The following is a 260989-nucleotide window of genomic DNA, read 5'->3' as shown; positions in this document are numbered from 1 at the left end:
GCCACTGAGGCTCACCCTGTTCCACATAACAGAGATTTTTACTTAACTTGGATCACGAACCCCCCCTCTGAGGACCGACAGCAGCCCCCTGCCCCCTCTTGGGATTCGAACCATCAGCCTCTGTGGAACACAAAAGTGACTCTTCCTGCAGGCACTGCTGGGCTGCAGGTAATTGCCCTGCTGGGTGAATTGAGGTTACCGCAGTACTCCAAACCGCACTGCCACACATTTGGCTGCATAAATTCTTAATGTGCAAATTGTTAAAAGCTATGCAAATTGCCCCGGAGGAGGGTATCAGCTTTGCAAATAAATTATGTATCGTTCCTGTTCCCATCCTCTAGTAATTTGTTTATTTTGGTTTTTTTTTTCTTTCTGCCCTGATGTGATATCTTTCTTGAGGGTCAGTGACCCGCATTTCGACCTGCAGATGTTCGGTACATCAGTGCAAATAAAATATTTATTCGGGAGCATAAAAGACACAGAAATAGACCCCTTCTGACTTAGACAATCTATTATACATTGTGTCATATTAAAATGAATTCTGCCCTCGATAGCGGTAAAGGTACGGTAATTAGTCACAAGGTCGTCTTGGATTTTGAAAAGGTTAATCTGCCGAACCTTCAGTGCCGCTCCTCTGTTTGTCAGCTGTGAAATGAGACGTGAAAATGAAAAGGAATGAAATTTGTTCTCGGAGAAGTGTGTTCACAGATGTCTCTCTGTGTATCATACACAGTATAATATGCATACGGAGCTTGAGAACAGTTCTGCCCGAAGGAAGATGTGCGACTGTATGAAGATCTGTGTTTTACCGCATTGCTCGCTGGTTCAGGGGCACCGTCTCTGCCGCACCCCCCCGTGGGCAGAGGCCACTTTCACTTGCTTAGCTAATTATGGTGGTTTGTGCTTCACCAGCCCTCACGCTTCGCCAGATTAAACAGGCGCCTTTCAATTAACATCTCCATTGTCTTCCCGCTGCTTTGTCTCCTGCCAGTCTTACCGTCTGCAGTAAAGGTCATGAGGCCAGAGCGCGCTGCTTCGCCGCTGTTCCACTGTGCCTGTCGGCCCTCCAGTAACGGGCAGGGGGTCTCGCACCCGTGCAGCTCCCCAAGCCAGGGTGTTAGACGCATATGCTGCCTTCAGACATGCAAACATTAAATATTTAGTAACAAACAGAGAGATGCTGCCCCTTATTGATGTGCTTCACTCAGTCTCACTGAGAAAATATAATGAACAAAATTGCTTTGTGTTCTCGTGTGTGTGTGTGTGTGTGTGTGTGTGTGTGTGTGAGGGAGGGAGACATAAAATGAGAGAGAGATGTATTAATAAAGAGCTAATTTTGTTGTACCGGCATCCGAGTTGAGTCTCTAATGGAATACTAACTTGGAAAGTAATAAAGTCACAACAATAACGGCCTTCGTTTGCGCGTCGGCCTCAGTGCGGCTCCCGCTCATTTGTCTAATAATGCGCCTCGTGTCTGTGGCTCATGAGGTTTTAACATATAGATTTAATAAGGCTTTGTTATCTGCGGAGAGGGACGCGTGTATCGCACACTCCGTGTGCCCTAATGTTCATTGATCTGAGCAGCTCTGCATATTGATTGTCTATTTCTGCCTTTATCTCAAATGAGAGCGGTTTTTCCAGCTCGTTGCCAGAATTACAATACCACCCTGCTGCTGCTCAGAGAGCGAGTCTGGCCAGATTTTCAGAAAGCACATGTCACCCCCTGCTGGAGAGAGGAGGCCTTTCTTGTTGAGCCCACCCTGTCTGCTTTGTGTGTGTGTTCTGGGGGATTCCAGCAGCCATGTGCCCAAGTCAGACTGTTGCTCTACTATGTTTTACCAGCACCCTGGGACAGGGCCTGAGTAAGTTCACTGCTTGAATTATGCGTGTGCCAAAGCAGCTGCTGATTGGGATATTAATGGATTCCGCTGCTGCAGACATCCTCCCTACTGCAGCACAATTTGGAGGGGAACTGAACTTGTTCTGGATTTCCCCAGAATTATAACTGAGAACTATGATAAATGAATAACTTCTTATGAAGTTAAATGTCACTTTTTGTATTATTTACCATATTGTCTATTGTAACAGAACAGGATTCCTATTCCTTGTGTGAAAATATTGGAATATCCTGCCTCTCATTTGTCCATCTAGTGTACCACCGTCCACCAGATGATTATGTCCCTTCTTTGCTGCCACTATTTGTTAATCTGTGAATTATATATTTCTACATAGACCACATACACAATACCTGTCACACTACCTTTCCTGAAACTCAAACCAACAAATACCTGCCCATCCATCCCACTCCTTCAGTTAATAACTACTTATCCAGTGCAGGAAGCACAGGGTGTGAGCCAGGGAGCAGCCTGGATGAGACATTAGTTCATCACAGGGTAGCCATACACCCACATCCATTCATACACTAAGGGCAATTTAGAGTTGCCAGTTAACCTGAACTGCATATCTTTGGAGTGTGTGAAGAAACCAGACCACCTGGAAGAAACCCACAGACTTGGGAGAACATGCACACTCCACCCTGACAGTGGGGGGGATCAAACCCACATTCTCTCACACCACTCAAATAAGGTGAGGCAGTGGTGCTACTGTGCTGCCCCGTTCAAATGAATTAGTCACTCTACATTGCCCATCGTGTGTGTGAGTGCAAAGGAGTGTGCTTCACTGGTGTATAGATAGGTGACATAGTGTGTAGAGTATCTAGCCTTGTCTAGGGCCCTTGAGTGAAAAGGTTGTGTTTGGAAGTAGTGTGTGCTAAAGGAAGACATGTAAGTTTTGTTAGATTAGCATTGATGCTATCAGATACCATCCTTCGTCCAACACACACACGTACAGTCGCCAGGCCCAGAGACGAGAGAAAAAACATTACAAACATTATGAAAAACCAAACAAATGCATCAACCTGCTGACGGCCTTTCACAGTACCACCATTATATCTTCAATAGCTGACCCTGCGTGTTCCAATAAAAACACATGACATGTGCTCTGTACATGTGGGAAAGTAGCATGTAGTGTAGCTGTACACTGACTAAGCATATGATCAACGGAAAGGCTACTACTGCAATGTAAGACAACAGTTCAGGTGTTCAAAACAGCCTTTGGAAATGTTGGAATATCCACCAGGCAGGTGTTCACTTCGTACCTTGTTGAAAACCTGGTGGTTATAAACTGTTCTACTCTTATCACCTTTGTTCTTGGTTTTTGAGTGACATGAGGAAAAAAATAAATGTTAATATCAACTATTTCAACGTCAATTCCCTCTTCTAGGACCTATCTCCTTCCACTTAACATCACAAAACAAATCTAAACTCAAGAAAATGTATTTTGGTGAACCGGAAGTAATCTTTGTGCCCACCAGCTAAATATTTCCGCCAGGTGACCCGGTGGAGTGTACGCTGACTCCTTTTTCCGGCTCATCACAGGGGCTCACGGCTTCGGCTAGTACGGAAGGTAAGATAAGGCTGCAGTTAATGCGCTTTTAATTAACGTAATGTCACTGATAATATTTCAGTCGGGATATCAACGTGTCTCCTATGAAAATAAGAGTCGTAGCGGTGACGTTTGACGCGAACGTGGGAATTGTGCGGTCATCTGATTGTGAGAGCAAGCTAGCATACTAACAGGCTATGACAGGTTAATAAGCTAACAGGCTAGCATGCTAATCGGCTAGTAAACTGATTGGCTAGAATGCTAATCGGCTAGTAAACTGATTGGCTAGAATGCTAGTGCTACTCGGCTAGTAGGCTAAGAGGCTAACGAGTTACCTTCGAGCTGAGCTGTTTTGTTAGCTCATCATGCGTTGACAGGTTAGCCCTGCCGTGGCTGTTCCCACTTCAAGTGCCACTTGTTGACAGCCCGCTAACACTTATTAATATGAGAAGACTTATTTTCCTCTCTTATTACTCATGAAATCTGATCTCTCAGAGTATGTTGTGTGTGTAGTCTCAGCCTCTAATTTTCGTTGAGCTGACATGGATGGCATTGATTGATTGGTAAATAAATCTGTGCTCTTCACTGTCTCCCTTCATACACCTTTCCTAACCCCTTTCACTGAATCAGCGCAGCCCTGTTGTTGTTTTTAAAATGTTTCTCATTTTGACAGATGTTTCATTCTTGACTCATGCTTTCAGCTGAAGTCTCTTGTCAGAGCTCATCCAGGTCCAGGTTCACCCTCCACCACCGTCTCCCCCCCCCCCCGGTTCTACAGACATGAGGCTGTGTTTGCTGCTGGTCGTCACCCTCCTGTCTGTGGCCCCAGGGTTCGTCCGCGGGGGCGACAAGAAGAAGCTGCAGATCGGTATTAAGAAAAGAGTGGACAACTGCCCCATAAAGTCCCGCAAGGGGGATGTGCTGAACATGCACTACACTGTAAGTATAGCCAGGATCTGGAATTCATATATATGTGTGTGCGTGTTGTGAACTGTGTCTGTACACCTTTCCTCCTGTTGCCCTTCAAAGGGAAAGCTGGAGGACGGTACAGAGTTTGACAGTAGTATCCCAAGGAACCAACCCTTCACCTTCACCCTGGGCACTGGACAGGTCATCAAAGGCTGGGACCAGGGTCTGCTGGGGTGAGACACAATTCTTATGCGCTATTAAAACAAAACAGCGGTTCAGTTATTAGTACTGCTTTGTCTGTGTTAATAGATTTTTTTTAATTCAAGCTGAATACAGTAGGGTGTGATGTGTCATGTAAAAATGGCCAGGCACTTGCTGATGATCTTCTTCTTTCTCCACTAGAATGTGTGAAGGAGAGAAGAGGAAGCTGGTAATTCCTTCAGAACTTGGTTAGTTTTTCCTGTTTTAATGAATTGTTGTGTGGAGGGTTTTAAATGAAAGCTTTTAAGGTTTGTTCGCTCACCAGCTGAGGGATGTACATTGAACAGCTGTTTACTGACCCTTTATTCTGGTGGTAGGATATGGAGACAGAGGTGCCCCACCAAAAATTCCAGGTAAGATAATGTGAATATTAACTGTAAAAATGTTTTTTTCTGAGCAGAAATGTTAGCCATGGCTTTAGTATAATATTTTAGTGATCCTGTAGTTTGTGTGGATTATGGTGGGACCATTTTCCTCTGACGTTTGTGGCAAATATGGTGTCTCTGCAATGCTTATTGGGATTCTCTTCCTATTCCGTTTCTCCTGCAGGTGGCGCTACACTTATTTTCGAAGTGGAATTACTGAGTATCGAAAGAAGATCTGAATTGTAAGGAGTGTATTTGCATCTCACCATACCTCGTACTGGACCAAGGTTCCTGTTGAGCACAGTCCACCGCTTGTGACCAATCAGGTCATTTAGGTTAATTGAGTACAAAAAAGTTTTAAGAGAAATTGAATCATGTTTTTATTGCTGCTGTTTGTCAGCGGTTGGAAGAGCTGCAGGATGTCTTATCTGTAGAGGGTGGATTTCAGTGGGCACCCCTGGCTTCAGGAAGACTAAAATAGTAAAGTGGGATGACTTAATTCTGACACAAAATGACATCTTGCTCAACGTTCTTTCCTGGTCAGGCTGAATAAAATGACAATGCTTTTTGAGTATATTTATGCATTTGAACATTTTTTGGGCAAAGCTCATTGTGGGTGTGAATAACCCTAAACGTGGAAATTGCTTGATGGTGGTTTCCAGTAAATTAATATGTTTACTGACTCACCTTTTCCCCACAGATGTTGTCTATTTCTATGAATTCTATGGCTAAAATGTTCGGATAAATTTCCATCTGACATTAAAACACATAAAAAGCGACTTCAGTTTCTTTAATAAAGTTGCATAAAAAGTATAACAAAATTGGCAGAATGGCACCTATTGCTACATAACTTCTGGAGGAATTTAAACACCTACTCTTACAAGACGGCAACAATTAGGATTGTTTTCTCCATTTATAGCACACTTAGAAAAGACATCTGTTCAGCACAGCATGAGACTCAAAACTACAGTATAAACATGACCTTTCAGCTGATTGTAAACAGGTCAGTTCCCTAATGTATGTCAAAATTAAACACCTAGTAGAACTTTACTGTCAATGGCAGCCTGTTTTTTTTTTTTTTTTTTTTTTTAAACCAAAAGCCTACAAGCTGCCACTTCAGATAGTTTTATCAGTATCTATTTGGTTTCTGTAACAGAATATAAACCTAAGGCAGAATTAGTCCAAAAAAAAGTTTTGCTACTTGTCCAGGAGGATGAGCACTAGAAGAGGAGGACAGGACAATAAGATCAGGTTAAAGGTCAGTGTCCAGGTCACCTGGAGCTCTAACAGGGACCTTGAGCCACTAACAGGGCTGCGCTTGGTCAGGTGGGATCCATCAGTACCATCATGCGAGTACAGCGGTGTCCCACGTAGCACCATCAGCATCCAGCTATTATAAAAACGATCATACCCCCCTCCATCCCACAAACACACTAACAGTTTCAAATACTACAGCATACCATGGTACAGGGCAGAAGACAAGCCACTGTGAGTGACCCCACATGACCAACTGTAACACCCAAAGCAGTACTTCATAAGAAATTCAGTTATTTAAATCGCTTTCTCCTCTTATAAAGAGTATTACACATCGAACCAATTTTGTGCTTGTTTACACATATGTTCTATGACATCACTTCAAGTAACTGCGTGCATTGCAATTTTTCATATATTTACTGTGTGTAGGCTGCCCATCTGAAATGATCAGTTACAGTTGGACCATGTGTGAAACTGGTACTCAGGCTTCAGGCTAGGAAAAGGTGCTTATGTGTTTGAAGCGATCCCAGTTCACCAACCCCCAATTTATGTCAGTAAAAACAGGGCAGTGTACAGTGTAGATGCCTGTTGATATAACTGCATGCGTTACTGCTGCTGCACACACGAACGCACGCACAGGAGGGGGTTAGTTCATCCACAGTACAGTACTAAGTGAGCACCATCAGTACCCAGCCTGTTCCCATGACAATGCACCGTAAGATCACTGTCAATATACAAGACTAAATATTAGTGTGTACATATATGAATGGAACGCTGATAACACAAATAGATAGATATGACTGTTTCCCCAAAAAGTAAAACATGAGTAAAGGTACAGTAGCCCTGTAGCAGACACTTGATTGGCTGAAGTCAGCGGCACCGAGGGATTCTAGGAGTTCATACGTGATCTCACTGCCTTTCCCCTCATCGACTGGTGGAGGATCCAGGGTTGAGTGTTCATTTCTTCTGGGGCGTGCTGAGCTTCTGCATGCCGCGAATCTTGTCCAGGAGCTCAGTCACAAAGTCCTGCGGGGGGAAGAGGCATCAAAGAAATACACGCTCCATCGACAGGCTAATGCTCTACTGTGCCGAGACAACGTGGGGGGGGGGATAAACCGTATACTTACATCTGTAGGTTTGTAACAGTCAACCAGCAAATCCTATGTGATTAAAAAAAAAAAAAAAAAAAAATTGAAACACATACTACATGACAAATAAAATGTTATACACACTACTTATTAGGTATTGCTGAACCAGATCTGTGCAAGCAGCAGTCAGAATTTTTCAATAATATGTCCTTAACCGCTATGTTACTGGATAACAGGAGGAAATCCCACAATGCAGTGCTGCAGGCAATACCTTCACCCGGGAGGCCCGGTCAGCATCACTGGACATGTCCAACAGCTCGTCCACGTCAATCTCCAGCTCAGGAATGGCCTCCTCCTGGGGTGCATGCGCGCACGCACACACACAGACAGGGAACACGAACATGAAATAATGGATCAGCTGGGAACGTCCCATATTATTCACCTGGTTTAGTAGAAGGAAAACGCAAACCAAAATAAATTTCATCACTAAGTTATGCTTTTTGTTTTGTGGATTTTTTGTCTTTATATAACCTAGTACTCAGCACAGGAGTATATAAATATAAATACACACACAACATCTAAATGTTCACAGTTTGCATCTGCGAGGGCCCAGAAATGCTGCCTGTTGTTCCCCAGTTGGCCGCTAGAGGTCAGGCTTCAACACCCGCATTTCCAATTAACTGGACTTCAGTGGGTCATTAAAGGTACTTATGCACATGTCACATCATGTAATGTTCCCAAGCCACTACCTTAAAGGAATGTACACAAGTCACATTTCTGCTGACAAACACATGCTCACAAATCTCCCTCGTGCCCCTCAAAATCCTTCATGTTCGATGCAATTATGCTCAAAATTGATTTGGAATGAAGTAGCAGCATGGGAAAACCTCTGGTTCTGCCCATGTGACCTCATTTGACCCAAACTGGACAGCTCTGTGTGTGTGTGTGTGTGTCACCTGTGACCTAGGGGTGACATTCAGCCCTGCTACACCCTCTACATCAGCAGCTCAGTGCTCACGAGGCTAGTGACTGATCATAAACATCATGTTTGCATGTATTTATTCAGCTGATTCTTCTCTCCAAAGCAACTTACCATGATTTAGCCATTTATACAGCAGGGTAATTTTTACTGTGTCAGTTCAGGGTAAGTACCTTAACTGAGGGCACTATAAAAGAGGGTAGCATCTGAACTTGGGTCCCTTGAGTGCATGGCAACAGTTAAAACCCACAGCCTGGGAGCTGTGAGGCACCAGTGCTACCTGTTGTGCCACTGTGCCCCCCCCACCACAAACTACTTTATGAAAAACCCTCCCCACACCCCTTGAAATGGGCTTTGCCAGTGCTGTACAGCCTGTGGGTAAAACCACGCCCCACCCTTCCTGCCTCCTCACCGACCCCCAGACCAACAGGAAGGGCTGAGCCCCGCGAGCACATCCGTGCGGACGGCACACGTAGCCCGCTCACTTCCTGTCCCGTCTGCACGACGAGTCGCTTGCCGCGAGCTGAGGAAGTTGGACACGCTCCCCAGAGCGTGCATCCAGTTTTCCGCAACCCCGGGAATCTCCAAGCACAGCAATGTGCGCGACTGCATACACACTATGAAAATCCCCACAATGAGTCTGAGCCCTTCTTCTCACACACATCCGCACACAGCTCAACTGATCACAACCCTGTACTGCTCTGGGGGAGGGATGGACAATATGGAGGGGGGGGGGACAGGTCCAACAATGGGAAGAGGAAGTGTGTGGAACTGGCAGGGTGGGAAGGGGGGGATCACGGCCCCAAATCAAACTCCGGAAAATTCAGGAGAAGATCAAAGGCTAAAGAGCTGTATTTTACCATGTGCATTTCAGGAATATGAACTAAATCATATCAATCCAGTTCCACCCAGACTCAAATTTCTCTTTCATTGCAAAGTTCAGCATTTGGTTTGGACAAACTGTCCGCCTCATTTGCATAAGAACTCCTGCAGTCTTCTGAGACGGGACTGCATCTTCACTACTCCCACAGTCTGACCCGCGTGTGCGCGCATGGGGCCAGCAGTGGTCTCGGACGATGCTGCGATGTGACAGCTCAGCAGAGGGGGCCAACTGCTCAAAGCACCCTGACCTATATTATATAGTGGGAAGGGGGGGGGGGGCTTACGGTGATCAGACCACAAGGGCCTTGTGAAGGTTCAGATGCTGGTTGCTGGCCAATGCAACAAACAAATGACAAACACTGAACACGTCGCTTTGTCAAAAAACCAAACTGTACAATTATTGCCGTTACATTAAATCACCTACGTTGTAAGAGGTTTTACTTGTCAAACAGATAACAGGTCCGAGCCTCGCTGAGCACTTGCGAGCGCCTCGTCTAGGACGCCTCACACCGCCACAGTCGGTGGAGGCAGTGAGATGATGCTCGGCATTTTGCCCTGCGACGATGACGACTAAATGCTGGATATGACGACTGACTGTCTCTCGCTCAGTGCCCAACGTTTCCCCTATTCTGCTCAAACCTACAGGCCTGTGTTCCTCTCGTCCCTCCGGTGGAAGAGTTACCGCTCCACCATGGTGGAGCGTCAGCTCTTCCAGGGGTGGGACAGGAGGAGCGAGACGCCAGGCCGAGCACAGAAAAAGAAACTCCAAGCAGGGGGGCAGAGGAGATTGTTCTAGAAACGGGTCGTATCTGAGGCTGCGTGACGGCGGTTGGTGCTCACAGCGCCCTTGTTTGTGCACCGTGTGAGGAACAGATGACCACTGACACAGAGATAGATGACAGGGTTTCCTTCATCTGCCTCCCGTTCTCTTGTACGGCACGGCCCTTACAGCCCAGCCCCGGCCGTGCTCCCGAACAAGTAAAACACTGTACCACACACACCGCTGCGCCAAGGAAAACTCGCATCTCTGCCTTGCAGGAGATCAGATCATCCGCTCTCAGACGAGATGACATCATCGTTCATTCATACACTCGTTCGTTCGGTCATCTGACTCTTTTCTCCAATAGGACACTGGTTTACCCATTTATAAGAGTGGGGTAATTTTTACCCATTTCAGCTTGAGTGCATGAGCTGAACAGCACTACAGACTCAAATCAACAGCTCCATGCACTACGCCCCCTGCTGGCCACTGTGGTTCTCATCCCCTTCAGGACACTCATTCTGGGCTATGAAGGGTTTGAATAAGAAAGAAAGAGGAAAAAAAAAAAAAAAAAACTGTTCACAAACAAAGGCTTTCACTAATTTCCTCTATGGCCACAGGACTCATGGGCAGGAAGGGCTGGGGGGGCATTCAGCCAGCTAGGGGCATCTGGGCTAATAAGGGCCTTCACAAATGTACATCTGGTGCCATTTAAAACCCTGTAAAGTGGGGTGGGGGTTGTGCAGTCAGAGCGCACGTGTGAACTGCCAGTGCCAGGGAGCATGCGGGGCTTCGGTGCTCCACGCGCCACAGCGAGGACGTCTTCCTGATGGTTAAACACCCGGGGCATCAGAGGCGAGCGACCCGACCGGGACCGACAGGCACAATCTGGCACAAGCCCATGCGCCCGGGGGCCTGATTCTTCACTGGAGTGAAGAACATTCTGAGGTCAATGCGCTCCAAAAACCATGTGTGGCCAGAGTTGGGACACACACACACACACACACACACACACACACACTCAAAAGATAAGGGCGCCAGCAGTTCACCTAAAACACATGTCTTTGGACTGCAAGAAAAAAAAAAAAAAACCGGACCACCTGGAGGAAACCCACACAAACATAGGACTGCAAACTCTACAGACTGAGCTGCATTTGAACCTGTATCTGAACCCAGAGCCCAGGAATTGAGGCACCAGTGCCACCTGCTGTGCCACCGCACTGTCTGAGAAGAGAAAAAAGACGCAGAACGGAGAAGGGCGTCGATTCCCCCGGGTTCCGTTAAACCCTGGTTCAAGACCTTGTTGCCACTCTTCCTTCCCCACAGCTTAGTGAAGTGGAACAAGGACTAGTAGGACGTGCTGGTGGTTCCATGTGGAACTTCTTTCCAGCTGCGGAAGAGACCCAACACTTCACTGAAAGCTCCTCTTAAGACTGGACCATGTCCCCCCCCAAGTGTCCACTGAAACACACCTCCCTGCAGGGGGCTCTTTCTATGCTTTAAGCATCCAGGGATTCCATATACAAAATAACCCCAAGAGATCGCGGCAAGCCCCTCAACGAGGAACACGAGCGCACTATGGCATGCTGGGTAATCCCCTGCGCTGCAGCGAGACCCCTACAAGGGCACATCTGCGATGTCACTTCGCTTGCGCGACAGAAGGGATGACCGTGCGGGGGGCTGAGGTCAAGCTGGCGTGGAAACTGCACAACCAAGAAAGTGTGGCGCGAACTGTGACCAAGCACCATCTGGGTGTGTGTTCAAAGCCCAGCGAGCACAGAGGACAGGAACCTGGACTTTATGTGAACCACATGAACCTATGGAACATAACAACATGGATCAGACATTATTGTTTTTAAAGTGTTCCGACACTTTAGAAGAAGGCAAGCCCCTCTCCACCCACACTACCTTCTACAGAAGTACTACAGAGGGCAAAGTGACCCACTGCATCACTGCCTGGTGTGGGGAACTCCTAGGTCTCTGATCGCAAGTCCCTACAATGGAGAGAGAACGTTGCAGGAAGGGTCATCGGTGCCCTCTCCCCTCCGTACGGCACACTTAGCAGAAACGGCGCACCCGCCAGGCCCTCAGCATCACGTCTGACCCCACCCTCCCGGTCTCTTCGTCCCTCTTCCGTGCGACAGAAGATCCCCAAGTGTCCGTACCACCTCCTCCAGACCGCGAGAATCCTCAACAGCACGAACTCCCACACCATCCACACACGCCGCGCACAAAAGACTGCACGCGTCACTTCAAGCAAAATGACACGTTATGTAGATAAGCGAACCCCCCGTGCCCTGGGGGCATTACCCGCCAAAGATCTACTCAAACCGTTAAACTGTCTTACCACACAGTCCCCATATTTTATTTATCATACTCCTACACCTACCAGTATCTTCTCCAGTCTCATTTTCTCTAGTGCTACAGTGTAAATTGCATGTGCTGTGTAGTTTTTTTTTTGTATTGTATATGTAAATCTTTTTAGTATTATTTGTATTATCTGCATATATTGTATATTATGTATATTGTCGCCAGACTCTGGCCTGTGTACCGCGCTGTCCTGTATTTGCACTCGTCCGTTTGTAACGCACTGCACTATATGTTCCATGGGGCACAAAGGTCTAAAGAGAAAAAAAAACTATTTTGTTCCTTTGTACAGTATGTGTAGCTCATTTATAGGTGGAATGACAAAGTTCACTTTGACTTAGCCTGCTCAGCTCATAGCTTATAATTATTATTATTATAACAACAATAATGTGTAGTAATAATGGCTACAATAGTCAACCCATCTATTATTAATATCTGCATATCCATCGTGGGGTCACACTGCTGGAGAGACTATCCTGAAAGCACTGGGTGTGAGGTAGGGAACACGCCGGAAAGGACGCCAGCCCATTACAGGGAATCTCACTCACACTCACACACACAAAGGGCAATTCATATTCCTCAGTTTATCTGAAACGCATCATTGGACCGTGGGAGGAAACGCACGCGGCCCGAGCGAGATTTGAACCCATGTCCAGACCCAGCGCCCAGAGAGCACCGACGTGACCAGGTCCGATTAGGGTCGAACATGAGGTCGGAGGCCCTGCGGGCTTTCCCTGGAGCGGTTACGATCAAGACGCCGTCAGGTAAGAGTTAACAGGTTACATTTTAAACGCACCATTTGTTAGACAAATCACTTCCACATGTAAATTTATTCATACAAAAACATTTTTGTCTCCTACGCAAATGAGCTCTGAACCGTAGAGGGTGTTGAGTCCCCGTGTGAGAGAGCATGGGGGAGTGCCCTGACAATTCATTCTCAGTGTTTCAGGCACCACAGTTGCCACCCAAGCACAATGGGATGGCACACACTCCATGTCAGTGTGCGTGTGGGGTGATCCGGGCTTCCTTCTTGCAGGGTCACATTTTTTTTTTGTACGTGTGTGTGTGTGTGTGTGTCATACGATCAGCTACAAAACGCTGTTGAGCAAATGCAGCTTAGAGTCGTCAGTGGGATACATTCCTGCCACGGCCCTCCGTCTTTACATCGGCACTGTACGCACACAGTTGATGACATGATCGCACAAGTAATGACATCATTACAGTAGTTCATTTACTGTACAGCACTGGGGGGTACAGGCCACACACTCACAATCACCTGAAAGCAGAGATCAGCTACAGTCTGCAGATCCGCTATTTTCTCAGCTGGAAGCGTAGTTAGAGCGACTGCCTTTGTACCCAAAGGTCGCAGGTTCGAGTCTCACCTCCAGCTGTAGTACCCTTGAGCAAAGTACTTACCCTGAATTGCTCCATTAAAAAAAAAAATAATAATAAAAATAACCCAGCTGTATAAATAGGTAAATAAGTGTTACCTTAACATTCATTGTAAGTCACTTTGGAGAAAAGCATCAGCTAAATGAATAAATGTAAATGTAATTTCACCTCTGACCTTCAGTGGACACAACTGACCAGCATGGACACAGGAGTCCGGTACATGTGGACATTTCAACTTACTGGACACAGACATCGACGCCGCAGTTCAACACCACGTGCTCTGACTGTAGGTCCCCTCATCCACCCAGCGGCACGTGCACGTCAGAATCACCGCGAGGCGACCTCGGCACAGATTATTCATGACGTCACCACCCGGCTGCACCTCGCGACGGGTTTTAAATGTCGGTTTAACCGCTTGCGGATTCTTCTGGTCCCGGGGGATGGATGTGGGGGGGGGGATGCGGACGAAGGCATCATGGGAAGGGAAGGGAAGGGAATGGGGAAGAGGGGCGGGAGACGCGGCCACATGTTCTTTGTGAGCAGGAAGCCGGTCCTGTCCCCCCTCCTCCGTCCACTTTTGTTCAGCCGGTCTGCATCAATGGGGCTCATAAGGTGCGCGCGCGCACACACTCAATCCACCTGGACACACACACACACCTTGGCTTTGTTTTTTCAGCTTGAGCCATAACTTTCAAATGGAGCCCCCATTGCTCCCCGCCCCTAAATGTGAATGAGACCAGTGACTTTTCGTCAGGCGCGCGGATGACCGGGTGGGTGTGGAACTGCTGAACCGGAGCCGGAGGGGGGGGTTAATTAAAGAAAGGGCGAGTCCGTCCGTACCGTAAGAGAACCTCCACAGCCGCGCGGGGCACGTGGTGGAACGGGCAGAACACAGAGCAGAGGGGTACATGGTACAGTACGGTACACGTAGTCGAGTACACTCTCTGTAATGAGGGAAGGCGAAGGTACCTCGCAGTCGTAGAGCTCCGTGAGCCGCTCCACGATCCACTCCTCCAGGTTGAGTCTCCTCCGCAGCTCCTTGCGGTCGTACTTGACGGTCACGCGCCCCTGTTTGCGCACCGGGGGCTCCGTGTCCTCCGCGCCGGGGGGCGTCTGGAAATAGACCCGCGGCTGGGGGTTCGTTTCGGGGCTCGTCACGGCCGCCATGGCGCTCTGCGCGCTCCGGTGAGCGGAACCTCCCGGCGGCGACTCGCTAGTGTATCAAAGAGCGCCGTGTGTGTCGACGGCGGACGAGCGAGCGGGCAGGAAGGCAGGCGTGCGCGCGCACGAGCGGACGCTGCCGATCCACGAGGAATAATGAGCACGAGCGTCCGCCGCCCGCGTGCCGGAAACACAGCAGCGGCGCGCAGAAAACAGAGTCTTGCGACAATTAAAGACGTCGGCGCGCGAAACTTGGCAGAGCGCCTCCGATCGTCCGGCCGCTCAAAAATCGCGATAATAGAAAGAAACGGGTCCGATGGTTGCTGTAGAAATTTAGAAACCAAAGTCAAGTGTTATTCTAGAAGTCTGAAACACACAATGCGCGTTATCCCATGTGGGCTCCGTCCTTCCTCTTCTTCCGGTCTCTCTCGCCAAATGGTGAAGAGTCACTCCCGGGACCAGAACGCCACGTGTGTGTGTGTGTGTGTGTGTGTGTGTGTGTGTGTGTGTGTCACAGACGCGGAAAGCCGCAGAAATGCAATAAATTCAAATTAGTGAACTTTTTCCACTGGTGTATTTATTATTGCGGCATCGCCGGTACTTATTTGCAAAACTTCTATAAATCACGATGACTAATGCACATTGTTCTATATGTAAAACACGTATTGTATTAGACTATCACCAACAACCACAAAGTAACCCTACAGTCTTGTGTTTATAAGCCGAATGACTGACATTACAGTATATACTACTACAGCACTATATCTAAAGTGTGTGTGGCACGCCAGAATATAGATAGACCTCTCTCTCTCACACACGTACAGTATCACCACATACAGAGAAGAGCACAGCACTTCCTGCACACACAAACCAACACGTGTTTACTGTGCTGGTAACCATGCCATCTAACACACGCACTTAGTTACCATTAACAAACACCCGGTCGCCATAACTCCCCAATATAATCTCCTCCTTGACGGCGTGAAAGGAGTTACCCTGGAGAAAGAGACAGGAAAGGACTCGCGGCCTGTTCCTGTTTCCCTCCTTCCCATCTTCTCGGCCAGCGCGTGACAAGTTCCAGAATACAGGGTTGCAAACCCTGAAATCCTGAGAGGTGTCCGTTTGTCCTATGAACGGCGCATCTGACGAGTCCGTTGGGCTCCTGTGTCACATTAGCGTAATTCTGGCAAAGTTCTCCTCACAGGCGCTTCAGCTCTCAAAGTCCTTCCACAGCCACCGTCCACCACCTCACTGGTGACTGTTCCAGAACCCAGATTTTTTTCATTTCAACAATTAGATCTGCTCTTGAGGACTTTAGACCAATGTCCTGCTGCATGTTCCACTTTAAGCTAAGCTTAAGCTGTTGGACAGATGGTCTCACATTTTCCTCTAGAATACTATGGTATGGAGAGGAATTAGTGGTGGACTCAGTGTCTGAAATGTCCTGCCCCGTGCGGCCAAAACAAATCGAAATAATCACTTCTCTACCACCTTACTTGACGGTTAGTATGAGGTTCTTATGGTGGCGATACGTGGTGTTTGGTTTTCACCAAACATGGCGTTGTGCACTGCAGCAAAACTCTAGTCTGGCTGGTCCAGAGGACAGTGTTCCAGATGTCATGTGGTTCATCCACATGCAGTTTTGCAAATCTAAGCATTACCGCAACGTTCCTTTTGAAAGAAGAGGCGATTTGTCTTGGCTGCCCTTGCGTGACCCTGCAATGGATTTGCATCTTATCCAGGATGTTTCTTGATTAGTTTAGCACTCCAGGATATGCTCTGGACCTCTGTGACCTTGACTTGGATAACTGTCTAATTATTACTTGTATGACCTTCCAGTAAAGGCATGTTTACAGTAATTTTCTAATGGGGGGACTTGTGAATCCTAACATTTACCACATTGTTATGGCCCATGAATCCCAGCTTTGCAGCTTTTGAGTTCAATGCAATTTACCTGAGCATCACACAGTCTGGTCTTGGGGCCAGTTTACTGGGATGCCCACTGCTGGAATATCTTGTCCTGGGTAGACTGGCATGGAAGCAGCTGTCTTGAATATGCTCCATTCATAAATGATGTGAAATGATCCTTCCTGACCCATTAACAGGAGCAATTGCTTCTCTTGGCAAACAGACCCATTTTCTTCATCGGCAGAAAGCTGATTCCATGGGAAGGACCATACAGAGCCATTGAGAAAGAACGCCTGACAGTCCAGCTAACCCTCCGCAGTGTGTGTCTTCGTGATGAAGAATGCACTTTGTTTACCATGAATTACATGTCCTTTCGGAGAAAAGCATCCGCTAAGCACATAAACGTAAATATGAATGTAAAACAACACCAATGGAAAAGGGTATGCAGTACGGCGATTTCTTTTTCACATCTCACTGCAGTGATTTTGTGAACAGTGTAAATGTAAGTTGCATTAAGATCCTCCACAGAGGAGTCGGTCTGGATTTAAGTCCAACACATCATTCCAGCCCCTACTTGGTGTCGTTATGTGGAAGGATCTAATGTCTTCTCAAGTTTGTCAGGTATTGGGTGGGACAAAAAAACTGAGTTATATTGTACAAAACATTTCAGGATTGGGACACAACCCCCGCAGTCACCCCCCAGTTTGTGTGCTGGATTGTCTTCACAGAATCGGTTCCTGGGAGTCTCCGTCTCCTTCATGTAGAAGTTCAGGAACCAAGACAGGATTATAAATGAGAAGAGGCCAGTGATGCCGTGGTCCAAGGATTGCCACCATGGCAACCGGCTCAACAAGGGTCCTTACAATGGTTCGCCACCCAGTATCAGGTCACACATTATGATTGAATGACAAGGGCTGGCTCGGGAACAAAAACACACGCTGCACACACAAAGTCAGAGAGACACAGTACAGAAGAACGAGCCACGCAAACCTGCAACCCGTTCACACCTTCCTGAGCTCAGCACAACCTACAGCGGAAGGTAACACTGAAATATGGCTGTGGGGCAACCACTCTGCTCTTAGTTCCACATCCAGCGCAGACTCCAGTCACCAGCACACACAGGATGAGCCAGCAAGGGGCTGCATGTGGGCCTGCTGGCCATAGGCATAGGCCACCGGTTCAGGAATGGAATCTACCAGAAGCTCTGCTGTTGTGCCACTCGGCAAGAACTTTATTCAAGTTGTTTATCCACATATAAATATATCCTATGGTGTCTTTAAGAGCATGCATGCATAAATGATATCTCCCGAGTGTGCTTTAGGTGGTGGTGTGTGTGGTGGTGTGCTCCACCAGGGCGCTAGAACATCATTCGAAGAAATTCGTACTAATCAAAAGACTGTCGCCGCTCGTACCTCCTCTGAGGGTTGCGTAAGGCCGCCTGTCACATACACAAGCAAACACGAAGCGTGTGTGAGTGCCATTGTGCTGGGGGGAGGGGTGTGTGCCGCAGTGTTTCTCGGCGCTGGATAATTAACGCACAGACCCCCTGCGATCGGAGAGAACGTGACACGCTCAAGGTGATCTTGATGGAAAGCGGAAGCACCCTAATGCGGCTAATCCGGGAACAGAAGAACGAGCGTGTGTCTTTGTGTGCGCATGCTGCCAGGTTCCTCTCCCCCTCAGGACCAGTAGAACACAAGCAAACAGCTCATAATCTTGCCATCTTGCCAGGCAACTGTATCTCATCAGACGGGAACCCAGAGGAGCCCCATTCCTAGGCGCTGTGGAACCGGTGCGCCAACAGGGAACCGAGTCGTGGACTAACAGGCCATAATTTGACGCTTAACGCCCTTCCGTAGCTTCCTCTTAGTTCAGCAATAGCGGTACCACCGATTCGTTACGAGAACTGCCATAATTCGTGTTGCTTGGTGTCATTGCTCCCGACTCTTCTAGCAACGGGCAGCTCTTGCCAGGGAAGCACATTTTTAATTAAAGAGAATCCTTCCAAAATTTGGAAGATCTCTAAACCTTCTGCTCTCTGGCTTCCCCACACTTACCGCAGAATTTCCAACCCAGAAATAATTGAGGGGACTGTTATTTTTGGGGAAACTAAGCTGTGTCTCATTGTAAAAAAAGACAACTCATTGATTGTACCAGTACAGGCAGTCGCCCGCTCAGTTCCAGACGCGCCTTTGCTGCTTAACAATACATGGCGGATTCGCTGCGCCATCTAGTGTTCAAACAGGTGAGCTGCAAGGAGGCCGTGTTCTCCGGAAGTGGCAGAGCCCTGGAGCGGCCGCTAGGGGGCGGACAACGATCGTTTTATATACAGTATATAGGTCCGATCGCAGGTTGTCGAGTCAGAAAAGAAGCTCCGTAAAGGCGGAACGGCACCGTTTTTATTAGTATTTCTTCAGTCATTCTCGCTTTACTGCTTCTGTATTTATTTTATAAAACTGTAACCTTTTATTGTTCCCACATGTAGATCTCCATCGATCTGTACCCTCTTGTTGCTGCTATCAGAAAGAGCATTTTGTGAACAGTTACCTTTTTAAAATAACTAGATGACTAGATGAATTTTTAAAATTTATAATACTAATAATAATAATCATAATAGTAGTCCTCATTGACCTTTTACCAAGGAGGGTTATGGCTCATCCATCATGGCAGTGATTGCCCTCTGAGGGAAGATTGTTTCTGTTTTCTGACAGTTTGCCGGACCCCGAACACACCGGGGAAACTGTGACCCCGGACGGAAAAGATGCTCAGATGATGACAGCAATCATTGGAATTATAATCACAGGAGTCTGAGTATCCGCAGTGTGAGGTTGGGATAAATCTGCTGGGATCTCGCTGACCTTGCTTGGGCACAAATGGCTTCTGTATGTGCAGTGATTTTTGGCTGAAAAAATAACGTTACTTGGCACCGGGTGGGTATTGGATCTGTCCCAATAACCATAGAAGTGAAACTTTATTTTTCACGTTACTGTGTGTTACATGGTTATGATCAGTTCACAGAACATTGCCGCTAGATCCTGTCTAGCAGGTAGTAAGTAGTGTGACCAGTGAGTGACCACAGCGTGGAAGCCCCTGCGCATAGGTGATGTAAGGCTAGGTCCGGTCGCTAGGTCCATGATGTTTTTTTTAGTGCCCATGAAGACCTTCTCGTGTGCCGTTTGGGGGTGTGCACAGGGGCAGCTGAGGAGCTCTGAAGAGTGACTGTGAGTAGAATCAAATAGCATGTCTATGCTCAGGAGCCGGACCATGTGCGATTTTTCACGTAAAGTCCGAAAAAGGCAAAGAAATGCGGTTATGGTGACAAACCATTTGTTTTTATGGTTTAAACGTACAGAATATTGTGATCAAATGTGTGGCACAACTTTCACAACTTCATCCATCACCATTTGGTGGGGGTCAGGGGGGAGGTACACTTGCACTGTATTTGTATCTCAAGTGCAGCTTCGAAAAGCTCTGAAACACATCTCAGTCATGAAACGCTTCTGGAGACAAGTGTGTTGAAGTATGCTGTGGCAGCGTCGTGCCTTTAGGTCTGAGCAATGACTTGACATGATCCGATTTCTATCTTCGACAACACACTTGTTACAATCCGAACACGACAACACACTCGTCTTTCACAAAATCTCTGAGCCTTAAACAAAAATAAACACGGCCTCCTTGGCGTAACCTTGGTGGCACCTCTCTGAGTCTCGCGGAATGAACAGTGATGGATTTCAGATATTTTACCTCGTTTATTAATGCCCATTACAGGCTGTCACAGATTCACATGGTATTCGCATTTATACACATTTATATTTTTATATTCATTAGAAGAGCATTAATCTAAAGAGGCACGATGATGTTTTCAGTGTGGGAAATATGCGGGCACTAATATGCGCCGTGTGTGTGTGTGTGTGTGAGACAAGCCAAGGTGGCAGCTGTAGTTGGGTTACACACTAAACGGGGAAACAATCAAAATATAACACACTCCATGGCATACAGCTCCCTTCTCTGCCTCCATAGCATCACAGGTGTGTGTGGAGCACCTCCACCTGCGACACCCCAACCCACCCTACACCACCTCACTCAGCCTTTACACGCTGTATTTCTGCCCGCACTCCCCACTCCTCCCCCCGCCATGCTTTGTGCTTTATTGCCCCGACAGCCCGCGGCGAATGAGCGGCTCCAGGGCCGAGAGCAACTAGCTAGGTCAGAAGGCTCAATGAATAAAACATCGGCACCTCCCGTTTTCAGCCACAGGCCTCTTTGGGGGAGGTGAGCCGGAGGCTGATGGGCAGCAGGGGCTGTGCATGCGGGGGGGGGGGGGGGGGGGGCGGACCGTCATCTGCTGCCAGTAGGTGGAGCCGTGGTGCGAGAGCCTGTGTGGTCGCTGCCTCTTTCCAGGAGCGGCGGTGGTGAGCGATCGCGCTGCTCTGAAACTCCTGATTGATGCACTGAGTACGATGCGGCAGCAAAGGAGCTCATTTACATAACGAATTGATTGCATCCCGATGCCTGTCAGTGCCCCCCTACGGAGGGACAGCTCATTAGTATAATCGACAGACAAAGTCCTCCTGTTGCGGTGCTCGTAGGGAGCTGTGTCAGCACTGACCTTTGACCTTGCTGATTGCCACATTGCTTCACGTGGGTGTACTCTGGTACCTCCCGCTGGAGATGGTAAAAATACATACATTCGGCAACCACGATCGACCGTACCTGTACCACATTTTGGTCATATCTTGTTCAGGAATTTTTGGAGTAAATAGACGGAGAAATTGGACTCCCTCACCAAGCAAAGCGGTTAAGAGTCGAGTCAGGATGCAACAGCGCATAGCCTGCCCCGCCGCCCCCCACGCACTACTCAGTTCCAGATCCTTGTGTTTTGTTTGGTGTTCCTCTCTTAAAATGCTCCCAAGGAGCGCTGAGACATAATAAAGAAAATTAAAGAAATAAATCTTACTGTGGTAAGTGGAGCCAGCTGTAACGATGCCGGGTGTTCTCCCTCAGTGGTACCTGTGGCTCTGTGTTGGCATGTGGTGCTTGACGCAAAACTAATAAAGGGTCAAATCAGTATCAGCAGGTGAGGTGGGACAACAGGAAGCAGGCGGCTCTCACACACACACACACACACACACACACACACACACACACACACACACACACACACACACACACCTCTTTAGTGTTGTATGACAGCGGCCTTAAAGCATAGCAGCAGCACGTGTGTGTGAGAGACATGAGACTGCAGCCGAGGCTGGTGACACCGTGTCCTCAATCCCTCATTGGTCCGTCTCATCAGAGCATCCAAGACCGCCCCTGTTTGGCTCTGGATGTGAATTCTGTCTTGTCCTAGACATATTTACATTTATTTATTAGAAGACGTTTTTCTGCAAAGCGACTTCCAATGAACTTTATGTAGTGTTACTAGCCCACACACCTTATTCACTAAGGTGACTTACACTGGGTCACTCATCCATACATCAGGGGAACACACTCTCTCTATGTCTCTCACACACTATGGGGGAACCTGAACAGCATGTCTTTGGACGGTGGGAGGAAACGCACGCAGAAAACATAGAAACTCCACACAGACTGAGAAGGGTCGAACCCACGTCCTCTCGCATCACCCAGGCGCTGTGAGACAGCAGCGCTACTCGCTGTGCCGCTTTGCCACCCACTTCCAAATATGAACAGGAGGGCCTCGTTCATATTCTTCTGAATATAAATAGGAGGGACTGGAGCAGACTGTGGAGGACAACAATGGCGTGGGACTTGACCGCAGTGCCCAGTTTAATGCAGCAGCTCGGTCGTAATTCGTGGGACGGGCAGCTTTTCAATATTTCTTCCTGTCCTGCTGGTGCTGCTTTGTGATTAAGGGCGAACGTACAGTCGACCTTTTGTAAATGTGAGCCCTATCATTGTAATCTGTCTTTACCATCCAGCCCCACAAATCCTGCAGGAACATGAGCCAGCAGATGGTGCATTAATAAGCAGATGTTCACCATGGTTCCTGTGCTGTTTCATGGGCCCAACCATGAAGAATTGGGTATTTGGGCCTTATAAAATAGCAAAAAACATTCTGAGACAAATGTTAGGGATAAGAAAGACTCTCTCACTGTCATAACTGCTCATCCGAAGGGAGGGTCACGCATGGGCAGGATGGAAAAAAAGTGTATGAAGCATGGCTCTACCCACAAGACATAAACACCATGGGAATATAACCAAGACATGAAGTTATGGCTGCGCTGGAGGGTGATGGAATTATGGAAGTCTCATTATCAGGAGAGAAGTGCTTCTGCTGATTAAAACGCCTATTTAATCCGAGACACTTTCCATTCACTCCTGCGGCTCCAGTCGAGTACTTTACCGCCGCTAACGAACAGCAACGAGAAACGACAGGCTTGTTTGTCAGCGAAGATTTACACTGGACTGGAGGTCCATAGCGCTCGTGTTGCTAATTAGCTCAGCCACCCCCCCCCACCCCCCCCACCCCCCCCAAATTCCCCACCCCCTCCGCAAGCTTGTGAAATATTTAACATAGCAGACATAATTAAAGTGAAGGGAATCAGTTTCTAGCAACATCCGTGGTGACCTGATGTGACGGCCATCCTGGACACAGGACCCAATACAGTATGGGTAAGTCCAATGGATGCTGTTTGTACGGAGGGGAAGTATTCATCAGCATATTCATCACAGGGAAATCCCACACATTCATTCACTCACACACACACACACTAGAGGCTATTCACCAGTCACCAGTTCACCTGAAACTCATGTCCTTGGACTGTGGGAAGAAACCAGAGCACCTGGGGGACACCCACACAAACACAGGGAGAACACGCTAACTACACAGAGTGAGGGTTGTGAACTTCTGCCCACAGCACCAGAAACTGTGAGGCACCAGTGGTACCCGCTGTGCCACTGCGCTGCTCTCAGCACACGCTTCTTACAAGTGACGGTGCACAATCAAACATGTTTCGAAGCACACTTTTTATTAAATCCTGTAAACAATTCTTGGTTGTGAACGAGCAAACCATTCAATCCACCAGTAAGACCGAATCATCTGCAGAATGACCGTGTCTCTGTCTGAGGCCCGTGGCAAGATCCCTCAGCACAGCTCACCAGCCGCTGATGTAGCCTGGGAGGGAGGAGCTTCGACAGATTCGACAGCATTTTCATCTGAAGAACACCCACGTGTGGTGCGGTGAGGAGATGAGATGGGTTCCTCACGTGTTTTAGCGCCGCTGTTTGCCATTTTTGGCCCACACTGCAAATTCATTCAGCTGCTTTAAAAAGCTCCTTTCCCAGGATGCCTCTGCACCTTTATCATGCTAATTAGTGATGTGTTATCAGTAGAAGGAACCCAGGTTTCTAACAGCATCCTAGTGTGAAGATCAGCCTCTCCTGAATGCGATCTGCAACCAGAACAAAGGCCCCTGTATGCTGTCAGCTGAAAATGGAGACCTTTAATGCATGCCAGATGTTGTGACTCCATCACTTACACCCCTGTTAACCCGTCACCCCTTTGAGCACGGTACTTTACATCTGGTGGATGTCCTGAATAAACAATTTAGTCTGAATTCTATAGCGTATCGCATTGGTACCATAGCAATAAACAAAATGAAAGGCACAATTGCAGGGATTCCTCTGCACACCACACAAGTCTAAGAGCCCCTCTCAGGCTGTGAGTTTTCAGCTTGACACTGAACAGTGTGGCTTTGGAAGCCTGTCGTTGGCAGGGGGCTTTTTACCGCTTCACATCAAATGCTGGTGTAACTGATGTAAACGATGTAAAGGAGGGTTTCATAACTGAACAGGAGAGAAGGGCATTCCTCAGGAAATGGACACTGTAACTGTGCTGTAACCCTTCCACTGCCAGCTGGGTGTGTATTCACACATGCAGAAAGTTTAAATCCTAGAAGTGGTCCTGCTGTTGTACCTGTGAGTGTCACACTGATGGGAAACACTGGAAGACATGGAAGGCATTTAGGAAATTGCAGTTCCTAAGTAGCTGTATAATATGATCTATGCAGTACTAGTCAGGCACCATAGCAGCGCTCGCACTGCGGTTCATGTATGACAAGTTTGCACACATGAAACTTAGTTTACATCTACAACAGGTATTTTATCCATTGTCTGCTTTACTCTGGATCCCCTGCCGGTCACAACCCAAAAAGGCAACGTGGAGGGGCCATGTGGGTCCATCACTCGCAATGTCCAACATGGGGGTCAGGTGCAATGCCTTTCAGGCAGCAGGAGGGGGCATTGTGGTGGATGGCGCCACGGATCCTTGCAGCAGAAACTGGCTGTTGGCACATGGAATGTAACTTCATTGGGGGGAAAGGAGCCGGAACTGGTGCAGGAGGTTGAGAGATATCGATAAGATGTAGTTGGGCTCACCTTCACTCACAGTGTTGGCTTTGGAACCAAACTCCTCGATAGTGGCTGTCTCTCTCCTTCTCAGGAGTTGCACCGTGTGAGTCGCCAGGCAGGTGTGGGGATAGTCACAAGCCCCCGGCTGGCTGCCATACAGTTGGAGTTTGTCCCGGTAGACGAGAGGGTCGCGTCAATGAGATTTAAGGTTGCAGAAAGGAAAACTTTTATTGTTGTGTGTGTGCTTATGCACCAAACAGCAGTTCAGAATATTCAACCTTCTTGGAGAGAGTGGGTGGTGTTCTGGACAGGGCCTCACCTGCAGACTCTATAGTCCTGCTGGGGGACTTCAACGCTCACGTTGGCTGTAACTGGGAAATCTGGAGTGGGGTGATTGGGAAGAATTGTTTGCCCAACCTAAACCCGAATGGTGAAATGTTATTGTACTTCTGTGCTAGCCATGGTTTGTCCATAACAAACACCGTGTTCAAACACAAAGATGCTCACAAGTGTATTTGGTACCAGAGCTCCTTGGGCTAAAGGTCAATGATTGACTTTGTTGTCGTTTCATCTGACTTGAGGCCACATGTTCTGGACACTCGGGTAAAGAGAACTGCTGAGCTGTCAACCAATCACCATCTGGTGGTGAGCTGGATCAGATAGTGTGGAAACTAATGGACAGACCCAGTAGACCCAAGCGTATAGTGAGGGTGTGCTGGGAATGACTGTCGGAGGACCCTGTCCAGAAGGATTTTAACTCCCACCTCCATGATAACTTCTCCCGTGTCCCGGAGGGGGTAGGGGACATGGAGTCTGAATGGACCCTGTTCAAAACCTCCATCGTGGAAGGAGCCAGGCACAGCTGTGGCTAAAAGCTTGTTGGTGCCAGTCATGGCGGCAACCCAAGAACCCACTGGTGGACACCAGTGGTGAGGGAAGCTGTCTAGCTGAAAAAGGAGGCCTTTAGGGCCTGGTTGGGTCTGGAGACTCTTACTTAGCAGATAGGTACCAGCAGGCTAAAAAGGCAGCAGCGGCTGCAGTTGCAGAAGCAAAATCGGGAGAATGGGAGGAGTTTGGAGAGGCCATGGAAAATGACTTTCGGTTGGCCTCAAAGAGATTCTGGAGAACCATCTGCCGGCTCAGGAAGGCTTGAAGGAGCTTCGCTCAAGTTGTGCTCAACAAAGGTGGAGAAACTCTGACCTCAAATGAGGACATTGTTGGGAAGCAGAAGGAGCGCTTTGAGGAACTCCTAAACCCGAGAGATACGCCTCACTTACAGGAGTCAGAGCCAAAGGATTCCGGGGTATCAGAGTCAATTTCCCTGGTGGAAGTCACTGAAGTAGTTGGAAAGCTCCACTATGGCAAAATATCGGGGGTGGATGAGATTCGCCCGGAAATGCTTAAGGCCCTGGAAGTTGTGGGGCTGTCATGGCTGACATGCCTCTGCAGTACATGGACCGCAGGGAGAGTGCCTTTGGATTGGCAAACTGGGGTGTGGTCCTTATCTTTAAGAAAGTGGACCAGAAAGTGTGTGCCAACTATCGGGGTATCACACTTCTCAGCCTCCCTGGGAAAGTCTATGCCAGGGTGCTGGAAAGGAGGCTCCGGCTGATTGCTGAACCTCAGATTAAAGAGGAACAATGCGGATTCTGTTCTGGCCGTGGAACAGCGGACCAGATTTTCACCCTCTCACAGGTAATTGAGGGGGCATGGGATTTCGCTAATCCAGTCTACATGTGTTCTGTGGACTTGGAGAAGGCCGACGACCGTGTTCCCAGAGAAATTCTGTGGGAGGTGCTTCGGGAGTATGGGGTGCCGGGGCCACTACTGCGGGCCATTCGGTCTCTGTACACACAGAGCAAGAGCTGTGTTCACATACTTGACATTAAGTCAAGCCTGTTCAATGTGGGTGTTGGACTATGCCAAGGTTGTGCCTTGTCCCCACTCCTATTTGTGGTTTTCATAGACAGGATATCAAGGCGCAGCTGAGGTCAAGAGGGCATTCTATGTGGGGGCCAAAAGATGATGTCTCCACTTTCTGCAGATGATGATGTCCTCTTAGCACCGTTACATGGATGCCTCCAGCACGCACTGGAATGGTTTGCAGTCGAGTGGGAAGCGGTGGGGATGAGGATCAGCACCTCAAAGTCTGAGTCCATGGTTCTCTCACAGAAAAGGATGGTATGCCCCCTCCAGGTAAGGGGAGAGTTTTTGCCCCAGGTGGAGGAGTTCAAGTATCTTGGAGTCTTGTTCACGAGTGAGGGAAGAAGGGAGCGTGAGATCGGCCACAGACTGGGAGCAGCAGCAGCAGTAATGCGGTTGCTGTACCGGTCTGTAGTGGTGAAGGGTGAGCTGAGCCATAAGGCAAAGCTCTCCATTTACCCGTCGGTCTACGTCCCTACCTTCACCTATGGTTATGAACTCTGGATAATGACCAAAAAAATAAGATCGCGGATACAAGCAGCTGAAATGAGTTTTCTCTGCAGGGTGGTGAGACTCACTCTCCTTGACAGGGTGAGGAGTTTGGTCACCCGGGAGGAACTCAGAGTAGAGCCGCTATTCCTCTACATTGAGAGGAGCCAGTTGAGGTGGTTCAGGCATCTGGTAAATTGCCCCCAGGGTGCCTCCCTTTGGGAGTATACCAGGCACGGCCAACTGGGACAAGACCCTCTGGAGAGATTATATCTCCCAGTTGGCCTGGGAGCTGCTGGGGATCCCCCGAGTTGAGCTGGAGGAAGCTGTAAGGGACAGGGGTGTCTGGGCTTCTCCGCTCTCCCTATTGCCACCACAACCCTTGAAGGACTAAGCAGTCAAGAAAATGGACGGATGGATGGATGCTCTACTCTGAAAAGCATGCTATTGTTCTTCTATAACATTATCAATTACTGGATATACTTCTTACTTCCTGCTTCCTGTCACATGAAAGAATTGACCAATCAGAGCATTGACTATGGTAAACCTAACTCACAACGAAAATAGCAGATTCAAAAAAACTTCTAGTAATAAACTGTATAAACATGTTATTATTAACTATTACTTAAATCATATGAACAGCTTTTATAACATGATAAAGTATAATAAAATGTTTGTCTTGGAGCCTGAAGGTGAAACTGAAAGTCAAAAAATTATGTTCTCTCCTGCACAATTCAGGGCACTATGTTTAGTAATTTGCTTAAGTCCTAGAGTTCAATCATTATATTTCTAAAACTTAAAAATATGTTGATGTGTATCATTGTCAGACATACAAATACTTTTTATTTTGGTTAATTTTTCATTTTAGGCCACATACTTTTTTATATCTAGGATTTATCTATCTATTTGTAGATAAATATATTCGAAAAATTATAGTTTGACCCGCTAATAATGGGAATTGAGATGAGCTGAGAGAAGATCCTGTGAGAGAAGAGCAGATCCTACCGATGCTGGTGAACAAGTCAGACTTGGAGGACTGCAGTCAGGTGACTGCAGCGGAAACCTAGGGGAAAGCAGAGGCATGGGGACTGTAGTATGAAGAGACCTCAACCAAGATGTGTGCCAATACTGGCAAGGTATCTTCTAACCTCCTGTAAGAGATGTACACAAAAAGATGTCAGAAATGCCCCGGAAAAGCATCCTTTTAGGAATTAATAGTCCTGAGGACATGGGCAGGAAGCCGACTGTCCGATAGCGCTGAAGGAGGTGCATCATGGCAACGTCGGCCAATGGCATCATCTTCTGAGCTCAGGCTCTATTGGCACAAGTGCAGAACAGACTCCAAGACTGTACTGAACCTGTGTCAGACCTCCGCAGAATGCGAAAAGGTTCATTTACATGTGATTCTGTTTCATAGCGGTGGGCCTCAGGCCAATACAGATGAGTTTCATAAAGAAATTTATCCCAGCTCTCTCCTTCTCTGTCTTGCTTGCTCACTCACTCTCTGCACATACAGGCCTTGAAGCATTTGAGTATCTGTGAGGATTAAGCCGTTTTGTTGCTGTAAAGGAGGAAGGAGAAATGGAGAGGCATTGCGAGACAAACAGCAAAAGGCAGAGGAAAGGATCCCCTTGTGAGAGGGTCTGCAGAGACCTGCGAGATGCACAGATGAGTGTGCTATATTAGCCAAACCCCCAGGGAGAAGACCCCTCTCTGTGGGGAGAACAGGCTGTCAAGGTGCAAAGCGCACAGGAGCCAGCTGAACGCTGCGATTTCCAATCCCACCTCTCATCTCAGGTTCTGTAATGAGATAAAATCCCACCTCATATGGGTGAGCATGTTTCAAAGAGCACGTGAACGCTTGTGAAGCAGCGGAGGGAGGGAGACTTCTCTGCCCAGGTTCTGAGAACCAGGAGGAACAGGATGGGCATTTCCACAGTGCTCACACTCAATGGCACAATGAAGCGGTTACTGTGCCATTAAGACAGCAGGTGACATAGTGTTTAGAGCTCCTGCCTTCTACTTGAAGGGCACAGGTTCAAATCCCACTTCTTACTGTAGTACCCTTGGTCAAGGTACTTACCCTGAACTGAGGATAATGAGTCTAGGTAGGATTGTGATAATAGTGTAGTGGTATTTCAGTAACATTTTAGCGCCATTGTAACATTTTTGGTAATATTTTGGTAACACTGTGGTAACATGCACTAACATTTTGATAACACTGCAGTAATGCTGCAGTAACATGTTGGTAACATGGTAACACCACAGCCAAGTTGATCTTCAGAGGTATGAGAGATGTGGGGAATTGGACAGCGAGTCGTGTGTCTGATAAGCGGTTGCTCCACCCGACCCCACCTTACTGCACCCCCACAACCCTCCCTGCCCCCATTTCACTGTCAGCGGAGGAAAGGAAGCCAGTGAGCCGAAAGGTCTGAACGGAACATATGAATTCCTGAGAATTACTCATGAGGGAAATATTTTCCCTACACTTGTTGAACTTCACAGATTTGCATGGTATCAGCTGTGTCTGTCATTTCATTTTGGCCTCTTTTCACGAGGCCAATTTCGCACTCAGAGCACTTGAAAGCCCTGTGATGTGAGAAAGAGCTCGGGTGTAAGGTCCTCCTACGTGTCGCATAGTGTCACTGCACTTCCACGAACAGGTGGAACCCGAGTGTGAACGCAGGAAGGAGGCGAGACAAGAAACACATTGAAATACCCTGAAATACACTGTACAATGCAACTTTTTAATGTGGTTCAATAAATAAATGATTCCAAACAGACAGATGTTTATTATTTATAAGCCAGCTCATCTCTCAGTATTTTTCCATTCCTTCAACATCACATTTCAGAGTCTGAATGAGCGGGTGGAAATAAGTGGGGGGTGTATCTCACACACACACACACACACACACACACACACACACACACACACACACACACACACACAGCATTTGGGGTGTAAGAAAGCCTGTAAGATATCAAGCTTCAACAATAAACCCATCAATGAAAATAATTCCAATAAAACCAGCACTTGATAAACACACATGACACACAGTGCCAAATCAAGCTCGGGAGCATTATAAAATTAAAATAGCCTATTTTTTCAAACAGTTCCTTATGCAATAAGAATGGAGACTTCATCTATGTGGACTGGTCCAGGGCTCAGTGATTTTGGCAGTCAGAAGAGCTTTGATCTGAGCAATACTCAGCAAACACCTCCAGCGGAGTGTAGCTCAACACACCAGGTCCCCGAGTGTGACGGATTTACTAGAGCACCATAACAGAAAAACAGCTTTGCTTCATTTGTAGACTAGTGTCAAAGTTTCTTTTGCAGCAGTGTGTGAACTGCATCCCATGTACACACTGCACATGTAACGCAAGGCTATAAGCTCAAGTCCCAGGATCTAATGGCTCTCGTTGAGAAAGGTACAAAACACGGTCCACTAAACTGGTTACAGTCTGTAATTCACCATGGGAAAAAAATCATCAGCTAAGTAAACTAACTATTTAACATGGGTGTTTAAAGTCTCATAAAATATTGATAGAATAAAAAACTGAGTTTCACGGTAAAAGAAAAACACAAAAGCTGTGAAGCTGTGTAGAGAATCTTTCGTAACACAGTGGCCATCCTGTGGTAATATCATGCGCACAGCGCTGCCCATGTTACCGTGGTAGTTCACCGAGTATGACGGGGGCCATGTGGGACATGCCCACCGCTCTCCGCTGCTGCAGCTGAGCATTGGCTTGCTAAGCTAACTGTGCTCAACAGGGGGCGCCAGCGAGGGCAGGCCTCGGGTCCTCCTGACCCCCAGGGTCACACTGAACTCATCTGTACTGCCACTGGCGTGGACGTCTCTCCTCATTTCTTGTTTTTGTGGCATTGGAATTAATTGAGCATCATGTATGTATTCATTTATTTATTCATAAATATAACATACCTCCACTGTCCATCATTCACATCTTCTCTGCACTGTCTATCACACAGAGCTGTCCTTCTAAGCCAGTGAGACAGTAACCTGTGGTAAACAGACATCTTCCTCTGGGACCTCGGGGGGGGGGGTCCTGTCATTCCCATAGCTGTCAGGTGATCTGTCAGTCCCAAACCTGGAGCCTCTGCTCTCTTCACAGCAACTCACAGCTCAGTACAAAAGACACCCCCCTAAACCAGCCACGTCCAACAGCCACTCTTGCCACATCAGGACCCGACTTGGAAACCTTCAGAGGGCGCTAGGACTACAGGGAGATCACAAGTGATAGGCAGATGGCAATAGACTGCGCCCACCCAAGCCAGTCCACCAATCAGCTCACAACATAGCAAGGCGAACAACTCCATGAGGTGTTACCTAGCAACATGACACAAAAAATTAATATATGTAACATTTTCTGTTTCATGAAATACTTAAACATTTACATTTATTCATTTGGCAGGCACTTTCCCCTCAGCAGCTTACAATGGTTACTGTGTGGTGACTTACAGTGGTAGAAACATTGCATTACAGTACATTACCCTACAGTCATTCACACATTTACACACTGGAGCTATGTACTACACACCTTCACCCACTCTCTCCCTCTCTCTCACCCACACACACAAACTTCACCTGAAACAAATGTTTAGAGAACATGTAAACTCTGCACAAAACTGAGCTAGATTCGATCGTGTGTCTGAACACGTAACCCAAGTTCTGTGAGGCACGAGCACCACCTGCTGAACCATGGCAAGTGAGAATGTATAACTATTGCTGTTTACATACAGATGCGTACAACTACACTGACACACAGGAGCTAGTGTACTAAGGCCCTCACCCTGACCTCTGTCCAGGCCTCTGATTGGCCCACCATGGACAGGTACCATCAGCCATGCATCCACTGTCCTGCACCATGCAGCACCTTATAGGCAGCCCTGCAGTGCACTGGGTACACTGTCGAAGACGGCGAGGACAGTAAAAGTGGGCATCATTAAGGTGTTGATCCTTTTCCAGTCAAACAGCTCCCCAGCACACACTTTTTGTTAGCAGAATTTAACCCTAACTGAAGTTTGCTCTAGTCCCATGAAGGGACAAAGTGGACAGGAATGATACCATTGAGCAGGATGCTCACACCTATACTTAGGTGAGCAAGACTAAAGCAACCTCAACAAAATCTCCATTACTCTCCTGAGACCCAGCCATCCATTTTTGTCCACTCTAGAGGACAACAGTTTTTAAGAATATCTCCAAAAAGGGACATCCTACAAGCCTGATCCCTAATCCATTTTAAAGAGGACAATCTTTGTGTTTATATGACACTACATGTTTGGGGATGGGGCTTAAGCAACTTCCTAGAAATTCTTTGTGTCAAAGCTTATTCCTACCAAGCTGAATATTCAAGGATCCTAAAAAACAAGTGAAAGAAGGAGCAGCTGAGGAAAGTATCCATCTGATGGCACTTAGCCCCAGTGGTGTATAAAAACATGGTATATTGAGATTGGCTGACCTCGAGGGGGTGGTGTCGTAAATTTGGCAGCTGGGAGACACAGGATGCCAAAGAAAATTTTGTGTGTGTGTGTGTGTGTGAAAATATATCTTAGGAAGAAAGACAAGAAGTGCGGCAGCCAGGCTGAGGTTACGATTGTGTTTGAGGGTGAACACTTTCCCGTGTGTCACATAAATGTTGGAAAAAGAGCGGATAAAACCCGAGGGGACAAAACAAATCAGAAAGCGAAGCCAGACTCGGCTGGGCTGAACAGAGCACTGGGCCTAGCAGAAAAAGAACTCAGCTGACGAGAACTAGTCACAGACACTCATCCACTCATATATACATATATATATACATATACACTGTTCATCAATAAATTATAATAATGAAAGAAGCTCAGATCAATATTAAACTTAAAACATATAAATAACTGAAAAAGAGGGCAGCAATATATGGTGATGAGATTATGGATATTATGCAGTTATTGAAATGATTAAAAAACATATAAATTCTTTTTATCCATAAAAACACTAACAGCAAAGATTTTGTGGGAAAGTTCAAGGGGTTCAGACTTGGTTACAATGACCGTTGCAGGATTGTACATTGCACCTTTACAAATGTTAAACAAACCTGCTTTGATGTGGTTATGTAAATGGGAGCAGACTAAATTATACTAGAAAAAATGGCACATATTCATATATATATATATCATATATATTATATATATTTTAAGATTACAATCTGAAAGGGTAATAAAGGAATGTAATTTTCAAAAGATGCATCAATGCATCTTTTGGGAGGGTTGGGCAGTTACATACATTGGACCCTTAAAATGTGCATACATGGGTGGTCAACTCACATATTTACACAACGGCGGGACTTCCAGAAAAGTCAGAAGACCTGGAAGACCAGATGCATGTCCTCTGAGGCTTGTTCTCACTCAGGTCCAATTTCCTTCATGAGACACACAAAGCGCTTCCAGAGCCCATAATGAAGCTCATGCAGGTGTTTCCACAAAACCACTGGAATGCCACAAATGCGAGGACGTCTCTGAGGCATTATCTTCTATGTGCCTGTCCGGTTTTGGACCAGATCTCACCAATGAAAGGGTTTTATTACTGTCATGCTCTTAGTGATAGCTGTGGTATTTGCAAGGTGTAACTGTAGTATTTGTCATTTTTCAGTGTAAAAAATGTCACCTTTCATTGGTGAGTCACAGAACCAGTAAACATCTAGATTCAGGGAAGAGTGGATACCTGGGACACTGGTCAAAGACTGCAGAAGACACACTGGTCAAAGTCACACAAGTCCAAGACAGTCAAAGACACAGTGGTCGAAGATGCATGGGTCTAAGACAGTCAAAGACCCCCTGTTTGAAGACTCAAAGGTCAAGAACATATTGGTCAAAGACACAATAGTCCAAGACACATTGGCCAATGACATACCAGTCAGACAAAGTGGTCACATATACACCTATCAAAGACACTGTGGTCAAAGAAACAATGGTCAAAGACATGCTAGTCAAAGATACCCTGGTGAAAGACATACTTGTCAAAGAACTTCTGATCCAAAACAGTCAAAACACACTGGTCAAAGATAGTCAAAGATACAGTGGTCAATAGAGAAACTTGTCAAAGTTGCAGTGGTCAAAGACAGTTAAAGAAACGTCAGCTAATGACACAGCACTCAAAGACACAGTGGTCAAATACACATTTATCAAAGACACTGTGGTCAATGACACAATGGTCAAAGACAAACCAGTCAAAGATGCTGTGGTCAAAAGCATACTTGTCAAAGACTTTCTGGTCCAAAACAGTCAAAGACACACTGCTCAGAAACACTGTTGGAAGACATGCTGCCTTTGTGTGTCCCAGAGATACCGAGAAAGAGGTGTCAGGACTTGGTTATGTGGCTTTGTATTTTCCTGGAGGATCAGTGATGTGACACTGAATGGCTTCCATATTACAACTCTAACCAGTCTTCCCTGTTAAAAAGGTCAATAACCAATCGTCAAACACACACAGGCCTTGCACACAATATGTATTTGCAACCGATATTAGACGTATATAACATATTAATAGTCAACATTACCGACCACTGTCTTCATCTGCTACCATTGTCTTCATTTTCAACACAATAAAGTCCTGCCTTTGGAGTTTGGGCTCGTTCTGGTAGCAGTTTGACTTGCACATGTACAGCCTTGACCAATTTCCATCTGTAGGGCCTTCTTTTGGTGCAACGAAGGGTCCCTGCGGAGGGTAATGGCACTTGTGCATCTCACTGACACACTGCACGATTGGTACTCAAGCAACACGGCCTTGGTGACCTTTCGTTTTTTGCCCTTCCAGCGTCACAACCTCATTTCAGTATCATCCAAATCCACTGACCCTTCCACCCGGCAAAATTTATAAAACTTCACAATGACACAACAATCACACAACACTGTTAAGGGGAAAAATAATGCTAAATATCCACCTGTGGAACAGGCGCAGTGTCTTGTAGTGTAAGAGTAGGTTGGCACGAATGCAAATTAACCATATTCGCAGCTGGCCCAATGAGCGCTGTTCTTCAAGCTCCAGGCCATAGGGGAACATGAATGCACTGGAATTAACGCTGTGATAGTTCTCACTCCCATACGAAAGGAGCTCATTACTTGTTCTTGACATTTTCAGCATGTTCGCGACCAACGTTCAACAGGGACATGGAGTGTTGTGCTCCGTTGGTGCCGCTGAATTGGCGCTGACCGAAGACCTGCCCCTTTAGCAACCATAATTTGACAATGTTTGGCAACAGGAAGAGCTAAAGAGCACAATTCTAGGATGAGAAGAAGAGAAAAGGGTTACACAAAGGAATCTCTGCCTTTCTAGTCTTTCCTTGTAAGAGCAGAGAATGGGGCTTGGAAAAAAACAGTGGTTCTAGTGGAACTGGCCTGAAGGGGGGGTGTAGAAGTAGGATAAAATGTTCATGAGACAGTCCTTTGAAAACAACCACTGACAACTCAGCCACTCAGTAAGAAGCAAACATGACTGGTTCAGATTGAGGACATGGGGAAACTTGATTAGTCCAGAGCGAAGAAATTGGATTGGTTCAGAGTGAGGATGTTAATTTGAGGGGGACGGGCTGATGGACAGAACAGTCTTCTCAACACAGGCCATTATAGATGGTTTATCTTAGCCAGTGACAAGATTAAAGACAGGAATGTAGTGGACAAACACAGCTGTGAGGGCTGGGGGTTCAGTGTTGCCCTAGAACCCGGGTACGTGGCAGTAGGCCTCCAGGGAGGCCAGCAGAATGTAGATGAACCAGAGGGATATGAAGAGCAGGGAGGTGAGGAGCTTGGAAGTCCGGGGGCCACCCAGCTCTCCCCCAGCCACAGCGGGCCGGCGGCGGTACAGGAGCGTGAGCACGCAGAAAAGCGCCAGGATGGTGAAAAGGGTGACGGAGAAGGCCAGCGAGCCGGGCTCCACGCGGAACTCCTTGCCCTTGCTTCGCCAGTATATAGCAGCGATGGTCCAGGCCACGCCGATGCCCAGGAATACGTTGACCGCATTGCTGCCCGTCACGTTGCCGATGGAGGCATCAGCATACTGGTCCTGGATGGCAGCAACCTTGCTGGCAAACGTGTCTGAGCAGAGGATGGGGGAAAGGTGGAGGAGGGAGGGTGGGGAAGAAGGACAAACTCAGAAGAGGCAGTTCACAAACATACTGGCTGCATTACAGCTCTCAACGTGGACTGCAACCATCCTGCAAAATAAAAATTGTGACCAAGTATAACATTTTAATCACCAAGGCACTATGTAGCCTTCATAAATCTCTAACTCTGGGCAACGATTTTAAATATCTTCTACATCTATAAAGAAGCAAAAACATAAATTATCGGTTGGCAAAGGCCTTTATCTAAAACAAATTGTATATCCTGCACTTTATTTATTGATATAGTTAACGTGTTAATGAAATAATTTAATGTTAATGCATACTCCATCTTCCCAGCATCTTAGGTAAGCAACACGCCAAGAAGAGGCCCTAAGGAGCACCGGGGGGGTGGGTGCCGGGACACACCTGGGACGGATGTGCCCAGGGCCACGAAGACTACGGCCGTGACGGAGTCCTTCAGCCCCACGGTGCAGCCGAAGTGCGAGGCCAGGTCGCCAGTGACAGCCGTGAGCGCGCCAATGAGTGTGATGGACACCACGAAGCAGGCCCAGCCGTTCCAGTACTCAGTGGGTGGCACAAAGGCAAACAGAACCTTCCAGAAAACCGTCAGGAAGTGCATGATGTAGTCAAAGCAGGAGGGGAGCCGCTCCTCGCCACTCTCCTCTTCGTCATCGTCACCTGGGAGACAGAGAGCGGGAAGGTGAAACCTCGACCGCAGCTCCACCTTGTGTGTACTGCTCCCGGAAGACACCTTTCTGCTAGTTTGCAACAGAGGCCAAGTGGCTTAATGGTCTCCACCAGAGGTGGAGTGTCTTCATGTGGGCTACTATGGTAAGACTCTGTATCGAGACCCTGTTTGAGGTGATGGAAAACACACTGGTCTGGTGCCGCTCAGATCCACATGGTCGTCATGGATCCCACAGGAGACACATCGAGATGGATAGGTGGGCCTCTCACCACTGACCTGCGCTCACGGTCACAGCGCTCACAAACTGCTCCCTCCAGCTACTGCTGCCCACCACCAGTGCCAGGTTGGTCTTCTTGATCAGCTTGTCCACTGTGTTCTGCAAATGCATACAAATGCATGAAAAATTGTCATCATTCTCAAACTGAAAAATAATAACCGCTCATTAAATTCATTTGTTCTGCTGACAATTTTCTCCAAAACAAGCTATTTTTTAACCTATTTTTTCTACCTGGGTATTTCTACTGCATCAATTCAGGGTTAGTGCTTTGCTTAAACACGGGTGCAGAAATCATCAAGTTTCAAGTCAGTGGCCTTAACCATTAGTCCTCCATGATATCCTTTGCACTTATAATGTGGGTTTCAGCTCGTCACTCCACACATCTTTGCTTTCTCTGAGGGTCAGAGTGTCTTCACTGAGTCTGAAAGGGTTTACAGCATCATGATTACTGACACGCTCCACCGGTGAGATGGACTGTGGTACCTTATGAGCCATAGTACAGTATTAACTGTGGTGTTGTATTTCACACCTCAGCAGGATGTCAACCGTGAGGGGCGGTGAACGTGTTGATTACCTTGAACTCGTAGGACTCCTCTATGACCACCTCCAGCCTGGTGTGTTCTCCCAGGCTTGGGCAGCCCATCTTGGCCACCTCCTCCTCCTCAGCGGCAACGACAGGCTTGTTGTCATTGGTGTCGCCTTTAGCCGAGGACAGAGAAAGAGAGCCCTGGGTCAACCAACTTGAACACTCTCATGTTCCAGCCATCCTGTACCCAGTGAAATTGCATTTTATACAGACATCCCTCAATTTATCAACTGTCTTCATCCAAAATTTTTGTGTAACAGATCTTGGTTTTTGATACCCAGTTTTCAATTTCCAGAACAAAAGATCGGTATTACAGAATTTATTTGAAGTGTGTCCAAAAAGTTTGAATGCCATGCATTGCCCAAGTGAAGCAGAGCTGCAGTAATGTACATCATCTGGCGCTAGTGTACAGTCAGCTGTTTCCTGTTGGTTTCCTGTCTTGTGTTTGCTTTGCGCAGTTGCAGTGCAGTATCAGTGCAAGAATGACTGCCAAGCCTCCTCCCTCCTCCAGCCATAGCAACTCACTTTCAACTGTTCCTCACTTTGCTGAGTACAGTAACAGTTAATTATAGCTAATTGCCTCGTTTGTTTATTTTAAATTGCTGTCTGCATTTATTTCTTTAAGATAAATTTCATCACTGGATGTTTGTTGCAGTCTACTGGATATGAGGAAAGCAATTAGTTTCCAAAACGTATCACTTAGCCATTAGTGATCTCATTAAGTGTTCGATAATCATGTGTTGTGTTTTATATTATGCTGAAATCATGGGTTGATAGTTATACAGGTGTTTTTGCAGTGTTTTAGTGATATTCGGGAAAAATGATTCAGGGAACGCATTATCATCCTTTCCATTTAAAATAAGGGGAAATATGTGTTCGGTTTCTGCACTGTTTTCAAGAACAGATTAGCTTAGTAAATCAAGGGATTGCTGTTTACTCTACTGCATGCTGCTGCTTATTGCTTTATTTTCAAGGGAGAACTATAAAAACAGGAAAACTCGATTGAGCAATAATGGGAAAATTACTTGGTGACCCCTTGAAGAAGTCAGTCTCCAGGAGAAGCATGACCTCATCACGGGCTGGTCAGCCACCGGTCCGCTCTGGCATTTTCATCCCGAAATGACGCCATGACAACTCTTTCGCAAAGATGCGGTACGGAGAGGAAGAGGATGGAAGGTGCTGCAGCATGACAGCTAGAGAACCGTTTAATCAAATCTTATAATAGCACATAATTGAATGGCACGAGGAGGTGTATTAAATTAGTTCCGCAATGCCAGAAAGCTGAATAATTAATGACAAATGTGTTGAAATGGTTCAAAGACAGAGCGCTAATAGAATCAACCGCTCCCTGTCTTGACCCAGTTCTTCTCTTGTTAGGAGCACATGCGTCCAAAGTGTGCGTGGGCGCATCTGAGAAATGTGCATTTTTAATGTTCTTTAGGTGGCGTGTTGGATGAGGGGAGCGGAAATGACTGTTGAAGGGGCCGATATGCTTGTCGTGCGGTTTCTGCTCTGCTCTGCTCTGCTCTGCTCTCTGGTCATCGGGCTCCCAGTTCCAGCATGGGGACTGTCTCATGCTCACATCTGTGCTTCACAAATGCTCTGCGTATGTTTCATTGAACAGAGTGTGAAGAACTGACTGTCAGTCGTTCTGCACTCTCACACACCCGCACACGCAGTCCCGAATGCTGCTCACCGTGTCTCTGGCCGATCTCCAGCAGAATGGGCTCACCCAGGATGATAGTGAAGGTCTTGTTCTTCTCATACTCCTCATCGTCGATGATTTTCACCTCCAGCATCTTCCTGCAAAACGTTATATTGCAAATTTAGCAGACATCACAGCTGGCTTTGATACCCCCAATCTAGTGAGGTTACAGCCTTGGACCTTAACTGCCAGGACCACAGCTTTGCTTAAAATTGTACATTTATTTCTTTAGTCCAAAGCGATTTTCAGTGTGGACTGTGAACTGACAATGTTCAGGGTGCAAAATCCAGTTCTCTGACTGCTCTCTGACACTGCTGGCCCATCAGGCGGGAAAAATAGGTGGAATCACAAGTTACTTTGGAAACAGTAATAATAACAATAACGAGAAGAGCGTAGGCGGGTAGGGAGCACACAACGACCCGGCGCTGCGGAGAAAATTGGACCATCAGTCAAGCCCACCGCTGTGTCAGGATCTGGGCTCCAGTGGCCTCCTTTAATGGTTTCCACGGCAGAAGCTGCTCTCTAATCCAATGATCACCTGACACTTCATCAGCCGGGGGTCCGAATGAGACGAGAGCTAATTGCAGAGGCACACAGATGGCTCTGAGCGGAGTCACCGCTCTCACCTGCGCTATTCCTCAGCGGAGCGCCGGTTGCACCTGAGCTCACCTGGTGAGCTGCTCCTCAACTCCGATTAACTGTGACAAAAAGAGCAGGTAACCCAGCGGAAAGGACTGTGGCTTTGGAGAAGGAGCCCGGAACTAAACCTGTCGCCATCAAACACCTGAGGAGAGCAGTTGCTAAACAGTGGTTTGTAGGGTCACATCCCCCAAGGACCAAAATGATGGGGTCTGCGCCACAGAAGTGGGCACCTCTCCCGTCTCCAAGGTCAGGGTTCAATATCTAACAACGTGGCTGGTAATTACCAACCTCCACTACTGCCCAGAAGGTTTTAGGTTCAAACCCCAGAAGACAAACTCTTAAGAAATGTGATTTCAACTAATCAAACTTCATCAATCACCCAGCTGTGAAACCGCAAGACCAAAGGTTGAATAGCCCAACTAATATAATCTAACAAGAAAATAAGCAGAACACACAAATGAGAGCCCTAAAGAAGCGCAGTGTCTCACACACAAGTATTTAACCACATTAACCCCATGGGTGCACTTATAAAAAAAATCTGTTCACATTGTGATATCCTTATGTAACCAAATTAATATCCATTCTAAGTTCTAAATCAGTGCACCACATTGAAGCAGACTGTGTTTATTCCGCATTTGTTCAGAATCATTTTACTTTTGTCTGGATACAGATTTAATATCAGCCTTGTTTGCTCATACAGTTAAAAAATAACCAACCATCTGCAGTAATGTGTTTCTCTTTACTGTTCTTACAGATGGATTTCACTGATTTTAGTTATTTAAATGATTCTTTTAATTTGTGTAATATTTCAGCTTGAATGAGGTGATAGTTTTATAGTGTTGAAGTCCTTTGCTCCAGTAAATACAGTATGACTACTGTGCAGGGAGGACTGGGGCATTAAACAGTGAATGTTACACTGAGCATGTTACATGGTATTACTGTGAGCTCATGTTCATATACCACACACACACACACACACACACACACACACACACACACACACACACACACACACACAGACAAGCGACAACCATACTTAGAGCAGCGGTGTTTGTTTAACCAAAACCAGTGCAGCACAAAATAATCTTTAATTAGTCACAGACAGGAACAATATGTGCTGCATCAGTAGGCTGGTAATGGACGGAAAACACAAACACACACACATTAAACTGCAAACAAATCATAACCATGTATATATAAAAAAAAAAAAAACACTCAAACTATCTTCAGGGGAAGCAGCACAAAGAGGAGATGAGAGGGGAATGGTACAAAGAGCTCTTTGCCCCATTTCTGATAAATTTGGGAATGAGAAAAAGGAGCACAGATGTTTGGTGTGGCCGTAATAAGAATTTATGAATTATGAATGAAAACAGAGAGGAGAGAAGAGCAGCAGAGTTACTGGATGGTAAAATGTCTTCCACGGAATGGTGTGTCTCTGCCGATGGCTGCTCCACACACACACACACACATAGAGCATAGCAAGGTCTGAGCCCTTCGGTGACATCGTTACGGTCACTGCCCTGCACACAGCGGTCTGGGGTTTGGTTCATCTGACAAACACAGACAGTAAAGATGCAAAACAGCACACGTTCTGAATATGAGTGTTTTCAAATGGGGGTCCGCTGTGTTTGTGCAAAACAGTTTGAGACTGAGAAGACGGAAGCAGTGCTTTCCATTCCTCCAGTAAACGTCACACATGAGGGACCCCTCATCATCCCAGTCCACATGAGCGTTCCCTCAATACAACCCCTTTGGTGTCCTGATCTGGACCCCCCCTCACCTTCACCCAAGGCAAAGGCCTCCTTCCCTCTACGTTGAACAAATGGAGATGAACTGCAGGAAAAGAAGAGGGAAGCCCAGGAGTGGGAGGACTGTGGGGGGGAGTGTGTGAGCAGCGTAGGAGAGCAGTGAGCTGCCGGGGGTCATGCCAACGATGGACTGAGAGCACCAAAGATCGCCTGAGTGGGCAGAGACCTCCATTAGTGCCCCCTCATCCAAACAGAGCCCTGACCCACAGTAAGAGCCCTCCTTGGTCATGAGGACATACACAGACACACACGCATCCCAGGAAGGTGCCGCTGTTGGACCTTTGAACGAAGTGCTCAGCCCTTCTGAGCAAAACAGTCGGTGAAAAATGCAGTTTAAACGCAAGAGGTGCATAAGGCTGACGATTTTAGGAAAGGAACAAAGGAACAAGAACACAAAGGCCAAAGGAACAATGGAGTGACATTGTGGTGATTTTGATTTGTAAGACGGGTTTCTGGAACGATCCCCCCTATTGGGAACAGTCACACTCGCACGAAACATTGTGGAAAGCCTGGGCTGGGGGGATTGGAGCACGTGGGAGTGCAGACGAAAGGATGGTGTGGGGTAGGGGGAGGAGGCCTGGGAAGGCTGTAGCTAAAAACATCAAATGGGAAAATATTACACTCCTTAATCATTGTAATATGAGAAGGATATAAATAAATAAATAAATAAATAATTAGAATGTAACTGGATTAACTTGCAGGAAACAGACCCGATTCAATTGCAGTTATCCACTGAGAACATGATGGAGTGTGTGTGACTGTGTGCGCCGCTCAGCATATGATATACAGAAATATAGGGTTGGCATGGCAACAGGTAGTAGTGGAATGTTCACATTAAATTCAAGGCCTGGAGCGATGGATGGCATTACAGGAGAGGGGGAGAGACAGAATAAATAACACACAGGTGAAGGGTAAACCAGCTGAGTTACACACACACCCAATGACGCTCATACGATTATATACAAATTTTGATATACACACATACACACAACTTCGCTCGCTTTTATCCCGTTTCTTTGATAATTTCTTGAACTTCCAGAACCATGTGGTTAAAGCAATATGAACCTAAACCGGTGGGGGCGCCATTGAGAACCTCAGTGTCGGTCCTGTGGTGGGCCTTATTTAATTATGTTTTATTTTTATTTTTAATGTTTTGTCTGGAATTTAAACAGCAACCAAATTCAGCCTAAACCGCCTCCTCAGGATTCTCTGCCAACATGGGAGGGTCATTATGCAAATCGTCTTGAGTCTTCAGGTTCATTAGAGTCAGTGACGTCAAGAAGCTGGACCGTACGGAAGAAAGGCGCCTACTTTCCGAGGGCCCTGTCCTCACAAGCTCTTAGTGCAACTCCGTGGCCCTGAGCAGTTTCTCGGGCGTTCCACTACAGCGATGAGAAAAGAGAAAGGCCGCCATGTTTACTGCAAGTGTTTACTGCGGGTGCTCATGACATGCACAAATAGATGTATATATCCGTCCTTGGCGTGATATTTCTGTCGGTTTACGGTAAGACACTGCAGTTCACCTCAGCAGCACAGCAACGTCAGTGACTGCAAAAATAGCCTCAGTGATGACTCGCTGACTTTGGCTCGAGGAAAATATTCTAAAATACACACACACACACACACACACACACACACACACACACACACACACACACACACACACACACACCCTTTCCCTCACACTTTCATTAAACTTGTCATGATGGCAGGAGAATGAGGCAAGCCACTAAAATAGTGAACTGTGGTAACAAGAAACCACTGGGATTTGAACTCACAACCTACTGCAAACAATTTTAAACCCTTTAATGCTAAGTCCACCCATTTTAGTCTTATTTCCTGCTTTTAACAAAAGCATGGACATCCTGAGATGGCAATAAAAGAACAGCTGATCATTCTTTACTGAATCCTGTCTGGTTAAATCTTTGCTAAGGGTCCAACTGCAGGATTCCTCTGGGACTTGAACCTGCAACCATCCATCACAACTCTCTTCCCTGTTGCTGGTTGCTCATCATCCTGAGGAGTACAGCAGGACCTCAGAGCTGAGGTCACAAGTGCACTTCCACATAGAGGAGCAATAAACAAAGTGAGTCTGCTGTGTTGGGTATGTTTGTCCCAGCATTAGTCTTCCGTGAGTACGGTCCGACTGGGCTTCGACTGCAGCCATGTTACCAGCACCACGGAGGCGGGGTAAACTGAAATGCTCACACTCGGGCTTTGCAGTTCCTCTCCAGCAGCCGTACAAAGGGATGGTGCACGGTGACGGGGGGGTCACTGGACATCAGAATGCAGAAATGAGTGCCATCAATTTAGAGCCACAAGCTCCGCCCCTACTCCATCTTTCACTTCTCCACCGTCCTATCACTCCACCTCCAAGGAAACGCATAGCAGTGGAGAGAATGTTGAGGTCACGTCCCAGCGGATGCCCCGAGTGGTCCTTATTAAATATAAAAGATAACAATGGGCCATAACTTTCAGAGCCATGTCAGCAATTTGGGGGAGGGAATCTCCACAAGAAGAGGTGCCTGTTCTCCTTTCAGGGGCGTCTGAATAAGCAATGTTGGGTCCGGTGTCTCGGTGTCTCATCAGGTGAACCGACTCGTAGGAACACACAGGAGCCCTGTAAATTGGGACTTGACCTCATCCCAGCCTCTCTCTCTCCCTCTCTATTTCTCCCTTTCGCTCTCTCTCTCTTTCCCACCCCCCACCCGTGTCACAGTCCGTCAGTTTCAACGCGTTGCCTCCCTGCACGGGGCACTGCCAGTCACACAACTGCATAATCTCTGCAACGCCTGTGTGCCTTAGTAGCACTTCTGAAGCTGCTGAGAATTTGGGTGCAGAAGAGGAGTCGGGGGTTGGAGTGGTGGATGATGGGGGGGTGGTGGTTGAGGAGTTTGAGGACTGGAGTGGACAGGAAACCGCAATGTCCTCCTCTGTGCTCTCCTTACCCTCCAAACACATGAACGCCGGGTCGTTTTAAATATTCAATAACCTTTTTCACGAGGTGTGCCAGAGAGAGAGAGACAGAGAAACTGGGGGCCTCAGACCAAACACACAGTTGCCCTGCAGCAAAAGTAAACAATTAAATAAAATTAAAAAAAAAAAAAAACTCAGAATCATAAACTAGAGAGAACACCAAATGTGAGTCAGATTGAAATTTTGAAAGATGTAACTACGCAACACGGATGAGCAAACAAACGCAGTGCTTCTCAGCTCGTACAGCACGAGAAGGCGTCAATACGCCTGCTGTGCGTATGGAAGTGTTTAGGTGAACACAGCAACCCCCCACAAAACAGGTTCATTTGCTCTGTGAAATTACCTCGGTATTGACACTCCTCTTGTCAAAGGGTCAAATGACCATTAGCTCTTATGGGAAAAAAATTACTGGGACCATGGTTGAAAAATACGCCCCCTAATATTAAGTAAAATATACACGACAGCAGTAAGGCCAACACATTTTATAATGGTTGTAGCAATAATTACTGTTTCTAACTGGTTTGTTCACGGTATAATGTCGTTCATCCATTAGCAATAAGTGCTTGTCTAGTAAAGGGTCCAGAGTCTGTCTCGGAGGCACGGGGTGTGAGACAGGGAGCACCGTGGATGGAGATCACTGCTTGCGTCTTTCACTCTGAGTTACTAAAAAATTTACAAACTGATAATTCACTCAGAGTTACCGATAAATGTTTGACACCAGATGATCTTCACTGGATCACATGATCAGTTGAGTTTGCTATAAAATAAGTGTGAGTGTCATTGTTTCCATGGTAATGTAGAGGTCAGTACACTGTTTTTAGCCACATTGATACCACTATGGGACAGAAGCACTTTGAGTTTGACACACCATGTGTGTGTCTCTGCCCCAAAACACATGATACAAGTTCTCACTCACTTTTGTTAACCGCTTGGGTCGGGCAAGGTTGCAGTGGTCTGGAGCCAATCCCAGAATCATTGGGTACAAGGCAAAGGGGAATACACCCTAGACAGGACGCTGGTCTGTCACCATACACTACAGACAAATTCTAGGATCCAACGTGTGTGAAATGCATGTCTTTGGACTGTGGGAAGAAACCAGACCACCTGAAGGAAACCATACTAACTCACAGGCTGGGCTAAATTTGAACCTTTGCCCAAACAGCCCAGGTGTTGTGAACCAGCAGAACTACCTGCTGCACCACCGTGCCACCAACATACAAGCTGTTGTACATAATAAAATAACTAAATAATAGACCCGGTACATGAAAATAGGGTGAATATTTTCAGAACCACGGTCGCAGTTTTTTGTTGTATGGGAACCTGCTGTAAGAATGTTGAGCATTTGTAGCTCAGACTCTTAGTTGTAAACAAGAAGTATTTGTTTTTTATTGTTTGCTGACAAACCCTCTTGAGAAGCACCTTGAAAGCGAATGTCAGCCGAGGGGACAATCAAAGGGAGAGCGGAGAAGACGTTGCTTAGGAACACGGAAGGGGAGCAGTGAAGGGAGAGAGGGAAGGTGAGAGAGCAGGGAGTCAGAGAAAGAGATCAGTATGGAGGGAGGAGGAGACAATAAGGTGGAGAGCAGATGATGGGGAGAAGGAGGTGGAGAGAAGGTTCTCCTCTACATTTGAGCAGAACATTTGGAACCCCTGCAGTTGTGTGGCTTTCAAGTTCCCGGGGTGCAGCAATGGCTTGTAGAAAAAGAACTATCACCCAAAAGTATAAGAAGGGATGTTCTTTTTACAATCCAGATTGCTTCAGTACAACATCTAGCTATCTAGCAACCAATGTCAACAACCACTTGTCCCAAGCAGGTTCACAGCAAGCCAGAGCCTATCCCAGAAACACAGGGCACAAGGCTGAAGGGGGAGGAGAAATACCCTGGATGGGACACCAGTCCATCGCAAGGAACCCCCAGCAGGACTTGAACCCCAGACCCACACACAAGGCACCGGCCAAACTCGGTGCATCACCACTCTAGCCATCTAAATTAAAAAAAGTGCAGCTTTGTCTGAAAATAACTGAATAATAATAATAATGTTCTTAGATAACATCCTCCAAAAGGATTTTTAACCACATCTTATTTATTTTGCTCTTCATCTCGATGACTGAATCCCTTTGCTATGGGGATGTCCTACTTTCCCAGAACAATACAAGAACTGATCCTGAGCTCAACTGAATCCTCTCCAAACAAGAAGAAGAGACACGTGGAGAGTTAGAGGTACTTTGCCAGGAAAGACAAGAGGGAACACTGGTGCTGTGCTGAAGAGCTCCAAACAGCTGGGGACGCGAACCCCTGGCAGGAGCAGCTCATAATTACCGTGTGGCAGAAGGTGGTTCTAGGATATAATAAGACAAAGAATGTAATTACTTCCAAGACAGTTGAGCTCTCTGACGCAGGGATAGCAAAAGCTCTTTATCACACACCTCTGTCCTCCCTAACTGTTTAAAATCTATATTAGGTGGAGTGGGGGGGTGGGCTGGTGTGCTGTTGGGGGGTAGGGGGTGCGCTCAGGCGCAGAGGTGGAGAGGTGTTGTGGAGATGGAAAAGGAATGAATATAAGAAATGGTTGGTAGTGAGGCTTTGTATAAAGTGCCAGAGCAGTTTTTTCTTCCCCCTATCCATCGTCAGCACCTTCTTACCTTAGTCATCCATTATTCCACATGTCTGGTGCTTGACCATGGTGACAGATTTATAAAGAACGGCACAGAGCCTGACTCCCGGGACCATGGCCATCCCAAAAGACCAACCACAACGATATCATGCATGCAGTGGACTAGTGAACGACAACAAGCTGTGGAAACATCACAGCAACACAAGTTACTTAACACTGATTATTAACGCAGTTGAGGAAGAGTAGAGGATCAACTCACCTGATCCGAAGCGAATGCCAGAGCTTCCCTGTATAACTTGCCCTCTGCTAGAGGAGCAACACATCTGATCTGAGATCAGTCAAGGTGTCGCCCTACTTCAGTAAGACATTATTATAGGACTAACAAGTTTGAGTGGGAATCAGCAAGAGAACCCCATGACTGCATTTGCCCATTTAAACTAAATCAATAGTTTTGATCGGGGATCAGTCGGTGGAGCCACCCGGCTCACAGCTCCATTATTGAAGGAACACTGAGCTTAGCTGGCACACTGGAGCTTCATCTTGCTGCTTAACATCAGTCTACTGAAGCACAAGGATTTAAAAAAAATCGTTATTTCGAAAGCTTATCCACCAGAAAGGTGCAAAACCGTCTGAATCAGCAGCAGAGTGAATTATTTCCTTCTGGAATGGCAGCTTGCTTCGATAAAGGGCAGCAGAGCCCTGCAGGATGTCACCAGTGGGTCAGATGAGCAGGTTGAGTTGCATGGAAGTATGATGAGAATGACACAAAGTGAGAAGTGTGATATTGGCTGTGCTACATCTGCACGATCGCTACCATCATTATCATTGCTGTTGCCATTCTTGCTATTATAATCGTCATCCAAATCCTTATCACCATCAATACATCAACATGGTCATTGCCATCACCATCATAGTCGTCACTGTCTCTTCCATCATTGTAACCATCATAATAATATACCGTAATAATAGATTAGTGGTACTAATCATCATCGTTAACACCATTGTTATCATCATCATCATCATTCACAGTCAACAACACCACCTTCATCACCATCTTCATCCTCTTTGTGACCATTGTAGTAGTATATCTTAATGATAATCACCGTCATATACACTACCATCATCACCGCTATCATAGTCATCACTATCATCATCATTGCTGTCATCATCACCATAATCATCATTATCATAACTATCATTCCAATTATTACTCATTGCAACTATTAATCACTATCAACATCATCATCATCTTAATGTTCAGCAGTCATTACATGACATTCACCATCGCACAATCATGATGGTCATCATCTTCTGTCACATCATCTAGGTGCGTGTGTGTGTGTGTGTTTGCTACAAGGAACACAGGTCTCCACACAGTTATTACACCACCACACGTCTGTCACAGCAGTGCGATGTCCACTGACACACGTGGACACATGCTTCGACATGCTCATGAAGCCTCCATGTCAAATGAAGTGAGTTAAGGTAACAGGTCTGCGCCACATCCAACTGTTATGTCTTTGCTTTTGAAAAAGAGAGACAGGGGCGGTCGCGCTTAATGCTACACGGTGCTGTCGAGCATGAAGGATGCCTCGGAGAAGGGGCGTTAATGTTTCCGCACTGTGACAGTTTTCCTACGAAAATTACACACAGCGACCCTCAGGAAGACAGCGCCACAGCAACGGTGGCTGAGTCACGTGACAGGAGACCCCCCCCGGTCTAGACATGTGCCATTGAGAGAAATAGCTGACCTAGCGAGACAGGACTGTTCTGCTCTGACTGAACACCCTGCTGGACACCCTCTGGTCCAAAGCCCAGGAGGTCCGTCAGAAGGACTGGTGTCTTAACTGTGTGAAGGGCCCAGTAGCAACAACTTCCCCAGTAAGGACATCAGTAAGAATCACTGTAACAGTTTCAGTATGACTCCCAGTAAGACTTACCAGTCAGATTCCCAGTAAAACACATAAAATCTCAGTAAAATTCCCAATCGGAATCCCATTAAGATTCCTAGTATGACTCCCAGTAAAATGCCCAATAAGGTGTTTTTGGGGGCCGTGAAACATGAACTGTTGGACAAGCATCAGGACCAAATCCCTCGGAGTCACCAGCCAAATGAGTTCAAAACTAAGCACTGCAGCATCGCGACCAGAACCAGTGGACCCTGAGAGCTTTGGACAAACCCACCTTGTAGATGTCTGATGTGAGTAATGCAAGACGCCCATATACTGTGTTTTAACCCAGTCTGAAAAGGACTTTGAACTCCCGACTGGGTTTAAACACAGAATATGGGCATCTTGCATTATGACTTTAACCCAGAATCATCTAACCAGCTGGCACCAACTATGGCAGACTCCCTCAGGTCCATCTTGTTCTTTCTTATTAGCCTGTTTACCGCAGGTTGCGGGTCGTTTACCTGTCACTACCAGCTGCGATGTACCAGGACTGTAATGGGTTCCAGCCCACCATTCATCACTGGGACTGGGCATTGCAGACACACTAGTGCAGGACATCTATATGCACTTTTTCATTGCTGTTCATAAAAATGTCCCTCCAAGGCTCCTGTAACATCAATTTATAGAATTTCGTCCGACATTAATACTAAAACAAGAAATGCATGTTTAATATAATGGCATCAAATCCAAAAATACCCCAAAAAACTTAAAAAACTGTAAGTTTTTCATTGGGCATGAAAGACCGTCTTGCAGTGTGCACCAATGCACCGTCTCTGTTATTTACATTATTCATCCATTTGACAGATGCTGCTACCCAGAGCTACTGCCAGTTCTTGGAGCCGCATGCTTTTCACCGAAATGTTTCAGTCAAACAGTTTCCTCCAGCGTCTTCCTCAGCAGCAGGTCCACACTTTGGGGATGTGAGCCCAGAATCTTCTGGCCAGGTATTTTAGCCACCAATCCAGTTTAATCTCCAGTTTAAACAAGAACAATCAGGTACTAGTGGGGGTTTGCGGAGAGAACAGAAGAGAGGACGGGTGGTTCATAAAGGTTTAAAAGTAAAGGAGGTCTACAAAAACATGACTTGCCATCATTTATCTGACACCTTTCTTCATTGTAGGTGTTGTACACTGCACTATGAGAATTATTTATCCGTTTACATTTGGGTAATTTTTATTGAAGTCAAGGATTACATTTATTATAATTTGAGTGGGAATTTCCAAAGCAATGTATGATGTTAGAGGGCACGGTGGTGCAGCAGGTTGGACCGGGTCCTGCTCTCTGGTGGGTCTGGGGTTCGAGTCCTCCTTGGGGTGCCTTGCGACAAACTGGCGTCCCGTCCTGGGTGTGTCCCCTCCCCCTCCAGCCTTACGCCCTGAGTTGCTGGGTTAGGCTCCAGTTCCCTGCGACCCCATATGGGACAAGTGGTTCAGAAAGTGAGTGTGTGTGTATGATGTTAAGCTACTTACAGTGTTTTTCCCATTTATACAGCCGGGCAATTTTTACTGTACTAATTCAGGGTGAGGATCTTGCTCAAGAGAATTACAGCAGGAGCCAGGATTTGAACCCAGGTCCTTCAAATTACTTGGTAACAGCTTTTACCACTACGGTGCATTGAAAGAAACCTGTTGGCTCATCATTCTGTAACACAGAGAACTAAAGCCCTTTAACCAGATGATGTACTGAACCATTTGATATAACAAGCTGTGGGAAATAACTTAATTGTAACAATTTCAACAATGAACACTCTGAGTCATGGGTTCTGAGTTAATCTCTTAGTATACTAATCAGCTTTTCCATTTCTCCTCCATTCTCTCCAATCCTGACCTCCATGATCTAGATCCCAATCAAAACTCCAGGCCAAACTGTGGCCGCATTTGATGGATTGATTTTGCCTGCAGCAGATATCTGAGTTAAAGAACTTAAAATTAGTGTTTCAGTCACATTATTGAAACTGACATGGTCTAACGCCATTCTGCCTTAATGGCCCCTGAAATCTGATTAAATCTCTCGCTCGACTCAAAATAGGACAAGCTGCTTAGTAAGTGTTTTTAATTTACATCAATCATATGGACCGTTTATTTAAAGAGTGGCCTTTGTTTGGTGTGAAGTTAAAGTCGGTAAGGGCAGTGCATGAGTTACTTGTGTTTACTACAACAACTAAACAGAGTGAACAGCGCAATAGCAATAGCAACAGTAAGGGCAGGTAGCTCACTGCTAATAAGGTAAAAGCACTCTTACACTTGCAACTGTTAACAGCCAACTCCAAAGCCGTGACGTATGTTCACGCCCAAGAACGCGACACTAAACATTCCAGCTGTGACCAAAATCAATTAAACACGGACCGATGCGGTTTTACAGCTTGGAGGTCAGGTTCACTCGCTATTGTGTTGTTACAAGAGGGGGGAAAAAGAGAGGTAATTGCACAATATTTTTAAAAAGCATGCTAAAAATGGAGGGATTCAGACTCGATTGCCTCCCTTCACGCCAGATCGGGCTGACTGCGCGTGGGCTCATTTCCGAGACAACGAACCTATCATTACATTTACTGTAGCTGTTAAGAGTGCTGTATTGGGGAGCTGAATTTGCACTGATTGAGCGCTGGGGGCCAACACACACACGCATAGACACTCGCATGCTACACTTATCATGCTACGATGCGTTCGTCTTTCTGCACTGACAATTTCAGAAGTATGTTAAAAGCTGTGGAGGTCCTTCCAGGGCGCTGGCAGCATTCAAATTCTTGTACTTTGGGGACGACAGGATGTAAAATCTCAGAATCATGAGATTCTATTTGTAATATGGATGTATTAATTTAACCCCCTTTTTAGATATCATTCACTTTAGCTGAAGCCTGGAGATATAATGCCAGAGAATGTTCTGGAAATAGGTCAGGGTCAAAAGTTTGAGTATAGCTACCAGAACTTAGGCTTGCCTAGGCCAAAAGACACAGCAACTGGACGTTTGAGGAATGGAAGTTGGCCTTATGACCTTACGGACCAATAGATCTAAATGTGAAAAATATGGTTTCAACCAGTGAGTATTTGTAAGACTGGGAGAGGGTGAGCGCATGAGTTGTGCCTGTGTGGTTCCTACTGTCCAGCCCGGTGGTGGCAGTGTCATGATGTGGGACCTTTCGTGGTGAAAGGGTTGGTGACCTTTCCCAAGTCCATGAAAATCTCAACCAGCATGAGTACATACTTCAGCTTGATGCCAATCAATCAGAGTTATGGCTTGTTGGTCAGCCTCTCAGTGTTTAGCAAGATACTGACCTGAAACACACTTCAACGAAGTTCAGGAACTACCTGTGTTCCTGACCTGGATGTAAAGCACTATTAATTATGAAAAAATAGTTTCCAGCAGGAGCACCCAGAGTTTTCATAGGAACTGTATATGGTTTTTTTTAAATCTTGAGACAAGCTGGAGACCCTTTCGGAAGACCTGGTTGTTAAATAGTACCAGTGACCTCTACCACTTGAATAACTTCAGTAAAAAAAACACATTGGCCCACCCAAACCAGAGTGGTGTACACTGCCCAGATGGACTCTGGAGGAAAAACACAGATCATGGATAACTGATGTTGGCAGATCTGAGGAAACTTTTTTTGTGACTTTAACTTTCACGGCTGGGGAAGATTTACAGGCACAGGGAGCTCTAGATGAACAGAGTCAGCGCCGGGGGCCACTGTATGACAAATCCTTTGATTTTTATGTATTATTTTTAAATTTCCCTTCAGTGTCATGGAAATATATAACTTTTCTAATTTCATGTTCTTGGGGTGGGGGATTGGAGGGTGGTGTACAGTCTTTTCCTGGTGACAATCTGGAGACCATACCTATGAGGATTTCAAATCCCTGGTCCCTAATTACAGGCTCCTGTGGAGTGTGTCGAGGGGCAGTGCGAGGAGCTTGTTGAGCCGTGGAGTGACGCGTTTAGTCTGGTCTGTGTCGCAGCGAAATGGCCACTGGGACGGACTGCAGGGAGAGGAATAAATAGACCGGGAGGGGGGACCTGGAACTTCCCAGCTGCACTGGAGAATACATTTACAGAGCAGAGCCTCATAGCACAGCAGAGAGGGCTGTGTGTGTGTGTGTGTGTGTGTGTGTGTGTGTGTGTGTGGCTAGTGTGAGCACATCAACACGATCCACCAGCAGTTTCTTGGCCAAACAAAAAAGTAACATTACACACAAACAGCAATGACACATACATCTGGACAGAGACACGGTGAGGGATGTCATCAGACTGTGTGAGAACATTAAATGCTGTCCTCTCTGTCTCTTGCCAATTACCCAATGAGGGGGTTCTCACACACACATGCACGCACGCATGGACTGATCCGGTCATAGGGTGCTGACCAACCATCACGCAGAACAGAGATGCTGCATCAGTCAGCAGTTGAAAACCTTAGAGGTTCTTTTCTGTGGCAAGACGTGTGGTTGAGCAAATAATGTGAGCAGCTGTGCATAAACAAAGACAATTGTGCTCATTCTCATACACACACACAGACATGCAGCATGAACGAACTGCCTATAGCAGGAGGGAACAGAGGTCCAGCACAACTGGACCAGACAACGTCAGAGAAGCCGTGTGTGTGTGTGTGTGTGTGTGTGTGTGTGCTGTATCTTTTCCTGCGACACTCATTTCCAAGCTTGTCTCCAGCTTGGAGGTGTGTGAAGCTGCCCATTTGAATCACGGTAATTGCATTTGATTGTGGAGGTTTGACCCCAGACCTTCCCACCTCAGTACACAACGATACGCCACAGTACACCTGAGAGGCCAGAGAGCCTCCAGCGCAGGCCACGGTGACCAGTGCAGTGTGCCAGTGGGGAAGCAACATACACACTGCCTTCCAAAAAGCAGATGAGAGAGAGGGACAGATAGGGGAATCATGGGACTTTCCTGCTGTTTCTGTTTTTTAATGTTCCATTTAGCAGAGACATAATCTTCAAACGCTTGGCAGAAGCGCAGCGTTCCCTATCACGCCCGCAAAGCCCATTGGGTTTCAAATCTTCGTTTGAATTTTCGAGAAACAGAAGGCGGAACATGATATACAGCAATGGAGAGGGAAAGCAACCGGGAGAAAAGAAAGAGAGAGGGAGAGAGAGAGCGAGCGAAAGAGACAGGGAAATTTGAAAGGAGGTATTCGCACATTTTCTGACACCGACTTCTGCACAGCCTTGTCATTAAGTAGGACAGGCCGATGAAAACACCCGCAAGACTGCGCAGTAACACAAAAACACCTTCCCTCGAACCCCCCGCACTACAGCACCTTCTTCCTCCCTCACATGTTCACAGTTGCAGCAGGGAGGGGGTACCGGTGGCTTCTTTCTGTCCGGCAGATTCATCACCTGGATCTCATGTCCCCCCCCCTCACTCTTTCCCTTTCTCTCTCTCTTTCCCTGAACGCCCTGTGTTCTCGCACCCCAGTAGTTTCCATGCGGCCCAGGTGGTTGCGTCCTGCTCGGCCCGAAACGGGTCGCCGAGCAATAAGGGAGCCGCCATTAACGCACCCGTGTGCCTGTCGGTATCTGCTCTGCCAGATGTAAAACAGAGTTCTGAGTACTACCTGTGACCCACTTAGCTGCCTGTGAGGGGCGCTGATCTGTGTTCCTCACCGTGTGTTGCCGCAATCCTATTCGCACTGGGATTCCGCAGTCGTTTTGCCGCGATTACGACACACTGCGACAGGCCTTCGCCGGTCCAGAGAGGCCCAGGTGGGGCGGCTGGGAGGGGGCCGCTGGCACCTGCGAAACGCGTCCCGGGGCAATGGGTTCTGGCTCGCATCGAGGGACCCGATCCCAGTTTGCGCAGATGGCGACCGGCCGTCTGTTTCCCGCCCCGGGCGCTCGGGGTATGTTTTCCGCAGCGCTGGTGAGTGCCCCATCCTAGCGCTCTCCATTATTTACACGGTGCTCCACTTGTGCAAGAGAGAGTGAAATTAGGCAGCTTTCCACAGCACGCGCCACAACATGGCTCACAGCTGCACATGAAAAGGACGTTGACGGACGAGAGGAGGAGAAGAGACAGAGATGACGGACGGAGAGACGTGGCACCAGCTCTCCTACGAGCCGTTCACAATGGAACTCCCTGAGCATGACTGGTACAAAGGAAAGGAGCCACACTGGACAGGGTCCGTGATTAGAGCTGCTGCCTTGCACTTCAAGGACCCAGTTTCGAATCCCAGCTCTCGGAGAAAAGTGTCAGATGAATAAATAAACATAAATATTGACCAATTCAGTCTCTCCCTGTTTAGGATCTTGACTTCAGAGCTCGAGGTTACAGGTTCAAATCCCAGGAAGGGCCCTGCCTTCACAGCCTTGAGCAAGACACCCAGGAGAAGAGTGAGATCTGCAGGGCTGTTATTCCTGCTCCCCACCGGAAACAAGTTTTTCATTTTTTAATGAATGATTAATGGCTGTTCAGTAAATGAAAGTCACTAAATATCAATACAAACTCCAGTTATTTATTAGCTTGTTTATCAGTGAATTTATGTCATAGATTATATAAAGTTAATTATTATTATATTATCCATATAAACATCTATTGCCACTGCCCGCTTGTCCAATTCTCCAGAGCAAACCCTGGAATCATGGCGCACCAAGCAGGGTACACCCTGGACAGGACACCAGTCCAATGCTGGGCAATTATTATACCAATTATTGTACTATTTTTTATTTATATTCAAGTCCATCACTTTTCTTGCCTTCTAAAGCCCCTTAGCAGCTCCCCTCCTCCCCATCTCTCACTATCTCTCACTCAGTGGGCTGTGCTCATGGAGTCCGGCTGCTTTATCTCCATCGAGATGTAATAGCCTCTGCGCTGTAACCGGTGGTAATCCATGGGCCGCTTCACGTAGGGCGCTAATACACCCTTTCCAGAGAAAGGGGCTGTCAAGGCGGAGACTGCCCATCAGCCGCTGCAGTTTGTCCTACACGAGGGAACAGAAACGTACAATGTCTCTCTGGCCTGAGGGAAACCCACTTTCAAAGGCCGCCGCCGAAACCTGGAACCCCCCAGGGGGTCCGTAACAGGGCCCATCTCTGGGAATTTACTGTCAGGAGGAGAAATAACAGTAACGGTTTTATTACAAGCTGTAGACCTTGAAAAACCACAGTGGGCTACACAAGCACACTATTTCCAGCAGACTTTTACGACGGTCAGAGCGGACATACTGCGGTATGGCCACCCGAGACTGGATCACCTGCTCCCTTAACGGTCCTTGTTTTAGTGGCGAAACAATGAACAGAGCAGAGTATTTTACTGTAAATTCACACTGTAGAAGTAAGAAATTCAGCAGCTTGGACTCTGAGAAGCGTCACGTGTCTGCTTCTTTGGCACATTTGGACGGGCGCCTCGATCGGCAAGGTTGACAGATTGAGCGCCGTCCACATGGGTCCAGAGCTGCCTCTCTCTGCCGAACCACCACCCCTCCCCCCGCTAGTCAGAATGCTGTTTGACGGACAGTAGCCTCAGTAAATGGAACCCCTCGGTGCAGCCAAGTGTCGGGTGTGAAAGGGAAACATTTGCTTGTGTAAAATGATACGTGCGATATATCCTGAAGAGGACAGGCGTGTGGGCGTGACGCAGAGAGAACAGGATGCTTGAAAAGGGAGGTAATGGAGAGGCGCGGAGAAGACAGTTACAGGGGGAGACTAGAAGGTGATAAGGACTGTGACGACAACGATGATGATGATGGTTACGATGATGATGAAGCTGAGGATGCACAGAACAAACACTGAGGTTCTCCCATCCAAGGAAAGACCTGGACACTGATCCATTTTCTTTCTTTTTAGGAGCGACTGCAGCGTCTGATATCATCATCATCTTCTTCTTCTCCATTGGTCTGTGTTTATATAATATCTGCCCTACTTTCCTCACTCCCAGCTACACACACACGCGCACACACACACTCACACACACACACACACACACACACACACACAGGATGGCGCGGAGTTTACTTGTTTGCCTAAAGAAACCTTTTAACTAAAATGTGTTGCCATTTTAATTGTCTGTTATCCATCCATTAACAATAACTACTTATCCACTGCAGAGTCACCGTGGTCCAGAGTTTATTCTGGAATTATGCGGAGTGAGAAGTTCCACCGTGGACAGGACACAACTTCATCACGGGACAGTCACACTCGCACTGTCACCCTCTCACACACACAAACACAAAGGACGTATCCGAGTTCACCCGAATCACACGTCTTTGCACTGTGGGAGGAAACCAGAGCACCTAGATGAAACGCATGTAAACATGGGGAGAAAATGCAAATTCCACACAGACTGAGCTCCACTCAAACCCACAGCCAAGGTGCTGCGCAGCACTAGTGCTACCTTCTCTGCCCAACATATTTATTATTTAAATATGATTCCTACGGAGACGTACTTCATTTACAGTCGGCACACACACCCACGTGTATGAATATATACTGTATGTATGCCCACTGTAAATGCAAATATATGCACACACTTATATGAGTCTGTTAAGTTGTGAGCCATGACTGTGTGCTCTGAGCTGATGAATTTAAAGCTCGCTTCTGTCTACTGTTAAAAATTCTAAAAATATGAGTGGCTCCCCCCGATGGTGTGAACTGAGAGAGAGGAAGGGCCGCGATCCTGCTGTCTCCTGTCAGCATGCCCGAGCTGCAGCTGCGCAGAGACAGTGAGCTGTCTGGCCAGACATGCGCACACACACACACACACACACACACACACACACACACACACACACACACACACACACACACACACACACACACACACACACACACACACACGCATGCACACGCATGCCCACACAATGTGTTCAGTTTGGCATCCACAAGCACACGTCCAGCAGAGACTGCGACAAATGTATCATCTTGGGCTGTAGTTTCATTCACCACCTTCACCTCATTCATCATCCTCATCGTTTTCATCACATTCATTTCATTTAATTCAACTTCATCACCTTCATCACCGAAATATAATACTGATGATATTCATCAAATTTACATCATTCACCTTCATGAGACTGATCATTGTCACATTAATCTTTAACTCATTCATCATCAACTCATTCATCATCTTCATCACTTTCATCTCATTCATGGCCTTCATGAGATTCATCATAATCACATTCATCACATTCATATTCACTTCATTCATCTTCACCTCATTCATCACCTTCAACCTTGATCCTCCACATCTCATTTATCACCTTCACTACATTGACCATATTCATCATCATCTCATTCATCAGCTTAATCACACTCACCTCATTCATTATCTTCAGGATATTGATAATCCACATCTCATTCTTCTCCTTCATCATGTTAACCACATTCATCTGTACCTCATTAAACACCATTATCACATTGTCTTAATTCATCATATTCATGATGGTTTGTCATCTTCAAATTTACCAAATTCATCTTCATCTCATTCATTAGTCTGAGCTCATTCAACATGTATGTGGGCTACACCACATTTGTCACATTCACCATCTTCACCATCTTTACCCTTAGAACCCTTCTATTGGTTTCCTCCCTTCATGTGGCCCACTCTCTTGACACCTTCACCTCCCTCTGTTCTTTGATACTTTCAACATCTCCCCACTCACTCACTCCAGTATTGCAGTTGCTACAGCACCACTGCTCTTTCCAGTAGCACATCACGTATTGTCTCCTATTTCTGTATCGCCACGGGTAAGAGGGGAAAGCAACAGAAGAACAGAAACATGCAAAGGATGGCTGAGTCACATGTACATGGGTTTGACGGCCGAGCTCTGACTCACATGGTCTCATCATTGAGGAACTCCAACTTCCCAGCCGTCTCCTCATAGTCCTCCCCAGCCTTGGCAGTGCCCTCCACGGTGTGGTATGGGACGGCTACCTTACCCCGCGCCCCCGATGTCCGCTGGACCTTCACCCGCATGATTCCCACACTCTCGCTCACTCTTGTCGTTGCACTCTCAAATGTGAAGATACCCGCATGGTCATCATCGTAGATGGTGACTGTGGCCGTGTGGGCAGGGCCTAGAGCTGCCTTTGGAACTGCTGCCACGGAGGATAAGGGGAGTGGAACTGAGCTGTTGCCAGTGGCAACAGAGCCAGGCTCGGGGCCTGCATTCTCTGGCCGGTGGACCACACGGGGGTTGCTGAGGTGCACATAGAAGTACTCATCCTCTTCGAAGATGTCATCATCGATGACGCCTACCGTGAGCTCCTTGACTGTTTCACCAGGTTTGAACAGCAAGGTGCCCTCAGCGAACTCATAGTCAGAGCCCGCGTTGGCCGTGCCGTCCTCCGTGCGGTAGTCCACCTGAGGAAACGCGGGGTCAAGTGGTCAGTGGAGGATGATGGCTGCCCATGCTTAATTCTACATGGAGCTGTCAACCTTTGAACTAGGATTATAATACCTTACTCAACAAACTATTCTGAATGCACGATTAACAAAGAATTCCAAAGATAGCTGTACAAAACTGTGACGTTATGTTTACAAGACCAATTATTCATACATTCTCCTGGTTTCATCCCAGCTGCCAGAACATTTGACGTTGTGCTATGGACGTCTTACTGACCTCCTCCAGACTTCCTCGCTTTGAGAGGTAAACCGTGTTCTGACCTGTGCATCACCCTGGCACGAGGTCATCAGCAACATAAATAAAACAACTATGGTAACGACTCCGGAATAAAAAAACTGATAATATCCACTTGTGAACGAAAGCCAGTGCTTAGTGTGGGGGCTGAGAATTGGATGCAAGTTCGCTGGCCGTACGCAAATTGGCACTACACTTCAGAACGCTCAGAGGATGCTTTTGCGGCTTGCGGCCCACAGCCTCGCTGCCGAGCGCCACGTCAGCTGTGTGGGAAGACCAGGTGTTCTCAACTCTATCGCAGGCAGAGCTCACCTTGACGGCACAGCCGCTGTCGCCCCCGTGCCGCACCACCGCCAACTTGAGTGAGCCGCAGTTCTCGAAGCACTGGTAGTGTGACGGCTCGAACTCCAGGAAGATGGTGTTGGGGTCATCTTCCTGGGCACTGGCCTCGTGACAGCCCACGGCCTTGCGCGCCTGGTCAGCGGCATGCTTCTTAAGGATGTTGCCAGCGCCAATCATCATACGTGTGGCCTGGATGCGGTAGAAGGCTCTGCTCTTCTGCTGCTGCACCAGTACCTGGTAGTTTGCCATTTCAATCAGCTGTTCCGTGTCCTTCTCTGGGTGCTTCTGTTTGAGCTCCTTCAAGGTGCGCGCCATGTCACGCCTTGCTTCCTCCTCCTGGTCTCGCCCAAGAGGCCCACCTCCTCCCTCCTCCACGCCTGCCAGCATGCCATCCAGTGCCTCCTTGTGGTGGGAGTTGGCTCTTGGCCCGTCCAGCTCCATGTCCATCTTGGCGAAGACACCATCCCCCTCCGTCTCAATGATGATGCCCCTGCTCTTGTCAGCACGGTAGCGTTTCTGAACGTATTTGTAGAAGAGCAGGCGGCGGTCAGCAACCCAGGCCTGCACCACGCACAGCGGGAAGAAGAGGAAAGTGAGCACGGCCTCCCACACCTGCACCACACCTGGTGAGAACACCGAGAGGATAAGGTACAGCCAGATGTAGGCGAAGATGCTCCAGGCTGCCGTGACGAAGAAGACACGCAGGTGCTTGATCTTGCGCGTTTCACCATCAGGCACCACATGGACGCAGAGAGCGATGATGATGAACATGTTGAAGGCAGCACTGCCCACAATAGTGCTGGGGCCCATGTCGCCCGCCTTGAATTTGTGGCCGCAAACCTCGATGACCGAGAGCAGGATTTCAGGTGCCGAGGAGCCCAGCGCCATGAGGGTCAAATTGGAGACTGTCTCATTCCAAATGCGCACAGTGGCGGTAGTGGTCTCTCCATTGGGCTTCTTGATGGTGATCTCCTTCTCCTGCGAAGTGATGACCTCAATGGAGGACATGAAGCGGTCAGCAATAATGGACATACCCAGGAACATGTAGATGAGTGCTACAAAGTAGACGATTGCTCGGGCCACCTTGTCTCCCACTGAGGGGTTTTGGGGATTCCAAACAGGCAGGACCACCCCCTCAGAGCAGCTATATTCGCCTGAGCAATTGCCCGGCGCCCCTCTGGCCGCAGGGTCCGAGGAAGCCTTGGAAAGGTGGGTGAGCAGAAGAAGGAAGAGGAGGATGAGGAAGACGAAGATGCGGGAGCGTGGGAGAGCGATGGAGAAAGCACGTTGATGTAACATTGCGATGGTGGCGCTGAATCAAGTTGGCTGGAGAATTTGCTCTTCCCTTCCCTTCTGTCTGCGTCTCCCAGGATCCGTCAGCTAACAGGAACAAAAGACAATGTACGATAAATGTCACCAAACTGGGGATGGCAGGTTATGTCCCATCTGCGTTACATCAACTCCTCTTTTCTGTTAGTAACACATTGCGGTCATCTCTGCGTATATTAAGAACCTAGGTGTGACAATAACTCACAATAAAAAGTGTAATGATCACAAGAGAAAAAAACTGCTATTCAGAAGCTGACAGGAAGTGAAACAAGGAAATGAGCTGAGAAAATACAAATCATTTGAAGTTTTGCACAGCTCCTTTTTTAGCCAATAAGTTCAAAATGAGAAGCTTTCCATTTACAACCAGTTAATATGCTGAATGGAATATAAGATTACCAAAAATACACGCATACAAAGCATCGTGTAAGAGCCAGTTAGCATTACTTAGCAATTGATTTGTATTTAATACATGCTGCAGTGTTAATCCGGCGTGTGTGTGCTGCAGTATTACATTGTTTTGTATTTAAAGAATGCCTTAAAGAACCTTTGCGCCCGTAAGACATGTTTATATAAGAGCATTATTACGCATCGGTGACAGGAAAATACTCATCCAAAGCCGCAGACATCAACATCTAACATCCCTCCAAAGGCTGAAACATCTCCATCCACCTCCACCACCTTGTCGCACACACACACAACAGACAAACACACAATGAAACAGCGAAACACACAAATAACCTCATCGAATACAGACACACAACCACAAACACTGACCCACACACACACACACAATCAGGCGCACAGATACGTGGGAAACTGGAGCTCATTCATCCATTCACTTTCAGATATTTACATTCAGATGTTCACCAGAGGAAGCGAAGCCCAGTGATTCAACCCCTGCTGGGAGTCGGTGCCAGTGAGAAGCAGATGCTGCCTTCCGGATACTTCCGGATGTCTCTGCATCCTGACAGTTAGCTGTGCAGGGACCTACTTGTGGGGTCTTGAGGTTTTTCTTAGCAATATCCTACAGGTACAGTACCAGTGTTTTTGCCCCCAGCCCTGATGTATTTTTACTGTGAGCCTTACAATCACAAATGCCCCTTTGAACTTGTGAAAGCACTTCAGGCAAAACCTGTTTCCATCTAATTATGGAAATCAGAATGAGTATCAATAATACTTAGAAAATTTGGGATCAGATGCTATGACAAATCATACGTTTGGTATTCCTTTTCCTGAAGATAGTGCCACCTGAATGAAGGAGTAAAGAACATTTTTGACAGGTTCATGCAAAACTAATTGAATCCCAGAGACAGATCTTTCGAAAGAACTGCGTTCGCAATATTTTGCACAAAGAGCTGTGTGAACGCTGCGCCTGGATACGGCTGCGGATTATAGCGGGATTTGGTGAGATGAGTAATTGGGGTGATTTTTCATAAAATTTGCTTGGTTTAATCATGCCTGGCCCTGAACCACAGCTAATCCTGCATTGTCCCTTGACACACACAGGTGCGCAGCAAACTGCTGCCCCACACCCCTAGTTAATGTTGTTGGAAACACATACAGCTCACATTAATTCTACGCTCAAGCTCATAAAACAGAGCTAAGTTGAATTCACATATTCAAAAAGCAAAAAAAAAAAAAAGGTATGGACTCGAAACTCACAGAGACACATGAACACATCAGAACAGAGATGCTCATGGGCACAGGCAGGTACCACCGATACACATTTATACAGCCAATCGAAACTGAGACACCGAAGTGAACAGCCAATGAGAACCGAAACGCTGATGTGAACACTGTGCCAATTGGCACGGACACACCTGGGCACATATGTGGAGCCAATCAGCATGGAAACACCCGTGCCTGCAGCCAATCAGCGCAGAGACAGATATGTCCATAGTCAATCAGTACCAACACACTGGGCTCAGCCACTGAGTGCACGTGCACAGCCAGTGAGCGCCATGAGACAGAAGACCGATACACAATGGACAGGAAAATAAAGACCAGAGCAATCAGGCAAGCGCTTGCATCATGGATAATGTACACCCACTTCCAAGTACCTCTGACACACACAAATACACAGTAAATGACCACTGCCAACATGAAGTACTTCAACATCACTGAGCGCACACACACCGAGGAGGAGTTCGTCACACAGCTCAAGATGGAGATACGAGCGGACATCCCACATGAAAAGACCATAAAATTCACCATGAAACCCTGCAAAGAAGCACACAGTACCGTCCAAAAGCGCCACTGTGCGTAGGCATATGACTTTGTTGAGGGTCTGCTATTTATGATCTGTCAGTGTCTGTGATCTGGACCCCGGTACTAACCTGTGGCTACGTGTTCCCCTACAGGAGTCCAGCACATGCTATCTCAGTGCACCGTGTGCATCAGCACTGAGGTGCACCATCAAGGATCACTTCTCTCCTTCCCACAGTTGGGACTCACTTCCTTTATTTTTCATTTCTCGTTCTCTTTTCTGTTGAGAAACCCTGAAAAATCTCAAACTGCATAAGAGCTTCATCATCTTTGGCCGCTGGAGAAGTGTACGCAGTGCAACAACGAGCTGTTTAAAAAAACATTTAGTGGAGCAACGGCAAGCACGTTGTACCAAAACACCAAAATCAGTGTAGGCTACTGTATCTCAATCATCTTATTGTAGAGAGGAAATAAAAAAAGGGGAGAGAGATTCTGGGAGGAATCAGGGCAGAGTCAACGGACAAAGGCCGGGTGCTTCCCATACTGGATGTGGCTGAAGGATAGATATCTAACACCCGTTGCAGAGTCCACCCAGGGTGTAATGTGCCCTAAGAGCTCTATGAGTGAGATTTAACCACTTAACCTCGTTGTGGTATGTCAAAAGACGGGCGTGTGCCATCTAATGACGGTGTCGGGGCTCGCGCAATCACTGCAATCTGCTGTGCTGCTTCCTCATCTTGTCGCTGTCTCACTTCCTCCTTGTGGGTTCTGCTGACTCCGCCCCTTTCCTCCCCTCCATTTCCATCACTCCCTCTGTCTCTGCCTTCATATTGCCCTCTTCTCCCCTCCGCAGAGCTTTCTCACCCTCACCCTCCTCCTTCACAACAGCTAAAAATATGACACAAGCTGCATTTAAAGGTCATGAAAATTCATTATGACACACGTTGCCTATCGCTGATAAATGGGGTCCTTTGAGAGCCCACCAAAGGCTATCGGTTCGAATTTGGCCGGGAGACAGCTCACTTGTGGGGACACTCCGGCTGGCAATTCCATGGCTGTCAATATTTACACCCACGACTTTCCAGCTCAATCCCGGAGAAGTCAATATTTGAATGTGCCCCATCCATCTTAATTTAGTTTCCCAAAGGGAGCCTTGCTCACAGGTGGATTTGGACCACACTGAGGTTTCCCCACAGAAGAACTAGACCGAACTTTGGCGCTCTGATGCAGCTCAGACTGCTGGGAATTTAGCACAAAGGAAATGTGTCATCATCTTTGACAGACTATGAAACTCTGACATCCGCCTCCACTGTGTAACAAGCGTTGATGCCCTGGCTCTTCATTAGCTACCGTCAGTCTGCTTAGCATGTGAGAACCCTGCCGTGGACCCTGTCGAACACTGGACGCCCCACAGATGCATGCTGGGCAAATTAAACCTGCTATTTTAACAATGGTATTAAACTTTTGAGCATTGTCTGAAGCAGGGTGCAGTGGAGCAGTGCCTTTGGCCAAGGCCTGCTGTGTGGCCGGTCTGAGGTTCGAATCCTTCTTGTGGTGCCTTGCAGCAGACTGGCGTCCCGTCCCGTCCAGGGTGTATCCTCTCCCCCTCTGCTTTTGCACCCTGTGCTGCTGGATTAGGCTCCGGTTCGCCTCGGGACAAGTGGTTGTAGACATTCTATGTGTGTGCAACTTTGCTTCGGCTATTAAAACTTTAAGGTCTTTGCTTCATTATTTATTCACTTTGCTGACACTTTCCTCCAAAGCAGCTTAGAAATTAAGCACTGATTTACCCACTTCTATAGAAGGGGATTTTTACTAAATCAAATAAGGGTAAGTACGTTGGTCAACGATACTGCAGCAGGAGGTGGAATCCAAACTGAGGCCCTTTGAGTTGAAGACTGTCCCTCTAACAATTATGCCACCTGCTTTTCTCCTGTTGCCTTGAAAGGAGCTTTGAAGAAAATGAATAAAAAAAGATGGTCGCAAGAACAGAATAGTTTGTCCTGAAACACAGCAGAGGTAATAGGCACGTGAACAGACAAGGAGAACCTTATCGTGCGTTTTTAATCAGAAAAATATAAAATCATTTTAGTTCACTTGCAAACAATGGTGCTGTTACTTTTTCAGATTTTAGTGTGGTGGTAGTACATCTCCCAGACTGTGAGTTCAGACTTGGGTTAAAATCTAACTCAGTTTGTTTGGAGTTTCCATGTTCTCCCCACAGTCCAACAATATATGTTTCAAGAGAACTGGTGACTCTAAATGTGTGTGTGTGTGAGTGTGTGTGTGTGTGTTTGTGTGTATGCAACTGCTATACAATGGTGGACTGGCATCCTGTCCAGCGTGCACTAGGTTTATCACCCAACTGGGATAGGCTCTGGACCACTGTGACCTTGCACTGGATCAGCAGCTATGGATAATGAAAGGGTGGGGGATTCAAATGTGGATGTTTGCTCTACACAGGAATAAACTGTATTAGTACCTGGAATAGGTACCAATGTAATAAAAGAGCATCTCAGTGCTGTGTCACAGGGCTGTACACAACACTGTACACATGACCTTAACACCTAGCAGTGCCCATGGTCCACAAACGTGTCCCCATGAAGAAAAATGACTCTTCCACAAGGTGCAACCTACTGCAATTTTCCATTGTGATTAGAAAGGTTTTTTCATTCATAGATCCATCCATCTATCCATCCATCCATCCATCAATGTTCAATAATCTCTTGTTGTCAGAGTTGCTGTGATCTGGAGCCTAACCCGGAAGCATTGGATGCAAGGCTGAGGGGGGTAGACTCTGGACAGGATGTCATATATTCATTCATTCATTACCCTGTGACCACACACAAAGAAAGTCTAGGACAGACTGCCCTTGCTGTGGCTCAGTGTTACTGCCAGTGTCCACACCATCCTCCATCCTTCCTCCAGTGCTCCACTGGAGAGTTTGTACAATAACGCTGCATTGTGTAGAGTACAAACAGGCCCTGTTCCGCCCACAAGCTTCACGCTTCGAGATAATCATAGCAATCTCAACCGTCCCTCCGTCAGAGCGAGATATAAATGTGTGACAGACGTTGCCGATTGCCGGTCAGTCTGGCAGGAAGAACCAAAGCAGAGCATGAGAGGAGGAGGAAGGGAAACAGTGCAGGAATAAAGAGGAGCTTCGGCAATCATAATCATAACTGATAGCGTAACTGTTCACTTTCAATTAGTGTTTGGTTCTCTTACAGCAATGACTGTAAGATAGAAACATGAATATGCCTTGTATGTAATTATGGCACTTGCCATATTTCTACATGTGTTGATTCGCACTGGAGAGCACCTTTGACTTGAACTGGACCAAAACTATATATCTCTATAGCGAGAGAGCGAGAGAGAGACAGAGAGAGAGAGAGCGAGACAGAGCGAGAGAGAGAGAGAGAGAGAGAGTGAGAGTGATGTCGTCCTGAATACCAATGGCATTAATGTCATCTTTCCTCTCAGAACTCCAACACTTTGCTGCAGATTCAGCAGGATTACGGCAAATAAACAGTGTAAGGAGGAAAAATGATATAAAAAGAATGGACCTCTGAGGAGCTCTCATGAAACGTTAGGGTAACGTTTAATGTGCATTTTGTTCACTTCCATATTTACATATAAATTACTGCAACAGTGTCCAAGGGGGGAAAATGACACGCAAAATGAATCAATCTCAGACCCAATTTCCAAACAGCAACCTACTATGGAATATTAAATTCAAAAAACAACTGTCACTGGTAAATGCTAATAAGCAAAGCAGACGTTTGCACACTTACAATGTGATCTTCCAGTGGGTCACTGGGGGGGTGGAGACCCCAATCCCAGGTGCATTGAGAAGATTCAATCGCATGAAGAAGAGCCATGAAACCGCTGCCGGCTTCATACATCCACAACCAGGAAATGTGTGCTGTTGACATCCTGTCTTCTTGCAAAGCCCGTGGGCAGCAGGTACCCAACACCGGGTGGAAGGGTAGGCCCAGTGTGTTGTGTTTTTCTGGACCACTTGTCTTATCTTCCATAGGAAACACAGCACTGCCTAAGTGGGTCAACAGCTTCATCTCGGGGTGGTGGGAACATGCTGCCGAATCTTCTGGCCTCTAATAGTCTCTTTTTCCCAACATGCTGGTCACATGACACGTTATGTAATAATGCAGAATGAAACACGCAGTGGAGCACATGCTACAGATAATCATTCTGACACCAAATAATTCAGAGCAGGAGGTGGTGGTACAATTATTTGTTTCTTAATTGTAGTTTCTCCTTTTTAGCTTTTGGACTGGCATCCCAGCCAGGGAGGACACTGCCTCACAGGGATCGGGTTGGGGTTAGGCTTCAGGGATGCACTCTGGACCACCACAACTTGGCAGTGGACAAAAATGATGGACGGATAGATGGATGTTTAAAAAAATAGATGGGTGGATAGATGTCAATGAATGAATAGATTGATTATTTTTGGAATAAAATCCTTCCGAGACACAGAGGTGTCTCTCCGTACTGCCTGTCAGTCCCAGATTCTTTTTACTCCAGCATCTGGTTCCTGCTGCTGCTCGGACTGATCCTTCTTCACCTGTGCTCATCTGGCCACTGCTGGTACGGGAATGATAAAACCGTAGCAAGGAATAGAGCAGTGACAGATGGGATGCGGTTGAGTCACTGTCTTGGTGACCAGGCATCATGAGCTGGGTGGAGAAGGACCTCTGATGCATTCACACTTTACCATGTATGAACACAGAAACTTTTTGTACGGTGACTTTTTTTTACACCTTTTGGCTCAGGTTTCTTAGTTCCTGCCTCTTCTCTGTGTGGGTACACATTTGCCAGCCTCATTAGTGGAAGTTTCAGCCCTCCCACACACACACAAGCACAACTCTCACATCCCCGTTTCCCATATTAACAGCCCATTGAAAACACATGCTCCATAAATTACCCACAATCCCTCTCCCGCACACATACTTGTGTTCGTGAACTCCTGCACTCTCTCATCTCACACCACCCAAACTACCAGGCCTCTGCCCCTGGTTCTCTACCCGGCGCCGAGTTTCAGCTCAAGCAGGAGCTCCAGAGTGCATGCGGGCCAATGAGTGTGAGGGCACCACCTGTGCCCCCTCCGCTGCATTATTCATACTAAGCGTGTCTGTCGGTGAGAACGGCCGTGTGCAGCTCAGCACAGCAGATCATCAGCACAATTTACAAAATATAAAAATCCATTATCTGTCATAGGCCTTCTTATACTGACCCATTACCCACGCTGCCAAGCGCTTTGATTACTATGTTTAATTAAAACCCTCTCTGTTCCTCTTTAATTTTTCTACTCTGTTTGCTGCTGGAATAGCACCAGCCCGGACCCCGCCAGGCGCTGTCACGGACTTTGCCGAGGAAGGCGCACCTGTCGAGACTCTCCAGGGTGAGAATCACCTGTTTCCCTCCAGTATGCGTAGATGCCCCCCCAACTCTTCAACACTGATCTCAGGCGCCCACCGTGCACTGCCTACATCCCACCCCATGCCCCGCAGACCGACCCTCAGCAGGCACTTTGTGGCAGATAAACCTATAAAATAGGCCACAGTCATACAAATGGAGGTTTAAAGTTTCCTGGGGTGGCGGGGGGGTAGTCTGTGGGGGGGCAATAGGTACTAGACTCTCTTCCCCTCTTCCCTCACAGCTCAGCTGGATCACTGTTACTGAGAAGGTGGATTTCCAGAGATTAGCCAAAAAATGCCCATCTGACCTAGAAATGAAAGAACCGGATATCATAAATAAAGAATATACTTCTGTTGAGCGCTGAATTGTTTTTTTATTCCGAAGGTTATATTTATCTTTGAGACTCAAGGAAAATGAAAATTTCCAAGCCATAAACATCAGTGACACACTGAAGGCCTTGAACGGGCTGAGTTGGAGTGTTGCCCGGCACACGGTAAATTAATACACGCTCGTTCCCTGCTATTTGGTCTTCCAGAACGTCTGGTCTGAGATTAATTCCACTTATCGTTAATCAATGGAGATTTTCTTTTATCTGCTCTGCGATGTCCAGCCCAGGCGTGAAACACGCGGTCCAACGAGATAAACTGAGACCGAATTTGAAAACCGCATCAAGTGGCTGTGTCAGAGCGACAATGAGCCGCACTGCACTGTGGGAACTCTGTACTCATTCCAGCACTGTACTCAAGTGTTTATGTGTCACGACGGGCCGAGAAAACCGGGACGGAAAGGCCCAAGTGCGGAGTCGTTCATCTGGAATCAGAGGATCAGGCAAGTTCTCGGTATCGGGGACAGGCGGAGGGTCGGTCGATCGGCGGTTGGGGTCGGAGCGGGAATCCATGGGCGAGGTCAGGAGACGAAGCGAAGAGTCGGTCGAACGAAGATCCGTGGATGTGGTCGAGAAACAAAGCTAGGGGTCAAAACCGGAGAACGTGAACTGAGAACTGGAGATGCGCATGAGTGAGGAGTCACAAGGAAGGGCGGTTGTCCCTGATGACATTCCGCAAAGGAATAGGAGCTGAGGAGGGTCTTTTAAAGGGTGAGCGGTTAATCGGGTGCTGGATGAAAGTCGGGTGTTGTCGTCTGAGTTGTGGGCATGGACGTGACATTATGTTTGTACCACTGAGTTCGTTTTTTTTTTCAAAATATTCATTTATTTTAATGTGACATTTTGCACTCATCTTTCTCAAGCCAGTCCATTCACATTATCGCGGTAAGTTTACCTAATGAAACCATTACTGTTTGAACTGTATTTTATATACATGGGGCATGAAAAAGAAGCTTCCAGAAATTACTCTACAGACCCAGTACCTTAAAACCTTAAAAAGCTAAAAAAAGACAAATCCTTTATTTCTTTCTGCATCCATTTACAGAGAAGAAGAAAAAAGAAATAAAAATGTAATGAAAGGAAAAGAGAACTATCTCTATTCCGACCGTAGACTGAAAAAAAAAATGGTCAGAAGTAGAATGGTGAGGAAGCTTTTAGTCCACAGGCCTTGTTTGCTACGACACCTGTGCAATTCGAAAAACCTGTCAGGAATAAATGGTGAAACAGCAAAACCACTTTCTTATTGTTATTAATTCTAATTTAATGTGGAGACAACTTTTGCTGATGATGTTAGGCTTCATTCTGGAGTGATTTTGGGGTGAACTTGGAATGAAACAGAATTTCCCCTATATGAAATAATGTAATAACTACTTTATTAGCTGATATGGGTCCTGCCACAGACACCGGCAGATGGCAGCTACAGGAACACCTGGAACTATAGCCATGGGTACAGAAGTAGATACAGGCAGCTGCAGGCACAGCTACAAGTACAGCTACAGGTACATGCTCAGGTAGAGGTACAGGCTGGTCGTTAGAGCTTCCAGTCCCCTTGTCCCCCTGCAAATGGAATGCACTGGCGTGCAGGGTAATGTACGGTCTGTTGTGAAGGGACGCCATCGGTGGGAAGCCATTAGCAGTTGGGGCCACACGGTTCTGGTCGGCCTGCGCTTCCTGTTGAATTACACATCGACTCCCTGGGCTCGCACCAGGAGCCTTTCCTCACTTCCCCACTCCTCTGGTTCATCCCCATCCAAGATGTACACATCATTTCAGGGCTTTGAGGCCAGACAAATCAGTGAGGATTTAACAGCTTAACTGACAGCAGCGGTGCCAGTTTCGAGCAAGCGCACATACACACACATACACAGATATATAACTAATCTGGAGGAATGCGCTCTCTGCCATGCATTCTGTTTGCATAATGTGTGTTTCAAGTGTCATAACTCACAGGAACTGCTGGAGTGCAAATAATGAGAGCACTTGTGAGACAAAAAAAGGAAAACATTGAAAGTTGTGAACTGCAATGATTCCAGCTCATTTTACTACTCTATCTTACCTGTATTACCTGTATTACCACACTGCTGTGTGTGTGTGTGTGTGTGTCCTCACACAGTGACGGGATGTAAAGTACAGCTATGTCCTGTAGCTGTTTTTCTGAACACATTTAAATACCTTTTTCCATTTATTATTACAAATAGGTCTTATTCAATTTAATTAATCAGTAAAACGGTGCAAATAAACAGTGCTTACTAATCTACAGTTGCTTTTCAAAAGCATTTACAATAAACAGCTAAAGCAGTTAACAAAAATTCACATCCCATGAAAAACTCCAGTATTCTCTTATGCACATATAGAAAACAAATCTCCTGTCAGTACAATATAGTCCAAAATATTATGAAACTTTCTTCATCTGATATCTTTGTTTAAGGCAATTCATGATGATAATTAATCCTATTGATACTAATTAGTCCATATACACAGCGGGCTGTTCCTACTGAACCGATTCATGGTAAGTACCTTGATGAAGGAAGCAGCATTTGAACCAGGAATGTCTGAAACCTCTAACCATTACGGCACTTGTTGCCCAAAAGGCTTAACTACAAGTTCAAATACACACACACAGAGTCTGAAATCGCTTGTCCCGAGCGGGGTCGCCCGACAACCCAGGGTGCAAGGCTGGAGGGGGAGGGGACACACCCAGGATGGGAAACCAGTCCATTGCAAGGCAGCCCAAGTGGGACTCGAACCCCAGACCCACCAGAGAGCAGGACCCGGCCAAACCTGCAACGCCACCGCACCCCCCAAATTCAAATATTTCAGTAGTAATAAAAGGCATTTTTTTAATATTGCAGCTATTGATGAATTCAGATGCACGTAGTTATGAATAGCAGAAAACTAGTAGATGACGTGTGTTGATTTTCTACTGCATTCCACTGCACTCCACTACGTTTCCACCACGTTTCCACTGTGCTTCCAATGCAATGCATGTATGTGAGAGTATAAAGTGTAAAAACATGATAAACACTAGATTTTGACCCTGTATAAAACGGTTTGTCAGGACAGACTAGTTATGCGTGAAAATCCGCCCCCCCCCCCCCCCCCAAGTGCTCACTGCATTCCTGCCCACGGCAGCACCATTGAACCTGGAGCAGGAGGGAGGCGGGTGGGGAACTGCGAGACTGTGGAAGTGGGGGGGTTCAGCTGGGGAGGTGGACGGGTCCAAGTGACAAAACACCTTTGACACACATGAAGAACGAGAGATAGGGGGCAGCGGGGGTCAGGCGGGGGGGTTTCCACACGTTGCTGTTAAATAACATTGCCGTGTGGCTCAGGATTTGATGTAAATGTACAGGTTTACCATACATTCACCCACATATTTCACTGATGCAATTTATGTTAAGTACCTTGTTAAAGGATCTAGTCCTAATTCACCATGGTACCACACTGCTTTTGCTCTCTGACAAGAGGGATGGATTTTACTCCGTAGCTGAGCGGTATTTTAAAGAGGAACATCACCATTTTTCACATCTTGGCTCGTTGAAACATTCATCTGTGTGTGTCGCAGCCATTTCCGATCCATTATTTACGCTCATTTCCAAAATGAAGTAAAGTGCACAAACAATTTACATAGATTTACTCTGCTCTTACCAGTGGTTAATGTTTCAGCACTGTGATTATTTTTTAAAACATCGAAAGATAAAAGAGAAAGACCTACTTCCTACCAGCGCAAGATGTTCCATCTTTACATTTCTTGCTTAGTACACAGAGGAGGTGAGATGAAGCCGTGTCTTTTGCCGCACTTTGCCCAGACAGGTGGTAAACAGTGTGCAGCCTGTGGTCGGTGCTACAAAGGGAAGGACCACTGAGGTTCTCTTTAGAGAAGACACCCGCATACTTTCTGGGCCTCCAAAAGAATGTGAACAAAACATATTAAGAATACTGAACTCTTGAAATAATTTATCAGAGAAATTGTGCTGAAAATTTCATTACAAGCAGCCAGGCACTCTTATGAGATATGAAAATGGGGTTTAACGTGTGGGCGGCATGCCTTTTGGAGGAGAGTGCAGGTAAAGCTTCTTGTACCGGCAGGGCAGTAGGTGGCGTACTAGTTAGAGCTGTCACCTTGTAGCTGAGTGACCCTGGTTTGAATCCCGTCTCCTGCTCCAGTGCCTTTGCCCAAGGCATTTACCCTTAATTGACGTATTAAAAATTACCCTGCTGTATAAATGATTATAAGCTCCTTAATGGCAGTAGGCAGCACAGGGTGTAGAGCTGCTGCCCTCTAGTTAACAGACCCAGGTTTGAATCCCACCTCTTGTTGTAGTACACTTGAGCAAATGTATTAAATGGATATTGCTCCAGTAACAAAAAATAATATTAACTTTTTATAGTTGTATAAAGCACTGCTTGAAAGTGCATGAACTCTATAGAGACGGTCATTATTTTTGTATAAAATAGTAAAATAAACATATAAAATGAATAAATTATGCGTTTACTCACCTGATTCTACTTACCTACTTGGTTTAATCAGTGCAACTCAGGGCTCACTTATTTTTGCACCTTCACTATTTCTGCATTTATACTACACGTATTATTTCCTCTAAAGCAACGTATGGAATTGGTCATTAAACACCTATTACATCATGTGAGAAACACTGATTCTCATTAAATCATTTTGTGGTAAAACTGAGGGACACAATGGGTTCACATAATTTCAAGGACCGCTGTGTATATGCCAAGATGTAGTGATAGATAGATAGATAGATAGATAGATAGATAGATAGATAGATAGATAGATCATCACACAGCAACACATAGCCCTATAACACAGCACTCCTGATGGACATGACCCCACTGACTCTCGGAACCTTTGAAGATCTTTCAAAGGTCCTCGGCAATACAAACGCGAACTGATGGAACGGCGCCCTAGGCTGGAGCATGCGAAGGCACGCCGGCTCAGATGCGTAGCGGAGACGAGGCGCAGACACGGCAAATGCAGCAATGCGGGCTTTGGACCGCGGCCTATCGGAAGCCTTCAGTCCGCGGCAACTGGGCTCCGTTTCACAGCGACCGCAACGCAAACTGCACAAACCCTGCACGACGGCACATCCACAGTGAAATACAAAATCGCGATCAGCAGAAACAAATCCGCTAGCCCTTCGACGATGAGGAGGGGAGCAAATTTGAACATGTAAACTAAACGCAGCAGCACGCCGGTTTGCAAATTTAATTCAGCGTTTGTGTCGAACGCTGGACCGCTTCGAGCGACATGTCCTCGGTGCGGAGCACCGTGGAGCAACAGTACAGCAGTGCCGCGTGATGAATGGCGGCGTCGGACCGAGCGCTCTGTCTCCGTTTGATATCTGATCGTGTAGGAGGCAGAATGAGGGAGGTTGAAAAACCGCAACGATACTGAGAATTCATTTCCCGAGGCCGACCTCTCCGCCGGCTGTAATTGAATAGGCAATTGCGGCCGCAGCGGCGCGGCCAAACTCGGCTTCCGTTGCACACAAATCGAGCAGTTCAGGCCTGATGAAAAAGTGATAATTCGACAGTTATTACTGGCCCACTTTCTTCTGCTTTGTCCACTCAGAGCGATAATGGAAATCCCGTATAAGTCAAACGGCGATGTTTTATTGCGTGTTAAATCAAGTTTTACGATAAAACGAGAAACTCCGTTTGCATAATAGCCTCCGCGTCAACCCGCTCGTTCGCTCGACACCCCGTTGGATTTGCGTCCTTGCTGCAACACACGCATCTAGCGCCAGAGTTCGATCCGTGGTTAAATAACACAGTGTTTAAACTGGTGCATCGAGAGTATTTTGCGGCCTCACCACGGCTCACCTGAACGAACAGCCAAGCGATAAACGAGCGTTAGCAACATTAGCAAAGCGCTAATGTCAGCAAGGAATGTAGTGCGTTGGGTGGGGTAGAAAGTTCCAGAAGGCTGGGTTGGGTCTACAATTAGATACACATTCTAAAGGCTGCCTTTCAGAGGAGTACGGCCTGCCCAACCGCATTCGCACTGTCGCACCATGTATTTGCATTGAACCAAGACATATTTTACCATCCTTGTTATCAGGTCCTACACTGCATCGCATCATGTTTTATTCAATAGCATCACGTTACATCATAGCTTCGCACGGCCGGGGCAATTTAAAGCACTTTTCTTCCCTCCTTCGTACGCTAATTTACACTTCAGCAGAAGGGTCTTGCTCAGCCATTCAAGAGCAGCATTCAGCATGGGATCAGAACCCAAAAATCTGTTCATTAACTTGTTCTTCCTTCTGGTTGTGCTCTGAACACAAAATCTCCGGGCATTTTTCAGCGGTTGCCTTTGCAACCAAAAGGCTGCAGATTCAGTTGCTTAAAGGGGCTCTGCTGTGGAATGATAGTTCATCTGAGCCACAGTAGTAAAAACACCCAGTTATATAAAGAGGCAAAATGTGGCAGTGAAAGCTGAGCAAGTCTCTCAGGGAATCAGCATCTGCCGAGCAGCTAAATGCATCTATTCCCTGCCTGTGAACAACATCCTCAGCAGGTCCTGATCTGCTAATGTCATTTGACTTCCCGTCCAGATGATTAACATAATTATGGCATTAGGAACTGGACCGGTGCCCCTGGCCTTGCTCCAGCTTTTCCCCCAGGACCCGTGTAGATGTTCCTCTTCCTTAGTTAAGGTGACAAGGCACATCTGGCTAAGGATACGGTTCATCTTCCACTATAACTAACTATATAATTAACTCGGCTGCTAAATAACTGGGAACGAAGGTAAAAGGGAACTCTCTGTCTGTTATTCCACAAGTGGTGTCGGGTTTATTGTGTCCATTCCGTGTATAATTACCAAATAAATTTCATTTTGGAATATACTGTCATCTTCAGATTTAGGCTTCTGGGGAATTCTTAAAGACACCAATGCAATTTTCGCTCGTCGTTTCTTCTGAATACCCATTCATATTCAAATAAAGACTCCGGGAAGAAGTCGAGCAACAACTCTGAAGGCACCATGACTTCCTTACATATTTTAATAGATGTAAGAGAGGCTGCAATAGTTTGGTTTGATTGGGAACTTCTCTGGAAAATTCAGGACAAAACCCTGCTGCTCATCACGAGCTACAAGGTACCAGGTGACAGTTCTGTTCACTAAGAATCTCCACCTTGACAAGTTTGATTAGTGTCTACAGTGACGGAGACAGCATCACGCAACTGGGTGCAAACATCGCCTTCCCCAGATGCTTCTGCATCCTTCGTACCCATGCACAGCACACATCGACACCCTCATAAGGGAAGCGGAGAGACAAAGGCTTCCTGAACCCCTCCCAGGGCAACAAAGGAGATTATTCTGGCCTTGTCTGGAGCATTAGCATTCCCGAGAGCAGCGGTTAATGTATGTAAGTGATGCAATGAAATCAGTTCATCACCCAAAACATCTCTGAAATGATCACTCTCTTGCTCGAACCCCCATCTTTAACACCCCTGCACACTGCGACAATATGAGCATTATCCAAACGGAGATAATGACAACGCGGAGATGGATTGCCCTACAATAAGCACATGGGCCATTACGCCTTGCCATAAAAATAACCAGAAACAAGATACATTTTCGTTTAATGAAGGACAAATTACCCTAAGACCACGGGCACCTGCCGAGTACAAATGAATATGAAAGGAACAAATTTACGGGTAGGCTTCGCCTCCGTTTCATCTCCTCTCATTATCTATCATTTCAGGCCCTCTTCATTTTTCACAGCCTCCTTATTAGCGCGCTCCATTACAGTCCCCTGGTCCCAGTCAGTCCTTCTGCCTCCTCCGTCGATGTCTCTAATTATGACTCTGTGGTTTACATAATCTTCGCCGCACCGTTGCTCTGCTTGCCGTGGAAACCCAGCAGTGTTCTGCACAGCTACGGGGACGAAACTCGGGCTGAGCATTCTCCACACGAGAGGAATGATGTGGTAACAATGAAGATGAGACGCATCGCGAGCGCTGCTCTCACAGGGGGAGGGGGCCCTCGTATCGGATTTTGTCTGTTTGCACACGTCAGATCTTCAACGTATTGAATTGCATCTTTCTTTTAATCCCCACCGCCATTTGACTGCTGAGAGCATCTGGCCAACGTGCGCGCGAGAGTGCGAGGGAACCTGCGGTCACCAGCAAAGGCAGAGGCGTGCGTGGAAAACGATCTGCCTGTGCCTGCTGGTGAGCACTGCTGCCAGGTTGGCTCTTTTCTTTAAAGATGTATATTACCGTAGTACTGATGAGGAGGAACGTGTGCTGGTCTGCGCCACAGCACCACCATCTACGGTCTTTCATCTGCTTAAATCTGTATAATTTCCTCTGTATAGGTGCCAGAGACCCAGGACTCTCACACTGAGTGCTGGGGCATGGAAACACAGTGAAGTGAAATGAAATGAAATGAAGTGAAGTGAGGTGAAGTGAAGTGTGGGAGGGGATTTACCACAATCAGAATTAAAGCTCAAGTGCTGAAAAGGTGAGGAAGAAAAGTGCCCCTCCCCTGCAGCGATTACAGTGATCTGGGCTATAAGGTGTGGTCCGCACAAGTGCGCCGAAAGGTTCTCGTTTTCTCTCACCTCCTTTCACCGTTGCGAAAATATGGGACCACGCAGAGGCGTGTTGTGCCCACCCAAAGACCCCCCTCCATTCCCGTGGCCCATCTCGACAGACACCTGCCCACCTGCTCGATGGTACACGACTCGGGATGGGAAAGCAGCGGGGCCTCTGGGTCATGGACGTCCTGCAGGGGTGATGGGGCAGAACACGGGGGCTGGGATGGGACCAGAACCCCGACAGGGATCGGTGTCTGCAGAAAACCAGGGTGGAGGAGATGAACAGATGCAGTGAGTGACTGGAGGGAAATCCATCATTTCAGTATTTCGGAAGCGTACGAGGATTTGCGAAGACACCCAACATCTGTGTGGACCGGAGATGAACTGTCAGTGTCAGCAAATGAACAAGAGCTGGAAAATCCTGCTCACTGCGCGCGTGACAGCAAAAGCCTGGTTTCTCTCACCTGTTTCATCACAGAAATCATGCCATCATGGCACGGAAGTTTCCAAGATATCTTCACCGAAATTAAAACTGCAGCGCTGGTCGGTGGTGGGACTAGTATTCCGAAGCTCCAGAATTTAGTGCTGATTTACTTGGTTTAATTCTCGTATAAAATATGAAAATGCCAGCGCTGCCCTGAGTCCTGGCAGCCTGGAGACACATGTGGCGAAAATCTTCAGATACAAATTAATTTCAGCAAAACCACGCGCAAACACCCCCACCGCCCCGGGCCAGCACCGCTCCTGTTCGCGGTACCCCGAAACCCCCTGCACGGCGTAACCGGGGCAGCACGCGCTACGGCACGGCACGGGGGGACACGAGCACAAGGGAGTTACGCGCGGCCCCGCGGTCGAGAATCCGACGACCGCCTGCTCCGCGTTCGCACATCACGTTGCCGTCTTCCGTCATTAATCAACACACACACACACACACACACACACTCATTCAGAAAAAGACACACACATGGCATGCGGTCCGCAAACTGCAGCAGCGAGGGTTACCTGTCCAGCAGGTGTCCAGCAGGTGTGTTGGGGCTCCTAGAAACAGGTGCGCGGGCGCTCATCCATCTGCATCCGCGCGAGAAGATGACTCGTGGGGAAGACTCGGCGCGGGAGCGATGAGTTTCCCTCCCCTCCTTCAGAGTCGTTGCTCGGCTTCTTCCCGGGAGCGCGACGCCCCGCGCGCGTTTCCCCCGAAGAAGAGTGATGACAGCAGGTCTGCGGGATCACCGGGAACGCCGGCTCACACGCGCGCTGGATTGAGGATGGATGGAGCAGCCGAGTGAGAGTGTGCGTGTGTGTGCGTGTGTGTGAGAAAGAGATGGAGGAGAAACCGCGCGAGCGGGAATAAGGAGGAGGAAGAGGAGGAGGAGTGATGAGAGAGGCGCTCGCATCAGCACCGCGGCGCGAGCGGGAGGCACGAGGGTGGGGTGCGGTGCGCCGGGGGTGGGAGGGAGGGTGTGGAGAATGGCACTGATCGCTCCCAGTCTCCGGATGGATGGTGTTTGGCGCAGGACCGCGCGGACTGCAGAGGCGCGCGCACGTGTGTGTGCGTGCGTGCGTGTGCATGCAGACGTCTCAACGAGCACCGAGTACCATAATAGCAACGAGGTGCATTCCAGCACATCGCACGAGCGGCACGTCCACCTGCAGGAGGAATTATGGGCGCTCCTGGTGTGACTCACTCAGTTATCCGAAGCCATGCGGCATCCCTCTTCATCCCTCGTCGCGTGCGACACCTGCGATGGATGAGCGCCTCTGGGAGCCGTTCGTGAAACCAGCAGGCTTCTGAGGGCAACAAAAACCATTCTTGTGCTGATCGCTCTCTGAACGTGGTAGTAAATCAGTGCTCATTTATTAATGAATTTACATCGGACGCTGTGTCTCGAGATGGAACACACTACACGGTGAGAGTAATTGTCACTGTATTAATAAAATCTACACAGAGACCAGACTGAATTAAACTTTCAGAAGCGACTTTTGAGAAACTGGTTTGGTGATGTTACTAGACTGCTTTTATAACTTTTTTCTAAACAATTTACAGTTTCTTCATCTTAGCTCCTCAGACCCCTGCTGTTCTATTCATGGCACTCCGGACAATTTTTTGTGTTCTCTGTTGCCATAGGAACATATATTATTTTGGAAAAGTACAACGGGGATGTTCCTACACAGTTGAGATTGAACAAGAAAGTTCAAATACGTCTGGCCAACCTTCTCTCGTTTTTATGAAGAATGATATTAATTGAAAATATGAGCAGAAGCAAAACTGAACATCATGAAAAGACAAGGAATATATATATATGTACACTCTGGACGGGACACACACAGTCATTCACTCACTCACACATTTACACACAATTTAGAGTCACTAATCCACCTGAACTGCATGTCTTTGAACTGTGGGAGGAAACCTACGCAGACATGGGGAGAACATCCTTCCGTTGTCAACCACCGCTTGTCCCGAGCGGGGTCGCGGCAAGCCGGAGCCTAACCTGGCAACACAGGGTGCAAGGCCAGAGGAGTAGGGTACACAGCCAGTACAGGATTACAGGCCATCGCTAGGCACCTCAAGGAGGGCTCAAACCCCAGACCCGCCACGCAGCGGGCACCGGCCAAACCAGCTGTGCCACCACACCCCCCGCCTGGGGAGAACGCGAGAATCAAACACGTCGTACCACGCAGGCGCTGTGAGACAGCAGTCCCATTTACTGCACCACGTACCCCCAACATGTATACTGTATAATATATATAATATTGAGTGTAAACTGCACAATGGTGATAAAAATGTCACAATTAGCCTTCCATTCAGTTCCTCAGAAGAATAATAGCCAGAGCAGCTGAAAAGTGTAATGTATAATCTACACTTCTAAGGGGCTTTTTATCAAAGGAATAGCCAAGCATATTGATCCCAGGTGGATTATGGTAATGGCTTCACTATTGACTGGAGTTGCATCAAGTAGCCCACAGATGTACTCCATGGTCCCTGGAGCCAGAAAAGAACCAGTGTGTAGCGTGACTCAGACCTCCAAAGGACTAAAGCACTGTAGGACTGCAGAAAGTGTGATGATTAAGGTTGGTGGTTCACTTCCTGAGGAGCTGCTCTTGTAGCCTTTGGAAATTAACAATGCCAAGCTGTGGAACTGCGCAAAATGAAATGAAAACAATTTCCATTCTTTCTGATAATTCAGTAAAAAAAAAAAAACGAAAAATCCAGATTGGCAAAGACATAAATGTAATGAGATATATTAATTCTTAAAGACAATTTAAGAGGGAGCAAATCTATGTTATTACAAAACAATAAATCCATATCGTACAATCCATACAAAGACATTCTTCCTCAGAAAATCTTGATAATGACGATGTAAAAAAAACCGTGCACCAGTTCTTTTGTAATGCTCCAAAAGGCATATAAGATCCTGCTGCTTTAAATAATGGACTTTTTCCGCCTTAAATTAAGTTAAAAATGTCTGTCTTTTTTATCTGTTTTTGTACACTTCAGCCCACTGACAGCCTTGAGTGGGTGAGTTTGTACATTTAAGAGACGATAATGTCGTTAAGGTTGTGATTATGAGTCACTTTGAGAAGGAATCTCTGAATTATTATGAAGATGATGCTACAGGATACTCAGCCAACACCAGGTGAGCTCAAGCAAACCTACATAAATGCTTCAGGCTTCCAAGGCAACTGTGTGCATCAGTCATTGAATTAAACAGAATATTATTTGGAATAAATAGATGAATCCTGCTTTAAAATAGCACAAATAAATGATCTGAACTGATCTTACCTATCATGGTATGCAACTTTTGCTAGTTTTATGTGAAAAGTCTGAGTTCAAAGTTGATAGGTAAACCGGATCCTGTCGTTGCCAGCCTCAGCATGAACACATTTGAAATGGCTTTGGTTTCAGCAGCAGAGGTCTCAGAAATTTCTGCTAACTGTACGGCTCCATCTCCGACACTAATCTGGCATCAGGGTCCAGCTGTCACATCGCACCTCTGCCACCAATCTGAGGAAGGAGGACACTTGCAACCCTGTGTAGGTGGTCGCAGGGTGTTTGGCAGCAGGTAGTGTTTCAATAATTCATTAATTCACAGTGCTTGGCCTTATGACCAGAGCCTTCTAAATTCAAATCGAGGCATTTTTTTTATTTTAAAAAGAAAAATATATAAATTTTGTCTAATAATGTCTGGTTAGTAAATTTTGGTGCTCCACCGGCTGACATCAGTGTGTCTACAAGTCAGGCCCCTGTGTATTATTGCACAGCCTGGCTGTTAGTCTGGACATATCCTCGCAATGCAGTGTGACCTCTGATCAATGCACTCTTTCTCCTAGACTGTTTAATCAATGACTACTGGTGCTGCAAACCAGCAAATTGACCTCCACCCCAGCTGTGAATGAGGAGAGCTGTAATGCGTCAACGGACTGAACGCGCCTCTGGCTCCAAAGCAGTAGTAATCTATCGAACAATCTGAAGCTGATAGAACTATGTGGCTTCATCAGCTCAGCTCCAATCTTATATAGTGTCAAATTTGTCTTATTATGATACATTGAAAAGACGACTTTGTACAGGGTAACGTGGGTGCGCTGATGCACTGGAGCGTAGCTTTTAAATGTCATGCTACTGAAAAGCACAGAATGTGTTTCACCAGGCAAGAACTTGTGTGATTTATTATTATACGTTTTAGATCTCTCTTTGAGGATCTGGCTCTGTGTTTTGCAAGCTGTCATGATGCAGTGCGGGGTCTGAACAGATGCTTCCTTTTGGTTCCCCTTTGGTTGCATAGATGAAGTAGATGGCAATACTGCAGGACATGCTCTCTGTTGCTACACCTTTACTTACTCCAGGTGTCTGCACAAGGAGGGCTTCCATAATTGCACCCTGTCGCATGTTCACTGTATCTGAGCAATGTGAGCATATCTTGTTATTGTCCTCTGTTTCCGTCCCACACATATGACCCCTTGCTTGGGAGCTCAGCTTCCAGATTGGATACATTCTGGTCCATTTCCCCAACTTAGGGTTACAAAGGCCACCTCTGATGGTGAGATGGGGCAGTAGACCTCTGCTTTGAAGTTGCTGAAGACTTTTTGCTGTTTGTATGGTACCAGTCAAAAGTCTGAGTACCACTTGCTGGAAACAAAATTTTTCATAATTGAGTAAGTTCAAAGATCCAGGTCATTAGTTTGAGTTGTCCTTCACTTTCTTTATTCACCAGATAGTTCTTGAACACTTTTAAAGTGTGTTTCAGGATACTATCTTGCAGAAGAATGAAGGATTTCCCAGCGAGTCATTGCTCTGAAGGACTGGCATTTCTCTGAAGTATGTTTTGGTGCTCAGGTTGGTTCACATTGCCATGGACTTAGTAAAGATTACCAACTCTGTCACCGGGAAAGTATCCTACATCATGACACTGTCACCACCATGCTGGACAGTGGGAACCACACAGGCACAACTTATGCTTCACCTTCTCTGAGTCTTACAAATACTCAGCAGATGGACCCATATATTTTATATTTTGATTAACTAGTCCATAAGACCAACTATCACTTCAGTATCTTGTGTTTTCTGGTTCAGGTAAGCCTAGTTTCAACATGCTGTCCTCAAACTTTTGACTACTAAACGTGTCTGAAACAAAGAATTTAATATGACTTAAGAGTGAAAAGTTTGTGAACAGTCCTGGAAATAACACCATAAAATGGTTGTCATCAGACCCAGTCTGAAGTGACCCCAGCTCTCCGAGAAACTCGTCCGGCTCTTGCATAGAAGGATACGTGCTGTCATCTCCCTCAGACTTTGTCTGGGGGGGGTGGGGGTGATGTGTCTGGCTGGGTCAGTTCAGGCTGTACCAGAAGAAACTGAGGGAGTGTATGTCTCACTCTGAGAGCAGGCCCATACCGCTGTGTAATTTAGTGTAATTTTAGTGAAAGAAACTAACAGTTCATAATTTTACACTTATTTGTACAGCTGCATATCTTTGCAGAAAAAATACCTTTCAGGAGAAGCAACGCAGACTTGGGTAAATACACACGAAATAAATAAGTCTCGTCTTCCTGGGCTGCTTGACCCGCTGATGGAAAATTAGCAACAAAACAGACTGTTTTCAGTCAAACTGCATCTCCTTGCTTCCTTGACTACCTTTTCCTTCCACACCTCTTAGCCTTGTCCTAGAGCACAACCTGGCATCTGCGATCACCTGCGTTCGCTCTCGGAACAAGCCCACTTGTCAAGCTCGGCAGCTCCATGGACTGGTTCACGTGACCAGTAGTTCAACATGCCCTCAAAGCTCGTGGAAAACTAAAGAGAAATTGAAGAGCCATGAAAAAACCTCACCAAAGGCTGTCATGCATTTGAGACAACTAGGCTTTTTTGACCATGTGACCCCAACCTAGACCCACACTGCAGCTTATTACACAGTTATAAAGGTTCTCCGCACTGATCATGATTTTTGTCCAAACATCACAACTACAGCTTGGCAATCTGAAATGGGGAAGTGATTTCAGAGCCAAAGGCCTATTCCAAATTTACAAACACCGGGAACCTCACAGGAAAACAGCGCAGCTGGAGTACAGTCGGGCTCCACGTACAAGGAAAGCAATAGTCATTTTGCTTCACGCTCCTACAGCGTAGTCGAAAATATTTTCCGGTACACCTGCCCAGTATGACTTAGTCCTCACCAGATGTGACCCCAAGGTCAGAACATAATAAGATATTTTCACTGAGCAATTGCACAGCTGCTGACAGGCGATCCAGGATGATCGCTGGCAGGGCAGATTTCCTGGATCGCTGTGTGAAGGCACATCATCTGTGGAAGATACTGCCTCCTGGTGTTTGTCAGGAGAAACTGCATGAGGCAAAGATGGCAGAATTCAAAAGGTAAAAAGGGAGGGAAGCGAAATGTTCCACGAAATGACCACCAAATTGGGAAACGCAACCTGTGCTGCACAAATGGTGGAGAATGTAGTTGGCATATCATCATATTTCATATTTTGCCTTTTCATCACTCCAGCTCCCATCAACCCCAACCCAGACCTGTGTCTGTCCTTGACCGACCGCTCAGGAAAGCTCCTGCCGCCCAGCCATCTTTCACGGTGTGATTTCCAGTCCAGCTGTGAATCTCTGCTCTGGTTTGGTCCAGTGCTGACCTCACTGTTTGCTCCAGTGCCGTTGCCAAGAAACAGGAGGTCTCTCTGCTGGAGGCCTTTGTGAGTTCACACGGAAGGTCGACGAGCTTAGTCTGTCAGAGAAGGAAGAGGAATTCCTGCCTTTGGACAAATGATTACCTACATTTGCATTTATGTATTTGGCATTTGGCTTTTCTCCAACGTGACACACAACTCAAAGAAAACAAAAGCGCATCAGCAACAGACCGAGGGCTTAGATACAGACCCAGGATTATTACACGAGTATGTGTCGAAGACCTCTGTCTGGAAGGGATTCAGCAGCTTTGAGGGGAGCTGTTCCTGAGAGGAACTTGAGAACTTTTTTACATGTATTTAACACTTCTGCAAAGGAACTTATACTGATAGGATTGTATGCTGAGCTACTTACAGTGACTTTTCTGTTTGAACAAATTGGTGCTTTTTACTATATTAATTCAGGGCAAGTACCTTGATGAAAAGTACAAAAGCAGTAGGTGGGATTCAAACCCAGGACCCTGGACAACCTGATATATGGAATATATCAGCATATACATCAAGTCATATGTCATATATGTCTCGAATATACATATATATGTACGTGTGTGGCATATACACATGTTTTTTCAGAGATTTACTTCCCTGCTGTAGAAGGAATGCGCATTTTCATGATGACAAAACAATATGAAATGTAAAACATTTTACAAATATTAAAAAGATTTTAATATTATAATATCTGAACACACACAAATCATCTGAAACCGCTTGTCTCAAGCAGGGTCGTGGGGAGCCAGAGTCTAACCCAGCAACAGAGGGCGTAAGGCTGGAGGGAGAGGGGACACACCCGAGACAGGACGCCAGTCTGTTGCAAGGCACCCTAAGTGGGACTCGAACCCCAGACCCACCGGAGAGCAGGACCCGGCCAAGCCCGCTGCACCACCATGCCCCCCCGAATATTAAAATATCTTTTTAAATATTAAAAAGAAAAAGTTTGTATGGTTTCAAAAATTACAAATACAATATAAATGAATCAAAAAATCTGTTTATTCAAATTAGTTTTTTGTCCACTGAAATCATCAACACAAAGGGATCAACAGGTCCCTCATAAAGTAAATCTTTAATAAGAAGTGCTTTACACTGACAGAAGACACAAAAGAAACACTCTTATATAACAGCAGTCTCTTTTATTTTTTTCCTCCATAACATAAAACATTTTTCTTCTTTTCTGCCAGGAAACGTGGTTGAAATGAGGTGTACTGACGACCAAGAGCGAGTCCTGAAAATAACATCTGAGCACATAGAATGTCTGGGGACGTCACTGTTCAAAAAATCGCTCTTTTTTTTACTGCGCAGTAGAGCTGACAGCGCCACCCTCTGGGAGGGTATTTATTGCACCTCAAATCACCTCTGAATTAGATGAGGAATTCCAAACTAAATTCCCAGTGGACCATACATGTTCTGGTTTTTGATGCAACCCATTGCTCTGGTTTAAAGTGTCGAATTAGTATTTAATTTCCATAACCGATTATAATGAATCATTTGTCGTAATATAAAGCTCTGAAACATTTCCTACATTTTCTGCACTGTGAAATAAGCTACAATTCTCAATGGTACTTTACAGCTGTTTAACAAAATGTCAAGAACCAAAATGATGCTAATTAAAGCAAAGGGGGAGGGTGGAGTGAACCAAGTGCTCACATGTGGCCCATCAATGACTGAGGTTGACACCCTGGTTTAGGCACCCAGGCCAGGTTCATGCCCAGTCTGAAAGAGACAAAATGAATGAGAAAGGAGGGGGGCAGGAAAGTAGGAACTCAGAATGAAGATGATGAAAAGGGATGAGGCTGAAGACAAGGAGCACGCTGAAGAACGGAGGTGAGGTGGGGTGAAATGAAAAGGGACATCAGGAAACAAGGCAGAAGCTCTATGGGGTGTCTGTGACAGGGATGCACGTTCGTTAAGGGTTCAGAGAGAAGAGGAACGGACTCGAAGAGGGACGGGAGCAGAGAGCAGGAGAGACAATGAACGCAAGTCACCCAGTTAAAAACAACCTTGACATTGACGTGCTTCATCCGAGTTCTATGAAGAAGGGATATGCAAAAGGCTTGTGTTCCAACTGATCAATGGGGTCTTTGAGCTCACAAGAGAGTCTTCAAACTGATCAACGGGGTCTTACAATTGACCAAGCAGTCTTCACATTGACCAGTGGGGTCTTCAAACTCACTAAGGGGTCTTCGAATTGACCAAGGAGTCTTCGCACTGCGATCACACCCTATGTGTCCCTCATTCGTGGACCCAGATCTCTAAGAGTTCACCTAAGACCACAAAACAGACTTCCTGCAAAGGTGATAAAAACACAGAACAACATCAGTGCTGATTCTTCCAGTAGAATAAATTAAAAAGGGAAATGAAAAATCATTTTATAATAATCATATGAACATCAGTGCATAAGGTGGAAAGAAACAAAGTTTTCTTAAGAATCACATGTCTGCAACTACGTTTCTCTTTTTCCTAATGTAATGTACAAACCGTATTTCTCTGAGATGTACGTCGCTTTGGAGAAAAGCGTGTGGTAAATGAACAAGCGCAAATGTAAATGTAAAATATTAATGCTATTTTCCCTTGATATTAATTTGCTCACGGAACAGGGCCGGTGTGGGAACACTAGAAAAAAGGAACCAAACGCTTTGAATTTAAACTCTGCAAATCCAAGCGATGGGTGTTTGAAGGATGAAGCTCCGTGGGCAGGACACTCAAAGACACGGAAGCCCTCAAACCGAAAGGTGCGCGGCAGCAACCGCGCCGAACGCGACCGGTCAGTTGTGCCCGTGCAACGCGTCATTATTGCTGTCTGTGATCCGCTGAAGCCGGAGACCAACGGATACAGCGGCGCGATGGAGCCGATGAACTGGGACTCGAGTGAACCGCGCGCGGTCCAACGAAACGCGGGTAAAACGGCTTAAATGGAGAGAACGGAGAACTTGAGGGAAAGCACAATCGAAGTGTCACATTCAAATTTAAAGAACCCAGTTTTTTAAAGTGAAAACGTGGGCCAGAGGGGTGACGAGTCTGCGGGTCTCACGCGCCTCTCCGCGTGCGCCTTAACTGCCTCCCACACACGTACACACACACACATGCAAGCGCACGCACAGACCTCATCACTGTGTTACATATCCCTTACACTGTAAAACACACCCCAAGTGTGTGCGCAGTCTGCTCTCGGTCCTAACAAATGAAACACCCCGTGAGATGTGCAAACACCAAACGATGAATTAATACGAACACCGCTACTCACACGGACACGCAGAGTGCTGGCAGATGTTTTTGTAGCACTTAATGTAGCTTGGGGGGGGGCGGTGAAATGGGCAGGTTTATCCCTGGCCCCCCCCCACACACACACACACACACACACTTCTCAAAAAACAAGGAATATTGCTAATACAACATGAGCTTCCCGTCCCTCTCTTTCCATCTGAGAATATTAAAAGACTAGAGTAAGTTTTAGTCTAGTACTGTCTCTCTGCCAAGGCATTGGAGAACTACACAAAGTTTACCCCACCAGTACTATGTTTGAGCTTACGTATAGAAAAAAACAGTATTACCCTCAGCGGTGGCTGTAGAACAGAGGACAGAGGAAGGAGAAATACGATCTTCATCAGAATGTCCTCAGTCCTTCTTTTCGTGCGGTACACAACAATAATATTGGTCAGTCCATGGTGAAGATGTGGACTGGAGGGGGAACGTTGGTCCTGGAGGAACGTTGTTTTGTTTCACTGTATACTGTACCAGCTGTATACGGTTGAAATGACAATAAAGCCACTTGACTTGGAGAGAACCTGTGTGTGTGTGTGTGTGTGTGTGTGTGCGTGTTTTCGTATGTCTCACACACACCGGTTAGTAAGCATGTGGTTGCTCCGCAGGGGGAATATTGGAGTTGTATGTTTCACAGAGCGCTAGGGGGTAGGGGGCAAGGCTCTAGGTGGTGCTGGAGTTCCATGGGGGTGGAGCTGATCTGTACTACGGTGGGTCAATATGGGCCAAACCTGACCAGGGGTGGGGTCAGTCTGGGCCTGGAGCGGGATCGCCGTCGGTTTTAGGAGGAGTCGAACGCGACCGGGGGAATGTCGGTATGAGTTGTGGGTGGAGTCAGAACGTGTCTGTGGCAGGGTCATTCGGAGCTGGGGGCGGAGTCAATCTGAGCCGGTGACGTTTGGTCCTGGAGGTTCCTCTGATTGCGACTGGACTCGGCCAGGTTCTGCAGCCTCCTGTCCCGCTGCTCATCCAGCGCCCGCCACAGCTCCGCCCGCTCCCGCTCCCGCTTCAGCTCCCTGCGGGGATGCGGCCGGTTACGAAGGTAAACACACACGCGCACGCACACACACACACACACACACACACACACACACACACACGGGGACAAGGTCAAAGGGAAGGGCAGCGGAGGAGGTGTGCCAGGAAAGGGCCTCACTTCTGTTTCTCCACTTTGTAGGAGGCAGTGAGGTCATCGAAGAGTGCGCTGTTCATCTCCATGAAGGTCTTGAGCACGTTGTAGATGAGGGACACGATGGTCCTGCGGGACAACGGGACACGAACCGCAGGTAGGAGGAGGATGAGGAGAAAGAGGAGGAATCCTCAGGAGACACGAGCCGCACTAGAGCTACTCTCCACAGTAACACACACGACACACTTGGGTTGAGGGTGTCGCTAGCGCAGTGTGAGCAGTTGGCGACGCCCACTCACTGGTTCCAGTGCTCCTTGGAGACCCTGTAGAGAGTGCTGAAGACCAGAGGCAGGATCACCTGGCAGTTCTCCTCGATCAGGCTCAGGATGTACTCGTTGTTCCAGAAGTACAGAGCACGTTCGGCAACCTGGGCCCGCAGGGGAGACAGGTGTAAATGGCGAGTAAACGGTTTGTAATAAGCAGAAATGTTTCCTTCACCTTCACACACCTTTGTGCTCAATCATTCGGACTATAAGCTGCACGCAAATTTGAAAAGGAGGTCGTAAAACCAGGGAGCGAGAGGATAGAGGATGGAGCACACCATTCATAAATGAAACGGGAAAGGAGGCGGAGGCACACTAAAATGTATCAGGGCGCACAAACACGGTCCTGAAGGGGAAAGTGGGAGTGAAAAGGGGAGGGGCTTATTGACAGCATGGATACCTGGAAGTGGGGGCTCGAGATGCAGGATGCAATCTGCTTAAAGAGAGGCTCCTGGACCCGGATGAACTGCGAGGGTTCGATCACGTCGAGGATCTCCTCCATTTCGCCCAGGAACATGACCTGTCACAGGAGACACACCTGCACATGTAGGGGCTGCGCACCTGCGCAGGTGAGCCTCTACTCAGAGCACGTCTCACGGGAGGGTCCGACAACAAGCTGGAGGTGCACTCACCTCTTTCTGAGTGCACGTCCTGGGCCAGTACTTGAGCATCCCGCGGATGATCTGGACCAGAACACACAGACACACACACACACCCAGAGTGAGACTTTGACCTATGAGCCACATCACGGCTCTCAGAGGTGCAAGGCGAAGAGGCCACATGACAGACAGGTGAGGACTTACGTATTCTGTGACTGTGGCATCCTTCTCCATGAACTGTACGATGCAGTAGGCCAGCTGGAAGACAACACACACATACACACACACACACTCAGAGTAGCACTTCACACAACTTGTAATATTTCATCCCTTCCACCTGGCTAGCAAACAGCCGAATCATTCATACTGATCGGTCACAGCTTCTAATAAACATCAGCAGAGCATTTCTGTCTCAAAAATAACAAAACCAGTAACACTACAATACAAGAGACCAGCAGGAGCTGTAGTGGTTAGTGCTGCCGCTTTGCACTCAGAGAACACAGGTTTGAATCCCCCCACCTGCTGCAGTGCCTCGATCAAGGGACTTACCCTGAACCGATGTGGTATAAATGGGTAAAGAAGCTTAATGCTGGAAGCTGCTTTGAAAAAAAGGAAAGTATCAAATAAATGTAAATGAAATGCAATATTAAATGCTGCTCCATATATTCTGTGATTCAGTAACAGTACAGAGGGCAGTGCAGAACAATGGTGAGGTTAGGTGAGTGTGTGTGTGTGTGTGTTTGGGGTCTGTGGACCCGCAAAACGTCTCCAGAACGCATGTTGGCTCGGATCTACAGACAGGGGGCACCGTTGCAGCCTGCACGTCATTTTCCATTAAGCACCCCTCCGGTGTCATGAACACACTGAACACACTAAACACAGTGTGCCCTCCTCAGGTACAGTATGTAGCGCGCCATACTGTGTCTGTGGTGCCCAGTGGGTCACAAACGCACGTGTCATTTTCCTGTGGCTCAACCGCTCCTTCTAGCGGTGACTCTGGAGGCGGTAACCCCCCCGCAGTGGCACCATGTACCACGTGTCACATCTTCCCTTTAATTAACACCACAGGTGCCAGAAGAAATGGCTTTGAGGCAGACTTTCTGGACCACAGCTGAGGGAGTGGGCGGCTCTCTGTGACACCGAACGTGGGGTCGAGACTCCGAGAGACCTTGAACCCGTGTTTCTCGCTCTCCCTAACTTTAAGGCTGTGGTTCATCCCGATTCTTTGCGGTCCTGGTCGTCCGTGTCTTCCGGCCGATCTGATGCGGCCAGGCTGTTTCTTCGACCATCCTGTGACCACAATGACTATGGGCTCCAGCGGGGGGGGGGGGTGATGCTGACCTGAGCGTGGAAGACAGAGAGGGACCTGGCCGTGTGCAGGGGGATCAGCACTCGAACCAGGAACTGCTTGTGCTCCGACTTCAGCGGCAGAGCGAAGCCATTGATGATGCTGCGAGGAGGGTGGGGGAGCCGTGTCACAGAGAGCAGAGAGCAACGCAGCTCATGACATTTCGCACGGAGACTCAAAGACCACTTTAAATCACGGTGAATACAGCAAACCAGTGAGAAACACTGTAAATGCAGCAGAACACCATAAAACACTGACAACGCAGTAAAGCACTGTAAAAGCGCGATAAGATGGGGGGAGGCATGTGGGCGCCGCTATAAATACCACCACTGGTAAAATGTGAATGGAAGCCCCTGACAGCCCCCCCGAAATCCTGCAGCTCTGTCCTCCCCCACACTGACTCATACCCCCCTGCCGTGACGCTAAAACACACGCAGTAAACGAGGTAAACACACAGCAGCTCTGCGGTCATTCGTGCCATACTTTGCCGCGTGCGCGTGTGTGTGTTCGCGTCTTCCCACCTACCTTCCCAGGATCTCGAGGAGCTCGGCCACGCCGTTGAAGCGCTCCGTTTCGTAAATGAACCTGGAGAAGAGAGAGGGGTTGCAGAGTGCGCGTGAGCGTGTGCGTTCACCCACACCTGAGCAAACACGCGGGTTTTTGTGCTGTGATTTTTCAACCTTGTCTGTTGCGCGGCGAAAGCCACCTGCGTTTCAGCACCCGGCCCACAGATGGCAGTAAAGCGCACACAAATGGAAGAGGCGTAGGACCGCATGCGTTCAACTCCCCGCCGCAGTGTCTACAGCTCATGTCTGCAGATGTCTGCGAATCGAATGTGTGTGATACGCACCGAGATGAGGAATGTTTCTGAAACAAATCTGTCAACAGACAGCGCTGCTGAGTCGGAATTTCTGGGGAGAAATAATTTTTATTTATAGCCATTTTGGAAGAAACCTCATTTTAATGCAGCTCAAACGTAAGACGATAAATAAAAAGTCTTTCAAAGTGTCACGGCCCCGGGAACGAGCGAAGCGCCCGCGGTTGATTGAACCGCTGGGATATAAGGAGCTCTGAGTCCACGCCATGACGCGGATTCTCGCAAACACCTCCGTGGCTTTGCAGTACGAGCGTCTTTGCCTTGCTAGTTCCCGTGGTCCTGGTTTCTGACTCTCGCCCGTTCTCCCTGACTACTCCGACCTTCGGATCGCCCGCATTGTGACGTTCGTGCCTTGCAAGACCTTCGCCTGTCCCCGACTTCGTTGACGTCCGGTCCTACGAACCTCGCTGAAAGATTAAAACCAACCCGCAGTTGGGTCCACTACCGACCTGTCTCCAGCCTGCCTGTGTCAAACATGACACTGAGTATTTCTTACTTATTATAGCAAAGTTGAAGATTGGTACAGAACCTCCCCGGTAAATAAATCAGAGATCAGACTGGAGTTCGTGAAACATTTACAAGCTCACTTTTGTTTATCCACCTGAGATTCTGCGTGCACGTGTGGCGTTTTTGTGTCATGAGAATGACGGCCACAGTTTGGCAAATGTTACATAAAAATCCCACTTTCCATATTTAGTCCAGACCCCCCCATTCTAACGTATCCTGAAAATGTTGGGTAAAGCAGGTCAGTGTCTATTTCCTGGATTAAGGGGTGACTCCTCCTCCCCTTCAACTGGCCAGCAGGTGGCATGGTGCTTAGAGAGCCATCATTTGTAATCTGTTACTCTTCTAGCTCCTTTCCTTATTACACTCCTCAGAGACGCGGCCTCTTGCTCAGCTGCCGACTTACAGCTCGAACCCGGTCTGCGACACAGAGGCTGTGATCGTGGCCCTTCTGCCGTTACGGGTCCCGCAAGCAACGAAGAAGTAATTATAGTGACGCACCCGAATCCGAGCGCTCAAAAAAGAGTTTTATTTTGAATCATTTTAAACAAAATAGTAAGCGACACTCCTCACAGATGGGACTCAAACTAAGGCCCTCCTGACACCCGCGTTTCCCCCGCCCATCACTACTCGGCAGCGAAAAGCAGTCGAAGCAAACACATCCCTGTTCAGAAACGCAGGTTTCGATCCATGACAGACGGAAATTTTAGAAAAGAAACAAGCGAAGGGGATGTGATCGTGAATCAGGAAATAACGTGGAAAAAAATGTTTGCGTTTCCAAAAGTTCGTAACTCAGAACGTTCGCAACACGTGGAGCCCGTGTCCCGCGGTGCTGTGGCAGGACTCGGGTGCCTGGAACCGTCCGCACGACTCTGACGCTGGCGAACAGGTGTCGTTCCTGGACAATCGGCCTTTAAAAAAGTCCTCATACACAAATATGATACGTGCGCTTACAGCTGTAAACATTTAAAGAGCGACCAATGAAGGTACTGCGGGAAGGGGAGCGGCTCAGTTATGGGTCTGAAGGGGCAGAAAGAGGGAAAGAGAAAGGAGGAAGATCTGGGCTCCTGCTGTGTATGCAGAAACACACGCACACACACACACACACACACACACACACACACCTGAGGAAGATGTTGTTGATCTGCTTGCGGATGTAGGCGCGCAGCCCCAGCAGCTTGCCGTACACACGGTGCAGGATGGTCTTCAGGTACTCCCTCTCGCGGGGGTCCTCGCTGTCAAACAGCTCCAGCAGCTGAAAGGGACGCCCAAAGGTCAGTGGGGGTCGAAAAGGGTCAACAGAGGCCAGCAGTAGCAGGATCAACTCCAAATTTGGCATTTCCTCACTTCTTATCATTTTTGCACTTCCATCACAAGGAGCTCCTGGCTTTACATCTGGAGAACTTCTGGCCATCTCCCACTCTAACTCTCTCCTTACCAGGGTAAAATCTGAGGCAGCTATATTTCTTGTCAAGCCCTCATGAAGGGCATCAAACTCAGCTCCCAGCGGTCCGTGTGTCTGCTGAGTTTCCATGGTAACACATCATCATCACCTGACATCATCAGCCTACGGAGGACTTAGTGGTCTGGTTACCGGTGTTCACCCGAAATTATCCTGTAAAGACAAACTAGATTCCACCTCTAAATTCACTGTATTATCAAAAATGGGTAAAATGTTGAAATTATCAGATACATTAAATAAATTAATTAAACATGAATCTGCCAACAGATGGAGGGGATATGAATCCCCTACCAGCCACCACCTGCTGTACTAAAAATACACCTGTCATCACACATTTGCACCATCCATTAGGCACTAATGTGCACTAATTACAATATTTAGGTGTGTTTGTTTTTTCCAGTTCTGAATGCGAGCTCTCCTTTCCTCATCCAGTTCCAAAGTTTCCAATGCCAGGCGCTCACACACAGTTTTACACACACACACACACAGCGTGTGACTTCACCTGCAGGACAAACTTCTGGTCCACGTAGCGTTTTGCCACGGAGGGCTGGAAGTCTGGGCTTTCCAGGAAACGCAGGAAGAACTCGTAGACCAGCTGCAGGACGGAGACACGGAGTGAGACACAACGGTACGCGCGCACACGCACGTCTGATGCAGGATGCAGTCACCATGTGGATCCCAGGCTAACAGGTACACTCAGTACCTGCAGATGAGGCCAGGAGGCCTCCAGCGTGGGCTCGTCCTCTTCAGGGTCAAACTCGGGATTCTCACTGGGCGGAAGGGTCCGGAAAATGTTCACCGAGATCTGCGGCAAAGAAAGAACACCGTGAGACGGTGTCGTCGTCTCGCGCACCACTCCAAGCACACGGAGAGCCCGTTCGCTCACCATCTTGATGGCCTCGGGGTAGATGGGTTCGATGAGCATGCCGCGCCCCGTCGCCACCACCTCCACGAGCTCGTTGAGCGCAGCCCTCTTCACCTCCTTGCCCTTGAGGTCAGCCACACAATCGAGGAAGTCGAACATCACGCAGCACTGCTGCAGCTTCTTGCAGAAGAGGTCGTGCAGTTCGGCCACGGGGGCATCTGCGGGGAAGGGGGGGTGGATATCAATCCCTCAGTAAATCTGCAGATCATCGTGGGGCAGTAAATGGTCCGCTGGGGTATCTGCGGATGCAGCGATGAGAGGTGGATGGATGGATGGATGGAAATGCTTGTCAGAACAATGATACCAAGCATTCTCCTGCAAACCAAAAGACCTTCATACAGTTAAATCAGAGTTGATTTTAAGAAGCAACGCTGAAGTTTTTTTTTCTTAATTCCTTTCAATTCCACTTTAATCTGACGGCCAGATAAAAGATCAAAGAATATCTGCAGGTTTCTTCATTCCCTCCTTTCTGGAATGTGCCGGAAGGACTTTTAAAATAAGCCCAGAGTGCCGATGACGACAGCAATAGGAATCAATAGCTAACGTGGCATCAGGACGTCAGAACTATTTATATCATCCAGTGCAGTTCAGTTTGGCTTCTAAAAACTCTTTCCTGCATCTACGAGATCACAGGCCAACAGCACTGGACTGCAGTGTAAGGAAAGGTCGCGAGGAAGGGGCATTGTGGGAAAGCAGGGTTGGAGCAGTGCGAAGGGAAGAAGGTGGGATTCAACTGCAGAGGAGAGGAAGGTGTAACATGGAGCAAGGAGGAGAGGAGATGAGGGGAGAAGGATGTTGAGAGAGAGAGTAAAATCGAGGAGGGAGGGAGATCCCTGAGCAGGTGGTCTAGTGGGGAGGAAAACTAAAGTGCAAAGAGAAGATCCATTCATTCCTATATCATCCGTAACTTCTGGTCCAGGGTTAGGGTTGCGGTGGTCCAGAGTCTATCTCAGAAACACAGGGCGTGAGACAGGCGACACCGTGGACGGGACGCCAGTCCACCACGGGGCTACTATGAGAAGAGACGGATGAAAGGAAAGATGGAGGTGCTGTGAACCTGTTGCGGACGGTCGGGATGCTTCGATCAAACGTTCGAAGCCGTCGTTCGGCGCCTGGTCGCGATCATCGCCCCCAGCTGCAGCGCATGGGGATGGCGAGAGAGACCGGGAATGGACAGAGTGAGTAAAGGAGAGGGAGGGACAGCGCAAGCGGGAGACGGGCGGGGGGAGGGGGTTCGGTAAAGGATGACATCATCCCTCCCTCGCTGCTCCACCGGTCACTCTGCATCTCCTGGCCTGGCAGCACACGGCCGCTGCTCAGAAACAACACGTAATGAGGCACGGCTATTTTCGTATCCTCCGCACCGGGGTTCGAAACCAAAAGCCCACAAAGTGACGCACGAAAGTGAGGGGGGGCAAAAAAATCATATAGCTGAGGCTGGAATGAAAATGAGGGAGGTGTTCTGGAGCACACAGCACACACACTACCCTCCTGCGTGAGGACAGCCTCCGTGCCCCTTTCACAACTCGCTTTACTGTTACCGTGGTATCAATGGTGTGAAAATGCGCAGACTGTCTTTTCACACATTTCCTCCATCCACAACTCGCCGCTAAAAATAACTCTAATTTTCTGCCTTTTTCCGGCTCGGTCTGTGGCTGTGCATTGATTTCTGATGAGTCATTAGGTACCGATTCCGCCCCCCCACCCCAACCCCAACGCCGTGCCTCCTTCTCACACCCGTATCCTTCTGCCCTGGTGGTCTCAGCCCTGTGGAGGCTCCTCCAAGGGGGGGCGGGGGGGGGTGACTGTAACCCTATACTAGTCCCTTACAAACCAACACACACACTCAGGACAGTTCACATTCCGAAATGCAAATTCTCCTCAGGTGTCGCATCAGTGACATTGAGAGAACGCTTTGAAGAAGGAATATTATTGTTCACGTGAATAAAAAGCCTCCAAAGAGACTTCCAGAATGAGCTTTGTGCTCTAAGCTACTTTACACTGATTTACCCTTTTACACAGCTGAGCCATTTTTACTGTCAGTTCAGGGTAAGTACCATGATCAAGGGTACCGCAGCAAAGGGTGGGATCCAACCTGGGTCCTTTGACCCCCTGCAGACCCAGGTAGTGGCTTTCCTGAGCGCTTTCACAGTCTCCATGGTGACGGGACGAGTCCTGTCCAAGTGTCCACAGTGTCCAACAGACAAGCCAAGATTCCCCTATAGGCTCCCTTTTCCAGGCATTGGTTTGCAGGCATGCAAGACCATAGTGGCTAGACCTAGGTTCAGATCCCACCTCCTGCTGTAGTACCCTAGAGCAAAATACTTACCCTGAATGGGTAAATGAGTGTAAACAGCTTAACATTGTGAGTTGCTGTGACGAAAAGCAGCAGGTAAACTTCCATGTGGAAAAACCAAGGAACCTGCAGCTGAAAGTGTCAGTTCTTCAAAGCACTGTACTGTATATTTAACTTTACTATAGTATCTAAGAAGTCATAGTGTTTTCATATATATATATATATATATATGAAAAATACAGTATGTCATATTCCAGCAGTACATATTTGGTCCATTTTTAGTGGAGTCCAGTTCCATGTTGATGTGGTCCAAAGCTCCCAAGAGCACTGCGGTAAACCTGAATATCTGCACTGTGTTTTACTACCTTCTCAGCAGATGCTTTTTCCAAATTGTTACAGTCCCACACAGTGCAGTACTGCCCTTTCAGCCAGCTGGGTGTTTTTACTGGAGCAGCTCAGGCCTCATCTCAAGGGTCCAACAGCAGAGACCCCTTCCCACACGCACACAAGGGTTATATCCAGTGACCCGATAACCACCGTGACCATTAACCACTGCAGAGGTGCAGCTCACAGTGGGAAAACCACTTCCCCAGGCAAGTGGATGGAGACACAACATAAAAGCATAGCAAAGGCTTGGGCAGCAAGGGGAACAATGTTTAGAGTTACTGTCTTGTACTCCAAGGACCTAGGTTTGAATGCCACCTCCTCCTGCAGTACCCTTAATCAAGGTACCGTGCACTGATAGAGTAAAAGTTACCCAGCTGTGTAAAAGAGTAAATCAGTGTAAGGCGCTTTGGACACTCATAGAATGGGCACCTCTTATTTTACGAATCCAACCCAATAGATCCATCTGGCTGACCAGGAAAAGTGAGAACAATCAGAAGTCATGATGCTCGTTTTGCGTGTTCTACTTTTATGTGACGAAGGACAACATTGACACTTCGCAGCGAAAAAGCATTATTATTATTGTTTTAGGTGTATTTAAGTGTTTTAAGTGTTTTCACCAACCTTGGTAGCTAAATGCAAACCGAATGGAATGACGAAAATAATAATTTGTATTAAATCTAAAATAACTATTTTATTTACTGTTTAATTCTCTACATGAAAGCAGCAGGATATACACTATATACACACACACACACACACACAGAGTCTGAAACCGCTTGTCCCGGCAAACCGAAGCCTAACCCGGCAACACAGGGCGGAAAGCTGGAGGGGGAGGGGACACACCCAGGACAGGACAGGATGCCAGTCCATCGCAAGGTATCCCAAGCAGGACTCGAACCCTAGACCCACCAGAGAGCAGGATCCGGCCAAGTCCACTGCACCCCCCCAACTACACACACACACACACACACACTCACTCTCTCTCTCTCTCTCTCTCTCTCTCTCTCTCTCTCTCTCTCTCTCTCTCTCTCTCTCTCTCTCTCTCTCTCTCTCTCTGTAGCGTGAGGCTCGGTGAACTCGTTCCTTTCAGGTTTCTGAAAATGTCAAACGCCATTAAACACCCACTGCGACTGTCTGTGTACGGCCTGCCAGAGTCTTACGATTCAGATAAATTAAGTATAAATTTTTATAACAGCGGTCGGCTTCTGCGGGCTGCGGCTCAGTAAATCCGTGACAAACGGACGGAAGGGCTGAGACCTGTTTAACGCACGTTGCAATCACACACTCACACTCGTGGCCGTGCTGTTCTGAACTGATGCCAAATTAAAAACATTAATTTAGCCTCACAGTCCACGTACATAAATGGTTTAAAAAAATAAAATAGTAATATGCACAAGCGGCTTCAGACAGTGTGTGTGATTTGCTCATGCTTAACCTTACAGTTCTGTTGCATTATGGGTAGTAATGTTTTCCTGTCTGTTACTGGTAGTAAAAACAGTTCCGTGTTCAAAAACTTGTGGAAGATCTAAGTTTGCGGTTGTTTCTGGTTTCTCCTATGATGGCAGTGACACTGGAACAATGGTCGGGACATGTTTACCAGGGTACGCAGTGCTAGTTTGAGAGCTCATTACCTGGGTGCTCTCAATGACAGGGACCTGCCCCCCCGGTAAAGTTGTGCCACCTCACCGGCATTTCAAGAAAGGCACCCAGCCTCTGCAGCCATATTAGATGTTTTTAATTAACCCATAATTATTTTAAAGCTCTAATTCTTTCCACTTTCCCTAATGAGTATGTTCCGGAAAAATGTGTGTAGAAAGCAATTGTACTACAGCACGTGACTCTAAATCACAGAACTATAGTTATATCCACGGGTCCGGATGTTGGGGAGTTTGTTGTGTTCTCCCCGTGTTTGCGAGGGTTTTCTCCAGGTGCTCTGGTTTCCTCTCACACTGCAAAAGCGTGTGTTTCAGGGGAACTGGTGACACTACATTGCCTTTAGTGTGTGTGATGGGCTGGTGTCCTGTCCTATCCTGTCCTATCCAGTGTGTCCCCTTCATTTACACCCTTTTTCCAGGGTGATGTCAGCACAGGCTCCAGACCACCGTGACTCTACGTCGGACAAGTAGTTATTGATAATGGTTGGACGGATAGGTGCAGGTGCCCTTTAACACTGACTGCACACTCGCTCCTTTATGTCTGATCTGCCCGCTGCACACAAGCAGTCGCAGCTAGGTAACTGAGGGCTACAGCAACCCCGCAGGGGGCCACGGGGCTTCCAGTTCGCACACGGTGCGCTTGCAGTTGCGAACGACACAACACTCAGAGTGCAGCGTGGGCAGGGAGGGCCCAGAACGGAGCCAGCAGAGTCAAAGGTGAGCAAAAACAGGGTGGACCCTGTGAGGGGGATCAGTGTTCCCATTCAGTGTGTTCTTATAAAGAGCCGGTCACGCACTCGCATGGTGTGAACGCTGCAAACGGAAACCTCGCGCTGCCAGGAACTGGAGCAAATGGACCAATACCAGGAACTGAGCCATTCTTGAGAGCTCTTGCTCTCTCTCTCTCTCTCTCTCTCTCTCTCTCTCTCTCTCTCTCTCTCTCTCTCTCTCTCTCTCTCTCACACACACACACACACACACACACACACACACACACACACACACACGCACAGTCCACATAACTCGAGCACAAGAATAACCTAAATTATCTTCTGCAGGTCAGTTCCTGCACTTTCAGCAGAGTTTACTACACAGTCAGTGTGGGCCCCTTCTTCGAAGTCAAACCTGTTACCTCCCTAATGCTGACAGGCACAGTATCAACTCTTTCATCATCAGCTACTATTGCTAAGAAGAAGAAGAAGAAACAATTGTGGAAACACTTTTTGTGCGCATTTAAGATTCCTTTGGCTACCTATTAACTGAGTAAAGTAGCTCTGGGTTGCCATGGTTCCTGTGCAACTGAAAGCTGTCAGCGTGGTCTCCGCGCGCCTGTTCCTCCCGCCCGGTTCACGGAGCCCTAAGTTACATCACATCATGTCCAGGAAGAAGAGTGTGAGTGTGTGAAGGAGGGAGCGGGATGGAGACCATGAGCTCAGAGTTGAGCTCCAGGTGCGCTCGCACACGCGCACGCACACACACACACACACACACACACACACACACACACACACACACACACACACACACACACACACACACCTTTGAGCAGCGGCAGCGCCGTAAGCTCCACCTGCGAGCTCTGGTAGCGGAACTGCGACGAGCTGTGCGAGCGCCGCTGCCGGGCTCTGCGCATGGAGCGCCGCGGAAACCCGTCCACCTTCTCCGCGCTCGGCACCGAGAAGCCCGTGGTCGGGGAGGACGGGCTGGACGCGGGCAGCTTCGTGGTCTCCATCATGGGTCCGGTATATAGGAGGCGGGGCGGAGGCTGCTGCTGGACGCTGGACGCTGCTGGACACTCACTGCGGCTCACTCATACACGCGGGTCCGCGGTCCGGGGTGCGGAGTGGGACCGGCGGGGGGCGCGGGGGCGGGAGGGGGGGCTCTGGGTGGTGTCTTCTACCTTCTACCTTGAGCCTGGACGGCAGGCGTACTGGGCGCAGGGCGGTCAGCAAGGCGCGCGAGGAAAGGCGCAGCAGCTCGTGCTGGACCCGAGTCTCAGTGCCGTTCATAACACATCACAACCCCCCCGCATACACCGATCATATGATATATGTCATATATGAGCAGTAATTCGCAGCGAAAGGCTACTCTTGCAGAACGGACTCGGTTAACCGTTATGTCAGTCCGTTCATCTGCACGGCCGACGCCATGGTGGGGAAAATGGATCCAAGTGCCGACAAATCCAGGCAGATTCCTGGTGTTCCGGCTCCTCCTGCTGATCTTCTCCCGGCTGCCTCGATGTGTCGATGTCGGAAGTCTGATACGCAAATAAAGCCCGCTCTGGTGGTGCTGGCAGGGCGGGGATGTCCGCTTCGGACCCTTTTCCGCCCGGCGCCCTCCGTCCTGCTAAGGAGACATGATGATGATGATGATGATGATGATGATGGAGCGGTCGGAGATGCTCCGGGTTCCGATCTTCTGCTTCTTCTCGGTCGGAGCCTCACTGCGGACGGCGCCTCCTGCTCCCCTGCTTATTCCGCTTATCCCTTTATTATTGTCGGCTTCATCCCCGGCACGCGACTGTTCCCGCTATCCTGCACTGCACCTGTGTGTGCGTGTTAGTGTATGTGTGTGTTTGTGCGCGCTCGCTCGTGCACTCCGACCCCGCGCGCTCCCGGGCTGCACGCTCCCGTTGTTTCTTCTCCTTCAGCCGCACCTCCCCTCCCTGTCGCCCCGCTGTCGCGCTCCGGACCTCTTTTCATTCATTCGCACGCGGACGAGACGCCGTCGTCGTCCGCATTTCAATTGATGCCTTTTTCTTTCGAGAAAAAAAAAAAAAAATCCCTTTCAGTCACCGAACGGGTCGCGCGCTCTCCGCTGCACCGCACGAGCCGCCGTCCCCTTGCATTACAGAAAAAACTGTGATTTTATTTCTTTCTGTCGCATCTGCTGCGATGTCGTCATGCTGACCGCCCGCTCCTCCTCCTCCTCCTCCTCCTGGAAGCGCGGACACGCGCTTTCGATCGGGGTGTAAACACGGCTGTCCGTCTGCGCCGCTTGCGCTTCCAGTCAGCCTCATTCATACTATAACCAAATTAAAAGGAGCCCATTTCTGTCACTGCGCCCAGTTCTTCCGTAACAGTTTAATATTTCTACACAATATCCAGCCCAGTCTGCTTAACAGGTGGAAATAAACACGTAAAATCAAACATTATGCGCACAAGTTTACCATAGTCATTTAAAAACGAGGTCTTTCTATAGAAACACACATGCTCAACACAAAATCTGGACATTTTAATCAGTAATTTATTTCGACTGCGTCCATTGTTATTAATCGATGGCAATAATAACTGCCTTTTGTTCCTAACAGCCTGTCATTGCTCAGGTGTCCGCCAGGGGGCGCGCTGTCTTCGTGTCACATGGTATCACTCCGATACACAAATCAGGCAAAATATTAAAACCACTGACGGTTGAAGTGAATAACATTATCTCGTTACACTGGCACCTGTCAAGAGGTGGGATATATTAGGCAGCAAGTGAACAGTGGGTTCTTGAATTTGATGTTGGAAGCAGGAAAAACGGGCAAGTTTGAGGATCTGAGCGACTTTGACAAGGGCCAAATTGTGATGGCTAGATGACAGTCGGAGCATCTCCAAAACTGCACGTCTTGTAGGGTGTTCCCACCATGCAGTGGTCAGTACCTACCACAAGTGGTCCAAGGAAGGACAACCGGTGAACCGGCGACAGGGTCATGGGCGCCCAAGGCTCACTGATGCGCGTGGGGAGCGAAGGCTAGCCCGTCCGGTCCGATCCCACAGAAGAACTACTGTAGCACAAATTGCTGAAAACCTTAAATGCTGCTCATGATTATATGTGTCAGAACACACAGTGCATCGCAGCTTGCTGCGTATGGGGCTGCGTAGCTGCAGACCAGTCAGAGTGGCCATGCTGACTCCTGTCCACTGCTGAAAGCACCTACAATCGGCACGTGAGCATCGGAACTGGATCATGGAGCAATGGAAGAAGGTGGGCCGGTCTCATGAATCACGTTTTCTTTTAGATTATGTGGACAGCTGGGCGCGTGTGCATTGTTTACGTGGGGAAGAGGTGGCAGCAGGATGCATTCATGTGGATGTTACTTTGACGTGTACCATCTACCACCAACCGTTAGTGGTTTTAAGACTCTACAGCAGGTGGCGAGAGCTGCCCTAACCATCTCTGGAACAGCCTTACCAACCCTGGAGAGCCTCTACCAGGCCAGAGCCATCAGGAGAGCAATTAATATCATCAAGGACATTAGTCACACCCAGCACAGCCTTTTCACACTCTTACCATCAGGCAGACGCTACAGGAGTGTTAAAGCCAGAACTTTGAGGCTGAAAAAGTTTTTCCCCCCGCAGGCCATCAGGCTTGTGAACAACACCCATCCACTGCCTCCCCCCCCCATCACTGCAGACACAGATTACCCTCTGATCCTGAAAGGTGTCAACTACCCCATCCTTCCTACACACACACAATGCTAATAACATCAGACAGTACAGACTACCTCTGCATTCTTTGCGCACTCATAAACACCCTTTTTCAGATTGCGAATAACAACATGGACCCAATCTACCTCTGCAATACTTTGCACATACGTCTTCCATGTTTACATTGCACACTGCACACTTTACATATGCACATAATTTTGTTTCTTGCATTTGCATTAATTGTAATTCTGTAAATTTGTAACTTACGCCCTGTGTCTTCTTTCCTTATGTCCTTATAATTTATGTCTTAGGCTGCTGGGAGGATTCACAGAATAAGAATTTCATTGTATGGTGCAACACTGTTTACTGTACATATGATAATAAAGTCTTGAATCTACTTAAAGATTGCTGCAGACCCAAGTACACCCCTTCATGGCAACAGAATTCTCAGATGGCAGTGGCCCTGCCATACTGCAAAAACTGTTCAGGAATGGTTTGAGGAACATGACAAAGAGTTCAAGGTGCTGACCTGGCCTCCAAATTCCCCAGATCTCAATTGAATCAAGCATCTGTGGGTTGTGCTGGAAAAACAAGTCCAATCCATGGAGGCCCCAGCTTGCAGAACTTAAAGGATCTGCTGCTAACATCTTGGTGCCAGATACCACAGGACACCTGCAGAGATCTTGTGGAGTCCATGTCTTGACGGGTCAGAGCTGTTTTGGTGGCACAAGGGGGACCTACACTATATTAGGACACGTGGGTTTAATGTTTTGGCTCATCGGTGTACATACTGGAAGGGAATTGCACCCGGGCTGAACACTGTGAGACGAACTGAACATGTCCACACGCAGACACAACCAGTATACAGCTGGCTTCACGGGGAACTAAAACTTACTTAAACTTGGAACACATTAGTCCCACAACAACGGGGAAAATGGCAAATTCATTTTCTTATTAATGTCTAGAGGTGTAACTCAGTGACAGTTGTCAAAATGCGCCACTGTCTGAGACACAGGGTAACATATCAAATAGTGACCCACGTGAAATCGTGTTGTCACCTTGGCTCAGAGCTGCTGGTGGCTGAACTGTATGGTGTGTGCATGTATATACTGCATAAGTTCACTGTATCATTGCAAAAATCTTTTTAATGAACCAGAAATAACCTTACCTGTGAAACAGGTCTACAAATGATCTTTTGTTCAGTGCATCCAAAAAATCTGCGTATTACTCATTTTCCTTTGTTCCAAGTAAATACACATATAAATCAGAGCTTAGACTGAAAAAAAGCAGATCTCATATATGTATTAAAATACCACCTCAATTAATTTAAGGCACGATGCGGTGTGTTGGTCATGTCCTACCATGGTTTATCGGTCTAACCATGACACGAGCACAACACAATCACATAGTTTCTGTTTTTCATATTTAAACTGAGAGGAACATAGACAGGGTGTTTGATCCCCTTTAGAATTTCAAAAGTCACAATTTTTCCACACAATACACAGCAGTTTGTTTTCACTCAAGACCCGGCAGATATCTCCATTACACCACAAAACAGTCGTCAGCACCACTGCTCACCAAGGTTGGAAAATTGTGAAGAAAGGCTCTCAAAGCTAACAAAAACCATGTTGTCGGGTACCATATCGTAAAGAGAAGCATGTGCATGAGCCTTGACAGCTCAAAGAACAGTTCTACAAAAGCTTCTGCTGAAACACTGCATCTGATCAAAGGCTATGCAAAATCAAGACATGACATGGTTTTAAAAATGATGATAATTTATTTCAACTGCACATGCCATTAAACCATAACATAAAAAAGAATAAATTAATATTCAAACCTGATGAAACAGACAGTCACCACCTACTCGCAGACAGCAGGGCTGATCATCAACAGCTGCTTCTATGTAGAAAGGTGTGAGGTGCTCACAGTGCAGCATGTGGAAGAGAAGGAAAACACACCTGAGAAAGAGCACAGGGGTCACAGTTACGGGTAAACACTTAAATGAAGTACAAACACAGTTTGGTCCCCATCCACTCATCTGGCTGACATTTGGTCCCTTCTTTCCACTTCTGTGTGCCGACGGGCAAAAGGGAAACCTGCGCCAAAAAAAGACAGCAGATGAGTAAAAAGATTATATCTAAAAGCCATCTTCTGTTCTGCATTGGCGGGAACCCCAAGTGATGTTTCTCCCCCAAAAGAGTGCCAGCGTGTTACAGTCCCCAAGGCAGTCTCCTTTGGACTTGTCAAAACGCAAACGTGACAATGGTCTGATCCACCATGTGTCAATCAGTGTCCACTGGACATGACCCTTTGCCTCCTGAGACAAAAGGAAAAACATCTTCTGTAATATCTGCTGGACTTGGACCATTGTCAATGAGGTAACATAAATCAAGTTCAACTGACATACTGCCAAGGGGGGAAAAAATCTCATAAAAAGTTAAATTTGTGACAGGAAAACAAAACTATGATTTTGAAACAGGAAGTAAAATTATAAACAAGTCTGTATAAACTCTCTAGAAATGTAGGAAGACAGGTAATGAACTGTCTTCTGAAGCCTAAAACTACTTACGGGGAAAACACAATTTTTGTCCAATTACATCAAGAGGAGGTAAATAAGTGGAGGTGGGGAAATGCCAATGCTGCCCTCTACGGGTGGGGTAGAAGTCACCATTGGATTAGAGCACTAAAGTAGCAGCACACACTTCACCCACTACTGGAGGGCTCAGAGTCCACTACCTACTTTGCCTCAAGCTGCTTTCCAACGTGCATCATAAGGAGAGCGTTCACTTTTTGGGAGAATCACAAGGGGGGAAAAAAACCCGTGTTCATAGCGATTCCGTTGAGGTGAGCACTTGTCAAACCTGAACGAGTGACTGCTGCAAATCAGCTATGCCTGCTTGAGACAGAAACAACGAAAGGTGTGCGGTTTGTCTGGGTTGAATGACTTTTACAGTGGGTTGGATGGGGGGCGGGGGATGAAAGGTGGAATGCCACTGTAAACCAGGTCTCCTGAGATACAGGACGACTTCTGAGCGCAGACCGGACCCTAAAGCTCAGACTAGGACATTGTCCAATTCCAAAAAGCAGCCCCATATTTGCTATTGTCTCACCAGTAAAGAGGCTTTAATAAAACTCTTCAAATTGCTGCACCTGCAAATCGACAGTTCGTCAGATGGAAGCGGCAAGTCCGCACCTCCAAACAATACCTAACTGATGCATAGCATCTTGAGGGGGAGAAAAAAAACCTGGACTGGTCAAGAACATCGATTTGTAACCTAAAGGTTGTTGGCTAAAGTCCCAGGACATGTCCTGTAATTAAGTCCTTGAGCAAAGAAACTTTGCCTAAATTACATCAATAAAATAACATATAGAGGGGGCACATTTTGGGCAAGAACATCCGCTAAACATCGTAACAAATAAGGAGCACTAGGATGACAATGGATGCGTATTGGGGAAAGTTATTTTTGACAAAAACTTTCTGTTTCAGCCATCTAGTGCAAATGACAGTTCTGAATCAGTGTCTGGGAAAATACTGTGGCACTCAGTGGCAGTAATATCCTAGCTACGTTTAATGGTCAAGATAAAAATTTTAGCAAAACAAGAGCATTCAAATAACGTGCATGTAAACAGACTACCTACAAATTCTACAGTGAGATCAAAATGCAAACAAACTACTAATCAAACAATCCACAAACATCATTGTTCCCATAAAGGTATGACCATACCGTGCAGTCATTGGGAGCTTTTGTCTCAAAGGAAAAGACTTACCGGAGTAATTCAGACTCACCCAAAACGTTCATCACAGCAAAGGTGCTTATATGCAAATTTACCATTCATCAGGTATTTCTATGGCCAGTAGTCTAGCTGAATGGGGTAAAGGGTAAGTTTGAGGGTTAGGGGGTGTTCTTCCAATGGGAGTGAATAATTTCATGGTATTATTGCAACACGATTACATCTGACTTTGCACCTCACTGCGGTGGCTCAACAGATCACTGCTGGGGGTAAACAGCTTCATAAGAACGAAGACGTGGCGTGTATGTGAGCTCATCTTCACCGGGGCACTTTGGCAGCGAACCAAACACTCGAGACAGTGAGAATCACTATGCAAGTGTGGACGGATGTGTTCTGAAATTAGGAACGTCTCAATAGCGTGTGTATGGATGAGTACCGTTGTGTGCAGAGGAATTTTAATCAACTCAGAAGGAAAAGAGACCTGACGGGATCAGATGAGTCAGAGAAATTCGATGTTTTATTTAGGCGACTAAAGGAAAACAGCGACTGATCAGACATCTCTAAATTAACTCTAAAAGAACAAAAAAATTGTAAATCAAAACTGAGCAAAGGAGTCGTCAAAGCTCTAATAACCGTGAGTGACAAATTTGGGAGGAGAGGACAAGCAAAAGGCAAAAAATATTAAAACGAAAAAACCGAAGAGAATTGTTTCTCCTTAACAGTGCAGAGCTCGGAGCAGGTTGGTAGGATTATCTTTAAGTACATCAACAATATATAATCAGCAGCCAAAGCTAAAGGCAGGTGTACAGGCAGAGCAAACAGTTAAAACGCTGAGGTATTTCCATCTATATCATTATGCTTTACTGCTACGCCCATGTATTTATTGAAGTACTAAAATAACTGCTATAAAACTGATGGAGAACAGATTCACACCAAGTTTTTGAACTGTACACAAGCGGGCGATTCGTCCATCTATAAAACAAAATGAACTAGCAGAACAAGCAGTGTCACTCATTCGGCGCTAATGTTTTGTCGAGATTTGTTTAGCCGTTCGTTTTCGAGTTTCGAGTCAGTTGGTGCTTTATCCTACGACGTGCAGGCGGTTCCGTTTCGGGTGTGGCGGCGCAGGCTGTTGCGATGCGTTCGGTCGGTCGGTCGTTTGGTCGGTTGGTCACGGCGATGCGTGTGGTCGATCTGCCGGTCGGTCTGCCCTCTGGTATGAACTTTGAAAATCATCACTTTTTTTTTGTTGGGGATCTTAAACGGAAAACCTCACCAAAACGTATCCCCCAAAAACCCTTACACATGACTTCTCGCCCAACCCCCTCCGCTGATATACGGAAACTCAAACCCACCCACCACCCAACTTAATAAATGAAGAATGAAACAATAGTGACTTCATAATGGAAAGAAATGATGGGGGGGTCAAAGGCCGGGGGCAGCCATTACTTGACACTTACACAGTGGAGCTTCAAGCAAGAGGCTGGGGGGAGAGAACTCCAATTTTTGACCTGTGGCTGTCCCTGCACACATTCTGATATACGTATAACCTCCCTCCGCAACAAAACACACATATATACACTTTCGAGAAATAACTGACTTAGATGCTAAGGAACGTGGCCAAAATAAACCCATTATGTCAGTCTGAAAACGGTACATGCCAAGAAGTTAATGAAACCAACTCCAAAATAAATCTGTCAAATTTCTTGCTGTCTAATGGAGCTTCATCTATGGGTATGTGCTTCTGAAGCCAATATTCAAGAGAATGGTTCTTTATGGTTTTGGTCTATTCAATTCCGCAAAATTCAATCACACCTGTTTGGCATTTATAGAAAAGGAGAAAAAGCTTCCCTTCCAATAAACTCAAATTTCCCTGCATACACGGTTCAGCTGCATGCAAAGAAATCAGACCTACCCTCATCTTTAAAAATACTCTTTTCTCCTGCATCTAGACTAGACATTAAAATATAAAAAAGTAATGTTTCAAATGTTGTAAAGTTAACAAAAACAGTTCCAATGAAATTTAAGAAATGGCTGAACTATAAATCTAAACATGTATCAATTTAACTTACTCATTTAAAGTCCAGATTTTTTTTCACTGTAGTAATTAAGATTGTTGTCTTTCTAACCCATATTACTACCCATTACAAATAGGTTTTGATTCCCACGTCCCTTTCAAGCACCTGCCTCCCCAAATCCCTGTATTTATGCACAATCTAGATTAACCCCCTTTTTTCAGTAGCCCCTGCTGAAGCCATTGCTATACTTATCATCAAAATAATCATCCTTATCAAAACCTGAGCCCAGCGAATAGCGCTGGTGGGTGGCCTGGTAATGGCTGGAAGCGGGGGTGGTGGTAGCAGGGGGAGGAGGCGGCGGTGGCGGCACCATGTTGGTGGCCCCAAAGTCGCGGCCGCCAGCGGCCCGAGGATAGTTTCGAGCATAGTTGGCGGAAGACGGAGGAGGCGGAGGGGGTGGGGGCAAGAGTGCACGGCGGGCCCCCAGAGGGCTCCGGTCGCGGTAATAGCGGTTGGTGAGCGGAGGAGAGAGGGGGCGCTGTGGAGGCGGCGGCATGCGCCTATCATAAGCATCCCGATCATAGAAGCGTGCAGTGGGGTTGCCGTATGGGTCGTAGCGGACGCCCCTTTCGTATGCTTCGCGATCATAGTAGCCACGGGGTGGGGGTGGGGGAAGGGGTGGGGGTGGGGGAAGTCGGCCACGGGGACCGTAATATTCCCCAGGTGGGGGGGGGCGGGGGGGGAGGTAGTGGGGGTGTGGGTGAGGAGGGTAGGGGTGGTGTGGAGGCGGTGGGGGGAAGTCATCCCCCCGACCGTCCTTGGGCTGGTTGCTGCGAGATAGGGACACGAAGATCTTCTGGCCCTCCAGCTTGGTGTGGTTGAGCTCTGCAATAGCCTCCATGGCCTCATTCTCCCGCTGCATGTGGACGAAGGCGTAGTTCTTCACAATGTCGCACTCGACCACCTTGCCGTATTGCTGGAAGAGCTCCTTGATTTTGCTGGCCGTGACTCCCTCTGGCACATTGCCCACATAGATCTTGGTGGCATTGCGGACCTTGGTGGTGGCGTACTCCACGGTGATGCGGGAGCCATTGAGCTCGTGCTTGTGCAGGGCAGCCACCGCCTTCTGGGCCGCTTCCTCCTCCTCCATGTGCACAAAGCCATAGTTTTTCAGGATGTCGCAGTCGGACACCGCGCCGTATTTCTCGAAAAGCTCACGCAGCTCCTGCTCCGTAGTGGAGGAATTCACATTACCCACAAAGATCTTCACCATCTTGGGTTTGTCTTTCTGAGAAGTATACTGAGGTGGCAAGGGTGTACAAGGTAAGAACAACCCCGGGCGCTCTTCTCCAACTTGTCCCACTTAACGCTTAACCCGTCTTCCTACTTACTAAAGCCAGCAGTATCCCTGCTTTTAAAAGATGCACAGTTCCTACAAGCAAAGGAAAACAAAGGAAGGATATGAATAAGATTTCCTGTCAAATTCACACTTGAGCTGAAATTAACTTTCATATCGTTAAATACATCCTAAATTTAAAGTAAAACCAAAACTCATGAAAATTTAAATAAATAAATGCAAACCAGAAAGAATTATCATGGACAATAACAGCTGGTAAAACCCAAAACATAAATAATTTCAGACTCCTGATCGTACGGTAAGTGGTTAAAGTTATCGAAACTGTCACGTGCAGGACGCTGCAAGTCCAGGAAACCTGGGATCCTTCGTCTTCTTGCGTCACTGACCTGCCTGTGTTCAGCGCATATAAACACCTCTAACTAGACTTATAAGCACACATGTAAAACAGTGGGGCTGCGCGCGCGCACGAAACTAACTCGTCTCCCGGCGATAACATTACGGCGCGAGTTCAGTTTGCGTCCAGCACCAGGCCTCACCATCAATGAATGGGGCGCTTCTTCTACCTTCGTCGTTGTAAACACGGTCAGCAAAGTAGCTAGTGGATTCGGGCCGTTCTTCGGCCTTACGATTAACACATCACCGTTTAAACAGTAGGAAAATATTGAAGGTAAAGTGGTCTATACTTTTAAAACAACGGATCAATTGAGAACTCACCTTGCGCGTTATCTCACTTAGCTTTCGACTCTGTTCCGTGCAAAAGCGGAAGTTGCGGGAGCTTCCTCAAAGGAATGGGCGGAGACTATTCTTAATTGCCGTCCGCCATTTTGGCGCTTTGTTTCCTCGAATGAAGGCGTGGAGAAACTGTCTGCGGCACCGTCTGCCATTTCGGTGCTACAAACCCTGAAAAGAATAGGCGGACACCGGCCTCGGGCAGCATCCGCCATGTCCACTACAACGCTTCCTTTAAGTAACAGAGGGAGTGAGATCCTTACCGTTTAGCGTGCTATTTACGCAATGATTTCTTAAAAGGAACGAGCGGAAAATGCTCTTTTCTGCTACCGTTCTCCATTAGGGCGCTGAGGTACCCTACACATGGATGGAGAGACTCATGGGTAGGCGCCGTCCGCCATGTTGGGGCGTGAATTCAATTTGATTGGACGCTTACTACTAGCGGTTAATGTGTACCTCTTGCTTGATTAGTCTTAACAGAATCTCCCTTATCCTACTCTTCAAACTGAACTAGTATTTATTTTACAAATCGTACACTCCCCCCCCCCCCCAGAAGCGCCATTTTAAAAGGTAGAAATTGGCACTTGCTTAGTGGCTTAAGGTACTCTGAAAATGAGCAGTCAAGGCTTTATTTGTCACCTAGAATTCACACTCCCCCCACCCCAAAACAGGGCATAGCTAATAAAGACTAAAGTCAAGGATTTTGTCCTATTTCAGTATAACATCCCAAAAACCACTCATGGCTACAAAGAGTTGATATATGCTTTTATTCATCAACTTTACAGAACATATGCCTCCAGTCCATCAGTTCCTGTGGAGGGGGAAGGATTAAGACCTTAGAGCAGAGCATAAAATAAAACCCCAGCTTTTAGAGTCGCTGAGCATCAACAGTGTCTCCAGTACAATGCTGTAGACCAGCATCATCTTTTATTGCAATAGTATACCAAAAAAAAAAAAAAAAAATTTCTGCAGAAGCTGGCAACTTCTGGATCAGAGAGTCAAAAGGGAAGGAAAAAAAACCAGGGCGGTATACGTGTCACTTCCAGTTGCTCCATGTGCTCTTAAATGTTTAACTTACCATAAACCACTCATTTGCACCGATGTCCCAATTCGATCCACCCTAGAACACAGTGGAAAAGCCTTTTAGGTTACAGAAAAAAGGACAACCCAAAGTGTGAAATTAAGTACAGAGGTCTCAGAGTCTGTAAATACATCACCAAAATTCAGGCATATGCTTGCCATTAAAAAAGAAAATCATCAGTTAGCCTCTGAAAAGCCACCTGCTTCTATGTCCAATTTCTTATAGGAGTATACATACCCACATGAATTCAGTGTACAGCAATCTTCATGTCACCCAGGGCTCACTGTAAGGTTTTTTTTAAAAAAAAAAAAAAAAAAAAAAAAAAAAAAAAGTCATTAAGGACAAGTAATCCACCTTAGTGTAACCCTCTGTGTACAATCTGTCCCATCAGACCGTTGGATACCCCAACAGGTCATCCCCTTCTTGCCCTGGCAAGACCAGTGGGTTCACCTTTGCAGGTTCTGGTCCTGACACAGGGCGTAAGACATGCGAGAGCTTCATCACAGGGACTGATCAAATCCCACTGATTGGCAGGTTTTTCCACCAACATCACATTCATCTAGCAGAGGATCAAGGCACCATTAACTCACCATTTCATCTGTACTCCACTTGAGCCTGAAGTGGATAAGCCACACCCTGAAATAAAGGCATCCAAGGTTTTAGGACAAAGCCATGATATTCTGTAACATACAGCACTTCAACATGGCAACAGTCAGCATAACAAATTCTCATCAGGAATTCAGACGAACGAGATTCCAAACAGAGTGATCATCATTTGAAGCCAAGATTCAGCATAAAGACTGCAGAGGAATTGCACTTACTACTCAAAAGAGTGGGTTCTCCATTATCCATGGACAGTCTATCAGCGTGCTGCAAATATACCCAGTTATTAGATCTTGACAGCATGTAGATAATCTGACGTCAAAGACTACATGCAGTCACTCATATGTTCGTGTCTTTTCACATTATTTCAAAGTGAGCTAGTAAGTTTAATCATTGAAGACTGCATATCATGTACTTGTAGATAACTTTACAAGGGGGGGGTAGGAGGTCTGCATAACATAAAAATTGGGTCACCAAAGGGCCTGTTAAAAGATACTTACCTTGCAGATGAGCCTTTCATGAAATATCAGAATTTATTAGGACCAACAAGAGCATCACTGGGCAGCCTGAAACAAGGCAGTACAAACAGTGAGTTAACAGATACCAACATGCATGTCTGGGGACAGGGCCTTCTATTATAAGGGGGTGAACCTTTGCTGTACTTAAGCTGCAGCTATGAAAGTATATAAAGTTAGCAGTTGAAACCAAAATCAACACAAAAGGTCTACACTTCAGTTAAGCACTGCTACAGTGGAGCACAAAACAGAGCTGTAGTTCAGAAGATACCACTCAGTCACCTGAAGTCAGACTGGGGCGGTAAACATTTCATCACTCACAAGCTCACCAAATACCCCGCCATGATAAAATGTAATTCTGCACAGCTATGAAACCAATTGTGAGAGGAATAAAACTCCCCCTCTCCAAAAATTTCAGGTTTGAAGATAGTCCCAGAATTGGCTAAAGGTTGGCAGAAATTATTGATGTCCGTTTCAAGGCTTCTCACCTTGGTCTGCAGTCGCATCCATCGCAGTCGAGGCTGCCTGGAGGGGGGCAGAGAGTTATAACCACGTGGCACAACCATGTGAAAGAATGGCCAGAATGACCCAGAAGTTTCCCCGTCAGAACAAGAGTGCAATCACTTTGTCTCAGGACAGGTCTGTGAGAGTTTTCATCACTGAGAAACTTCTAAGTTCTAGACCACACGTCAACAATCAAACCGCTTACAACAGCCATGAGATCGACTCACTAATGAGACATCTTTCTTACGTCACATCAAAAAAAAGTGTCCAAGCAAATACATAGTGCCATCGACATTCTTTAAAAGAAGGCATAAAGAAGACCTACTTCTAAGAGGAGTAAAGATGTCAACGGATTGTAACCGTGAACTAACCCAACCAAATAAATGACTACTAAACTAGTTACTTGGGCGTTGGATTCATAAATAATTTAAATAAAGATAAAAACGCATCTAAACTAATTTAGATTTTAAAATGTAAGCAGATTATTTCTTAAGTGCCCTTTTTTAAATTAAATTAAATAAAACAAGCGCAAACCACTTCCTTCGAACTTACCAAAGCAGATACCGGAGCGAAATGAGGGTGGAAGTATGCGCGTGTGGTCGCTTTAAACGGGTCTCGCGCGCCGGAAGCGGAAACTGACAAGGCCCTTAGACGCGGCGTCTTGATTAAACTTTAGCGCGATTGTGTGCCATACTCGTTCAGACATCGCATATATTAATTCACCTATAATGGGATGTCTGCAGTTCTCTTTTTGTACTCAGCCGAAAATTTCTTTTTTTTTTTTTAAAGTAGCCCTAACTGTCCCGTATTTGACGTCATTTCCTGTTAAGCGCGCTTTTTAAGTCATGGTGCACGCGCGGAACTAAAAGTGAAACATTGCATCATACAGTGTTAAGCCGACGCTGCAGTGTGCGAGATAAATTCAGCGGTGCATCCTGCAGCAATATAGTAGAGAGGCAGTGGTGTGCAGAAATAATCGTGCGAATGTAGTACTGTGCTGATCCAGCAGTCGTTCCTCATTCCACCATTAAACAAAGCAGAGGAGATTCCTGGGGTCAAACTTGGTCTTCGATAACCCCAGTCTTGTGATTCAAAGCAACTAGTAGTATGGCTAAACAATAAAAGTAGAAACAGTAGCTGCATTTCTCACCTGCGTACTGAATAAACTATTGATAGTATGGGCTGGCCTTTTTTTTTCCTGGGTTTTGCAACACCTATCCCCATGAGTTCTATGGCTGTGTAAACCTCTCACTTGTAATCGCTTGTCATGGTCTGGAGCCCATCCCAGAATCACCAGGTGCATGTCTAAGAGGTGTAGACCCTGCCTAGGATGCCAGTCCATCACCAGGTATTCACACTCCCTTTCATCGCACCAGTTCATAATGGCTTTGGATTATGGGAGGAAACCAGAGCACCCAGAAGCAGCCCACACAGAGGGAGAACATGTAAACTCAGCAGAGACTGAGCTGGATTTGATGTAGCAGTCATATTCTTATGACTAGAACTCTTATTTCAATGGTTTTATTCATTTTGCAATTTGTTGACTTTCAATGCTTCGAACAGAACCACTTCAATTTTAATGAAATCACATTTCTATGGCTCAGCTCATAGAACTACTACAACTTTAGCAAGATGGATGGTGAGTTTAACCATTCGTATGCCACTTGAGATGAAACATACTGAGGAAGCATCAGTCAAACAGGTTTTGTTTTATTTGTAACATACAAATAAAAACACTAACAAGGCAGAGAGGTTACCCTTTCATTTTACATGAAACTAAAAAGCACAAGACTGGAATATTTGTTCCTTAAATGTCTCACTTCAAAAGGTTAAGTATTTTGCATACAAAGGCATTTCAGATCTGTGACCAAAAAGTATAGAAGGGAGGTATAAAAAGATGATGGGGAGGGGGGTGCATCACCACATAGCAACATCACCATTTGACCAAAAAAAAAAAAAAAAGGGGGAGAAATACAAAGAGCTTTTTAACCAATCAAACACACACTTACCAACCCCGTGACACCCTCCAGTACAACTCCAACACAATGTCTATCCAACCCCAAATCACCACTCATCCAGAATATCTACTTTGAAAAAGACATGTTCTATTTTTGTAACCTGAGAGATTAAATATTTAGAGTAGCAAAAAAGGCAAAGTAAGAACACAGAATAGTCATACACTTCTCACGTAGCTTTACGGCTGTCCTTTCCAGTAATCGTCTTCTCTCAAGTGTTACAAGGTTTGATCTGATTGTAAAAACAGGAACAGCAATAAGTTCCCTTTGCTGAAAACTTGTTTACTGTGTTTAGTACCAGCTACAAGCAGTAAAAATGACAGTGGTCCTGTGTTTGCAAAATGCATTAAAAAAAATTCCAGGACTTAAAATTCTTTCAGTCTTATGTACAAGAATAACGCTCCAGCTGAAAAACTGAGGCAATGACTCGTTTTGTTTGTTCTGAATATATGTTACTGCTAAGCTCTGATATGTCCCCAAATATCAAGAGACCTCTTCTTTGGGGGGGGGGGGGAGGAAAAAAAAAAAAAAAAAAAAACCACTGCTGCTGTGTGATGTCCATAAACACTCAGGTTGAAGTACCAGGAATGGCAAGGCAATGAATTTAACATAAATGTCTGCAGATGCATTTCTTTAAAAAGAAAGTTTCCCCACTTTTTTTCTAGGGTTGGATCATCTACCTCCTTGAAGAAATCAGGTACCCTCCCTCAGTGACAGCACCCACCACAGTGTCCCCCACTGTGCCCATGACCTGCTGCCTCCCCAAATTTTGTCCGCCGGCTCAGGATTTCATAGGAGCAGTCATCCCCGCAGCAACCTGACATGCTGGGTGATGTTTCATCAATCTCAAACCTGGTGCAGGGAGGGGGGGGGAGAAGGAAGGAAAAAAAAAAAAAAAGCCATGTTAGGTGTGCATTTAACATACTTATGGTCTAGCTAGGGGGTGGATTGTCTTAGTGAAGAATTACATGGAATGAATCACTGGTCAGATTCAGACAGCAAATCTGAGAAAGGTGTACTGGAAATGAGTGGCAATGAGAATTGTGCTGAATCAGGTTTACTGTTGCTGTTCTGTGTGCGAGTGATCACATACTTCCTCCCAATGACACTGATTTCTGTGCATACACACAGTGGTCTAAGTTTGAGAAATTTAGCATGAGTAGATAAATATCTGAAGAGCACTACTATGATATGCAATGCTGTGCAAGCAATAGACCTTTTGCTGTCAAAAGTATCTCGAAGAACTGAAAAACAGCAATAACATATACTGTACATAGTTGGGGAGCAGACAGCAAAAGGGAAGGAATGAAGAGGCTCAAGTATAGGGCAGTATGACTTACTGCAATGCTTCTCTGAAGAACTGGTAAGCTCCATGATTGTGTTTAAAAACAGTCAGCATCACCTTTCTCATCTGTGTGCTGGATGACAGTGTAAAGAAGGTAATGTTCAGTCAAGTGAACACAGTCCATTATTCATATTACCCAACATCAGCATACAGGTTAGATGACAAAATTTGCAAATTATCAAGCATGAAGGAATAAGATCAGTGCTATCAAAATGATAGATCTAGTCAAATATCAACCTAGAAAGACATAGAAGATATACCCAAATCTGATCAGAAATTTACATTTAGTAGATGCTTTTCTCCAAACAGACATACTTTTCAGAAAAATACGAGTGCATTACATCAGACTTTGATGGAGACACATGATTCTAAAGCAGTTCCTTTTTCACATTCCACAATTACACAAGTAGCTGCATAAAAGGTTTATTACAAGTTACTGTATTAGTGAAAAGAAACATTATCTGAAGAGTATGATGGCCAGTTAAACTTATTAGTCTGTGCAAAAACATGTGGCTCGAACAGTCAGCCAGCTGGTAGCCAGACTTCACCAGCTAGTCAGCTTCTCAGAGCTGGGTATCAGTGGCATATTACCTGTTGGCAATGAGCTGTAGTATCTGGATCAGGAACTTTCCAAGACCTTTTCTTCTCACTCGTGTTTCTAACTGCACCTCATAACTGGAGAAAACACAGGGAGTGTTTGTAAGTCACAGTGATGCTTTGAGACCGGGTTCTGTTCACCTCAATGACAGGTTGTAGTTCAGCACTTCTCCTCTAGGCGTCCCAATAAGCACATTATGGTCATTAGCTGGTCAGCAAAGACACATGACTGATCATGCACCTGTAAATTAATCAGATCATCAACAAAAAAAAAAAAAAAAAATTGCTGATCAAAAAACTTTGAGTGGTGCTGTCTTTGTTATAGTTAACACTGTGTCCTTACAAATAAGGTCTTATAAACTCATCACTTCTGCCAGTTTGTGACAAGAAAACCCCCATTAGACCACATCTTACTGTACTCACCAGTAAAGGACCTCCTCACCGCACTCCACGTCAAACCGGAAGTGAGAAAAGGCCACCGGGGTGGTATCTGCATCTTGTGCCACAAGGTACCATGCCCTCTCATCCTTCATTTCCTCCTTCTTCTCCCTCTCCTTCCACCCCCATTCGCTCTGCTCATAACTTGGGAGCAAAACAGGGCAAAGGGATTTAGGAAAGGGACACAAGAGTTATTTATTTAAAAAAAAAATAAATAAATAAAATGGAAAAAATAAATAAATCACAAAAGAAAACACAGGGTGGACACAGTTCCAGCACTGGTCTGATCAGACCCACTCAGCTCCTGCTCCACTCATTCAGACCCAGCACATTAAATTGGGCAGCACAGGGTATAGCACTGGTCTCTCACAGCTCCTGGGCTGTGGGTTCAAATCCTGCTCAATATGCATGGAGTCTGCATGTTTGCATTGGGTTTCCTCCCGTAATCAAAAGAAATTTCAGGTGAATTTGACTTAAATCATAGTGTGAGTGTGTGTTAAATTGTTCTGTTGCATGGGTGGGTCCTTTCTAGAAAGCAGACTTTATGTAGCAGTTGTAAGCTGCCAGGTAAATACAAATAATTACTACCTTGCAAATTTTAACTTATTATTGGAATCATTTTATTCATCTATAATCTATCAGAAACATTCAACCTTAAGGTAACATGCCATGGGCCATTTACTACGCACCATCTCAGCTTGTAAGTTGTGTCTCATGTTTGCTATGTGACAACATATGTAAGTACTCTGCATTTTCCACCCCCCAGCCCAGTTTCTTACAGGCTCTGCATGTTGGCGCGGGTTAGCTCATAAGCCCACTCCACAGTACTGGAGCTCAGAGCGGAAACACGCTTGCATTCTATTTGTAGATTCAACCTGGGAAAAGAAAGGGTGGAAAAAAAATAAGTTACAATGACGGGTCAAGGCTTCTCCTTTCTCTATTCCTGTCCCACTGACAACATCTCTGTTTCAAATGAAACCGGGGGGGGGTGTTACTTCACATTTCCACAGTTGTACTGCTCTTATACAAGCCCCACAGACTCCAAATAGAGCTCCTTACCCATTTCTGTCATACTTCTTGAACACAGGAAATGCATCCAGTGGATCTTCGAGCTGCAAGAACAACACTGTTTAACCCATTCTTCTATTACCGTTACGTCTGCTGTGTAAAGCACGTGCACACTTGGTATCCGTTAATGACGAGAGGCCGCTGGCTGACTAAATGTGATCTGGATGTGTCAGCCTGCAGAAGGACGTTATTGCAGGACGTGCGAACAGCGGCACACACCGCCGCACGTGGCGCAGCCCAACTGCCGGTTCAGCATGTTCACCTTGTTGGCAGCGTCAACCTTGGCGCACACGGCATCCATGGCTGCCCTCTCCTCCAGACGCCTCTGCTTCTTCTCTTTCGCTCGGTTTGACTTCCTCTGAAAGGTTTGCATTAGGAACAGGTTAAAAAACACACACACCACATCATTACATAAAGAAACACTTGCTTACTATTATTACTACTATTATTTACCCACTTATACAGCTGAGTAATTTCTACTCTATCAATCCAGATGAGCGGTAAGTGGGCCAGCAGGTAGCATAGAACTTAGAGCCATTGTATTATATATGAAGGACCTGGGTACAAAGCCCACCTCCTGCTTTACAGTTTAAATGGGTTTGGAGACAAGAATCAGCTAGGCACAGATGTCACCTCAACTGGTGAGGAAACATTTGCGATCTAAATGCGAAGTTCAGCGAAACACCCGGATCAACAACCTGAGCTACAAATACCATCAATCTTCTCTACCCTTTATAAGAATCAGCTAAATTAATAAATACAAACACAATTTAACGACAGGATCACACACTGGCCAATAACCACTAAGATGATGTGCAGTCTGAAACAAATACATAAAAATTAAAAACACACCACACAGCTGTCATTCAGCCATTGAAAAGACATGAATTTCTCAGTTATGACATCCATGTAATGAGGTGCTTGAAATAAACATTTTGTGCTTATACAGCACATGATTGTAGTTTACGTTCAAACACCAGTTCATATATTAACTGGTACATTTATGTTCACACTGGTATACTTTGATAAACTTTCAGTTTTAAAAAGTATACCAGTGTGAACATAAATGTGATTTCGACACTGTAGAAAAAAACCCAACACACAAGAGCACGGGATCACAGACAGAACCTGGGACTTTGGGTTACTGACACAACTAGCAAACTATCAAAGAAAATACACGCACAAACCACTAACCAGCAGCCCGGGCGGGATATTCACCCCCCATCATCTTTTTCTGGAGGCATCAGGTAAACAATAATATGCAAACAACACACACACACACAGAGAAACTTTCCTGATCCTGAGGAACTGCACGAGGGGCTGCAGCAGCAGGATATCATCATGTACAAGTAGTGACAGAAGAGAGTGCAACAACACATGAATAAGTATTGAATAATGCAACATTAACAATGGTGAAAAAAAAAGGAGCCGGAGTGGACGAAAGAAGAGAGAAGAAAGCAACATAACGGCTAAGCCATCATCCCAAGAGACTCAGAGACTGTGTGATCACTCAGTAATTATAAGCACGAGTGGGCAACGACCAAATCGCAAGTTCTGATCAGTGAGGACACAGACGCGAATAATATAATTCACGATGATGTTCCCTGAGGACTCGTGAGTTTTGATAGCGAGGCGCTACCGGTGGCCTAGGCGCAAAAACATGGACTCGGCCCGCCTGCAGGGGGGATCGCGAACACACATGGCGGTGTTTCACCCAGATACGTTAGCAGAAACACGCAGAGGGACGCCCGAGAACCTCGGGGTCCGCGGCGCGGATCGCGAGAGCGGCGCGCGACTTCCGAGCGCACGCGGGCACCGCCAACTCCGCACGCTCTTTGTTCGGTTCAGAACGCGCCGCACGAGCTGCACGCGCCGAGCACCCTCGCAACTCTCTCTCTCACACACACATACATACATACACACACACACATTACATACGCACGCACGCGCGCGCGAACACACACACACACACACAAACTCACCCCCATGTTGTTATGTTCGAACAACGGCCGTGGAGCACCTAGACACCGCACCGCTGTGGAATAAAGGCGCGCTGTGCGGAACCTTTACGAGCAGGAACGTGCATACATAGAATATGGAGCTAGCCGACACTAATTAAGGCAGCAGTTAGCCAGCTGGCTACAATCTCCAGCGAGCGACGGCGGGATAATCCAGTTTTGTAGGTCCTCCAAACTGGCGACGCGGGAGTGAGGACCAAAAATTGACAGTATTTTCTGCCCCCCTTTCTCTCACACACACACACACACACACACACTGTGCGGTGCCTCAGTTTCTTTTTTCTGTTTGTCCCCGTGCAGAATTAACAAGAGAGAAGCGCCGTTTCCTCTTTCTCGCCACGCTCTTGGGGAAATTACGTCACGAGCTTTAAGGGTCGAGCCGCTTCTGCCATGTCTTCCTCCGCGTGCTGCCAGCTTCAGCAGTACTGTATACAGTAGGGTTGTCAGTCATAATAATGCCAGTGATAAATGTTTCTGTCATCTCTTCCTCACAGTACTTCCAGCTTCAACAGGATGCAGTAGGGTTGTCAGATATTAAAAAAAGCCATTTCTGCCATCTTCTCCTTGCAATACTCCAGCTTCAGCAAGATGAAGCAGGGTTGTTTGTTTGTGAGAGTTTTATTTCCGTCAGGTCTTTCTCCCAACTTTGCTTCAGAAACTGGCAGTAGGATTTCCAGTGATAAGTTGCCTCTGGCGTCTCTTAATTTAATCGAAAAGCCTACTGAATATGGCTGAATTGACAATACCATGGGGTTGTCAATGGAAATAAGGCATGTCATTTCTCCTGGGTCTTCCGGTTTTGGTAAGATACAGTACGACTCTCAGAGAAAATAAACAATCTGTTCCTCCCTCTGCTACCAGCTTCAGCAAGGTTTATTTGTAGTGATAATAAACAAGCTATTTCTGCTCCATTGTCCTCCCAATACTGCCAGCTTCAGCAGGATGCAGTAGTATTGTCAGTGACAAAAACCATTTCTGACACCTTTTCTTTGTGATAATGTCAGCTTCAGCAGAATTCAAAATGTCCGTGACAAAAAGGTTTTTTTTTTTCTGCCAGCTTCAGCAAGATGCTAGTGATCTTAAATAAGATATTCCTGCCGCATTTCCCTCTCAACACTGACAGCTTCAGCAGGCTGCAGTAGGACTGTCAGTGATAATAAACATCAACAGCGTAGCACCACAAAGGAAAAAGCTATAAGTATGGTATTTGTGTTACAATATAGGTGCACGATGTATTTAGTTATTGATGCAAAATTGATTGTTACAAAATACAAAAATAATTGAAATGTGTACTTCAATGACAGTTTAATGCACCGCATGCCCTAGAAATGTTCAAGAAAATTATCCAGATTAAATAATTAAAATAGTATATACTACTGGCAGTTTTTGAACCTCCTTCTTTTTAGGCACAATAACATACACCATAATTAATATAATTATTCATGCATAATTAGTAATTGTAACAGTTATGAATGAGTTGTGGGGAAACTGGCTCCTGTTTGGAGAACTATTTGGAGAACTTTTTTTTTTGTTCTTTGACGTCTATTTATTTCCCTCCTTTTATAATTTTCCACAAAAATACCACTTAAAGTACATCATGGCTTAGCAGTGAGAGCTTATTTTCTGGTTCAAAGTTATTTCCTCTGTGCCCAATACTATATAAGACCACCAGATGTCCCACTGTGTTCGTATTGCAGGAGGACTGGTAACTCATACAAACAATACACACCAAGACTCTGTCATCATCCTCCATTTAAAAATATTTTAATAGGATGCGCATATACATGGAAAATGTTTTACAGACTTTCGTCCTTTAATAAGACATTGGATTAACATAAATGATTGCTAGTGACAATAACACAAATGAGAAACTATATAGTTAATCCAGCTGTATAGATTTTTTGTATGCATCTGTTTGGAAAGAATACAGGGAATAAAAAAAGTTTATGAAAAGATGTGTGCTTTCCAGGGCTGAGCACTTGTGCGACATCACTAACATCCTTACCGGTAAAACTTCTGCATGTTTTCTAAGTGTGGAAATAGAATAGCTCTTAAGAAAGGGCTGCACTTACCCTGTTACCCTGTTTGTTTCTTTTCTCTCTAATGTCACCATACCCCATCCCCCTTCACCTTCAGATGAAAACCCTTCTCACACCCACACAGACTCTCTGTCTGGGGTGCAGATGGTCGCCCCCATGAACAGCCTTTGTCTACAGGGAGTTGTCATTTTGATGGGAGGTGAGGAGGTCAGGGAGTCATCCGAAAAGTGATGAAGAGGCACCCTGAGACAATGGCCCACGCCCTTCACAGTACACCCAAATCATACATATGTATACATGGCTGAGGGTTCCGAAGCCCCTTGTGGGTGGGGAGTGGTGGCCCATCACAGAGAGCCCCCCCATGCACATACACACAGATGAGACACCCAAGGGACATGGAAATCCTCCCCTGACCCTGGCATTCCTCAGCAGACTGTAAGGGAATAAATGGCAAGTCACACAGCAAACAGTCCTTTTAAAACATACACAGGATAAAAGTCTACAAGAAAATATGGGAGGTGATGATGGGTGTTACATAGGGTGCAACACATAACTTTTAAGTTCACCCACCCTTCATTCATTTCAGACTCTATGTATACATACGGGCCGGCAGGTGGCACAGCCAGTACCGCTGCTGTCTGACAGCGCCTGGGTGATATGAGAGGACTTTGGTTTGAGCCCCACTCAGTCTGTGTGGAGTTTGCATGTTCTCCCTGTGTCTGTGTGGGCTTCCTCCCACAGTCCAAAGACATGCTGTTCAGGTTCACCCATAGTGTGAGAGTGACAGAGAGGGTGGGTGTGTGTTCCACTGATGGATGAGTGACCCAGTGTAAGTAGTGTATCTAGCAGTGTAAGTCACCTTGGTGAATAAGGTGTGTGGGCTCATAACACTACATAGAGCACATTGGAGGTCACTTTTGAGAAAAAGCATCTGCTAAATAAATAAATGTAAATGTTGTATATTGAAAGTACGCAATGCATGCACGTGTCTGCTGCAGATTATTAAGAACATTTAAGTTGTGTTTACTCCGACACGGGCCCTCTTGAGCATACAAAGAGCACACTTGTGTGAACCACCTCTGACACTGCTTTTCCTTTTGCGATAGAAAATAGGTCGCCCCCTCTTCTTAAAGTCCTAACACTGAAAATTGGGCATTTTCCTCCAGGCACATCTAAATAATAATAATAAAAATCAACATCATCATCATCTGCGCGGTTCAAACCGGCTCCCATGTGCGCGCATGGATTTCCCGCTCGGGTCCGATGGGGGGTAACAAGGGCAGGGGGAGGCAAAACCGAGGATCCACACCGGAAACTGCCCCCTACCAGCACGGTGGCCTATTAGCACGAGGCCATGGGAGGTGTGCGCCAATAGCGGGAGCTGCCTGCGATCGGCTAACTTCTTCAACCAGAGCCCACCTCCTGCTATACGTTCGTGCGCGCGCACACACACACTTACATAAAGAGCAGCGGTGTAGGATGTGATCTGTGTTGCCGGCGCGCCGCGCTTCCTCGTGTCGGCGTTACATTGTTCCGTTGTGTTCGCGAGACGGAGCTGCGCCCGCGTGCATAGCTCGGATCCTCACGCGGGGAGCGCGCGCGCCCGCGCGCGCGTGTGGGGAGTACGCAGCGCGCGAGTTCGCACCCACGGGGAGTCACAGTTACAACAAAGGAGCATGCGGGGACGACGGCTCTGAGATGCGAGAGAACTTCGAGCGAAAATAGTAACGAATTGAAAGTTGCATACATACAAAAGAGACTGTAATACGAGGAAGGGGAGAAAAAGGTGAATTTCAAAAGATGTTTCGTGGGAAAGCGCCTCCGAAGCCCATTTTGGATTGTTACTGTTATTGGTTATTATATTATGCTCTCAGAGAAAACAATGCCATGGGATGAAGGAAAGTGGGGCGAATGTGAAAGTAGAGCAGAGGAGGAGGCGGAGGAGGGCGAAGTGGACAGTGAGTGGACCGCGGACACCCCCCTTTTAATCGTTTTACCTACGTGCCAAAGCTGGACAAGTGATCGAACCCGGCTCGGGTCGGATCGGGTCGGAGTCGAGCACAGCGGGCCAGATCGCGTTACACACGCTGGAGGCTGGAATTTCGCCGACGATCCCGAGCAACATCATGCCATGAAACAAGTGCTCTTCTTACCAAAGTCATCAACTCTTCTTCTAGCGTTTGATGTTCAAAGAAAGGCTGCGGCACGCGGGCAATAATGCCCAGAACGCGCTTTAACGCCCGTTGTACGAGAACACTGTCAGTGTTTAATGTATTCACTGTGTGAACCTGAGGAAAAAGCCTCTGCATCGCAGCCTTTCGAAACACGGCTAAATGACCGATATTGTCTGCGAGGGCTTGGCTTACGTTACACTAATAAAAACAAATAAATGGGCCAAAGGGGTAGTTTAATCTCGTGGAAGAAACACCAGCCGGCGGGATTCGACACCATGCCCGCCCGCTACTTTCAGCCCACGGAGGGCAAAACAAACAAAGGCGCCCGTTTTGCGTCTCCTCCGAAACGCACTCCATCCATGGAAGGGAGGATTGTTCGCGCTGACACGACACTCGTTTTCCGCTTTTAATCGCTTTATTAATGTTAAACATACAATATTTACAGAGTAATTCAACCCTTCGGTGGAACATGTTAGCTGCACGTCGGTTAGCATCATTAGCATGTCTTCACCGGTATTGTGTAGTTTTTACGCCGGCTTGTCCGGGCTGCTCGCTAAATTAACTTTTTTTTTTTTTTTTCTTCCATGAAACGTGTGACGTTCAATAACACATTTGAAAAAAATTGAATTCTATAATTTCGCATTTATATTGCTGACACTTCCAAAACAAATAAACTCCTGAAAGAAGAAACGAGTTATGGGGCCAATTATTGGTTATGGATCCGGCGTTAAAATAGTCATCCGTTTATGTCCAGTAATTGAGGCCCATGAGGGTGATGGTGACCCTTTAGGGGACGATGTCACAGTACAAAGTTACTGATGGAGCTGATGGGTATGAAGGGTCCTGACCATGGGTGGCAATTATGAGCCCCAAACTAGGGTCATTTTAGGTCTGACCTGTATTAATGGAGTATTACTGTATTTTTTTTTTTTTAAATGTGTGCGTTTGCCTTGGTGCCATCTTACTGCCCGTTCACGTGATGGTGTCTGAAGCTGGTGTCCATGTGTCATTTTGCTCTTCATGCTTCCAGAGCAGCATGCCATCACCCATGGAGCACACCAAGTCCAGCGTGCTGTCCAGGAGCCGGACCAAGACCACAGGCAGCAATGGCAGCTGCCATCAGTCTGAGGAGGAGAGCAGCGACGAGGAGCGCGTAAACGGTGGTGCGCGCACATAAATGCAAATGTGTCGTGTTGTAATGTCACAGCATTCTCTGAAGGCCTTGGCACCTTGATGTCCCCTAAAATACAAACCCGTGACCTTCCAGTTAGGAGCAGTGTTTTTATAGCTAATAAAGTTGGCGCTCTCTCCGCAGACAACATGATCCGAGTTGGTGGCGATTACCAGGCGCAGATTCCTGAGTGCAGACCTGGTATGAAAGTGGGGAGCAGGGTGCTCTGACACGGGAGGGTGGAGGCACCATCAGCTACATCATCTGGAGGACAGGAATAGGGGGAGGAATGGGAAATAAGGGGGTCTGATGTGTGAATGTGGGAAAAGCCCTGAGTTGTGTGTGTGTGTGTGTGTGGAGCATAAGGATATGGTTTATTGACATGGTGGTGATGAAATTCATAGCAACAGTTTTGAGTGTCTTTGTACCCTGATGCCAGAATGTGCAGTGATCTTAGTGTAGACCTACAACACTGTACGTGTGCTTACATACACTTCAGCACCTTGTGTTGTTCTGACCTCCTATATGTGTGTGTGTCTGCAGACAGCCCATGTCACAACGCTGAGATGGATCAGAGGAGCATGCTAGTGTGGTCCCCCAACCACACGATTTCTGAGGCCCAGTGTAAGAATTACAATTTAAATTACATTGAGAACTTTAAACACACATAGGGTTCTAACACCTTGTCTGTTTTGCTCTAGTGGATGAGTACATCCTCATGGCTAAAGAGAAACATGGCTATAATATGGAGCAGGTATGGCTATGCTTGAAATACAGTATCAAGTAAAGTATAAATAGGATTTTTATTGAAATTATGCAGGAGTATCCAGAATATATCAGGGCATTTTTTTCTCTGCAGGCTTTGGGCATGCTGCTATGGCACAAGCACGATGTAGAGAAGGCCCTGGCTGACCTGGCCAACTTCACGCCCTCGCCAGAGGAGTGGACAGTAGAGGACAAGGTTCTGTTTGAACAGGCTTTCAGCTTCCACGGCAAGAGCTTCCACCGCATTCAGCAGATGGTGAGGACAAGTAAACCTAATTAGGTGCTGTTATTGCATACGATTTCTCCCCCCATGGAAAACACTCCACTGATCCTCCTGGGTGATTTCAACTTGCCTGTTAGGAGATTGATGCAACCAGCCTGATGTCACCCCCACAGTATTTTGACCTCTGTTCCAATCCTCTGCTACTTACAAGGCCTGGCGACCATCTCAACCTTGTGTTCTCTAGGAATTGTGGCTTTCCAGAGCTATCTTTTTACTCTGCTTGTTTTTGATCCTTCATATTCTTCCAGCCTTTTGTCACGTTCTACTGTAACTTAATTCCTTCCACCCTCATCTCTGTCTTTTGCTATGCTAACATCCCTTAAATCTAGTGCAAAATTCAGACTTGACCATGATGATACCGCCAGTGTCCTCCTTTCAACTGGGCCTGCTCTCTAGACTTTCTCTGTCCTTTAGCTTCCTGACCCACTCTAGGTCATGGTTATAAGACACACTGCGTGCCGACAAATCCAAACTCTGTGCTCCTAAACAGCAATGGTGGAAATTTAAGTGTCTTACAGACTTGACAGTTTATAAGGAGCTCCTTGTGTCCTTTCACTGTGCTGTTCTCTCAGCAAAAACTACTTTCCTTCAGAACAAACTACAACCTGCAGCCAACAACCCCCCATCAACTTTTCACCACTTTTCCCTCCCTCCCTCACTGCTGACACTTTTGCCTTGTTCTTTAGAGACAAAGTCAGTTTCATCACCAGCAGGTTCTCAACATCCACCTGCCCCATGCATTTCAGGAATCTCTGATCTTCTGTTCTCATACTGGGCCACTCCTGCTCCTTGATCCCATTCCATCTCTCTTGTCGTTAATTTCCCCAAAACTCATTTCTGCTATGTTTAATTGTTCACTCTCTTCAAGTTGCTTTGCATATTTTTTTAAATACATTTCACCACTGTTAAAAAAAATCCTCTTTGGACTCACTCTCAGTCCAGAGTATAATGGGCTAGTCTCTTCTCCTTTTTCAGTCCCAGACTTTGGAACGTGCAGCCGATAACCAATTAACTATATTCCTTGCCCAGAATGAACCATATGATCTCTTCTTTGGTTATCAGTCTGTATTCAAAATTGGCCATTCCACTGAGACTGCCCTCATTGCAGTATTTTAAGCTCTCCATTCATCTTAGAACTTCCTCCTTCTCCTCAGTCTTCATTTTCCTAGTCTCTTCTACAGCATTTTACACTGTCAACCACCAGGTCATGCTTCCCTGTGTAGAACAGCTTGGACTCAAAGGATCAGCACTGAAAAGGTTGCCTTATACATCAGATAGATCTTACGCTGTAGCTCAGTGTGGCTTGTTGTCTTCACCTACTCTCTCTCAACTGGAGTTTCACAGGGCTTGGTGCGGGGCCCCTTACTCTTTCTCATGTATACCTCTTCCCTTGGCTTGGTCATTGCTTCTCAGATTCTGCCATCACTGCTTTGGTGATGATACCCAGCTCTTTTTTCCCCCCAGTTACTACAATCATACACACTTGGATTGTAGTTTGCCACGTGGACATCTCTACTGCGATGATAGACCAGCATCTACAACTGTCAGTCAAAGACTGAGATTCTTCATGTCCCAGCATGTCCACCCACATGTTTGGAATTGTCTGTCAAGCTAAACAATTTGTTCATTTTGTCTGCTTCATCTGTCAGGAACGTGGGAAGAATATGGAACTAACAAGCCTCTCTTTTTCCAGCGCAGTGAAGCCATAAACCAATCCTACAGATACCTCCTCTATAATAACCTCAAGGTCTGCACAAATTTCACAACACACTACACAGCTCCTGGTCCAGGTGATGGTTATATCCCACCTGGACTGATTTAACATTCTTCTGTCTGGTATTCCAGTCTCTCGCATCCAGTCTATCCAGCTGATCCAGAATGTTACAGCACAAGGTGTTTGACCTGTGAAAGCATTCCGATGCATCTGTCCTTCTTGCCTCTCTAGACTGGTTCTTATAGCTGCCTGTGTCAAGTACAACTGTGATTATGACCTACAAGATTACCAAAGGATCTGAACCCTAAAACCTACAGAGCCTGTTCACCTCCGACAGCTCAGCAGGAGGACCACAATCCTCCACTTCTAGCCTCTTGGTGGTGAAATGCACGAGAGGTCCTAAACAGACTCCAGAAATTCTTGGTTTTGGCTTTGATGTGGTTGAATGAGCTCTCTCTCTCTCATTGAGACCTGGTGAATCCTTTTCAAAATTCTAGAAAAGATCTCAGAATGCATCTCTTTAGGACCTGCTTCTCTCCTGATCTCCCAGCTGCACTGGAACTTACATGACAATGTTTTGTCATGATAACTTTTGTACTTCCTATTAATTTTTTAAACAGCTTTGGATTTAATATACACTGAAAAATAGTGATTGGACAGCATTAAAACAATATTGTTTCTACATCTATAATAACTGTTGATGGACTTCTTACTCTGTCTTACATTGGGGAAAAGCATCTACTAAATGAACAAATGTAGTTCCTTTACTGCTCCAGTTGAGCATAATGTCAACTATGAGCTTTAAATTTACTGTAAACACATTATGACATGTATCATAGCAGGTTCCCATATATTCCTCAGCTGCCTGATAAACAAATCTCCAGCCTGGTGAAATATTACTACTCCTGGAAGAAAACTAGAAGCCGTACCAGTGTCATGGATCGACAAGCTCGTCGCCTGATGACCAAGAGAGAAAAGGATGAAAGGTGAGAAGCTTCTTATAGTTCTGTCATGAAGTGTTTCAGAAAGATCATGTCGGCCACCCTTCATAAGAAAAGGTATATATCCTCTAGTTTTTCATTATTTGTGTTGGCGGTAAGGATGTGGACATGGGGATGAAGACTATACTAGTGGACTGTTTTCCTTTGTAGCAATGACGAGGTAGAGGAGGGAGATGGAGGGAGCGACAGCGACGTTGAGGTGGACTCAAAGAAAGAGGTGAACCAGTTATGCAGGACATGGGTTTGCGGAGCCTCCACATTAGCTGCAGTCCTTTGATACTCTACACAGCATGACATACATGGGCAGTTGAAGTCTTATAATGTTGTGTTTTATAGTAAAATTCTGTAACAAATACTTTGTGTATCAGCTGACCTTCATTCAAGTCATAATAGCACAAAAAACTGTACATTGTTATATCTTTACTCACACACACACATTGCCTGAAACCGCTTGTCCCGAGCGGGGTCGCGGCAAGCCGGAGCCTAACCCGGCAACACAAGGCGCAAGGCTGGAGGGGGAGGGGACACACCCAGGATGGGACGCCAGTCCGTCGCAAGATACCTGAAGTGGGACTTGAACCCCAGACCCACCAGAGAGCAGGCCCCGGCCAAACCCGCTGCGCCACCACACCCCCCATTATATCTTTACTGAACATGAATATTTAAGCATTAAGATTATGGATGGAAAATGTATCCGAACCTCAAGGAAACAGGGCAATTGAAGATTGTCTCGACTTTGAAACCCTCTCTCCAAGTGTGGATTGTTGTGCCCTGCCCTATACAAGTCACAATTTTAGGTGCTTGTTTTTCACAATCTGATGAGCAACATGATCTGAGGGAATGTGTTTTCAGAGTAATGCCGAAAAAGAGTTGCTGAAGCTTATGAAGTTGGAAAGGTTAAAATAGCATTTAAAACCTGGGCCTCCATTAGTCCACATTTGGGCGGATAGTGCAGAATGGAATGAGTTCAAAACTAAAGCTACTCTCCCTGGCACTGAGTATCTTGCAAAGATTACTATAAGGTTACACTGTAAATTGCTCATGGAAGAGACAACGAACCATTAGGTAACAGCTAACGATTTTCAGGTATTTCTTGCAGATTGTATTGCTGCCCACCACAAACTTCTTAAACTTACCTGGACATTTCACAACACTACTGGAAAATATTCTATGGACAGGTGAGACAACCATTTAATGTAAAACTGTACAGCCTTGTGCTTGGAGGGAAAAAAAAAACATCAACAAAACCTCTTGCCAGCTGAGATGTAGGGTGGAGGGAGCATCATGCTATGGGGCTGCTTTTCTCCCTCAGGTCCTGGATGGTTTGGAAATTGTACAGACATTTCACTGAATCTGTCTAATTTGAAGCTCAGAAGAAGCTGGAACAAACACCAAAACAATGACACCAAACACAACAGTCAATGACAGAGTGGCTTCAACAGCAGAAATTTTGCACTTTAGAAGGGCCAAGTCAGAATCCTGACTTGAGTTATATTTATGTGGTGGTATGATCTGAAGCAGGCCATTCGTGCAGTAACTCAGTTCTGTAAAGTGCAATGTGCCAAAATACATCCAAAATGCTGTGTAGGTCTTAGCAGCAGCTATAAAATACCTTTGGTTTAGGCAATTGACACTAAACCATTCCACTCTAATCTGAAGGATCATATTTTTCCCCATCCTTAACCTTAAATGTTTAAATCAAATGTTCATTAAAGATATGGGTGTGCTACTAGTTCTAAGAGACAGTTCAATCAAATGATTACATCCTGGATTATCATCACATTTAAGATGCTCTTCATGTAGAAATCACAAAAAATACAAAGTGTTCACAAGCTTTTCTACCAATTGTACAAGTAATCTAAGAAAGTGAAAGTGTTGCAAGTCAATATATTAGCAATATTTTACACAAACAAGGGAAAAATTACAGATCACAAAAGGAGACTAGCATTCATGAATCATGTAAAGCGTCTTGTAATCAGGGCTTGATGTACATCTGAAAATATTACTGTCCAAATCTATTACTACATACAACTAGATATAGCTGAGACAGCATGAAAGGCCATCCTGTGTGGCTTTTGAGAACAGTGGTTGTGACCTTTGACCTTTTGGCTTATTTATGTCTTGTGCTGTGTCTGCCGTTTCTCTCAGACTCAGAAACAGAATGCAAGCAAAACAGGAGAAACAGACAAGGCTGCTTCTAGCAGGCCTGGTCCAGTCCGCAAGGATAACCAGAACTCTCAATACCGCCATCATCCTCTCCGATCTCGCAGACGCCCTCCCAAGGGCATGTACCTGGACCAGAAAGACATTGTCTCCCTTGCTGCCACGCCAGACATTGGTGCTTCCATACTGAAGAACCTGGACTCACAATTGGTGTCACTGAAGAGACAGGTATCTGGTCCCATCTTTCCAATATTTTCCCATCTCCACCTGTCTGTTTGCTTTTTTATTTACATTTATTAATTTAGCTGTATTCAAAGTGACTTACAACATTAAGGTTATAATTATTTACCCATTTATACAGCTGGGTAATTTTTACTGGAGCAATTCAGGGTAAGTACCTTGTGCAAGATAAGATGAGGCTCAAACCTGCAACCTCTGGGTCCAAAGGCAGTTGTTTTAACCACTATACTACCAGCTGTGCTCTTCAACCTATATGCTGCCCCTTGCTTCTTCATGATTCTGACGTTGTACGTGGTACATTTCTACACTGTTCTAGTTTCTTGCTTTGCAGCTTTTCCTTTTGCACCACAGGTTCAGTGCATCAAGCAGACCAACAGTGGCCTGAAGCATGGCCTGGATGGAGGGATTGATGTCATTCGTCCCACTGAGGTATGCGTCACCTGCACACACCTGTAGAAGCTAAGCTAGTGTCCACTGGATGGTGCTGAGCTACACTCTGAGATCCTGTGTCCAGTCTGTTACTCACACACTCAATGCCCAAGTCCATTCTTTCAACCGCTATCTCATCTATGCAGTCTGTCACCAAGATCACCTCCCGTTGGACTACTGAGGAACAGCTCCTGGCTGTGCAGGGTATGACCTCTCTGAACTTTCACATTAACTACAATAATATGTAACTAGTAATGTACTCATTCTTCATTTAACATGGTTAATTTGTTTCATAAAGTCACCTCATTATGAAACTTATTGTGAAAGTATATGTCTTACACTGTCTTCTCATCCCCGTAATATTAGCCATCAGACGCTATGGGAAAGATCTGCACGCCATCGCAGAGGTGATCGGCAACAAAACAATTGCCCAGGTCAGTTCCTTCTTCATCAGCTACCGGCGCAGATTCAACTTGGAGGAAGTTCTGCGTGAGTGGGAGGCGGAGCAAGAAGTACCACAGGGTCGTGTTGGGAGTCTGGAGGATGTCAAGGGCACTACTGTCACGGGTGGAGCACTGTCGGGGGCCAGCAGTAGTGCCGAGGAGGATGAGGTGAGGAGAAAAAAGAGGAGGAGGAGGATTTGAGGTTTGGGGTAAGTGAGGAGTAGGGAAGGATCATAGGGAGGTGACAGTAAATAGTCAGATTGACACCACTGAGGGGATAAAACCTGTTGGGTCTGAGATACCAATGGTCTATCTCTGTTCCAAAATATGTGGTACAAGCTGTTTGCACAGAGTAGACTACCCACCGTGGAAGAAGAATGACAACTAAACAGGTAAAACTGCCATTGTACTGGGAAAAAAAAAAACAGTTGTATGAAAAGGGGTATACAGACATGCGTCTCTTAACGGGGATACGTTCTGAGAAATGCATTGTTAGCCGATTTCATTGTTGTGTGAACATCATAGTGTACTTATACAAACCTAGATAGTATAGCCTCGATGCAGTCAAGAGACGCGGTTAAATACGAGATTTATGATGCTGCTGCCGGCGTAACACAGCATATTGTTTTACAGTAAACCTTTTTTATAAGTAGTAAGAGGACACTAAAATAACACAAAAAAGTACAGTAAATACATAAACCAGTAACAGGTGTTTATCATTATCAAGTATTATGTACTGTACATAATTGTATGTGCTATAGTTTTATACAGCGCAGTAGGTTTGTTTACAGCAGTACCACCATGAACACATGAATAACACGTTGCGCTACGCCATCACTAGTTGATAAGAATTTTTCAGCTCCATTATAATGTTATGGGACCACCGTCGTATATGCGGTCAGTCGTTAAGCGAAACGTCGTTAAGCGGCGCATGACTCTACATTTTCATAACTGTTGTAGTGGTTTTGCTATATACGGGACCCCGTTGTGTACAGGATGAGAGCACTTTGTGTAGTTCGCGGAGAATGAGAAAACAGCAAAGCGAAAAGGGTTATGAGAAGATCCTACATACAACAGACTTCATCTACTCAAGGGTCCTTGGAAGGCAATACTGTTTTGTTGGACTGACAGCAAACTGACCTGCTTTTCCTGCTGCAGGTCCAGATCACAGCAGAATACCCTTCTACTCAGAATGAGAGCCCCCATCCTACCACCGCAAGCTCAGCAGATGATGGCACCACAAACCAAAGCACCACTTCGCTGTCTCAGCCACCCCCATTGCTGCGCCCTGCCCCTCCCACTGCTCCTCCCAGCTTACTCCGGCAGCCCCCGCCACTGCAGACCCGTCCTCATCAACCCCGCACCCCTCACAACCACCCACCTCCACCCCTGATACGCCCAGCAATGGCTTCCACGCGTCAACAGGGGGGTTTCCGGAACTCCGTGGGACCCAGTTCCAAGTCTTTACCGTTGTCTTCTTCACTGGGGCAGATGCCACCCTCACTAATAGGGAGAAAAATGGAATCCTAACACTAAGGATCAGGGAAGGAGGAGGCTGGGACATATGCACACAGGCCAGGAAAAGAAATCATTATTACTGACATTATTGGCAGCAGCATATTTTCAAGTTTGGCCTGAAGCTGAGGGAAAGACCTTCATTCTTCTAGATCCACTGTATCACTTTCTCCCTCCTTTGTTCGACAACTTTCACTGTCCAAACTACACGTCCAACTAACTCACCGCTCTAAGCATGACGCCCCTCCCATCCTTCACTTATAGCCTCCTGACCCACTCAGCTGTCACACAGAGATCGACCAAAATGTTACGAAGTCCAAAGGTAAAAGACAAATTCCATCGTGAGGCGAAACACTGGTCTTCCAGCCCCTGTCCATCCTGCCCAGAATCCCAGGACTCTGTAATGTACTGGGTAGCAGAGCGAGCGTGGCAGCCGCTGTGATCTGAAGTCATGTCAGTCAAGCAAGAGCCATGTATGATTAGCAAGTGCAAGAGACTAGTGGTCATTAGAGACATGTAGACAGGTAAGAACTTTGTTTAATTGACACCAGGGCTGGGAAGTAGTTGAATCTGAGTGAAATAATATAGTTAGTAAATATGAATTGCACACACAAAGTGGCCATAAAGTGTAGAAAGAGAAGGGTCTCGCTTACTGTCAGTTTTTGTTGTAATGTTAAATGAACTGGACTTATCATTTTATTTTTTACTTTATTTAAATAAAATACTGTCTTGTTAGGTTTTGTTTCTCACTTCTTACACAGTGAGGTTCTGCACTTGGATATGTGCTGAATGTCAAACACATCAGGTATCTTTCCCCTTTGGTATTTGGTCATGTATTAGGAGTTGAGATAAGGGATGCAGTCAGTTCTAGGAAACTTAACAAAAAGGTCACTCGGTTTTAATAGTTATTGTATGCATTTTGTGGCTTTTTGTTAAATGGCACAAAAGTACAGCCACTGCAGCTCTGCCTTTATTACTTTTAAATATAGTAAAATATTTACAAGTTACATGCTCTTGGTCTAGGATACAGTTTTATTTAGCTTTTATTGAATGAGTACAGCTTGGCTATTTTCATTACTGATGGGTAAGAATCATAATTGTTAACATCAGTACCATAAAGTGGCACTCAGAGACAGCGGTAGGTGTTGAGGTATCACCTTAATTTGTCATGACCTCAGAGCCTACATTTTCAGAACCCAGATGGACCTCAGTTCACATTTTTATTTGTATTCATTCGAGGTGCTGTCAGCATGTTGCTGCTTCAGCTCACTATATGACCCCCAGTTTTTTTTTTTCTTCCTTGTGAGAGAACCAATTAATTCACAATATCCGTATGAAGGAAATTCCCCTTTAACGTGAAATCTGTAATATTATTTTCATGTCATGAAATCCAGACTGCAAAAACAGATTTAACTACACGGACCTGTCCCTCGTCTTCCACCCCAGAATAAATGTGCAGAAGAGTTTCATCACACCGTTACGTACATGTTCCAGTGTTCACAGGTATCGTGAAGTAGCTGCTAAACAGACTACACGTGTTCCTGGCTATACTCTATTTGCTGTAGGTAGCACTTTTTTTTTATCATAGAGCAGGGACCACCCTTACATGCCAAGACAGACCAATTGGTTCTGCACAAAGATCGCTGTATCTTGGGATGGAAGACAAAGGCACTGGTAAGAATAACAGAAGACCCCAAAGCAAAGTCCAGAACATTCTCTGTGGTGAAAGGGGCACATGCTCCTTCTGAAAACCCAAGATTTATGCAGATTAAGGAAGTCATTAATATTTTACTATACTACTGTATAAGAAATTTACATTAGAAGAAATCAACGTCAATAACATATAGCCTCCCCAATAGAGATTAAAAACGTGTAGATCGTAGACACAGTGCCTATAGGCCTTAATGGAATATCCAGCACCGGCCATCATACTGACTCTCAAATCATGCAGAGCGTTTAAAGCGCTCAGCTATTTCTTCAGAGATAAACTGATGCTTCCCTTCAGTATTTATCTTTTATCACAAGGCATTTTTGAGTAGTCAATTTCTTTTTGACATGAACACTCACTGTCAGCGTGACACTCAACTTACCCCCAAGAAAGAAGTCCACTGCTGATACGTTCATCCCTCTGCTTCAGTGGTCTGATGATGCTCCTGAAGGCCTCATGCAAGGCCATGTTCTCCTCTGCTCTTTTAGCTGTGTCCTTTATGAAACTGGTTTTGCTTCTTTTATCTGAACATAAGTGGTGCAGTGGGTGATGCTGGTGTCTTACAGTGCCTCAGCTGCTTGTTTGGGAGGTTTAGTGGGTTTGAATCCAGCTAAGGTCGTGTGGAGTTTGCTTTCCTGTGTTTGCAATCCAAGGGCAGCAACAGTAAACAGCCTCAGTACTCTCCCTTACCATGAAAACCAAGCAAGCAGTTGCCATGACTTGAATCTGACTTGATGACACTTACACTGTTCAAACACGAAACAAGAAGGAACAAAGGACAGTGCAATTATCTTTTACATAAATATATACGTAACTACAACTCCATTTTTGTCTTTCAGAAGGTGTTCAAAGCATGGTAAATTCTGTCAGCAAATACTGGGATATCAGCAGACATGGATGCTTGACTGTACTGTTAGTGCTCTTGAATGCGATGCTTTGTGTAATTTGGGTTTCACCAAATTCTGTTATAAATTTCCACCTGACGCGAAGACACTTCCGCAAGGATTTCCTTCAGCTGCTTGAGGACGTATAATCAAGAAAGGAATTTCAGAATGCTTGGTTCATTGCCAATGAAAGTGTCCCTTACATCTGTGGAGCCAGAGGAGCGCCAAGGGGATTGGTCCAAATGTTGATCATCGACCAATAAAAGCGTGGCTTACATCGGCAGCTCGCAGAAGCGACGACTCCTGAAGAACATGCCGGCGAAGTGACGAGATGGTGCGAATTCGTCAAGCAAGAAACAAGATAATTAAGATAAAAAAAAAAAACACGAGTGATAATAGAAGTAAAAAAAAAAAAATGTTTCAGGCATTGTTTTTTCAGTATGTTCGATGATGAATGCATCATCATTGCTTGTCGCGGCGAGGGAACTTCTTGCCGTAGACTAAGCGACAAACTGTTTACTCATTCAATCATGGTATCTTACTGTAGTAAGTCGGAATAAGGACTTTGCGAACGGGTACTACAACTAGTTCAGGGTTCAAACCAGAAGCCTTCAGACGGCAAGTTAAAAGTCCTAAAAAGACACATCCGACAGTACGAACGAACGAACGAACACGTCAAAAATGCTCCAAAAACTAACGGGCATCGCGAGCCCGTCGTTGCCCAATTCGACAAGGAAAAGAAGAGCCCACTGGTCCCCCAAGCAACCACGCTATTTCTGAAGCACACTGTAAGAATGACACTTTATTTACATCCGTCAAACCACATGATGATGGAACCACAGGAACTTTTAATGCCGCTCAGTGGAACGCACACCTTCGGACCTTGTCTGCTTTGTCCAGTGAGTGAACAAATACAACATCATGGCTAAACTTATGCATGGTTATAACATGATGAGGCAGGTATGGCTATACTTTGGAACACAGTATCGAGTGAGGTATGAATAGGATTACAAGCTATTCCTGAAGAACTAAAGGTTCGCCTGTAAGGCTGTCGCTGAAGTGGATTGTGCAGCTGCTGTGATGTGTGGCGCAGGGACCAGTCAAAGGAGGAGGAGGAGTGTGGGTGACGCACATTTCTCCTGTTCAAGGCCACGCTCTCTTACACACACAGAGTCAGAAACTGCTTGTCCCAAGCAGGGTTGTGGCAAACCAGAGCCTAACTTGACAACACAGGGTGTAAGGGTGGAGGGGACACACCCAGGACAAGACAGCAGTCCATTGCAAGGCACCCCAAGCAAGACTTGGAACTCCAGACCCACCAGAGAGCGGGACCCGGTCAAACCCGTTGCGCCACCGCGCCCCCGCCTCACGTACACTGAAACACCAAACAAAATTTCTGCCTTTTAAACAGAGAGAAAATTTAATTCAAAACTGTGGCCAGAATATCAAGAGCTGCTCTGGAAAGTTTTAAAGTCAAGCGCAGGACCTGAGAATATGTGCTCAAATCCCTTATCATCACCTTTTTTCCTCTCATCACTTACTTTACTAGTATGGTCACTACCATAAACTGAATTGAATTTTATTATATTTTTATTTTGTGCTGCTCTTTCTGTGTGGGGCCTGCTCTCTAGTGGGTCTAGTCCTTGGTGTGTCCCCACCCCTTCCAGCCTTGCGCCCTGTGTTTCCGGGTTAGGCTCTGGCTCGCCGCGACCCCGCCTGGGACAAGCAGTTTTAGTAAATGTGTGTGTTTTTGTGTGACACTGTTGTCTCACATCTTCTAGGTTTTGACTTGAAGCTTTTTAAACTTTTCCAGCTTTGCTGCTTTAGTGCTTATTAATGATGATTAAAAAGCCATCTGGTGTCTGAGATGTTCGGCTGCAGATACACAGATCTGACCAACTTACATGGAGAAGTCTTGCAATATTCAACAGATTACAATAGGTATCCATCAGAACAAAATACGGTGGCACGGTAGCACAGAAAGTAGTGCTGCTGTCTCACAGCGCCTGGGTGGTGCAAGAGAACGTGGGTTTGATCCCCACTCAGTCTGTGTGGAGTTTGCATGTTCTCCCTGTGTCTGTGTGGGTTTCCTCCCACAGTCCAAAGACATGCTGTTCAGGTTCCCCCATAGTGCGAGTGACAGAGAGGGTGGGTGTGTGTTCCACTGATGTATGGATGAGTAACCCCTTGCAAGTAGTGTATCTAGTAGTGTAGTCACCTTGGTGACTAAGGTGTGTGGGCTAGTAATGCTACAGTACGCTACAGTAACGCTGAGCTGGAGAAGCAAGACAAATTTCTGTGTGAACAAACAATCAAGTGTTATCTTACATAGTATCCATTGTAAGTCGCTTTGGACAAAAGCATCTGCCAAGTGAATAAATATATCTGCTTTGGTTTTTCATAATTTCTTACAGTTGCAGACATGGGGTTGAAAGACTGCAGTAGTGCATTATTTTTCACTCCTTGAGGAACAGGTTGGGATGTCCAGACACAATCGAAGGAAAACCGTGTTTAACAGACCACAGATTTTAGGGTTACTGTAAGCAGCATATTTCCAAGTTTGCCCTGAAGCTGAGGGAAAGAACCTCATTTTTCTAGATCCACTGTATCACCTTTTGCCTCCTTTTCGTTCTGTTCCAAATGTCACAAATTCATGGTATACCCATGAGGAGGAATGAACATCACAAACCCCCGAAATACATACAATAACTGTTACACTTCAATGATGATCCGTATATTAATAATTTTGCAGCAGCTTAAGTGCGTACGTGCAATGCGCCTCCTGTGCGCGCGCGCGCTTTGTGGTCAAGGCCTCCAGCGCCCTCTACTGACACTACAGCTATACCGCAACAGTGATTGAGTGAATGATAAATCCATGTCACGCTTTTAAAGGGAGGGGGGGAAAAAACTCCTCTAGGGCAGCATATATTACATATCACATGTTACATTGCGTTTGTGTGCACAGGAATCAAAGTGAACAAACAATAGAGCGATACAGCTGAAGAGGATGAGAAGCTCCACGTCAGCTGGACATAAACATGACTGCACATGTAAACCAAGCTAAGTGTTTGTGGATGTAGCCTAAGCTTTTTGTGGGATGTTTGAGTGTTTTGAGTACAAAAATACCCAAGTTATAATAGTTTAAAGACTTTACACAATAACAGATTAATTCTAGTACTTCCATGTGTCAAAAATGCATATTTCCCCATTTGTTTCTAGAAATTAGGGCAGATATTTTCTGCATTGGCAACAAAAAAAAACTTTAAAATCCTTGTTCACAGCAAAATTCTTAGTTGTTCATTGTCAGTAGGGATTAATAAGTGTGCCTGTACAGTAACACTGCTATTTTTGCACCAGGGATTAATGTTCCCACTGGGAGCAAAAGTTGAGAGAAGATTGAACACAAATACACAAAGTCATTCAATTTTCTTTATTCTTATAATATTAATAATTTTCTCCAAAAAGGCAACAAAAGAGATGCATTCCAGTGCTTTGAAACCAACCAGCAATTTTTAATTACAATACAGTTCACCAGTAATTACTAAATTGGCCCTTAGTTAAATCAGATAAATGACCCCTGCAGTAGGAAAAAAAAAAAAAAAAAGTAACCAAATCCACGCTCTCACTTTACCTTCCAGTAAGACACTAATGTTTTGTGTTGTCAAGGTGAGGCTTTATGAATACGAAAGACCACTGTGAAGACCAACACTGAAGGACAGCACATCACCCTTAGGCCGAACCGCTTTGGCCCAAAAAGTTCTTACTGGTACGTAAACGGTTGCCGGTGATGGCTGCCCAAGGGCTCGGTAGGTCCAGTGACATCCCAACGTTAACTGTTTTTTCACATTCGGAGTGTTGTGCCACGCTGCTCTCTGTGCATGTACAACAGCAACCTGGGCACAGGCGACAAAATACTCAAGTAATACAGCGCACTAATGTAGTTCTGCTTCTGGAAGGGGGTTAAAAGAGGGGACCGAGGTTACAGGCCGCAAGGACAGGAGCTGGCGTGGTTAAGGACAAAGAAAAGGAAGCCCACATGTTCAGGTCTCTCCGTTGCCACTCTACTCCACTCTTTCTGAATAAAGTTTCAAGAAAAAATAAAACAGGGAGCAAAAAAAATTGCCAGAGGTTAAGAGGACAATAAAAAGTAACTGGCTAGGGGAAGGGTAGAGGAACCTCAAACAAGAACATCTCCTCAAAGAAAATCTGAATCTGCGGTACAGTCTTCTGTAATACAGCAGCTGCGCTCCACCCCACGGTCAGTAGCAGAGCTCTCTCCTGCTTCCGCGTCACACCTCCTCGTTCCTCCCCATCTCCCCACGACCAGCTCACCTCGTCTCTGCCCTCCCCTCTGATCCACCACGTTCACAGCTTGAGCTCATTGGCGATCTTGGACGCGATGTTCTTGAAGGCAATGGAGGTACCAGAGATGCGTTTGAAGCGCACGCCGTTGAGCGAGAGGCGGGGCAACTTGCACACCTCCATCTCCCACTGGACAAAGTCGTCCCGTGTCGGGTCGCCGGACATGCACAGCAGCATGTAGCGCTCACGTGGCTCGTACTCGCAGCTGTTGGAGTCCAGCACCTTGCGGATCTCCTTCATCATCTCGCTGGGTTCCATGGATGACGTCGTCTTCATGCTCCAAGTGAACCGCAGCGAACGCGGCTTGGGGTCCTTGCCCGAGTGGAGGTTGTGGTGCGGCCCCGGGGGGACGGTTGTGCCCGGCGCTGTGGGGGAGGGCAGCAGCGAATCCCTGTTGTCACTGCCCGCTGAGCCCAGCGTCCCTGCAGGACCCTTCTCCGTCTTATCCACAGCACTGAGCATGGGCCTGGAATGGGCAGAGGGGCAGAAGAGACTCGGTCTCAGAAGCTATGGCGAAAGGTGGGGGGGGGGGGGGGGGGGGGGCAGGACATCAGACAGTAGGCCGAGGAGAGTGCCGATGTGGACGGGCATAGGAAGAGGAAAGCAGAAGAGAACAATGGGGGAGGTCAGAGAAAGGGCAGAGCTAATGTCCGCCAAACTGAAAACAGGGTAGGGGAGAGACTCCGGTACCCAAGTGAAGGAACTCAGATGCTGCAAACAGATGCTCCATCAGAACACAAACACCTTGACCCCCAATCAAACCCTCCCTACTGAACGCCATCTACTGATTGGTTGATTCGGGGCTTTGTCGGATGGGGCCGTTCTGTTCTCTCACCTGTCGGAATCATCTCGCGCCTCCCCCTCATAAGGACTCCTCGAAAAGAAATGAACACAGGTTTAGTGCTCTGTGTTCTGAACAGTGCTCTTGTGGTTCTGTGAGAGATGAACAAGTGGAACCCAAAGCACAGCACCGCACCCAAACTGTTCCACATCCAGAGCTGACACTCCTGAAGTAACACCCTACTAGGGCAACACTGAAAATGTGACCTGTGATCTGCTGGTGTTGGAAAAATGCCTATTATTACAGCCATAGCTAACAGTGAAAATATTACTGGTGTATTTCATCTTATACATAGAAATGGAAAGTAGTCCACATTTTCCTCACTGAATAAATTTTTTCTTGCTCTAGCAATTTGGGATTACAAAATATTAATGCTATTCATTCTACAATACTTCTTACATATATAAAATTCAATAAATACTTCTGGTATATTACACAATTTACTAAACATGTTAGTTGCAAGGCTGACTGTTACATCACACTTCAGTTGAAGAACCTTTCTCCAAGGTACAACAGCAGGCACCCTGTCCATAATCACAATTTTTGTCCATCATGGCTCTTCCACCATATCCAGCAGGCAAAACTGCACACTTTGTGAAGACAGACCAATCAGTCACTCCTACTTAATGAGCTATGTTTGGAACAAACTATTTATCATATGTTAGTCAATATTTTCAATAATATTGATGAGCAGCAGCACAAGCAGACTGCCTGCTGTTAACTGCGTTGATATTTCTTTTCATGTCTGGAATGGAAAAGTCAGCTCTCTGTTAGGGGGTTATATCCCACAAACCACCACCAACCACCACCACAGCTCCCACGACACCCCCCCTTCCACAGACATAAAAGCCATTAGTACACACCCCCTCCAGCTCAACATTGGGCTCCACACACCCCCTGCAGACACTGTCCTCACTCTCCATCACTCAGTTGCCATGCTGAAATGAGAAGGGGAAGTTCGCAAGTCTCTCTCCATCTCTTTCTCACACACACACACACACACACACACAGAAGAGTCTTCCTTTCATACACCATTTTCCTACACCTGCCTGTGGCACAAGGATGAAAGACGTATACCATCGCCATTTGATAGACTGCTCAGCACCACAGACACCTGGTTTTTACCACATCAGAATCAGGACATGACCTGAGCAACTGAACCCACCACCATGTGAACGGCAAACGCACACAGCATTTATTCTGTCTTGCTGCAGCTTTGGGTTGTGCTTTGTTTGGTCACATGGAACAAACAGAAGGGGATGGATTCAAAGAGAGACTTGGATCTGCCTGAGTTGGGGGCGGGGGTAGACAACACTGGGAATTAGTAGCAGAGCAACTGTTAACCCACCCTGACAGGAGGGAAAACACATACCTTACTTACAGATGCAGTAGAACCATTAACAAAGGGGAGACCGCAACAACCCGACAACAAACAAAAATACTTGAGGAAAGTACGTTCTTGTTATTGCCTACCTTTTGGTTAATCTTAATGAGAAAGTTCTATGAAAATGTAGAAAAAAAGGGAAAAAACTGTACACAAACTTGGACTGGAACACAGTAACACAAGACTATTTCAAATACCCATTTAGTTAGAGACAGAAGGCCAGATGTGCTGACTGTCACGTCTGGAAACACTGAAGGAACATGGAAATGTTTGCGTTTGTTAGACGGAAGGGCACACAGTCACTAGGACCGCAGAAAGAGCTAAAGTGAGAAATGCATAAACTCAGGTTACAATGATTTTGAACTAAATAATGCATTTCTGTTCACTCCAGGAAAAAAATGCATTTTCTAATTTTGTTCTTTCATTTCATTAATAAATAAAAGTTGGACAATCACGAAGTTGAAGACCAAGTGGTCCTGAAGGTGGAGAATGCTAACAGGGTGGATAAATGTACTGGGAGGAAAAACGCAAGTGTAAAAATGTGCCCCTTCAAACACACAGTTATTAATATTGAGACTGTCCAGACATCCATAAGCTACAATAATACTACAAGGTCACATAACCCCCAGTAAAATGCTAGGAGGGTTAGTGCTAACTTCACACACGCCCCACTGTTGACCCCAGCCTCTCCCATTACTCTCACCTGCGCACAAACTTGGAGGTGAACTTGCTGAAGATGCCCGAGGCTGCAGGACGGCGCGGCTGGCTGTTTCCCTGGGAGAGGGATGGGGAGGCCGGTGTCCCGTGCTGCTCTCGCGATGGCCTCTGCCCCGCGTGGAAGGTGTTGCGGATGGCCACCCCTCTGGAGAAGTTGGTGCGGTCTGTCACCGTGGAGCTACTGATGTTGTGTGCAGAGGGAGACGCCACTGGCATTCTCTGAGGGGTGGTGCTGTAGTTTTTAAATTTAAGGGGTAAAATACAAGGTATTTTGAGTTTCATAACTTGTTCTTAATAAAATATTAAATAACAATAATATAAAAACACTGACTGTACACCCTAAACACATAATCACATAAAAGGGTCACAAAGGTCTCTCAAAATTCCTAAGCCGACTTCCATTTTTTTTATTTTTCTATGTTAAACTATTCTGTGTCAGTTTCCACATTTTTTGAAATGCATTTCATTGTCAACTCATTTACCCTTTTTAAGAAAGCCTATTTCCATCCATCATTTCAACAGCAATTACATTAAAACAAGACCAAACAAGACGAGACGCATATTTCCCTGATAACTTCATAGTCCACACATTCAGTGACACACTCCCGACAGCAGGCATGTACACCAATACAGCATTACAGATATCCTTCTGCTAGTGCACATGTGGCTGAGATGTTGTGACGCGATTGCTTATGACAGCCACACCAATGTGATGGAGCAGGTAAGCTGCTGCAGCTAGTGAAACATGAGCTTGCAGGCCAGGAACCACGCATGCACAGACAGGGACAAGGGGATGTTGTGTCCTTGGTAAACACACGTGCTGAGCACTGAATCACGTGTAGATGTGTCTGGGGAAAAAGGAGCAATCTGTGTGCATGAGTGTACCCAATCCTTTCAGGATACCCATGGGTCTACTGTAACATTGTCTGAGCTGGCATGCTGTGCATACTAGTGGCGAGTCACCTAAGACAATGTGACAATGTGCACATGTACAAATATGCTTGTGTTTGCCGTGTCTTAAAATGAGGAAGATTTATAAATGAGGCAAAGCTAGAGGTTAATAAAATCTTTGATGTTTTTTGCAATCTTTAACATGTAACACAGCAGGTTGATTAGAATCCTTATAGGGACTTTACAGAGATTTTGTGCCTGGACCCCAGAGCTGCCTGGCATGTAGAACCGTGGGGCAGTGTGGACCTTTGGGGTTTCCGCCAACAGGGGAGCACACTCCAGTCCGAATGCTGGTAAGGGATGTGGTGTAGATCACAGCAGTGGACAGTGAGTGACAAAGGAGTGGGACCCCACTGTTAGTCTGATTCTTGTTAGTGCAGGGTTAGAAGCAGTGCCATTTTGCCAGCTTACCAAAGAGGGCAGACACGGGAAGGCCAAGGCTGAGAGCAGAAAACATGGATGTGGACAGGGCAAATTTGAGCACATCTATAGGGAGGTATGGTTTTTTTGTGTGCCTCACTCATTTCCCAAAACCTTAATTCTGGATACATTTGTCAGCGCTACCAAGAAAGCACCAATTCCCCCCCCTTTACATGGAGCCTGCTGGCTAAAAAGGTACCATTTCTGCTTTACACGGTCTGCTTAGTGAGAGCTGTACTGAGCTTTCACTTTCCAGGAGCAGTTTTTGAGCTAAAATTAAATTAGGCTCTTCTAATCCATTCCTGCACGGTGAATTTAACCTCTCAATTTGATCTGAAATCCCTAACTGAACCTCCAATTCCCTTTCCCAAGACTTGTCCTTTTCAGAATCTCCCTTTGCTTTTTCACCAGCACCATGGCCCCCTTACTGTCTCCCACTTGCCTGGGCTGCTGTGCATGGAGGTCAGGGGGGCATGGGTGGGTGGAAGAGGACAGGGACTTGTGGTGGCGTGGGCGGGAGGAGGTGGTGCCTGACAGGATGATAGCTGCCGAGGTGGTGGAGGCACGGGACCCAGGGGTGTTCAAGCTGAGGGGAGACAATTAGTAAAAGTGGCCACCAAATTCTCCACCCTCACCAGAAGGGTCAGTGTGAGGAGGGGCAGTAGTGGAAGACAGGTTAGAAGCTGCAAATGAGGACAATGGAACACACAAGAGACCAGAGGCATCAGCAACAAAGTGAGGACACCAACAGACACACAAATTGTACAGCATACTGAAGACCGTGCAAGTTTAAGGCAAAAATATAAAACACCTACTGTCTATGAGGAGCTTAAACTCTGACTACACACATTAACCATTGTTTTCACCATAAATCAGCACAAGGGAAAGATGGAGACAGGTAGGAGTAAGGGGACAAACACCCACCCAACCGCAACAAACAGGATCACAACAATAAATTCAAAAACCATTAACAGGTTACTGAGGTCAGACAGGGCTTGCAACCTCGCTTTCAGATAAACAAAAAAAAAAAAAAACAAACCAGAGAGAAAAGCTTGGCTCAAACACATCAGGGAAATACATGAGCAGAAATTCCAAAAAAGGATTAAAACATGTTAGAATGTTATTCAAACTTTTTGGAGAATCGTGGTGAACCTAACATTATGGCTGGGTATGCAGATGTACCATAAACACGCACTTATAGCAGAGGCCGTGGGGTCAAAGGTGCCAGTCACAGACACGACAAGGTTAAGCGAGAACAGCAAGCAAGGTGGGAAGAGGCTGTGGGGGAAGGTCGGCCTGCTGACATGCAATTCGTTCCAGCGCTTGTTTCATGACCGCAATGTGAATTTCAAACCCTGTCCTGAGGCACGACTTTTTAGAGACTCCATTAGGTGAATTTTGTTCTCTGCTTAGTGAGGAGAGCAAAGGAGGCACATGAAACTGCCTCTGGACTGTCACTATCAACAAAGCAGCAGGGAAAAACACACAACTAGAAAAAATACTGAAGTTAACTCCCCAACACCCCCCACCCAAAGAAGGAACACTATTGTCTGGTGAAGACGTGGTACCAAAATGGCTGAAAGGGACCCTTGAGCAAAGTTCTTCAGTTGACCTGTATAAATGTGTATGCCAGCATGCCAATTAAATAAAAATTAGAATTATGACCTACAAAATAATTTCAATACTGACATGACATTTTTATTCATTCATACAACTCTGAAAGGTCACAGGAGTAACTCAGCTCACGGTTATTTGCTCAAGAGTACTACAGCAGGGATGTGAATGATGCAAACAGTCTTCTGGTTACATGTGTCCATAAATATGGTACACCTGCCTCATAATCATTACTATTATTTCATTCAATGCACAGCACCAGCACATGGCGTTTGCCACAGTCTGTCCCCCACAGGGCCACAGGTGTTGCAAGAGCTCGTTTACCAGATGGAGGAATTGAGGTCATCGCAAGGATCAGAGTATCAGCCAGGTGTGTTTCTTGTGTCAGACAGACACGTATACCACAATGCAGAACACAAACTATCCGCACGCTGGGTAGGGCAAAAGGCTCAGATGTAGATTGTACCAAGCAAGCACTTGTCATGATATCATTAACACTTATACAATAAATATAGTCTGAGAAGTGGCCTGCTGGTCAATAAAGTATATAAGGTTGGGGAAAAGCAGCATCTTGTAAGACTGATTGGACCTCAGCAGAAGTGGTAAAAGGGTGCTCATCCCCCAAAGAAATAGACCATGGTATAGTTCACCTGACCTGACCTCATGGCACATGCCTCACTGACTTAACAGCTAATAAATTCTTCTCAAGAAGAGCAGGACTTCTACAGTTTCGCTATAATCTCATAGATAAACAACATGGAAAGGCAGTGTGCCCACCTGTCCTTCCCATTCTGCACCCCCAGCGTGGCTCTCTCAGGGGCCGGAGAGCTGCGACTCCGACTCGTACCAGTGGACTGGACACTGTTCTGTGGGGCAAAGGGGCAGGGTGGAGCACAGTCAGAAAAATGTACTTCACAGCCTGTTGTGGACCGGGGGGTGGGCCACTACAAGTTTTGTACATACTTACTGTGGAGGGGGTGGGAGTCGCTTTTTTACGGTCGCCCGAAGGCAAGGGGCTAGGGGGCACTTTGGCAGAGCCACCTGAACCTTTTCTCCCAGCATCTTCTGGCGTGGTATGTTTGTTGTCACCATGGGAACGCTTGGAGTAAGAGGTGGGGCCTGACAGAAGCAAAGAAGGAAAAATAAGACTGCTGGAAAAGGTGTAGCATTTGCAGGGTAGGTGTAGGGTACAGCAGTAGGTGACACAATGGTTAATGTCACTGCCTTGCAATAGAAAGTCCCAGATTTGAATACCCTCTACCACTGTAGCACCGTTGATCAAAGTACTTATGCTGAACTCATACAGTAAAAATTACACTGCTGCATAAATGGGTAAACCATTGTAAGTAGCTTAATACTGTAATTTGCTTTGGCGAAAAGCATCAGCTTAATGAATAAGTACATAAATAAAACACAATAAAACAAAGATTTGTAAGGAAGAGGAAATAAGGGAAAGAATGCACAGTAACCATTTTAATACACAACAGCTTCTCCTGCTGTGGTCTACCTTGATCAGTGGCTCTCCGGGGTTTCTGACTGGATGAGACACTGCGCTGTACCTTGTGAGGTGGAGACTGAACACTGCTGTTGATGTCAGAAGGGCGGGGCTTCAGTAAGAGGTTCACACCCTCACCCAGCTGAGGGGAAGATGAGAAGAAACAGGAAAAGTCAGCAATAGGAACAGTATCATCCTCCTCCTTAATGGTGACTGCACTAAACATGAATACTGGGAGGTGTGTGTGCTCATGCTGCATTGTTTTCTTTGTTCCTACATTTACATTTCAAACTATAAGCTGTACCACTGTCTCATCCTGAAATCTGAGAATTTAAGATTTACCAAAATGACCTTGGCTTGCATTCCTGTATGTGCTCAAGAATAAGGCAATGAAAGTAGTCTTTGTGGCAACGCAGCCAGACCCAGCTCTGTTGTGTAGTTTAAGATAAGCTATCCTTGTACGGCATGCTTGGCTTAAAATTATTTTGGTTGCTTTCAATTACATTACACATATTCATTTCAGTTATTTTTGATATCTCTGTATAACTTCAAACTCAAAACACTTCCTTGATTTTATACACGTCTATTTATCCCAAAATGTTTCATACACCTAAAACCCTACCAGTCAGTCAAGTGACAGATAGATGAACTACTTGAGACAACAGGTGGCGTAGCGGTTAATATCACCACTTTGCAATCAATATAACGGGGTCCAAATTCACACTCCTGCCCTAGTATCCTTGATCAATGCACTTATCTTAAATTGATGCAGTTAAAAACTACCCTACTGTACAAAGTGAAATTATTATAAACAGCTTAATAGTCAAACCTAACACTAAGTCACGTTGGAGAAAAACACCAGCTAAATGAATAGTAATAAATAATAGTAATTCAACACAGAGTGGGTAGCTGTGCAGTAGAGTTCCTGTCATCCAGCAGTAGGTGTGTGCTTGGGGGTTATGTACATCACAGCGTACTTCTGTGTTCCTGTTAGGAATGTGACAGTGTGTGTCTGTGTTACACATGTGAGAGAGAACACTTGTACCTCTGAGTTCCTGTAGTCCAGCAGCAGGTACGTAGCCATGACCTCATTGTATTTTTGGTTGACAAGGGAGTCCTGGATCTCATCCTGGGAGTAGCCCATTTGTATCATGAGCTCTGGGTGAGGCAGAGAAAGGGAATTACCACATAGTGATTGCATATGCAGTCACAGCACCAGTGAGAACACAGGAATTCTCATAAGTAGTGAAAGGGCACTGAAAGGAATGGGGCTCCATTTGAGAAGACAGCAACTCACGGTCATGCACAGGGAAACAGCAGAGGAGACCATCACCACACCACAGGCCACGCCCCTTTCCCAGTGAACTCCTGCCCCACCTCTCTTCCAATCCCCTCCTGTGCCAGGACGCTGACCTGTCCGCCTGGGGTCCTTGTAGTCGGGTTGTGGCTCCTGGTAGGGTTTAAGTTCGTCATCCTCATGGCCCACATTCATCCAACGGTCCTTCATGATCTGCTGCTGGACCCAACAGAGGAGTAGAAAAGGCAATATTTTTTGACAGGGAACACGGTGCTGAATGCCACATATCAATACACAACAAAATTAAAAGCCAGGCTGTGCTTGTCACCTTAGGGGGGGGGGGGGGGGAGTCACCTGAGGAGCAGACATTTCACAGATATGTGAAAATCCTTGTACAAAAGGATTCAGGGCCATAGTGCATGACCTTTGAACTTTGATTTAGTTGAGTGCAGGCACAGAAAGACAAGTGGGAAATGAAACTGAGTGCCTGCAAGACTGACCTCCAGGCTGCCCCGCTTGGTGGGGTTTAGGATGAGGAACTTCTTCAGCAGGTTCTCACAGTCAGTGGACATGTAGAAGGGGATCCTGTACTTCCCCCTTAGTACCCGTTCACGCAGTTCCTGAACAAGAGAGAGCACACGGGTGAAGGAGTCTGGGAGATAAAGTACGGGATTGTTGTGGAAGAAATTAGGATGGGGAGGCAGGGAAGAGGGCAGCAGAGAATTGAGGAGTTAACATCCACCCAGTCACACGGACCTTGAGGTTCTGTCCATCAAAGGGCAGTGATCCGCTGACCAATGTGTACAGGATGACCCCCAGGCTCCACACATCAACCTCTGGGCCGTCATATTTCTTTCCCTGGAAGAGCTCAGGGGCAGCATATGGGGGGCTGCCGCAGAACGTGTCCAGCTTGTTGCCCAGAGTAAACTCATTGCTAAAGCCGAAGTCGGCAATCTTGATGTTCATGTCAGCATCTAGAAGGAGGTTCTCAGCCTGGCACAGGACGACACAACAGACTTTTACAAAGGCAGCAGCTGCACATGATCAGCAACACCGCTGACTGGGACACATTCCTCACGCTTCCCAAAAGCCTTCTTCCACCACACCACCCCCACACAGACTGAGATACACACACCCACGCTCTAAGATAAAGGCACAGAGGCACATATAAAAGAACAAATAAAAATAAAGCAAGCATACACACATCACTCCCCAGCCTTGTCTCATATCCTCACCTTGAGATCTCGATGCACGATGCACTTCTGGTGACAGTACTGCACTGCCGACACAATCTGCAGAGAAGAGGCATAGACACACTATGGAAATTCTGCATATAATAGTGAAAAACTCTTTTGGATACAAATATTTTACATCTCATTTCCTTCTAAAACCTTTCACATGGAAAACATGTAAAGGCTTGTCAGTTGCCTTTTTCCCCACTGAAAAACTGACATCATTTTTACTGAGACCAAATGTGGGTGGAGCTGAGGAGCTTACCTGTCGAAACTTAGCTCTAGCTTCCTTCTCCTTCATCCGCCCATGAGCAACAAGGTAATCAAACACTTCACCTGGGGGATGTAAAAGAAAGACAGGGTTTCATTTAGTACTGTGTTCAAATATAGTTGCTTCAGAAAGCCAAGTCTGAACAATCTGCCTGAAACAGCTGGAAAAAAGGAAGGAGAAAAAAGAAAACTGTAGAACAGTCTGGTCTTGCCATGCTTCCATATTCCCAACACACCCTAAGTTCTGTTCCTTTTTACTCCATTCTGAAGCAGTACCTGTCATTAGATCAGCTGCCTGAGGGCAGACACCTCATTCCCACTTTGGAAAATAAGTAATGACTTCACCTGAGGAGTACGGGACCAGGGGAGGGCAGAGGTGCGAGATCAGCCAAGAGGGGATCTCTGAGACAAGTTTTGCCCTCTGTTTTAAAAACAGGGAAGAACTTAATTCATGAAGCATGCAGAGGAACCTGGCTGCTTTAGAGGGTGTACTTTTCCTTTTGTTTACCTGGATTTATTATAGTTATGGAGTGGTGCACAAACAAACTGCAAATTAATTCACACCATCACTGCAACCAAAACAGGCTTCCTCAAGATTTGTGCGTCAGACACGTTCATTCCGGGTGGAGTGGAGCTGCTGGTTCCAAGTCCCACCTGTGCCGTCCCCCTTTCCTTCAGCCTACTGTGTGGGTGGTTGTTTTCTTCCGTTTGCTGCTCAGCACACATCTATACAAGCAGAGTTGCTGGGTCACTGCCCCAACAAGCATTTATCACAGGCCTTAACGGGGACTTCTGAAAGGGACTGTGGGATCTGGACAGGTGGGGCTGGATGGAATCTGGCTCAATGTGTCAGACAAGTTCAAACAAGTCAGATGGGTGAGATTTTGTTCCTCTTCCACTGGCTGGGATGTCATCATCCAGCTGTGCTTCGCAGCCCCTTTGGTGATCAATTGGTTCAGACACTTAGAATCATTCACCAGCCACCACAACAAACACTACTCTTTTGTTATTTAACATACTCTTGCATCACATGACAGTTCTCTTGTGGGTTGGAGGGGGCGACTGGATGAAAAAATTACATCACTTTAAATGTTCAGTATTTACACTGAACATAAATGGATATGAGTTCAGACAATACGAACACAATTTTAGAGCAGGCATTGCATCACCGCTGAGAGAACCTGCATGAGTCAGTGCAATTGCTCAGGGTGAACCTTGCTGAACTAAGACACTGAATCATCAAGGTGAATCGTGCTCCTTGAGCCCAAAGTCTCCTGATTCACTTAATTAAAGAGGTAACTGTGAGGGATGCTGCAGTTTTGATACTTCACGGACAGGCTGCTCGCTACTCAACGGCGCTACTGCCCCTCCCTGACCTTCACAGAATGCATTACGCAAAAAAAGGCATGTTTGGTCAGAATGCATGAATCAGAGGAGGCTTGATTCAACTGCTTCATTCAGTGAAAATACTTGTTAAACTAGTAGCAACTCTTCACTCCAGTGTTACGCAACGTATCTGTCCTCATCAGGGGTCCTTTGTGGAACAATTCAGTGTCCTTTATGTCCTGCATGAGGACAGGTAACAGCACAGTAGCTAAACATAAAATGATGCATAGATCATTAAATTTACTAAGAAAGCAAATTCTGGAAGATCAACCATTTCAACCTTTGGTCCTGTTCATGCAATGGACCTTGCACAGCCGTGCCTGTCCCCAGGAGAGCAGCAGAAAGGGATGGCTAAGAAAACTGAACTCTAGACTCAATGGACACTGATCCAAACAATACTGTTATCTTAGTACTTCAAGCAAAGTCATCTGTTTCCTTTTCACATTTGATTAGCAACCCAGATGAAATAACTGCCACAGGTTGTCAGGAAGGGGTACAAATGATACATTATCACGTATGCTATAAAATGGTATGATTAAAAGTAGTAATGAAAGAAGTGCTGACCTCCACTGGCATATTCCATCACTAGGTACAGGGTCTTCTCTGTCTCAATTACTTCAAACAATTTCACTGCAGAGGCAAAAGGACAGTGAATTAATACTTAAATTGAAAATATAAAAAGGTAATTCACAGATATCCATGAAACAGTAAAATACTGTATAACTTCAGCCCTCAATGTTGTTTACACAACAAATACACTGCGACGATTTTAAAACTTAAATGCCCAGCTGTATATCAATGGGTTGGTAATTGTAGACAACATTGGAAGAGGGTTTCTCAGTAAAATTAATAAATGTGGAATGTAGACATTCTCAAGATACTGAAAAAAAAAAGTGTCAATGAAAGTCAAACTCATGGGTTTACCAAAAATTCTAAATCAATCAGAACAAGATTTACCAAGCTAAAAGACTTGACAACCAACCATTTTTTGGTTTATCGCTAATATTTATTCATGAATATTTTTCCTAATATTTGACAACTATAATTTTATATTTATATGTAGAAATATAAAAACATTACAAATAATACTTTTCTCAAATTTACTTTACCATTGTTTCCTGCCACTTGAAAATGTTAAATAGACCCTTGCACACAAGAGTGCAGCGTACAAGTATTTTTAACAACAACAAAAGTAATAAAAATTAGTTGCCTAGCTTTGCTTTCATTTAAAGTACTGGCTTATTTAAACATTGTTTTTTTTTTTTTTTTTTAAACTGGTGTGGTCACTCCATTGTGTATTTACACATTTTTTACCGTGTTTCTCATATTCTTCAGTACACACTAATTCAGTAACTGTTCTGCATTGCCTCATATGTAGCCTTAAAATTTAACTTGATTTTTTTGTCACTAATTTTAGAATAGAACCAGCATGCGGACGAAGGACTGGTCACTTAGGCCTCTCATATCAGGATTAGTATAAGATCCAAAAAGTAATCCTCTGCGAGGTTGTGTTTGTGTTAATTAACCAGACCTTCTGGTTCGGCCTGTCGAGTTACCGGATTCGGTGTTGAAACCGGATTCCATTTGATGGGAAGTCAAGAACGTTGATCCAGAATTTCAAGTTAAGCTGCAACAAGCTCAAGCAGCCAGCCCACACTCACCAATATTGGGGTGGTTCAAGAGTTTCATTATCCTCACTTCCCGAAACAGCTGTGGAAGACAGACAAACAGATGGTACTGAAACACAGGGTTGTGGAAAATTAAACATGACTAGAGTCGCACTTTGTTTCAGAACATACCACTTCACACAGGGCTAAAGTAGCTACTTATGGTTCCAGCTTGCAAAAAGACTTATGGAGACTAGTAACGCTGCGTGTGTATGTGTGTACGCACCCACACCAGAAAGAGTGACAAAAAGAAAAGGCAGCATGTACACAAGTCACTGGAACTCCACCCAGTCAATGAGTTTAATTTCTACTAATCGTCCCTCTCTTCCCCTAACCTTTGGAGGCAGTACAATCAAATGAGCCTGCCTGCTTTGGAGAAGGATCAGAATATCCCAAAAAATGGGCCAACCATTTGGTTCAGTCCATTATAAATTGCTTAACATGTTTTGAAATACCAATTATTTTTACATGTTTGAAAAATATGTTCAATATTTGTTTTATTTTCTACAAATGGTACCAAGCAGATTCTACATCGTTAGAACATTAGACTCACCTTTTGGAGACTAGAAGAATTCAGCTGAGTCTTGTCTATGATTTTCACTGCCACCTTGAAGAGTAAAATCACCACACAACACAATCAACACAAACTTGAGACCCCACAGACAAACTTCAGAACATGCAGAGGCAATTTATTTATTTTTTTTTTTAATACACAGAAATCGTAAAACTCTGGGGTCCCATGCAAATGTACAAGCATTTTTACAGTGGGGAAAAAATATACCCAATGACCCAGCGCCGTTACTAACCAGCAGGAGGTTTTATACGTATATTGAAGATGTCTGGCCTTTCTCAGGGAATCTACCCAATACGTGCCCATGTACTACTGCCTGTGGCTGTAGCTCAGACTCACCTCCTTCCCTGTGAGGACATGTCTTGCAAGCTTGACCTTAGCAAAGTTTCCCTTGCCAATGGTCTTGAGCAGTCGGTAATGGCCAATGTGCGGCTGCTCTTCTGTCGTTGCAGCAATGGAGCTTCGGCACCGAGGCATGCTGGACCGGACCCCTGCTTTAGACTCGGAGTGAGACTGCAGAACACAAAAGCAGGGGGAAAACTACCAAGTCACACAGAGACACAGCTGAAATGAGTGACAGTGTGACAGTATGGATCTGAGAAAAGTCAAGCCATAAAATGTCATTATGAACATATTGAGGTTGCAGACTGAAATATTCCAGTGTGTAACATTTTTAATCACCACTATTGGAACAAGCTAAATTAAACAAGAAATAAATTCATAAAAAGGGTTTCCCCTACCACCTGAAACGATAAAAGGTGCAGTGGGCTTTCTCTTCTGAGAAACTAAAGTTGCCTGGTTCTATCACCATTGAAGGCCATCCCCACCAGCAGCAAAACTGAGAAACATTAATCACACAGACTTGGGTCTCCTTGCAGGCCTGTGCCAGCCCTGCAAGTAACAGAAAAGAGATCCTCCCACAACCCAAGTGAATGAATACCAAAAAATACACACACACACACATTTTCAGAACCGCTCGTCCCAGACGGGGTCACGGGGAACCGGAGCCTACCTGGCAACACACGGCGTAAGGCTGGAGGGGGAGGGGACACACCCAGGACGGGACGCCAGTCCGCCGCAAGGCACCCCAAGCGGGACTCGAACCCCAGACCCACCGGAGAGCAGGACTGCGGTCCAACCCACTGCGCCACCGCATCCCCCTACCAAAAAATAACTTCTTTAAAAATTAAATTTCAAATGACTTATAAAAAACCTATGAAATCTCCTAAACGAGCCTAACCCACATTTGTTCAATAGGGGCAAGCAGAAAAAATACATTTAAAAGCACACGTTTGATGCTTTTGGGAATATAAAACCATACTCAGGTAACATAGCCTGCTTTAATTGCTTTACATGATGTTGGAACTTTGGTCTGAGGTCACCCTTCATACAAACATCAGCTGCTCAGAAGTAAGAGAACCTGCTGAAAAGCATCAATGCCCTCTGTCATTCTCCTATGAGTTAGTTATTAAAACTAGGAAGGCTGGATATGGACCCAATCTTTCATCGCAAACTTTGCGCCTACTGTCAGTAATTTATTGCTGTTCTATCACCACAGAGCACATCTGTGTGGGTTGTCAAGACTGCCATTCATACCACAAGATCTGGGAAGTCCACATGAGACATCAGCGATGCTGTCTGTACTTCTTCCACCTGACTGAGCCAAGACTGGAAGGCAATCCATCTAACAGGCATTGTTGTGTTCCCACAAACACCGCAAACAGAGAGGTAAGTGAAAAACTGTGTACTGCCTGAACGTCTGTCAACCGGGAGAAGCAAGAAGCACTCTCCCATAAACCTGTATTTCATTAAAAAATAAATAAAATAATGTAAAGCATTTCCCATGACTGTAACACAAGGTTGCACAATCACACCTTAAGTGCAGTTCTCTTTGTAAGCGTCTTGCTTTTAACATTCGTAGTAAGCACACAGGTCTCAGCATTTATGACATTTCGGCCTATATTGACAAGAAATTATGGGGAAAAACACAACCTGCAAACATCTTATTAAAAAGTTCTTTTGAACAGCGTGGCATGTTCAGGACTTTTCCCCCTCAACAGAGTAAGTTGGTACTAACAAATGGCATATTGGGGGTGTTGTAATCACCTGCACACAACCCACTAAGACCTAACACAGCTTCAGACATAAACCTGTTTAGAAGGAATGTAAACAGAATTTTTCTTGTAAAACGTTTTAGTGCTTTTTCAAAAAAAATGTGCCAAGTGCTCAATTGTTGAAAGCCATCAAAGAAGACATTTAAGGATTTTGAGACCTTTACCAACTCTAATTAAATAACATGTCATCTACTCTTTGGTTCCTGTCAAAGCCACTGATGCACTTGGTTTTCTGTCGCTCCTCAAACTCTGGGGCGTGTGCGATGACACAAAGACTTCTTGAAGGACACACCACTGTATCAGTGACAACAAAAATGTAAAGGCTTTCAATGACTAAAGCTGGCAGTAACAAAAAACATATGTACAAGTTGATTAATCAGAAATCATCTCCATGTGGAAAATATGACTATCACCCTCACAAATTTCACACTGGTCTGGAGAGCTGGTTCCTTTAAGATATTTTCTGATCGCATGGGAAATTACAGGCACGTATTTGCAAGTGGACCCCAGCAGATTTTTTTCTGTGTGGGTTTTAAGTTCAGAGCACTTAGTGTTAAGACACAAACCGTGAGGACAGCACCAACAACAGGTTCAGAAGAACCTAACAAAAAAAAACTTTTACATAATGCATGTCAGTAGGAGTCTATAAATACATGCCAAGCAGCTAGCAGAGTAATGTTAGAGCCTTGCAATCAAAGAAATTGGGCTTGAATGCCAATCTGAATGGAGTAGCACCCTTGATCAAGGTTCTTAACCCTGAACTGTTCTAGTCAAAATTACACTGCTGTACAAACAGGTAATTCACTGTAAATAGCACAGTATATAAAAGTAATATTGTAAACCACTTTCGAGTAAGGTATCAGCCAAATAAGGATAATATTCATCGCCATACTTCAGAAAAAGTATATTAACACTGCCACTTAAAAATACCAGGTGAAATAAAGCAGAACCAAAAAAGGCATGTTTGTTACAATTCTAATTTCTGATGAAGCCTTTAGCTTTGTTCACGTTTTTAAGCATAAAGTTCTCTCTACAAGCAACTAGCCAGCTCTCTTCACGGCTACAGACCAGTAGTACTGGCTAAAACACTCAGCAAGTGAGAGTGTGGCACAGGACCGAAGCATGCATCCTCAATCTCTGAACTGTAACTGACACAAATCCGTGCCTAACAGACAGCTCGCTGACCAGCCATGTAAGAGGCACTGCAGAGACGCTGAGGAGAGCGTGTGGCCACTGCAACTTGCAGCGCAAAAAAAAAAAAAAAAAAAAAAAAAAATCCAGTCAGATCACAATACACTCAGTGCTGAGCAACTGATCAGACAGTTATGATTCACTCCTGAGCCACTGAAAGCTCAATAGTTCTATTGACCTGTTCAGCTGCAATTAACAACACTATGACATTGCACAGAGGTTTTGATTTATAGAGTTGGGGGGGAACTCTGCAGATTAATGGACTTTCTGCCTCACAAAAAAAGGGTTTTCCTGTTCCAGAGGCAAAATCACCTTTTTGGTGAAGAACTTTTCTATGGGGAACATTCCATTTCTTTATCAGTTTTCAAAGCATTAGGCTGCTTAGCAGTCTAAACCCAAGCCAAATTAAAACCTGTGCTGTTTCCTTGTTAGAAATCAAGTGGATGCTCTTCCACCTGACAAAAAACCCAACAGGAAGTTTGGGTAATTGGAGGCAGTTTGGTAATTAAGCCGAAACTATGGTACATGGGATCATATGCCGGGGGTGGGGGAGATAACTGCCAGCCGGAACCAGTCAGGCTCCAAACAAGCACTGGCATGCCAGCACAGGCGTGGGCTGCAATTGTGAGGAACAAAGCGGGGGGGGGGACTGCTGGCAACTCGCTGCGCTCAGGACATCAGTGGTCTCTTCTTCTGGCACTGGACAAAGCTTAATTTCAGACTCTGAAAAACAAACCAACCATCAGCAAGGACCTGTCAGTTTACAAAAAGAGCTGATATAAACGATAACCATGGCGTGGCATTTTCTGGACATGCTCTAATTCAGCAATTTATCTGAATAACTCCAAATATTTGCAACAGTACAAAGCCTGTTCAAAGCCCACAAGGTAATTTAATCAAAAATCAGCTTTACCAAAGCAAATTTTTCCCCTTTTCCCAGTCTCTCAAGAAAATGGTTTTACCACTTCTTTCACTGCCCTCAGAGGAAGCTAACAAGACAATCCTATTGTACAAAAATGGAAATATTCATACCGTACCATTCTACTGGGTTTAATACTAATTCCTGGTGTGAAATTACTGTTCTTAGATGTACTCTGCAATCATCTAACACTTGGGAGGAAACTGCTGAAACCGATGTTCAAAAGAGCACCCAGAATAGGCAACATTTACTCAAACTATTGATCTAGTTGATGCCTTTCCTAAAATGTGTTCTATAAAATAGTTAATCCCAGTACTGGTACCCATTGAACAAAAAGCATTTCAGCAGTGAAAATTTCCCTAATGAAACCAGAAAATTTTCTTTTAGGTTTTAATATCCTTATACTCTATCCCACTAAACTATATATCATGAATTACTAATACCTAACATTTACCATTACAAAAGACAAATTAATGATTTAAATGTCAGTGGATGTACAGTTTATTAAAATATGGCAATGAAAAGTTTTACTAGACTTAAATAGCACAGTGGCACAACAGGTAGCAATGGTGCCTCACAGCTCATGACCTGTAGGTTCCAACATGAGTCCAAATCTGGCTCAATACTGAGTTTTCATTTTCTCTCTGCATTTGTGTGGATTTTTTCTGGGCTCTTCAGTTTCCTCCTGCAGTCCAAAAACTAGTTTTACATGAACTGATGACTCTAAATAATGTGGCTGTGAGCAAATGAGCATGTGTTAAAATGCTGTTAAGATCTTCAGATGTGGCTGGGAAGATCATTTTAAGTAGCTTAATTGTGGTGTACCTAGTATTATAAGTGGGCTTAAACAACGGGTAAATACAAACAGGCCTCTTGCTCTAACTTGATACAATAACAGGAAATGAAATAATACCTTTCATTTCTTCATTTTATGAAAGCAGCACAGCATCCAAATGGTTTATCCTTAATACTGGCACACCTATGAGGTTCTGAGGCAAAGGAATTAACGGAACATTGACAATTTAGTGCAGTGCCACATTATTTATCTTTAGTATACATCCAGCATTCACACCATTCAGGATTACCTAGCATTTGGTCTGAACAAACAAACCTGATGATAATGGAAAAACTGACTTGAAAACCAGGTCTTAACCTGCTCTACCAGGACTCTATTCACTACACCCATCTGTTGAACATAAATGAGGCACACCTACAGTTCTGTCCACTGGAAAGGTTGTAATCACATGCCTCAGGAAGAAATAAAATGGGCACCTAGAAATCATTTTACCTCATCAATAAAACCGTTTCCTGAAGAATAACCCATGCAAAAGTTCCCAGAAGTTAAAAGGAATCACGGATGCCTACTTACCTCCCCACTAGAAACCATATTAACCAGTATCACGAAAACAAAATGTCACAAAGCCAATAGGGCTGGAATTCCTGAAGGTTCTTAATGTTTCCTTGGAACTATCTTCTTGAGGCAAGCTACTAGCTGACAGATTGTATTTAAACAACATCCCAAAAACTGCTTTTAATTCTCGGCGCTTTCTGTGCGGCTGTGATGTAATCATGAGCCCCTGGAGACCAGTAGCTGGGTGGGTGGCCAAATAACCGATAGCTTAAGTTCCTTTCCAGCCGCACTGACTGATGGTCTAATTTCACATTATCAAGCTGACGGTTCTGAAGACGTCACTTCTAATTTGTATTTACAAACAGAGGAAAGGAATGCACTGGCATTTTAAACACTTCCCTACAAATCATCCACCGTAACACAACCATTCGAGGTTTTAACCTCAATACCACTGACTTATTGCATTCCCACAGTACCGCTAATGCAAGTTATAAATTTAGTATATTCCCCATAAATTTTTTTCCTCAAAATATTACTTTGAAATTACTTCAGATAACATATTCCTGGTGTTGCTGTGTGTTTTTCTTGTTCTATGCAAAAAACACTTTCACAATAGTTGTGCACAGTTCCAGTATCATAAACAAGAACCAAAATTCTCTTCACTGGGAGGGGGGAGGTCAGATATTACATTACTTAATGTTATCAAAGTAAAACATCTGTGTCCTTATTTTTTCTTGTTAAATTTAACAATCACACTAAAACAGAGCTGCAAATCCTGCAGAGGCCAAGTTCAAAAACAAAAAAAAAGTAAACTGGCCACACTATGGATGCTCCTTGAAAGCATCGTCCCATGGAATAATAGGCTGTGGACTGGCTACAGAGCAACACAAAAAAGTGATACACAGACACAAAAAATGACTAGACATAAAGGGCCACAGAGAAAGAGAGAGCCTGGAACAGAGCTACTGCCGACCACTGTAAGAACCAGTCAGGACTGAAAATGGCTCATATTGTTCCAGAAGGCATGCTGCAGCGATAGGGAAGGAAACATATCCTGCAATAAAGTTGACGACACACTGCGCTCTGAACAGGGAACCACCGGATGATATACAGGATGCTGAACACAGGGACCACCATACGATACAGAATGCTAAACAAGGAACCACTGTATGACACAGGATACTAAACGGAACCAGTGCTAACCAAGAGACTACCGGATGACATGCAGGATACAAAACAAGGGACTTGGGGACAGCTGGAAGACCAGAAAGAGCAAGAGGCTAGAGAATGTGGGGGTGGAGGGTAGCTCAGAGCTGAGTGGGGATGCTCCACATGCAAGACACACCATTTTGACAAACTAGGGGAAAGGAATGCCTCATACTCCACTATGCTGAGAGTAGAGCAGCCTTCCTTCATATCATCCACTGTATATTTGCATGTGTGTGCATGTGTGAGAAAAGGAGGCAGGGCAGGACAGCAACTGTGCTTGCATAACGCCTTTGTGAATCTGGGAAACACTGCTCTGAAACCACACGAAGCAGTATGAGACGTGAAAACCCAAACAGCCACATATCCAAGAGGCTGGTGTCTTGTGACAAACAGAAGCACTGTCCACAGCTACAGTCAGACTAACACATGTACCACACACAACTGTAACAACATCCTGCACGCCCAACCTGTCAAACAGTTCAACCAGGCTGTTCTATGAAGTTTTCCCTTCATCTTTTGCTTTCAGATGCTTGTGCCAAAGCCCTTTTTATACTAACCCCTCTAGGTCAGCAAAACCAGCTCAGAACACCAGACGCTGAAACGCCATCAAACCACCATAATGAACAGATTACACAGACGACCGTTCCGCAGCCTGGCTACATTCATGAAGAGCTGGATGCATGTGATATGACAGTGCCATCCCAGCAGGTATTTTCCACTAGGGATGTAACCAGATCACCACTCATGAATCAAAAATAAATTGTTGATTATTTGTGTATTGGCAAGGTGTAGCAAATTACAATGGGACTCCCAGTGTGCGATACTGGAGATGTAATGAAGCGACAGCTTCCTGCACATATCCAGCTCATTGGTGGCAGCCAAAAGCATAGAGAACTAATGAAATGACACAGATATTCATGTGGCCCAACCTCACCTCAGTCAGTGGAAAGGGTGTTCATGATGACTGTGATGAAGCTGCACACCTGCTTTATCCCCAAACATTGATTATTATTCAGTATGACAAATCTGAAACACAGTCATGCAACAAACAATTAAGCTCCACTGTTGATCACCACAGTTACAGAGGCATCTGTGTTTTAAGTCAAATAAACTTGGATTCTTTTGTGTGAAGTAGAACATTATTTTTGAAAGGGGAAAAAAATCTGAAATGGCTCACTCACCCACAATACAACACAATTTCGGTCTGGCTTCAGACACACTGGCATAAACATTACACAGAATACATTTCTAAGCACTTGCTGTCAGAGCACATGTTGATTACTCAAGGTATATAAATCCACAAGATTAAGGAAAAACCTAAATTAATTTTATAATAAAGAATCACAGCAGTAATTATTTAGTGCTGACAAGTAAAAGTTACATGGTGTGGTGTTACTGTAGAAAAGCACAAAAGACATAGTAATTAAACATTTAATTATAAGTTGAAAACATTTTAAATACAAATGTAAACCACTATGCTAATTAAATATAAATTAATGTAATTAATGCATCCCTGAATTTGGGTTATTGATAGTGAGAGAGCAAGGAAAGGATTGGAGTTTTTTTGAATGTAGCTCTCTGGTTTCTTGCCAACTAACTGACAATCACAAAAATGATTCACTTTTACAATTATCAGAGGTTTTTCTCCAAATTACCAATTTGCATCTCTGACTTTGATTTAATCCTGAGAAAGTCACAAATCAAGTGGTTGAAAATGAACAGGGGTGAAAACCATTCCACATACCCTTCACTTTTACTGAGAGCAGCTAGTGTGGTACCAAAACATACTAGTTAGAGGACTCCATAAAGAATTTTAAAAAAACATTTAAGTCAAAAACTGCATTTTATGCATGGGTCTTAATTTCTACTAAATATGGGTAACATTAACTACTCTTTTACCTCTTTGTAATACTAAAATTTTTTTCAAAGTCACAAGAGTCATGAATTTTGCTGCAAATAGACAGATAATGAATTACATGTAAGGTCACAAGTGTCCAGCACAAATATGAAAACAAAATGTCTTTGGGAGGCTGGCTGGAAGAAACATAAACAGAGGGACAGATAGATGGAATACCCAATCTGACTAGGGGGTACACAAGACAGCAGGTCAGTTATAGATATAAATATTGCACCAGGATGAGGAGGAGCCTGTACACAAATAGACACCAGCTAAACCACCCACCCCCTACCCCTCGTTCCCAGGTTCGTCAGCCTCTGCTTCCGCTGCACTTCAAAGAAAATGAAAACAAAAGTCAATAAAAGAATAGAAAAACTGCAGAAATTTTCCTTAAGCCTGCCGAGATCTGACTCCTCAGACCTACACTTCCCCTCTCATACAAGTGCCCCTATCTAACACAAGATCAAACTGAAACCAATGATTGTAATTAAGAAGGTGACATTTAGGATAACAGCCAAATGTCAGCAAGCGGACATGAGAACCACTGGCAGTAACCCCCACAAATCCTGTCACTGAGTCTGGCATAAAAGTTCTCCTGAATGGGTCTTGGCCATTCACAGATTACAGTTTCAAACTACCATGTTGAATTTTAGCTTACTGAACAGAGGAACTTCCTTCTCTCTGTCACACACACACAAATAAAAACATCACACTAGTGGTGTTTCACTCAGCTGCATTCAAAGCAGATAGGGAGGGGAAATGCAGAACTTAAGCAGCAGTGAAAAAGATGCTCTTACGCACACAAACCACATAAATGCATTGCACAAAAATTACTTCTCTAACCGTACTTTTAAAGGCCACAGAATCAGTTTCTGTTGTGCGAATGCTCCGTAAAAATGGTAAAGAAATTTCAGTACAAGCCTTTTAGGTGGCATAGTGGTAACAGCTGCCTATGGACTCAGAGGTCACAAATTTGAATTCACTTCCTGCTGTATTACCTTTTAAAAAGTTACTTTTGCAGAACTGCTCCAGTAAATTAAAAAAAAAAAGGATCACCTCCCTTCCAAAGTTGAAAAGCATCTGTGACATGACCAAAGCAAGAAAAATATACATAGGTGCGCACCCAGAAAAAAACTGCAAATACTCAGCAGTGTACAAAATCAAATACTGAAATTAACATGGCAATACTCTCATGCAAGAACAGGACGCACTCTCCCACTCACTCACACACACATGCCGGCAGCATTTCCTATACAGCAGAGTTCCCCATAAACTCTGTAGTCAGGAATGAGGTGCAGGGAACTCCCCTGCCCATGTTCAACTGGAATCTCTGGTTTTCAAAAAGGAGCATCTCTACACTCCTTCCAGTGGCCCTGGGCAACACCCTGGGGGTATTTAATCCACGTAGGGTGTAGGGTGGGAGCAGCACAGAAGACTAGCAGTGAAGGTTGCTCAAACCTCAAATTTGGATATTCCTTGTGATTACAGATACAGCAACTGAAACATAATGTTTCACACACTAGGAAATAGCTACCAACCAGCAGGTTTATCCATTTAAGATTATCTGCTCAGTGACTCCACAAACAGGTAATTCAATCAAGGTGTGGAGTTCAGTAAACTGATGTTCTGGTATCTCAAGTTCTTATTACCATCAAAATCATTATTATTGCTGCTGATACTCCAATGTTGCACCCAAAGTAACTTGTACATCTTATAAACATTATGCTTCATCTATTTACAGGGCTTAATGTTTACTGGAATGCAGGGCCGCTCTGGGATTAGATCTGACATCCTTTAGTTTACATGCCCAAAACTCTTTCTCCACCACGCTACCCTCCGGCTGTCACATGTGAGAAACACAAGTGGGACATGTGGTTGGTGTGCAACCAGACGTGGACCACAGCCAGTCCAGCATGGTCAGCTGAGTAATGAACACTCTTTTTAGCAGGACAGTTAAGACTTTTAATTGGCAAAGGTGGAAAGAGACAGGCCTTTTACATTTCTCTTACTTAACAACAGAGGATTGCTTAAGTTTGGCTGAGCCATCAAATGACACAGAACCATTCCATAAAAATCACTTCAGAGCTCAGAATCTTTAACTCTTTCTATGTTTAAGTGCTACCTAAACCATCTATTAATGTATAGCAGAGTGATCACAAATACAACTTTCTGGTTAACAGCTGATAGCATAGTGGTTAGAGCTGCTGCCTTTGGATCCAAAGGTTGCGGCTCAAATCTCACCTTTTGGTGTATTACCTCTGAGTAAGGTACTTACCCTAAATTGCTCCATTAAAATTGCTCAGCTGTGTAAATGAGTAAATAGTTATAGGTACCTTAACACTAAGACATTTTGGAGAAAAGAATCAAATAAATGAACAATGAATAAATCCAATGTAAATATAACAGGGCAGTTAATGTGGTGAAAGCTTCCAGTACTGCTCGTTAGTGCTTTAGAGCAGGATACTACACCAGAATTGCTCTGTAAAATTTCCAAATTCTTAAACTTATGAATTTATACTCAACTAAGGCGGGACAACTAGTAGAGTAGTGGTTAGAGCTGCTGCCTTTGAACCCAAAGGTCACAGATTCGATTCCCACCTCTAGCTGTAATACCCTTGAGCAGGGTACTTAGCCTAAATTGCTCCAGTAAAATTACCAAGCTGTATAAATTGGTAAATAATTGTAAATAGCTTAACATTGTAAATCGCTTTAGGATAAAGCATCAGCTAAATTAATAAATGTATACCAAGAAACACAATAACGATTTCTTAAAGACACAGGTTAGCCTCTTTAAACAACGACTGACCATAGCCTCATCTGAAATTATCTCAGACCTTCTCAAGAGGCTCTCAGTAGAACCAGGCTAGACAGTCACCAGGGAAAGAGACCCAACAAAGGGACCCAGCACAATACTTGAAGTCCAGCTCAACATTATGCCTGTGGTCCCACATACAAGTTATAACATGCTCTTTTTCAATGTGTGAAATCACAGCTTTTATTAAAAGCAGTTTTCTGCTGACAGAGCTCTCAGGGTCCTTAACTGGAAAAGAACACACAGTTTGTGCCACAGGGATACTGAGACAGTTGTCGGCACATTCTTTTCTATCTTCTTGTTCCCTTCCAACAAGGATTGAAGTATAGTCCAAGAAAAGATGTTAATGGAGTTTAGTTTTACATCTAAATGTTGGCCTATTTTTATACTATAAACCCTACCCTTCAGGTCTTGTACAAATCCAGAATGAGGAAGCGGGCGAGCAAAATCATCACTAATGTCACACACCCTGGGCACAAACTCTTTACACTTCTCCCCTCTGGCAGGCGTTACAGAGCACTGTCCACCAGAACGACCAGATACAAGAACAGTTTTTTCCCCCTCAGGCCATCAGTCTCACGAACAGTTAACACTCCCCTATAGGTCTCCTGTCAATGCAACATTATCCAACCAGTTTTGGTAATTTAATTCTTATTTACTTTTTTAGTATTTATACTCGTGTTTGAATACTCTGTAAATATTTATTCTGTAATTCTGTATCACCTGTTTGTAAATACTGGAGGCACCTAGAACCACAGAAAATTCCTTGTGTGCATCAGCACACCTGGCCAATAAAACTCATTCTGATTCTGATCAGAGGAATAAAAAACATTGGCACCGATGTTACTCCAAATGTGTTACACAAACCCTAAACTTTTATTTGATATCGTCACAAAGTATAGTTCTTAATTCTGAACGGCACACTTCTAAAAGGCAGCTCACACTTCCAGAGCACAAAACGCACACATAAAAATACGTAAATTTTTCCTGCAGAATCTTAACAAAACAGCTGTCACAGATTTAAACCTGTAACCCCCTGGCCACAGGGTATGTGCTCTAACCCTAACCATGCCAATGCAACAGGAGCTAAGAGTCAGACTCAAAGACTGTAGTATTATCAATCTCTCTACATAGCCATCTTTCGATGTTAAGTTCACAGACACCCTGCCTAATTATTGAATAGCTACTGTGACATACAGCGGAAAAAACGCCTCTTCATCCGTTCTGACAATCGTATAAATTGGATAGTAATGCAACTCAATCGATCTTCATAACGCCATAGGAAAAATTAAAAATCAAAGAAAAAAAATAAGCACTACAGGCAGGGAAGAAACCATGGCCTGCGGTTGCAAAGCTGCAAACATTAAACCTCTGTTGCAACGCCTCCCTGCTATGGTGAAAAACCTTCAAGATTCTGCACTTTTGTACAAAGCAAAGGTGGGAAAGATCATCCCTGAGGAAACAGAGATAAGAGAGATTAAGAGGCAAGAAGTGTTAGGCCTCCCATCTGTCTGGCCAACCTGCTGGTAATTAAGTGGACTGCAAGCAGGAAGGTGGTCAAGGACATGGACCTGAAGTCCCACTCCCTGCTGCTGTAGGCTCCAAATCCCAAATGAGGCCCCACAGTGTTACACTCTTCAGTGTGATGACTTAGCCTGGCTGAACCCTGCTGTATAAATGGGTCAAAGGCTCGAAACAAACAATAGCAACGGTCAGCACTGCAACAAACCAGGTGGTTTAACCTGGTAATGTATGTGTAGTCTTGACGAAAAACAAAAAAAAAGGGTCTGTGACAGAAAAGCGAGTTAACAATGACAGTGAGTGACGGCAGATCGGGCTCAGCGCCTCTCACCTGGCCTGTCGAGTGCTCGTTGACCGTCACCAGCGGCGCTCTCGTCGACATTTTAATAAATTCTAATAAAAATAAAACAATAGAATAAAAAGTGGGGGATGGATGGAAAGGGTGGCGAAGCTTTTCAGGCTCGGACACACATCGATTCGGGGAGATCAACAGGTTGAGTTCCTCATTAACAGCTCAGCCAAGAAGCGATCCGTCAGCCGGCTACGTGTCCGTACTCATCTTCTTAAAAGGGCAGGAAAGTAGCTTCCAAGGAGCTAAATCCTGGAAAATAAAAACGCAAATACTCAAGGGCTCTTCAAAAAAAGAGCTGTCATTCGACTGCATCAGTCAGTGTCCAAGTAGGGGACGATGGGGGGGGGGCACTTCGTGATCAGTGAGTAGTATGCGGCTTGTTGGCGATAACTTCAGCCGGACAAGGAGCTTCGAACCCGGCAGGTACGTCCCACTCGAGCTCGAGGCTCCGCGCTTCAGGCCAGACCAGGCCAGGCCCGCCTGGTGGAACTTGGGCGACCTTCCGACGGAGGAAGAAAACCCAAAACAAAACAGTTGCGTCGATATTGGAGTGGCTTTCCGGTAGAAGAACTCCGGTGGAAAGAAAAAGCTAAAGGCTGGATGAGACAACTGTGCGAGTTACGGGGTCGGGGATAATCCGAAAGCCATGAGCGGTGCTGGCCGCTGCTGCCATTCCATTCGGACAGAACCCCGGAGCCGAACCGCCAACTGTCGTTCGCTCTTCCCCACCACGTCAGTCGGAAAAAAAAAAGGTCGTCGAGGCGGTATGTTGTTATCGTGACGAAGTGGCCGACTGTCAAAGTGTCAATGTCCCCGGAAGGCGGTTCGAGCGGGCTATGTCGTGTCTTGCCGTGCCGTTCTGCGCTGGGTTCGTGGCTGTCTGACGGGGACTCGCGGCAGCCCTCACAACGCCTGGTGAGCGACTCTGAGCCGCGCTCGCGCCGACTCCAGGCACCGGAAGCGGGCGCGAGAAGGAACATGGCGGCTGCGCGGAGGGTGTTGGGGGGGCGGGGGCGGGGGCGGGGGCGGGGGCGGTGTGTGTGCTCTCCGGAATTCAACTTCGCCACCATTCGACTTTATTCGGGGCCCCGTCGATTCTGGACCGAGAGGGAGAGTCCCGCAAAAACGATTTTCCATTCTGTGAGTGGAAAAACCCTCCCTACAAAAGGCACCGTTAATATACGTGGTAGGGGATGCGATGAAACATATACTGTAACAATGACAGGAAAACAGCTGTATCCAAATAACAGAAAAGCGGTAACCAAACACTCACCGCGGACAGTGCCGCATCGCTGCAAAAGTGCGAGTCCGGACTTGTGGCCCATATTGACAACCTGCGCGGGGTTTTGCTGCCACCAAGAGGCCCTTGCCCGCCATTGCCCGTCCGGTGGGGTGGGGGGTCTACCTGTCGGTGACAAACCTGCGCGCTCCCATTGAATCAAGTCTATAGTCCTGTATGTGTACGTGGTACCGGAGGAAGGCGCACACTTGCTGTCTTGCTTGTGTGTCTCCAGCTATAAATACAAACTAGGCAATAAGCACATCGACAGTAACACCAACTAACAGACAGTACATAAGAGTGAAACATTGTATCCAATATCAAGACAATATATTCAGAAAGACACATGATTAGTAACTCACGAGTTCCTAGTCCAGGCTAGTGTCGGGTCCCCAGCGTAAAACGTTATAAGAATGAAAAAGTGCTGTTTACAACAGAACAAGGGGTGCATTTTTATCAATAAATCGATTTATAAATATCAATAACGTTATTAACTATGTGTCATATTCTGCTTATTCTGTTTTATTTGGCTGCGACTCCTGATTCCGTCTCTGGCGAACTTTTAAACAAATAAACACAGAGGAAATAATAAAGTTTTCTCTTGCTGTATAAAATCCACACTGTTGTGACCCTAGTGGCAAAGAGCAAATTGATGCACCAAGGCTGACAAAAAATGATCTACCGCCATTGTGTACAAAAGTCCTCAATCCAAAGAGGAGTCGAGCATTCATATAAATTATTATACAGGTTAAGTTGTATTTTTCTATCTGAAGAAAATTCATCCCTTGGATCAAACGTATACTGTTCTTACAGAGGGAACATTCAGGTATGGACCACAATACAATGTTACCACTGAATGAATAAACTGAAGGAAGTAAAGATAGCACAAATCCTAGTACACAGTCGTATATTTATAACGTGTTCTCGGAATGTGCTTCAGGTCTTGCCTAGAAGCTCTTGCCATCTTCATCATGCAGTTCTTTCTGTCTCCTGTCTTTTGGCACAGAGGTGTTCCATATATGACCAAATCATTAGCTTGAGATATGAGCTGTCTCTTATGTCCACATGGTTTGGTTTGCTCAGTGACTGCGTTTTTACCGGGGATACCATCTCACCACAAAGGATGCATTTACATTTACATATACATTTATTTGCTTAGCAGACGCTTTTGTCCAAAGTGACTTACAACGGATATTATGTACTATGCAAGACCATACATGACCCCTGTGGAAAACATGATGCAACCTGCTTTTTAAAACCGCATTATTTTATAAGCTTCTAATCAGCTGTTGCTCTAGAGCAAACATTCTTATGAAAAGTGATTTTAAGCACTGTGACTCAGCAGGTAGCTGTACTCATGACAGCACTCTAGGGTTGTGGGTTTAATCTAACCCAGCATGGTGTCCTGGCAATTTGCATGTTCTCCCCTTTTTACATTGGTTACTCCTGAGGGACTCAGGTGTCCACCTGCATCCCATATACATGCTGCTCAGTTGCCTTGGTGACTCTACATTTAGAATGGTGTGACTAACTGAGTCCTCTGCTGCAGAGTGGTGGCATGGTGGCACAAAAGGTAGCACTGGTGCCTCACATCTCCTGTGTTGTGTGTTAGGATTTGGGTTTAAATCCAGCTCAGTGTCCGTATGGAGTTTACATGTTGTCCTCATGTTTTGTGTCAGTTTCCTCATGTGTTCCGGTTTCCTCCCACAGTCCAAAGGCATGTGTTTCAGGTGGATTGTTGGCTCCAAATTGCTTTTGCATGCATGTGTGTGTATTTGTGTGTGATTGTTCTGTGATGGACTGGAGTCCTATCCAGGGTGTACCCTACCTCATGCCCTGCATAGGAGTAGCAGTCGATAAAAATGGGATTTAACTGGTGAGTATTTAAATCAGAGAGATGGATTAAATCAAAGTGTAGGGCCGCATACACAAAGAAATGACAGAAATAAGCTCACGTCACCAGATTTTCCCAAACTCTTTGAAGCCAGTGTACAGAAAGGAGGCCTTTAGCACAAATTAAGAGGGCCTGTAATTCCTCTGGTCAGTGATCAATAAGGCCTTTTTCTGAGATTCTTGCTGGGCACACACACACACACACACATTTTCTGAACCACTTGTCCCATACGGGGTCGCGGGGAACCGGAGCCTAATCCGGCAACACAGGGCGTAAGGCCGGAGGGGGAGGAGACACATCCAGGACGGGACGCCAGTTCGTCGCAAGGCACCCCAAGCGGGACTCGAACCCCAGACCCACCAGAGAGCAGGACCCGGTCCAACTCCACTGCGCCACCACGCCCCCCTGGCTTGCTGGGCATTGTAGCTGAAAAAAATAAATGAAAGCAAATTTAAAAATGTTCAATTATATTCATATTTGACAGCCGTATTATTAAAACAATTTCCACAATGTCTATTTGCTATCTTCCTAGAGCGTAGACATTTTTTACAAACATATTCTAAAGTTGCCCATGTTACATCATCAGACTGTGCTACACGCACCAGTGACCCTGAAGCCACACAGTGTATTCAAATGGGTGGTGAATCATCCAGCTCTGCCATGGGGGACCTCTCTCACCCTTTCTCTGCTTTCTCTTTTCCTTCGCTCTGAGTTGGGATCTAAAGCCACCGCTTCTTGGACGTTGTACCTCTGTCTCTTTGTGCTCAGCAGCGAGGACTATGTAGTCCAAGGGCATGTCCCACTCGTACCCATGTACATGTGCTGGCAGCACTGAGCATCGTAAGTGTGACAGCTGCTGACATAATGTGTTGGTCAGCAGAGCAATATTATCTCCCCATTATATGTCACAAAAAGCATCATCAGTTTCTAACAGACTCCACACTCATGGTAGAAATATTTCTTAAGGTATAGCAGAGTTTTTTTTAAATTAATTTAGTTGACATTTTTCTCCAAAACAGCCTATAATGTTTCGTTCATTTATACAGCTGGGTAATTTTTGCTGGAGTAGTTCAGGATGGGTACCATGCTCAGGACTACTACAGTAGAAAATGAGGTTGGAACTTGGGTCCTTCAACCACAATAAGCAGCTGTATCCATTACACTACCTGCTTCCCCATTACTTTAAATCCAAATAACTAGCCAAAATATATTGTAATAAATATACTTTTCATACATGGTTGTCGTATGCAAAAGAAGTCTCCAGACCTACAAAAACTGCAGCAAGGTCATGATTTAAATGATGTGATTTGTGACAAAGATAGAAAACTGAAGTCCTGGCTTGCACCCTGCTGTTGTACCCTTTACAAAAGCATTGAAGACAAATTATTTCAGTTTAAAAACACATTCATTAGGCACCATAAATAGCATTACTGTAAGTGGTATGAGAACATGTAGCGGTGCTGTCTCACAGTGTCTGGGTGGTGGAAGAGGACATGGGTTCATTCCCTGTGTGGAGTTTGCATGTTCTCCCTGTGTCTGTGTGGGTTTCCTCCAGGTGCTCCGGTTTCCTCCCACAGTAAAAAGACATACTGTTCAGGTTCCCATAGCGTGTGTGAGACAGAGAGAGAGTGTGTGTGTGTTCCACTGATGTATGGATGAGTGACCCAGTGTAAGTAGTGTATCTAGCAGTGTAAGTCACCGCGGTGAATAAGGTGTGTGGGCTTTTAACACTACACAAGAGTTTGTTGGAAGTCACTTTGGAGAAAAGCATTTGCTAAATAAATAAATGTAAATGTAAACATGTAAGTCACTTTGGATGATGTCGCTGTGATGTACTGGAATATCTATAATTAGCGGACAGGCGAGCTGTGCAGGAGGTATGACGAAGCCGTGATGCTGTGTAAAGACGAAACACAAAACACCAAATGGCAAAACCTATTCACAGGAAAAAAGACAAAAGAGTTGACCTATGCTGTATAAGTAATGGGTATGCGTTAAGTGTAATTACATAATGTTTGTGATTTAAAAAATCTGGCGTTTGCTGCGGGCTCGAGGGAGACAAAGGCAATAGCCCAGAGTGTGTGAAACACTCTACTGTGGAAGACATGGATGGGTGCTGCTCCACTGGAGGACACATAGACAGGGGGGGTATACGAACAATGTGAGCTAATGGTACCCGGCATGACGTCACTCATTCATGAAAGGGACGAAAAAAATGAGACGAGGCTTTGTGGTAGATGATTGCTGGATATGTGTGTGTAGGGCTGATGAAAAGCGTGTATGTTCGGATAAACTAAAACGAGGGAAAAAAGCTGAAGCCTGGATGAACATGCGAGGTATCACAAAACGCAGAGCGCAGTAAGCGCTGAAACGCATCTCTCGTGGCACGATTTTACTGTAAATCATCTTTGTACACCGCCGGCCCCGCTTGCACATTTCATATCTCTCCTATCTTTAACACGCCGGCGGAGCGAATTGCGAACGGTCGCGCACGAGCCGGACACGAAACAAAGGCGCCGTCATCAAAAGGCCGCGTGCTCATTGGTGCTGAATGATGTCATGCTCTTTTTGGAGCCCCCCCCATCCCGACCCCCCGCTTCACTGCTTTCACACACAGTGTACCGTACACACGCGCCTGCACGCATACACACACACACGCACGCACGCACGCATACAAACACACACACGCCGCCATACACACAGACATACACACACACACATACACACACACACACATACACAGTGAGTTTTTACACACAGCCATAAACACTGACACAAGTCACAAGTGTGTGCTGTGTCCACGTTACAAGCAGCCTGGGTTCGGTAATAGCTTTTGTCTTTGCATTTCTATTGTTTTTTTTTTTCCTGCTGACCTAATCAAATTGCTGAGCAGGCTATTAATGACTAACGTGACACGTGTGTGGCGGATAAAGATAAAGACAAAAACCTCCCTTCGAGTCGCCGCAGGACCCACGGCCAGGGTACGCGCGCGCGCGCGCGTGTCTGGATTCCGCAGCAGCGCGAGCACGTCGCCTTAGAAACGGACGGGATTTCTGTACATTAAACATGACGGTGCGGCGGAAAGGCCATTCGTAACGTGAGTCAGTCATTGCCGTTTTCGCGCTCTTCTTTATTTCTCTGTGTGTTCACTGTTGTTGTGTGAAGCACCGTGCTTAATCATTAATGACTAAGTAATTACCCTGCTGCTGTGTGGTGTGTGTGTGACTTGGGACAAATAAACATTAACATGCACAATATGATGTGACATACTACTCATGATCATGATACACGATTCGCTGTCCTCCTCCTATATGAAATTTGACCAGCTAATTGATTTAACTGTAAATTCTTGGTGATTCTTTCCCAGAAGTTGCGTCCTACTCGAAATGATACCTGTCTCGGATTGCACGTGAAAATACAAAGGACCATATTGTTATTAGGGACTGATACTATAGCGATAGGAATGGATACGTCCTGCCCCCCATCCCTGGTAATCCGTATCGCCCCAAGGCTGCGGCTAAGAACAGCACAAACATACTCTATTATTTATCAGAGTGGAAAAAAAAAAACACGCGGTGGTAACAGCGATTCGCCGATTTTCACGGTGTCCGCGGCGCTGCGTCGGATTTACAGGACCTCGGGCAGCGCGACACTCTGTCGGGACTAATTACAAACAGCCCGTGAAATTCGGTGTATCGAACAAAATCGGATACAAAAAACACATTTAAATTTGACCACGATAGTAATAATAATTCCATAGCAGAACAACACCATCAATCACACTAACATCATGACTGTGTTGTTTTCTCTAAACAGGCATTACTAATTCTTTTACCTCTAACTATTTTATTGCCGTCTGTTGATTTACTGGAACAAAGGGCACTCGACGCGCGCAATAAATGATCTGTCACTCGCAGGGGGCACATTGTGCGACACGCGCGCATCCGAAAGCTCTCATTTACTGTTGGTAATGTGGAGTTTGTGTGCCATTTTGGCTGTATTCTCCTGAAGTCGTAACCACGCGGAGCTTTTTTGTTTTTTCATGCTTGAAAAATGATTTCACCGATAGATGAAAATGATTATGTATGTTGGACTGCGATGATAATTCTTCATGACCACCGTAATCTGAACGTGACATTACATGATGTGATAATCACAGTGCATCTTGATCCTAATAAATACTCTTTCTATATGTATAATATAGTATAGTTACAGTTGTCTAGGCAACACAGGAACACAATTTCAGATGTTTTTATACTCTATGTGGTCTTCCGTTTTTTTTATCCAGAAGCCATATAAATAAATAAAGAGTGAACTTTATGGAGGAACGGCAGAGCTGGTTCTACTTGTGTGCGTTTGTGTTCCTGGGTGCGGCGTCAAAGAACCAGCTCTGCTGTAGAGGAGGAGGCCTCGGAGCTTGTTCGCCAAGCCGCTGTGATCAGAGTGATGTTGACTTGCACCGCGACAAAACTGGGTCACAGTTGCCCTCTCACAGGCCGTAATGATAAAGCTGAAAAAGGAGGGAAAAGGATGGGGCCCCGGCGCTGAGAACATGGGGTGGTTCGGTGCACGTGCGCGGCTCCTGGGTCACCATTCACGCTTCATCCAACTAGCAGCTCCATCCCATCATGTTTGGTGTCCACTTATTATACTATTAATACTCCAAACTTCTGATAAGATAACAAGGCAGCAAAAACTTGACAAATGTAATTGTTTTTATTTGACGTAAATCTTAGAAATTCCCAGGTGGATATAGCTCACTTTTATTGGATGGGAAAGGTCACAAGGTACTGCTTTTTCTCTCTCCATCTTGTGATTGCAGTCGCTGGAAGCCAGATGCCCCCACTCCCTCTTGACGAGCGAATAGTGGTCATTCAGCGCCCCAAGACTTTGCCCCTGCGTGTGGGCTCCCCGCAGCCCACCCCCCAGCACCCTGCCCGCGGTGACCCTCCTGCCCCGTCGTCACAGACCCAGCCCCGCCCCCATTCCTCCTTTTCTCAGAGTTTGGAAGGCAAGCGCAGTCCTGCCTTCCAATGGAGAGCAGGGGAGGTGAGGGCGGTGCCTGCAGAGGACAACCGTAACACTCACAGTCGTGGCGATGGGGCTCTGACTCTTGGACCCGGGCGCCAGAAGCACAGGCACACTTTGGACATTAAACTCTCTCTGGGCAGTGGAGGAGGAAGTTGTTTGGAGGGAGGGCTGTGCACCGGCAGTTTGACCGGGAGGAAGGAGAAGAAGCTGTCCCTACATTTGGATCTCAGAAAGGAGGACTGGAGAGCTGGAGGGACTTTCGGAAGATCAAGTGAGGCAGTGCAGCAGCTCCAGAACCCACCGTGGAGTCAGAGCAAGGCTCAGGGCAGAGGTCATCATTTGAAACCAACCGCGGAGAGCGTTGCTGGGGTCGTTCCCACCGAGGGTCGGCACAGTCTCAGGAAAACGAGAGACATCAAACTTCTCCCCGGTGTTGTGTCATCCGGATTCCCATCTGAAGATCTTGGGGACGCGTCCCCTGCGGGTGATAAGGACAGCTTCACACTGAGACCGGTCCACCAGTCCAGCAGGACACCAACCCACAGCCTGTCCCGCCACTTCAGTTCAGCCACCGCAGCCCATCACACTTCCGTCTTCAGCAACCCCTATCCTGCTGCCATTACCGCCTTACCATCCCATGCCCCACCCCAGCTCCGTCCCCTCAGCAGCCAGCCCCACTCATCTCGAGGTAGGCAGCACCTGTCCCATCACCTCCTCAGCCTTCCTCTATCTCCCAGCTCCTCCCGGGGTGGTGGCTTCCCCAGCCCAGACCACTCCTGCACCATTGACTTGCTGCACCCATTTAGCTGTGGCTGTTGGAGGCTGGTCCGCCGCAGCGAAAAGTGTCAAGGGGACGGCGGGAGTCCCTCGTCCTCCCTCTCCCATTCCAAGGGAGCTGGAGGGAGAGGAGAAATATCCACGCCCGGGGCCATGGGGCTCAAGACACTTGGCGGGTGCTTGTCTGCCACATCCACCACCAACACCTCATCATCCAACAGCACGGCGTCGGACTGCCGCGCAGGGCTCCTCGGGCCTCTGCGCTGTGCCTCCTGCTCTGGCCACGGTGCCGGGTTCGAAAGCCCCGCTGCCTTCCGCAAGAAGCTTCTTGGGGGTTGCTTACCATGTGGCCCCTTGCTGACTTCTGGCCCTCTCCGGGCCCTCCACAGCTGTGTCACCGGCTGCAACCCAAAGGCTAGCCAGACGGGGAGCTCCACTTGCAGCTACTGCAGCAGTGACCCCATAGTGGTCACCTACAACCCCCGTCGGACAAAGCCCCCTGGGGTGGGCGAGGCCGGGGGGGTGCCTGCACGGGGGAGGTTCCTGGATGAAGACGACGATTACAGCGTGCGTACCATATGGCCCGAGGAACTGGCACAGAAGATGACGCGCTCCAAAACGAAACAGGACCACCTGGGTATGGGGACGATGCCGGGTCCCAGCAGCCAGTACCACAGCAGCAGCAACGGCACCAGTCCAGTGATTCTGGACTGCCGCAACCTGCTGGAGTTCAGCCGCTCGCAGCTGGCTGACCACGCTGGCCGCCGCCGGCTCCAGCAGGGCAGGGATGCAGTGCTGGATTTCATCGGGTCCAGCTCGAGCCGGGATGCAGGCCGGGACTCGCTGAAGAGACTTTGGCCGAAAACGGGCGACGTGGAGACGGACGACACCAACAGTCTGGATGATGGGACAGGGCACCGGCGGTCCTTTTCACCTCGACCAATTTCTCCATCCTCTCCACTCTCCTTCTCCCCTCCTTCCTCAGCCCATGCCACCCTCACCAAACCCAAGACGTGGGAGAGGGGGACCCTCCCGTCAGCACGCTCTCTTCATCTGGTCCTGAATTCACTCAACAGAGAGCAGAACGAGGAGAACATGAAAGGTAAGGGTCCCACGGGTGCCTGGCGAGCATCAGCAGCATCCATTACACCACCAGTTAACACCTCAATGAGGAGTTGGCACCTTGGAGGTCACCGGTATTGACTCTTAACTGTTTTACCATTGTCCTGTGGTTATGATTTAATCTCGTCCGTAGTTTCAGGTAAATGCAACCCACATACTCTTCATCCGCACCACAGTCAGTGCTGCTCTGAGTCGCGCAAACGGAAACTCAAGATCACGACCGTCCATTATAAGCATGGCTGTGAAAAGAGAGCTCAGGAAGAGAACAGAGATAACAGCAAGGGATTAAAAAGGTGGAACGAAAAAGCAGATTCATATATTTCCCATGGAAACAGGGTCGGAAACATCAAAGGCTTTTTTTACAGTAGCTGAAACCACGAACACACCGATTTGTACAGTGAGATATGTTTCACTAACATCTACATGATATTAACGTTTATGTCTTCAACTGGTGCTTTTCTCCCTAGCAGCTCAACAATCTTAAACTGATTACAAATATTTATCCCGTTACACATCACGGTATTTTTTTTTAGTCTACCAACTCAGGGTAAGTATTTTGCTCAAGGACCCGGTAGAGGAGATAGGATTCAAACTTGGGTCCTCTCAGTCAAAGGCATTAGCCTTAACCATAAAGCCACCTGGTGCCCCACTCATTATCTTTTGTATAATTATTTTCTATTATTTTTAATATTGTTTTTCATTTTTTACTTTTCATCGCTTTCTCCATGATTCTTGATGCTGAGTCTGTGTCAGTGCAGCAAAGTGTACTTTATTCTGTTTGTACTTGATGTGATTATACCTTTTCATTCTCTTGCTTCCCCTCCTCTGATTCCCTTCATGGCTATTGTGCTCAATAGTATAGCTGAAACTTATTGTATACCATGGTACGCCAGGCTGCAGTGGTAAAGGATGGATTACGGTTATGTACGTTGGCGCAAATAGGGTACAACAACATTGACTGCTGTGTTTCAGACTGTTTGCATGAGCAGGCTACGTGTGTTTCTCTTCCTTGTCTCCTCTAGTGTCTATGTTGTATTCCTTTCCCTTTGTTAGCAGTAATGTGTATTTGTGACATCCTTTCCAACCCTATCTCTGCAGTCCATTTGTCCCTGCCGCTGTCTTCCTCGCTTCCCACATCGCTGTCGGACGAGGGCCTGATGACTCCGGACGTGGAGAACGCCGTGGTAAGCCCCATCTTGCCCTTCCTCTTCCTGGGCAACGAAAGGGATGCCCAGGACCTGGACCTGCTGCTGCGTCTCAACGTGGGTTTTGTGGTCAACGTCACAACACACCTGCCACTCTACCACCTCGACTCCGGTCTCATCCGCTACAAGCGGCTCCCGGCCACGGACAACAGCAAGCAGAACCTGCGACAGTATTTCGAAGAGGTGTTCGAGTTCATTGGTGAGTGTAAAGGAGAGGAAGTAAGTGTGTGTGTGTGTGTATGTGTGTGTGAGAGAGAGTGAGTTTATGGCACATTAATATTTTTTTCCTCCAGTTTAAATACTTTGCTTGTCACACACTCCTCGATACACCCCCGCTGCAAAGATTTTGTAACAGTTACTATAGTAACTATAGTAATCGTACACTAATATAGTGTAATATTAATGTAGCTGATGATGGCATTTTTATTTATTATAGAAAATATTTTTACTTCATATTCCTGCCTATATATACATACACTCTTTTCTCTTTTGCTGTCTGCTTTTTTCTTCTGTGCTAAAATTAGTCTTTGTCCTCTCTGGGCATTTGGCTGCACCAGGTTTCTGATGTTGACAGGTTTGAACTGTGTTGAGGAGCAGCTTCCTTTTCACAGCATCCTTTTTTCAAATATATTAATAGATACACAAACACTGAGCAGTAGATCTTTAGAAGAAAAAGTGATGATGTGGCAGAAGAAAGTATATAATGGCTAAGAGACTGGACCCTCGATTTAAAATTCCCAGAATAAACATGGGCTAAAATAAATGTCCAGTTGAATGAAAGGGTGAAACTGTAAGCTGCTCTAAAGCTTCTAGGAACAGCTGGTAGTATAGTGGTTAAACCTGGTCCCTTTGTACGCAAAGGCTGCAGGTTTGAATCTCACCTGCAGTTGTAGTACTCTTAAGCAAGATGCTTACTCTAAATTGCTCCAGTAAAATTACCCAGCTGTATAAATGGGTAAATAATTGTAAGTACCTTAACATTGTAAGTTGCTTTGGAGAAAGTGTCAGCTAAATGGAAGTGGCTTTGGGTAAAAATAAGAGTAAGTCATTTACTGCCCCCCCACCACAATCCCCTACAGAGGAAGCCCACCAGAGTGGACGTGGGGTCCTGGTCCACTGCCAGGCAGGAGTGTCCCGCTCCGCCACCATCGTTATCGCCTACCTGATGAAGCACACCCGCATGACCATGATGGACGCATATAAGTATGTGCGGAGCCGGCGGCCCGTGGTCTCGCCCAACCTCAACTTCATGGGCCAGCTGCTCGAGTTCGAGAGAGACCTCAACGCCGGTGTGACCCCCCGCATCCTCACACCCAAACTCAGCGGCCTGGAGACTCAGGTGTGAGATGGAAGAAGTGGAGCAGGATGAGGAAGGAGGAGGCAGGAGGATAGGGACTGGGGGCGCAACCCCACAGGGCACTGGCAGAGCACGAATGGACGTGGCTGACGTGGGGGGTGACAGAAACACTGTGAAAATGTTACGCGTTAGCTGGGCTGTTGGGGAGGTATGAGGGAGAGGGGCGGAAGCGGAAAGAAGAAAGAGGAGATGAGAAGGTATAATTTACTTTGTGGGAGGAGGAGAGACTTGATGGGTTTCATCTAATCTGATGGTGTTTCTTAAGCCTAGAGAGACGGGAAGGTGGAAAAGGGAGCGAGATGGAAAGGGAGCGATGTGGTCTGATGTGCATGTTCCTTCTGCTCAGACCTCCTGCGTGGAAGGAACATGGAACCGCATACCTGCTATGGAGAGGCAGCGACGGGTACGAGGACAGGCGCACTCCCGCACGGGGATTACCAGCAAACTTGAACCTCAGTTTCTATTTATACAAACGTGCCAAGTTTTTGTAACGACACAAATAGCTCTAGTCCCACTGTGCTTCTGCTGCTTCTCAGACCAGCAGGTGCAAGGAGACGCGGTGCGGTACGGACACACGCAGCCGCACCGCGCACCGCCAACACTTACGGCGCTCATTTCTGCAGTTGCAAGTGCAGCGAATTAACTGAGGCTGAAAGCGACGCAGTGCTACACTGTGCTGTATTACACAATTTTCATAGCTGTGTAAACTATGCTATATTACTATATTACCGAAAGTTGCTTTTATTGCACTTTATTGTGATATAGAACCCCCCCCCAACCCTCCTCCCCATTTTGTTAGGGGAAGTGCAATAAACCTATTGACGGGGGGGCACCAGGGCTGAACTGGGCCGAATGGTGCGCATCCTGGCTCCGATCGGACCAAACCGGATTACTCTGGGCTAAATCTTCTCTTTTGGCCTAAAATTTTTGACCGGTGTGCTCCAGTGGGCGTGAGAAAGCGTTTTACATATTGAGCACCAAATTGCGTGCTGCTGAAAACGCAAAAAGTCTACAGTAAAATATGGATGAAATACGCATCTATTTCTCGGCCTCTTAGCATCCCTTTCTGAGTATTTACTGGGGTACGCAGAACGCGAGTGCAAGGATGCGTTATTTTTACATTTTTTTTGTATTTCCTTTTGTGGTGTGTGATAAAGACTCCATCCCCCCCCCCCCAGTGTTGCAAGAGGAAAGAAAGATGGACAAACACCTAGGAGGATGTAGACTATAGTTGTTTAGTTTGAATAATGTATTTTGCTAGATGGATGGTGGAAAAATTACACTGATAAAAACTATAAAGAGGGGGTGCGGTGGCACAGTGGGTTGGACCATGGTCCTGCTTTCCAGTGGGTCTGGGGTTCGAGTCCCGCTTGGGGTGCCTTGCGACGGACTGGCGTCCCGTCCTGGGTGTGTCCCCTCCCCATCTGGCCTTACGCCCTGTGTTACCGGGTAGGCTCCGGTTCCCTGCGACCCCGTATGGGACAAGCGCTTCTGAAAAAAGAAAAAAAAAAAAAAAAAACTAGAAAGTTACTTTCCACTTATGACTGGTAATATTATACATCTTTTCCCGTCTCGCTTTTCTCTTGGCGCCCCTTTCATCCTTCTTTTTCCATATGTCTTAAACTTTGCGGTGCCCCTGCAAAAAAAAAAAAAAAAAAGAAATAATACTATGCATACTAACCGTGTAAACTATGTGTATCTTTGGGGAGAGGGCAAGCTGTGCAGCTGGGTTCACTGTGAACCGCTTTGACTCGCGTTACTCCTGTTCGCTGGCACTTTTCGGCTTTTGGTGTTGGAAGCTGATGTGTGTTCCATCTCTCCATGGAAGTTGTCACACTGCAGTTTGTGTTTTCTTTACAACCCGCATCTTTTCATTTGCCTCTCAGTGCTTCTCCACCATTTTGAAATACCCCCGTAGCTCGTATTACAGTTACGTGGTCCTTTCAGTAGTCTGTTAAGTGAAACTGTAGTATTTTTGTCATGTTCTGCTGAGAAAGTTTTCACTTATTTTCTGGTTTTCTTTCATTTTTCATTTTATTTATTTATTTTTTTTTTTTTTTTAAAAGTACCTGCAGAGCATAGCCTCTGTTCTATAAGGTGCTGTGATGAACTGGCAGTTTGTCCCTGCACTGGTACAGCTCCTGTTAACCCATTGGCTATTGGCTGCCCTGAAATTTAGTGGTAATGGTATGTGTTCACTCATTGGTTGATGGGTTTCTGTTATCATGTTCACTCATTGGTTGGAAAACAATTTGGGTGACTGCTGTTCACTCATTGGTTGATGGGATCCAGATGAGAGGGCAACTTTTTACACATTGGATGGTTCTGGTCTAATAAGAGCAAGTGTCTTTTTTTTCTTTTTTTTCTCCTCCACAGCAGTTGTACCAAACTTGAAATTTTGTAAACCCGGCTGTTCTCTTATAATGTGTAACTGCCCCAAATTTCAGTAATAATTTTTATCTTTATCAATTATTTTTCCATAATAGCTTGTCAGTTGATTAGAACATGTGGGGAATTGTGTAGGTGTGAAACAAGGAAAAAGTAAAATCTGAACAATTGAAATGCCTTGGATAACAACTTGTGTGTGACCTCCATCTTCCGGAATCATGTAGCACCCAACGAAATGGTTGTATTATGAGGGAAAGTGTACTTCTCATCGGTTGATCCTATTTATTGTTTAATTTTATTCACTTTGGCAAATATTTAATACGTGTACTTCCGCATGTGATAACGTTCAGCTGAAATGCGTGTGTTTCATGTGCGTTTTGTTTTCATGCCAGTTTGATTTGTCAAAAGAACGAATGTTGGTGTATTTAACTTTGCCAGATTGCGCAAATGTATGCATGCGTGTGGGTGTATGTGTGTGGGTGGGCGCACACATGCATGTATGGATGCTCGTGTGTGTGTGTGTGTGTGTGTGTGTGTGTGTGTGTGTGTGTGTGTGTGTGTGTGTGGGTGATGTGACGACACTCTTATTCTAAGCGCTCAACCGGGAATCCAAGCACTAAACGCATCTCAGGCCCCCTTTGCCTTCACAACACTCCTGCCACCTCAAGGAAGCATGTCCGTACCATGTTTTACCGCCTCTTCGCTTCCCTGGCCTTACAGTTACACCCACACATATCTTCTGGTAATGTGCAGCACACGGAATCGAGCTCACTTTAAGTATCATATCATTGTCCTCGGTTTGCCACGCTTCTGCTGCATAACAATACCCCTAAATGGCTTGCAGTTATATAACATTTCAAAGTATAGAGCTTCCATTTAAAATACTTTATCTTTTTTCCTGGGAATGAAGCAATATCCAATTACGGGTGACACTTGGCCAGTGTACAGTGTTACTGTCAGTGGACGCACCCAGGCTACTTTCTGGGTATGCGCGGTGTTCTCCAAACCGTTTCTGAATTTGATCAACCATGAAATCCGAAGACGGACCGCTGAAACACGGTGAAACCGATCATTCCCTCTCGCACACATTGTGATACATGTTAGGAATTGAACGTAGACTTCCTTGTGTACATATATGTATATACATTTCTTTTACTACGGTTTGTACATTTGTGAAATTCTGGGTTTGTGTGTATATTTATTGATGTATTCAGTGTTTGGTTTTGATATCCATTTTTCTTGTGCCAAATGTCAAATGGACTCCGTAGGGATCAAATGACTCAAAGTGATCAGAAAGAGGATTCGGCCTCTGTTCTGGATGCGGGGGTGGGGGGGGGGGGGCGCTGCAATCCTATTGAAATCCAAAAGACTCCCAGTGGCACCGTGTTTGTGGTTTGTGTGAGTTCTGCCAGGGTAACGCTGTAACAATGTTCTCATAACTGCTGTACTGTGGGCACTTGTACACAATCCAGTTATTTTTGCCAGTCCATTGTTTTACGGGGAACCTCTCATGTCAGATGTGTACTGGGTTTGAGGAAGCATTTTGCTTATAATAAGTGACTCTCCTCATTTTCTCTCAATGTATCACACCGGTAACTGTGTTACTGCAGCATTGCGGTAACAGTGTGGAAATGTTGTGAGGGTACTGGGCGGGTGACTGATGCATGCTTACCGTTTACTTTGATTTTGGCGCCTTCACACCATATTACCTTGTTTTTTGCTCTGTGCTCCATGGCTGTAGAGGGGGGAGTCGATCTCAAATCAGTACAGCTTTGTTAAGATGTACGCCATAAATGCAAACGTAGTTTTCTTTTGTCACGCCGTCCTGTAATCGATGGGAGGGGTGTCTGCGTGTGCGAGACCCCGGGGACGACGCTCCGTGCAAGAGAGCTCCAAAACCTCATCTTTGAAACAGCACTTACTGCTGGGAAAATAATGGTAACGAGAGTTTCGCTGATGAAACGACGGGAAGAAACTTTGTAATCGCATTAGGTGACGGGGCTGAACCTGCTGAACAAAAAATATGCAGAAACAAGGAAGAAAGGAGAAAGCGCCTCATGTCTGAACTATCCTATTTAGTGAGTTTCTGTGAAAATCTGCCTCAACGGAATAGTTTATTAAAATACGTTTTTTAACATGAAATGCACTCTGCAGTTTTCATTTTGTGTATGACATTAACAACTGGGGGATGATAGTTCAGAAACTGGTGTTGCGCAGACGGTGACAATAGAGTGAATCGCTGGAACTGGTGAAACTTTAGTCTTTTACACAATTACATCCATCCAAAAGCTACCAATAACCACTTGGGCTGCGCTGGAAGAATAGGATGGAGAACATGAAATAGTAGACTCATAAATTATAATATAAATTCATAATTTTATATTTATAAATACAATTCTCTGTATATACATGTATAAGAGCGTTTCAACACAATTGACGCATTCAGACTAAGGATTCCTTCATTCATCCATCCATTATCTACAACTGCTCGTCCAACATCCATAGACGGAGTCAGACTCAATCCTATGTTTTAACCCGCAGCTCGGGAGCTGTGAGGCACCAGTGCTACAACCTGAGCCACCGTGCAACCTCTGAGTTATGAAATACCGCACAGATCATGCAGGTGTGAGACATATATAGCAGTCTGGTGCAGCATCATGGAACACCTGTGATAATCCCCTGAAACCAAAAAGTCACACATTCTGTGCCTTTAGTTCAGTCCACAAGTGAGGATGGTGCCGGGATGACCTGTGCGCGTGAAGCACATTGAGCAAGCAGGTACATGACGGTTTAATCTGATGATGCGGAAACTGTTGCATTGACTGGAAGAGGAGCATGATGGGAAATCTGGAGACGTTACTGAATTATTAACTCTATGAGCAGATCGTGAACAAAACAGACCCCAGAGGTTCAATTATAACCTGATCAGGACTTTGTTAGAATGAAAAGACGACACTGAAGATGGCTGTCGCACCTACCACCGGCGTAGCTCACAACGCTGCTGCAGATCAGTAGAACTGGTAAGCTGAGAACCTTGTGTACCTCAAATCTCCACACCCCTGTTTCTCTGGCCCCCTTCTGTTGAGGGTATTGGGTGCATTCCCCCCCACCACAAGAGGGTGCTGAACATTCCTTGAGGCACCCAGGCCAAAAACTAAGGAACTGTAATCCAGGTTGGCACCATGGCAACACGGACGTCCCGATGTGATGCTTAATAGAGCCACTTGGCCCAGTGTGAGGTGGGAAAAGGCTGCTGGAACAGTAGCTGGATGGATAAGAAACACCTTTGAGTGACAGTCCCAGGTACCCTGGGGCACACTGACGTGGCGCCAGTGCTAAAAAAAGAGACACTGCATCACCTCCCTTGTGTTCTCTCTCACACAGAGCTCCTCATGGAGTTTGAACTCCAATGGCAACTGAAGCCGGCCCTGGCAAATTCTCCGACATCACGGGCGTCACGATCACTCTGCTTTATTTGCTTGGCTTCTTGTCTCTTCATTCAAAGTCTTGTTCAAATAAAAGACTGGTCTGATGGCATTGCAGCGAAAACAGTGTAAATAGGAAAACTAACAAAGCGCACACTGGAAGGAAGTGAGTCCAGAAAGCCCTGCTGTGAACCAAAAAGACTGGGAATGTACACTGTCATATAATAACCCATCAAAGCAATTTCATTCACAAAGTGAAATTATTGTTAATTTTAATACCCTTCACATGGAGGAACCAGTGTTCGCAGTGTATGAGTACTTCTGCTATTGTAGCTTGAGATCAGCCTGATTTGCCTTGTGTAAATCAAGGTACGAGGTTTTGGAATTGTAGAGGTTAGGGCTCTCTGCTAGCAATCTGAAGGTGCTGGGTTTGAACCCCTGCCCTGCTCTAGCATCTTACACGACCCTTACCCCGTGGAGATACGGTAGACTGTAGCCTGCTGTATACATGGGTAAATCATAGTGAAGCTAATTAACACTGTAAGTGACCATGGACAAAGCAATCAGCTAAAAAATGTTAATGATATTGAATCATATTGGTGCCATGATGCATCTTAAATTCTGAAGCTCTTAATGTAGTTGTTATTAACAGCAGATGGACAACACTTGCTTTTTTTAGGTTACTATTCTGATGGAATGATGCAAAATGCCTTAAAGTACTCCAAAAAACTAGACATGTTTAGTAAAATATTTTAAAAAATAATTCTAAATTATAATGGAACCTCGGATCTCGAACCGATGAACCTTTCAGGCTAAAACCTGTCGGACACGTGACGCCTCTTTTTCCTGTAAAACAAAGGGTGTGTATGACGCGTACGACTCGGTACGAGTCAGTCTTGCCTGAAAACTCGCGGAGTTTATTTCATGTATTTATGGGTTTTACACTTTTTGTTTATGGTTTTAGCATCAGGTATGTATGTTTATAGGTTTAAACAGGCAATCATTTGGGTGTCTGGAACGGATTAATCCAAAAATTTACATTATTTCATATCATATGGGAAAAACTGATTAAGAACTCGAACTTTTCGGAACTCGAACGCCCTTCTGGAACGAATTAAGTTCAAGTTCCGAGGTTCCACGGTACTTCAAATTAGTTTTTGTACCTTTCGGTTGCAGTGCCAGTGAGTGGAATATGAATATGTGTCAGTTGATCATCTGATTCGAGCTCATCACATGTGTGACGTGAGACGACATGCCTATAATATTCATATGGGATTAAAATCTGCACTTTTCATGTGTGTGTAAGGAGTGTTTAAATGACACTTCTCGTGCTTATTCCTGAAAACACACACACACGACACGCGAGTCGGAACACGGAAATTTGCATTCGCGGGGAGCGCAGGTGGTCAGGTGTCTGAGCCTGAGCGCGTGTCCGGTCCCATCTCGAGCACATGCGCGCGCGACAGCTGGGACTGGTGTCCGCGGGAGGTCCACGGGTGTCCACGGGTGTCCGCATCACAGTGTCCTGCGCAACAGGTAATCATCATCATGGCTTCGCGCTTTAAGTGAATTTATTTCCTTTCTTGAATCGTCATCTCGGATGATTTTGGAGTTGCTTCGATCTCGATCTGACTGCTTGTTGGGAATATTTTTAATTTAAGTAAATCATGTTGGCCCATTTTTGTTCCGAACCGATCCGAACTCGTCTTGTCGCTCTTCTCGCTTTCGGACATGACTCCGTTTTCGGACAAACTGTGTGACTTTTGTGAAAATCGCCGAAGATCAAAGACAAAGGAAGCGCTCCGACATCAAAGGACGGAAAGAACAGAAATATCCGCCTTCAAAGTAAGCGAATTTTACATGATTTAAATTCTCGAGCGAATGGTAAAATATATGATAATAGACCGCAGTTCGTGCGGACAATAAAGGACTGAGAGGCAACATCATCATTTCATGATCACTGAAATAAATAAATGGAGCGAGTGGAAATTTCTTAGTTAAGTTTACATTTGGCGCGTGGCGCACACGCACACCTCATCAGTGTTAGCTGTAAATATGCCATTACAACGAAAATGATCTAATAAACGTAGCAGTTTATTATATATTATTGTCGATATGAAACTCGGACGACTCATTTCCATGCAGTCTTCCAGGACCCAGTATTTTCCCTACCGGAATATCAATGATGTTGTATGCAATGCAAATATGTTCTGGAAGCTGAAACATGAATATTGCGATGGAAAAATCACGGAGGGCACAGGTGCTGAACCCCGCTTTGCAGGCTTTCAGAAGGAATCACTGTTACTGTGTTTCATTTTTACTTAGATCATCTGATATTTGTCTTAGAATCAGTTTTCAGGGAAAAGTCTGTGAAGGTGTTTGTCAGTATTTGCTGATCCATTATCAGTAACTGCTTCTTCTAATGCAGGGCTGTGGTGGTGTGGAGCCTATCCTGGAAAAATAAGGTGTGAAGCAGGGCACACAACGAACAAGACACCAGCCCACTACAGGAGAATCTCTCTCTCTCTCACACACACACACACACACACACACACACACACACACACACACACATACACACAAAGGGCAATTTGACGTCACCAATCCACCTGAACTGCGTGCCTTTGGACTGTGGGAGGAAACCAGAGCACCAGGACAAAACCCATATAAACACAGGGAGAACATGCAAAGTCCACACAGACTAAATTGGATTCAAACCTATGGCTGAAGGCACAGCGCAGGAGCTGTGAGGCACCAGTGTTACCTGTTATGCCACCCTTAACTGTCAACAGAATAATGAAAAAGTACCAAAAAGTAGTGACTAACAACATTCATAGTTATTCACCATAATGAAGCTCGGCTAATTTCAATGCCCAGACACGGGAGATAAAGAACTGTGCAAAGTACATAAAGCGTATGTTCCTCCCCTCGTGGACCATGGTTACAGTGTTGTTTACCAGCTCCTGCGTGTGTATGTGTGTTCATTAAAGCACGGTGTAAACGCCTTGGGCTCCGGTCCTCCTCAGTGGGCTCCTCCGTGAGCAGATGTGGATAACAAGGCACCCAAGGAGTCGCTCTGCAGAGACAGTTGCTCTTGGAGACAGGCTTGGGACTGTGATGCCCGGAGCTCCTTGACTCTTGGACTACGGTACGAGAGAGACAAGCGAATTACGTATTTCCTACCAATGCAGCTGCCATTCAATGTTGCCTATGAGTATTATTCCAGTTACTTAGCGACCAGAGCTTGTGGCTTCGCATGTTGGGTCACGCCCAGGATCTGAAAGGATCCAAGTCTTTAATCATTACAATACCTGTAGCAAATACATACCTCTGCTGTTAGTGTTACTGGAAATCGTAGTGTACATTTACATTTATTTATTTAGCAGATGCTTTTCTCCAACACGACTTCCAGTGAACTCTATGTAGTGTTAAAAGCCCACACACCTTATTCAGCGAGGTGTCTTACACTGCTAGATACACTGCTTACAACGGGTCACTCATCCATACATCAGTGGAACACACTCTGGGGGAACCTGAACAGCATGTCTTTGGAGTGTGGGAGGAAACCAGAGCACCCAAAGACTTACACTGCTAGATACACTGCTTACAACGGGTCACTCATCCATGCATCAGTGGAACACACACACTTCGTCACTCACACACTATGGGGAACCTGAATAGCATGTCTTTGGACTGTAGGAGAAAACCCACACAGACACGGGGAGAACATGCAAACTCCACACAGACTGAGTGGGGACTGAGCCCATGTCCTCTCACACCACCCAGGTGCTGTCAGAGAGCAGCAGTGCTCGCTGTGTCACCGTGCCACCCCACTGTAGCCTGCTGGCACAGTGGGTCACACTGGTACCTCCCAGCTCCTGGATGTGGGTTTCATTCTGGCTCAGACTTTGTGAAGTTTGCATGTTCTGCCCGTGTTCAGATGCTCTGGTTTCCTCCCACAGCCCAAACACTTGCTTTGGGTGAACTGGCGACTCCAGATTTCTCTTAGTATGTGTGTGAGCGAATGAGTGTGTGTGATTGCGCTCTGATGGACTGTTATTTTCATCCATGCTGTCCCCTGCCTCGTGCCGTGTTTCTCCAGGATAGACTCAAGTTGACGCTGACCCTGCTCTGGACATGTGGTTATTGATGAAGAATGGCTGAGTGAATAAATCAAGGAACCTTTATCGTGAATGAGTTCAGATTGTGTTGTAATGCCTTGTATCCCCTGCCCTCCCCTTTGTCCTCATCCCCCCGCCCTCTGTGTCAGGTGACGCCCGCAGCCAATGGCTCGTAGCCTTGGCAGACTGCTGTGCCTGTGTCTCATGCTGTGCCTCATGGTGGGGCACCTGCTCATCTACGTGGTTGTGTCCATCTTCGTCATCATATCCTACCACCCCTCAGAGGTGCCTGTACACTTCGTGGCCCCGGGGGCCTCCTCCAACTCTGCCGAGCTCGCCGCCCACCCGCTGCATCCCTTCTGGAACCTGCGACTGGACAGCGGCGCCCTGTGGAACCATCTCCAGCACCCGCGGGACCGCCTGCATAACCCCATACTGAGGGGCAACGACAGCAGCGTGGCGAAGGGGCTGAACCCACCCGTGGAGGCGCGACCCCAGGACGGCGTCCCCGCGTGTGGCCTTGACCGGAGCTGGGTACCCCACCTCCCGGACTTTGACTCATTCCCGGATCAGATGCGGGACTTTGTCCTCTCCATGCATTGCACCGAGTACCCGCTAATGCTGAACCAGCCCGGGTTGTGCGGTGAGGGTGGTGCCGGGGAGGGACCCGCGCTGCTCATCGCCGTCAAGTCTCAGACGCCCAACTTCGAGAGCAGGCAGGCCATCCGGCAGACGTGGGGGGCGTCCGGGTGGGTGAAGGGAGAGGCGGGGGGCCCGGGAGGACTCGTGCGTACCGTCTTCCTCCTGGGCAGGCAGGATGGCTCCACGGGGGTCCACCCCGAGCTGGGGGAGCTGCTGGAGGTGGAAAGCCGGCGGCACGGCGACATCCTGCAGTGGGACTTCAGGGACACCTTCTTCAACCTGACCCTGAAGGACGTCCTGTTCTGGCGCTGGTTCTCGGCCAACTGCCCTCGCGCGCGATTCGTCTTCAAGGGCGACGACGACGTCTTCCTGCGCACGCGCACCCTCCTTGACTACCTGCGCCAGCTGGAGGAGGAACGCCTCAATGGCACCGGGGGCGCGTGGGACTTCGTCGTGGGGGACGTGATCAGCAACGCGTTCCCGAACCGCCAGCCGTCCGACAAGTACTACATCCCCGAGAGCTTTTACAAGGGGTCGTATCCCGCGTACGCCGGCGGGGGAGGGGTGGTGTACTCGGGAGAGCTGGCGCTGCATCTCAGGGAGGTGTCCCACAGGGTGCTCCTCTTCCCAATCGACGACGTCTACGTGGGCATGTGCCTGCACAGGCTGGGCATCTCCCCCACGCACCACCCAGGGTTCATGACCTTTGACCTCCCAGAAGAGGACCGCGGTAAGACCTGTGCCTATCATTCTGTCCTCCTGGTCCACAAACGAACCCCCAAGGAGGTGCTCAGACTGTGGTCTGAGCTGCAGACGCCGCCGCCCCCCTGCTAGGAGCTCCGAGAGACGCGACGAGGGTCGGGGGCGTCTGGACCCAAAGGAACCGTGTCCCTGAAACGGGACCAAGGACCGAAGACATCGACCCCATGACAGAGGAGTGTAGACAGACACACCGAGCACCTCCTTGCCCGGCACTCCGCAGCGTGTGAAGGTCGGGTTCACTGGGGTCGCACAAATGGAAGTGAACCAAACGCGTCGTGTTGTCTATAAGGGACCGGCGGTGTGACGTGTGTGTGTGTGTGTGTGTGTGTGTCAGACGACTCCGTGTGAAGAGCACCTTTTTCATTTAACATATGAAATATCAGTTGTCCGTAGAACAGTGACGAGAATGTTGTTTATTCTAAACCATCTTGGAACCTTCATCCTTGTTAATTTGCTTGTTCAACAGTTTATAACTTAACTCATAAATGCAGCTAAAGATTTTTTGGTAAGAATTCTTTATTTGTGGGTAGAAGCATAACAAAAAAGTGTTTGTTAAAATTTTCCAGAGCTGTTTCTGGTTTTACTGCAGTGGATGTTGGAGGAATAAAAATTCTGTTCCGCCGACTCACTGTGTGTGTGTGGCTTATTCATTTTCATATTCATAAATTTTGCTTTTCTCCAGATGACTTAGAAGTGCCTTTAGCCCATCAGAGCATCACATACAGTTATTGATAGTGAATAAATGAGCGCGTTCTGTATTTTTCACCATCATGCCAGTAAAGTTCACTAAATTCAACTGTTTGTCCTCGTAAGTGTGACCTGGTACCTCGTTATCTGAATTTTTGTTTTAAAAAAATGACATATGCGTACAGGTCCGAATTCTCGATAAAGTAGCCTTCGATGTTTCAAAGAATCTGGTAACGCATTCTTTCTTAATATTTATACAAGCTGTAAAATCAGTTTCGCTGGATTTGAATCTTCTTTGCAGAAAATCAACGGCATTTTCAATCTCTACCAGCAGGGTGCGCTGTTCTAAACGAAAGAACGGGTGCGTGCCGATGTCGGCCACCTGGGGGCGCTGTTTCGAAAAATACGAGACGCCAGCTACCGTCAACCAGCAGGAAACGGAATTAATGCTCTGCTATTGTGAGTTCATGAACCGTTTAGAAACCAGGGAAGGGTGTTTAAACAAAGGAAGGAGCAGTGCCACTCCTCACCACCAGCGGCGCTGTTTCCTGTTGAACCAGGAAGCAGAAGTAAAGGTCAGAGGTCGGTAGTGCGTGCTGGCTGCGTTAAGAGGTTGTTGTCGTAGTGTCGTACTTGTTTTACTGTAATATTTCAGTCGTTATAAACGAGAACACGGAAGTGTTACGGGCCTCGAAATGGGATTCAGCGTTTAATACGTGGCTTGTTTGTTTAAAAAATTAAATCGGGTAGCGTTTCTGTGTGATTTAGCCCGTAGTGTTTTGGAAGAGAAGCGAGCGGTGAAAAATGGGCTCGTCGAAGAAGCACAAGGAAAAGGGCCGCGAGCGGGACGCCGAGGAGCGGCACCGGGAGCACAAGAAGCACCGGCACAAGGACCGCGACAAGGAGCGGGAGCGGGACAAGGAGAAGGAGAAGGACAAGGAGAAGGACAAGGAGCGGGAGAAGGAGCGGGACGCCGGGACCCGCGAGCGCGACAAGAGGAAGCGGTCCAGGTCGCGGGAGCGCGGCAGCCGCGGCGCTGAGAAGGACAAGCCGCCGGCGGAGAGCCGCGGCAAGAGCGAGCGGAGCGCCGCGGAGCCGCGCATCAAGAAGGAGAAGGTGGACAGCGCCTATGAGGAGAGCTCGGCCTCGGGTGGTGGGTCTCCGAGCGAACCGAATGTGTCATGATCAGTCGGTCAAAGTAACAGAGAAAGAGCTTTAGACGCAGACATAGGATTACTGACACAGCTTGTGAAATTCAAATGGCAAGTAATAGATACCAAGTACATGGTGTTGCTGTTGAACTCATTTTATGTAGCTGTAAGAAGGGAAATGGATCTGAAATGTTTGACACGCTTCTTCAGTGCTGGGAGGGATTCAGCAGCTTTGAGGGACAGAGGGAGTTTGTCACCCACTGGGATCACTCAAGTAGCTCCCTATTTATGTGAGGAACACGACAGCTGGCCTTTCACTGCGTTTACCCCGGTGTCTCCTGTCTTCAGCTACCACCTCAAAATCTGGCGGAGGAGGAGAAGCATCTCTCAGCATTGAAGAGACCAAGTGAGTCAGGGGAAAGAGGCAGGGGTTGGAGGATGGTGTGTGTATGTGTGTGTGTGTGTGTGTCCGTCCTGATTGACTTTTTCTTGTCTTCTGTACACAGCAAGCTGAGGGCCAAACTGGGCCTAAAACCACTGGAGCTCAATGAGAGCAAGAAAGGTGAGATTGTCAGATGTGCCTCCACCTATAGACATGTAGTATTTAGAGGTCCTTTTTTTAAATCTTAATATCATTATTTATCATTTCCTTTGCAAGTTTTTCAGTGGAATCTGAAAGGATGAAGATTATCAATTTTTATTCATTTCACTGCTTTATCCAAGACAGCTTACAATGTTTTTATTATTTATACAGCAAGGTGTTCTCACTGTATCAGTTCAGGGAAAGAACTGGTCAAGGGTACTACATTTGGAGAGGGTTTTCAAACCAGTGACATTCTGATTTCCAGGAAAATGTCATAAACTGTCCCATTGCAGTGCCTAATTTAACATGTACCTTGTCTGGGACCCCAGTTTTGAATGTTAAATTATTTATTCTGAGGGCTGAAGAATAAGAGGTGTGGGAGGGAATAATTCTGAAAGTCTCTTATTCTTCCTCTGTCTCTTTCCTTAGAGACAGGTACCAAGGAGGAACCTGTAGTTGCGGAGGTGATAAACCCCAGCGTGATCAAGCAGCAGAAGGAGATGAGGGAGAAGTTGGCCGCCCTCAAGGAGAAGCGTCTCCTGAACCAGAAACTGGGGTGAGTTTGATGGAGGGAAACTTCTTGTGAGACTTCTTGTCCTCGAGAGCACATAATATGAGCACAAGATGGGTTAGGATAGCACTTTTTAATCCCTCCACGGAAATTCACTCACAGCAACATTACGCATGAAAATAAGACAAAAAGCTACACGGTTATACCCAACAAATTAGTGAATAAGAAATGACAAAATTGACATTTACAAATTGCTGTTGCATGGTGCAGATTCTGGGAGCCTCCCTTCTGATAGCCTGTGGGAAAAGTGACATGTCTTCTGTCCTTCAGGATGGTGAAGACACTGGGAGAGGAAGATGATGCCTGGCTGGACGACACTGCAGCCTGGGTGGAGAGGAGTCGCAAACTGGCCCGAGAGAAAGAGATGGCTGAAAAAAGGGTGAGGGGACAAGGAGGAGCAGGAGATGAAGACAAGTTTTCATAGTTGTTCTCTCTCATGTTCTGCCTCTTCTGGCTTTTCGTTCACCTTCATCTGTGTTCTTTGTTCTCCCTCAAGGCCAAGCTGTTGGAGGAGATGGATGAGGAGTTTGGCGTGAGCAACCTGGTCGAGCAGGAGTTTGTACAAGCCAGACAGGTCAGTCTGTGGATACAGGTGGTGCAGTTATCTATCCATAGTTAACTCTCTGAGCAGTGGCGGGAGGTTAAGATGGCAAGTGTTTTTGTTGTAATTGGAATCAGTGGGGAAAATTTTAAGGTATTGTGTTTATCTTCTGCTCCTCCTGTTGGATACACTTGTTTGGCTGTGTTTCATGCTGTAAATTTAGTGTGTTTTCCTTTGCTCTGCTCTTCTGCTGCTATAGGCAGCCTACACTGCAAAGGACCTGAAAGGACTCACAGTACAGCACCAAATAGACTCCTTCCAGGAGGGAGAGACTGTTATCCTCACTCTTGAAGACAAAGGTTGGGTTGTGTGTGTCTTTCTGTCTTGCTTTATTACTTGAGACCCAAAAAAAGCTTTTGGATAAATTTTTAGGTTGTGTAAGGAGTAGCCCAAGCTCCACAACTAAATAAGTGATGTAATTTAAAAACATTGAACGTCCTTTAAAAGTTGGATTGGGACTCAGCATTATAGTATGTACAGTTTGGTTGATAAACATAAGATTGATATCCTCTAGAGTGGACATCAATGAATAGCTGAGTTTCAGGAGCTTATGTTCCCTTCTGTCTCATCTCTGGTTTTGTCACAAGGGTTGAGAGGAGAGACTTTTGCTCTTCTTATTCATGTTAGTGTGAGTCTCACTCTGCCTTCCCTCTGAACCTGTTCCAGGAGTTCTCGACGAGAAGGAGGATGTCCTGGTGAATGTGGGGCTCGTGGACAGAGAGAAGGCGGAGAAGAATGTAGAGCTGAAAAAGAAAAAGCCTGATTATATGCCCTACGAAGAGGAGAGTGTGGATGACATGGTTACGGTAGGTGGAGGTCCCATTACGCTGAGAATCACCGTTCTGTAGAACTGTTCCAGCACTCTAAGCTGCTACATTTTAGTGACAAAATTTCTCATTTTGGTTCCCATTCAGTTCAAGTCGCGGTCCGTGTTGTCCAAGTACGACGAGGAGATCGAGGGAGAAAAGAAGAAAAGTTTTCGTCTGAATGAGGGCGGTTGCGCAGATGGGGAGCGAGAGCGTGAGCTGCATGCCATCCGTGAAACGCTGCGGAACCAGGCACAGAGCCTGGAGGTGCCCACCCTCACCTTGGCCTCTGAGTACTACACGCCGCAGGAGATGGTGAGGACTGAGATAAGAATAGGCCAGGGGTCCAGCCCTGCAGCTGTTAGAATGCTGTTTAGCTTTAGTAAAATATCTGTGTAATTTCCACTAAACAGTAATGGGGGAAAGAAATAACGACTGGCCTCCATGGCGTCTGGCGCCCCTGCTGCAGGTGAGCTTCAAGAAGACGAAGCGACGCGTAAAGGTCAGGAAGAAGGAAAAGGCCGTGAAGGTGGAGGACCTCGTCGATGACACTCGCAACTCTGACTTTGGCTCCAGGTATTCTGTTGTGCACATGTGTTCACCCTCTGTGCTGATGGTGCGGCAGCGTGTGAGCTTGTAGTGGAGGAATGTTGCCACTGTTGCACTTTTATTTACGATTTAATGCACACGCTGTACTGTAGATGCAGCAGTGTGTCCGTTTACAGGTCCTTTAAACCTTAATCTTTATTTATGGAAAAAAAAAATAAAAATTATTACATGCTTCTGTCAGGGCCCGTGGCCGAGGCCTGCGGAAGGTTGAGGAGGAGGGACAGGACAACAAACAGGAGAATCTTCCGGAAGCAAATGCGCAGAGTGATGTGATCCAGAAATCGGATGACAACCGGGTGGAAGACATGGAAATCAGCGATGATGATGGTGAGACCTATGATCACCTCTTCAGTTTCTCATTTTCAGTCATGGCAAACATATGCGTCTCATTTTTAATATTCTTAGTATTTTTCTTGTTTTACACTGATTTGTAACTTATGGACCAAGCAACATTGCAGTTAAGGGCAGGAACTTGTAGCCAGAGGGTTGATGGTTCAAAGTCCAGCATTCAGTTGTAATCAGTTGTTTCAGTAAAATATTGTGCTTTATAAATGAATAAAGTTGTAAGTCACTTTCAAAAAAGCATCCTTGTGCCATGAAAAATACAGTAACTGGGGTGTTGCTTTGAGGTTTGCATGTGTTGCACTTAATCTGAGCTTTTGTTCTTGACCATAATGGCCCCAGTTCTGCCTTAGGTTCTTTCTGAAAGCATGCCCCTTTCCCCCCTCGATCACTCAGAGGATGCCCCCACAGTGGACTCGGTGGCTCTGGAGGAGGACGAGGTTGAGCAGGAGCTGCAGAAACAGCTGGAGAAGCAGCGCAAGCTGAGGCAGAAGCAGCTCCTGCGGGATTCTGGGGAGAAGGTGCGTTTCCTAGGGCAGCCACACGCACCCTTCTCTTTCACAGTGGCTCAAAGCAGAACGGTGCAAGTTAACCGTGTTCACTTGTCTTATTTTCATTCTTCAGGCTTTCTTAAACTCCTCTGTTGCAGTCTCTTCATCTTTTTCGCACCGTCCTTTTCCCTTTCTGTTCCCTCCGTACAGGTGGCTGAGCAGATCAAACGCCTCGGAGGGGAAGGCAGAGATGGGGACGGGGACGACGACCCTGAAGGGAGGAGCAACATAGTTTTTAATGCCACCTCTGAGTTCTGCCGCACACTGGGGGACATTCCCACCTACGGACTGTCGGGAAATCGTGAGGACCGTGAGGAAATCATGGCGAGTACTACACTGGCGCATACACACCAGTGGTCACAGTGGACCGGTGACTGGGAGATTATGGTGTCCTGTTTAGGGTTCTCCTCGTTCACTGCGTCACAAGAATGCAGTTATTTGATTAGTTATTTGAATGATATGGCTGGTGTACCGCAGTGGTAGGCAATCCTGGTACTGGAAAGCCACCATCCAATGCTATTTAAAAAAAAAAAAAAACACAATGTTGGGGGTTGGTCAGTACTGGGGTCCATCAGGTGAGGTAATTTACCCATTTTCAGATGTGGTAAAGTGCCAACCAAGACCCTATGCAAATGTGCAGATGTGGAAGCAGCAGCTGTGTCTTGTCAACTATGTAATTGTGTTTGTGGGGTGGTGCTCTGTGTTTCAGGACTTTGAACAAGAGGAGGAGAAGGAGGGTGCTGGTGGGTCCGACTCAGAGATGGATGAGAACATGGGCTGGAGCACGGTGAACCTGGATGAGGAGCAGAAACAACCAGATGTAAGAGTCTCATTTATGTTTAGAGAGGTCAGAGCTGCTGATGTGCACAGGTTGTAAATACTTGGGAAACTGACTTAAAATCTGACAGGTTCCCATTTAAATGTCACTCAGCTATAGGTACCATACTCAAGGGTACTACAGTATGGTACTACTTGGTCTGCTCCCACTACAGAACTAGTTGGGCAGATAGGATAAGTAGTGCGAGTTACATCAGGTAATTCATTTTGTGACAGGGTGCAGTACAGTGAAAAACTGCTACAACAGCTTATGAAAATAAACACTTCTAATGGGTAAGAGGGGTCATCAGTGAGATCAGTTCACTGTTCAGTAACTGATACGTATTTACTGTGGTGGAAATGTTATCCTGATTGCTGTTCTGTCCCCCACAGTTCTCTGCAGCCTCCACCACTATTCTTGACGAAGAGCCGATTGTCAACTCAGGCCTGGCAGCTGCTTTGCAGCTATGCAAGAATAAAGGTGGGTGTGTCAGGGCATTCTGGGGCTGATCAGATGGGAAGAGCCCATCCTAGCCTTCAGTAAAACACACAAATATACATTTTAATATAGTGTATTTAAATTGAGACTAAATATACTTTTTTAATGAACATTATTTAGGATACTTTCTAACTTATTAGAACATTTTCTCTTTATATTTTAAATATATCTTCCCCTCTCTCAGGCCTGTTGGATACTCAAATGCAGAAAGTGGCTCGGGTTCGAGCCCCAAAAGGCACCTTGCACAATGAAAATTATTGCATTGAAGATAAGATGTGAGTATCTCCATCTGTGGAAAAAAATGAAAACTAAAGTTCATTCATTGGTCCAAATGCTGTGAAAGCGGATTTCCTTTGTATTATGTGTCCCAATAGTCATCCCATTCAGATGAAACTCATTAGTCTTTTTAATGTTACATTTTTGCACGCTCAAAAACCTATGGACATGTTTTTGCTATTGTGCTAATTGTTCTGTCCTGGTCTTGATGACCTTTTTAATAATTCACTGCTCACAGTCTGTGGAGATATTGACCTTATTGCAGAGTAAGCACATCTGCCGGTTGTGAAGAAGCAGAGTGTAGGATGAGCTAAGCTGTTTCTCTTTCACTGTCCAGGACCATAGATGACAAATACAGCAGGAGGGAAGAGTACAGAGGTTTTACACAGGAGTTCAAGGAGAAGGAGAGCTACAAGCCGGATGTGAAGATCGAGTACGTGGATGACACTGGACGCAAACTCACCCCCAAAGAGGTGAGTTTCTCTATAGCCAGCCATCCTCATGACCTGCAACCATGAGCAGTCGCAGGCCTGTTTGTTATCATGGTCAAAACCAGTCTGTTTCTGACCATTTTGTCCTCTCGTTTTGCCAGGCTTTCCGGCAGCTCTCACACCGCTTCCATGGGAAGGGCTCTGGCAAGATGAAGACTGAGAAGAGGATGAAGAAGCTGGAGGAGGAAGCGGTTAGTTTGTGTCATAAACTGCATACATAAACCTGATTTACATGAAGGTTGCATTAGCAAAATCACTGTAGTTCTTCACTGTTAAAAGATACATCACCAACAGCAAAAAGAGTTACTCTTTACCAGAATAGGATGAACCCAGAACCGGGTGTGTTGTAGTTTCTCATTTTGTCTTTGGGATGATCAGATGCTTTGTTGTGGAGTGTATGTAGGAATGCCATCGCCAGACTTGCAGGGGCTGTGATTGCCGGGTAGTAATGATGCGTGTTTGCGGTCTCCCCGCCCCCGCAGCTGCTGAAAAAGATGAGCAGCAGTGACACTCCCCTGGGCACCGTGGCCCTACTGCAGGAGAAGCAGAAGTCCCAGAAGACACCCTACATTGTACTGAGTGGCAGCGGCAAGAGCATGAACGCGTGAGTGGGACCGACTGACCGATCTTCCACTACTTGGTGTTCTCCTCTGTAGCGGTCGTGGCTTCAGGAGGCCTGAGATGGCTCAGGGTCCAAATTAACTGTCTAGTTCTCTTTACATTCACTGTTTACTAATTGGGGACAGAACTGAGATTATAAGATTTTCTGGACAGATGTTTTGGCTTAATTTTCCTAACAAATTGTAACAGTGAGTAATACTACTTCTCAGCCCTGTCTCAGCAAACAGGACAGTGAAACTGACTACCTCTGACAGGACTCACTCATACATGTGTTCTTATTTCATGTTTTAATAATAGCCACTTAATAATTCAGTCTATGCTGCTGTATATAGAAAGGTTTATGTACATATTTTTTTTTCCCCCCTTTCTACAGAAACACCATCACCAAATAGACCTGATCGAGGGAGGGACCAGAGATGTGTGCGTGTGTTTTTTCTTTTCTTTTTTTTTTTTTTTTTAAAAACAAAAAGGTTTAATATACCTACATGCTACATCACTGTAAGTGGTTTTTAGAAGCTTTCATTAGATTTGTGTTTAGAATGTCAGCAGTTCTGATGGACATTAAAAAAACTTTAATGTAGTGTTGTCTGGCATTTTTTTTTTACATGGTGTGTGTTTCAAGGGATTTGGATTTTGCGGTAACAGGTTTGAAACTGCTTGAGTGGCAGCAGGACTTCTTCCAAAGAAGTGAATCAACTGAAGGCTTGTTTTCTCATGTAGCCCTTCTGAGAATTATGGGGTTTTTTTTTTTTTTTAAATCCAAAACAAGCAGAGGAAAGTCAGCTGAGAGAACCAACTGCAGTAGAGCCAAAAAAGGTGGGATAACATCCAAAGAAGTCCAGGCAAATGGCTTATTTCCCTACATCTTTGTGTTTGTGTGCATGTGCATGCATGCTCAGATTTCATTTCCTCTTGGCACAAACCGGTGTAGTCTTATTACCATCCCAGTGGCTTTTGCTGACGGTGAGACTTGAATCTTTTATAAAAATACATTATCATCAAGTGTTTGACAAAGATTTCAGCGTAATTGAATAATATATGAAATTGTGTAATTTAATGTGAAAATCTTTCTCTTTCAGTGTAGTTTACTAGCAGAGTTAAGGTTTAGTTGCAGATGTTCTCCCTGCAAGGTATCAGCTTTTCTGCCCTCAAGGGTGCTAGTTTCACAGGTTACATTTTGAAGTGCACTTCTGATAATTTGTATTTTGTTTGGATGAAATTTTTGTATTTTGCTGAATTTTATTGTTTAGTAGTAGACATCCGGTAGATTAGCTAGAATGAACTAGCTAACACTGAACTGGTATTGGTTGTGTCAGAACATGGTTTCTGTGAATCACAGGATTTCAGCGTTAACTATTTTCTGCTTAAATAATTTGTTTGGAATTTAACGAAACCTGTTATTTCCCACTATCCTGTGAAGTGCCATCTTTTTGGTTGCCTATAGTCAGGGTGCTGTGGAGTAAAACAAGTTCTGAACTGTGAACACTAAAAGAAATCAGGGAGAGCTGATATTGTAGTGGTTAGAACTGCTGCCTTTGGACCCAGAGGTCACAGCTTTGAATCTCACCTCCAGCTGTAGTATCTTTGAACAAGGTACTTGCCCTAAATTAATTTAGTGAAATTACCCAGCTGTATAATTATTTTACTGGAGCAATGTAGGGAAAGTACCTTGAGGGAAAAACATCCAAACAGAATAGTGTGGGACTGACCTAATTCAACTCAGTTGCAATGTGTTTACAACCCATTTCTGATGTTTCCGAGTGTTAGTGATCAGGGTCAAGATGACAAACATTGAGCATATTGATGGGATCAATCAGTCAGCACTGACTAGGAGTTTGTGGAGGTGAAATATTTTTGGTTTCAATAACTTTAATGTAGATTGAAGCTAATAAAAAATACTAGAAAGTGTTATTGTAGCTCTAGAAAACATGTTTAGAGCGCATAAATCATATTACTGGGCTTATACCCACTGTGACTTAGTTGTAAAAGCAACTTCGGAGTTGAGAGCAAAACAAATGATGAACAGACTTGTGGTTCCAGCTGTGTTTGTCCCAAAAATCACAGCCCCTCTGGGCAATATGACATCGACGTCCAAGAAGCACAGGGACTTTGTGGCAGAACCCCTGGGTCACAAGTCTGTGTTTGTACTGCCTGGAATCGGGAAGGTGCTCGGTGAACGGCTGGTGGAGAAGGGCTTCGACAAGGTGATTGTCCTCCGGATGTGGGGTGTGTTTTTTGGGCTGCTGTTTTGGCGTCACTCCCTGACTGCCTTTTCCCCCAATCCCTCTCAGGCATGCATGATTCTCGGGCAATTCCTGCTGCTGAGGAAGAACCAAGCGCTCTTCTGCGAGTGGCTCAAGTCGACGTGCGGCGCCAACAGAAAGCAGCAGGAAGACTGCTACGCGGCTCTGCTGGAGTGGTGCTACTCCTTCCTGTAGACACACCCTCTCCCCTGCTGCCAAGTGCCTGGACTCTTCCCTCTGAACCCTGACCTCTAACCCCTGATCTCCTATCGTATTCACATGTTCAATGCCCACAACTTAAAACAAACCATTTAAACTTTAAAAAACTATTCTAAGCTTGCTTTTTTTTTAAAAAAAAAAAAATTACACTTCAAAATCCTTTTTGAAATGCACACGCTCTCCTTTCAGTAATGTGATCTCAGCAGGTGCTGTAGTGTGTAGGATTGAAGCTTTGTAATTAGAAGGTTTCTGGTTTGAATCCTGCCTTCTGCTCTAGTATGCCTGATCGAGGTACATACCCTTAAATAATGCAGTAAAAACTAACTCGCTGATAAACAGGAAAATCACCGGGAAATTCATTGTCTAAAGTGCCTTGAATAAAGGTGTGGGATTAATAAAGATTGAACTGCAGCCCGGGGTGCCGTGAGCAGAAAGAATTCACTCCTCTTAGACGAGTTTCAGCATATTGAGTATGTGTGTAAGCCGGAGTGCTCGTAGCTTTGTTCCTTCATGGTCCTTTTTTCGAGGATTGATCACTTTTGGACAGCTGGGACACCTAGCATGACCGCCGTCAGCGTAACATGGACTAAGTGAGGACCGGAAACACCATTTTCCTTTCTTTTATTTCAGTAAAAAACAAAAGGTTTTTTTTTTTTTTGAATCACCAGCAAGATTTTCAGTGCTGCTGTTGGGAATATAGTAACAAATGGCTCAAAGAACCACAGATGAACTGATAGTGAAAGGAGTGTTTATTCTGACCTGTGAATCCACCAACGCTAAGACACACATACACGTATCAATCAAGATGTTCCGGCTAAGTGCAGCGGTGAGTTATGCGAACGCTGCAAGGGGGCCTGAAGAGCGAAGCGAATCCTGACCGAGGGGTTTTTATTTTAACCTGGAATCCCTGAGAGACTTAAAGGGCTCCATCAGTTCTGCCAAAATTAATAACGTCACGCAATAAAGAAAGCTGCCAATCGTCATCCTTTGAAGGTATCCGTGTTCACCGCGGTGCTCGAGTGCTTTTACTGCAGTGTTCATGCGCGTACATCCGTGTGTGTGTGTGTGTGTGTGTGTGTGTGTGTGTGTGTGTGTGTGAGAGGGACTGATCATCCTCCTCTGATGGCTTTCAAGCAGCGCAGTCCTTTGTGCCCTTACCCTTGGGCCATATGTGTTTTTTGAGCCCAGATACTAGAAGAAACAGATTTTCTATCAGCTGGACCAAATGAAGGCCAAATACATACAGGACCGTTCTTGTTTATAATGAAAAAGATGAAAATGATTTAATGACTGTTATAATCATTTAAGTTGCAAGCAACTGCAGAAAATTACTGTCAGTTTGTCAATAAGTTCCCTCTCTGACAACCTTTCAATTTACTTTTTAAAGTTTTAAATTCTAAAATTTTTGAATTTCTTTTTAAGTGAATGGATTTAATTTTCATTTTTACCAATTAATTGTGCTCTCTCTGACTTTGAACAGTTCTGTAAGTGGTTCTCACCAATTTAGTGGTGTTTTTTTGGTCAAATATATATACTTTTCCCTTGGATGTTGTTGGACGGAAGTGCCTCTTCGCCGCTACATCTTTGTGGACTGTGTCCCTTGTAACATACACACCAACATGGGAAAAACAGTGTAAACGTCTGGGTAATGTCCTAGGATGGGCCGCTTTGCTTTCGGCCCTGGGGTCGTTGTAGTCAGTGAGGAAACTCGGCTCACATCATGTTATTGCTGTGTGTCTCTGTGCGTGTGTATGTGTGTGTGTGTGTGTGGTTCGATCCAAACGGCATCAGTTTCACACGCTGTTCTCTCTCACTCTCGTGCTCCTGGTCTCCCCCTCCTTAAAGGAGAGCACAGAAGAACTTCTTCTCCCTGAAGGGGTTCTCTGAAGTGGGCACCGGGGTGATGAGGGGGTCCTCGCAGATGTGGGCATCGCAGTATGCCATCAGGTCTGCCGCCGCCTTGGACACCTGGAAGGGGGCGGGTAGATGGGTGGGGGTCGGAACGTGCGACACACCCTGCTTCACCTGGCCGAGCCCGACGGAGCTTGAGATAAGTAGAAATATGAGCAAAATGAACGAGCACTCAGTTTTCACATGAGCGGTCAAAGTATGAAATCCCAAAACTGTAGGGCAGGTCCTGCGCAACAGGTTGTTTGACTCGCTCCGTCGCCAGGATTCCTCAATGAGAACCAACCGTGAAAATGAATATTCGAAAATTTGTAGTTAAATATCCTTCAAAATGCCTCCCTGCCTATCAGATGCAGAACATCCAGTTAATTAACACAGTTAATCATTGGTTGGGTAACTGCACCGGAGCGGCCTGCCGGCACAGCTCTGCCCACCTGCAGGGATATTGGCCGCATCTGATGAGGGTCAGGTGCAGCATCAGCATCTCATAGAACAGGAGCTCGGACTGGTGCGGATGTAGGTGTCACCCAAAGCTCCTGTTTTGCATCCTTATGTGCTCCTACACACACACACACACACACACACACACACACACACAGTCTGAAACCGCTTGTCCCAAGTGGGGTCGTGGCAAACCGGAGCCTAACCCAGTAACACAGGACGCAGGGCCGGGGACTCACCCAGGATGGGACACCAGTCTGTCACAAAGCACCCCAAGCGGGACTTGAACCCCAGACACACCGGAGAGCAGGACCCAGCCAAACCCGCTGCGCCACCACACCTCCTCTCGCTCCTTACATGATGCGTTTCATATTTTTTAATACAAACTCACACGTGGTCACTCCCCCAACCCACACACCTGCTGTGCCGCAATCAAGTTCTGCTATAGCCATTCTGGGTGAAGGCTGAATGGTTGACACCACGGTTGCTGTCTCAGCACCATCATCCTCTGACAGAGCAACGCACGCGGTACACTAGTCATCCTCCGCGGCGTGGCGAGGCCTTCCGGGGGGATTATTGGAAGGGTGTAAATCGAAATACGCGCCGCACGGAACGGGCAGCGGCGACCCCTCTGACCTTGATCCGGCACATGCTGGCTTCGATCTTCAGCTGCTCCACCAGCTTCCTTGCTTGTCCCACACTCATGGTGCTGTTCACTGGTGTGTCTCCTTTCATCCTGTCCCAGAGAGGAGGGACACAGCACTTCTGAGATGTGTACAAACTGCACCTCTATAAAAACAGCATCGATGACTGGACCAAAGGTGAGTATCGATGACCAGACCTGAACCGTTACAGTGCGAGTGAATGGAAAAGCGCGTTCAGCCCATAAACGGTCGCTCCCCTGAATCAGATTTTGCTTCTTCACTCTGTTCATTACTGTTCATTCGAGGTACCGACCCGCTGCTCGTGGTGCCACTCAAACACAAACATGGGTTTATATAGACCGATGACATAAAAGTCTGCGGCCGAAAATATGGACCCCGGATTACAGACCTTTCACCATGGCTGGATTTTTGGCACTTTCATCTGAAATGTGCCAGAAGAGGGGTAAACACTGACTGATTACACCAATTTTCCTTATTTTTTATCTTCTTTTAAAATTTTTCCCCCATTCATAGGCCCTAAAAACCTGACAAGCCCTCTGAGCACTGTGCCTCCAGCACCTCATGGGAGATCCAGCACAAGCTGATGAGTCTATTTACCATCAGTGTGTTGCGCTCTAAAGAAGATTTTAAACTTCCCGAAAACACAATTCAAAAGGTTTCTTTCCAAGTAGCTTCACAGTAATTTTACAGCACGCGTACAAGTACGCGGCAGTACGATGGCTTGTATGTCTATAGCTGTACACTGTGTAAACACACACACTGTCCATGTGCAGGGACGCAGTTACTATAGAAACATACCCCAGTTATACCACAGAGTTACCTTGCTGCTCTGGTTGAAAATCACTTGTGAACAATAAGCGGAGGGGGCTACACACACTGGTTCATGCATCGTATCACCCCCCAATTTACATGTATTAATTTAGCTGACACTTTTCTCCAAAGCTACTTACACACATACATACAGCAACTTCAAATGTTAGGTTTGCATGTGAAGATACTTTGAATTTTTTGCCCGTTTGTGCAGCTGGGTAATTTTTACTGTATCAGTTCAGGATAAATAACTTGATCGAGGTATTTCTCCAGGAGGAGGGATTCGAATGCGAATCCTTCGACAGCAAGGCACCGTCCAGGTCTTTGCTCCACCCCTATATGGTACATCCGGAAAAACCAAATTAAATGCCACATATTTTTCATTTCATTTCATTTTCAGAACCGCTTGTCCCATACGGGGTCATGGGGAACCGGAGCCTACCCGGCAACACAGGGCGTAAGGACGGAGGGGGTGGGGACACACCCAGGACGGGACGCCAGTCCGTCGCAAGGTACCCCAAGCGGGACTCGAACCCCAGACCCACCAGAGAGCAGGACTGTGGTTCAACCCACTGCGCCACCGCACCCCCACAATGCTACATATATTGCCAGTAATAACACAAGTTGAGAGCACTACTGTATTTGGGATGACATGATGTCATCCACCGTGATAGTTGTGATTGACTAAACACACACGCCCGCAGAGATCACACACCCAAAGCCCAGGCTGGTTCAGACATCCATACACACACACACACACACATAGACGACTCCGGGGTCCCGGAGGAACTGATTAGCACCGAAATAGGTGGAGATGAGCAGTGCTGTTTCGTACAGAGCAGCTGTAAATGAAGCTTCCGGAAATAAAACTCCACGATGAGCTGAGCGGTGAGAGCACCCTGGCAGAAACAAGGCTGTGATGTCACAGGTGATGAAGGAGTGATGGAAGGAGAACGGGAATGAAGGCAGGAAGGTAACATGCAGGGAAAGACACGTCTGCAGAGGTGTAATGGCTCAGTGGTGTCAGTCGGGGCCCCCTTTCCTCCAGGTCCTGTCCTGCCCCTTACCCTCGACGTCTTCTCTTCCCGATGCTGTTGCTCCCTCCTTGTCTCTCTCGCCCTCCGTCCCTCTTCCTCTGGGATGTTTCAGCTCAGCTTGACCCCACCCCCGGACACAATGGAGATAATAGGCTAACCGGCACCCTGCCTGCTGTGGTACAGTGTACAGCGTTGTCGTGGTACACACACAGAACCCCCCCCTTGTGGTCAGTGGACTATTCCAAGGAGCCTGAGGGGGCTACTGTATTCTTATTTTTTGTACAAGCAAGGCTATACCATCTTCGGGGTGTTTATGGAGAGGAAACCTAGACTGTAAATCACGTACGCAGAGATTCACACAAAAACACACACCCTGCGTGTTAGTATGTAAGTGTTCCTCTATTGCTTTTGTGTGTGTGTGTGCGTATGCAGCCAGTCTACATGTGTGCTCTGGGAGCATCTGGGAGAGCATCACCCTCATCGGTTACCCTCCCCCTCGCCTTTCTCCTCCGTTGCCATGGGAACTGCTGCAGTCTCTCACCATCTGATCTGTACTGAACTATATCACAGTTACACCAGTGCTCCCTGGGCGATCCTCCTCATCTCATGCCAGTCTTTCAGCCTATTTCACTTCCTCACTGAGCATCTTTCTGTGGCCCGTGCTGAGAAGAGACTTGTACAGGGGGCTCACACTGGCCTGGAGGAAAGTACCCTGTAACATTGTATATAGCATCGTTTATTGATGTATATGATGTCAAATGTTGCAGGCATACAAACACACACACACACTGTCTGAAACCGCTTGTCCCAAGCAGGTCGCCGGGAACCGGCGCCTAACCCGGCAACACAGGGTATAAGGCTGGAGGGGGAAGGTTCACACCCCAGATGGGGAACCAGTCTATTGCAAGGCACCCTAAGTGGGACTCGAACCCCAGACCCACTAGAAAGCAGGCCCTCGCAAACCCCGCTGTGCCACCACACCCCCCCTACAGGCATACAACAAGGGAAAAATAATTGCCTGGGGACACAGTTTGTACTTTGTAATCCAGTGCCAGACACATTATTCTTTATTGATTAAATCACCACTCCAGCAATTTCTTTTCATGAGATATCAAATTACACCTCATTCAGATTACAAACAGCAGAGGCATAAAAAATATTTTAACTTGACCACCCACAATCAATAATGAAAACGTTTTCAAGTTTTTTTTGTATTTTGTGAAAAATCCTCATTCTGTGCCGGGTTTGAGGCTCGAGACGAGTGAAAATACAGGTGTGGATTTTAATGAAGAATTTAAATACAGAGCACACAAGGTTTCTGCATTTATGTCGTTGGGCAAGTATTCAGTACAATAATTAGTTACATATTACTGTTTAATATAAATGTTTAAAATTATTATTTTTGATCAGGTACCCTGCCTTCAAACACGCCAGATTCAACAAATGGACAAAGGCGGAGAGGATGGTTTTAGCAAACGCGTTTCCGTAAAGGAGGCGCGAGGAACGATTGACCCTGCAGGGCCCCTGTATTATTACCGGAAATATCAGCGAAACAGCCGCCGGTTGTTTTGACAGCGCGTGCAGCTGTGCAGGGAGGAGTCGCTGTCGTAAAGACGGCTCGGCCCTAAATATATGCACTTTTTACAGGATGACCAGCAAACTCATGATGAAAGTGGCTATGAGGTGCTGTGTGAGTTCGCTTGCGTCGAGGAAATGATCATGTTGTGCTGTAATTATTACAGTAATGAGTCACGTGACTGGGGAACGATGGTGACGAATGTGACACAGACAGACACTGAGTGGCGATTTGGACGATAAACTACAAACTAACTCTGGGAAATAGATAGTGTCAGTGTGAGTAGTAGTGAAATTGCTGTATTTACTTTCCCGAAGGGTCACTTTTTTTTTTTTTTTTTTTTTTTTTTTTTTTTTCCTGTTTGCTCTCACTGAATGTCCACAGGTCGCGTAAAATAAAACCTCCCGTCGTTTCGTTTCGTTTGTGTCCAGAAAAAGTTGACATCCTGCTGCTGCACAGTGACAGTGAGGACAGTTCTGCTCCCGGGCCGTTGACACACTGTTACTGTACATAGTGGGTTTAGATGAAGCTGTTGTTTCCTGGAGTGAGGAACATCGGCACAGGACAGGTGAGGTGGGTCTCCTCTGTAATATTATTAGTGTTTAAATTATAAACAACAGCAGGGCAGTGAGTGGAAGATGACTGGATAAAAGTCATCCCTCACTCACTGCGATCTTTGGCTCAGAGCTGCAGCAGGTGAAGGTGTCGGCAAACTGTTAGTTACACTTCTGTTAAGATCGTAAAAATTTGCTTTATAAAAATACGTGTAAAATAAAAAAAAAAAAATATGAGAAAGGACTAAAGTGTGATTCCTCTCCTGACTAAAGTTCCCAAAGTGATGCACACGCAGGCCCAGGGTGTCCCCAGCTGAAGACAGAGAGGTCGCGAGTGAGGAAAGAAGGCACCGGAACAGCCAGCAACATGGTACCAAAACTGCTCTGGCTCCAGGACAGGACAGCTGTGATCGTGCTGTATTTGCGGCGTACCCTGATGCGTGCTGCCATCCTGCTCTGCGCTGTGGTCCTAGAGCTCTGGGTGGCCGTCTTCTTGTACGCCAGCTTCTACTACTCCTACGTGCCGACCGCCAGCTTCGCAGCACCCGTTCACTACTATTACAGGTACCGTTGGGGAGGGGGGGGGTTTACTGCACAGAGAGCCAGTGATCTTGTCGTTACCTTCAGTTTGAAATCCTTGTGGACTCTAGTGGATAAATTGTAAAATAATGTGCTGTATTTCTGCGTGATCTCCTAAGACCCATGAGAAAAAATGTTTTGGATACACACACACATTTTCTGAACCACTTGTCCCAAATGGGGTCGCGGGGAACCGGAGCCTACCCAGCAACACAGGGCGTAAGGCCGGAGGGGACACACCCAGGATGGGACGCCAGTCCATTGCAAGGCACCCCAAGCGGGACTCGAACCCCAGACCCACCGGAGAGCAGGACCCGGTCCAACCCACTGTGCCACCGCCCCCCCCTATGTTTTGGATATAATTTTCCAATTTCTATGAAGATGACCAAGCCTTACCCCAAAATATGCGGTGTCATTTAAAAGCATAGATTGTACACTATAAAGTGGATTAGGATTTTCCATCTTAAAAGTTGTGTCCTCTACGGTGGACAAAATGAATGGCTAAGTCTCAGGAACATATAAGTGGAGCAAAATGGCCTTTAAATATAAATATTCCAGAATACATTCCAAGTAAGAAATGTGAAAATTTAGCATTACCATCATTCAGCTATGAAATGACTGGTAATGATTTTTCAGTGAAATAGTGATGATAATTCTGTAATTTTTTGCAGTTTCCCTTCTCTTCTACTTGTCATTCTGTTCCTCTTCTTTCCAACGCCCAAGGACAGACTGTAACTCCTCAGTCTCGGCCCTCTGTTCCTTCCCCATGGCTAACGTCTCCTTCCTGAGAAACGACGTACACAAGGTAGGTCAGATCCCCTGACCTTAGAGCTCGTCCACTTTTCTCATAAAAGCCTGTCAGACACAACAGTCCTTGGGTTAACGATGTAGAATTTTGCCTGTGGCCCCGTCCCCTCTGTCTTCACTAGGTAATGACATATGGCCAGCCTTATCGGATCTCTCTGGAGCTTGAAATGCCTGAATCGCCAACTAATCAGCAGCTGGGTATGTTCATGGTCAAGATGTCCTGCTACTCCAAGGAGGGTCACACTGTCTCATCTGTGGCTCGTTCAGTGAGTTGATCACACCGCACCATTGCCATCGTTCCCCCCCTCTGTTCTCCCCCAAGTCCTTCATGTGTACTGTATGTTTTTAGCTCTCTAAAGCGCATATGTTTCCCTCCATCTTTTAATCTTCTCCCTCTAGCCAAAGGATTAGGCATCTCTTAAAACCATCTGTCATTTGATGTGTCACACTGCTCTTTGTGTTGGCACATTTCTGGTCTGGCTCTGCACGTTCCTCTCATCCACTCATGCCTTGGTGTGTATCCCATCAGGTCATGCTGCACTACCGTTCCAAGCTATTGCAGACCCTGAGCACTCTGGCATTCTCTCCACTCCTGCTGTTGGGGCTGCTGGAGGAGAAGCAGTTGGTGAAGGTGGAACTGTTCTCTGACTACAGAGATAATCCTGTGAGTTCTGCCTGGTGGGGCATTTATTTCATTGACTACCTTCAGATGAGCCATCTGTTGAAAAGGGCACTTCCAGCAATATAGTGCGTGAAACAGCTCACATCCTTTAACAAGTGTAAATACACAGCCTTCTTAATGTGTGCATCAGTAAGTAGGTAACTAACTTACAACAGGATTCCAGGTAGAAAGTGGATTAGTGGTTAAAGACTTGTCTCTCAAAGGTTGCTGCTTTAGGTGTCACTGGTGAGCCTGCTCTAGTGTCCTTGAACAAGATCATTCTGTTTAAGTAGACTGTGCACCAGTAACCAGGACAGCTGGTGATGCACCTGTTGTTTGGTGTTTCCTTCCAGTACCAGCCCACCACTGGAGCCCTGATTGAGATCCAGACTCGCAAGATCCAAATCTATGATGCTCAGCTCCGAATCCATGGTCACTTCACTGGCATCAGGTATCATGCAGTGTCAGTCATTCTATTTTTATTTCACTTAGCAAATATGTTGTTCCCAAGTGCTTCACAGTACATCTTTCAGTGGGAATCGAACAATAGAAAACCCAGATTGGCAAAATGGCGCAAAGTGAAACTTGTTTAAATTTATTCATTCATACACATATATGCACACACAAATGCATGTAAGACTGTTGCTCCAAGTATGGACGGTATTCGTTTGTTGATGGGATTGACGTGTATTAATCTGTTGGCTTTTTCTTTTGTCCTTCCCTCCACCTCTTGGCACCCTGAAAGCTCCTTTCTTTGACAGATTCTTGGTTTTGTTTTCCATCTTCCTTGTCAGGTACTTCCTGTGCAACTTCCCTCTGCTGTCGGCTGTGGTGGGCGTGGTCACTAACTTCATCTTTCTCAGCACCATAGTCCTCATGAGCTATCTGAAGATTGTGTGGGGTGGGATTTGGCCCCCGGAGCAGGTCAGAGTCAGGGTGAGTCCATGACTAATACATTGCTTCAACTCTCTGCAGTCCTGACTAACTTTTTTACTTAGCTCATGCTTTCCTCCAAAGTATTCAAAATTGTAGGCTTCTACATTAAGCTATGTAGTTATTTATTGTTTTATACAGCAGGGTAACTTTTACTGAATAATTTCATGGTAACTATCTTGCTTATGGGTACTACAGCAGGAAGTGGGACTCAGTGGGTTCTTTGAATGCAAGACAACAGCTCTAATCACTGCTCCCACTGGCTGTTCCTGCTGCATTTGTGATTGGTTCATATCTGGTAGCTGACAATGTCACTACATTTATTTATTTAGCAGACACTTTTCTCCAAAGCAACTTCCAATGAACTCTATGTAGTGTTATCAGCCCACACACCTTATTCACTGCTAGATACACTACTTACACTGGGTCACTCATCCATACATCAGTGGAACACACACACTCTCTCTATCATTCACACACTATGAATGAACCTGAACAGCATGTCTTTGGATTGTGGGAGGAAACTGGAGCACCCGGAGGAAACCCACACAGACATGGGGAGAACATGCAAACTCCACACAGAGCAGGGATCGAACCCACGTCCTCTCGCATCGCCCAGGTGCTGTGAGACACCAGTGCTACTTGCTGTACCACCATGCCACCCATTATGATTGTAGTGCTTTGTGGTTTGTGTGCACAGTCAGTGATGATGTCACTGTGATTTTCCCAGGTGTCACTGGTGTGTGTGTGCTAAGGGATAATGTCACTGTGTGTCTCCTGCATGCATGCAGTAGGTGGGCCTCATAAATGTCATTGTGCTTCGCCTGCATTTTATTGTTTTCCATGTGCCAGGTAATGATGGGGGACGCAACTCGCTTGCAGCAGAGGCGGGAGGAGGCTCGCAAGCGCATTGGGTCTGCTGGGACGCTGGGTGAGCAGATGGAATGCCGTCCACGTCATCTTGACACCAGCAATGGCTCAGTCACCTTGTTCAGACACATTGTTTGGATTCACCTGAAACACTGCCAAAGCAACGTTAGCCATTGCTTTTGTCCCATCAGTGTCTTCGCTGTCCATCACTGTATTTGGTTGTCTGTATTTGTGTACGACAGCGATGAGCTACCCCACGGAGGAGGCCCCGCTGCTGTTGGGGGCAGTCGAAACAGGGGGTGCAGAGGTCAGCATGGAGGAGCCGCACTGCTCCCAGCAAGGAGTGGAAGCTGAAGACGGGATGTGGACGGGTGTGTCCTCACAAGAGTCACAGGACACCGACCCTCACCTTCGCCTGAGACATGGGCGTTCGGTAAGATGAGCACTCGGGCTGCATCTGTTCAGCCAATCAGAGCTGAGTACTCTTCTTCACGCACCAGAGACGAACACTCCTCTCATGCCTTTTCCTGTTCACAATGGGACAGATCCACACACAGTTTTCTACTCCGCTTCTTACCTCACTCTTCTTACTGTCGTACTTTCCATAAAGATTTGAGCTAAAAGAAGTGATATGCAAGACTATAAAAACATGTTTTAAAGGTGATTTGATCTTTCCATAGTGTTTTTTCAAAGATGTGAGTGAAAACGTACACTTAAAATTCTTTCTGGCATGAAAGTAAAGCTAATGTAACCAGTTATGAAGTATATCTCATATCTGCTTATGCTGACTTTTAATCGCAGCTCTGCTCTCGTTTGTCAGAATGTTACTGGATTACATAGACCACTTTGGTTTTTAAAAACCAACAGTTTACATAAATCACATGATGAGACACAACACACAGCTGCAGTGAAAATGGCTGGTGTGTATCACGCAGGGCTGTGTGATGTTCTCAGATAGGTCAGATGAACAAGTTACAGTAGATTGAAGTTTTTTATAAGAGTTTTTTTTCCATGCATTTCATTCCTTCGTTACAGGACATCATGTTAAAAAATGTCATGTATTACATTTAATAACATGCTTATTTACTTTGGTTGGTTGCTGCTTTATCAAGGAAAATGATATCTCACTTATTTAGTGGGTGCTTGTTTTTTTGTGGTTCTTTGTAATTACCAAATATATGAATGATGTTACTGGAGTGGGTTCAAGGCCACTGGTTCCCAGTGTGTCACGGCTATAGCATAAGCAGAGTGGTGTTATTTACAGTTTCTATAAGCTTAGTGGAGTTTACAGTTATTGGGTAAAGAGACATTCCCACCATGCAGCAGGGACTGATATTTACCCAATATGTCATGCGGGGTGGGGTGAATATTCATGTCACTTTAAGCCATAAAACTGCTACTAGGAGCACCAAGAATTATGACATGGACATATGGTGCTCCTGCACAGGGGTGTACAAATGCAGTGAGCTATGGCTATTTAAGTTATTTTAGTTTTAATGAGAATGTCGGTTTTTATTTTGGTTTTTTTAGAATGTGTGTTTACCTTGTTCAACATCCTATTACTATATTTACAGTGCATATTGTAGTTTTTATTCGGTTGTTATATTTTGTTTTGAGTGAGTTGTACTCCTGTAGGATCCCACTGGAGAACTGCGACTGTTTCCAAGTTGGTAAATAGTAGATATACAGCTATTTTTTTAATAAACAAGCTTTATTTTGTTTATTTATTTTATTATATCTTTCTGCCTGCTTTATGACCACAATAAATAAACATTTCAAATTCAGGTACCGCATGTTTACTTCTGTCCTAGTTATACCTAAACATTTGGTTAGCAACTCTTCTTTGTTTTCTGTAGTGTTTAACTGTAGAGGTATGAATGTCTATATTAGAGTGGCTGTACTGCCATCCTGCCATGGCTAAGCTGTCACATATTGTAAAATATGTGTCATACAAATAAAATATTCCACACCAGTTTTCTGATGAAATTTAATTTATTAGGACATTGCTAGAAGGTATGTATGGAAAACCTTAGAAAGCAGAGTATAGTACAGAGCACAGTATAATTCATTATTGTGCACATCTTTGTTGTATTGCACTATATTACAATCTTGCATCCTGAAACACTTGACTGAGCTTACTGCGAAGCTGAATATTTTCAAATTTTTCTATTGGTATAAATATTATAGCCACAAATTAATTGGAAGGACATGAAAAGGTACTGAAGTAGTGCAGAGGCTGTAACTCAAACGGGTGGGTGTGTGTGTGAGGCTGTGAGCGGGGTGGGGGTTGGGGGGGCTCCTTTACGACAGCTCGGACAGGATGTTCGAGGCCAGGCTGCACGTGAGACCGGTTCCGTCTGGCTCCACGTGGATCTTCTTGACGACTCCGTCCTCCACCAGCGCCGCGTACCTGAGCACAGCCAGGGGCCCGAGAAGTTGGCACAGGAGCACCAGGAGAACCAGTTCACATAATTAACCAAAGTGCCAAGCAGCGGCGTTACCAGAGCTCCGCAGCGAACCGCACACGCGTGGTCTCACCTCTTGGACCTCTTGTTGCCGAGCACCTGTACGATCTGGTCATTGTCCAGAAGCAGATCCATCGCCTGGCAGGGAGAGACGCAAATGAACAGCTGCAAAACGTCTCGGGGACAAACGACAGTGCAGCCTCACAGGAAGTGTGTGTGTGTGCCTGGTGAACCAGCAAGGGACAAATGCAGTGTGCAGGTAAGCGCTACAGGTGAGCAAAGTGCCATGAAGGAAGAAGCAGGTAATGGGTAGATGGTACAACAGACAGCAGGATGGATGGGAAAGACAAGTGAAAGCAGGGTATCATGGGAACATAACCAAACATTTCCAAAAACGCGGCAAACTGACCTTCGTGAACGCTCCAGTGGGATCGGCCAGCATTCGGACCTGTGACAGTTTTAAAAGTGCAAACTGGATTAAAAAAACTGCTTCAATATTCTCATTTTTGTTATCTTTATATGTTCTACGAATGTTACACAAGTATGCACACATATGCAAACTACAGTAATGTGGACACGTCACATGAAAATATTATAGAAACAATAACGGCTATAATAATACACTGGACAAAGTTTACAGCGTTCATACAATACCATGTACTTTATATTAATTTCTCTGCTGATACTCATATAAAGAGGACTACAGTTTAGTGTGATATGGGTGAATGTTTTTACTAGGGCCAACAGGTGGCACAGCGGTTATAGCTGTTCCCTTTGGACTCAGAGGTCACGGGTTTGAAGCCTGCCTTCTGCCGCAGTACCCCTGCGAAAGGTCCTTAGGATGAACCGATACTGTAAAATTTACCCTGCTGTATAAAATGTAAAACAAGTCAGCTTAATTGTGTCTGCGAGCTGTACAACAGCAAGGTCTTTCATGGGACTTGCACCACCACACGGAGGAATGGCTGCCGGTTCATCCTGGGGCGGCCACCTTGCCCTCGGCGCCATGCTGCTTGCCCCAGGCGGCCATGACGAACGCGTCGTTGACGGAGACGCACGCCACCTCCTGCACGCCCTTGCTCCTCAGCTGCGCCGCCTGCTGCACAAAGCCGGGAAGGTGCGTCTGGTTCGGGTTCGAGTAGGAGGGCAGGTAGGGGAAGGGCGAGCGAGGGCGGAGGACAAAAAGACCATTTTTAGAGACAGAAATGGAATGTGTGATCCTCCTCAGGCTGTAAGTATTACAGCTTTTACTTTCCATGATTAACAGGTACTGCCAGATGGTTATTATTTTACATGACTTGACACACATTATTTTACATTGTTTCACTCTTGTTTCTAGGCGACGTGCAGGGAGTTGCGGAGACTTGCGCACCTTAGAGCAGCCGGGAGTGAAGGCCCCGGGCACAGCGAACAGGATGCCTCTCTTGCCCTTGAAGAGCTGGTCCATGGACACCTTCTTGCCCGGATCGCCGTCCTGCACCTCGACAGCCGGAATCCGCTCCCCCGCCTGGAGAAAGCGGGATCGAACCGGGGGCGCGTCGGTCACCCCGGCGGAGAGGAAAGAGAGAGAAAGAAGGTCAGGAGGTCAGCGGGTGTGGCGCAACCTGGGGGGTGGGGGTCAACCCCAGCACTGTCATCATGGGCAGGTTTAAATTGCCAAGGAAACAGACTTAACAGGTCTCTTTCCAACCACAGGAGGATTGTGGACACACGGTTACAGGGATAAAGGCGCTACATCGCTAATTTATATGTCAGGGGTATGAGAGCAGATTTGCTTTCATCTCATTAGAAACAATCAAGTTGACACTTCCACATTTATTCATTTATCTGGCAATTTTCTCCAAAGTCATTTACGGCCTTAGGCTACTTACACCGATTTACTCATTTGTACGGTTGGTGATTTTTACTGTTAAATGTGAGTACCCTGGTGAGGGATACTGCATCAGGTGGGATTCGAACCCGCAACAACCCTACGTTGCCACCACCTAGGTGGTCAGAGCTGCAGGTATCGAAAGAGAAGTGCAAAGACAAAGCCGCTGCTGGGGGGGCTGAAGGGACAGGACAGCGCCACCTACAGGCCAGTCAATAACACTTGTCACATTAATAGGCATAAAAATGTGACCCAAACCGTCGGAACCCGTATGGTAACTGCACAGTCACGTGGACCGCGTACAGGGGGCACAAAGAGTAGAGGGTGAACAAGCAGAAGTGCTCTAGAAGCCCACTTTCTCTGTGCACTCAGCACCGTAGACCGCGATTTGGATCATGATCATCCGTCATGCATGCAGCATGGTGTTTGTTTCGTTTGTGTTGTTTCCCTCGAGACGCTGTAATTATTAAGCGCAGGCCGCTGTGTTCCTCCTCGGCCACTGAACTAATCTGTCCCTCGTCAGCGGTCACCCGCGGCGCTGTCAACTTTCGCGACGCCGGTCTTTTCTTTACCTTGATGGGCGCGCGGAACGAGCTCGCCGTGTGCACGCGCCTGAGCCCGAGGATGGGGCGCACGCCCCCGAGGGTCGCCCTGGCGCAGATCATGGCGATTTGGAGGTGACTGTGGGTCCTGAGCTCCAGGAGCAGGAGAGTAAACGAGAAGGGCTAAAGTAGACGGAGGGGCGGGGCCACCTGTCAGCACCCGGCCGCCGTCCGCTGTCTCGGCATGTGACACAGCGCAGATCCAGGATCGGAGCGGGATCGCCCGTTGCCCCGCCCCCTTGAAGGGCCAATGAACAGAAGGATCCGCTTTTCGTCACAGACAGTGCTTGCCTGCGCCCCGTCGAAGCGGATCGGACGGATTTATTTAAAAAAAAAAAAAAAAAAAAACAAAACAAAAAAGAATACTTCGTACGGTTCTTCTTAGCGTTTTGACAGAAGCGACGCATTTTTTACCCTTTAGGTTACAGTAAACGGATACCAGGGTATATATTCTTCCACGGTATACATTTTCAGTGTATTGGAATGTGTCGCCGCCTTTGCGGAACTTACGTTTGTAGCTGCCGATCCCCGCGGACACCATTCGACGTTGTACTTTAATGGGACTTCCTGTTTGGGGCAGTCAAACTTGTTGGAATTAAAAGCAGATTCAGAGCACAGTTAGAGAGGTTTCTTACTCTGCTGTTGCCTCTGTGGCGAATCCCGTCGATGTTTTACCACGCCACGGTCTTTCAGAAATAAGAAAGCTCTGTTTGTTCTTTGTGTCAGAAGTTGCCACCTGAATACCAGATCATCATGTGAGAAAAGTAATTGTGTATTCATTTTTACTTTATTTGCTTTCCCCTGATTAGGTGTGATTGCTCCGGCTTAATGGTATGGTATTTGAATTAATTTAAAAAAGCAGTACAAAAACATCTACCCTTTCAATAGATACGCCAGTACCTGGCTGTAAAGGTTTATGGATCTGCTGTTACTTGTCAATCCCCTCGGTATTTTTTTAATAAAACAATACAATAGTTTCAAAGATAGCAACAAAGAGAATATAAAGATGTTATACATTTTAAACAAACGGCATACAAGTACACATTAGATGAAAATATTGAACGATTGAGTGTGTAATAGTAATTTATTACTGGATTGGCTAGTAGTGATATACTGTACTGTTTGATTTCATTTGAGAGCTCTGTAAAGTCAGGTTTCTTAAAGAATTTGCATTTATGGATATGAAATTTGATTTACAATTGAATTAGATTGAGCCAATATCTCATCACGTGTTCATGTTCCTCATCCTAACTTGTTTGTGCTGTTTCTCTTTACAATGTTTCCTGTGTCAGATGGGAGTTCTGCTGCCAGCTGAAGTTGACCTCTGACCCTGCTGATGAGCCTGGACTTGTGAGGAAGCAGGTTTAACTGACCTGCTGTTTATGGGATGAGACAGACTGTTCCTTTGGTTTAACATCCAGTTGTGGGTGAGTGAAGTACAGAGGGGGGGGGGGAAGGGGGCAGGCCCACTTTCGCATAAATATGCATAACAGCAAGACGGTAAAACATAATGCAGGGAACAGGAGAAATGGGAACAAGGGAGGACAAACATGAGAATTCAGAGAACACAAGACGGACAGGACCACGGGCGTGCGATGGGATGTCCATTTATTACAACACAGAACACCAGCAACACCTTAAAATACGCAAAATGAATCAAGTTCATCTGTGGTGTGTTACTTTTTTTTTACAGTGATTTAGTATGAACAAAATATTGTTCAGACTAACAAACTACTTAAGCACAAACAAAAACACACGAGTTGTACCCACACAGAACAATTATGTATTAAACATCAACAAATTGAGTAAAAAATAGAATTTAATATATTTTTTAAATACAATTTTTTTAAAATACAAATAACTTTGCCACATTATTTTATTACTTGTACAGTTTTTATTACTGCTCCATTTACAGGGAAATGTAAAACTGTTTTGGTTATTTTTAGTATTGCTCATTTACAGAAACCTACTTGAACATACAGACAACTATTCTTGTGGTCACCTTAAGTCCCCATTAGAATACAAACATCAACATTGCATTAGCTTCCTTAGAATTCACCCAAATATGTACATAAGTCCCATTTTACCTATGCATACAAAAAAGAAAAATCAAAACAACTACAAAATATTATCAACCTGAATCCAAACCCATGTGAACATGGACAATGCATTGATTTAGTGTTGCTGCATTTATTAAACAAGTCAGGATAATAAAAGGTCTGAATTGGCTGCTACACACCTTCAGATCAGCACTAACCTCGTGTACCATAAAACAGCACATCTGAAAAATAAATACATTTAATTATTGCCAAATAAATACTTTTCATAAAAGCACAAAAAAATTGGACTTCCTGAACGCCTGTACCTGAAGGGTGCAACTATTCAGTTGGCCACTAGATGGCGCCTGCATGTTAAAATGTAAAAAATGCATTATTGTCAAAATTAAAAATACATGAGTAAAAGCATAACTTACACATTTTAATCACAGGTTCAATTATTAGTAGTCTGAGAAATTTTTCAAATGTAAGCTGAAAACACAAACACACTATTACCCAAGACTGATTTATTTCATGCCCAAACTAAGCACATCTGTGTAATGTACTTAAAAAAAAAAAAAAAAAAAAAAAACCAAAATAAGAGCCAATAAAAGAACCAATTCTATAAAGACACCTAATTATATAAAAACCTGATTGTGGGTAATATAGAATTGGGGCCAGGGGTGAGTGGGTAACAGCAAAGAAAGTAAGTCCTTATCCAGGGAATTATTCTTCCAAAGTACATATACAGATGCTCCTCGATTAACGAAGGGGTTACGTTCTGATAAACCCATCGTAAGTTGGAAAAAAAAGAGTACCGCACATTTGGTACATCATAGCATAGCCTACCTTAAACATGCTCAGAACACTTACCACCTACAGCTGGGCAAATTTAAACAGGAGACACACAAGGGGCGTTTAGTAGACATGATTGGATGCAAAACAACAACAACAACAAAAAAAAAAAAAAAAAAAAAAAGCTTTGAACACAGTATTGGTTGTTTACACTCGTTCGCGGGATCGCTACAGACTGAGTGTGGTTGAGTGGAGGCTGCGGCTCGCTGCCATCACCCAGCATCGGGAGAAAGTATTGTACCGCATTTCACAAGCCTGGGGACAGGTCGAAATTCAAAATTCCAAGTACTGATTCTATTGAACGTGTATCGCTATTGTACCATCGTAAGTAGAGGAGCATCTGTATTGTCAACAATGCGCTACATTTAGAAGACTTTTGGAACTGAAGAGCACATCTGCCAACATCCACAGCATTATGGGGAGGGGAGGGGAGGGGAGGGCAGTTTTGCACAGAAAGAGAAATTGTGATTAGAGCTGCTGCCTTTGGACCTTAAGGTCACAAGTTTGAGCCTCACCTCCAGCTGTAGTACCCTTGAGCAAAAGTACTTACCCTAAATTCCCCAGTAAAACTACCCAGGTGTAAATGGGTAAATAACTAACCTTAACATTGTAAGTCACTTTGGGGAAAATATCAGTTAAATGAATAAATGTACACGTACACATCTGCATGAAAAAGATTCATTTACAAAAGTTGCTCAATTATGCAGGTAAAGTATTAAAAATGTGTCAATGTATCAGCAAAGGACAGATGTTATCTTTATGCTCTTTACAGATCACATTTCACAGTTCCGGATATGTCAAGTAACACTTTGACTTAGTTTAAAGCCAGCGAGGAGAAGAAAAGAAAAAGTTGTACCGGACAAGAACAAAGTATAAGACATATTTGATTGTGTTGCACTGAAAGGGACTGACCCGATACCCCCATCATCAGCTGTCCCTTTTCACAAGTCTGTCAATGGTCACACTCCATTGTATCATCATAGAAAATCCATTTTATGCACACAGTTGTGCTGCTTTAAAAAGGACAGGAAGTCTTACAAAATCAGACACGTAGGTGCAGTTGATTACAAATGATAAAAGCAATTAAAAATAGTCTGTGACAGTGCACAGAGTGACTCAAAGCAATTTTTTTTTCCATGGTGCCAAGTACATTCAGAAAAAACAACACATTACACACTTTGTAGTCATAAGGAAGCCCCCTTCCCTCAGAGAGCCTCTCTGCATGGTGCAGTCTTGTCCTGGACCACTGAGCTCAGTTCGACTCTTCCACATTACATAAAATCCCTCTCGATTAATGAATGACAATTTACAATAAGAGAAATTCCCCCACCTTCCAAATGTGGTTTAATGTTTCTTTCCTTTCTCAGCACAAAGAACTGAACGGTGTACAAGTTGTGCAATTTCCTCAGACACTCCTTAAGCTATTTCAGGTCACCATGAGAAAGGACACTAACGTTACCATTAGAAAGCGACCAGTTTCCTCTGAACAGATCTGAAATGCGAGGCCCTGAAAGTGGAGGAAACAGTGAAGAGGGAAAGAAAAAGGAAAGATTTGTTCCCCTCCCTTTTGGCAGCATACATCATTACAGGGAAAAGAAAATTGTTCTGCTTCAGGTAATTTCACAGACACCATATTTCCTGGGGGGGGTGTCACCATCTATGATCGGGATGCACTCCCACACACAAACACACGTACACCTACGGACTAGCGTTATATTTGCATCTGAAGTTTGACAAAACAGCAAACCCGTTCTCCCAGACAGATGACAGCCAGTCCTACACAAAGATTTTCATCTAAGGATCCATATTATTTTAGCCCAAAACTAGCCTTTGTATCTGGAAAATCACTCCAGATCATATAAACTTTGTTACAGATAAAACATTGAGTTGTATTTTTTTTTTTTTTTTTTTTAAACTGTTCTTCAGCGACCCACTTAAAAAGGGGACACTAGTTAATGAGCCCTAGGTAAGACCTTCATCAGTTCTCTGTCACACTTTAATTAGCAGGATATAAACATTAATAAATATTTATGCCAACGACGACTGCTAGTCATTCATGTTCTATGAAGGCCCTTCCATAGGAGCAATGCATCACAATGTGCTCATTACACTAAACACAGCTTTTAAAGGGTACACAAGCCTTACACAGACAGGGCCCTTAAACTTTAAAAACAGCAGTACAGCAGTTCTCTGGCTTATGCAGTTTAACACCCACAAACAATTAACGGGTACAAAACACATTTACTATGTTGTCAGTTGCCAGTGCTGAAAGAACTCGAACCCAAGTCCAGTGGTAAAACAACCCAATGTTCTCGTTCACTAATGATTGCTAAAGTTGTGTTTCTTCACATATTGCTTTATTTTAAATCCTGAAGTAGGCTGACATTACTTTCCCTTTATCTCCGTGTAGTTCTCAACTGTATGTGTTTACAACACAGCTATACACTAACAGCTGCCTGCGTGTAAAGTGTCCGGGTGCACACGTAACATGTCTAACCAAATGAATGAGTGAATCTATTGCTACTGATGACAATTTAAAACTACTGGCATAAAATGCCTATTAAAATGCATGAATACACCTTTAGGTCTTCTGGACAACTAAAATATTTTTAATTTTTAATATTTTAACCACATTTATGCATTTTTTTCTTGTGGGTCAGGACAACTTCTAATTTCAGGACAAAAACTGCAACCTACCTGGAGGTAGTACAGCTTAATAGAAATGTTAAGAGCAGATAGTCTGATTCAGCCAACCAAGGGTATTACGTAAAGCCAAATAAAAACTGATTACCGAGTGCGATTCATCATTAAGAATTCTAAAAGTTTTATAAAAAGTGAGTTTAAGTACTGAACAGTGGTTAATGGTTTTAAACATGATTTTCTATGTCTGTATGTGTCTTTCCATCTCTTTGTTCGTGCCCCGTGTCGAATTCTCATCCCCAGCGAATGGCTACAGGGTGCGGCGAGTGCCTGTGTGAGACGGGCAACACGGTATCCTAGCACTGGAGTGTCCATCCCATCAAAAAGGGTTTGACTCTCTCTCTGTACCTCTACATGGCTTATTAAAGGAATACTTACACCTAATCCTCTAGGCCAACCAGCTACCCCCTGCACGAGGACAATTACCCCTGCCCTGACACATAGCCCTTAGATCACCCACGTTCCCCACACAACACCTCCTACGCTTCCGTTAGATTCTGCTCATAGCCACTGACTCACAACTTCAACCCCAAAGCTTCATCCTCCCTCCTGTCTGCATTGCTCACTTCCTGTAATGCCTTCCGACCCTCGTGCCCCGCCACCTCCATCCCTATGGTGAATCCATCATGGCCTCCAGCATCTCCAGGAAGAGTTTGTGCATGGGAACACCACCACGTGTCTTGATGCTGTAGAAAGTGGAGAGAGCGCGGCCAGCTGTCTGCCGGAGTAGGGGCAGGGTGAGCAGGAGGCGGCCAGCCCTCCGGGGGTCATCGGGCCTCCGCTGGCTCTCCAGCTCCAGTAGTGCCTGGTGCAGCAGGTCCCGCAGCTTCTGAACTGCCTCAACATCCTCGATGTACACCGAGTCTGAAGGAGGAGAGAGAGGCCTGGTCACGCCAATAGACGTTTCATGGTGTGCATGTCTCCACTACAACTATGTCCTTTGTACACACCGAGTCTGAGGGTACTGCCAGATATACATACCCACAAACTAAGATAGAGTATGTGTTTTTTTTTTTTTTAATAAAGTACAAACATTCAGCTTCCTATCAAATTTAAACATCTTTCCTTTGGGTGGGTTGAGGAATAATAAAAAATGATTTGATGAATTAAAGTAAGTCAATGCAAAGTCCTCACAAACATATGTGGAAGTGAGAGTTCTCTGCGTTTATTATTTATTAATCTGTCAGAAAAACTTTCTCCAAAGTTACTTACAATGTTAGGTTTGTAGACTAAGCTGCATTCAATGGTTTACCTAACTTAATTTTTACTTATTTTAAAAAAAAAAAAAAAAAAAAAAGACCCCCCAACCTAATCAAGAAAACCAGGTAGTCAACAATCTTTACTTGAATATTCAAAAAGCACACAACGGTCGTGAGAACCTGTCAAAGTGCTGCTAGCTAACCAGCAATGGAAAATGCAAGAATCGCAAATTGCAATTGCAAACTCATTGAAATTTAAGGGGTGGGAGGAGGACAAAAATCTGCAGGACTCGGATCTCCAGAAGCAAACTAAAGTAAACCAGAACACAGGACTGAAGCAATAAAACATAACACACAAGTAGGCGGCAGCAATGGTGTTTATCTGAAGGCCACACATCCTCTACGACTCATTACTAGAGTGCTGCAAGTCCTCCTTTATCTGACTGCAATTTGCTGGCAGTCAGAGTGGAACTGGGTGTATGATCAGCAGCCAGAAAAACATGGAACTCAGGTTGACCTGCCCCTATGTGGTCTGGTGAGCAACAACAGCTGCCCCGATGTACCAAATCTAACGCTCAGGCAGTATTATACGTATAATGTATAAAATTCACAGGGACAAGTGCATTCTCAAACATTTAAAACCATCTTGGGTGTAACAGTGAAATCTACCTGTGATGTATGCTACCAAATCGTTTCTATCTGTCTGGACCTCAACTGGAACAGCAGGTTACCGGAGTTGGTGAGGACGATGGCCTTTAGCATGACAAACTCCTCGCGGTCAAGCTCCAGGGTCCGGTACCGCCGTGCCAACAGGCTAATGGCAGCATTTAGCTCGCTGAGTCCGGCCAGGCGTGACATCTCCTCATCCAGCACAAAGTCCTCGGCATATACAACCTCGTCCTCACAGCCCAGAGAGCGGAAGGCAACACCTAGGACTAACACTTCCAGCCACACAGACTGCAGGACCGACATCTGGTCTGCCAACGACAGGGACAGGAAGCCTGTGGAGAAGATGGAGGCAGGGCAAGTGTTGACTGACATACAAATTACCCTGAAAGTACAGTTGACCCTAGAACAATAAAGGTTTGAACTGCGTGGGTCCATTTATACAAAGATTTTTTTTTTCCCCCCTCCAATAAATCTATTGGAAAATTTTTTGGAGATTTGCGACCATTTGCAAAAACTGATGAACCGTGTAGCCTAGAAATATTGAAAAAAAACTAAGGAAAAGATACTACTCTATTTCATCATTTACCACCATAAAATATACACAAATTTTAACTTTTTAGAATAGATTTATCAAAACTTATGCACACTTAAAGCGTAAATAGCGCCATTCGCAGTTGAGAGAAATGTGAACAAATGTAAAAATGCAGTATTAAATCATAACTGCATAAAAGTAACTATAGTACATACTGTACTACTGTAATAGTCTTTTGTTTACTTCCATAAATTACACACATTTCTTAAGAAAAAGTAAAGATTTTGCAAAACTTTACACACATGTAAAATGCAGAGAATGCACAGGATACAAATCCAAAGAAAAATATCTAGTACAGTATACAGTATCTCAAATGCATAAAATATTTGCATATTTGATCTATTTTCTTATTAGCCAACAAATATTACAGAAATCAATTATAAAAAGTTTTCTTTAAAGTTAGTCTACAAAAGAACTGTGGTTCTGCATGGTTTGCAGGATGACGCTAACCATCTGCACATGAGCAGTTCGTACAGTACTGTAAATGTATTTTCTCTTCCTTACGTCTTTTCTTAACACTTTATTTTGTCTAGCTAACTTTACCGTAAGAATATAGTATGTAATACGTATAACATACAAAATATGTGTTAATCGTGTAAAGCTGTGTTATCAGTAAAGCTTCCAGTCAACAGTTGGCTGTTAGTAGTAAAGTTTTTGGGGAATCAAAAGTCATATGCAGATTTCACTGTGCAGGGGGTCAGCACCCCTAACCCCCCCCCCGTTGTTCAAGGGTCAACCATATGTCAAAAGCCCTTCATTATGCTGACCATTAGCATGATGCACCAATAAGCGAATTGATAATGACCGATTCCTCACCAGGGATGTGCTTGGCCCAGCCGATAATGACGACGAGCTCGCGGTCAGCCAGGTCGCATAGGGTAGCAAGTGTGCGTAGGGCGCTGTCAGGTTGCAGGGGGTCTGGCATGGCAAACAGCTTCTCTGGCTCTGCCACTAGCAGGTGGGACACGATGATGTTCGAAGAGCCTGAGTAACACACGCCGGCCTGAGCATGATTACCATGCAGTGATGCTGCCATGGGAATGCAAGCAACCATACTAAATCAAACCCAAAATTTTAGTCACATACCACATTCCTGAGTGGTTCAGATCCTTTCTGGCTCAATGCATTACTCAATCTGAAGTCATGCATCAGATACAGATTAACAGAACAGAGCCGTGTTTCTACTTATGAGATACAGTGTGGCAAACAGTCAGCTATATCTGTACATACACTTTGTCTCATTGCCATTGCAATGCACTACAACCCATGTGGTTCAGCACCCACCCCCATCCCGATTGTAGCCCCTGTTGTCTGGATACCCACCTCTCTCCCCCTCTTTCCTTACAGGGAGTGGAGGGCTCTGATACTCAGCACTTTCCACCTCGGGCCGTCTCTTATATTTCTGTCTGCCTCCCCTCACCCGGTCTAGACGTACTCCTGTCATATTAATGGTAGCGAGAGAGAGAGAATTTTCATTTAATGTCAGTATGAACAAACACCTGGACTCCATATTCACAACATTATTGCACAAACCGACCAAGAAATCAGTAATAAGTGGGGGGGGGGGGGGGGGGGGGACGACGACACATGGACATTTTTTGTTTTGTGCCACCATTTATCTGTTGGTCTACATTCTCTACGCTATGTAGCATCTTCTTCATAGTCTACCTGCAAACTTAATTCACTGTGCTGTTCAGCAGCAGAAACAAATGGCATAACAGGGAAGTGCTATGTTAGTGTGCTCTATAACCATCTTGTCTGTTCAGGAATTACAGCACTGATGCTCTTCAAATTTGCACAACACAATCCTGTGTGCGAGAGAGCAGATTCACACCACTGAAGAACTGCTCGAGAAAATGTTTTTTAATGTTTGTTTGTGGTACTAAAATGCTCACTGAGCCATCACCTCTTTGGTGGGAGAGGCAGCTGAGGATTACCTTCAAGGTACTTTAAATAGAAAGCCTTACAGGGAGTAGCACAATGTTCTGCCGTTTTACAATTGCTTCTGGATTCAGAGCACCAAAAGCAGGTTCTGAAGACTGTACCAAAGCTCAATGTGCAAACCCCAGATGGCTCAGAAAGAAAAGCGCACGGAGCAGTAAGAGAAAAGGTGGCAAAAGCAAGTGTTTTGCCCAGGTTGAGCCAAAAAAAAATAAAATATACTCCACACAGGCCCTGTCCAAGATCCATAGAATTTGGCAAATATTTTTAGTTTATTCATCTTGAACATTTTGAGCACAAGGGCCTCCCTTTCTGGGTTGGAGGAACTACATCTGTAAACTTTACCTCTTCTGCTACTACAAGAAAGTTTACATCTAGGCCTTTTTAGAAGAATCTCAGCTCAAAACCTTGTTGCACCACTGAGCTACATGTTCAACGCAGCTAAACTGTTCTGGTAAGTCATGTAGGATGAAGACTAAGTGATGTTAGCAGACTTACCTTCCTTGAGCATGCCCACTTTGAGGCACTTAGTGAAACGGCACGCTTGGCAAGCCTTTCTGCGCCGCTTGGTGATCTCGCACTCATTTGATGCTGGGCAGCTGTACTCAATGTTCCCTAGAAGGGAAATGGGTACGTGCAATTTTACGTGATCACGGTTTAACTGTGCCAAGATGGTTTCAGTGCAAAGCTAAGGAATGCTGTGCAATTCACTGTGAACAAAAGATGTTTGCTTGTATGCATAAACACACCCCACACTAGGGAAAAAAGATTATAAGTTCAAGCCCCTAGAAGGGAGCTAAATTTGAAATGTTAGTGGAGCATTGGCATATCTGCACATGTGATACACTTCAAAAATTTACAGTATGAATTTCCATCACAAAAGGTACTTGGAGCCCAAATAAACAGAAACAAGCATACATGCACAGCATGGCAGAAATTATTCAAAATAAAATTATGCAAACATTTAGAATAATCAACAAAATCTGGAAAAGCAAAAGCTGCAGACACAACATTGTTCTTCCTCTGACAGGTGCTGTAACGGAAGTCTCACCCTGGATGGTCCTCTTGAAAAAGGCCTTGCAGGCCTCGCAGGAGGCCACGCCGTAGTGATAGCCCGATGCCACGTCCCCACACACCAGACACAGGCGCTTGGGCAGCGTGCTCAGGGCGTACTTGCACCGCCCAGCCCCGGCGGACCCTTCCTCCGGCCCGCCCTCACCGCCCTCCTCCTTGAAGTGGCAGCGCAGGGGTGGCGTGTAGAGAGGCGGGGAGCGCCGGCCGCTACTCTCCGCTCTCTTGTTACCCGCTCCGCCCCCGCCACTCTGGGAAGAGTCTGACGATGCACCTCCTGGGCTTGCCCGCCCCCCTCCGCTGCCACCACCTCCTCCACCTGCCTCAGGACTGCTGGGCTCTGCCTTGATGTGTAGATCTGAGCGTCGCTCCCTGGTGGACATGGCTGCTGTGGAGGTAAAGAGGGTCACGAGACGCGAGACGACGTGAACTAGTAAGGTGATGTACAATGACCCTTAATGTGTTCTGACCTCACATCTGTGCCAAAGGTCAATTACAAGGAACGGATATACCGCACTGAAGTCCCCGCAACCATTCAGCCATGTATTTCTACAGCAGAGCAATGTAACACACTCACAGGAAAGGCAATATGGAGTCACTAAGTAACCTGAAACAAGTCTTTGGGTTTGGACTGTGGGAGGAAGCTAGAGCTCCGGCGCAAAATCTACGTGAACGTGGGGCGAACGCGCAAAAAATCCACACCGAATGATTTGAACCCACATCTCACTGTGCAGTCTAGGTGCTGTGAGGCATCTTCACATCTTTCGAGCTTAAACATGTGGGGTTAAACTACTTCATTTAGTAAAACAGAAGCAACCACACCGTGCATTTTCTTTCCAATCGTAGAAGATTTTATCCGTTTACCCATCTGCCCACTGTCCTTAGAATCTGAGGATTATAAACTTTATTACAGTTTCAGAAATGTGTCATTAAAATAAGTTAATCTACCTCTTCACCAAATACTGAACAGGTGTATAATAATGTATGAATTAAGGAACTTAGATGATAATTTTTTTCTTAATTCATACATTATAAATGATACATGACAGATTTGTAAGAGCATCTTAATAACTACGGATAAATTAAAGCTGACACAAAGAAGTCACGTACAAAAGTCAACAAACGCAGCAAAAATTGAACTATTTCGGCCGCTGACGTGAGGAAGCTCGGGGTGGCGAGTCGACGCCGTCGTGCACGCGCCAGAGCGGACGTAACGCGTAACGGCTGCACGTGACGGAGGACATGCAAATTAAGCGTGTTTTGCGGGGAGGTCAGGGCTTCTTAAACGTGGCTTCTTGAGCCGCGGCGAATTGCGAAGCACGACAGCGATGAAGTGGGAGACTAAAAGTAAAAGCAATCTGAAAGCACGACAAACAGTCGCGAAATCATTGTAGTCTCACAAGTTAGCATTTGAGCAACCTCCGGCTAGCTGAGCTACTAGTGCTCGTGTGAGAAACCTGTGTGACATAGTCTATAGATACCAGCTTCATGATGCGCGCAGTACTGATTATAAATAAACATAGTACGAATTCGTGTAGGAAAAGGCGACAAAGTTAACAAACATGGTCTGTCCTGTCCAGTCCCACGAGAACCTAGGCTAATTTAGACAGCAAACTAGCTACAACTCCAACGGTGCCCACCTCTCCACCTCCTCCAACGACCTTCACCGTGTGTTCACCCGAATCTCTAAATGTGGCGCCTAATTACCACGTCCCTGAGTGGACCCTTCTACCCCCGCATGAAATAAACAAGGCAACGTAGCGCAGGCATGCCGGATAGCTCCCTTTCATGTCTGACGCCGGGTTATTTAAACGATAAGGAAGTCAGACTCTTTGCTATTGGTTACAGTAATGGGAAGCATTGCGTAATTGGTTACGTTAAACCAAAACTTTCTCCTATTGGTTACCTTAACACAAAGCTGTCCGCGGTTGGGTGCAGAAACTGGAGGAGGTCCCCTATTGGTTAACGTAACCCGAAGCTGCCCTCTATTGGTTAGAATAACTAAAGTCAATCTCTCGCTTCGCCGTACAACACCGGAAGTGCGGGGCACCAGCGGACAATTTAAAAGACCTTCGGGCTGCCGGGGTTGCGCCAGTTTCTTTAATAGGTCAAAGAGAAAAAGCCAAGGTTCTTATACCAACCACTTCATGGCACAAAATACAAAAATGTTTACTGTACCAAAGACACACTGGTTATGCAGGTAATTGAGAACATCCGAGGGAGATACCTGTATTTGAATCCCCTCCAGCAGGCAGCTGAGTCGCTCTGTTCAACCCCTTCCCGAGCTTCAAGATGTGAGGCTTATGAGTTCAATCCTCTTACCCAAGCTTCTAGAAAAAAAAACAGAAAGTTTCATAATATCAAAATCAAATAAATCAGCAAATGCATTACATGTGTAATGCAGATGGACACAGGTGTAACAAGAGGGTGGGTGTATGTGTAAGCATGGAAATACTATCAACAAAAAATTGGTATCTCCATTCAAGCACTACTGCCAATATTTTTGGTCCCCAATACCAAAGAAATGACACCACTAGAAACAAAAACCCTTGTGAAAACCGTCAATATTCGAATTAAGTTTTATGCAGCTACTCGTGTGATGAACTCTGGTTAATATGGTGGAAAGTAACTAACTGTATTTTAGAATCATGCATTTGCATCTTAGTCTCTTTCTGCTAATGTAATGTACACATTGTATTTTCTATGAGATGTACGCTGCTTTGGAGAAAAGCGTCTGCTAAATGAATAAATGTAAATGCAAACCCTTCATTAGAGGGGCATTTTTGGCACAGCTTTTAACCACTGAATATTCCACTGGCTGAGTTCCTTTCCGGTCTATAGGATTAAATAATTTCTTAGCCAACATTTAAATCAACTGCAGCATTTACCCTTTTATATATAGCACGATATTTTTCCTTTAGCAATTCAGTGCAAGTACCTTGATACTTGCAAGGATACTTCAGCAGGAATGGGAACTGGGGCTAGAAATGCCAGCTTTTTGGGTTACAAGTCAGTGACTTTAATCCTTATACTTGACTACAGTATCAGAAATTTTTCCCCTTACATTTTTATTTTATGATATAAAAAAAAATTCTTTTGAATCTGACTGGAAAATTCCCAATGCACAAAAGAACACGATTCCACAAAAACATCTATTCAAAGCAGTTCTTATCCATCAAAGACTAGAACCAAGTTGTGGTGTAAGTAAATTATCGCTGCAATACTCCATGGCCATCAAATGTCTTTAGCGTTAATATAAAATATACATAGTCTAGATTTACCATGATAAGCCGATCTCATCAAAACTGCTTTGCATCCCAATTTGCCTGTTCCCCTGTCTCTCACCCCATCAATTTCTCTCCCTCTCACATTTCACAATGTGCTGCAGATTGCTGAGAGAAGAGAAATCATTTTTCTCTCTCCCTCTTTCCACACACACAAGCATTTGGCATGTCCACAGTGCTGTCACAGCCTTTGCACCCCCCAGTCCCTTTCTCCCACTTCCTGTTCCACCTAAGGTCAAAGTCACCAGTGAGCTTGAAGGGCAGACATATGGTAATATTACCTCTCCCGCACGCACTCATGCATGTAGTTCCCACTATTTACTCTTTCACCATATAATCTCCAACAGGGATTCTTACCACCCTGGCAACTGCAAATAGAGCACAGTATCACAGACATGCAGTAAAACAGAAGCAATCAAAGCCAACAGGGTCATCAAAATGATCTGCACAAAAATCTTTGGGCTTAATGCAATGAGCCGGAAATTTCAGATCTACCCTGGGTGCCCTGCTGTTAATAGTTAATACCTTACTTTGCACTGAAGTCACACTGCTGTCACACTGAACTTGCAATCTGAATTTGGAATACGGAATAACCCATATGAACAGCTAATGTCCTATTCCCACTGGTAGGTATATTACTGCTTTACTAGGCATTCTATTAAAATAAGTGAAATCATGTGCAGCTAAACTGGCAAAGCTCATCACATATAAAATTTGAAAAACAGAAATTTGTTAAAATAACTCTGATAAGAATCAGAACTTACTTGTGTTTACCACCATGTTGCACCTGAACAAAGCAAACAAAACCAAGTCCTTTTGATGGAAATGGACTAAGTCGACTGAACATATAGGGGTTGTAGAATAAAGCAAGAGCATTTGTTGCAATAACAATCAAACCAAAAAAAGCCTTCAGAATGGGCTAGGGGAAAAAACAAATAAATCACTGCTTAAAAAAAACCTTTCTTAGGTATTATGTGGTTAACTCTTTGTACAACAGTTACATAACAATCAATTTCAAAGTTTTAAGTTGCAGTGAAAATAAAGGGAGGGGGGTGCGGTGGCGCAGTGGGTTGGACCACAGTCCTGCTCTCCAGTGGGTCTGGGGTTCGAGTCCTGCTTGGGGTGCCTTGTGATGGACTGGCGTCCCGTCCTGGGTGTGTCCCCTCCCCCTCCAGCCTTACGCCCTGAGTTGCCGGGTTAGGCTCCGGTTCCCCGTGACCCCGTATGGGACAAGCGGTTCTGAATGTATGTGTGTGTGTGTGTGTGTGTGAAAATAAAGGAATACAATTTCCTTTATGCATAGCTAACGTCCCATTCATATAGAAAAGTGTCTGTAAGGTTCTTTTAACAAAGCAGAACTAGTGAAATGGGTTAAGATAAGGTAAAAAGGCCACAAGAAGATGAAGGACAGGAACCAAGACCTATGACAACTCCTTATCGAGCATCAGGAAAACGCTCAACACAACTGTAGAGATAATAAAAATGAGGACAATGGAAAACAACTAAAAGCCACTCTCTGATGACACTTTATAAGTTAAAACATGGTGCACTTCTCCTCTGCTGCTGTCTGTAGAAGGCAGCTTCAAGTAAAAAAAACAGCGAGAAACGAACTGTACTTAAGAGACACATCTGCCCGTCTCTTTCTCTAAAGTAGCGCACAAATTGTATTTTCTATGAGATGTACGCCGCTCTGGAGAAAAGCGTCTCCTAAATTAATAAATGTGAACGTAAAATGTGAAAACAAGCCCCGTTCTTGTACCTTAAAGCAAAGGGACTTTACTCTATCCTGAGTGGACCGACTAAGGGCTGTGGGTTTGTGTGTTACACAGCACTCGCAGGTTCCTCTGAGAAGACGTCCTTCTGCTCTCCTCCTGTGATCTGTGCACGTCTGTTGATGTCTTGCATGAAAAGCGTGATTCGGGTGGTCAGAACAATATCTTTTGATCTGGGGAGAAAAAAAATCTGTGTGCTCTTCTTTCAACTCTAAAATATTCTTTATTATTTGGACTATATTATTTCTGTTTTATCTGAGTTATAACGACAACACTCAAGTGCATTCAGTTGTCCTGACATGACTGGGAATTTCTCTCCCTATCTCAACTGACAGTGTTCTGCGAGAGGAAAACACAGGGCTGTTATCTCATCTGTACACCTTAACTAAAACAGCCACACGCGTTAAGAAACAAGCGTACAAAACAAGCACAGTGTGTTCAGAAATTTGCGCAGCTCCTGATGTTTTTGAAGGCCACGAGAAATAAGAAATTTGGTACCATGTGGGTAAAATTCAGTTTTCTATGACCCATAATGTTTGCAACTCAAAAGCTGTAACTGATGACATTAAAACACAGACATGGGGCCGTCACGCCTTTGATATGTAGCCATTGTCACGGACCCCGACTTCACATTGTCGTCCATGTCAGCGACAGGCAGAAAAGCGGCAATGCGGTCAGACACGGGCACCCCAGCTATGGATGCTTCTCCTTTGCTACATGTTATGGAGATGGACAAAATCCCAACGGTTTAGGGTGAGAGGAGCTCTGGAGCACATGGTCGCCCAGGGCGCCCCGTTTCCCGAGCCGTGCTGCTGAGAAGTCTGAATGACGTTGACTCAAAAATACTGTCAAGTTGGCAAAAAACTGCTTTCAAAGCTCAAAGAAGGAAGCACCACGCTGATGCTTACACTGGAATGCTCGTGTGAACTGCGGCCTTTCTTCAAACGGACCGAAATACTATTTCCCGTTACGTCCTGCTCTGCAGTTCAAAAACAGTCGGCAAGTAAAGGGAGCGGTATAATTACAGCGATGCTGTGGCCGACTGGCGGAGTTTTATTCATAGCTCTTTGTGTCAGTGTCTATTACACTTCGATGACCTTTAGGTCAGTCGGTGTCTGGCTGCTGATTTGTAATTCACATAACTGTCAATTTGCATAACAATATTGTTGTTAACTGAGCAAAATAATGCCAGTGTCAATTTGAAAGGAAGGTCCGAAGAAGGCCAAAAACAATTCTGCGTTGCAGCAAATCATATTTTTGTGTAGTGAGCACCTCAGGCTTTCGTCAAACTTTGCTAAACATTCAAATTTAGTTCAGTTGAACTAACGGTGGGATATAGAGGGGCCGCGGGAGCGAGAGAGGAGACCAGACACAGACATCCCTACATAATAACTCCGTGCAGAGATTCCATCAACGCAGAGGTGCCCCGCTGTTCCCTCTGAGGCTTCTTCCTCAGTCTCAGACCTCCAGTGAGGACGTGTCAGTGAATTGACACGCAGCTTTCATACAACATGCAAGAATAAAGTTGACCGGTGTAACCTGGACTCAGGAAAACTGACCGAAGTCAGTCACAGGACTGCTTTGGCCAGTTATTTGCCACTCTCTGAACCAAACTTTATCGGGCTGAAAAAAGTGGTCACTGAAAATGCGGGGACTTTATCATTTTATTTCAGATGCAGAACGACAAGTTCTCATCGTAACCGTTATGGCCAATCACACTGGCGAACTGCAGAAATTGTGGTTGCCAAGGTGATGGTGCTGAAAGGAAGCGCAGAGAGAAAGCGCCAGCCAGGCACCGAGCCACACACTGAGCCACACATTGACCCTCGCCGAGCTCCACGTCATGGGATCTGCTAAGAGGGACTTGGCCGTTGGCGGACGGACTACGTACGACACGATCATCGTGAGGTACGGGGACGAGCCCGCGTTCCCGCACAGCGCGGCACCTGGACGAGCGACCGCGCCGATCATCATCATCAAGCGGCCCGCCGCAGTTCGGCAGGAGCAGTCATGACCAACCGCGCACACACTGACACTCTCACACTCAGCCTGCACGCAGTCAAAACGCACGTAAGGTAAACAAACACACATATTCTCTCTCTCTCTCTCTCTCTCTCTCTCTCTCTCTCTCTCTCTCGCGCGAGCGCGCGCGCGCGCTCTCACCGGTGCTGCTGCAACCACCATGTCCGGGACGAATCGTGCCAGTCACGGGACGCTCCTCCTCCGCCGGGATTTAAACCCCGTCCGGTGTCTCTATCCGAAGCGCAGCCTGCCTTGTCGTAGCACCTCGCATTCTTTCCCCTTCCCTTCCTTGTCTTGAGTAAACGCCGGGACAGTGTTACTTTGGTTTATAACATATGATAAACATGTAAACGCACCGATCAAGTGATGCTAGGACCACAGCTGGTCCGGCTCGCGCGGATGCCCGCTCTGCCTGCGCGCTGCCCCGCTTCGCGTCTTCCGCTCGCGCCCCGCGGCTCCACGCAGATCCTCAGTCCCTCCCTCCGCCTTTTGCGTGTGCACTTTCTCCGTTACGTGTGCGCGCCCGCTCCAATTGGGGCTGCGCGAGCGCTGCCGTCAGCGGCGCTGCAACAGTGTAGAAAGAAAAAAAAAAAAAAAAAAAAACTAAAAGAGCGAATGACCTCCTGTAGCGAGGCGGCTGTGTGACTCACATACTTCTAGGATGTTCATTAGTTACTGCTTTTCACTTGACTGCCTTTTCCAAGTCACAAATTATAGCAGAACCCTAGAAAAGTGTCGATTTCCTCGTTCGCGCGCTGCCTGCGCGAGAGCAATTTTAAATTTAGCAACTGGTGCAGTAAGAAATGCGAACTCATTAACACTCGAGCGTCGTTATGTGCTTTTCTGTTTTTCCATATTATAAAAGCTGAATTTTCGGTGCAAATAGGCATATGAATTAAATATTCATATAACTATAACTGTATGTAATAACAACAATATAACAGTGAGAATGAATGGTGGCCTGGTCTGTCTCTTTTGTAGAAACGTTATTAAAATCGACTGATGTTTATATTTCAGTGACGTTTCATAAACATCTTGAACTTTTTATGCAACTCTTTTAATATTTTTCTCAATTTGCCCGTGTTTGTAATGTGGCTCTTTAAGGTTCGATAATCATGTGCCGGAACGCACGCGCCCCACAGGAAAAACGCCGCAAGTCACGCGTCGCTTTAGATGGAGTGGAAAACGGGACGGCTGGTGGCGGCCGCTCGCGCAAGCAACTCGGTCTCGTGACACCGACCCACACCGAGTTCCCCTCCAAACCTCCGCGAGCGGCTCACGCGCAGAGCAGGGGCGGGCGCGAGGCCAAGGCGGCGGAGGGCATCGGTAACCGAATAGGAGAAGGAGGAAGGAGGAGAGGAAGAACCGGCTTCCCAACGGTACCCCGCCCGAGCCCCCAAGTAAGAGCGAGTGGAAGAGAGAGGGGCACGCGAGCAGGTTTAGACCCATCGCCACGTAATTTTGTGCGCGTGCAAGTTGCTTACAGCTTCAGTCACCCCCGAATGAAAGAAAAGTTTACAGGTCAAACGCAGATAAAGACATTACCTTGTTTCTCATCAAGGATCCTTACAGAACCCTGCCCTCTGGGTAGCAGTGAGTGCCAAACTGAGTTACACGATGTTGTGCAGTAAAAACAGCACGTGCAAACAGTGATCTTCATCACTTTGATCTAATTGTTACGCCACATCATTCAGACCAGGCTCAGATGACTGAAACATCTGAAACGAAGAATAAGAAAGATGGAGGAAGCGGGGAGCGCTCGCATTCCCGGCGCATTCACATTCTGTCCGCGACCTTGAATTCAAGGTCATCCTCAGAGCCGCATTCTCTTGCGCGCGCTCGCAGAGGTGCTGTGCTGCATCGCGCTCCGCCGCACTGCACGCGGGCACTCAGACGGCGCGGTTCACGCGCGCACATCGTGGTACTCTGTAATTACTGTATTTCAGCGATCGAACAAATCGCTTTCTATCATCTGTAATCTTTTCACTCGTTATCGTAATAAGTTTTTAATCTGTTTAATTAATTTCGTAATTAGTGAATAGTGTTTTTGTTCCCTAGATCATGATGATTCGTTCTGCTGTGATTGAGGTCGTACCTGGCTGTCTGGGATGTGCAGGAATTTTTAAAGAATGAGCGGCGGGGGGGTGGTGGTCACTCCGCACTAATGCACACACAGCCTGTGGACAGTGCCTGACCGTTGGATGCAGCTGGAGCGCGACCGTCACTTTCACCCAGAACCAAGTTTAGTTTGGGGGACAAGGACTCTTCTGCAGAGGTTTGCTCCCTTGATTGTTACACCTGCCTTTAGCAGTGCCCTTTACCTCAATGTGAAATAACCGAGGAGCAAGAGAGAAAGAGAAAGATGAATGACTCCAAGTCTTATCACTTTAAAACCCTAAAATGTCAAGAGAGGACAGCAGAGAAAAGTCCTCTAAGCCAGCTGGTGCCGAGACTCCGTGAACCGACCCGGTCCAACAATACCAAGGACAATCTGCCTGGGGACAGTGGAACCCAAGCTCAGAGAATCCAACTCTTTCAACTGACCAATAAACAAAAAGAGAAATAGATGATCCACTGGACTAAGATAGCCAAAGCCCCAAGCAAAGTTCAACGCTGTTTGGCCCTAAACAGGCCACGGCGGCACACTACCTGACCACGGTTAGTGACACACACTCGGTGCTCCCGCTCGGGCATCACAGTGTGGCCGCAGGGACGTGTGGACACGGGCAGACCTGGTGACCCGGGAGGACACCCGATGCTCCCACTGTCACCAGAGGGAGGTGGAGACAGAGGTGCAAGAAATACGGCCAAATATTTCCCAACTTTTATAAACACTGAGCCCATGGTAACAGACAGTGGCTGCTTATTTCTTAGGAGAAAGAGGAGTGTGTGAAAAAGGCAGCATAGTACTTAGACATTTGTCATGGGGGGGGGAGGGAGAAGTAGATTTTGCACTCCTTCCTCCCACACACAAACATTCTTACTAGCTGACGTATTGTAATTTTCTGTTGCGTTTATCTCTTTATTATTTGCTACAAGATAGACTTCTGCATACAATGTATTAGTGTATTTTGGTCTATTTGTAAAATGTGTCGTACTAAAAACAGACATTAAACTGAAATAAAATGGACAGACCGACAGACATTGTGTGTGCGCGCGCGTGCGTGTGAGAGAGACAGACAGACAAAATGAATGGTTTACTGGGGACGGTGGGGGTGGTGGGGGCTGATATCATTACAGATACAGTTACAAAAATATATTTGTACAGCTATGTGGAAAATGAGAGACATCCAATGAGTTCCAGGACTTCACTCCACATTCCGTTCTCAGAAAGTGCACACACACACCACACGTCTGTCTTTATTCATAAAGTTTGCTTTACTCCTTTATTTTACATTTGTTACCGGGACAGCTGCACGGTATCTATATTAAAAAGGTACCGTTCGTTACTTGGTACGCTGCACGCGTCGTTGTATCTTTTTATAACAACGTTAATACGCTAATAAAATATGATCGCGTGGCAGAGAGAGGGAGCGATCTTCTCGCAACAGCGGCTCAGCCCCCTCTCGTGGCCACCCGCGCGCGCTACGACAGCGGGCGACAGTGACGTCGCCGTACATTTCTGTCCTCGAGCGCAAGGTCGCTCGCGCGCCCTCGTTTCGGGGATTCATTTGACTCTCGGAGCTCTGCATGTTTTTTCATTTTTTGGTACGTTTTAATTTTGTCTTAAGTGTGTGTTGCATGCAGTATAAATATTCGGCAAAATTAATTAAAGCTGCTGTTATGTTAAGCACTATCAACGTAAGTTTGTGACGTAATTGCACGCCAATCTTGTTACGCGCGCAAATCGCGCGCACTGTCCAATCACCGTGATCGCATCGAATGCTCTTATCAAGCGCTCTCATTTTGTCAATCTAGCGATCTGGTTGAGATTTTTAATGTCAAATTAAATATCAGAAACGTAAAACAAGTATTGAATTGGATATTATTTAGTTTTCTAAAATTTAGTCTTACAAGGACATTGTTTGCTCTGTGATCGATTTGTTTATTTGGGGAATTTTGGGAAATGAATATGACCAGAAATATAATATCTGTATTCTGATTGGTGGTTCCGTAATGATGTTGCATGAAGCCGAATTTTTCACAGCTGGCTGCAGCCGTGTGTATGGAAATAACAAACCTGAAACGAGCTGCCTCATGTAGCACCACTCAGTCATACATTACAGTCAGAGAACAATGGAATTGATTAATTTTTCCTAGGCTAATGCAGGTTAATTAAAATGTGACCAGTTTCAATAAAAGAATGTGGCTCACATATACATGCTCATTATGATCTTGAAGAAACTGCACATCTTTGCAGTTTGCTGGATCTTTATAATTTTTAAAAATGCCTTCCATCCATGCCTTCTTGTTCCATCTGCTGAACAAGATTTAGTGTATATTTCATGCTCCACATTAGCAATGGCCTTTAAGCTTTTGAATGTTTCAGTTGAAATTTCTCTTTTCTCTTGCAGTGGCTGGAGAGACACAACTTTTCTGCAAAGGACATTTATTTGAAGCAAAGTGTTGCCCTTTTCGGGACCTTTCTAAATGTTACCCTGTTCTTTTTAAAGTGTCACAACTGATAACTTTAAAGCGACTTCATTAGAAATTTACTGTAGTCCATTTGCTGTATGCCCCGCTCTTCTATTTGGCTGTTCTTGATTTCTTCATTGTACAGGAGGCCACCAAAGCTAAATTACTGTTTTGCGGTACCAATGTCAGAGTAGTTTCCCTGTCGCTGTATACGTAATGTTTGGTGGTATTTAAGTTAATTTAAAATTTGACTATCTTCTCAATTTGATTAGTTTCCAGTTTTCATAGTTAATAATTACTCTTGGTGATTGGAAATTGATGCGACATTTATGTAACAGGCAGGTGGGTACTTTAGGACCAGCAGCACAATTTCAGTCCAAAAGGTCCCATTACAATAAATTAAAGTTGCTTCTTTGCTGTTTTCACTTTATATCACTGATGTTTACAGTTATTCACTTAGCAGACACTTGTCTCCAAAGCAACTTCCACTGGATACTATGTAGTGTTACCAGCCCACACACCTTATTCACTGCAGTGATTTACACTACTAGATACACTACTTACAATGGGTCACTCATCCATACATCAGTGGAACACACTCTCTCTGTCACTCACACACTATGGGGGAACCTGAACAGCATGTCTTTGGATGGTGGGAGGAAACCCACACAGACACAGGGAGAACATACAAACTCCACACAGATTGAGCAGGGATTGAACCCACACTCTCTCACGCCACCCAGGCACTGTGAGATAGCAGCACTACTCACTGTGCCATCATGCCACCTGATGTGATGTACATCAGTTTGGACAAAAGTGTCTACTAAATGAATAAATATAAATGTAAATGTATTATAGTGCATTCAAAATATACATTTCAAGGTTCAGTTTATTTAATTACTGATTATAAAGTAAAACACAGCTTGACATGACAGTCCCTTTGTGTTAGATAGAGGGTGTGTTGGGTATTGCTGTGTTGTATGTGTTACCTTCTCACTGGTTCCTTGGCCCTCTGGATGACACTCGCTATTGTTCTATGGGTCATGTGACCTCTTAGACATTTCCTTTGGTTGTCTGATGGATCATTTTTGTGTTTACACCAGTGAGCAGAACATGTTGCATCCCTTTCACACAGAGTCAATGAGCTCCACGTATTAACAGACCTTATGTGTCTGATCCATTGTACATACAGTAAAAGGCTATGTTTATTAACTTACAAAGCATTTCCCAAATAAAAGAACTGAGAAGAGCATTATCATTATTTGTAAGATCTGTGAAATGCACCGTAGACCTTTTTACTATTCTGGAGAATTATTTTGTTCGTTTATATTGCATACCATACGTTACGCTACCTGCTTGCCCAACAGTGTTGAGGTGTTACATGTTTTACTTTGTGTTGTGATGATGAGATACAAAACTTTCAGTGCATTTACGTGAACCTGTAGGTTGCCAGTTCAAACCCCTACTGCCTATTACTACAACTTAGCAAGAGTGTTAACATGAACTAGTGCAGTAAAAAAAGATCCAGCTACATAAATGGGACAAATTGTTTGCATAAAAACATCAGATGAGCAAAAAATTAATAACAAAATCAGAGACCACTAATTGCAAGTTCATGCCAATATCCCTGTTTATTAGACATATAATGACAAAACATGGTCAGCCAATAATATCAACAAGACAAGCATATATCCTTCTTATTTATCTTTGAAAGAAAACATTGTAATACAAGCTTACATTGACATAGATGTCATTCCATTTAACTCTGAATTCCAAAAAACAGACACACCTATGCGGTGAACTATAAAAGTGGGAATGTGTCAGAAGCCTCTCATAAATTCACTGTGAAGGAGCCTCTTTAAGTGCCTCCATACACTACAAAGAAGGAAGGATGGACGGCCGTCTCATCATCACCTTGCTGATGTTGCTGCCTGGTCTCTTGCTGGCATTTCCGTACACGGTAAGGGTGGAGCACTCCATGTTACAGACCTTCTCTCGCACTGTCCCCCTATCCGATCAACCTGACCGATTCCCTTTGCTTCCCATCTTTTCCACAGGAACGTCCACACGCCGAGGGTGAGTCTTGGTGGTGAAAAAGAAACTCTCTTCATGAAAAGATCTGAACCATTTTGAAGATTTTATAATTAGTTACTGGGCACTGGCTGAGTCGTAGGGCAAGGTTTTAACAGATCTTATTCTTTAGGAGCTTCTACAGAAGACCCCCCTGCTCTTGATATGACCTCTCAAATTCTACAGGCCAACAAAGGTAAGTATGTTCAATTTTTTTTAAATTTTAAATTTTTACGCTCCCTTTGTTTAATTGCTGCCAGTGTTTATCATATAAATAAAAGAGTTACTTGGGTGACCTGTTTTCCAACAATAAGAGCAGTTGTTACATGTCATTATATAATTTTTCTGTTATTATGCATGACCATAACTTTTCCCAAACACGGATATAGATAACATTGTGCGACTCTCTAGTCACACTTCGTTAATGCTTTTCTTCAAAACAACTCACAACTTACCAATTTATACAGCTGGGTAATTTTTACAAGAGCAGTTTAAGTTACCTTGCTCAAAGGCATTCAAACCAACAATCTCAAAAGTCCAAAAGGGGTGGTTCTAAGCACTATAGCTCCAGGTATCGCTATAAAAGTAGAATGTCTTCTTTTAATATTATCTATTGTGATACAGTTTTTTTCAGCATTAGTAAGGGTGGTGTGAGAAGTGATATTTGAACCCCCATCTCCATCGGGAGACCAGAATGCTCACACTTCAAGCGAAGGTCTTCAGTGGGGCATTTTAGACCACTGAGACAATAGTACTATAAAAAGCAGTAAAATGCCAATTAGACCACACACACACACACACACATTTTCAGAACTGCTCGTCCCATACAGGGTCATGGGGAACCGGAGCCTACCCGGTAACACAGGGCGTAAGGCCAGAGGGGGAGGGGACACACCCAGGACGGGACGCCAGTCCATCGCAAGGCACCCCAAGCGGAACTCGAACCCCAGACCCACTGGAGAGCAGGACTGCGGTCCAACCCACTGCACCACCGCACCCCCCATGTCCAATTAGACCAACAAACACCAATTTGTCATATACAATAATTAGTGAAATCCTCAACAGACATAAAGTGCACATGTGTTCGGTCCAGCTGTGTTTTTGAATATTGAAATTAGTGCTGAATTGTACAGTATGGTGTATGTGTGTCTCACAGGAATCTCTGAGTTGCTCTTTTGAGGGTGATGTGACCTTACCCAGGACCAAGAATGCCTTGAAGTGCTTGAACAACCAGTGCTTATGACAGAAGTGCCCCTCTGGAGTTGTCCAGGTCCCCTACGTGATAAGCAGTGACTATCGTAAGTTGGGGATGACGTGTCTTTGTTGAAGTTCACAACATGTTGATCAAATATTTCAGGTTTGAAACACATTAAAAGAAAATCATCAACAATCTGATGCACTGGGCATTTTGAGGTGTTGTTTCATGATGCCACTGTGTTCAACGTGACAGAGGACACTGACATGGCAACTGTTGAAGCTGTTATGAAATCCTTTCATGAAAAGACATGCATCTGGTTTGTCCCCTGGAGTGGTCAGAGGGACTACATCAGCAATGAGAGCAGATTTGGGTCAGTGAACACTGATACCTTTGTCATGGTAAAGTTAAAAAGGGTGAAGTAAAAAAAATACGAGGCAAACTGGGAAACTGTTTAAATAAGTATTGTGTCCAAGCAGCATACGGTCTTCTTTCTACTGCCAGATGCTACTCAGGTGTTGGAAAAAGCAGAGGAAAACAGATCATTTCCCTGACAATGTTTGGCTGTGTTTCCCATGGTGTCATTGAACATGAGCTGAACCACATGCTGGGCTTCTTCCACGAGCACACGAGGAGTGACCGCGAGCAGCATGTCAAGATAAACTGGGAGAACATTCTAGAAAGTGGGTGAAATGTGGGAAGCATGCATCTGAATCTGATCCAGTATGCACATCAGCAATTTTTCTCTTTAATTTTGCCAAAAGGGACTAGGTGGCAAAAGAATTTCAGAATAATTAGTAATTTCTTTTCCAGTAAATACATTCTTAGGCAGCACGTTCACTCAGCTATGTTTGCCGAACATCCACAAGTCCACTTGGACTGAAAGCCCTTCAGTGAATATATCCTGGGCTGAAAGACTGGGCTGTAAGGTGGGATTTTCTTTATTCATGGGAGTGTCTTTATAGGGACAGCAGGTAATACAGTGGTTGGCGCTGTTGCTTTTGAATGGGGAGGGTGTGGGATTGAATGCCAGCAGTGCGCAAAGTACCTCCCTTCAGGTTACGCTCCCTTACTTACGTTAACTGCTTGTCTTAAGTAGGGTCATGGTGGTCCGGAGCCTTTCCCAGAATCATTAGTGCAAGGCCTGCCGGGGGTACACCCTTGACAGGACGTCAGTTCATTGCAGGCTCCACCCTAAGCTGCTCCTGTAAAAAATTATCCAACTGTATGAACTGGTAAAAAAGTGGAGATAATTTCATTTGGAGAAAATTAAGTTTGGATGCTTTTGGAGAAACGCATCACCTACTGAAATGAATGCATTTAAAAAATCTGCCCATACTTGCTCTTCTTTATAGCTTTGTCAGTTAAGGCTCTTTGTTTTCTGACATTAATGGACTCTTGTACTGCGTCTGTCACAAAAATGCTTTCTCAAGCAATGGGAAGGACGCGATCACCCCCATACCGGACGCCTCTGTGCAGATCGGCCAGAGAGTGGAGCTGTCTGCAATCGACATCATGAGGATTAACAAGCTGTACAACTGCAGTGAGTGATGCCACCATATTGTACTGTTTTTATTGTACATTTTACTTTTTGTTACACTGCTGGTGTCACAGAACTAACGTTTTACTTTTTTGATGATCAAGTGTCACCATCATTATTTATTTTGTCAGAAGTGGACATTTGACACACACTGATGAGAACTAAATCCCATTTAACTGTGTTTAATCATAATAAGCTTAATGAAGAAGTTGTTTCTAACTGACAAGTACTTGTATTTTTATTATTATACAGTATATTTTAATTGGTACGTTTCTTGTCCATTTAATCTTCTATATTCATTTTGATTCTTTTTCTCTAATATCTGTGTATAATTTCTTCTTTCAGAAGTTTGAATAATGAAAATCAGATATTGCTCAGGATAAATGGATTGCCTTCAAACCCTTAATAAGCCTTTTGTTTTTCGTAATTTAAGAGCAAACATTTGCAATATGTACGATCCCTCATTTTCATTGCATGTGTACAAGTAATAAAAATGTTTTACTCAATATTCCATGAGCACTTTGACTACTGATATTTACAACACTGTCTGGTATAATGAACACAGGAGAATCAGTTGAGAGGCACGTGAGTGAGTAATTTATTTATACTCGCAGGAAAAGGCCAAGGCAACAACTTGTGCAAACATATATTGATGAGCACACTCTCTCTCTCTCTCTCTCTCTCTCTCTCTCTCTCTCTCTCTCTCTCTCTCTCTCTCTCTCTCTCTCTCTCTCACACACACTCACACACACTGACAAAGGTGCAGCAAAGGTTGGAGTGACTGGCATTTTCTACGAAACAGTCCTTGAATATGCAATACATGGATTACCATACTTTTTATTTCATTAAAGTTGAATGCACACGAACAGTCACATGCACACACACACCCCTGCACACGCAAATACACATTCACCCACACTGAAAATGTGTAAATTTTAAACATACAGCAGTCATTATTAATTTGGTTTAAGATTACATAACTTAACTAGAAAGGCCAAATACACTTTCCTCCACACATTGTACAACACACTGACGGAGGTAAAGATCTTACAACTCCTCAACTCTGCACATCGTTGAGTCCACACTCAGAAGAGTCCCACAGGGTCCTTCAGAAAGCCGAATCATTGTCTGCTTTTCACTTCAAACTCAAACTGCCTGAATTTGTATGAATCACAATCATGATGTTTCCTTTAATTTACTACCTTTTTTGGCAGAAAATTAGTGACCGCTTCAAAAGGGCAGTTTCATTGGGAAACAAAAGAAACTGTAAGGAAGTGAAGGACGAAACCGTTGCATAAACCGTTGTACACAAAGCACTTTAAAGCACTTCGGAAATCAGTCATGTGGCAGTCATGTAAAAAAAAATGTTGCAGCATAAACAAGTAGAAACTCCAGACAACCATCCAAATAATCCAGAGGGTCTAAACCCCTTTTCTACCTGTGGCCTTTAGCTCAGGCACCTTTGAGAAACCTCCTCCTCGGTGGGGTTGTTAAAGGATCCATCTCACAGACCTGCTGTAAACATCTGGCTGCACCTACAGCTTTACTGGCAGGCTCAGCTTATGGACTACATTTCCCATGAGCACTTGCACTTGGGCCTTCAGTTTCACTGAGGGGGTTGGGGAGGAGGGGGTGGGGGTTGGGGCGGTGGCTGGATGTCACCATTGGGTTCCTTCCACTCGGAGTTCCCGTTGACCTCTGTCTTTTTTGGGATCTTCCGGTTGAGTTGCCGCCTGTTGCGCCTCCTTTTGGCTCTTGAATGGGTGGTGGAGTTGGGGTGGGCCACTTCTGCAGCCGATTCAAGTCTGAACCTCCCACTTCGCGCATCTGATGACTCATCGATATAGGCCAGGTTCTCCCCAAAGTAGTCCAGAGGCTGGGAGAAGATGGGATCAGGTAGGGGCTGCGGAGGGGTCGTTTCACCCATTAAATCCTTCCCCTGACCCCCTTCACCCACCCTCTCTGTCTCCGTCGACTCGGATCCCGAGTCCGACGCATCTGAATACGAAGATGAGGATCCCGACTCCGACTGACTGTAGCCCGCTTGAGCACTCTCCGGACCCTCCCTCGTCTTGTCCTGCCCCGCCCCCTGGCCCTGTGTACGGTGACCACGTCGTCGTTTCCGCCGGCGACGCTTGAAGGGGTCGTCTAGAGGGTTGGGGATGCGGAAATCAACAGACATGTTTTGGATGTTCTGCGTCCAGTCCGTGGCGTGTGCTCGGAGCTCCTCCATCTGGGGGTGGGAGGGGGAGACAGGGTATTTGGGAAGAAGAGAGGATAGGCATGGGGTAAGAAACTGGTAAAACAATAAAGGCATCAGCAGACAGCATCCAAAAGATAGAGGAACTCCTCAACATTGGTGAGCAACATCTCCAAGTCCATCTTGACAAGACCACACCAGTCCAAAACTGTCTTACACGCACCACCCCCACACCTTCCCAATCCTAGTTCCTGCAGCCCCATCTGTTGTCTCAACCAGACTCTTTCGGCCCCACACCAACCTCGGCACGCGTCTTCTTAGACAGAACCCGTAGCCAGTTGCCGATCATGGTGAGGATGGAGGCGAAGTAGGCAAGGCCGAGCAGGATCCAGAACCAGACCAAAGGCTTGTACCAGTGGTCTTTGCCACCATCACCACTGTCACCTGAGTGGGATGAGAGGAAACAGAGCAAGGTATTTTGTACCTTTGCTTTCATCATTGGTGCTCCTCTAACTTCAGCTCTCTGGGAAATGAAAGCAACACAAGCAGCCTCTGAACTACAAGGATAAAGCAATGATTATATATACCGGCTCCTCACCTGACAAACACAACTGGGGCCAGAAGTCTGTTTGTAACCCCATTTGTTCATAAATCCACCACTAAGTCATAATCGATTACAGCAAAAAAATACAGCCATTCCTTGATTTATTCATTCCTTAGGGTCTGTAATTTAATTAAACAATACTCAGTAAGACTCCATCTATCTCTGTAAGTTGTCTCCACAGCCTATATTGAAAATAGATTGCTGATTGATTCGTCACATAAACTTGTGAAACATTTCTCAGCTTTTGGCCACATCTTCTTTATTATCTACACAACAAAAGCTTTATAGCACAGATATCCCTCAGTTAATTTACAGGATACACACACACACACACATTTTCAGAACCGCTTGTCCCATACAGGGTCACGGGGAACCGGAGCCTAACCCGGTAACACAGGGCGTAAGGCTGGAGGGGGAGAGGACACACCCAGGACGGGACGCCAGTCCGTCGCAAGGCACCCCAAGCAGGACTCGAACCCCAGACCCACTGGAGAGCAGGACTGTGGTCCAACCCACTGCGCCACCGCGCCCCCCGACTTTACAGGATACATTCTGTAAATAAAAAAATATTTTGTAATTCTTCTTAACATTTTAATGAAATTTGAGCTATATTAAAAACGTATTGAAATGACTAAAAATAAAACTGTGTTGTCTCCATAAAGTCATATTCAGTGCTGATTGTTGACCGATTCATCTGATAAACGTGGAAGGTTTCTCATCTTGTTAGTGGTCACCGACACTCAGGAACACCAGGCACATCTGTGAACACCGTGGATGTGAGTTGATTCAAGGTGGTCCTGCTTTTTGTGCCTTTTACTGACATCATCCCTTCTCCTAGTATAATCAAGGTACTTATAAATATACTATCTGTATGGTACAGGACATGTGTGAGCTGTAGGACCCCATTCCCACTCAAGGCCCCCCATGGCTCTGATCCCAGCCACAGTGAGATGTGAAGGACTATTCCTGCACTCAGGAGGACACTCTACTGTCTGGCTTCTGGGGGTCTCAGTCCTCGTTCCCAGATGGAATTCCTACATCGATTTTGCAATTTGCTGTAGTTGCTTAGCTCAGCAGATTCTCTACGACGCTACTTAAACACTCCTATTTTATACAGCTGGGTATTTGCCGAGGCCAGTTTACCGCCTTGCCCAAGGGTACCATTGCTTAGGAGAGTAAAACACCCTTGACTCCAGTGTGCTACCTGCCACGTAGTCTCCGAAGCCCACTGTGGTGAGGGTGATGACCACGAAGTAAGCCGACTCCAGCAGGGTCCACTTCTCCACCTCCTGGAAGATGAAGATAGGCACGGCGACAAACAGAAGGCAGCCCAGCAGGATGGAGAAGAGGGCCGAGATGATTCGCACGATGGTGGGGCTCACTCTCCACTTCTGGAAGGATCCGTGGTCGAGAAAGGAGATACCGACATGTTTAGCTCTGCCTATTTTCCAGTTTCTGAAACGGCAGTCATTAATATTTAAAGCTTCATTACCTCCATTTAATTTATTGCACTTCAGTATGGAAGCCCATAACGAAAATCTATTGGTATTACGGGAAAAATAAAACTGGGGTTATTGCCCCCATTAATATTTAAAGGTAAATGCGCTCATTTTATTTATTTTAGATCAGTACTTAAACCAGTTTCAAAACCACAACAATTATTTATCAGGGTTGCTAAACCACAATTAGTGGTTTAGCAACCAAGATAAATTTAAAGCCAGACATGAAGTTACAAAGTGTGCGGGAGTGCAGACCACTAGGTGGCATGGTGACTAATGACCCACACTTTTTATCAAAGAGCTGCAAGCTGTGTTCCAGGGAGGAAAGTGCTGATGTTGCAGCACTTGAGACTGTCGGGACACAGCGACGGACACGAACGTAGGGACTTGTATGTTTTAGAGGAAAGGTCCTAAGTAAAAGAATTAGGAGAGTTTGAGGAGGAAAAGCAAATGATGATGAATACAGATAATGAAGTGGGGGGGGTCGCTCACCAGGAACAGCATCTCCACCTTGGCGACAGCTTTTCTCAGGCCCGTTCCCAGGTGGTCCCCGACGCCGGCCAGCAGGAATCCAAACATGGGGATGCCGACCAGGGCATAGAAGATGCAGAAGAGTTGACCCCACTCTGTCTTGGGGGAGATGTTCCCGAAACCTGATGGTGGGTGAGTGTGATGAAAAGGCGGTTCTATGAAAACTGCATCTCATTACATCTATCTATCTATCTATCTATCTAGGGTATACAGGGTATTGTGTAAGTACTGTTAGATTTTGAAGATTCTGGAAGGGATGAGCATTGATGCTAGAATGTTCTGTTGAGTGTCATTACTAGAAGGTTCTACAAGTACTGAGAAGGTCCAGAAGAGGCCCTCACCAATGGTGGTGATGATGGTGCCAGAGAAGAAGAAGGCACTGGCCAGGTCCCACTGGCTGGAAAAGGTGGTGGTGTTACTGGTGGGATCTACACCCGCTCCCACAGCATCTGCCACTTCCTGCGGGAGAAGGGTGGCGCCATCAGTTAAGGAACCATGTAGAACTTTTTTCAGTTTATTCCAGAACAAAATCAATCTGCAGCTGCAGCGATGACTATTTTTGAAAATGAATCAAGATAATGTATACTTTAGGCCATCAGATTCGAAACCATATGAAGGATATTCAGGTAAGAGACAGTCACCCAGTAGCTCATTCTCCCTGAGAAGCTGAACAAGGCTAAGCTAATTCTCCCGAAAAGGCCAACAGGAGGAGAATGCTGCAACTCGCAGTGCTACTGGACGGCCTATAGGGGGCAGTGTTGGCACTAGACACGGCAGAAACAGCGGGCCACTGAGGGCAGCGGGCTGCAGGATGTGCCTGGTTTCGGTACAAGCGTTTAGAGAGAGGTACTTATCCTCAGAACACGAAGTACACAACAGCACTTGTCCCCAGGAGAATGAAAAGATGTTCAGAGCGAAACCCCAGGGAGCGTCAGTTAATTAAATATCCTGCCCCTCCGTTGTCGCTCAGGTGTTGAGGCTGCTCTCGTACCGTGGCTTTGAGTTCGTTCGCCAGTCGGTCCTCAGCAGTGGGGCTGGAGAACGACGAAGCTCTACCCGTACGAGTTCCACTACGAGGGAGTGTGAGCCTGCAGCAGGATTGCTACGTCTAGAGTAAATGCGTGCACGTACTGTACGAATAAACTTCTCCGCACGTTTGTTTGCAGTTGGTTCAAATTAGTATGAAAATGTTCGTATCTTCAGGAAGCTGTAAAGCTTAGCAGAAATGCACATTTCTACAAATGGTTGTGTACCTGCAACGTGGGTGTGTGCACCTGTGAGAAGAGTGTACCTATACAAGGGTATGAGTGTACCTGTACGAAGGAGAGCGTATACCTATAATGTAGGTGTGTATACCTGTATGGAGAGTGTATCTATACAAGGATTTGAGTGTACCTTTATGAGTGTGTACCTGTTCGAAGGCGAGAGCGTACCTGTATGAAGGCCAGCAGCGTCTCGGGGCTCACGCACGTGTAGTTCCTCAGGAAGTCTTCGCGGACGCTGAGCAGCTGATTGTGTTTGCCGCGCTCGAGTGGCTCCTCCAGGGTGCGGAACACCAGCGCTCCCAGGACCAGGTACAGCAGCACGGCCGTCAGGATGGCCAGAAGGGTGGAGCAGCGCATGGCGACGGCCTCGCTCGGCTGCCCTCCGGTGCTGGTGCCCCCCGGGGGGCGACTAGGGGGCAGACGTGGTCACAGGGTCACGGCCCCCTGACCCCAGTTCGCCCTACTTTTCTTCACATGAAACACAGCAATTCGGTTCCTTTACTCTCATTCCTATCAAAAACATCCATTACATGATGCTTTTCTCCAAAGAGATTTACAGTGTTAATCTACTTACAATTATTCACCCAAGTAATTTTACTGGAGCAAGACAGAGTATGCACCTTACTCAAGGGTACTACTGCTGGAGACAGGATTCGAACCTGCGACTTTTTGGTCGAAGGGAAGCAGTGCTAACCACTGCCCTACATTTGGCACCTTTTATAGATACCAGGAAAAAAGTGAAAAAATATGCTTTTCACATCTACAGTACACACACTCTGAGCAGCCAGGCAGGGAAACCACCTCGAGAGGGTGTTTGATCCCCATGTGGTCTCATGAACCCTCTGACATCCAGTTCTGGTCCTTCAGCAAGGATTTCACTCTCTCTCATTTCACCGCAAGTGGCACGGTGGCGCAGCAGGTAGTGCTGGTGCCTCACAGCTCCTGGGCTGTGGGTGTGAAGCCGCTCGGTCTGTGTGGAGTTTGCATGTTCTCCCCGTGTTCGTTTGAATCTCCTCCAGGCGCTCTGGTTTCCTCACACAATCTAAAGACATGTATCTCAGGTGCATCGGTGGCCCCAAACTGTGTGTGTGTGTGAGATTGCTGTATGAAGGACTTGTGTCCTGTCCAGGGTGTACCCTGCCTTGCACCACAGGGTTCCAGAATAGACTGTGGAGCTCTGACACCCTACACTGGACTAGTGTTTATGACAAGGGACAGATGATTCGACTGCACTCCCGTGTGTCTTTGCTATACCTGTATCTGTCTCTGTCCTTCTTGCTCCTCCTTTTTCAGTGTCCTTTCTTCCTGCAGCTCAGAATCGAGTCCCTGGACCCACGGCTCTGGAGCAAGTGGCTGCTGGGGTGACTGCCATCGAGGGAGTCTGAGGATGTGACACTGAGGTCAGGTGGGAATGGGTGGGGACAGGCAGAGACATATGAGGTCATGGGGTTGCAGGTAGAGATGGGGGGATGGGTGCGGGACAACAGGCAAGAGGCATCTTGTTGACAAATGGTTCTTTCAACACATGTAGCAGGACAGCAGTAGGCAGGTCTAGCACAGCACCTGTTTCAGTGAGACTGCGTTAAAAACCCTTTTGTTTGTGGACGCCCCTTCCCGTGAACAGATCGCCACCGTGTCCCCCGGCTGCTCGAGGGCATATGACTCGGTGACAGACGGACGGACGCGCAGAATGCAGCGTGTCGTCACCACACAGCAATTGCGGAGGCATATCCGCGTCCTCGCCGGAGGATGAAACGGCTCCAGACAAAGGGGAGGACCCCTTGAGGCAGGAGGACACGGCCGGCGACACGGGGACGACGCAGGCAAACAAACTTTACAATGACACGCATGCCGGTGACTTGAGATGCGTTTTGCAGCATTGTGTTTTTGACACCTAGTGTTAAGACAAATTTCTTAAGAAAATCTGCAGCTAAAGGCCACTCAAGCGCAACTTCACATCACGCCAATTAGGCAGTAAACTGATGAGACCCACCGCCCCTTAAGACCTGTCCAACAGAAGCCAGTTAAGGACATAGTTTTACGAGGAGCCAAAAGCGCACAAATAGTTTCCGCACGTCCAGGGGACAACAAGCGACCGAGGCACCGCGACTAGGGGTGCAGGCTTTCCAGGGGGTGTAAATCCGCACACCGTGAGAGTCTAGTGCTGTGGCACATCAGGGACCAGGACATGGGGACCGAAGGCCTGCTTGCACCCAGGACGGTGTTGGGAAGTGTCCCTTTGACCCCCTCCCCCACCCATTTTCCTATTGGCCGGTCACAGTAATTGACACCTTGAACAAGTTGGTTTTTTTCCCCCTAAATACACACTGACGCAATAATGCCATTTAGCATGATCAGGAATAATTTTTAACATGCAAATGGAGGCCCGCATGGGGCACCACCGACCCTGTTGGATGCACGCACACACACACACACACACACACACACACACACACACACATAGAGTTATACCCTTTTACAGACAGACACAACTCAGCTGTCATGTTCAACTCATTAACTCCCCCTGCTACTATATGCAACTTATCCACTATCTTTAATATATTCTATTTTTCATCCTTTCAGCTCCCAGGACAAAATTAAAATTTTGGTCCAAAAGAACTATTCTGCACTGACACTTGGATAAATACAAAGCACTCAGCTGGTAAGTTACCATGTTCCCCTGTCACTCCTGCATGTGTCAATTACACATCAGCTGAATGCTCTTGCAGACACACACAAACACACACACACACACACTACTGCATGGACACAGTAACACACTGTTGTGTCCCCAACAAGGTAAATAAATCTACCTTTCTGTAAAAGATAGTTTAACTAATACACACAATATATAACCATAAAAGCAATACATGGAGTAAATAATGATAATGATATAAATAGGCATGTAAATTTGGGCTGGATTTCAGTTGGTGTGCGACGAGTAAAATGAAGGTAACAGAAACCGAGCAGCGCACACAGCTGTGGGGGTCCACACGGAACACACGCTCGGTTCCAGACCTGCATACGCGCCCGGTGCCGACTATGGAGCGAGATCCCAGTTTTCAGAGCACCGTCCATTTCCCTGATGGCAAAATCGCGAGCGGAGCAGCCTGAGCTCCAGCATAACACAGCAAACGCAAGATGTGCAGCAGTTTCAGAGGAACCTCCCAGGGAGACCGACTCCGCCCCCCTCCCCCATGTCGCCTACCTCGCCGCTAATGGTCCTGGAGCGGAGCGGCAGGGTGTGGGCTGCGGAGCGTGGGTGTCCGGCGGGCGCGTGCGGGACTCCGCTGGGCCGGCGAGCAGCTGCCTGCGAGGCTGCTGCTGAGTGCTCGAGAAATGAAAAGATACTCAATCAAGTGGGCTCACGCGGGGGTGGAGGGAGGGAGGGAGGGAGCCCTGGGGGGTGGGGGTGGGGTGGGAGGGGTCAATGCAGATGCGCTGGACTCGGAAAAGAGTGCTGCTCCCCCCCACCCCCTACATCTCCGCTCCCTCCTCTGAGAACCTCAGCCGCCCCCCTCCTTCAGAGGTTTCTCTGTCTTTCTCACGCTGGTGTGCCGAGAGGCCTGCATCACTGGAGTTTGGGTGCGTGTAAGTGTGTGTGTGTCTGTGTCTGTGCCATCCATCCACTCGGAGGCTGCAGCGGTGTACCGACCCTCTTGCCGCCTTGTTGGTGGATCTCCCTCACGGGGCCTTCGGCACCTTCCCGAAAGCCCCTCCTTTAGTCCGGCGGGTCATCGGCGAGTCCCCAGTCGCACCCCAGTCGCACCCCAGTCGCACCCGAGGGCCCTCACTTCTCAGTGTCCGTGACTAATCGCGCAGCAGCTGTGAGTGACACAATTTACGGCCCGGAGCGCAGTGCCAGGAACACGAAGGCTGTTTGTGCGGTTGTCTCTATGAGCAGAGGAAACGCCCCCCGTGGCTCCGAGCAGCTCGCTTCGAGGAGCGGGTCTCTCTCGCTCCTTCTACTGCCTTTCCGCAGATCACCGTTACACAAGCAAATAAATGTCACTGCTAATATACGTTAGTGCTGTGTAAAATACCTTTATAGAGACGTCTCCTGCGAGTCAGCACGCGCACGGGCCAACGCGCTTATTTTCATTAGTCGGTAAGTAAGAAGGGCTCCTTCGACGAGATGAAAATGTCAGCATCTCCCATGTCACCATCATATGCTGCGCGACATTAATGTATTTATATATATTTGCAATCAAAGATTTGGAAAGGTCTGGCACATATGACTCTCGTGGATTTGTCAGGTATCTGTGCTTGGCCTAGATGGACGCTCCCTCGACTCCGATTTTGGTGATGGGGATTTTCCGCAGCAGGCGGTGCACCGGTTAGGAAACGGCGACGAAAGACAAAATTGAAGCTCAGACCTCAAGAGGTGAACGGTTTACTGTTTTACACCAAAAACGTAAAAACCTCCTTCCGATCAGAAACGTCCACGTTTAAAGCGCTGCGCGTCGGACGACATTTTACACCGTCAGTCTCACGTGCGAAAGAGTGACTGCGCAGCACAATTGAAAATCGATCGTTACTCCGAGCAGGAAGTGACATTTCTGTAAAACGGTGTGACTTGGGGTAAAGAGGGAAACACGGAAAGCAAACCGATGCTCTAGCGGCATAAAATGTGATATATGAATCCTGACTCCCGCTGAGGACATTTGATTTTGGTGTGTTTTTCAAGGTGTGGTTGTGTTCCAGGTGCACCATCTATACGGCTGAAGGATGCTGACAGATTGCAACGCTTTATATCTCTTTTCCAGGGTTTTTATTCAGTAGAACTCAAGTGCATAAAAGGCTAGACAAAGCAACACAGAGCTTCCTTTAAAATGAATTTATTATTAAGCATTTAACATGCGAAGGGGTGTGGTGGCGCAGTGGGTTGGACCGGATCCTGCTCTCTAGTGGGTCTGGGGTTCGAGTCCCGCTTGGGGTGCCTTGCGATGGACTGGCGTCCCGTCCTGGGTGTGTCCCCTCCGGCCTTCCGCCCTGTGTTCCCGGGTAGGCTCCGCTACCCCGTATGGGACAAGAGGTTCTGAAAATGTGTGTGTGTGCATTCAACATTCCTTTTATTTTCTTACCAGGGTAGTATTTATGAGTCCTTCCATCATTCCTTTTTTGTGTTGCCCCCTCCTCGATGTAATGTGTATATATATATATATGAATATATATATTGCCATGACGATCGAGACGTTCCATGCCAAGCTGGGGATCCAAGATGCCATTTACCAACATTATAATTACTTGTTAAACACACACACACACACAC

The 260989-nt window shown here is 45.9% G+C and overlaps 18 protein-coding genes, 2 long non-coding RNA genes and 3 other non-coding genes across 48 annotated transcripts; 9 read left to right on the top strand and 14 right to left on the bottom strand.

Annotated features, from left to right (window-relative positions):
* Window positions 1–3376: 3376 nt before the first annotated feature.
* fkbp2 (FKBP prolyl isomerase 2) lies at window positions 3377–5688 on the top strand. Of its 3 annotated transcripts, none has more exons than XM_018729113.2 (6): window positions 3377–3465; window positions 4146–4383; window positions 4474–4586; window positions 4756–4802; window positions 4932–4967; window positions 5164–5688. In XM_018729113.2, the coding sequence occupies exons 2-6, from the start codon at window positions 4225–4227 to the stop codon at window positions 5223–5225; spliced, it is 417 nt and encodes a 138-aa protein (XP_018584629.1). In that variant the 5' UTR covers window positions 3377–3465; window positions 4146–4224; the 3' UTR covers window positions 5226–5688. The 3 variants fall into 3 exon arrangements, with proteins under 3 accessions (XP_018584629.1, XP_018584628.1, XP_018584627.1); XM_018729112.2 differs by having other exon boundaries at window positions 3391–3465; window positions 4223–4383; XM_018729111.2 differs by having other exon boundaries at window positions 3391–3465; window positions 4163–4383.
* A 410-nt stretch (window positions 5689–6098) lies between these two features.
* On the bottom strand, window positions 6099–15343 carry ppp1r14ba (protein phosphatase 1, regulatory (inhibitor) subunit 14Ba). Its single transcript, XM_018729114.2, has 4 exons — window positions 14671–15343; window positions 7593–7676; window positions 7361–7393; window positions 6099–7259 (listed from the first exon to the last, which is right to left on the bottom strand). The coding sequence occupies exons 1-4, from the start codon at window positions 14866–14868 to the stop codon at window positions 7191–7193; spliced, it is 384 nt and encodes a 127-aa protein (XP_018584630.1). The 5' UTR covers window positions 14869–15343; the 3' UTR covers window positions 6099–7190.
* Window positions 15344–34878: 19535 nt separating this feature from the next.
* On the bottom strand, window positions 34879–79019 carry slc8a4a (solute carrier family 8 member 4a). 2 transcript variants are annotated; one of them, XM_029247588.1, is made up of 8 exons: window positions 78897–79019; window positions 60814–62223; window positions 59698–60224; window positions 39914–40020; window positions 38206–38330; window positions 37631–37730; window positions 37072–37344; window positions 34879–36637 (listed from the first exon to the last, which is right to left on the bottom strand). In XM_029247588.1, the coding sequence occupies exons 2-8, from the start codon at window positions 62140–62142 to the stop codon at window positions 36258–36260; spliced, it is 2841 nt and encodes a 946-aa protein (XP_029103421.1). In that variant the 5' UTR covers window positions 62143–62223; window positions 78897–79019; the 3' UTR covers window positions 34879–36257. The 2 variants fall into 2 exon arrangements, with proteins under 2 accessions (XP_029103421.1, XP_018584614.1); XM_018729098.2 differs by lacking the exon at window positions 78897–79019 and adding an exon at window positions 63026–63079.
* Window positions 79020–89724: 10705 nt separating this feature from the next.
* Window positions 89725–103629, bottom strand: LOC108920373 (serine/threonine-protein phosphatase 2A 56 kDa regulatory subunit beta isoform-like). The gene is made up of 13 exons (XM_029247125.1): window positions 102259–103629; window positions 96343–96539; window positions 96160–96261; window positions 95959–96051; window positions 95119–95249; window positions 93139–93198; window positions 92607–92715; window positions 91470–91523; window positions 91299–91349; window positions 91067–91186; window positions 90643–90770; window positions 90371–90472; window positions 89725–90230 (listed from the first exon to the last, which is right to left on the bottom strand). Exons 1-13 carry the CDS (start codon window positions 102452–102454, stop codon window positions 90071–90073), a joined length of 1503 nt encoding a protein of 500 aa, XP_029102958.1. The 5' UTR covers window positions 102455–103629; the 3' UTR covers window positions 89725–90070.
* A 5730-nt stretch (window positions 103630–109359) lies between these two features.
* On the bottom strand, window positions 109360–113069 carry LOC108920242 (RNA-binding protein lark). The gene is made up of 2 exons (XM_029247126.1): window positions 112950–113069; window positions 109360–112310 (listed from the first exon to the last, which is right to left on the bottom strand). The coding sequence occupies exon 2, from the start codon at window positions 112149–112151 to the stop codon at window positions 111096–111098; it is 1056 nt and encodes a 351-aa protein (XP_029102959.1). The 5' UTR covers window positions 112152–112310; window positions 112950–113069; the 3' UTR covers window positions 109360–111095.
* A 647-nt stretch (window positions 113070–113716) lies between these two features.
* LOC108920371 (uncharacterized) lies at window positions 113717–116272 on the bottom strand. Its single transcript, XR_001964991.1, has 8 exons — window positions 116220–116272; window positions 115652–115688; window positions 115149–115214; window positions 114867–114915; window positions 114636–114681; window positions 114283–114328; window positions 114043–114084; window positions 113717–113775 (listed from the first exon to the last, which is right to left on the bottom strand). It is a non-coding gene; the product is annotated as an uncharacterized LOC108920371 (long non-coding RNA).
* Window positions 114427–114554, bottom strand: LOC114909304 (small nucleolar RNA SNORD22). Its single transcript, XR_003797207.1, has one exon. It is a non-coding gene; the product is annotated as a small nucleolar RNA SNORD22 (small nucleolar RNA).
* On the bottom strand, window positions 114753–114821 carry LOC114909308 (small nucleolar RNA SNORD30). Its single transcript, XR_003797209.1, has one exon. It is a non-coding gene; the product is annotated as a small nucleolar RNA SNORD30 (small nucleolar RNA).
* Window positions 115418–115487, bottom strand: LOC114909309 (small nucleolar RNA SNORD31). Its single transcript, XR_003797210.1, has one exon. It is a non-coding gene; the product is annotated as a small nucleolar RNA SNORD31 (small nucleolar RNA).
* A 1114-nt stretch (window positions 116273–117386) lies between the features above and the next one.
* Window positions 117387–123393, bottom strand: LOC108920268 (N-alpha-acetyltransferase 40, NatD catalytic subunit). The gene is made up of 8 exons (XM_018728890.2): window positions 123113–123393; window positions 121393–121488; window positions 121122–121174; window positions 120842–120937; window positions 120048–120206; window positions 119619–119702; window positions 119023–119100; window positions 117387–118534 (listed from the first exon to the last, which is right to left on the bottom strand). The coding sequence occupies exons 1-8, from the start codon at window positions 123116–123118 to the stop codon at window positions 118390–118392; spliced, it is 717 nt and encodes a 238-aa protein (XP_018584406.2). The 5' UTR covers window positions 123119–123393; the 3' UTR covers window positions 117387–118389.
* Window positions 123394–126789: 3396 nt separating this feature from the next.
* On the top strand, window positions 126790–137700 carry LOC108920277 (REST corepressor 2-like). Its single transcript, XM_018728903.2, has 13 exons — window positions 126790–126973; window positions 128392–128524; window positions 128677–128733; window positions 129076–129156; window positions 129234–129286; window positions 129392–129553; window positions 132156–132280; window positions 132446–132512; window positions 134444–134686; window positions 135050–135127; window positions 135274–135331; window positions 135494–135738; window positions 136729–137700. Exons 2-13 carry the CDS (start codon window positions 128398–128400, stop codon window positions 137098–137100), a joined length of 1668 nt encoding a protein of 555 aa, XP_018584419.1. The 5' UTR covers window positions 126790–126973; window positions 128392–128397; the 3' UTR covers window positions 137101–137700.
* A 5392-nt stretch (window positions 137701–143092) lies between these two features.
* On the bottom strand, window positions 143093–172244 carry mark2a (MAP/microtubule affinity-regulating kinase 2a). 14 transcript variants are annotated; one of them, XM_018728998.2, is made up of 19 exons: window positions 171230–172244; window positions 158224–158397; window positions 157867–157920; window positions 157308–157356; window positions 156211–156276; window positions 154256–154326; window positions 153994–154050; window positions 153515–153751; window positions 153259–153378; window positions 152839–152977; window positions 152507–152619; window positions 151474–151603; window positions 150934–151085; window positions 150744–150832; window positions 148795–148938; window positions 146968–147213; window positions 146354–146380; window positions 144875–144913; window positions 143093–144505 (listed from the first exon to the last, which is right to left on the bottom strand). In XM_018728998.2, exons 1-19 carry the CDS (start codon window positions 171278–171280, stop codon window positions 144043–144045), a joined length of 2421 nt encoding a protein of 806 aa, XP_018584514.2. In that variant the 5' UTR covers window positions 171281–172244; the 3' UTR covers window positions 143093–144042. The 14 variants fall into 14 exon arrangements, with proteins under 14 accessions (XP_018584514.2, XP_018584516.2, XP_018584519.2 ...); XM_018729000.2 differs by having other exon boundaries at window positions 144875–144910; XM_018729003.2 differs by having other exon boundaries at window positions 152875–152977.
* A 4909-nt stretch (window positions 172245–177153) lies between these two features.
* LOC108920243 (uncharacterized) lies at window positions 177154–185270 on the top strand. Its single transcript, XM_018728860.2, has 4 exons — window positions 177154–177520; window positions 179246–181333; window positions 182452–182757; window positions 183638–185270. Exons 2-4 carry the CDS (start codon window positions 179260–179262, stop codon window positions 183901–183903), a joined length of 2646 nt encoding a protein of 881 aa, XP_018584376.2. The 5' UTR covers window positions 177154–177520; window positions 179246–179259; the 3' UTR covers window positions 183904–185270.
* A 5372-nt stretch (window positions 185271–190642) lies between these two features.
* On the top strand, window positions 190643–195870 carry LOC108920231 (N-acetyllactosaminide beta-1,3-N-acetylglucosaminyltransferase 2). Of its 3 annotated transcripts, XM_018728841.2 has the most exons (5): window positions 190643–191264; window positions 191510–191573; window positions 192157–192193; window positions 192719–192876; window positions 193999–195870. In XM_018728841.2, exon 5 carries the CDS (start codon window positions 194015–194017, stop codon window positions 195323–195325), a length of 1311 nt encoding a protein of 436 aa, XP_018584357.2. In that variant the 5' UTR covers window positions 190643–191264; window positions 191510–191573; window positions 192157–192193; window positions 192719–192876; window positions 193999–194014; the 3' UTR covers window positions 195326–195870. The 3 variants fall into 3 exon arrangements, with proteins under 3 accessions (XP_018584357.2, XP_018584359.2, XP_018584360.2); XM_018728843.2 differs by lacking the exons at window positions 192157–192193; window positions 192719–192876; XM_018728844.2 differs by lacking the exons at window positions 191510–191573; window positions 192157–192193; window positions 192719–192876 and having other exon boundaries at window positions 190665–190698.
* Window positions 195871–196509: 639 nt separating this feature from the next.
* On the top strand, window positions 196510–204437 carry sart1 (spliceosome associated factor 1, recruiter of U4/U6.U5 tri-snRNP). Its single transcript, XM_029247546.1, has 20 exons — window positions 196510–197093; window positions 197440–197497; window positions 197598–197653; window positions 198104–198230; window positions 198516–198624; window positions 198742–198819; window positions 199046–199145; window positions 199513–199652; window positions 199761–199967; window positions 200122–200228; window positions 200443–200588; window positions 201000–201124; window positions 201305–201478; window positions 201864–201974; window positions 202364–202451; window positions 202654–202744; window positions 203083–203218; window positions 203338–203427; window positions 203719–203840; window positions 204231–204437. Exons 1-20 carry the CDS (start codon window positions 196745–196747, stop codon window positions 204247–204249), a joined length of 2433 nt encoding a protein of 810 aa, XP_029103379.1. The 5' UTR covers window positions 196510–196744; the 3' UTR covers window positions 204250–204437.
* A 14-nt stretch (window positions 204438–204451) lies between these two features.
* Window positions 204452–206926, top strand: banf1 (barrier to autointegration nuclear assembly factor 1). 2 transcript variants are annotated; one of them, XM_018728803.1, is made up of 3 exons: window positions 204452–204820; window positions 205898–206061; window positions 206149–206926. In XM_018728803.1, the coding sequence occupies exons 1-3, from the start codon at window positions 204463–204465 to the stop codon at window positions 206293–206295; spliced, it is 669 nt and encodes a 222-aa protein (XP_018584319.1). In that variant the 5' UTR covers window positions 204452–204462; the 3' UTR covers window positions 206296–206926. The 2 variants fall into 2 exon arrangements, with proteins under 2 accessions (XP_018584319.1, XP_018584318.1); XM_018728802.1 differs by having other exon boundaries at window positions 205898–206926.
* Window positions 206927–207010: 84 nt separating this feature from the next.
* gng3 (guanine nucleotide binding protein (G protein), gamma 3) lies at window positions 207011–211435 on the bottom strand. Its single transcript, XM_018728893.2, has 3 exons — window positions 211211–211435; window positions 209305–209404; window positions 207011–208287 (listed from the first exon to the last, which is right to left on the bottom strand). Exons 2-3 carry the CDS (start codon window positions 209401–209403, stop codon window positions 208159–208161), a joined length of 228 nt encoding a protein of 75 aa, XP_018584409.1. The 5' UTR covers window position 209404; window positions 211211–211435; the 3' UTR covers window positions 207011–208158.
* Window positions 211436–213232: 1797 nt separating this feature from the next.
* LOC108920299 (seipin-like) lies at window positions 213233–219143 on the top strand. Its single transcript, XM_018728932.2, has 9 exons — window positions 213233–213319; window positions 213584–213874; window positions 214613–214694; window positions 214819–214962; window positions 215226–215360; window positions 215711–215808; window positions 216152–216293; window positions 217143–217221; window positions 217403–219143. Exons 2-9 carry the CDS (start codon window positions 213678–213680, stop codon window positions 217600–217602), a joined length of 1077 nt encoding a protein of 358 aa, XP_018584448.2. The 5' UTR covers window positions 213233–213319; window positions 213584–213677; the 3' UTR covers window positions 217603–219143.
* LOC108920301 (peroxiredoxin-5, mitochondrial-like) lies at window positions 219144–222317 on the bottom strand. Its single transcript, XM_018728938.2, has 6 exons — window positions 222068–222317; window positions 220998–221132; window positions 220617–220748; window positions 220035–220073; window positions 219699–219763; window positions 219144–219570 (listed from the first exon to the last, which is right to left on the bottom strand). The coding sequence occupies exons 1-6, from the start codon at window positions 222158–222160 to the stop codon at window positions 219462–219464; spliced, it is 573 nt and encodes a 190-aa protein (XP_018584454.1). The 5' UTR covers window positions 222161–222317; the 3' UTR covers window positions 219144–219461.
* A 50-nt stretch (window positions 222318–222367) lies between these two features.
* On the top strand, window positions 222368–226790 carry LOC108920303 (uncharacterized). Its single transcript, XR_001964985.2, has 3 exons — window positions 222368–222861; window positions 223390–223524; window positions 225761–226790. It is a non-coding gene; the product is annotated as an uncharacterized LOC108920303 (long non-coding RNA).
* A 90-nt stretch (window positions 226791–226880) lies between these two features.
* Window positions 226881–242145, bottom strand: LOC108920300 (steroid hormone receptor ERR1-like). 7 transcript variants are annotated; one of them, XM_029247419.1, is made up of 8 exons: window positions 241784–242145; window positions 235388–235490; window positions 233141–233548; window positions 232588–232704; window positions 231472–231585; window positions 230965–231177; window positions 229619–229888; window positions 226881–228552 (listed from the first exon to the last, which is right to left on the bottom strand). In XM_029247419.1, the coding sequence occupies exons 3-8, from the start codon at window positions 233541–233543 to the stop codon at window positions 228299–228301; spliced, it is 1371 nt and encodes a 456-aa protein (XP_029103252.1). In that variant the 5' UTR covers window positions 233544–233548; window positions 235388–235490; window positions 241784–242145; the 3' UTR covers window positions 226881–228298. The 7 variants fall into 7 exon arrangements, with proteins under 7 accessions (XP_029103252.1, XP_029103247.1, XP_029103250.1 ...); XM_029247414.1 differs by lacking the exon at window positions 241784–242145 and adding an exon at window positions 240380–240768; XM_029247417.1 differs by lacking the exon at window positions 241784–242145 and adding an exon at window positions 240380–240768 and having other exon boundaries at window positions 233141–233545.
* A 6422-nt stretch (window positions 242146–248567) lies between these two features.
* Window positions 248568–249718, top strand: LOC108920244 (low choriolytic enzyme-like). Its single transcript, XM_018728861.1, has 2 exons — window positions 248568–248761; window positions 249445–249718. Exons 1-2 carry the CDS (start codon window positions 248635–248637, stop codon window positions 249627–249629), a joined length of 312 nt encoding a protein of 103 aa, XP_018584377.1. The 5' UTR covers window positions 248568–248634; the 3' UTR covers window positions 249630–249718.
* Window positions 249719–251224: 1506 nt separating this feature from the next.
* Window positions 251225–258814, bottom strand: kcnk4b (potassium channel, subfamily K, member 4b). Its single transcript, XM_018728862.1, has 8 exons — window positions 258736–258814; window positions 256972–257098; window positions 255886–256185; window positions 254794–254911; window positions 254414–254574; window positions 253627–253813; window positions 252120–252262; window positions 251225–251851 (listed from the first exon to the last, which is right to left on the bottom strand). Exons 3-8 carry the CDS (start codon window positions 256072–256074, stop codon window positions 251225–251227), a joined length of 1425 nt encoding a protein of 474 aa, XP_018584378.1. The 5' UTR covers window positions 256075–256185; window positions 256972–257098; window positions 258736–258814.
* Between the last annotated feature and the right edge of the window lie 2175 nt (window positions 258815–260989).

The sequence above is a fragment of the Scleropages formosus genome, chromosome 21 (genome assembly GCF_900964775.1).
Source record: "Scleropages formosus chromosome 21, fSclFor1.1, whole genome shotgun sequence".
NCBI classification, from domain to species: domain Eukaryota; kingdom Metazoa; phylum Chordata; class Actinopteri; order Osteoglossiformes; family Osteoglossidae; genus Scleropages; species Scleropages formosus.
This window is presented reverse-complemented; position numbering and strand designations above follow the sequence as displayed.

Bases quoted from the DNA above. Each gene is read 5' to 3' on its own strand.
- gng3 (XM_018728893.2), bottom strand. From the start codon at position 209,403: ATGAAAGGAGACACACCAGTGAACAGCACCATGAGTGTGGGACAAGCA. The intron at 208,288-209,304 runs GTCAGAGGGGTC...GCCCCCTTCCAG, and splicing joins CCAGCATGTGCCGGATCAAG to GTGTCCAAGGCGGCGGCAGA.
- LOC108920277 (XM_018728903.2), top strand. From the start codon at position 128,398: ATGCCATCACCCATGGAGCACACCAAGTCCAGCGTGCTGTCCAGGAGC. The intron at 128,525-128,676 runs GTGCGCGCACAT...CTCTCTCCGCAG, and splicing joins CGAGGAGCGCGTAAACGGTG to ACAACATGATCCGAGTTGGT. The intron at 128,734-129,075 runs GTATGAAAGTGG...GTGTGTCTGCAG, and splicing joins GATTCCTGAGTGCAGACCTG to ACAGCCCATGTCACAACGCT.
- LOC108920243 (XM_018728860.2), top strand. From the start codon at position 179,260: ATGCCCCCACTCCCTCTTGACGAGCGAATAGTGGTCATTCAGCGCCCC. The intron at 181,334-182,451 runs GTAAGGGTCCCA...CTATCTCTGCAG, and splicing joins GAACGAGGAGAACATGAAAG to TCCATTTGTCCCTGCCGCTG. The intron at 182,758-183,637 runs GTGAGTGTAAAG...AATCCCCTACAG, and splicing joins AGAGGTGTTCGAGTTCATTG to AGGAAGCCCACCAGAGTGGA.
- sart1 (XM_029247546.1), top strand. From the start codon at position 196,745: ATGGGCTCGTCGAAGAAGCACAAGGAAAAGGGCCGCGAGCGGGACGCC. The intron at 202,452-202,653 runs GTGGGTGTGTCA...CCCCTCTCTCAG, and splicing joins GCAGCTATGCAAGAATAAAG to GCCTGTTGGATACTCAAATG. The intron at 203,428-203,718 runs GTTAGTTTGTGT...CCGCCCCCGCAG, and splicing joins AGAAGCTGGAGGAGGAAGCG to CTGCTGAAAAAGATGAGCAG.
- kcnk4b (XM_018728862.1), bottom strand. From the start codon at position 256,074: ATGCGCTGCTCCACCCTTCTGGCCATCCTGACGGCCGTGCTGCTGTAC. The intron at 254,912-255,885 runs GTACGCTCTCGC...CTTCTCCCGCAG, and splicing joins CGCTGCTGGCCTTCATACAG to GAAGTGGCAGATGCTGTGGG. The intron at 251,852-252,119 runs GTTGGTGTGGGG...TCCCACCCCCAG, and splicing joins CTAAGAAGACGCGTGCCGAG to ATGGAGGAGCTCCGAGCACA.
- LOC108920373 (XM_029247125.1), bottom strand. From the start codon at position 102,454: ATGATGGAGACCACGAAGCTGCCCGCGTCCAGCCCGTCCTCCCCGACC. The intron at 96,262-96,342 runs GTGAGCGAACGG...TCTTTGCCGCAG, and splicing joins ACCCCGAGGCCATCAAGATG to ATCTCGGTGAACATTTTCCG. The intron at 90,473-90,642 runs GTGAGTGGGCGT...GTTGTCCCGCAG, and splicing joins TCCAAGGAGCACTGGAACCA to GACCATCGTGTCCCTCATCT.
- slc8a4a (XM_029247588.1), bottom strand. From the start codon at position 62,142: ATGTTACATCAACGTGCTTTCTCCATCGCTCTCCCACGCTCCCGCATC. The intron at 40,021-59,697 runs GTGAGTCAGAGC...AACGTTTTGCAG, and splicing joins TTCCTCAATGATGAGACCAT to GAAGATGCTGGAGGTGAAAA. The intron at 36,638-37,071 runs GTGTGTCCCGGC...TCCTCTGCTCAG, and splicing joins CCTGGGCACATCCGTCCCAG to ACACGTTTGCCAGCAAGGTT.
- LOC108920300 (XM_029247419.1), bottom strand. From the start codon at position 233,543: ATGTCCACCAGGGAGCGACGCTCAGATCTACACATCAAGGCAGAGCCC. The intron at 231,178-231,471 runs GTGGGTATCCAG...TTCCCATGGCAG, and splicing joins AAGGAAAGAGGGGGAGAGAG to CATCACTGCATGGTAATCAT. The intron at 229,889-230,964 runs GTGAGGAATCGG...TCTTCTCCACAG, and splicing joins CTGGGCCAAGCACATCCCTG to GCTTCCTGTCCCTGTCGTTG.
- mark2a (XM_018728998.2), bottom strand. From the start codon at position 171,280: ATGTCGACGAGAGCGCCGCTGGTGACGGTCAACGAGCACTCGACAGGC. The intron at 157,921-158,223 runs GTGAGTCTGAGC...TTACTCTTCAAG, and splicing joins ATGTCCTCACAGGGAAGGAG to GTGGCAGTGAAAATCATAGA. The intron at 154,327-156,210 runs GTCAGCACTTCT...TACATCCCCCAG, and splicing joins GATGGAATATGCCAGTGGAG to GTGAAGTGTTTGATTACCTT.
- LOC108920301 (XM_018728938.2), bottom strand. From the start codon at position 222,160: ATGATCTGCGCCAGGGCGACCCTCGGGGGCGTGCGCCCCATCCTCGGG. The intron at 221,133-222,067 runs GTAAAGAAAAGA...CGCTTTCTCCAG, and splicing joins CGTTCCGCGCGCCCATCAAG to GCGGGGGAGCGGATTCCGGC. The intron at 220,749-220,997 runs GTGCGCAAGTCT...AACCCGAACCAG, and splicing joins TCACTCCCGGCTGCTCTAAG to ACGCACCTTCCCGGCTTTGT.
- LOC108920244 (XM_018728861.1), top strand. From the start codon at position 248,635: ATGTTTGGCTGTGTTTCCCATGGTGTCATTGAACATGAGCTGAACCAC. The intron at 248,762-249,444 runs GTGGGTGAAATG...GCTTTGTCAGTT, and splicing joins CTGGGAGAACATTCTAGAAA to AAGGCTCTTTGTTTTCTGAC.
- banf1 (XM_018728802.1), top strand. From the start codon at position 204,463: ATGGTGTGTGTTTCAAGGGATTTGGATTTTGCGGTAACAGGTTTGAAA. The intron at 204,821-205,897 runs GTGAGACTTGAA...TTGTGGTTCCAG, and splicing joins CCCAGTGGCTTTTGCTGACG to CTGTGTTTGTCCCAAAAATC.
- fkbp2 (XM_018729113.2), top strand. From the start codon at position 4,225: ATGAGGCTGTGTTTGCTGCTGGTCGTCACCCTCCTGTCTGTGGCCCCA. The intron at 4,384-4,473 runs GTAAGTATAGCC...TGCCCTTCAAAG, and splicing joins TGCTGAACATGCACTACACT to GGAAAGCTGGAGGACGGTAC. The intron at 4,803-4,931 runs GTTAGTTTTTCC...TTCTGGTGGTAG, and splicing joins GGTAATTCCTTCAGAACTTG to GATATGGAGACAGAGGTGCC.
- LOC108920231 (XM_018728843.2), top strand. From the start codon at position 194,015: ATGGCTCGTAGCCTTGGCAGACTGCTGTGCCTGTGTCTCATGCTGTGC.
- LOC108920268 (XM_018728890.2), bottom strand. The intron at 120,938-121,121 runs GTAAGGAGCTCT...TTCTTTTCCCAG, and splicing joins AAGAAGTATGACAGAAATGG to GTTGAATCTACAAATAGAAT. The intron at 119,101-119,618 runs GTAATATGCCAC...ACTGTCATCCAG, and splicing joins CTACAGCTCATTGCCAACAG to CACACAGATGAGAAAGGTGA.
- LOC108920242 (XM_029247126.1), bottom strand. From the start codon at position 112,151: ATGGTGAAGATCTTTGTGGGTAATGTGAATTCCTCCACTACGGAGCAG.
- LOC108920299 (XM_018728932.2), top strand. From the start codon at position 213,678: ATGGTACCAAAACTGCTCTGGCTCCAGGACAGGACAGCTGTGATCGTG. The intron at 214,695-214,818 runs GTAGGTCAGATC...TGTCTTCACTAG, and splicing joins TGAGAAACGACGTACACAAG to GTAATGACATATGGCCAGCC. The intron at 217,222-217,402 runs GTGAGCAGATGG...TGTGTACGACAG, and splicing joins TGGGTCTGCTGGGACGCTGG to CGATGAGCTACCCCACGGAG.
- ppp1r14ba (XM_018729114.2), bottom strand. From the start codon at position 14,868: ATGGCGGCCGTGACGAGCCCCGAAACGAACCCCCAGCCGCGGGTCTAT. The intron at 7,677-14,670 runs GTACCTTCGCCT...CATGCACCCCAG, and splicing joins CGGAGCTCTACGACTGCGAG to GAGGAGGCCATTCCTGAGCT. The intron at 7,260-7,360 runs GTAAGTATACGG...TTCCCCCCGCAG, and splicing joins ACTGTTACAAACCTACAGAT to GACTTTGTGACTGAGCTCCT.